The sequence below is a fragment of the Cupressus sempervirens genome, chromosome 3, assembly GCF_028749045.1.
Source record: "Cupressus sempervirens isolate cs-2001-9-10 chromosome 3, ASM2874904v1, whole genome shotgun sequence".
Taxonomy (NCBI): Eukaryota; Viridiplantae; Streptophyta; class Pinopsida; order Cupressales; family Cupressaceae; genus Cupressus; species Cupressus sempervirens.
The window spans coordinates 448,464,668-448,753,025 of NC_143120.1; the positions used below are offsets into that span (position 1 = coordinate 448,464,668).

The window sequence follows — 288,358 nt, forward strand, 5'->3', positions numbered from 1 at the left end:
GGGGTGCACATACTCCTAGGTAGACTTATGACTTTTATTTTAATTCTTTTATTATTATTATTATTTTATTTATTATTTTATTATTATTATTATTAAATTTCTTTTATTTAATTAATAACCCATTTAATTAATTAAAATCAAAATATCAAAGTATCATAATATTATATTAATTTTTTCCAAAATAATTAAATCTTTTAATTTTAGACTTAATTAATAGAAAATTCGCCAAAGACCTCCAAAATAAAAATATGAAAACCCATCATAGAACAATCCATACAAAATCAGTCTAACGGGTCAAAATCATTAATTACGTCATCTGACACGATCGAAAGGTAAAACATCCTAGATACTTGTCCTACCTTTCTAGGACAAATGGTTTAAGGGTTTAAGAGTTGGACTTGAGAATTTATCTCCCCTCTCTTACCATTGAGATAATGCGATAGGGTACGCTCATCCTGGCAATTCATGGAAGTCAATACCCAATACCTGCAACCTACATAAAATCCATGCATGTACATATAATATATATATGCTAAGCTAAACAGGCAATGGTAGGAAGTGGTGCATCGTGTAGATCCCAACTAGTAGGTGACTACAACTCCCTTCCTTAACCATGTCAAAAGCACCATACATAAAGAGAATAAACACGCACACCATACACATGCAGTATGGGGTAAGTATCCATAAGATAACACACACATATAATAATCCATTTAGCTAAACATCATCAAAAACTAAGAATAATGTACAATCATCATGCATACATGAAATGTAGAGTCTAAGTAATCTCATCATATATCAATTGAATCTGTAACACAATATCTGATAGTCTCAAACAATGCTACTAACCATCAACATAAAACTGGCCTAATAGAGTTCGGCAATGATAGCAACAATGTAAACTAGGGCAGGCACTACATGAGATTATAGCTATTTCACCATTAATGGTTGAGTTATTCAGTGATTTATAAACTTAGAATGTATGAGATTGCAAGTGACTCTCATTGAGTGGTTGGTTGATTCAGAGATTTGCAACCATAAAATGGCTTTTTATGGAATTGTAGCTAGTTCTCATACAATAGTTTATTACTTTGATGATCTACAACCTCAAAATGACTTTTTGTGAGATTGTACTTGATTCTCATTGAATGGTTGATCAATTCAACAATCTATAGTCTCAAAATGATTTATTATAAAATTATAATTGATTCTCATAGAATGGTTAACTAATTCAACAATCTACAGCTTCATAATAACTTGTGATTTTGCTATCAGGATTTAACTATGTGACTTTTGAGTCAAACTCATTGACCCATGTTTCATGAGTAGTGGTTCAACATGAATCCATCTCTCATGAGAATAAATGGAACACTTAACACTCATTGGATATAGGTGATGCTCACAAGGGTGAAGCACTGGGACTTCCCGGGAGGTCACCCATCCTAGTACTACTGCAGCCTGAGCGCAAATGGGGATGAAAGCTTTGGGTTTAACCATGGAGGAAACTCCATAGTTAAGCACACTTAGGCTAGAATAGTACTGGGATGGGTGACCTCCCAAGGAGTCTTGGTGCTTCACCCCTGTGAGCATCACCTAGATCCAATGAGTGCTAAGTGTTCCATTTATTCTCATGAGAGATGGATTCATGTTGAATCACTACTCATGAAACATGGGTCAATGAGTTTGACTCAAAAATCACATAGTTAAATATTGATAGCATTATCACAATTTGACTTTCTATGGAAATTATCTCCTACTTATCAATTGATGAGCTTAAGGGGCTTTCTAATGAATGGTTCATAAGGCACAATACTTGGTGAAGGTTTTACAAATGGGGTTGCAAGCTTTGGGTTTAACCATGGAGGAAACTCCTTAGTTAAGCGCACTCAGGCTGGAGTAGTATTGGGATGGGTAACCTCTTGAGAAGTCCTGGTGCTTCACCCCTGTGAGCATCACCTAGATCCAATGAGTGATAAGTGTTCCATTTATTCTCATGAAATATGGATTCATGTTGAATCACTACTCATGAAACATGGGTCAATGAGTTTGACTCAAAAATCACACAGTTAAATCCTTATAGCAATATCACAATTTGACTTGCTGTGGAAATTATCTCCTACTTATCAATTGAGAATAACTTGTTATGAGATTGGGGGCAACTTGGTAATATGCAATCTTAGAATGACTTGCTATAAATTATAGTTGATCATCATCAAATGGTTGACTAATTTGATGATATACAATCTCATGATAACTTGTTATGAGATTGTATTTGATTCTCAATGATTGACTAATTGATTTTTCAATTCACAACCTTAGAACAACTTACTATGAGATTGTAGTTGAATCATCAAATAGTTGAAAGATTTGGTAATCTACAATCATTGAATATATGTTTATGAGCTTGTAGCTAATTCTCAATGAATGGTTGACTAATTCAATGATCTACAACCTCATTATCGCTTGTTATGAGATTTTAGCCAATTCTTAGCAAACAGTGGACCGATTTGAGGATTTGCAACCTCTAAATAGCTTGTTATTAAATTGTATATATTTCTTATAAAATTGTTGACCAATTCAATGATCTCCAACCCTCAAGTGACTTATTATGGAATTATAGTTGACTCTTATTGAATGGTTGAGAAACTTAGTGACCTTCGAATGACTTTATGAGATTGTAGTTGTTTCTCATTGAACAATTGGTCAATTCAATCATGTGTAACCTTAGAATAACTTATTATGAGATTGTAGTTAATTTTCATTGAATAGTTGACTAATTTGACATTTTGCAACCTTAAAATAGTTTATTATGAGATTATAGTTGATTCTCATAAAATATTTGATAAGTTCAATGATATACAACTTCAGAACAACTTGCTATGAGATTTTCACTAATTCTCATTGAATTCTTGAGTGACTATGTAATATGCAACCTTGGGATGACCCTTAATGACATTGTAGCTAGCTCTCATTGAATGGTTGACCAATTTGGCCATCTACAAACTTAGAATAACTAATTATGAGATTGTAGTTGATTTCCATTGAACAATTTAGCAATTCAACAATCTACAATTACAAAACAACTTTTTATGAGATTGTAATTAGTTCTCATTGAATGATTAATTGATTTGGTGATCTGCTACCTTAGAATGGTTTTTATGAATTGTAGTTTATTCTCATTAAATGGTGACTGATTCTATGATCTACAATTTCAAAACAACCGTTTATGATATTATAGCTAACTCTTTATAAAATAGTTGAGCAATTCAATGATCAACAATTTCAAAATGACATTTTATGAGAATATAGCTAATTCTTGTTAGAAAACTAAGTGATTTGGCGATCTTGTAATGACGAAATGGATTTTTATGAGATTATAGCTAATTCTCATAGAAGAGTTTACCAATTTAGCTATCTATAACCATAGAAAGATTTTTTATGAGGTTTTAGTTGATTCTTATTGAATGGTTGACTAGTTAGCAATCAACAACCTTATAATGACTTGCAATGTGATTGTAGTTCATTCTTAGTGAGTGGTTGGCTAATTTGACAATTAACAACCTCAAAATGGATTTTTATGAGATTATAGTTGATTTGCACCAAATGGTTAACTAATTCAGTGATTTGCAACCTTAGAATAACTTTTTATGAGATTGTAGCTTATTCTCATCAAACAGTTGGTTGATTTAGTGATTTACATCTCATAATAGATTATTGTGATAGTGTAGATGATTCTAATTGAATAATTTGCCAATTAGATGATATACAACCTCAGAATGTCTTGTTATGAGACTATAGCTTATTCTTATCAAAAAATTGACTGATTCAATATTTTACAACTTCAAAGTGGCTTGTTATTATATTACAAAAGATTCTCATCAAACATTTGACTGATTCAATGATTTGCAACCTCAAAACAACTTGTTATGAGATTCTAGTTTATTCTTATTGAATAGTTGACCAATTCAACAATATGTAACCTCAAAATGGATTGTTACAAGATTTAGTTGATCCTTAGAAAATAATTAATCAATTTAATGATATGTAACCTCATAATATCTTGTTATGAGATTGTAGCCAATTCTTAGCAAAAGTGTGAGTGATTTGGTGATTTGTAACATCAAAAAAACTTGTTATGTGTCATTACAATATATAAAATAGATGCACAGAAGGATTTATTGAATATATAACTTATCTCCCATACATAAATACACACACATATATATCAAATTAGTAATGATTGAATATAATGTTGATCTATCATTATTTGTATTAATTAATATTAAAATAATGTTAGTCGATAATAATTAATATTAAATGATAATAATATTAATGTAGTAATAACAATTAAAATAACAAATACAATATCATTAATCGATTTATAAAGACATATATAATTGATATGAATCTTTGTTAATAATATGAATATGTCTTAGCAATATAATTCATATTTAATAAGTCTAAATAAATGTCAAAATGATGTTTTATCCATCGATGAAACTAACTTATTTTCATTCAACCATTAAGCCTATGGATTGTGACTAGTGAAAAATGAATAATATGTAAAGAGAGTTCACAATTAAAGGAGAGGGGAGTCATGGGAAAAATATACCATAGTATAAGACAAATGATGAATTTAAGACCAAGACTGTAAGGTATATGATAGAAAATGTGAAACAAAAAAGATAGGAAATACAAGAATTCTATAATGGACACCCAAGAATGCCCAAAACCTGAACCAACTACTGAAATTTTATTAATTCTAAAAATGTTGCAATCAAGTACAAAGAGATGTATTCCAAAGGCCAAACCCTAAGGGAATGACATCTAGAATGTTACAACAGAGAATGAACATCCCCTATTGCCAAAAAAGAGTGTGATTCACACATCCAAGCTATTATCAAATGCAAGTTATAATCATCCGATGCTCAGCAATGAGATTTTTAGCCCTATTTATCCTTTTCTTCATCCTCTGGAAGGAACTAAAACATTAATTAATTGCAAGAGCTAGAAGCTTCCTCCTTCCAATAATTAATGCATACCCTAGAAATTCCTCCCTGGCAATAATTAATTAAATCACGAGAGGCTTCCATCCTTCCAATAATTAATACAAACCCTAGAAGCTATTAATACAAAGTCACCTTTTAATTTTAATTGAATGACTTTAATTTTCTTATCCTCCACTTAGACTTTGGAGAACGTGAAGGCTAAAACATGGGAACATTACAAATTCATAGATCTTATATAATATAATATAGAGAGAATTATATAAGGAAAGACCAAAACAACATTCCTTGGAAAGGACACAGATTTTGCAACAGGGTGAAAGCATATGAATCATGGAGATAAGAATAAAGCAAGGGCATTTTCGAATGACTAGCAAAGTACCAAAATACTCTTTATATCCACGTGACAACAAATTAAGAGAAAGGAGAGTACTAAGACTTAATTTTATGAAAGTAGGAGGAACAAAAAATATACTAAGAAATAATCAAATCCTCTTAAGCATAAGAAAACAAATGCAAGTCAAAAGTCCATTACAAGACCAAAAATTGGAAGTACCACACACACACACACACATATTCTACCATATCCTAAATTTAACAAGGCCAAACACAACCAACAATTTTTTTTTTGAAAGGTGAACCAAAGGATAGCATGAAAGGACCTATACTATGTTATGAGATTTTATTGAACTATGGGGTGATTGAAATACAATAGTTCATGTATCCTCTAGAACATTATAAAGTTGCTCTTTCGATCATTGAGTTTGGAGATGATTAATTTTTAGTTAAGGTGGGAGAATTTGTTTTCGTTCAAAATTTTGAACTTCAAGTTTCAACAAGAGGCCAATTTGTTCCTATCATTAATTGAGAACCTTGGTTATGTCATAATATTTAAGTGATGTTATCATATTGGAATTCACACCCTATCCTTGAATTAAGGCATTACGCATGTAAATGTGAAGCACAAATTTTGCATCAATTTGTTGTAATGGTTCCATAATTGCAATTGTGCAGAGGTCTTATAATTTCCCTAAGTAAATAACTTTAACTCATTACATTTCATGTCCAAAACTATTCTAGTTATTATGATATGGTAGGACCATTTTAATGAGTTTCTTACATTTTATCCTTTATTAACCTCGATCATATTGATGCCTTACTCGTTATGTACTAGTAACTAGACTATTAAATTTATCATCAACTATGTTTTATTATTTTTATTTTCTATTATTTAGTTATATCAATTTTAATGAGTTCTTGGATGTTGTTATTACATTAAGTTCCTAACTACTTCTATACCATTAATTTGACTATTGACAAAGTATTTATATATGTATTGCTTTTTTATTATTATTTTAATTTCTTTGAGATCTTGTTATTGATTATGAAGGTCAATACATTGAGTTTATATTCTAACTAAGGATCATACCATTATTGAATAATGAGTTAAATAATTTAAGAAATATAAAGGCACTAATACTCATTACAAATATGTTTTCTAATTTACTCCCTTTGTCTTGCCTTACTACTTCTCTATGATAGAGTGATGGTTAAACAAGAATAAATAATTACCACAAAATAACATAAATCCTATATTTAATTAAATCCCTATTTACCACCTACTAACTACTCACCTCCTAACCCTTAATACATGATTAAATATCTTAATGTATTGGTCTGACCTAAAATACAACTAAAATCCCAACTTTCTAAAACACCACAAACTCCATACATTCACAATATAAATACACCCCTAACACCTCTATTTAACCCAATACATAATTATTTAGTGGGATGTCTAAAATCCTAACTATACTCACTATATTCATATTCTATTATCCCCTTTTTCCTAGCACTTTAACATATAACTACACATATCCACCACCAACCCTAACTATCATTTAGAACATTTGCATTCTCCCAAGCAAATTTTCCAAGTCAAGGTTCACATGCCCCCTTTTCCTCCCTCCAAAAGGATTAGGCATAGATTTCAATACCACCCACTAAAGCACCTAGTTGTAAGATTTAGTCAACATCATAAATTAGACATGGGCCATTTTCCCAACACCTAACTACTCCTCCCACATCCCAAGCACCTAACTCCTCCCTAGGTGTGATATGGTTGGGTGGAAGTCAAGGCTTAAATCTTTTCACCATTTTCAATTGCTAGGCACCTAGAAAAAAGGTTCTGTCATAAGTCATATCAAAGGGGTCACCATCATTGCCCTTTCACATGAGTTCAAAGTGTGACAAAGACAAGGTCGCCTAGTGGGGACCACAGCCTCCTTTACCCATGTCTGAGTATGGTAACCTTGCAACTTAAAGGTGATGCCTAGATTATATAGGATTCACTAATGTTTAAATTTGCTAATAAATATATATGTATTTTTGTTTTGGTACATGTGTTTGATTTTATATTTTCTTTTATTTCGTTCCATTTTATATATGAGAAACACTTTCACTCATGTGACTTCACTTGAAGGTGTAGTCTTAAATAGCATCTCAAGGTGAGTAGACATGGGTTAGGTACCTAGGTAGGTCCTTAGGTTAATATATTATTATCTTGTTTCCTCTTGCTCTAAAGTGGTTATTTGATTGTGTTTCTATAACAAGCTTCTAGGTGTATGCTCTTTGAATACTCTATAATTTGGGGTGAAGGAATTATTTTCTTCCCCCATACATTTTCCAGAGAGGATAATATGCACCCACAACAAGTTTCCGTTTTCCTTATGGATTTTAGCCTATATATCATGATAAGTTAATTTCTTCCATGCCTACCATGACATTTAAGGAATAGATTTGGTGACATGCTAATGTTTTCTAATCTAGGGATTTATTTATATAATCTAACATCAAATTTTTTTTAACACACTAATGTGCAAGATCAATAACAATGTGTTTCTATAGGAAATTTGGATTACACATGAAACTGCTTATTATTGAACACAAAATAAGTCATTTCATATAATCTAATTGATAAGCAAGATTTCTTATTGCTATTTGAATAGTCACATAATAGGGAATCATATAATGAAAGCATTCAAAATTGCATTAAATATTCATTACAATGTCCTCATATTGAAAGATTCCATAGGTTTTAGTTATTGATTGATCACAAAATCAAGACAAGAACAATGAGATAATTTTCATAACTTCAATATGTTTCCCCACAAAATTGGATATTCTTCTACATGAATTGGTCTTTCCCCTTCTACACAATTATGACAGTGTTACAATAAGTCTCTTGCAAAAACATCTATATGCAAAATCTCAAATTTCACTTACACAATTTACAACAATGGACAATGGGAAGTATATCTCCTTTCACATTACAACATCACAACAATGGAAGCTTAATACCATATCACATTTTGAGATGGTATGGAAGAGATTAATCTCCTCACATACACTTGATTGTTCAACATTTTCCAAGGGTGAAACTCTAAGCCTCTTCAAATGGTTCTATACTTTCAAAACCTGCAAAACAACACAAAAATTGGAACCATGGAGGCTCACCTCCCATGTTAGGCTTCTATGAAGCCACCCACCGAGCAGGGGAAACAAGATCCAAACCAGGTTTCATTTCAATCTTACAAGTGTATAAACATCACATTACAACACTTGAACAATCCAATCCCAAGGGTATTTCACAAAGGTTCGCCAATGGAACCGTGAACATAGGGTGAAGGTGTGCTCTCAAATAGGAGACTTGCCATATCATACCATATCTACTATAACAATCTTCAAGCCCTTTCGAAGCTTTCACAAATCAACAAATTTACATGTCCTTTCAGGGCTTGCACAAACCTCCTCCAAACATACTACCATCAGTTATAGCTTCCTTGAAGCCCATACTCCATAAACTTCCTTTCTACACCATCTTTCCCTTATCAACCCCAAAGCAAGATATGAATGAATATGGCATACAATGGAGCCCATACTCCAAGGTTCTCGACTATATTTCAAGCCCAACTAAGCCCTTCACCCTGGACTTCTCTTCCCTTCCCAAAGGATGAGTGAAGCCCTCACACCCATAACAAGACTCATGCACAAAAACATGTAGACTCAAAAATAAACAAGAGGATAATGAAAATTCAAACTTCATGCTCATCACCACACAACACAACACAACATGATATAAGATGAAACCGCACATTTTTCTTAAAATGCCATTCTTCATACCTACATACTCTTGAATGCAATACCAAGATTCAACTTCAAAATGGAAGAAGTTAACTACATGGTAAGGACACCAACCTTGAAATTCCTTTTCAAAATAGAAATGAAAGTTTGTTGAAGAGCTCCTTCCAAGCCCTAATAGCTCTAAACTTAGAGAGTGGGTGAACACCACACTAGTTTGTCCAAGACTCTCCAAAAAGGCCTTCCCACTAACTATTTTAGCAAAAACACCTAGCCACTTCCTCTTACAAACTTGTCTCCCTCTAAGTTTGCTATTTTTAACTTAGTGGGAACATGGAAAAGAGCTCATGTGACAACTCCATTATCGAATTGATGGAAGAAGGCATTGGTAAAGGGGTTCCCTAGGCTATCTAGGCTCTATCATAGTCAAACTTAGGCCCTTAACATGTTATACTATCAAATGGGTAGCTTATTTTCACACAAAAGACAATTTGGGACCACCTAATGACCCTTCAAAACTCTAGTCAAGTCCAAATTCGAATTTCCTTTTGATAATGACCCATCCTAACCCTTGTCAAGTGGGTTTACTTAATCATTAACAAGGTAATTAGATTTAGGGTAAAATGCCACCATGACCAAAACCCTAAATGGCATGTCCCTAATGCATCTTTAAGATTAAAAATTTCACACACAAGCAAGCTCACATTTACAAAATATAATACATCACAATGAGGCTTTTGAATCTTCCAAAGATTCACCTTCGTTAAACCGTGTTCACATAGGTTTGGACCTTGTTTCCCTCAAAAATTTCCATGGTTCCATTTCCTGTACACTATACTTGAGTATCAGTAGTCCAAGGAGGTCATATAAAATACATATCATAAATGCATATAAATTCAAATGTTACGTAATCCATATTAACATAATTTAATTAAATTTCTTCTTCTAATCATTTCCAATAAATCATTCAAAATGTTAGAATATCAAAATCTGCATATCATATTAAATCATCATCATAATCAAATTAACCTTTCACAACACATCATAATCTAATTTATATCCTGTCATGTGTAAAGTTGCATTCATATTTGTTCAATCATCCCATTCACAATATTAGGTTCCTAGTGCATATCATAAATGCAAAACACTACTGTAAATGTCAAAATCAATAGATAAAATAAGTCATTGTCCTTCTAAGTCTTGAATAATGTCAATATATCCAAATCCCAAATATCAAAATGCAAGTAACATACCCCCATTTAAACATTACAATTTCACATTACAAGCATTTATCCAATTTAGCTTCTATCAAAGCAATTGAAAAAGGTTGGAACATGAACAAAATCATTAATTATATCATTTAGGTCTTAATATGTAGACATAATTGTGGATCATCAAAATGTAGATATTAAAATAACATAACCCTATAGTCTCGAAAGTATATCAAAACATCAAATTAGAAGTATCATAATGCAAATATGTCATCTATACTATGACGGATCAGGTGAGGCCTCACAATTCCTTGGTATATGTGGTACTTTTGATTATCAGTCCCACAAGTATGCATGTAAAGGTGGTTTTTTAAATGGATAATACACATACTCAATTGTTATGATTAATGGTTTAAGATTGAGAGAGTCCCTTTGAAGAGAGTAATCTTAATATGAGATCACATCCCTAATGTTGTTGTGCAAGATTAATCTCCATCCAATTGCAATGAGTGAGGATGATACTATCTAAATGGTTGGAAAATTCCATTGATGCCAACATATGCATATGTAATAAAGGCCCTAGAAAAAGGGTTATCTATTGTAAGGAATAAACTTAAAGAGAGCACTCTAGAGAAGATGAAGAAGTAACCAAGGATGGTATTCGAATTGATATTATATTGTTCATGACCTAGAGATCCTCAAGAGGGTTAGTAATCATTAACTGGAAATGTCCTTAAGGTTAGGATTAGGATAGAGGGTAGAATAGTATAGTTAGACTTATTTTTGTTGAATTCTAACATTTATTTTGGAAGCATTACTTGTCCTAAGCTAACCCATATAGCAAGGACATTACTGTGGTATCAGAGTGTTGATCCTGCCATCCTATATGGTAAATAATAAACACAAAGTAAATGTAAGTAAATATAAATATATACTCGAGATAATATATATTATATTATGAATAGACTATAAATAAAGGGTTGTGCTTGCATTGTTTATAATGTATGCCTTATCAATAATTAGATGGAATGGAGGAAGCAAGTTTGGGAATAATCATTTATAGGTTCCCCTAAGCTAAGTAGGTAACCCCAAGGGATGTATTGTTAGAATAGGACATCCTTTCTTTTTGGGGGCCAAGAGATGAGTTGTCATAGTGGGATATTGTACGCTCTTGGTTGGGTTAAGTAGTTTATGGGCTCCTTCAATGCTTTCCTACCAAGCTAAATCATGATTAATTATAAAATATGCATTTAACATTCTTTATATTCTAATTAGCAAGAATGAATCTAACAACATGTGTTATGTGTATACTATATCTTCATGAATCAATGTGTATACTTTGTGTCTTCATGCATGCTTTATCTCTTCATACATGTATCTCATATTTTAGGATGAGCGGCCTTAATTTTAATATAGCATAATTTAGAGCGATAATTTTTTTGTTATCATACAAATGATGACTTTAGATAATATCATTATAATAATTGCTTAAGGGAAATAAATTTTGGGAGGGACGGTCTGTCATGATCCATGATTAATATTTAAAATTGATGCACATATGAATTGCTTGAATATATAATTCATCTCCTATATATATGATTAAATATAATATCAATCTATAACTATTAAGTATTAATTAATATTTATTAATGTTAATCAATAAAAATCAATATTAAATGATGATAATATTAATGTAGTATTAACAATTGAAATAATAAATACAATATCATTAATCGATTTATAAACCCATATATAATTGATATGAATCTTTGTTAATAATATGAATATGTCTTAACAATATAATCCATATTTAATAAACCCAAATTAAGGTCAAAATGATTTTTTACCCACCAATAAAACTAAGTGATTTTAATTCAACCATCGAGCCCTTGGGGTTGTGACCATTGAGCAATAAACCATACATAAAGAGAGTATTAATACTACATTAATAATATTAATGTAGTATTAACAATTGAAATAATAAATACAATATCATTAATCGATTTATAAACCCATATATAATTGATATGAATCTTTGTTAATAATATGAATATGTCTTAACAATATAATCCATATTTAATAAACCTAAATAAAGGTCAAAATGATGTTTTACCCACTGATGAAACTAAGTGATTTTAATTCAACCATCGAGCCCCTAGGGTTGCAACCATTGAGAAATAAACCATATACCTTATGGTCTTGATCTTAGTTCACCATGTTTCATGGGGAAAATATACTATAGTATATGACACATGGTGAATTTAAGACCAAGACCATAAGGTATATGATAGAAAAGATGAGATAATACAAGAATACATAGATCTTGTATAATATAAGATAGAGAAAATCGTATAAAGGAAGATCAAAGCAACATTCCTTGAAAAGGACAGATTTGGTAAGAGGAAGAAGACATATGAATCATGGAGAAAAGAATAAAACAAGGGCATTTTCTAATGACTAGAAAAGTAAGTACCAAAATACACTTTATATCTATGTGACAAAAAATTAAGAGAACGAGGAGTATTAAGGGAAAAAAATAGGCAAGCCTTATCCCTATTTCAATCTCCCTTACGTATGTCCAAAGTAGAGAGTATGATAAAGTAAGGAAATAAGTATAATAAAGACAAGGTAACTCATAAAAGGTAGAAAGTAGGAAGAAAAAACAAATAGTATGAAGCAATCAAATCCTCTTAAGAAAAAGCAATAAAATGCAAGTCAAAAGTCTATTGTTGGGCCAACAATCAGAAGTATCATGTGTTCCAAGAAAGAATAAAGGTACCAAAGGTATATATGTATATACATATACATATACATATATATATATATATATATATATACAGACACACATATACATATATATACATATATCTATATACATACACACACACATATGTGTGTGTATGTATGTGTGTATATACATATATGTATATATATAATTTTTATGTGGTTATTTATGTTATAGATAATTTATTTATATGCATATATTCATATGTATGTGTGTGTGTGTGTGTGTGTGTGAACTTTTAAATGGATTGTGCACATGCTTAATAGTTATGATTAATGGTTTAAAATCAAGAGTCTCTTTTGATGGAAGAGAGTGATCTTACTATGACATCACCTTCTTAATGTCGACATGTGAGGTTAGTCTCAATCTGATCGACATTAGTGAAGATGATACAATCTTAATAGTCAAAATATTTGTTGATGACAACAAATACATATGCAATAGGGGCCTTGTACAAAGGTTATCACTTCCTAGAAGAACCTTTGAAGGAGAACTACATACAAGACAAAGAAGTAACTGAGGATAATACTAGGATCAATATTACATTATTTAGGGCCCAAAGATCCTTAGGAGGGTTAATAATCCTGATCTAGGGACATTTTTAAGGTTGGGGTTAGGATAGAGGGTAGAAGAGTATAGTTAGACTTATTATTGTTCAATTTTGACATTTATTTTGTAGGTATTACATGTCCCAAGCTAACCCTAAAAAGTAGAGACATTATATGATGAGATTGTAGTTAATTCTCCTCAAAGAGTTAACAACTGACGATCCATATGCTCAGAATGACTTGTTATGAGATTGTAGTTGATTCTCATCAAATAGTTGGTTGATTCAATGATTTTCAACCTTAGAATGTTTTGTTATAATGAGGTTGTAGTTAATTCTCAATAAGTAGTTGACCAATTCAACGATCTAAAACCTTAGAATTGTTTTTATGAGAATGTAGTTGATTCTTCACAAATAGTTAAGAGTCTTAATGATTTGCAACCTCAAAACAACTTGTTATGAGACTGTAGCTGCTTTATAGGGGACAATTGAGCGATTTAATGATCTACAACCTCATAATAGTTTTTTATGAGACTATAGACGATTCACATCCAAGGGTTGAGCAATTTGGCAATCTGTAACCTAAGAACACATTGTTATAAGATAGTAACTAATTATTGTTGAACAATTAACTCATTTCACAATTTGTTACCTTAGACCTTTTATGTTGTTGTAGTTGATTCTCATCGAACGATTAAGCAACTCATTGATCTCCAACTTTAAAATGACCTTTTACAATATTATATTTTGTTCCCATCGAAAGGATGAGCTATTTGGTACTCTACAACTTGAGAACGACTTGTTATGAGATTCTAGCTGATTCACATAAAATAGTTGACTAATTTGGCAATTCTGCAACCTCAAAACAACTTGTTATGTGATTGTAGTTGATTCTTAGCGAACAATCAACTTGTTATGTGATTGTAGTTGATTCTTAGTGAACAATCAACTGATTCTCTAATAAGACCCCTCAAATGGACTTGTTATTGTATTGTAGTTGAATTTCATTGAATAGTTGATTGATTCAACAACTTGCAAAATCAAAATGACTTATTTTAAGATTGTAGTTAATTATTATCGAACCCTTAACAAATTTGGCAATGTGCAACCTCAGAATGACTTGTTATGAGATTCTAGTTGATTCTCAGCAAAAGGTTGAGTGATTTGGTGATTTGCAACATCAAAGTGACTTGTTATAAAATTGTAGTTGATTCGCATTGAACGGTTTACTAGTTTAATGATCTACAACCTCACAATGGCTTGTTATGATATTGTAGCCAATTTCAAAAGGTTGGGTGATTTATCAATCTACAACATTAGAATGACTTCTTAGGACATTATAGTTGATTCTCAATAAAATGATGAGAGATTTCATGATTTGCAACTTTAGAATCGCTTGTTATGAGATTATAGCTGGTTCTCATCAATTAGTTCATTGATTTGGCTATCTACAACCTCATAATGACTTGTTATGAGATTACAGTTGATTCTAATTGAACGACTAGCTGTTTCGAAGATCAACAATCTTAAAATGGTTTGTTATTAGATTGTAGTTTATTATTAGCAAACAATTGTCTGATTCGTCAATTTGGAACCTCAAAATCACTTGTTATAAGATTAAATTTGATTCTCAATAAATGGTTGACCGATTCAATGATTTTCTACCTTAGAATGGTTTGTTATGAGATTGTTGATGATTCTCAAGAAATGGGTGAGTAACTCGATAATTTGCAACCTCAAAAGATCTTGTTATGAGGTTGTAGTTGATTCTCATCAAACGATTGATTGATTCAAAGATTTGTAACCTCACACTAACCGTTTATTAGATTATAGTTGATTTTCATCGTATGTTTGAGCAATGCAATGATTTTCAACCTTAGGATGACCTTCATGAGATTGTAGTTGATGCTCATCAAAAGGTTGAGCAATTCAATGCTTTGCACCCTCAAAATGATTTGTTATAAGATTCTAGCTTATTCTCATCAAATGATTATTTGGTGATATGCAACCTTTGAACGACTTGTTAGAATATTGTAGCTAATTATCACCAAACAATTGATCAATATGACAATTATAACCTTAGAATGACTTTTTATGAGATTGTAGATGATTCTCATAGAATAGTTGACCAATTTAGTGATTCACAACCTCAAAAAGGTTTTGTATGAGATTGTAATTGATTATTAGAACATTGTTGAGTGATTTGATAATGTTTAACCTCATAACGACTTGTTATAAGATTGTAGTTAATTCTTAGCAAATAATTGATGTTTCAACACTTCACAACCTCATAATTAGTTGTTATGAGATTGTAGTTAGTTCTCAATGAGAACTTAACCAATTCGATGGTCTGCAACCTCAAAATGACTTCTTATGATATTGTAGTTGATTCTCATCAAAAGGTTAACTAGTTTGGTGATTAACAACCTTAGAATGGTTTATTTTTAAGAGAGTAGTTGATTTTCATTAAACTGTTGAGCAACTCGACAATTTGCAAGCTCAAAATGACTTGTTATGAAATTATAGTTGACGCCCATCAAACAACTAACCAATTTGATTATGTACGATCATGTACAACTTTGAAATGGCTTGTTATGATATTATAGTTGATTCTCATTGAATGGTGATAGATTTGTCGATTTGCAACCTTAGAACGACTCCTCCTAAGATTGTAAGTGATTCTAATTGAATGTTTGACCACTTCAACAATTTGCACACTTAGAATAGCTTGTTATAAGATTGAATGATTGCAAATCTACAATGTCAGAATGACTTGTTATGAGATTGTAGCTGGTTCTTATTGATCGGTTGATCAATTCAGTGATTTGCAACTCAAGAACATCTTGTTATGAGATTGTAGTTGATTCTTATCAAATGTTTGACCGATTTGACTATTTATAACTTCATATTGATTTGTGAGATTGTAACTGATTCTCATAAATCGGTTGATCGATTTGACAATCTACAACCTCAAAATGACTTGTTATGAGATTGTAGTTGATTATTAATGAAAAGTTGAGTGATTTGGTGATCTACAACCTCACAAAAACTAGGTATGAGATTGCTTTACAACTTTAGAATGACTTGTTACAAGATTGTACTTGTCTCATCGAACAATTTAGAGATTCGATCGCTACAATCCCTAAACAATTTTTATGAGATTATAGATTTTCATCCCACAATTTATTGATTCAACAATCTTCAACCTCATAATGACTTGTTATGAGATTGCAGCCAATCATCATTGAATGCTTGACCAATTCAATGATCTACAACCTCATAATAGCTTGTTATGATATTATAGTTGGTTCTCATCGAACAGTTGATTGATTCAGGAATTTGCACTCTCAAAATGACTTGTCATGAGATTGTAGTTGATTCTCAACAAACGGTTGAGCAATTTGGCAATATGCAAACTCAAAACATGTTATAATTAGATTGTAGGTGATTATCATTGAACAGTTGGCCGATTCAATAATCTGCAACCTAAGAACAACTTGTTAATGGATTGTTGTTGATTCTCATTGAATGATTGAGCAAGTCTTGGTGATATGCAACCTCATAACCACTTTTTAAGAGATTGTAGCTAATTCTTATCGATTAATTGAATGGTTTCATGATCTACAACCTCAAAATAGTCTTTTATGAGATTGTAGTCAATTCCCATCGAATAGTTAAGCTATTTGTCTATTTGCAAACTCACAAAAACTTATTATGAGATTGTAGTTGACTTTGGTTAAACAATTGACCAATTCGATGATTTGAAAACTCAAAATAACTTGTTATGGGATTGTAGTTCATACTCATCAAACAATTGATTGATTCGACGATTTACAACCTAAAAACATCTTGTTATGAGATTGTAGTTAATTCTCATCAAACATAAAATCGATTTGGCAATTTGCAACCTCAACGCATGTTATGAGATTATAGCTAATTCTTATCAAATAGTTAACCGTTTTGATGATATATAACCTCAAATTGTCTTGTTATGAGATTATAGTTGATTCTCATCGAACAGTTGACTAATTCAAAATGGCTTGTCATGAGATTATAGTCGATTCTCATTGAATGATTGATCGATTTAGAAATCTACAACCTCAAAACAACTTGTTATGAGATTGCAATAGATTCTCATTGAATGCTTGACTGATTTGATGACCTAAAATCTTAAAATAGATTGTTACGTGATTGCAACTAATTTTCATCGAGTTGTAGACCAATTTAACGATCTAAAACCTCAAAATGACTAGTTATAAGATTATACTTGATTCTCATCAAACGGTTGACCAACTCAGCAATCTACAACCTCAAAATGACTTGTTATGATTTTTTAGCTAATCCTCATTGAATGATTGATTGATTTGACGATTTGCAACCTTAGAACAACTATTATGATATTGACGTTGATTCTCAATGAACGTATGACTAATTGAGTAACTTGGCAACCTAAAAATGACTTGTGAGATTACAGCTAATTCTCATTGAATAATTGACTAATTCAATGATCTATAATCTCAAAACGGCTTGTTATGAGATCATCGTTGATTGTTATTGAACAACTGACCAATTCGATAATGAGCAACCTAAAAAATTCTGAGATTGTTTGTTATTCTTTTCAAACGATTTACCTATTCAACAATCAGCAACCTCATAAGAGCTTGTTATGAGATTGTCACTAATTCTCATCAAACTTTTGACCAATTTAGCAATATGCGACCTGAGAGCGACTTGTTACAAGATTGTAGTTCATTCTTAGTGAATAGTTGACCAATTCGATAATTTACTTCAAAAACACTTGTGATGAGATTAGAGTTGATTCTTAGTAAATGATTGAGTGATTTGTAACCTCAAAACAACTTCTCATGCAATTATAGTTGCTTCTCATTGGACGATCTGCATCCTTAGAACAACTTGTCATGAGATCGTAATTGACTCTCAATGAACAAATGAGTAATTCAGCGATCTACAACCTCAAAATGGCTTGTTATGACACTGTAGTTGATTCTCATCAAATAGTTGATCAATTTGACGATTTATAACCTCAAAATGTCTTGTTACGAGGTTGTACTTGATTCTCATTGAATAGTAGACGAATTCAACAATCTGTAAACTTATGAATTGTTATGAAATTGTAGTTGATTTTTAGCAAAGGGTTGAGCGATTCAATAATATTTTAGTTGATTATCATCAAAATGTTGAGTGATTCAACAATTTGCAACCTTAGAACAACCTTTTTAAAAATTGTAGCTAATTTTCATCAAACTATTGACCAATTCGACAATCTACAACCTCGGAACAACTTATTATGAAATTGGCTTTGTTATTGTGTGTTATGATCATTGTTTCATATGAGCTCATAAAAGCCATGTGTGGGATAAATTGAGAAAGATAATGGATTGTCTCAATCATGATTATAAGATTTTATGAAGCAATTTCCAAGCTAGTCTCCAATGGTTCATTACTCTTGAGAATCATTGTAAGGTTCCTTTCAACACCCCACCCTTCCCTCTACAAAGAACCATCAAATCCTAAGATCTTTCAGGGTATCCCCTTTAAGGTTACCCATTTCTATGAACCTTGGGAGAGACTTTATCCCTTCCCAAGTCTTTAGAAATGTATGATCTCTGTAGTTTTATACAAAGAAGATTCGAGTATAAATAAAATTGAAGAGTTGTATTAATATAATAATTATAGATTCTCATAATTAATTACTAGGTATAGCTACTATTGAAGTTGGATAATCTCTTGTCCCACTTTATCTTCCATTCTTCTCTATTATTAATTACTAATTCCCTTTTCAAATTCATGCATCAAGTGGAATCTCTTCAAAAGACCATCAATTCTCTCCTTCATTTTGAGCTTGGATATTGTTCAGACCTCCTTGATCATGTCTTGCTTTTTTATGCAAATCTTCTATTTCTCTCTCGAATGTTGCTTCTATTCTATTAATTTGATTCCTTTTTTTACACATGACTGGATGCCCATGGTTCTCTACACCCATAAGCCTTTCTTCATTATGTCCTCTTTTTGCTTGAGAGCATCCTTCCCTTGGCATTGGTGCCCAATAGTCCACAATCCTTTGCAAAAATAACATTCTTTTTCTTTATGATCGCTTCTTGAGTTATTGTCTCTATGTTCCGTCTTTGCTGAAGAATTCTTAGATCTTTCCTTTAAAGGATTTGATTCTACCATTTTTGTTTTTCTAATGGCTTCTTCCAAGTTTTGTGGTTCATGTGATTTAACAAAGTGCTTGGTGGAGTCTTTCAATCCTTCTATAAATATATGAGTGAGTCTCTTTTGGGAAAGGTCTGGAACCATAACTGATAATTCTTGGAATTTGCGAGCATAGTCTTCCACTGCCACTTTGTCTAAGTTGAGTTAGTTCTTGAAAGTACCATTCAATGTCCTTATCATCAAATCTGCTCATGAGCTTTTGGGAGAATTCTTCATAGAATTTTATATCTTTATGTCCTAATGAGATACGTCCATGGGTCCACCAATCATGCGTTGCTCCTTCTAGATGTACTATAGCAAATTGCAAGGCATCTTCTTCTGTCATGGGATTTAGAATGAAAAATGTGTTTAGTTTCTCCAACCACTGGCGCAGTGCAATCTTTCCTGAACCATCAAAATACGGAAGCTTTATTTTATTAATTTTATGTTTGAGTTCTTCATTTACTGTTCTTCTAGATGTCTCCCTTCATTTATCTTCACAAAATTCTCTGAAAGATATCACTTCTCTAATGTTAGGCTCTAGAGAAGCATAGGCCCTTGCAATATCTTCCATACTAGTCAAGGGTTGCTCGACCCCTTCCTCCTCTCTTAGATTTGCTCTTCTAGGTAGGAATGTAGGTTGAGGCAGGCTGGAATTTGAAATTACATTGTTATTTTCAAAATGGACTGAATTAGTTTCTCTTCCTATGTTAGGTTAACTTCTCAAATTATTGATCGAATTTCTCATGTTTTGTAATGCTTTTAGAAGCGCTTGATTTGACTTCTCCATTTGATTCCATATAGTTTGGTTGGTCTGGTAGGTTTGCTCCATATATGTTCTTACTTCATTAGCCAAGTCATTCATTGTAGTTTTATTGGTCCTTCTCTCGTAAGTCTCCATAACCGTTCACTCATAGGATGGCAGGATCATGCTTTGATACCACTATAATGACCCTTTGTCTAACTCTCGCTGGATTTGTGACTTATTCAGAAATATCATAATTGGTTATAATTTATTGGGATTGATATAAATATAAAAAGATGTACCTCTAATATGTATCAATACTTGAAATCCAATAAGATATCCCTATAGGAGTATATATTGTTATATTACACCCATAAACTGTGATTCCATAACCTTTACAACTTATAACTTGTGATCACATTATTTTGTATAACTACAATGTCTTTAGAAGTTACTATCTCCACGATGAGATTGATATTTTCCTCTATATGAGTGTGAACTATTTTTAATAATGCTTGTAGTCTTTGCCCATGGCTCAGCCTTTTATCCAGTATATGCTTGATATGTGCAGTTATAACCCCTGATGATCTCTTTGCCTCATCAATATTACTGATCAGTGTAGTGTCATTTAACAGATGCTTTTATAATGAATTATTAAATCAGATGATAATCCTTTGTTCTCTGCTCTCAGACGTTTATGTCTGAGATGTCCGTATATGATTAGAATGTTTGTAGGTAATGGATCGTTATCTTCTTCCTTAGTAGTTTAAAGATTATTGCTGATGAATGGATAAAGGCAGCCCACGAAATCTATGACTGTCTACTTATCTATTGCTGCATGAATCTTTTTCTTATTTGTGTTCTCCAGGCGTCCACCTGAAATAAGGGGTAAATTTATCGATGCCTTATTGCTCCAAGACGTTCTCTATCTGCTGGAAGTTCTTCAATAAGTTCGCTGAAGTATATTTAAGCGTCTTTGTCTTATTCGATGGTGTTCGCTGAGTGTCCCGTGATTCTGCCCTCCCTCTTGTATTAAAATAATGTTCTCCTTTTATATTACCATGACATGGAGAGACACGTGTATATTTTCCAAGCGTTGCGTCTCCTGTATTTTACCTATTTTGGTTCGATGACTAATGATATCCTTAGTCTTTCTAACACGTTGGATTTTGCTGTGCCTATTATCTCCTGCGGTCACCTTGTATTTCCACGCTCGTTGCTAGTATAAATACCTCCATGGATTATTCCTTTAGCTGACGTGGATTGCAAGGTTATCAATAATTGTAAGTTTCTCTTTGTCGCATGGGTTGCTGTTGTCAATCATCTTAGTGCCCCCACTTCCATACTCAACCTTATCATCGCGGATTCCACCATCCGTCATGGCTAATCCAATCTGGTGTTTATATTTCACCATAGGTTGGCAATGATACCCGCTTAGTAATATATCGATTATAATGTGTCATTTGTCTTTCTATGCTATTATTTTATTTATTTCATTGTGACAACATAATGATCTAATAGTAGGTTTTAAAAATATATATATTATGAATTAATATTTGTAATATTATGTTTCATTTAGTAGTATTATGAATATACTTATATTACATTATAGTTTATTATTATTTTATAGATTATATATCATTTTTTTTATTGTAATATTATTAACAAAATATATTATAATTTATGATTAATATTTCAATTAATAATTTATTATTTACTAACAAATTCTTTTGGGAGGGGACATGACAGCATGTCATTTGGATTTTGTAATTTAATATTACCACCATGTCTAGGAATAGCTTACGTGTGATTTTCCCTTGAATCCACACAAAATAATCTAATTTAGTGTTAGATTGGCAATTACATGACCAAGCTTGCATTCATTATCCCAACACCATTAAAGAAGCAAATGATCTCTCCTGCATTCAAGATTCATTGCCCCAACTATAATCTCACAAGCATTTGCTACAAACTTGAAAACAGAGGAGATCAATGTTCTTAATCTCATCCTTCAACATATTCTTCACTCCAAAGAACTCAAACCAACCGACTTTGCCACCATGAAAAGTTATCAACTAGTGGAGCACCTTCACATCCAAGTTGTCATAACAAAAAAGGATTGAAGCTATTGTGAAAATTAATAGTGGATAAGTGCCACAATTGTAAGCTTTTACTTTGAAGGTGCATGAGGGATATATTTGCTAGCTATAAAATAGTTCTAAACAACGTTATGAATGAACTATTTCACCACCTATATTTTGAGGTTATCAAAGAAAAATAACTCTTATGATTATGATTAGGGTTGTTTTGCTAGTTATTAAATAGTTCTAAATAAAGTTTTGAATGAGCTATTTCACCACCTATATTTTGAGGTTATCAAAGAAAAATAACTTCTAATTTGTAAGACTATTTTTGGACAACTAATACGAGCTAAGATTAAGTTTCAATCTTGTGAAGAAGGAACATTTGGAAATAAATAAGAGCACCTTAGGGTTTCATGCCAATAAGAAAATGTTTTTCTTCATAATGGTCTTTCATATTTCTACATCATTTCCTTTTAAGATTGATTTCATCAATAGTGGTTGGTTTAAGGTCACATTCATCCATAGATTTATATACTTTTCTAGGTGAAATGTTCAAATTCAAACATGATAACTTAAGGGAGCTTTTGTCATTATTATTGTGAAAGTGTTTTTTATTCTTTTGGTCATGCATTGATTCGGCATATAATTTGAAAAGTAGATATGCATAAATTCCATAAGATTGTGAGAAATTGTACATTTCTTACATATTGGTCAAGGGAACCTCCTTTTCAAATAGAGGACTTTTAAGTCCTACATACTAACTCTAACCAATTTGCCTTATTGTCTCAAGGACGGGATAGTAGTTGAGATATGTATCAACTTAAAAAATGAGAACTCCACCTCTTCCCCGTCATTTTCATTAAAAAATATATCTCAACAAATAATCATCAAAATCTTTTACAATTCATACATCAAATGTAATATGAGTTCTATCACGGATGTTCTACCATTGTGTTCACAAATGTTCAGATCTTCATTATTGCCAAAGAGATTAGTAGTTGCATCCAACCTTTTCCAAAAGTAACAGTTCCCCATGGTTCTCAACAAAACAAACTTTAAGGAAATGAACAGTATCATCTCTAAGCTAAATATTCCAGCAACATCAAATGTATTAGCTGCTCAAATTACCTAGCTTCGATCTCTTAGTCAAATATTCTGAAAATATCAAACGTTGTTTTCCGGTTGCCCAGCTTTAGACCATAAGCAACAGATTGACAACCTACTTTTAAAATCATTTATGGTTCTACATATTTATCTATACTGGGTCAAGAGCATTAGGGTTTTCTGGGATATTGAATGCACAAAGCTAAATATTCCAGCAACATCAAATGTATTAGCTGCTCAAATTACCTAGCTTCGATCTCTTAGTCAAAATATTCTGAAAATATCAAACGTTGTTCTCCGGGTGCCCAGCTTTAGACTATAAGCAACAGATTGACAACCTACTTTAAGATCATTTATGGTTCTACATATTTATCTATACTGGGTCAGGAGCATTAGGGTTTTCTGGGATATTGAATGCACAATTTCGTCTTCTCCAATTCTTTTCCACTCGAGTGTGAACGGTTACAAGACACATCAAAGCTTCCTAAAGAACAAAAAAGTAAAATGCTATTATACACAATGTAAACTAACGGTTTGCATATTACATAAATTTAATCATATGGAAAATATTTATTTCTAATTTCCAGAAAATGCTCATTGGTAGTTTGTATCTTCTTGTTATAAGAATGGTTGAAACGGTAAAAATGCTCCTAATGAATCAATCGCTGTGAAAACTATAGAAGCAACAAATGTCTCCGTAATCTTAAAAGCCAAAACACTGCTATCATGAATTTAGAAATAAAGAACGATGGAAACTAGATAGAGTAAGAGAGGCCTCATTTGAGTTGCCAAACAATGATTGTGTGACCCTCTTATTAGAAGAAAAACAAAACCACTAGGTAATTATCGTTTAGCAATTAAAAATAATCAATAACTCTCTAGGTGTGTCGAGATCTCAAGGAATACCTTGGACTTTATTTTACTACCATACCACATTTAACATTACATTGTGCACTATCATGTTTTTTACAAAGAATAGAGAGCTCGAGAGCATGAAAAAAAATTAGAGAAAAACTTGACAGCCCGTTTTCTTTGGTGTAAAGAGCTTGATGGGCATGACCGTAAGAATAAAATTGATCAGCTCAGAAAGCAATCACTCTGTATAATTTACCAAACGCAACTCTTTGCTTCAAAATTGAATTTCTTGATGGAAGCTTTTAAAATAAAATCCATTGTCAATACTGAATCTTTACATCCTTAATTTCTTGTCTCAGTAACCGCCAGGGTCCATTTCTATCCATCAACCTGAGAAAGCCCACAATATCCCTTTACTTGTATCCATAACTAGTAAATAGTAGCATATTGCTAAGCTATGCATATCAAGGACATAATGGAAACAATAAATTTGAAGAGACTGAGAGAAGTCTGAGTAAATTAAATTCACAAAATCTCATATAATGCTCAGCAAAGAAATGAAATTATTTTCTAGGGTAGCCAACGAAGTGTGTAATTTTTCTTTCTAGGAAAATTTTACTTATAATAAAATCAACTAGTACAAAACCAAAGAAGACTATTTTCTGTTTAAGAAAAACAAAAAAGAACATTAAAAAATAGTTGTATGGTAACACTAATTACTGTAGAGATTAATACCTCCAAATTCCAGCAGCCATACGCAAAGCCATGAAAAGAGCCAACCCAGACCAAACGCCCACTATACCCAAATAAGATGGTGCAAACACTAGAAAAGCGGATGATATAGTTCCAGCAATCATCTGTAAAACCATTCATGCTTCAAGAAGTCAACTACTGCAGATTAAATTCTGAAGAGTAAAGCTCAATAATTAAAAATCTAAAACAACAGAAGGGCAATGTCTAAGTCGCTCAAGCAAGATTTAGCTTGTCCTTTAAATTTAAAAACTTGAGCATTCCACAGGATACATGTGCCACTCACCATTGAGTAGGCTGCATATGCAAAATCGGACACACCATAGTGGAGGCCATCAAATATAAATGCAAGTGCATTGATTGGTTGCGATCCAGCAGCAAACTGGAGAAGAAATTTATATTTTCAGTTTGGGATACAAAAACACCTGAACACAACAGATATTCATGTCCAAGAAAAAATATCAAATGCTCATTTTAACTACAGCATACCAGAGTCCCATATTTTACGACATCCAAGACAGCTGCATCTTTTGTGAATAATTTAGCAAAGGATCCAAAGCCTGCAAATAGGATCACAGCTAAGACAATGCCAGATGCTAGTCCTTTCTGCATATAACCACAATCCAAAACGGCTGTTAAATTCAAGTAACAACCAAATAGATGTTAAATTATTAGTGTAATAATAACACTGTACCAAATTGTCTCAACTGTTGTAAATTACTCCATTAATTTAATCCAGGAAATCCATTTCATGGGATCTAATAAATTAATTGATTTACCTGTAAAACACTAAAAGCAATTTTTTTGACACGGTCGTTATCCCCTTCTGTAAATGCCCCAGCAATAAGTGCCTACACATCACCCGGAACAAAAACTTGTCAAAAAAAGATGATATATGCAGAGAAAATCCTATTGACATGAGGGGAAGTTCAGATAATATTTGTAACGAACTTGGAGACAGCTGCAACTGAGAATATTATTTCCTTAAATATTGGTAATATTAGCAAAAATAAGCTATAAGAACTAAAACATACATCATGACAAATCTTCACTAATATTTTTGAGGTTGGTGCTTGACAAGAAATTTTGTTGAATGAACATTTGTGAGACCTATATGCCCATCCTAATCATTCACCAGAACACACTCCCACAGCTGAAACAAAACCCAACTCAAACATACTAAAAACAACCAGAATGTATCTAGACATCAAAACCCCAACAAGCTGATTATTATGGGTATTCAAAGATGGATACTGCTGAGTTATCAGACTGAATAATCATCAAAAGACACCAATATACTTTCCTAAAATTAGAAACAAACTCTGGAAACTACCAATCGACTCTTGGTGATATTTGAACCAAAATGATAACACAAACACAATGAGAAAATAGCTTATTTTATTGATGTTCTTATCCACTGTTTTATATTTAATTTCATGGGGAAATTTTTTCATAATCTCCCTAAGAAAACACATAAAAGTCCACAAATCCTACAACACATCCAACACTGAAAACAGAAATAGTTGTTACATGATGATGATGGAAAAACAAGCCAACTAGCTACAACTAGCAATCCCAAGATACATGATCTCAGCCCTTGAGCTCCCAACTTACAAAACAGAGTCTTTCATATCTTTTCCAACCTCCAACTTTTAACAAACATTATAAAAGAGGGGTTCCTAGCTTCATTTGCTATCTAGCATTCGCTTTGACTTTTCATTCATTTTATAGATTTAGCATTTCATTCATTCTCATCCAAGGACAAAAAAACCCTTAGTTGATTATAAAGATCTTTGGAAATGAAAACCTTGACTCAGTAGCATTAGCTTATTCACACAGAAGTTGCATGGTGTGCTGATTGGGAGATTTGATGCATATTTTCAAGGTTGGTCAATTATATTTGCAAGCAAATCGGGTGACTAGCATTTGGGAACTTCCATTATTGGATTTTCAAAATTTATTGCTGATGTTCATCGCCATAGTGGGCTAGATCTGGAGTACCCTAGTGCAAAGCAGATGATCAGATTACTCACAATTCATGCCCCCTGATGTATCAGTCATTTCTGCACATTAATTACTAATATTGACACCATAACTTGAAGTGCCTGCCCTAGGACAGATCTATAACTAGTTTGGAGGGTTTGGAGATGCCATAGTACCTCATTCATCATCCCTGTTTGAGAATGACCTCCAGTCTATGAGCCACTCTCAATACAAGATGATTCAGGTTTTTATGAACCTGTAGAGGTTGCCATGACACTTGCTAAGGAGGGCAAATAGAAAATTTGGAATCTTTAGGATAAGCAAACAATAGATTTGGCATTTTGGGGTAAGCAAATAGCATTTGACACATTCTAATGACTTGGTTGGGTCCTGAAAAATGGATACAACACGAGGAAAACGGTTTAAGTTTCATGTGGAAATGGAGGGAGAAGAATTTGGAGCATCCAGATGTAAGAACATCCACCAGCATGATGAATTCTTGCAAACTGCTTTTTGGGAAAATGAAGGATGTGATGCAGGGAAATGGGAGGCAACCGGATGTACAAATATCCAATAGGAAGAAGGAATCCCAGAAAAGAAGAAATAGATATTCAAGAAAGGAAAGGATAACAAAATATGCATAATATCTGGTTACGAAGGTGAGTTCCACATCCAAAACAGGGGGAAAACCCAAACTCAAAAACACCTAGGAAATTGAATAAGAGAATCCAAATTGAATGAGCAGTTTCAAGTTTTCAACAGAAAAGCCATTGAATATCTCCGAAATCTAGCACAATTGATGTGCAAAATAAGGCAATTACAAAATGGGGAAGGACATAAATGGACTTCATATTTTTTCAGATTGGATTCAAACAAATTGTGATCAGCTTTTGGCATTGTTATATGACATTTGTTTGAGGCTAAATCATATAAGATGAGTGATCATCCTAAGACCTTCATAGACATTCCCTAGAGTGTTGCAACCAGCAGAATATGTCATTTTCCAGCTCCATTTTTATCTCAATTCGTTGTTCCTAGCTTGAAAAACTTCAAGAGAATTAGAAAATATCAAGCATTACAAAAAGGACATTGTTGTGGCGTCAGAGCTAATACTTTGTCACCTGTACAGTCAAATCAAGTGAACAAGGGGGACACCTCATCCCTGAAAACCACATGTTTCAGGGACAAGGACATCCTTGAGACTTAGGGACACAAGAGAGACATCCCCATTCACCACCATCAAGACAGACAAAACACTGCCAAGACCTAGGGATGCCTAGGCATCTCCCAAGGCAGACAATTAGAAAAAGCGCGAAAAAATACTTCTCTCAATAACAGAGCCCAAGGCTGAACTCTGAAGCGAATGGGCACCATGAATGCCTCACAAACTCTATTTGTATTTAACACTCCAAATTCTTCATTCTTCATAGGTGATGGAAGTAGTGAGAGGACCATCATATGTGCCACTAGGGGACCAAGGGAAACAAATTGAAAACTATAATGTTGTCATGTCCCCAATTTCTGCCCTTCCTTAGTGACAACATTTCTAGCAGGGTTGGTCTATTATCTGGTTCCCATAGGCCAGCAGAGCGTAGAGGGAACTAACCCAAGGGCTTTGAGAGTCATGCATGAGCTTCGCAAGTAGTTTGGAGTAGTAGACAATAGTTTCCTACAATTTAGGAGGGATTCCTAATTTGTAGGGATTGACTAGGAGTGGTCTAGGAGGCATTTGGAGACCTCAACAAACGTTTTGGAAACTTCGAGTGCATCTCCTATTTTTTAGGAGGCATTCCTATTTTTTAGGAGGAACTACCAGTTCAGTGACAGTTCTCTCAGAGGTGCACACAGCAGAGGAGTCATTGGGACTCAATTTTGGTTGATTGGGGCTATCTCCTACTTTTTAGGAGCATCCCTAGATTTTAGAGATGGACTACCAGTTGACACATCTTGTCCGGCATCAGTCACAGACAGGTGACAAGGTCAGATTCATGTTTGATTGGTCATTTTGGGCCTTTTGGGACCATTTGGGAAATATTTTAATATATTTAAATATTTCCTAAGTTGGTGATTAAATAAATTAAATAAGGTTAAGTTTTAGCCATTTTGGAGTAATAAGGGGTTTTTTGGTCTCATCTGGATGCGCATCCTATGGTGTGATAGCTCGTTGGAAAGGTCTCAAAATTCTCTAAATCTTTCTCTTTGGTCTCAGGGCATTTCAGTGAATGGAATTCTATCTATGAGGAAAAAGGTCATTTTCTAGTAACATGACCACTTTAAAATAAGAAATTATAACATTTTCACTACACAATGCCACTTGAAGACACTTAGGGTTCAATTTGCAATTGAGAGGGGGTTAGAAGGAGATGGAAGCTTCATTCTAAGATCATCTTTTGCATATTGAAAAACTTGTTTTTGTGAGTTGGCTCTGAGACAGAAATTCTTCATCTGGGACGCAAACCCCAAGTTTTGGATTGGCTAGGACGTAGCCCTCAGCAGTTATTGGCATTGGATTCTTCAGACAGTGTGCGTTGCTATCAGGGATAGAGTACACCATTCTTTATTGTGGATTCGGGTTGCAGATTTATGGTTTCAGCGTTACAGATTGATTCTTTCAGCTGGGACGTGATTCCTTGCAGTCTTACGGCTGCCATTTGCAGCAGTTTGGCATCATTGTTGGATGTAAGCTCCTTGGAACTGCATTGGATTTATTATTTGGCTTTATAAATCAGAAATCTACTTGGTACGATTTATAGTAATTCTGATTTGGCTCTATGTTCTTATTTATTTTCAGTCTCCTCTCATGTTTACTGTTCATTATTCATTACTATGGTGAAAACTATCAAAAAACACAAAACAAAAACAAAACCTTCTGCAACTTCTGTCTATTCTCAAAGACCATCAAAGAAATCACAGGAAAATATAGTTTATTAATTTAAAAACTATAGCAGATCAGCAAGGGCATCTATTAGGGATCTTTCAGTGGTATCAGAGCCTACATCCTACCAGCCTGTAGGGTTTGTGAGAAATTGTCACAACAGATTTTGGCATCTGGGTATTGGATAAAAAGTTTTGATAATTCATTTCAGCATCTGGGTACTGGCTAAAAAGTTTTGATAATTCATTTTGGCATCTGGGTATTCGATAAAAGGTTTTGATAATCCATTTCAGCATCTGGGTACTGGCTAAAAAATTTTGATAATTCATTTTGGCATCTGGGTACTGGATCAAAAGTTTTGATAATTCATATTAACAGTACAGGGTCGATTTTTGCTCTAGCATGTTAGTTTCAGTTGGTCAACGTGGTAGTTCATTATGGCAAAATTGTTAAGAGATATAACCCTGTGGAAACAATGGGAACAGTCACAACAAAAATTCAAGCTTCAATTGCAGCAGTTCAATGATTCTATGTCAAGGAAATTTGGACATGCTAGTGGATCATCATCTTCTTCTAAAAAGGATCCATTGCCACTAGACAGGAAAACGGAAGTAATTAGCATAATTGAGGAGTATAATACTCTTCCTCAATATGTTAGGGAGAACTTTCATTTCAAAGATTACATTGACATGCATCCAAAAATTTGTCATAAGGTTAAGCTTGCAAAAAAGGAATACCATGCCATAGTTGATGATATGTTTTCATGTGAGAAAGAAGATTTGTGTCAACCTATCCATGTTCATGATAAAAACTCCATAATGGATCAGTCACTTGCAGGGTATGTAGAAGAAAGGCATGAAGATGTGTTATCTTATGAGTTGCAGCCTATGAAAAATAAAAATCAGTCATCATGTGGGATTCCTAAAGAAGAAATAACTCTAGATCAGGAGGAGACACATAGCACACCATTGATTCATCAAGTTGATCACAAAATGGAAGAGATTACAATCATGGATCAGTCCATTAGGGATGCTGAAAGTATGTCTCCAAGGTCTGATCCCTATTCTAATTTTTGCAATAGTAGCTTTAGTCATGTGGTATCATCCATTTCACATGAAGGTAATGAGGTTGTTGAGTTTTCCTATGATGGTACTCAGGTTAAGTGTGTTGCACATGAGATTTATATTGTGGATTCAAACCACAGGTTTTGATTGTGTTTACCCCACCTTGGAAGATGTGAAAAAGGCTCAAGAGACATGCAATGGATGGTCACATAGAGCTAAGAAGGCCAAGATGCTTGCTGCCCAAGCAAGACAACACTTACAAGAGGTCAAGGAAAGATGCAATCAGATTGATAATGCAAGAAGACAAAGAGAGTCATACATTAGATCCTTATTTCTTCCAAGGGAAGAAAGTGAGGATGTTGAGCATACAAGGGAAGAGCTTCTTGAGGTAAGTCCACAAGAAGAGCATGTTGAGATGTCTGAAGAGGAAAAGAGTTATGATTTAGAAAACTCAGTTTGGTCTAGTTTGCATCATGAAGTTTATGACGTTCCTCTTTTAAAAAGCCCCTTAAAGGCTCCAAACAATGATGATATTAGTTTCACACTTGATGGACCAGCCACAAGTGTTATTTTCATTTGTGTGGAATGGAACATTATTGATTCTGATTTGGTTAGTCATGCATCATCTACAATGGAAGGACAATTGTTAAGATCATATGAAGCATCTTGTCTTAAAGAGATGATTAAGGAGACTAAGAGGCTACTTACTAAGAAGATATTGCATTTTGATAATGTTTGGTTTGTTTGGCATACTACACCTTGGAGTTTGTTAGTAATGGAAAACATATCAGTTATGGAGATAGAGGTATGGATCAGATTTTGGGCAGCTAAGGCAGTTAATGGGACATGTTATATTCGTTTGAACACACCCCATGGACCAGCACCTTTAGAGGAGTCACCTACCTTGGAAGGAGAGGCAAGAGAAGACTGCAAAAACATTGTGGAAAGGTATGAACATACTTCTGATTTTTTGACTTTGAACAGCAATTCTCTTTCATCTCATGAGTCAAACTTTGAACCTTGGGTTGGTTACATTCAAGTTCGGGTGTTCAAGTGTGAAGTTGATCCTTCTCTACCAAGAGTTGATGATATATTAAATTGCATACCTAGTGGACCAGCCACAAAGAGCCTGTCTTTGTTGAGAATTAGAAACATCTCTCATTTATCAATGGGTTTATCACCTCTTCCATATGATATGGCAGCGATGTACCTTTTGATTGAAGATTCAGACTTTTTAAATATTACATTGGGCTTTCAAGATCAGAATATAAGGGACTTCGTTGGTTACATGGTTAAACAAAACATTTACTTAACAACCTTTAATGAAGGCACACTAATTGGTGGAAATATAGGTAAAGTTGTAGTAGCTGTTTGGAGGACTTGGAAAAGTATTCAACAAACTTTCTTTGCCGATGATTGGCAAATTTGTGAATTCCTAACAGCATTGGTTGTTGGTAGTAATTGTGGCTTCATTTGGAGTGAAGTTCTTAGTTGGTTAGATGAGGTACAGTTTCACAACAGCAACATAATGAGTATCAACATGCCGGAGGGATATGTCAGTGCAAAGATTTGGGATCTTGGCATCAACATGTGTTGGGCATTTCTTCAGTGGATTCATGTTGAGTTGCTTCACTTTTGGTATACAGATGTTTACATTAGAGTAGCGCAGTGGTTGGGTGGAGCAACATTTCTCAGATCGATATGGGATTTAGGAATTGATAATCCTACAATGTTGGGTACAAATGACACATGCTTTGGTTTTTCTCATGATGGCATACATACTTCATCTTCGAGTTTGTCATCTACATCCATTGATATGGCAGTGGTATCCTTGTTGATTGGTGATTCCATAGTCTTCGATTCCTTATGGACTAGTGGCTGTCCAAGCTGGAATCATTTACTACTTGACTTGGCATTGACTACATCCATGATTCAGTATGAGGGCATTAAGGAGTGTTTCTTTGGGACATTTGTTGTTTGGCGTTGGTATGATGACGTCTATGATATCATTCGAGTTGTTGGTCAGAATTATAGCAGCATTGTTAGGTGGTCATGTGGGTTGGAATACTGGTTTATGGGAGTTCACTTTCACACCTTGCTAGTCTGCTTCATTGTATGTATGTTTCATGGAGTGCGGTTGAGATACTTCTTCATCTCATTCAGTACATTTGGTATTTTGGTTTGGGATCCGGGCCCTGGTCTCATTGATACATTGGTGCTTCAGGGTCTTAATGAATTGCTTCACAACTTGTGGTTCACTAATATTTATATCAGAGTGACGAAGCGTCAGCATGGTGGTTCCCTTTTGAGGCAGATTTGGAATCCTGGAATCACTTGGACTTGCAGTTCAATAGTTGAGGATGTGGAAGCCAATGTAGGCTTACTAAAGTTTCCGCCTTTAGTGTTCCAGTTTGGTTCTTTCGGAGATCAGTTCATTGAGGAGTTGACAGAGTCGGTACAGTATTTGATTGCTCTTCCTTCAGGGGGTTTTCAGGAGGTTAATTGTTTGGGTGCAGTGCAGGACAATGTTTCTAGAAGATGGAACTACAAACCTTCCAGGATGGCTTGGAACCCTAGGATCATTCTTGGTTATGGTATGGACTTGCCTGATGTTTGTGGAGTTGGATTGACATTGCTTGAGGACAAGCAATCTTTGGGAAGGGAGGACTGTCATGTCCCCAATTTCTGCCCTTCCTTAGTGACAACATTTCTAGCAGGGTTGGTCTATTATCTGGTTCCCATAGGCCAGCAGAGCGTAGAGGGAACTAACCCAGGGGCTTTGAGAGTCATGCATGAGCTTCCCAAGTAGTTTGGAGCAATAGACAACAGTTTCCTACAATTTAGGAGGGATTCCTAATTTGTAGGGATTGACTAGGAGTGGTCTAGGAGGCATTTGGAGACCTCAACAAACGTTTTGGAGACTTCGAGTGCATCTCCTATTTTTTAGGAGGCATTCCTATTTTTTAGGAGGAACTACCAGTTCAGTGACAGTTCTCTCAGAGGTGCACACAGCAGGGGAGTCATTGGGACTCAATTTTGGTTGATTGGGGTTGTCTCCTACTTTTTAGGAGCATCCCTAGATTTTAGAGATGGACTACCAGTTGACACATCTTGTCCGGCATCATTTACAGACAGGTGACAAGGTCAGATTCATGTTTGATTGGTCATTTTGGGCCTTTTGGGACCATTTGGGAAATATTTTAATATATTTAAATATTTCCTAAGTTGGTGATTAAATAAATTAAATAAGGTTAAGTTTTAGCCATTTTGGAGTAATAAGGGGTTTTTTGGCCTCATCTGGATGCGCATCCTATGGTGTGATAGCTCGTTGGAAAGGTCTCAAAATTCTCTAAATCTTTCTCTTTGGTCTCAGGGCATTTCAGTGAATGGAATTCTATCTATGAGGAAAAAGGTCATTTTCTAGTAACATGACCACTTTAAAATAAGAAATTATAACATTTTCACTACACAATGCCACTTGGAGACACTTAGGGTTCAATTTGCAATTGAGAGGGGGTTAGAAGGAGATGGAAGCTTCATTCTAAGATCATCTTTTGCATATTGAAAAACTTGTTTTTGTGAGTTGGCTCTGAGAGAGAAATTCTTCATCTGGGACGCAAACCCCAAGTTTTGGATTGGCTAGGACGTAGCCCTCAGCAGTTATTGGCATTGGATTCTTCAGACAGTGTGCGTTGCTATCAGGGATAGAGTACACCATTCTTTATTGTGGATTCGGGTTGCAGATTTATGGTTTCAGCGTTACAGATTGATTCTTTCAGCTGGGACGTGATTCCTTGCAGTCTTACGGCTGCCATTTGCAGCAGTTTGGCATCATTGTTGGATGTAAGCTCCTTGGAACTGCATTGGATTTATTATTTGGCTTTATAAATCAGAAATCTACTTGGTACGATTTATAGCAATTTTGATTTGGCTCTATGTTCTTATTTATTTTCAGTCTCCTCTCATGTTTATTGTTCATTATTCATTACTATGGTGAAAACTATCAAAAAACACAAAACAAAAACAAAACCTTCTGCAACTTCTGTCTAATCTCAAAGACCATCAAAGAAATCACAGGAAAATATAGTTTATTAATTTAAAAACTATAGCAGATCAGCAAGGGCATCTATTAGGGATCTTTCAAATGTTGGATAAGAAATATTCTAGCATAAATGTGTTAATGGAGAAAATGAAGAAATGTTGGGTTGCAAGTGGATGTAGTATAGTCATGGGTGGGTGTACAAAAATTAGCCAATGTCCACTCATCAATATCATGGTTACATGCATAAGTTGCAGATTCAAACTTAGAGAGTACTTGACAAGCCCAAATTTTCAACTTAGGAAAACCTCGATGAAAACTCCGCAAAAACTCGACAACTTAGAACAAACTAAAAGCTAAAACCTCTTGAAGCATATTCTTTTTCATAAAATTTAACTACAAAATATATTAAATTAAAAATTGATAGCTAGAAAGAGCAAATGCATGGTTTTATAGCAAAAACAGCATGTGAAAAAGACATTTTACTTGTATTGACAATTTTACCCATGTTATTTGTGCCTATAAAAAAGAAAGGGTTAAACTTGCGAGTACTCACCCAATAAAAAAATAGAGTGCTCAGCAACTCAGGGAATACTTAGAGAGTTTGCAAATGGTGGTTACATGTACAAGGACCTATATTTTCTTAAGGAAGTTGATTGTTCTAGGCATCACAAATCGAATTTCAGTTTCAGATCCCCAAGGATACTATTGAGGAGGTTGGGCAACAAAATGTTGTGCTAGTGTTGATGGATGCAGCCCATGTGTGCAAATCAAAGTTACGAGAATCGGAATTGTATCGGAATCGGCATGGCCGAATCGAATCGTGAATCGGCGATCAATCGCCTATGAATCGGAAAATTTGAAAAAACCCTTTAAATGTAGAGATTTTAACAATTTAAGACTTATTTCATGCACCCTTTATTGAATATAATTTAAACACACTATAGCATCATCAAATAGAAGTTAAAACTTAACATACATAAACATGAAAGTTTGTGTTTACCGCATGGGGTAAAGAGTTTTTATAAGACAGCTGCCTTAGTTATTATAAGACAACTTCACATCCAAAACCTACTCCAAGTGCTTCAAAGTGTATCACCCCTCTCGAAAGGCTTGCTCTGTTGTTCTCTCCACCACAGACACTCCATGCCTATAGCAGCTTCAGGTCTCATCAACTGGTCAGACTTCCCATGACTGATAACTGCAGCGACTAGGGGTCTAAGGGGCAACGCCCCCAACAGGGTCAATGCGCTCCCTGTCGCAATATTGGGCGGGGTCGAGAGGCAACGCCCCCGCCGCCAAGACCAAATTAGCACTCTGAAACCCACACAAAACTGCATGGAACACAATACTTTTGTGATTTTCTTCTGATCCCACACTCTTTCTAGGAACCGCTGATGTTTTACTACCTGATTATGTCTTTCCCTTCCCTTGGACATCGTCCGTTATGCATCCTAAACATTTTTTATTTGTCGTCGTTTTTTTTTAAACCTATGGTTCTTCTTTTCTCTTCTTCTCTCTCACTTTTCCTCTCTTCTACTCATGCTTAACAATTAGAAGGCTCTTTAGGGTTATAACAAAGAGGAAAGGTAAAAAAGAGCATAAAAAATAAGTGATTTTTATTATTTCCAACTAAACATGCTTGTTGCCGCCAGCCGATTCACGTGGCCAATTTTGGCGATTTTTGGAGTGAATTCTTGATACTGGCAATTCAGTCGATGAAATCGCCAATCACGATTTTCGACACCAAAAAAATTGGGGTGCATGAATCTGATCGCCGAATCGGGGATTCACGCGATTTCAACACGATTCTCAGAACTATGGTGCAAAGCTGCAAGGAAATTGACTAAGGCAGCTTACAGACATACCCTTTGTTGTGTGCATGACATGAATACTGCACTTATTGGCATCGAAAATATTGGTCAGATCAAAGCAGTGGTTAATGATGCTAGGGATGTGCACATTTTTATTTGCAACCACCACATTTCACATGCACTCTTTTGAAGTTTGTCTAAGGAGTTCTTTCTTTATGCATATTAGATATAGAACAAAACAGAGATACATTATGAGGAGTTATACTCAAAGTAACTAGAATCGGAATCTGATCGAAACTAGCAAGGCCAAATCGAATCGTGAATTGGCCATTAATTGGAATCGAATCGGAAAATTTTGAAAACCCTTAAAATTTAGAGATTTTAACAATTTAAAACTTATTTCATGCACCCTTTATTGAAAATAAATTAAACACACTGTACCATTATCAAATAGAAGCTAACATACATAAACATGGAACATAAATGATAAATCCATCACATACGTAACTACATTACATGTAAAATGTAAATTGTAGCTAAAGTAAATAGATATCGTAGGATCAAAATGAGTCGAATCATAGAATGTATGTAAGATAAAGATCTAAAAGACATCAAATCATAAATGTATGTAAGATGAAGATCCATGAAACGTATGTCTATCATTATCTATAAAGAAAATGAGAAAACAAGGCTCTAGCTCAAGCCTCATCATTATCCTCAAGCTCAGTTGCAGCCTCAACCTCTGAGTATCCCATCTAACTTTCCACTTTGTTTTAACCCTCAGCCTTTTGGGTTAAAACAAAGAGGAAAGGCAAAAAAATATTTTAAAAAGATGTGTTTTTATTAAAATTTGACTTGACTTTTGGCCTACCCGCATGACCGATTTTTCGTGATTCGCAAAGATGATTTTAGCGATTTTTTGCATGAATCACATGAATCATTCATGTGATGAAATCGATGATTTGGTTCACCAATTAAAAAAAAAAATTGAGAACCATGAATCGAATCGCCAATCTGATGATTCAAGCGATTTCATGGCGATTCTCATTACTATGGTTATACTCCATCAATCCAAAATATAAACCGCCTTACTGAATCAACAAATTGCTAGAACTACTAGCCATAGTACTGGACACCATAAAAATAAATCATCAATAGCCATGATATTGGAAATAAAACATATTTTAGTACATTTAGCTGAAATTCGTATATCCTACAAATTAAATCCCCCAAGATTTGCCTCTTTTGGTTTAGACAACCAAACATCGTTTGTAACCAAAACTTTCTAGGGCTCATCCCCATCACAGGCTTTACCAATCCATTTAACTGCCAATGCATCCCTTGAGCCCAAGACTGCCCCTGTATTTGGAGTCTAGACAAGCAACACCGTGTCCAATTAACAACCTATCTCTTTCCTTTACCCAAGCCCTCAGAGCAAAGGAAGTATCTAAGAATCTTTTGTAGTTTATTAAAGCGATAGTTGGCAAACAGCTAGATGGTAGAGAAGAAAAAAGCATGGGAGACCAAAACTTTCTACCAAATTCGAATCCTACCAAACAAGGAGAAAAGATGAGTCTTCCCTTTGTAGTGTTGCTTTTCTCTTTTTATGAACAACCATTCCCACATATCCTTCAAATTTGGGGATATTAAATGACTTTAAGCTATCAAAAGTGGATATTTTATATGCAATTACATGTAAAATCCATCAAAAGTGGACATTTTCAATGTCACTGCATATAAAGTTCAAGTTGGTAGACTTTTTTCATCTCATTACATCAAAAGGTTATCAAAAGTGGACCTTTTTGATGTCATTGCATCAAAAGGAAAGTTTCTATGTCTTTGCACCCAAAATGTGGGATGTTACTTAAAAAGTGCATTCCCTTTTGTTGTCTTACATTTTCTCATCACAAAATGTAGGATATGAAACTTTTTCAAACTAGTTTCGCATTTCTCTAAACTTATTTCATTATTTAACTGGTTTGTATTAATCAATCAAACAACACAAATTGATATAATGAATCATTTTATTGAAGCCTTTCATCAAGTCTTTTTCATTTTGCTTTCTATCGAACCTTTACTTTATTTTTGAGGCCTTCATCATTCTTTATTTGCTTTTGATTTTGTGTTTGTTAGTTTTCAGTTTTTTGGTTTTATTCATGTCATGCCTTTCATTTTTCCCTTCAATTTAGTCTAACCTAGAGTGTAATCGGAGTTGTCAGTCAAAAGATATGGTCATTTTAGTGCCCAAAAAGTAGACCTTTTTAATGCAACAACATGAATTAAAAAGATCATGTTATATTTCTAATTTGACATTCACTTTTTGAAAAATATAACTTAAATTCACTTTATGTTATGTTTTTAACTTACTTTATCTTTTAATTTTCCACTTAAAGTAACTATAGTGCACTTTATGTTACATTTTTAAGTTGAGTTACTATTTGATTTTTCACTTAAGTGACTATATTAACTATATAGTTCAATTTAATTTTTAGCATTTAAATCAAATACTCTAGTAAATATTACTTTTTAAATGATGTTTACATGCTATATTGTTAATATGATATGTAAATATAATTTATGTCCCACTTATGTAATATTTTCATGAATTTAAATTGACATGTGCTTATTAAATCACTTAAAGTCATCAAAAGTGGACCTTTTACATGTTTTTACATATAGAGTTCAACTTGGAAACATAAATACATCAAAAGTGGATCTTTTCCATGTCTTTGCATATTTAAGTTATCAAAAGTGGACCTTTTATATGCAATTACATGTAAAATCCATCAAAAGTGGACATTTTACATGTCACTACATATAAAGTTCAAAAGGTTATCAAAAGTGGATCTTTTTGATGTCACTGCATCAAAAGTTAAGTTTTTATGTCTTTGCATCCAAAATGTGAGATTTAACTTAAAATGTGTAATTGCATCTAAAAGGTTCGATTTTAATTCCTTGCACATTTTAAAATATGCTATTGACCCAAAAAGGTCTGCTTTGCCTTGTTTGCACATTTTAAAACATGTTATTATATCTAAAAGGTCTGATTTTAAACAAAAGCATGTTTTAATATGTGTATTGGCCTCCAAAAAGTCTGATTTTGAAGAAATACATGTCTTTGCCCTCCAAGAACCCGATTTTGATCATAAATGGAGATTTTCTTGATGGATTTGCATGAAATTTTCTCCAATAGGGTTGTTTTTGTTGGGCAATGGATTTTCTAACATCAAAAATGGATTTATTTTGCTAAAAAATGTTTTTTCAAAATCCTTCTAAGGGCACGTTTTTGGGAAAAATCTTCAAATAAATCCAATTAGAGAGATTTAAATCATGTTTTTGCAAGGAATTGAGGCATTTTGGCATCTTCAATCATTTGCAATACATCTTGGCTCACATTTTTGCACTTGGAAGCCAAAAACAAATTCATTTCATGTCTTTTATGAATCACGTTTTGGCCTAAAAATGCCTGATTAATTGGGGTTTTAATCCAGTTTTATGCATTTTGAAGCCACTTTTTTGCATTTGGATCCATGTATATCCATTTGGGAAAGTCATTTTTGCATTCACAAGTCGAAAATGACTCAAAAATATGCATTTTTTGGCCACGTTTTTGCAAAAACGGCCCAGATTTTTGCATTAAAAAGTAATATTTTTGTTCAAAAAAATGCATTTTCAGCCCATACCTTTGATGAAGAGGGATTGTTTTTGAGTTTTAAATGCATGATATTGTCTTTGGAGACCATGTATTTGGCACTTTCATGTTAAATTCGACCCTTCATTGCTCATTAATTTTTGTTAAATGCAAGTGCACAAAAAGTCAAAAAGTTGTTTGAAAATCCGGATTTGAGGAAGAATTGATCTTCAAGTTTATAAAACTTGCTATTTTGGCTCTTTAACCTCCAAGCAAGCGGACATTTTCAAACTTGCTCATCAATTCATGCTTATCTTGCTATTTCCATGCATATTTTAGCTTGAAATTGCACATTTGTCCATGTATATGCCATAAAAAGTGCATTTTTCCTTTAAAAATGATGAGTACTCTCATTTCACACTTTTGGAATTTCCCCAAATTCCAAATTCGAATTTGCATGTTGAAGTAGCTTGCTTGTTGACATGTTTGAGTCTTTTGCCAAAGGCATGTGTTTGTTTTGTGTTTTGTTTGTTTGCATTTCGGTTTTTTCTCCATTTTGGAAGAAATTGCAACTTCTTTCCCAAGAACTTGAGCACGTTTCACTTTACTTGACATCCCATTTCCATCTTTCCATGTCACAGCACTTCGCATCTCATTCAACAAATGCGATTACATGTTTTCCATCTCATTCACCATCCGCACATACATGTAATCCCATTTTCCACTTCCATGTTCATTCATCTCATTTTTTGCATCCATTCATACGACACGATTACATGAAATGCCTTATGTGTAATTGCATCCAAAAGGTCCGATATTGATTAAAAGTCACTTTCTAAAAAGTCAAAAAGATATCATTTTCATTTTCCATGTACTTTGACTTCATCTTTTCACCTAAGACAACTATAAAGTTCATTATTCCTCTTCCATTTTCCATTTCCATCTCTCCATATGTGTTCACACCTTCATGAGCAAATGAGTGTTTCTGCATCTTTACATGCTTTCCATCTCGTCCTTCATCCCTTGTTACATGTTGCATTTAAATGTAATCTATTTCCATGCAATGACATCTTGAAAGCCCAAGACACTTTTTAAAAATCAGCAATCTCCATTTGCATGCATTCCCATGCGCTAAGCATAACTTCAAAAAAAAAAAAAGAGTTAAAGGTGTTGATGGAAAGTTATTCTTAGTTAATATCTAGACATCATCAAGAAGGTTTCCAAAGTGTTAGAGTATCCAAAATGTGTCAGTCTACAAAGGAGAATTTACAACAACTTGAGCAAGAAAAGCTTGATCACATCAAGTTTTCAAATGACAACGGACAATTTATCAAAGTCAGAGTTTATCAAAAGACGTGACACCATGGTTATCAAAGTGAATGCAGCAGTACAAAGTACAAGAACTTCTGATCCTGTGTTCATCTGGGATTGCATCGTCAAGTACAAGGCCTTTCAGGACAATTCCTATGAATGTTTCAATTCTCTTTTGTCTTTCTTCTTCTTCTTCTTTCATGTTTGTAGTTGAAAAAGATGTATTACATGAAGATGTGTAATTACATGTAATGAGAGTTGCATGTGCATGTAAAGATATATTGCGAGTTGCATGTGTTGTTGCATGTAACCCTATATTTTCTCTTTTAGTTAGACTAGGTCAAAGTTGGTTGAGTTGCTCCCACTTTTTCCTCCACCTTTTGCTCAACTCCTGTGCCTATATAAAGGAGGGCCCCCTCATTGTAAAAATCATCTTTTGTTGTATGCAAGAAAGCTCTGCCACATTTGTGCAAGCATAATTTTGATCATGTGGTGCAAATTTGGGAGAAAAGTGAATAAAAGAAGCAACAGAATTCAAAGTTTTAACTAGAAGCAATTGTGATAGAGCAAATTAGAAGCTTGGACTGTAATTTGTGCCTGTTGTCTTGATTCATGTTATTATTGTGTTCAGTAAAAGAGCATAGTGATTTAAGAAGCAATCGAAGCCGAAGCTTTGACTAGGAGCGGTTGTGGAAATATATAGCTAGAAACTGTGTCTGTAGATTATACTTTTTTCTTAATTCGTAAAATAATTAAGTTATTCTTATTTTTAGGAGTCTTTGTGCCCTAATTATAAATCTTTTCCATATAGAAGTATGACCGGACTTAGAGCCAAACCGGTACATTTTTAGCTAGCCTTTGAGTTAGTAAAGGTTTATCGGTATCATTGCTTCCAGCTCTTGATAGAAGTGTAGTTAGAGATTCACCCTGCCCATTACTCGCTCCACGAGTAAGTGAATTCTTTCTTGAAAGATAAGAAGAAAGGATATTGGTAACACCCATTTTATAAAATCTCTCGACTTCTTGCTTACCTTGAGTTGATCCAAGGAACGATGAGAAGGGGGAGCCTTCCCTTTAAGGTAGGAGAGACTCTGTCTCACACGCTGTGGTTGGTCATCCTATTTTGTGCCTAGATTTTTACCCAAAACTGTCAGTTGCAAAACATCCACCCAACACTTTCCAAAAGGTCCGATTTTGATTGCTTGCACATTTTAAAACATGCCATTAACCCAAAAAAGTTTGATTTTCCTTGTTTGCACATTTTTAAATATGCTATTGACTCTAAAAGGTCCGATTTTAACTAAAAACATGTTTTAAAATGTGTATTGCCCTACAAAAAGTCCAATTTTGAAGAAATGCATGCATTTGCCTTCCAAGAACCCAATTTTGCTCATTGTGAGAGATTTTCTTGATGGTTTTGCATGAGATCTTTCCCAATAGGGTCATTTTCGCTTGGCAATGGATTTTCTAACATAAAAAATGGATTTATCTTGCTTAAAAACATTTTTTCAAACTCCTTCCAAGGTGATTTTTTGGAAAAATCTTCAAATAAATCCATTTAGAGTGTTTTAAATCACGTTTTTGCGAGGAAAAGAGGCATTTTGGCATCTTCAATCATTTGCAATACATCTCGGCTCACGTTTTTGCACTTGGAAGCCAAAAATGAATTCATTTCATGCCCTTTATGAATCACCTTTTTGCTAAAAACACCTAGAAAATTGGGGTTTTTATCCACTTTTTTGCATTTTGGAGTCACGTTTTTCCATTTTGATCCATGTATATGAATTTAGAGAAGTTGGTTTTGCATTCACAAATAAAAAATGACTCAAAAACATGCATTTTTTGGTCACGTTTTTGCAAAAACGGCCTAGATTTTTGCATTAAAAAGTCATGTTTTTGTTTAAAAAACTCAAAAAAATGCATTTCCAACCCATACCTTTGATCAAGAGGGATTATTTTTAAGTTTTAAATGCATGATATTGTCTTTGGAGACCATGTATTTGGCACTTTCATGTCAAATTCGACCCTTCATTGCTCGTTAATTTTTGTTAAATGCAAGTACGGAAAAAATCAAAAAGTTGTTTGAAAATCTAGATTTGAGGAAGAATTGGTCTTCAAGTCTATAAAACTTGCTATTTTGGTTCTTTAACCTCCAAGTGGACTCTTTCTTTCTTGCTTTTTAATTTGTGTGTATCTTGCTGATTTTATGCACATAATTGCTTGATAATTGCCACTTGTTGAAATCTATACCATGGAAAGTGCATTTTTCCTTTAAAAATGAAGAATTTGTTCATTTTCATGTTTTTGGTTCTTTCCCAAGGTACAATTTCGAATTTGAGTGTTGAAGTGTTTTGCATCTTGGCATGTTTGAGCCACTTTTCAAAGGTACGTTTCTCTTTGTGTTTTTGTGTTTTGTGTTTGCTTGCCAATTTTCTCCACTTTGGAGAAATCACAAGTTCTTTCCCAAGCACTTGTTGCTTCACTTCATACAAAAACATCATCATGTTCCATATTTCATTTCCATATCACTACACCTCACCTCTCACTCAACGAATGCGATTACATGTTTTCCATCTCATTCACCATCTGCACATGCATGTAATCCCATTTTTCATTTCCATTTCACTCATCTCACTTTTCGCATCCATTCGCATGACACGATTACACGAAATGCCATACGTGTAATTATATTCAAAAGGTTTGAATTTGACTAAAAGTCACTTTTTGAAAAGTCAAAAAGATGTCATTTTCATCGTTAATGTGCTTTGACTTCACCTTTTCACCAAAGATGACTATAAAGCTCATCATCCCTCTTCCATTTTCCATTTCCATCTTTCCATATGCACTTACACCTCCATAAGCAATTACACATTTCCGCATATTTCCATGTTTTCCACCTCATCTTCCATTCACACTTACATGTAAAATCTCGTCCACCATCCGCCTTCATTCCTTGTTCATTCCTTGTTACATGTTGCACTTATATGTAATTATTTTTCATGTAATAACATCTTGAAAATCCTAAGTCGCATTTTGGAAATCAGCAATCTCCATTTCCACACATTCTCATACGCCAAGCACTTTGAAAAAAAAGAGAGTTAAAGGTGCTAATGGAAAGTTATTCCGAGTTTACATCCGGACATCGTCAAGAAGGTTTTCAAAGTGTCAGAGAATCTAGACTGTGCCAATCTAAAAAGAAGAATTCACAACAACTTGGGCAAGAAAAGTTTGATCACATTAAGTTTTCAAATGACAACGGACAATGAAGCAAAGAGAGTCAAACTATCAAAAGACATAAAACATCGTGATTATCAAGGTGAATGCAGTGGCACAAAATTCTAGAACTCCCAATCCTGTTATCATCTGGGATAGCATCGCCAAGTACAAGGCCCTTCAAAACTATCCTTAGGATTGTTTCCTTCGTTTCCGTCTTTTTCTTCTTCTTCTTTCATGTTTGTAATTGAAGAGGATGTATTACATGAAAATGTGAGTTACATGTGTATGTAAAAGATGTAATGCGAGTTGCATGTGCAATTGCATGTAACCCTATATTTTATCTTTTAGTTAGACTAGGTCAAACTTGGTTGAGTTGCTCCAACTTTTTCCTCCATCTTTTTTTCAACTTCTGTGCTTATATAAAGGATTGCCCCCTCATTGTAAAAATCATCTTTTGTTGTATGCAAAAAAGCTCTGCCACATTTGTACAAGCATAACTTTGATTGTATAGTATGAATTTGGGAGAAATGCTAATAAAAGAAGCAATTGGATTCGAAGCTTTGACTGGAAGCAATTGTGATAGAGCAAATTAGAAGCTTTGACTGTAATTTGTACCTATTTTCTTGATTCATGTTATTATTGTGTGTTCAATAGAACAGCATAGTTATTTAAGAAACAATCGGAACCGAAGCATTGACTAGGAGTAGTTGTGGAAATATATAGCTAGAAGCTTTGTCTGTAGCTTATACTTCTTTCTTAATTCGCAAAATAGTTTAGTTATTCTTACTTTTAGGAGTCTTTGTGCCCTAATTGTAAAGCTTTTCCATATAGAAGTACGACCGAACTTAGAGCCAAACTGGTAAAATTTCAGCTAGCTTTTGAGTTAGTAAAGGTTTATCAGTATCATTGTTTCCAGCTCTTAATAGCAGTGTAGTTAGAGATTCACCCTGCCCATTACCCACTCCATGAGTAAGTGAATTATTTCTTGAAAGATAAGAAGAAAGGATAATAGTAACACCCATTTTACAAAATCTCTCACCTTCTTGCTTACCTTGAGTTGATCCAAGGAACAATGAGAAGGGGGAGCCTTCCCTTTAAGGTAGGATAGACTCTGTTTCACATGTTGTGGCTAGTCATCCTATTTTGCGATTGGATTTTTACCCAAAACTTTCGGTTGCAAAATATCCACCCAGCAAGTCTCATTAGCACATTGCTAAAATAATTCTAACGTATGTGAGTGGTACACACAATTTTGGCATTCATTACTTCCACTGAAAAGTTTGAGCTAATTAGTTACACTGATTTTGATTGGGCTGGTTCAATGAATGATACAAAATCTACCTTTGATTATGTTTTTCATTTGGTTTTGGAGTTATCTCTTGGAATGGTAAGAGATAGGCAATAGTGGCTCTTTCTTCAGCAGAAGTAGAATACATGGTCGTTGTGTTAGCAAGTTCTCAAAGCAGTATAGTTTAGACAAATATTGGTAGATATTCATTTTGTTTAGGAATACCCAAACCATCTATTATGATGACAACTGCACTATTGTCATAACAAAGAATCCAATGTTTCATGCCGAAACAAAACACATAGAAGTTAGGCATCATTATATTCGTGATTTAGTTCAAGATGGGAAAGTGGACTTACAATTTTGTCCTTGTCCTTCATTTGAACAAGTTGCAAATATCATTACAAAAGCTCTACCAACTACAAGTTTCACTGCTTTCAGAAATCAGTTGAGAGATTTACGATAGGAATAATGAGTTCGAATAAATCTTAGATTTTTTTGTTTTTTATTTAAATAAATAGCTGTTTGCATACTGCTGAGATGAGCTATGTTTTTTTAGTTTTATCTTTATTTAGGAAATTAGTTCTAAATGAGCAATTTTAAATTGCTAGATAATCTAGCTTTGTTTTAAGTTTTATGTTTTTAATTTTATAATTATTTATTTCAATAATTCAATTTATTTCAAGTTATTCAAGTTTCTCATATGATCTCTCTCAGCTGTGTAATCTTTTATCTATGTGTTGTGATTTTTTCAATTGTAATCTTTTAGGGTTGGTCTATTAACCAATTTCCCATAGGTCAGCAATATGGATAGGGACACATCAAGAGGTTTGTGGAGCTATGCAAGGGCTTTATGAGCTTCTTTGAGTAGATTGAGATAGTCTCCTAAATTTTAGGAGGGATTCCTACATTTTAGGCTTTGACTAGAAGTTGCTTGAAAACTTCTGGCACACAACCCTCACTTGAGAACTTGAGTTGAAATAGGGAGATCCATGAAGCTGGACAAAGAGCAATTTGCAAGTTTTGGTTTTTCTGCAACATTTCATTTATTGCAGCCAAGTAGTACATTTATAATTGATTGTTTTACTTTTAATTTTTTTAAATATAATTTTAACTTGATGTTGAAATATGTTAATTTAAATATTTTTATAGTCGTGACAGAACTCCTTATTGGCAGGGCATGATTAATGCAGTTTCCATTTGTGGTGTGGGGTTTAAAGCCCCCATTGAAGATGAGTTGAGTGGCCCCCTCTTACTAGAAATGGTTGAGGAAATCAAACTTGAGTTGGAGAACCGTAGAATGATTTGGAGCCAAAAAGGGTTGCACCATTATGACAGATGGATGAATTGATAAGAGGAATAGGACTCTCGTAAATTTTTTTGGATAACTAAAAATTAAATTGATTATTGAATAACTAAATTTTTTTTTTTTATTCATTGGTCAATGATCATTATTTTGTTTTATTTTCACTTTCAGAAAACACCATATTTTTGAAGTCTATAGATGCTTCATTACATGTCAAAAATGTGACATACTTATGTGAGGCTATTGAGGAGGTCATAAGGGAGGTGGGGAAAGAAAATGTTGTCAAGTTGGTTACTGATAATGCAACTATTTTCATTGCAGCAGGTAAAATTTTAACTTTTAAGTTTCTAAATTTTTTATTTTAGTTTTAAAAAATTAAAAGTTTCTTAACACATCTAAATTTTTACTAATTAATTTAAGATTGTTACAGGAAAACTTTTGATGAAGAGGCACCCAACCATCTTTTGGACTCTATGTGCGGCCCATTGCCTCGACCTCATGTTAGAGGATATTGGCAAGATGGGTGAAATCATATGTTGATAAGGCCAAAAATCTTTGCAAGCTCACCTATAATCATGCCTTGGGAAAGGGTTGGCTCATCCTAGTATAACAAGATTGGCCTCCAATTTTATCACACTAAATCCTTGTTGAGTTCAAGGTTACCTTTGAGGTGCATGTTTGTTGGTCCATAATGGACTTCCTCGTCCTATGCTACCACCCCTACAGGGATAGATGCAACAAATTGCATTAATGATAAAAGTGGTTTTTGGACCCCTTGTAAGGAGATTGTGGAGGTAAATTAAAAACTTAAAATATATAAATTGAATTATCGCATGCATGCTTTTGTTTTATTTTCATTGTGCAACTTTGCAAAGCTTCATATTTGAATGATCGTATCATCACTCACTCAATTGCTTTTTGTTTAAATGTTTTGTAGACATTGAGCCCCTCATAGCCCTCCTACAAGTTGTTGACGGGGAGAAGCCTGCTATGAGTAGTGCCTAGCCTTAGTTTTCTTTTATGTTATATTCTCAGATTATTTTAGGTCAGCTTTCATGATTATGTGATTTGATTTAGTGGTCCTTGGTTACCTGATTTGGTTGATACTATTTACATGTTTGGATTACATATTTGATGAGCTACTTAATACTAGGATATTTTATGTGTTCATGGTTATTCATTTGATAATGATGCTTTGTATACTTCATATAATGATTTCAGTTGTTTCCATGATGACAATTATATGAAAGATTTATATGTGGTTTTATAGTTACTTACCCCATACTTGCATGTGTATGGTGTAAATGTATGTTTGGCGTATCTAGTGTTGTTGAGGGAGGGACTCGTAGTCACCTGCTAGTCGAAATCTACAAGATGTACCACTCCCCATCATTGCATATTTAGCTTAGATATATATGCATATGTACATGTTTGGTTTTTATGCAAATTGTAGGTACCGGGCATCAACTTCCCTGAATTGCCAAGATGAGTGTGCCCTATTGCAGTATCTCAACGGTGAAAGAGGGGAAATAAATCTCAATTCCAAACCTGAACTCAATTGTCCTAAGATTTATTTACCTTTCTGAATTCGTCAAAGTGACATGAATTCGAGATTTTAGCCTTTGAGTTTGATTTGTACTTTGTCTTTTAGACGAGTTTTCTTATTGAGTTTGTGGGTCTACTGTGATTTCCGAATATAATTAATTCAGCCAAAGAGATTATTAAAAGATTGAATTGTTTACCATACAAGGAAAACGGTTTATTAATGTATTCAGACAATAGACAAGAACATGTAACACAAAAGTATTCATTTTATTATTCACATGTATACAGAAGATACTACAATATTTGATATGATTATTTACAATGATGCTTACAATTCTCATTCCGGATGGTGTACATATACCTTTCCGAAGGGGTGACTCAACCATCACGCATCTATTCGGATACTATTCTACCGTCGACTACAATATAGAAGTTACTAACAACATCATCCCCCCCAAAAAGAAAAGTCGTCTCCAGACGACAATTACAAAATATCCAAGACAAATTAACAAAATAGAATATACTAACTATGACTAACTATAACAAGATAGATCTTTTTCTATCCCATCACATTCACATTTCTCTCATGCCTACACCAAACTGGTCTCCAAAACACGTTGCATCTATAGCCTCTGCTAACACAATACTATCTCCCTAGCCAATCTGACCTTGATAGCAACCTCTTCCGCCTTCTCTACTTCCACTTCTGGGTACACTGAGCCAAGTGTCGCTCTACTACCTCCAACTAGAGGGTCAGCTCCTCCCAAGCTCCCTATGCATCCACCAAGACAGCCTCACATCAAACAACTACTCCGAGTGCCTCAAAGCATAGCATCCTTCTCAAAAGGCTTGCTCCAATGCTCTCTCCACCTCTGACACGCAAACACTTCATGCCTGCAACAACTCCAAGTCATATCAACTGGTCACATTTCCCACGACTGATAACTGAACTGACTGGGGATCTAGGGGGCATTGCCCTTAGCGAGGTCGAGGCGTCGAGGGGCAGCACCCTTGTGGAGTCCTAGGGCACTCTCAAACTCACACAAAAGTCCATAGAACACAACCATTTTTGTGATTTTCTTCCAATCCCACACTCTGTTTGCCATCCACTTATGTTTTCTTCATTACCTGTTTGTGTCTGTCCCTCAGGTACCATATGTTTTCCATTGTCAACTATTTTGATCTGTCGTCATTTTTTTTTTTTAGAACCTCCTATCACCCTTCTTCTGTGTTTTATAGCTGACTATGCCTATGTCGTACGGTTCTTCTTCTTTCTCTAGTTCCTATCATACAGAATGGCTCTAAGTTGTTTTGTAATTTGCCAATGTATATATCTCCTTGCTGTCATATGGCCCTCTTGATACCGTACGGGCTTCCTACCCTAGTTACTGATTCCGTACAGACCATACAACTTAGTTCTCCGACACCAATGTCGTATAAGTTTGACGTACGGTCTCTTCTTCAATCTAGTCGTACAGTCGTATGATACACCTCCAATTCCTATGACTCCCCAACCGTACGGTGCACCTCCAAGTCTCTTTTGTACAGGCCGTACACTGTACGGTGTTTCATCTTCCTTCTTTGGTACGATCGTACAGCCTAGTTTGCTTCCTGCTTCTTGCTTGACCATACCATACGATGTCGCTGTCAGATTTGTGCCTTCCTCAAGGTCGTATGACACACTTTATTGCTTCTTCACGTCCATATGTTCATACGGTGACTTCAATCCTTCAGTTAATGGCCGTACCTTTTCCTCTGTTGGTCGTACGACTTACCTGCTTCTCTTCTTACCCTGCTTTTATGTCGTACGATGTTTATCTCCTATGTATGATGCCTCCTTTCTGTCAGTACGAGTTCCTTTATGGCCATATGGTCAAGGTTTTCCAAAAGTTCGTATGGGTTCTGCTATGTGACCATACGGTGCTTTCCTCTTCGCAACTGAACATAATCAAAGCTCCTTTCTAATGCTTCCTTACGAGCTGTACTTATCAATCTTATTTCCTATTTGGTGATTTTTATGAAGACCATACAGTATGGTTGTTGTTACAAGGTTCTCCTTCTGTCTGTACGGTCGTACAATCCCCACTTTACTCTTCATGGTACGTATAATGGTTTCTCTTTTAACATTTCATTCCCCTAAAGGCCGTACATCTTTTGACTATTGTTTTCCTATTTATATCTTATTACGTATATCACCTTTAAAATAAAAAGATTTTATTTTACACCTAATTTGCATATATACATTAATATTCATTATTTATTCTCAGTTGTTTGTCCATGGAGGTGCGTTCTTTCTTTTATGATAGACTTTCAGCATCGACCCACTCACTGCATTGGCTACTTCCTTCCCATCGAGCGTCCACAATTTTATTGCTCTATTATTGCCCACTTTATTTTAAATTTGCCTAATCTGATCTTGTTGTGCCCATTATACTTCAACACTAGCTGTTCCGATTGAAATCTGTTCAACTTCAAGTGCTTGTCCTGTCATGCCTTATGCCTGTTTTGTGTAATCTTCGTGGCCTGTTGTGCCTGCAATCGTCACTCATCAAGTTTATTTAAATTATACAATCTCTCCCTCAGACTATCCATATCACCCATTTTGTTCTCAAAACTCAATACCATGAATTTCATCGGCTGCCACTCCTTACCATTAATAATTGTATTCTTGATTCTAGAACCTTCACTCCATGCGGCTGAAGTTTTTATTAAGTTCTTCTTTGTTTCTTGTGCGGACCGTATGATGTGTTTTCCTTCCCGTCAGTACCTTTCCACTAAATTTGTGGTGCGGCATAACATTTTCTTTCCGCATGGTTCGTTTACCGTGTACCGTACAGTGGAATCTTTCATTTTTCTGGGTTCGTACAGTATGTTCTTCCCTTCAACTTCCGCCCTAAATGCCTTTCTTTCTTTTGCTTCTCTGTATTCCTTCGGACATTCATTTTCCTCTTCTTTCTCACCTTCGTCAACCCTTAACATATTACAGCTCGGAAAGAGCTCATAATCCTCCATCTACCAATGGAATAGGTTGTTCATCGAATCCAGATTGTTGTCCTTCAGTCCACCTTCCAACCATAGGACTCCTTTCTCATCCGATTCCATTTGCTTCTTACCTCTGTCCTCTCCTTCTGAATCAAATGATCTGGCTTCTTCTCCCACCATTTGTGTGTGTAAATCAATAATAAATCTTCGTTCTCTGCTCTCCATTGATAGTGTATTCTTCTTCGAGTCATGTTTAACCTTTTCTTGTACAAGCCACCCTCGTCCAAGGATGGCATCATATCGCCTTCTTTTTAGCAGGATGACTACAAAGCCAAGCAAGAACGACTGTGTTCCAATAGTTACTGGTTGTGCCATGAGGATCCCTAGAGGCTTAATGCCATGTTGGTCTGTAGTTAGCAATTGAAACGTGGGTGGCCACAATGTCGGCTGTCCCAACTTCTTCTAGGTATCTTCTAGTAGGACATTTACCCCTGAACCTCCATCCACAATTGTGTCTGAGAGGATCGTTCCCAATAAACCCATTTCTACGACTGTCGGATACCTTTCTGATGTGAGAGCTAGCAGCATTGGGTCTGCTGCACTTGTTCCACTTTCCTTCTCCTTCCTAGGTTCTTCTACTAGTTTAGCAACCAGAGCCATGTTTGTGAGTGTTGTTCGTAGCTGGGGCATTGTGAGGATCAACTCATTTAATTTTACTGGTACTTCAATTTGTAATATCCGCCTTATGATGTTTTGTTTTGCACAGTTCCTCATTGAGGTACCCGCAGTATCCCCTTCTCTGTTTATGATTTCTCTATTTGCATCCCTTCCTCAATTTCTGCCCGTGCTTCTTCCAGTCTCTTCTTTTCTTTCGTTGCGTCTGGGTATAGCTTTACCTGTTTACATGTAATTGCCAGGACTTCCTCTTCGTCCGTTCCCAATTCAATGCTGATCAAATTCACTCCTGATTTCGATTTCGGGCACTTGGCATCTTCATGGTCTCCAGGACCACACCATCTACATAACAACTATGGTGTGTTTGTCATCGTACAGTTTCGTGCAAAGTGGCCCCACAAGTTGCATGCCCGACATTGAATCATCAGTCGGCCGTTCGCATCATACTGAATTCGTCTGGGGCCCCCATTATTATTGTTATTGTTGTTGTTTTTGGTGTTGTTGTTTGATCCCCTTCGGTTGTTTCTATACCCACCCGAGGTGGCACCGTCATTGTTTGTGTTTCCGTTCCCTCCTGACATGGATACTTCCTATGTCAGGAGCATTTGTTGATGCCCTCTTGTTTTCATATTGAATGGGCATTCCTTTGTAGAATGTCCCACAATTTGGTAGCTATCACAGAATTGATTCTTCGGACAGGATCCCTTAGTGTGACCTTTTGTCTTGCATTCTATGCACCATAGCTCGTTTTCTTTGGTCTGGCTACTCCCTTTCTTCATATTCTTAAACTCTTTCATCATCCTGATCATATCGTTTTGGAGAGCTCGGACCTTCTTACTACCCTTTTCATCACCACTACTATCTTCAGAAGAGGATTCATCTGAGTCGGATGATCTTCTTTTCTTCTTCTTTTTTATTTTTTGTTCACTCTCTAAGTCCATCGCTCAATTGTATGCTTCGGTGTATGATGATGGCGGTACAATTTTCATTTTCCTTTTTAACTCCTCAAAGTGTAGTCCTTTTATGAACCATCTCTTTTTCAGCCCGTCTGTTGGCTTACTTTCCATTTTATTTACTAATTCTTTTAGCTTTCTAGCATATACACAAACCGTTTCATTTTTTTCTTGTTTTGTGGTGTAGATTTCTGCTACTATCTCATTGTCATCTTGTAGCAGTTGAAACTCTGTAATAAATTCCTTCTTTCTGTTTTCCCATGTCGTTAGCTTTGTCAGATCAATGTCAGAAAACTAATCGATTGCTACACCTCGTAAGGTGGCAAGAAATAGCCTTGCTCATTCGTCATGGTCGTTTTCTCCATTCGCTGTCCAAATTGTTTTGCAAGTTTTGTTGTGTCTGATCAAGTCAGTCGTGCCATCCCCGTCGAACTTTGGTAACTTTCCCTTTGGACTGGCCATTGTTACCCTCTCTTTCTTTTGTTGTGCATTACTGTCGGTACCCGTGTTGTTTTGTACTTTTGTACCGCTCTGAACACCTATGTTATGGACACCTACGTTCTCGAGTGGCGTGCAGCCTTCCTCAAGGACTTGGTTGTTTCAACCAAACTGTATTTGCTCATCAGGTGTATCAAAGACGAGGAGTTCACCCCACACTCGTGTTCCTTCGACACTCTGAGTCGCGCTGATCCTTTCCCTTCCGTCCGGATTCCCCCTTGGCGTATACCAGTTTGCCAATTCTTCCTTTGTTCCTTCGATCACCCTTCGCCTTTCTCGAGCTTCTTCTATCAACCTTTCCCTTGATCAACTTGGCGACTACACTCCGTTCGTTAGTGCTCTCGTGGTACTGTGGTCACCTCCTGTGCCACCACTGTCGTACCCTTCGGCGAGTTGTTGGAGTTTGTGCCTCTAGTCGCTTTGCTATGTGCGGTTTAATACTTCCCGTGCCACTCTTATGTCATCATCTTCTGAATTCTTATTTCTATCTTTATTCAATGTGTTTGGTATTCATAGCACCTAGTCCTTATAGGGAATGGCGCCAAATGTTTACCATATAGGGAAAATGGTTTATTAATGCATTCAGACAATAGACAAGAACATGTAACACATAAGTATTCCTTTTATTATTCGCATGTATACAGAAGATATTACAATATTCGATATGATTACTTACAATGATGCTTACAATTCTCATTCCGGATGGTGTACATATACCTTTCCAAAGCGGTGACTCAACCGTCACGCGCCCGTTCGGATACTATTCTACCGTCGGCTACAATATAGAATTTACCAACAACATTAATTAAACAAAAAAATTATAAAAGAAAAATCAATTTTACTATACTTAAATAATTGATAAATGAATTAAATAAAAGAGTTAACATTAAAAATTTAATTTATAATACTAAATTTGGCATAATTATTTTTATTTAATTTAACAATAATAAATTTAGAAGTTGCATTTAAATAATGGACTTTAAATTTTTTTATTAGTTAAATTAATAAATATGTTTTCTAAAAATGTCTTATTAAAAAAGAATGTGTTAAAAATACAGCTTAGTCAAATTGAAGTAGATTGTAAATCAATGGTACATACTTTAATATATGTATATTTATTTTGTGATTATATATGTACATATGTGTATGTGTGTATATATATACATACATATTTTGACTTGATAAATAAAAAATAATTATACTTTCAGTCTTCTATATGTCTACCCAATAAAATTCATATAATGATCGGGCACCTATTAAAGAGACTTAGAAGTCTTAATGGGAGATTTAGATAATATAGGATCGTGTCCACGTAAGGACATGACCCTATGTGGCTATAGCCAAGTAGAGTCATGTCTCTATGTGAGCATGACCTTTGACACTTTCATTTATACCCATACCGCTGCCGAAGAAAAAACAATCAATTCATGACATTTTAAATTATCATACCTGCAGTCTTCATTTTGTATTGTTATTCTGCTCTGTGATTATATCAGGGATATTATTTAATATCAGTTTTAATCCATGTTATATCATAGTAACATCAAAGTATTTCTAAATACAATTATCCCTGTTTGCAGCTATCGATCAACAATAAAGCATTATATTCATATTATAAGCAAATGTTTTATGTCAGTTTTGATTATTTAAATTATTCAAAATTGTCACAATCAATATTCATTTCAAACATAATGTTATGCACATCAGACCTCCTGTCAAATATTATTAGATTCGTGTTTTGTTACTCTATCAGAGATCCTATTCACATTTACATGGTATCAGAGCCTAACTGATAGAGCAAAACACTAAGCTTTATTTAGATATCAGATCCATTGAATCATCTCAAATCTGCAACTATGGTGAACCATGTAACATTAGAAGATAGAATTGAAGGTGCCTCCAACTTTGCATCTTGGAAAACACAAATAATGATTATCCTTCGAGAGATGGAATTAGAAGGATACGTAGAAGAAAAGAAGTCTATACTTGAATGTGATCCTGACAAAACAATCTAGAGAGGACATAATAATAAAGCTATGAAGATCATTATAGATTATGTCAAAGATCATATACTCCCATCAATATCAAGAATCAAAACAACATATGAGATGTTCACCACTATTAAGAATACATGCGAAATTAATAATACCAGCAGACTGCTAACTTTAAAGCAACATCTACTATACATCAAAATGAACAATGGAGAATCTACTACATCATAATTTTTTAAGAATTGCAGAATTGAAAGATTGACTTGCTATCATCGGAAATCAAGTAGATAATATAGAGCTATGTCTAATTGCTCTAAAAGGTTTACCTTTATCTTGGGAAACTTTTATCCGTGGATTAAGATCTCAAAATGAACTACCAAATTTTGAGCAACTCAAAAATGAATGCACTTAAGAGGAGTCAGGACTAATCTCAAGAGGAATCAGCCCACATCAAGAGGGGGAAATTCAAGCTCTGCAAACTAATGCAAACAATAAGGGAAAGAAGGGTCAATTCAAATGGAAAAAAAGAAAAGGAAACCAATTGTACAAAAAAAGTGATTGGTCTAAAGTACAATGTTACAAATGTAACAAATTTGGTCACACTCACAAAGTCTGCCCGGTAAGGCAAAAAATTCAAGCTACTATAGTAGAAGTAAAGGATGAAAATTTAGCATTCTATTTAGCTCTATCAAGTGAATTAAACACCAACAAAAATACATGGATAATTGACAGTGGAGCATCCTCTCATATAATGGGATTAAAAGACAAATTCAAAACAATTGAAGGTTACTCATCTGAAGAAGTAACTATTGGGGATAATTCTACTTATCCAATTGGATCTTGCTCAATAGAACTAAAAACTTGAATCACTATTCAGCTAAAGAATGTATTACTTGTACCTAGCATAAACAGAAACTTAGTTTCAACATTTGGCCTTGCAGATCAAGGGTATCGCATTGCATTTCAAGAAGATAAGTTCTATCCTGGCCCAAGAACTCCAATATCAAGAATACTATAACCATTGGTCTCAAGATGGAAGCCTGTATAAACTTTGTGACCATCAAAATCTAGTCTTAAATCATGAAATTTCAAAATCTAATGAAATCTGGCATAGAAGATTGAGCCACCTTCATTTTTGTGCCTTACCATCTATAGAAAAGATTGTAATAGGCTTACCTAGCCTTAAAGCTGATCATACTGGAACATGTAAAGGATGTGCCTTAGGAAAAAATACCAAAGGATCTTTTCCCAAAAGTTAACACAAATCTAAAACCAATACTTGAACTTATTCATACTGACATGTGTGGTCCTATGTCAGTCCCTTCCCAAAATGGGTGTCTTTACTATGTAATTTTTTTAGATGATTTCTCTAGGAAAACTTGGATTTAGTTCTTAATACTTAAAGAATCAAGTGAAGTATTATCCAAATTCAAACAATTCAAGGCTCTAGTTAAAAACGAAACTAGGAAGAAAATCAAAATTCTAAGGTCTGACAACAGGGGTGAATACGTTTCTAAAAACTTCAAAGAAATCTACACCTTTGTTGGGATTAAGAGGAAGTTTTTTGTGCCATATAATCCTCAACAAAATGGAGTTACAGAAAGGAAAAACAGATCTATTATAGAATCCGCCAAAGCCATGATGCATGACCAAAATATCCATATATCATTCTGGGCTGAAGCATCCAACACCACAATTTACATTCAAAAAAGATGTCCCAACTCAATCTTAAAGAACATAACTCTAGAAGAAGTATTTATAGGAACTAAACCAGACTTAAGTCATCTAAGAATTTTTGGATGTCCTGTATATATTCACATTCCCAAAGAAAGGAGAACTAAACTTGAACCATCCGGAAAGAAAGGTATATTTATAGGATACAGTGAACCATCCAAATGTTAGAGGGTATATATTCCTAGACAAAGAACCATTGAAATTAGTAGAGGTGTAAAATTTAAAGACCTTGTTTTTAACCTCTCTAAGCACATTGATGAATCAAACATAGAATCAACAAGTGAATTAGATGAGTATCCCATAACTAAGAATCAGAGGGAGAATATTTCTGAAGGAAATGAACCACCTTGTCCTATTACAGGAAATACTTAAAACCCTAACAATAAAAAGACGCCACTTTGAGCAATAATTAGAGGGGAGCTATTGAAAGGTGAAGATCTTATCAATAGTTGGACCTGTTACCATCACAAACTACATTAAGTTGTTGTCCCCGAATGTCAGAAGTCATGGTAACAAATGTATCATGAGTAGACTACTCTTTTTTGTCCTGGAGTGTCGGATATCATGATGCTTGTCATGATAGAGTTAATGACATTCTAACTATTTGTTATCTGATCGACTTAGATGTCCCAAAGTGCCAAAAATTAGATAACTTATTCTCTTGATAAACATTGCTTGATGTCAGTGCACATATCAAATGAATAATTTTACGTGATTCAATTCTCCCTCACTAAGAAGAAGATTTAAAGATACAACTTCAGTCGAATTGAAGCAGATTGTAACTCAATGGTATATAATTTAATATATGTATATTTACTTTGTGATTATATATATACATATATAAAAATATATATATACCTATACATATTGTGACTTGAAAATAAAAAATAATTATACTTTTGGTCTTCTCTATGTCTACCTGATAATTCATATAATGATCGAGCACCATTTAAAGAGACTTAGAAGTCTTAGTTAATAGGATACTTAGATAATAAAGGATCATGTTGACGTAGGGACATGACCCTACGTAGCTATAGCCACGTAGAGTCGTGTCTCTACATGAGCATGACCTTTGACACTTTCATTTATACCCATACTATTGTCGAAGGCAAAACAATCAATTGTCGGCATTGTTAGTACCTATAGAAAGCGGTTCATTAAATTATCACACTCACAATCTTCATTTTGTATTGTTATTTTGCTCTATAATATATTAGGGATATTATTTAATATCACAGTAACATCAAAGTACTTCTAAATACGATCACCCCTGTTTGCAACTATCGATCAACAATAAGGCAGAAGTTCTATATGTCAGTTTTGATTATTTAAATTATTCAAAATTGTCACAATCAATATTTGTTTCAAACATACTGTTATGCACATCAAACCTCCTATCAACTATCATTAGATTTGTGTTTTGTTACTCTATCAAAGATCCTATTCACATTTACATAGTATTAGAACCCAACTGATAGAGCAAAACCTTCAGCTTAAAAACTTAAAAAAGATTCGATTGGTTGAAACTTGAAAGTAATTTTCCTTTATTTAATAGGAAATTATTAAAAAAATATATGAAATATTTATGGTGGGAGGGGGCCACCAACCCCCCATCCCACATTTCTTTCCCCTATCGAGGACCTTTATGGGTTGTGCACAACAAGCATTCTATCGTAGAAGCAAGTACTGCTGATGCAATATCGTGCTACTACGACAACAAAGATGCTGCAGAAGCACCAAACCCAAAGGGAGTTTTTAATATAAAGTTTTTTTTTTAAGTTTTTTTTATTAACTTTTTTTAATAATTTCTTTTTAATTTTAAAAAACAAAATATTAAAAGTGTTTAAAATATATGTTATTTTTAATTAGTTTTAATCAAAGTAACGAGAATCGCGCTGAAATCGCGTGAATCGCCGATTCAGCGATCAGATTCATGCACCCCGATTTTTTTGGAGTTGGAAATCGTGATCAGCGATTTCATCGGATGAATCGCCTGAATCGCATGTATCGGCGATTCACTCAAAAAATCGCCTGAATCGCCATTAGAAATCGCCAAAAATCGGCTGGCAACAGCATGCATGTTTAGTTGGAAATAATAAAAAAATCACTTATGTTTTTTGCTTTCTTTTTTACCTTTCCTCTTTGTTATAACCCTAAAGGGCCTTCTAATTGTTAAGCATGACTAGAAGAGAGGAGAAGAGAACAGAAGAACCATAGGTTATAAAAAAAAAAAACGACGACAAATAAAAAATGTTTAGAATGCATAACGGATGATGCCCAAGGGAAGGGAAAGACATAATCAAGTAGTAAAACATCAGCGGTTCCCAGAAAGAGTGTGGGATCAGAAGAAAATCACAAAAACACTGTGCTCCATATAGTTTTGTGTGGGTTTCAGAGTGCAAATTTGGTTTTGGCGACGGAGGCGCTGCCCCTCGACCCCGCCCTGTATCGCGACAGGGAGCGCGCCCGGGGCGCTGCCCCTCAAACCCGCTGGGGGCGCTGCCCCCTAGACCCCCAATCGCTGCGGTTATCAGTCGTGGGAAGTCTCACCAGTTGATGAGACCTAAAGCTGTTGCAGGCATGGAGTGTCTGTGGTGGAGAGAACAATAGAGCAAGCCTTTCGAGAGGGGTGACATGCTTTCAAGCACTTGGAGTAGGTGTTGGATGTGAAGCTGTCTTATAAAAACTCTTTACCCCATGTGGTAAACACAAACTTCCATGTTTATATATGTTAAGTTTCAACTTCTATTTGATGATGTTATAGTGTGTTTAAGTTATATTCAATAAAGGGTGCATGAAATAAGTCTTAAATTGTTAAAATCTCTACATTTAAAGGGTTTTTCCAAATTTGCCGATTCATCGCCGATTCACCGGCGATTCACCCCCGATTCACGATTCGATTCGGCCGTGCCGATTCCGATACGATTCCGATTCTCGTTACTTTGGTTTTAATAATATTTAATTTAGTTTGATATTAAATTAATTTTTGATTCGTTAAAACAAGTTCAATTTTGTAATAATTTTTTTTTTTTTTTTAAATCTATAAGTTTATTGAATATTATTTTGAAAAATGGGATTTCGCTTTAACATTGAATTTCAATATCATCATTATTTTTAATTTTTTGTAAATAGTAATGACTATTATCATGATTAAATAAAAACGTAGGTTTACTAGAGATGGTTTCTTTTAAACTTCGAAAAATAGGAAAATTATATCATGGTGATCTAAATTTGGAAGATGCATTTACTGGGATGACTTTTACAAATGAAACTTGAACTTTTACTCAAATCAGGTTTAATGAAATTTATATCAAAACTAAAATGGCTAATTAACTACACTTGTTTTAAATGTCTGTTAAGATTTTGTGTTCTATCTTGTGATGGGTTTTGGAGAAACCTAGTAATATGACCAAATAGGCATGTTTACCAGAGGCTTGGGAAGTGGTTGTTTTATGATGTTGTTATGTGTGTTAAGTTTGCAGTTACAGTCAGATTGGTATAATCATGAGTTTCATTATTGATGATAACATAAATATTCATTTATATATATATATATATATATGGTTAGTTATGTTATTTTATACTAACTAATGATGTTTAAATGTTGGAGACATGTCTCTTCAAAAGACATGTCTCCTTCTCTCATACTTATATAAGATCCAAATCTGCATTTGAAACATATCTATAACAATGGCAATATTATTACATTTGCAGAAAAGATCCATGTTACTTAACATGGTATCAGAGCGAAAGTTGCAGATGTAAGGAAGTGTGAGAGGGTGCAGCAGATAAGAATGTGAAAGGAAGTGTGTGAAGAATACAATCAGACTAATATCTGATTTATATATATATATATAAGTATACATCAAGAGCATGGTGTGCAAGCAAAATAAATAAATATAAAAGAGAAGTATGTAAGCAGAGATAAAAGAATATACATATGTATTTTATATATATTAAATGGAAAGAATGAGATAGGATGATAAGATGTACAGATTTGAAGAAGAAAGTATAGCGGATTGAAGAAGTATGGACAATAGAATTGTGGAAGAATTGTGTGTGAAGGGTAACCATCAAATTGGAGCAAGTATCTAAATGGAATAAATCAGTTGCAAGCAAGTACAAATCAGAGATGGTGCGTGCCAATGATTGGAGCATAATTCAGAAACAACAAACTCCAATCATCAGTCTAAGAAAATTTAGTCAGCGAGAGCATTTCATGCTCAGCAAATACTCGGCATCCTATGTCATTCAAGTGTGAATGAGACAAACATCTGAGCAAATTTGATACACTATTAGATCTACAGGTCTGTTATTCTCTGAGTTAAGCAATTTACATATTCTCTGTGATACAATCACAGTCCTGCAATCAATCTACACTAAATGACACCACGGACTGGTTCCTAGATCTATAACATACATTCAGTGATCCACATAAGGGCAGACCTTCCACTGAAGTTAGTGTCATCAAAACATCAGCAAATCTTGATCAGTACTTGAACTACTCCTTGATCTGATTACCACCTTCTTTGTTTCAAATGCAATCTGGCCTGTGATCTACTTCTTATACAATTTTTTTCATCTGAGATATTATTTGAGTGCTGGAAGTCAGATTCGATTTGCTTCGTGGATTGGTGATCCTCAACAAATCATAATCTTCGAGTCAAAGAGCAAACCAAATGTGCCATTGTGATGCAAACCATGTGTCATATTGAGATACACAATGGAGATATTAATGAGTTGCATTAAAATGGGTTGTATGCAATATGCATCTAGTGACGAAAGTGATGAATCAAAATGGAGTGTGGTCAGGTGGCTGAATATATACATACCAAAAGACAATGGGACATATCACATAGCATGACTGTCCTATCAAAGCTCGTGTTTCAGTCAAACGTTTAATACCAGGCCCTTATTGGTGCTGATATATCTTACAAGGACAAAGTAAATATTAAAGTTATTGAGTATAGGAACTCGTCTATATCTTAGACCATTCTTATTTACACTAAGTGGAAAGGGTCATCAAAATGATAGAACTATTCCACTTTAATCCATTTGCATAGACCGGTCAACAAGCTTGACCGTATAGTTATATGGCAGCCATGTGGATGGTGGACCCACCAAAAGTATTCGTTAGAGCACACCCATATATATATCGACTATCATATTATGAAGCATTTGAAGTTTAGATTGTATATCCCCTTAGGGTGCTCAAGGACATCGTCATTGCAACCTTGTGATTGCATTGGGTTTGAATATTATTCTCAACCTTAGTTAAATATGTGCCTCAACAATGACTACAAGGAAAGAAATAGCATTGAAAATGACAAGGATCCTTTCATATAAGGTAAGTATATATATTATATTATTATTATGAAATATTAATACTAATATGCTTATCTCTTAATATTATCTTATTAACATATATTGTTATTATGAATGGTGAACATTCAAACACATATGACCCATGATTATTTGGGAAGTTATGTAGAAAATTAATTAATTATCATAACGGAATTAATTAATATATATAATTATTTTTTATTACAATATTAATGTCTAATGGAATAATGATAATAAAAAGGATATTGATGGTTAGATGAGTATTTATCATCCATGAGTATTAATGTAGTCTCTCTCTTTTATCTTTATTCTTCAATAAGAGCTATGTGCCTTGATCTTTTTTCTTTGAGAATGTTATTCTAGGAAGAAAAAGATTGAAATTCAGAGGAAGACTGACAATTGAGGCAACCTTGAAAGAGAGGGAGCAGATAGAGGATATGGTTTCGTCAATCTTCAATGATCTCGATCATATTGATTTAGAGGGAGTAAACCATGTTGTGATGGAATCTTTAGTGATCGATAAATTGTAACAGTCAAGAGGAATGAAATTTATGCAACTATGTGATTTTAATGGGCCTACCTCTTGTGCACATCATAAGAAAGTGGTGACTTTAATTGAACCATCTACTATAAATGAAAAATGAAACTTGACGTATGAGTTCTAGAGTCATTCAAGTGGCACAATCATACTCAATCAAGATATTAACGTATTGTGAACGAGTTTGTGTCTACTTATATTATTAAGCTAAAATGGACAAGAAGAGCAAGTTGAAACATAGAAAGGAGTTGTCATATTTGTTACAAAATTGTTCAACAATATAAGAAATGAGTGGAAATTTTACATGGTGAGGGGAATAATAGTCAATTTTCCATTCATACTTGAACCTTATTTAGTGGTGAGATATTCCATTCTCAAACAATCCAAAAAGACAAGTTTAGAATCTTCATGTGCAGATAAGTATTCTTATTTTTGACATTTATCTCTCTTATTTGTAATTTCTATACATACTATAAAGGTTATTTGCTTTTGATCTTTTCCTTTATGGTTGAGGATGTTCTTACAGGAAAAGAAAGTTGGTACTCTAAACATGCTACCAGATATTGTGTAGGTTGAACCTAATGATAGTAGCTCCAAAGACCCTGATGATCAAGATGGATAAAATGAGGCTCTCATCTTTGATGATTAAGATAATGAGTCTTCTACATTAAGAGTGAGTATGACACTTCTTTGAAGGCAACACAGGAGCTTAGAAGATTGATACTTAGGAGTCTACAAATACATGTGGGTGGCTACATGTTGATGGGCCTACTCCTATGTATATTATGAGGAAGTATTGTCTTATCACTAGCAAATCTAAAGATTGATATCAGATTCAGAGTGAGTTCAATAGGAATCCTTGGGTGACGAGAGTTTTTAAGGAAGTAACTAGAGGACCTGATTTCCAGGATCGATGTTCAGAGGAAGAAATTTTGAGATGCAATCCTTCATAGATGATATTTTTTCTATGAGGTGAAGTTCTAAGAGAAATTCTTTGTAATGCGCTCTTCTCTATGAGAGAGAAGTATGAGGTGAAAACCCTTTGTTCCACCCTCTAGTAGCAGTTATGGTGGGTCCACCCTCTGACTTAGTTCATGGTGGATATCATGTGAGTTACTACATGATGTAGTTGTAATTATGTCATGAAAGATGGCGATCTTTCATTGATATAAATATTTAGAGGGGAGTTATTGAATGGTGACGATCTTATCAATAATTGGACCTGTTATCATAACAGACTACATTAAGTTGTTGTCTCAATGTGTTGGAAGTTATGATAATGAACAAAAGGTAAATATTGTAAGGTAACGATCTTATCAATAGATGACCAACCTTCTAACACCAAAAGTGTTGAAGGTTATTGGTGTCATTGTTATTAGGCTGGATTTTGCCGGACACATTGATATTCATCATGGTTATTAGGTCGGATCTTGCCGAACACCATGAAAATTATTGGTGACATTGTTATTAGACCGGATTTTGCCAGACACATTCATATCCATCATGGTTATTAGGTTGGATCTTGCTGGACACCATGAAAATTATTGGTGTCATTGTTATTAAGCCAAATTTTGCCGGACACATTGATATCCATCATGGTTATTAGGCCAGATCTTGTCGGACACCATAAAAATTATTGGTGTCATTGTTATTAGGCCGAATTTTGCCAGACACATTGATATCCATCATGGTTATTAGGCCGGATTTTGCTGGACACCATGAATGTTGTTATGGTTCTTCAGGTCGGATATTGTCAGACACCATAACTTTAATCTATTATAGACCACACTTGAGGTGGTATTCAATCTTATATTAAAGTTATAGTGATTGCTTAATTTCCCTCCTTGCCAAAAGGAAAAGTGTTGAGAAATTTAGTCTCATTATGAACTGTAGCAAACTCCATATATAATATATGTGTGTGTTGATGGATTTATGTTGATATCCTTAAATATGCCATTCTAGGAATATCATACTGAGATGATATCTCTTCGTATACTCAAGAACATAATATGTTTTGTACCAATCCTTCCTAACTAAGAGGAAGTGTGAAGTTTGTAGTTACAGTCAGATTGGTATGATCATGAATTTCATTATTGATAATAATATAAATATTCCTTTATATATATATGGTTAGCTATGTTATTTTATACTAACTAATGATGTTTAAACGTTAGAGACATGTCTCCTTCTCTCATACTTATATGAGATTCAAATCTGCATTTGAAACACATATATAACAATGACAATATTATTACATTTGCAGAAAAGATTCATGTTACTTAACAATGTGATGTTGTTTTGTCACAATTATTTCGTTCCATACCAATGTGATATATTCACGTGTTTTTGTGATGAGATCGAGTTATTTTTTGTAAGCTCGTGTATTGTGATTTTTTTGGTGTAACCTATGAGTTTTCGAACAATTATCTATTGGTGCTTTCTAGTTGCTTGTATAGAATTGAGGTGAATATTGTGATTTTATGAGATATACTTTTATGAGCTTAGGTTAGGCTATCTATGTGTATGTTGGGAAGTGGCTAGCAATGGAGGTCGAAGCCCTAAAGAGGTTGCCTGCGTAATCCATTGTAAGTTGTATTAATAAGTAATAATATTTCATTAATGGGGTTAAAATAAATTAATAAAGGTCAGCGTGATACCTCAGCCATGCCTCGAGTGCTAGTACAGGCTAGGATGGGAGTAGAGAGGATGCTTGGTTGTGACCTTACCTTGTTAATATCCTTTGTCTATAAGAAAGGATGTTGATGCCGCACAGAGTCACTAAGGGGCCGGAGACTAGAGAGACTACCAAGATAACCTTAGAGTTGACTCATGTGATGACACCTGCCCACATGCATATAAGGTTTCCTATGTGTCTTTGTTGCCTTTGGGATTAGATGCTACTTGTGTCCATGGTACCTTTGAGATAGATTGCTATCAGGATTCCTTGACCTAGAATCTTGTTATGACTTTTGGATTGTTATCTATTTGGGACTTGAGATTATCTCCTCAACACGGTGGGAGTGGGTTATTTAGGTTCCACGAGGTCAAGTGGTAGTGTTTCTTATACCATTGAGATCCGACAGCTAGATGCCGATGTTGGATGTACCTTGTGTAGTTGTTCTATTCTTCTTACCTTGTGATTATGTTCTATGGTCTATTCTAGTATTTTGTACTTTGGCTATTTGAGATCCTACAAGATGTATCTTATCATGATGTATATTCTTTTAGCATTTCATACATTGTGACTTGTGTAGAGGATGAGTATGCATTTTGGTTATGCCATGTGGCATTTTATGTACGTGTATATTCTTTCATGTGTTTTCGTACATGTGGTTAATCGTTATTCTATGACATGGACTTTGTTTACTTCAGATTTAATCTTATTAAAAGTTAAGTGTGTGATTCAATGTTATGGAACCCTTGAGAGATGTAACTGATATTGAATTGCTTATGTATGTATATGAGTTATTGCTTCCACTATGTTCTCTTGATTGTTTTAATCTTTCAAAAAAAGTGTTTAGCAAACTTAGTGACATTATAGGTTGATTTCTCTTGGGTTCCCTGGCCGGGCGTTACATCTGGTATCAGAGCTTGAGTTTCTATATTGGAATGCCACTAGATGAAATATTCAACTTAAAACGAAACTTAAACAACTATACTTATCTACTACAACTTGAACAACTTGAACTTCATACACAAATACTTAAACATAAAAAAGGCAAACTTGAATAACTCTTGGTTTTCGTTTTCGAAACATGTTTTCTTAGAATTAAGTTTTAAAATATCATGCCTTTGTTGACTTTATTGGCATTCCATTGTTCTTGCTTAGATGTTATAGGAGGATGGTGTCTCGGACTAGATCAACTGTTAGGGGCCGTACTGCAAGCCGAGGTAGAGGTTGTGGGAGAGGCGGACATGATAGCCCTTCTCTGACTCATCGAGAGAGCCCTATTCAAGAAGAGAATAGAGGGGGTAATAGTAAAGAGCAGCATGCGAACTCCAAAGAACCTAGTACTAGGCAGCTACTGAAGATTATTCTAGAGCGCCTACCTAACCAAGAGAGAGCTGAGCGAGGGGAGTCACATCAGTCCAAGAATGATGAGAGATAGAGATCCAAGAGTACCAAGAGAGGTCATACAGGGAACAGGTTAGGGGTTATCAAAGCCAATCAAATGAAGGACCTCTTACGAGTCAAGCTTAAGACTTTTTCAAGAGTTGGTACTGGGTACGATGCAGAGAATTGGTTGATCGCACTGGATAGATGTTTTGCAATGCAAGACTTTGACACAAATGTCAAAGCAAGGTATGTCATTACCCACCTGGAGCAGCAACTTGGTGGAAGATTGAGGATAAGTTGGGTCTAGATATGAAGAACGTCACATGGGAGTTATTTTTGGAGAACTTTCGTGAGTGTTTCTTACCTAAGGAGTGGAGTCAGCAAAGAGCGGATGAGTTTCATAATCTGAGACAATTTACCCTTTCCATGGTAGAGTATGAGCCAAAGTTCTTTGATATCATGCCCTATGCGGGGATCAATGACCGTTCACCATTAGTAGTGCAACATTTTACACAAACTGAACAACCGTTTCATTGGGGGTGTGAGGTATTCCAACCTAAGACCCTTAAGGAAGCAATTTGTCAAACCATACTTGTTGAGTAGAATGTCACCTCAGGACATGGTGTTTTTGTTGGTGAGCCCACAAGTGGACAAGCACCATCAGCGTCTAGGAGCACACAAAACTAGGGAGCGAGCGGTAATAGGAAGCCTGCTTCATCTGGAGGCAATCAACAACAGCAATAGGGAGGATCTTATCCTCCAGCACGGAGTGGTGGCAATGGTTCAAACTCTAGGGATTCTCATTACTCTCAGCGCAATAGGCGGAATCAATAAAGCCAACATAGAGTACTCATGTTTTTGCTAGTGGGGGTAGCTACTAGCAGTCCAACACACCTAGAGTGTAGGGAAGTTTTGTTGGAGATTTTTTTTTATGCAGACAACACAGGGATAAATCATCCCATTGTCCCCAACAAGAAACACAGCTCTCAGATATGATATCCCCAATCTCAGAGGTCAAATTAATTAAATGACATAATATAATATTTAAATAATAAAAATAATATCTAGATGATTAAGAAATAGTAATAATATATTATTAGTGTAACAATAACATCTGTATCTTAATAACTAAATAACAAATAAAATATTTTTTTTTGTGACCAACTATTAATAATATTTTGCTAAGACAAAATTAGCATATAACAATGATAATGTCTAACATTAATTCATTATATACATTATAAACAAATACTTATACTAAAATCATTAATAATAAAAATTAATTTAACAAAACAAAACCCAAGATTATCTTATGGCATACAATTGGTGTGCAACGAAAAAGTAATTGATCGAAGGTTCTATTAAAGGCGTTGTTCTAAGGTATTGAAACTTAGTCTATAACCAGTAACTTGTATTCTGCAACAGACAAGGAAGCTTTGATCTTATTTGGCGGGTTCATACTTGGAAGAATACCTCTATCGGTTCAACAAATGAAGATGAAATAAATATTGGAGGCCTAACGTAGCCAAGAAAGAATTAAGTTGTTATGTTCAATGATACAGATCACAAAAGGTGTCATTATCTCATACGGGGCTATCATGCCAATATTTGTCGACTCTATCCAGTCTAGAAATTAATGACTTGGCCCTGTGAGAAATCAGAGACATGTCTCAATTGCATAGTGAAAGAGAATCATACACAAGATTGTATTTATAGAGTGAAGTTTTCATGTACAACTAGTCTTGCCACGCACAGTTAGTCTTCAGAGAACATCAACATTTGGGCCAACGTTAATGCTGTAACCAATCACTCAGCATTATCAATAGAACTATAAGCAGATATCGATATACAAATAGAATTCTAGAGTCAATATTATCTGCACTAATCTGCACTGAAATTCATTGACAATCAGTATCAAACCAATAACTAAGTGACACGATAGTATCTTAAAGTTGGCTAAGACATCATTAAGGATAAATAAGGCTAATTGAGTAAGAGCATGAATCAAGAGATGGGTTGAGGGGAAGTGACATAATTATATTTATTTAATTTAATGATAATAAATTTTGAAGTTGCATTTAAATACTGGTAGGAGCCCCTCATTGGATTCCATCTCCTTCATTCACTCCCTCGGTAGTCCTTCAAGTTGCCTCCCACCGGTAATGAACTCCCATGAAAGCATGCTCACCCCCGGATGGATGGAACTCCTTTCCTGTCTCCTTGCCTCTCACGGTTGGATTGTTCGGATCCTTGCCTCTCACCTTCTTGTTTGGCCAGCCAACAGACTAGAGGGCTCTCTTCGACGAACTTCCGGTAAGGTTAGGCCCACGGGAGGGAGATTCATTGGGATCGGTTAGGGGCCCCAGGATGGGAGGGTAGGGACTTTAAATATTGTTATTAGTTAAATTAATAAATATGTTTTCTAAAAATGTCTTACTTATTAAAAATAAAATGAAGTGGGAATAATTTAAATAAAGGTTTATTCTAATTAAAGCCAAAACGCGTGCGCAAGGGAATTAAATAAATTAAAATAATAAAAGTTTCTTTTAAGGAGAGGTCTTTACATATTTGTAAACCTGAAACCCTAGGTAGGGTTAGGCTCTTTATTAAGAGATTTGAACTCATTTCTATACATAGGTTTTAGAAGAGCAATTTCTAAGATTGAAAGACAAGAAATTTAAGGATCTGGGAGACATGAATTTTTGCAATCGTTGGGCTATTGTCAGATTGTAGCATTAGATTGACGTTGGAATCTCGTAGAATTCAATATAGGAAATCTCTTGAAAACTCTTTGTCTTCTTTGTGCCTATTATATGGATTTTGTTTATGAAAAATGTTTTCTTGAATTGAAACCGTTGTTTGAAAATTGATTGTTCTTCAATGATGAAACATCTGTGAAAACAAAATTGAAAACCCTTAACCAAAAGTTTGATTTTAGAAATCGGATTCATGGGTAGGGTTTTGAATCAAGAAAGGATTATGGTTTTTAAAAAAAAAAAATCGATTGGTTGAACATAATTTTCCTATCAGTTTTACATTTGTAAAGTTTTAAAAAATATACATATACAAATCACCACACTAATAAAAATTACTGTGGTGACTTTATATTCAATATTGCATTTGATAAGTTTTTACTTAATAGGAAATTATAATAAATATTTAATGGTGGGCGGAAGCTTCCACACCCCACCCCACCACCCCCCTTGCCCCACTCCCACCCCCCATTTCTTTCCCCTGTCAACGACCTTTATAGCCTGCACACGGCAAGCTTGTTGTCATAGCAGCAGGTATTGCTGACGCAGTACCATGCTGCTACGTCAACAAGGTTGCCACGGCAGAACCAAACCTCAAGGCGGTTTTAAATATAAAGAGGTATGTTATTTTTTTAAGTTTTTTTATTAATTAATTTTATTTTTATTAATTGTATTTAAAAAGAAAAATTGAATGCTATTTAAAATATATGTTATTTTGAACTAGTTTTAATAATATTTAATTTAATTTAGTATTAAATAAATTTTTGATTGTTAAAAGAAGTTTAGTTAAATTTTATAATAGTTTTTTTTAAATCTATATGTTTATTAAATATTACTTTGAATATTGGGATTTCGCTTTAACATTGAATTTCAGTATCATTATTATTTTTTTTTTAATATAGTAATGACTATTATCGTGATTAAATAAAAACGAAGTTTTACAAGAGATGGGTTCTTTTAAGCTACGAAAATAGGGAATTATATTATGGTGATCTAAATTTGAAAGATGCAAATACTCGGAAGACTTTTACAAATGAAACTTGAACTTTTACTCAAATCAGGTTTTATCAAATTTATATTGAAACTAAAATGGCTGATTAACTACACTTCTTTTAAATGCTTGTTAAGATTTTTTGTTCTATCCTGTGATGGGTTTTGGGGAAACCTAGTAGTTTGACCAGATAGGCATGTTTACCTATAATGTCCCCAGTTGGCCAATTCAGTAAATAAGGAACATTAATATTATTCCGACATTCTACTTCCTCAAATGGTTGATTGATAAAACCAGATACGATTATTTCATCAAATATCCAATGCTATTTTCGACAAGAACTTATATAGTTTTTGATGATTCACTTCATACTCTACAAGTCTAAATATTGTATGCAGTTGATAATTGTTGTTTCAAACACCTTGCAAAGTTCGGACCTTCTAGATTGGGCCTTCATCTTCTTAGTATGACTTACCAACTAAAGGATGTTTGATTAATGTGGAATATATGAATGCTCTCCATAATTATTGATTCATATGTGGAAACATCTCCTCTTTACAAGATAACTATCTACTTATTTATCCCGAATCATTCCTCTTAGTGTTTGTTGTTGGGTTGTGTGAAAGATGTTTCCTAGTGGATGCATGTATGGTAACTACTGGGTCTCAAAAGTAACTTCCTCCAGTTGGAAAGCGATAAGTTCAAGCTTAGTATGCATTGTCTGAATTCTCTCAGTACTGACAAGTCATGATGGCTTATGTCTATGTTCTACCCATGACGTGCGCTGCTCTTGCCAGCATGCAATTCCATTATTATCTGAAACTGTAAGTGATTTTTTTATATGAATTGTTGAACATCTCATTATGTGCATAATTCTGTAATCTGCCAATTATGTTTTTTATAACTCGTACTTCTCTGTGTGTTGTCTAATGTTCCTTATCACTGAATATTCTCTGCCATCTTCATCACAACCGGCTGCATGTGTATGAGTTTCGAATGTTGATTGATCCCTTATGGAGATAATGTTTTGCTTCTTATTTGTATTCTACTGTAATACTTCTCCAATCTATGTATCCTACGATCACATACTTATACAATATAAAATGCAGTCTTTACAATAAACGATGACCTCTTTTATATTAATTGTGATCTTTCTATATTGACTACGATCCCTTTAAATGAATGTACTATCCCTTCTATATGGACTGCAGACAGTTTTTGGCTTCAATATTCTTTTTATTCCCTTGCAGTAATTGCTTGTATTATCTGTTGATTATTCAGGGACATTAGTGTTGAGTATCTATCTTTTTTCCATTGTAATCTTTGATCACCCCTTACATGGCTCATGCTAATCGCAATTTCATTTCATAATGTTGTAATCACCAAAGTCAATTCTTAACCGTGATGGGAATCTAAACTGTTGCCTTCGTCCTTAAATTGTCCTTAATCTATAAGGTGATTTTTTATCCTCATATATCTTTGTAATGGTGTGTAATATCCCCTTACTATTTTCCCGAATCTCCCCTGGGCAATAAATGCCAATCCTCATTTGTGTTCGATGATTTCCATCCATGCTTGCTCTGTTATATATATAATTTCTCTCTGTCTCTATACAATATATTCATTTTTTTCTCTCTCTACAATACACTATTCGCTGCATATAATAGAAATGGAAATTTCCTTCACTAGCTGAATGATCTGTATGAAATGTTGAATGTCCTTCCTTGTTATCCCCCTTACTATTAGTCCTTCCTATATATATTCTATTTGATGTGAGGTTGTGACCATCCCGATTAGGTTGCAACTTTTCATTCTTTAAAAATAATATATTTATTATAATTGTTTGGTTTATATTTATAATATAAATAATCTATATATTTCTAGAATTATATTAATTGCATTATATTCATGTGACATATATTATATGTTATCAATCCTTTATGATGTTTAAAATATATAATAATAAATTATAATATAATTTATTATTATATATCCTATTATTAAATTATTCATTATAAGATCTTATAAATGTAGGGACATGACGCTACTAGAGGCTTGCGAAGTGGTTGTTTTTATGATGCTATTATGTGATGCTGTTTTGTCACGATTACTTCATTTCCTACCAATGTGCTATATTCACGTGTTTTTGTGATGAGGTCAAGTTCTTTTTTGTAAGCTCATGTATTGTGATTTTCTTGGTGTAACCAATGAGTTTTCGAGCAGTTATCTATTGGTGTTTTCCACTTGCTTGTATAGGACTGAGGTTAATATTGTGATTTTGTGCGATATACTTTAATGAGCTTAGGGTAGGCTATCTATATGTATGTTGGGAAGTGGCTTACAATGGAGGCCGGAGCCCTAAAGAGGTTTCCTAGGTAACCCATTGTAAGTTGTATTAATAAGTGATAAAATTTCATTAATGGGGTTAAAATGAATTAATAAGAGTCAGTGTGATACCTCGCCCATGCCTCAAGTGCTATTACAAGCTAGGATGGGAGTAGAGAGGATGCTTGGTTGCAACCTTACCTTGTCAGTATGCCTTTTCTGTAAGAAAGGATGTTGATGCCCCATAGATCACTAGGGGCTCGGAGTCCAGAGAGACTGCCAAGGTAACCTTAGAGTTGACTCATGTGATGACACTTGCCCACATGCATATCATGTTTCCCATGTGTCTTTGTTGCCTCTAGGATTAGATGTTAGTTGTGTACATGGTACCTTTGAGATAGATTGCTATCAGGATTCCTTGACCTAAATTCTTGTTATGACTTTTGGACTATTATCCATTTGTGACTTGAGATTATCTCCTCAGCACAGTGGGAGTGGACTATTTTGGTTCTAGGAGGTCAATTGGTAGTGTTTCTTATACCATTGAGATCCGACAGTTGGATGCCGATGCTAGATGTACCTTGTGCAGTTGTTCTATTCTTCTTACCTTGTGATTATGTTCTATGATCATATTCTGGTATTTTGTACTTTGGTTATTTGAGATCCTACGAGATCTTGTATCTTGTCATGATGTATATTCTAGCATTTCATACCTTGCAACTTGTGCGGAGGATAAGTATGCATTTAGGTTATGCCATGTAGCATCTTATGTTCTTGTATAATCTTTCATGTGTTTTTATACATGTGGTTATTCTATGACATGGACTTTGTTTACTTCGGATTTAATCTTATTAAAACTTATGTGTGTGATTCAATGTTATGGAACCCTTGAGAAATCTAACTATTATTGAATTGCTTATGTATGTATATGAGTTATTGCTTCCGATATGTTATCTCTTGATTGTTTTAATCTTTCAAAAACAAATGTTTAGCAAACTTAGTGATATTATAGGTTAATTTTGTGTTGGATTCCCTGGCAGGGTGTTACACTATAGGCTACATATATGAGGGCATGGATAGGGCCAATGGGCCTTTAGAGCCAAATATGTAGGAGTTGAGGACAAGTGTGGCCCCATTTGGGACAAAATTTATAGGAGATGGCAAAATCAGCTTCATAGACCCATCCATGCAACAACCTGTCACCTCAATCTAGCATTCCGTTTTTTGCAATGATTTCAAGGCAGATGAGGAGGTTATAAGTGGCCTATATACTGTGATATCAAAGATGGCCACTAATCCCACAGATATATGCTTAAGATGGATACCTATAATAATGCAGCAAGGCCCATTTGTTCAAGCCAAATCTACAAAGGTCATACAAAATTGTAGCCAAGTAAAAATTGCACCTTATGCACATTGCATATTAATTTTATTATCTAGTTTCTAACTTTCTATCTTTAAAGGTGGAAATGAGATTAATCTTTTTTTTCTTTTCCTTTTTTCAAATAGATGGTAGAAAATGTTTGGGCCTTCAACCAAAAACCTTAAACAAATTGTCATCCGCATATTGAGCCAACCATGTAGTGCTTCTAAATGTTAGCACAATTGGAGCATGTTCAAAAACATCCACTCAAAGAGGCATAACAGGTTGGCTGTGGAGAAGATGAATAATCTAGTCTTTGTGCATTACAATTTGAGCCTTAGGACCAAGGAGATTTTGGATAGTGACACCTCTCTGATTACTCTAGAGGAAATCAATCAAGAGTTTAAGTGGAATACTGAGGCTACTGATCCTATCTTCGATGATGAGGACCTGGAGTGGGTTAGTGAGGTAGAGAAAAAGGCTGAGGCCGTGGCTATGGCAGCAAAGGAGCAAGAGCTATAGTTTATCTTAGTGGCACCTCACAGGCACTGGCAAAGACTACAGTTCATCCTAGAGGCACCTCACAGGCAGAGGCTATGGCTAATCAATCATCTAGGACCTACCTTAGACGCCTTAATATGAGGCATATTATAGATTATTCTAAGGCTGAGGATGAGGACTAGGAGCCATTGCTATAGACTCGTTTTAATTTTTTGTTCAACATATGTTTGGAACATTTGATGATGACTATTGATGTGATGGATTTCATGGATTTGATATACATTTTGATAGATTTTATATATCTATGTTTGCTTTCCTTCAGTTACAATTTACCTATGCAATTATGTAATTGATGTAAGTTTATTTATGTGATCAAATTACCTTCTATTTCATGATGTTATTGTGTCTTTAAGCTTTACTCAATAATGGGTGCATGGAATGTTCTTTAAATCTTAAAAAAATCTCTAAGTTTCAAGGGTTTTGTCACTTTGCCAAGTCATTGTCGAGTCACAAGCGAGTCCAAGCTAGGTCACGAGTCAAGTTACACTCGTCGAGTCAAGGTCGGGTCTGAGTCTCAACTCTTTGGGTGATGTACATGAGAGTAGTAGGAGACCCCACCAGAGGGGAAGACAGAATCAGCAGCAGGACCCTAATCGAGAGTTATTTAGAACTCTTGTAAATACACAGCCACAGGTTGCACAAGCTTTGGACAAATTTCAGGATACCCTTGCTAAAGTAATGGTAGATTCATTGTCAATTTCATTCTGAATACCTAAATTATTTTGGAGCGTTACATAGTTTCCTAATTCTCATTTAGAATATGATTTGTTTATGTTGAAAAGAAAAAGTTGTTTAAATAGGATCAGTGAAAGATGTTATTGCCGAATCGTGGTGAAACTTGAAATTCATACCTATTGATACTTGTTGATTGCAAGTAATAGAACAAGGTTAGTCTAAACTCATTGCAAGCACTTGATTCAATTTGGATTGCACTAGAATTGGGTATTTGAGTGAATGTTCGCAATTTGAAAATCATCCACAGACCCTTAAAAGATTGCAACTTCTCTTGTGTAGTTGTTGAAGTTGGCAAAGCAAGGGTTGGTCTAGTTTCACCTCATCATCAATAGTCTCTGGCATTGGTATAGTTAGAGGAAGAAGTAGCTTAGATTCTTAAACCTATAATCCTTTTTGCACTTTGTTTTGTTAGAATTAGTTGAAGAGCTCAAATTGCCAAATGGTTCACATTTTATGAAGTTGATATTCCATTGAATGAATAGCAATGACCCTGTGTGGTTATCAACAAATCACACAATATTTACTGAGTTATATCCAACACAAAATCACTAGTTTGCAGTGTAAACCTAGTGGGTTGCCTTATTTGATCACACAATCACCATATTGTTTAGAATATGAGGTTCCTTTATTCAAGGGGGGATAGAATACTTTGCATTTTATTCTGCAAGTTGAAGTGGTCACAAAACTCACATCAACAATTTTCTCTCCACTCATGTGATCTGACTGTTAAACTCTTTCTACTAAATGTTGACATAAAACCATAATGGATTAAGTAACATGCTGCTGTATTTAATTTTTAAAATAATATTAGTGAAAAGTTTGCTTGTTATCACATCTAGGAAATGACTGTTGAATAATAATAAAACATATAAGAGATTTAGATTGTTGATTTAATATAGTAAGTCTTGAATAGAGAGACTGTGATGAAAACCCCAAAGGTCATAGCTACTGGTTAGACCTGTTTACTCCAATTGACCTCAATTATCGCAAAAGATGTTGAAATCCACGCCCATCATTTACAATGGCAAGTTGAGCTCTTCCATGGAAACAATGAAAACATAAATGTTTTTCCCATTGAGTTGAACAAAACAAAATTAAAAGATGTACTTGTATTTCTTCAAATAATAATAATTCATGATAAACCGTTTAGAATAGATAGCTCACTTGGATACGTGTTCCAATGTTGATTTAATATAGTAAGTCTTCAATAGAGAGACCATGATGAAAACCCCAAAGATCATCACTACTGGTTAGACCTGTTTACTCCAATTAACCTCAATTGTCGCAAAAGATGTTGAAATTTGCTGCCATCATTTACATTGGCAGGTTGAGCTCTTCAATGGGAACGATGAAAACATAAATGTTTTTCGCATTGAGTTGAACAAAATAAAATTATAAAATATGTACTTGCATTTCTTCAAATAATAATAATTCATGATGAACCGTTTAGAATAGATATCTCACTTGGATACATGTTCCAATGTACCAGGAAAGCCATTCAGGCATCACTGAAAATTGTATACAATAAATACAGATTATGCAATTATAAAAGTTAAAGCATATGCACTGCCAAAGATTGTTCAAGAAGTCTCATTTGCTTACGATTAGCATGATACAAAAAAAAACCTGCTTACCTGCCCAGCAAGTGCCAGTGCATCTGTAAGAAGAGATACTGCCAGCCAAATTTGCAAGCAAATCTGATGGCCAGCCATGAAAATAGGGCCCAGTCGAGCAGCCATCGATGTGCCCAAGGTCATGGTCACGAGTATAGATACTGTCCTTCCTAACAAAAGGCCCCCTATCAAAAACCATACACATAAACAGTCATGTTGTTGCCACTGAAATGCTCATCCATCAAAATTCAAAAGATGAATCACTTAGTGCCAGAATTTGCAATGACTCAATACCCTAAGATTATTTAAAGTTTAGGTCCAACCATGCCTTCCTTAATACACTCAAGTTCTACGCCAAGCAAGAATTTCACCCCTAACTTATGCCTATTTATAACATTCTTCTACCTCCTACACTTGTTCTTTTCGGAAGTTTCAAAATTGGCAAAAGTCATTTATATTGAACATAAGTTAACCCGACATAATGAAAGACCACAAACAGCTAGTTTGTTGTACATTTCACTTTAGTCCAAACAATTTATACCAATGCATCTGAATATGTCAATAAGGCATTTTCTTTGGAAGTGAAGGCAATAGTTCAAAGAATCAAAACACAGAACTAATTTTGTACTTTGGACACCACAAAGAGCTCGTTGTTAACATGGGGCCCAACAGAAGTCTGCATAAATATTATCTTGGTATTGTCTTTGTTCATTAAGGCTTGGAAAGCAATAACAACATCCAAAAAAAACAGTTCACTGAAATATCTATCAAGACACCAATTTTATAGCTCAATTTAGAAATATTCAATTCTACTTTGTAAACTAGCAATTATGGATGCGATAATTGTTAAAGTTTGGTAGTTGCAGGAGATATTTGTGTGCCTGTGACTGCATCAGCATTATATTTGATATAATTGTTGCTGCATTATCTAATCCTTCAATATGATGGGTTGGCTGTAATGTCCCCTTTTCCAGGACATTAGAAAATTAATAGGCCAACCCATACTTATATTACTATTAACCTATGGAGGACTTAGTGAAGAATTATTAAAACGAATTTAATATTATAAAAGGGGTAAAGAAGAGATGAATTGGCAAAAGGCCAAAGACAAGAATAGGGAAGCTGAAGAATCACAGGTTGGGTGCTTAAAAGAGGGAGGAGTTCACTTTGTAGAGGCTTTGATTTTGGAATTGATTTCAGATTTCTCTTTGAGAAAGAAGAAGCTTTGGCTTCAGTTTCCTGAACCTGATTCTTGCTAGATCGCACACCAACCCAGTTCAGCATTAGTGGTGAATTCACATGAGAGTGTACATTGGAGTTACAGGTTATTTTCTATGTGTTTCCAATATGAGAATAATACTGTTTTTAAGATTGGATATTTAGTGTTTATTATTTTATTGCTTTTGTATGATGCAATAACGCATTCTGAAGAATTTATGTAGGCTTTTGCTGGTCATGTAATTGTGTTGCTGGTAATTCTAATACAATAGCAAATCTGAAGTTATTTTAAACTGCATATTTTAATGAGCATATACTGGTTAATGTGTTGGTTTATATTGCTGGTTGTATTTGCATGAGCTATCTGTTGTGTTTTGAAACTTGTTTTTGAGATAAATTTGGGAGAATATTCATTCAGGATACTACAGCTGCGAAGAGTCTTTATTTATGAACGATCTTTCATATGAAGAGCCACATATTTTGAAAATCATGAAGAGAATTCAGTGTTGGCTAATGAAGAGACCATGCGTAGATATTGAACAGTCAAGACAATGGAAGGTCAAGACAACAAAGGGGTCTTGAATTTGTAACGGCAAGATAATGTCGGGTCAAAGTAATTTAATATATTCTTCAGGAGGAATTCATATGAAAATATATTGACATCTTGTGCTTCTAAATATTACTGCAGTTTGAGCCTTATGTTTAGGCATATTCTATTTCAAACTTCGGATTATTCAACCAAAAGTGATTTTAATGTGGCTAGTTTTTTCCCCTCAAATTGGAGGGTTTTCCCAGGATAAATTGTTGTTTTATTGTCCATTATAGCTTCTATTCTGATGTTTTTTGCTTATTTTCATTCCTGGTCTAAAACATTAACATCCTATCAGAGCAGGTTTAAGCAACATCATTTTTATTGTTCATTATAGCTTCTATTCTGATGTTTTTTGCTTATTTTCATTCCTGGTCCAAAACATTAACATCCTATCAGAGCAGGTTTAAGCAACATCAGGATCAGAGTGACAGTAGTAATTATTAATCAAGAGAGTGATTCTTGTTTTCGCTGTTTTGTTCGAGATGCATCTATTGGTGCGTGGATACTTGTGTATATCCTTGTATAGGATCTTTCTTTCTGCATACTTGCAATGGTTTCACTAGCATACATACTATGATCTTTCCAATGTGCTTGTTATAGCATTTGGTTTCCTGTCATATGTATTGATTGACCATTTTTTGTAAAACAATACATTTCTATTGTAATCACTACACCTTATGTTCTCAAATTCTATTAGCAGAGTATACTGGGGATCATAGTTGTTGTAGTTTGTTGTGATCATTCTGCAGTATAATCATTCTTTTCTTGATGATAACCTTTTTCTAAGTTTCAAGGGTAATGCTAGAGAGTAAAACGATTATGTTTGATACATGTGATCAATCATTGAGTAACATCATTGTTGTGTGTGTTGGTCAAGGATCATGATGACATGCTATTTTTCAGTTACAAGCATATGTGCTTGTATAACTTGTCAGATGTTCATGATTATGTGATTATCTAAGACATCTTTGGATTAGATATGGACACCTATTGTTCTAGCAGTCAGGTCTGCTGGACTGTCAGGGATATGACAATCAAAATTTAAAAGGGCTTTGCTAAATTGATCAACAATAAAGAGATACATATTTTTGTATTATATCTTTGAATATTGATTATGAGTTTTATGTAGTTAATTCATGCAATAACATAGGAAAGTATGCATCATCTATGCTTCTAGCATTAATCTGTATATTTCTCTTCAGGAAGTAGGTATTACTAATCTCTCTAAAATGCTCCCAACTGTTGTTTCTCTAGAATCATTTCTGCAAATGTAGTAACATTGCCAATATGATTGATGATTTTCAAATGCATGTCTCTTCAAGAGACATGTTCCTATAGTTAATCATCTTCAGTTAACTATATGTATAACTCACCTTTAAGCATATATGTAATATTATTATATAGTGTATAATATATATAATTAAGCCGAGAGGCTTTCTTCAATGGAAGCAATCTTCAATGTAAACTTTTTCCACTTTAAAAAAAATTTGACAGTCATTTCCCCGTCACAACTTCAATGTGTTTCTTCGAAACCCTCTTCAGTGAGGCAGACGAATCGCCCAAAAAAAGAATGAATTTATGTTGCTCTCCAATCCTAACGCAATCCAGCCAAGCTAAACAAGTTGATGTCCTAACTTTGGATCAAAAAATTTGGGGTAACAAAGAGCTGATCTCGTCGCATGTTTCAATGGTCATTGCAATGCAATCTTCATAGCATTTGAGGTCGCGCTCCAAAAAGCTTATTTCCCCTAGATTTTGTGGTTTATAGCAGGCGATTATAGACTCTGCTTCGAACAGCTTCCATGAGATCACAGAGGATTTTGTCAGATCATGAGCAGTGATTTCTTCGCCATGGCTGTGCCAGATGGAATGGATGGAGTAGCTGGAAAAGTCTGCGCCACAAGTCTGGAAAAATATATTGCCACTAGGTTTATTAATTTGGTTTTGAGTGCACTTTCTCTTATTCTTGAGATGTCGAGACCAGTTGAGATTAGTTGTACTTTGAGACCACCATGAACAAGCCTGTTTGAGAGCTCCAAATAAGCAGAGATATGACAATTTGTGCTCATTCTATTCTGCGAGTGCTCTGCAAGGGATTGATGATGGATATCAAACTGTAAGTTGATTTCTAATATTTTGTTACATTTGAATTTTTTTTTAAATTACAATTTTACTCATTGTTTTTTGCAAGTTCAAGGGATCATATTATTATTTTATTTGGATGTTGTTAATTCGACTTATCCATCCAAATTTTTCTATTCATCAATTTGGATATCTTAATTATAAATTTTATATTTCTTGAAATCTGATATCTCTCGGCTTATTTTATAATAGGCAATGTTTCATTCCCACTCTTATATCATTGAACACTTTTACATCGCATCAAATTTGACAACTTCTTTCTATGTTCCAAATTGCTCTTTTCATCCATTGAAGTTCCAAACATTCATTAAGCTTAATAGTAGAAGCTAACACAAACTCGTCCACAATACACCAATATCTTGATTTAGTATGATTGTGCCACTTGAATTCAACTCTACAACTCATACGTCAAGTTTCATTTATCAAAGAGAGACTCATATATAGTGTAATTAAAGTCACAACTTTCTTATGATGTACACAAGGGGTAGGCCCATTCACATAGTTGTATGATTTAGAGTCCTCTTGACTGTTACAATTTATCGATCACTGAAGATTCCATCACAAGATTGGTTTAATCCCTCTGAATCAATATGATCGATATCACTAACGGTTGACGAAACCACAAACTCCATCTGCTCCCTCTCTTTCAAGGTTGCCTCTAATGAAATGTCAAGCTCCCTCTTCCTGCAATAACATTCTTAGAGGAAAAGATCAAGGCACATATGTAATATCCCTTATCCGATCCTCGGATAGTTAGCAATGGATTCTTTAGACTCAAATGTCTCTCTCTATGAACCAAAACATTTATATGATATTACACATTCCCCTCTTAATAAATAATAATCTTACTGATTTTGTAATGTTTGTAGTGTCCCCACTTTGTGAATTTGATCATGAGCTTATAACCTCTGAGTTATCTCTTATTAGTTTTGCATTAACAGTCCCTTGAATGAGATCTAGTATTGTTTGCTGTAGATATAATGATTGCAACCTCTATTATTTTTGTGAGTTCTCAGTCTTTTATACTGGTGGAATGTATTTTCATTACTGTATAACTTTATTATTGTCCTCTTTAAACTAGCTATTTAACATCTGCATATTATCTATCCCTTATATGTTATAGATCACTGTTATCTTCTTACAATCCATGTTGTTTCTTTCTTTCTTTATGTAGGCTACCTTCCTTGTCTGCTCTCAATTGGCAATCATTGCTGGCACTGTAGTATCTTAGTGTTACTGTTGCGTAGCTTAAAATAATACTTCGGCCTTTGTTATCCTTGACTTGGTGTATTCTGAAATGCTTTATAGAAGTGTTACTGTTGTGTAGCTTAAAACAATACTTCAGCCTTTGTTATCCTTGACTTGGTGTATTCTGAATTGCTTTATAGATGATCGAATTGGATGTAGTATCTGATATGTGAATGTAAAAATAATACTTTTCAGTTCGAGCTGCTCTTCCCAGATTTATTCTTCTGATCACCTATCATTGCTTCCATACTCCCTACAATGGACATTCTTTCTTTCCTTTCATCTGTAGATGTCTTTCTTAGTGGTTCCAGATGTGTCTTTCACATTTAACTATATTCACTTTTGACTCCACTATAGTGATTGATGACACTGAGTGTGATAACAAACGTTGAAGGTGATATGTCATATCCAAGTTAAATTATCATTTGCTGGTTGGACTGTTGTGTGTATCCTAATCTTTGCTACGGATGATATAGGCAGTGTCCCTTCTTCTTGTTTGATGATTCTTCCCGAGTGTCCTCCGTGCATCTCCTATTACTATTGTCTTCCTGAATCTCATTACCAGCTATAGCGATTGGGCCAAAAACAATTGTATATAGCGTATTCCATCCTCTGTTCTCTGGTGGTCTTACTACATTGTTCGATGATCCAAATATAAGGTGTCTTTGGCTTTTTCACCTCCTCCTTGATCTTTTGCGTATGAACGTGAATGTCTTCCCCCCATCTTCAATCTCTTATTAATGATGATCATTTCCCATTTGTTGTTGCTTGTCTCAACTGTATGTGATCATAGTATGATTTTACATATAACTGAAATCAATGCCTTACTTCTCCCTTTCTGTATTTGACATGGCTAGCTGATTTGGTATCACCCCTGAAATGTCTGCTCTTCCTCATGCTTGGAATGTCTCAAATATGATGTGGCTTTTCTATCTAAATACTACTTCTCTCCATACTATCTGATTGATCAATGTCTACTTTTCTCTTCCCTTTTATTCATCAGCTCCTCCTCTCATATTAATGCACCTTCTTTTTGCAGATGTTTCTTTGTACAGGAAGTAAATATGCAGTGAATAAGTTTATCTGATGTAGCATAATTTTCTTAATTCCTCTTCGTAATTATCTTGTTAGACAATATAATTTCTGCCACCCAATGTCCACATGGTTGCCACTGTTGTTGATATAACTTGTCTTCTGATTGGAAAGTTCGATGATAATAATTTCTGTTGTCTCTTTTCTTTGATGGTCTATTCGTGGCAGAATTTCTTGTGAGATTCTTATTTTCCTAACGTTTCCTCATCTGACATTTCCCTTTCACATCTATCTGTTCTATGGTTTTTCTGTGTTCGATCTACTCCTCCCCCCCGTGTCTTCTCTTCATCTTCTTGTCTGTGGGTTATACGCATTGTGAGCCTCCCATGAAGGGTCGTGCCTTGGTCGCTGCATTTGGTTTATGGATAGCCTTATATGTTCTTCAATGGTCTGAATATTTAACTATCCTCATATTAAAATATATTTTATATACATTCCTAAGTTTATCTTAAGAATATGATATTATAATAACATAATATTATTACTGTTAATATCATATGTTTATGTATTAACTATTTATTTAAATACTTATTCTATAACATATTTTATCAATGATTATATGATATCATTTAATTCATTTAAATTTTACTAATGAATTATATTAATCAAATTCTATGAAATAATATATAATAATATATCATATTATAATTTCTTTATAAACAATATTTGTTCTATTGTTAATTTGTTTATTATAAAATCTAATAAATATGGGGACATGACAACATAGCTCTTATAACATATTAATAATAATTAGGAAGTTAGTAATTTAACTCATGCCCATTACTAACAACAACATAAATGATTATAATATGTCTCTTTTATTTCAGTAATAGAATTAAGATAACACAATACATTACTTCTATATATATGACTTTCCCTTAAATGACATATTCTCCTAAAAATTAAATAAAATATCACATAAAATAATGTGTAAGAAGGACCTCAAATAATATACCTCTTATACTTACTTTAATATGATCGGATCCTCCAACCTTACTCTCTCCTCCCTCAATTAAGTGCAACAAACCCTTAAGGAGATCTGGAGAGTAAATTTGTGTAGCAATAATAATCCATGTCATGCATATCAGATGGGATATATTTCAACCATTTGTGTTTCTTCACAACTTTCCAATGAAGTTCTAGAATCACCAAGAGTTGCAACCTTAGCGTAACACTCTATTCTCCATTTCAATAAAGTTATTATTGTTTGTTTCAAAAAGATTCGACATTGAGTGAATTAAGAGCCTTTATATTTAAGGTCATTATGTTCATATTATTCAAAATAAAGATTCTATATTCAGATCGATACTATTTAATGGATCTCATATCCATGATAAATATTATATAAGGCTATAACATTTACCTTTAAATGATATTAAACAATATACCATAACTTTGAATAATATACACATATTCCATATTCTAATTATTATTTCCATATCCCTAAAATATCTTATTTAACATATTCATAGAGTAATAATACTTACCTCTACCTTTCATCCACATGAATAACTTTCAATACATGGTTCTCGAATAGGTACTATACAAACCATATCATTCTCCTTTGTTATACCCTATGTAATGCTAATATGGGTGCCGACGTCTGTTGTCTTGTGGCAGTGCTTACTGTTCTAGAGTCCTATGAAATCGTATAAATCTGTTGCTCTACACTAAGAATGTGAAGAACGTGTGTTTGCCCTTCACATAACTTCTTTATTCATTTCATTGAATATATGTATAATCAATTTATTACCAATCATACTTTTAAGTCAATTAACACTTCAGATTTAATAAAATATCAAATCTCATTCTTGAATTAATTTAAATTTCCAACTAAATATCATTCTTTATAAACTTAATATAACCATTATATTAAATAATATATTACATATTAAAAAAAAAAACTTATAAAATATACTTACTTTTACATATACTTTGTCAGGTTGGTAACCAGTGTTTTATCTTCCTATGTTAATCTCATTCACAATATAAAAATAAACACTTAATACTTACATTCGGTGGCTGAAAACGTACAGTAAGTGGAGCACACACTTTTATGGGTCCTTGGTTTTGCTCAACCGGTGGTCACAGAATATTGTTTTGTTTCTTATCGCTACGGGTGTTGCCTCCTTTGACCAATGCACACGAGTTGATATTGTTATTTTGCAAGATTGTGTAATATACCTCCATTCCTTGCTTACTGTCTATATGACTTGACTCCAATTTTCTGCTAGTATTGTTCCTTTCTCAAATAGATGGTTATTTTGCATTGAATGTGCGGTTATTTGTTCTGAATACATAGTTGTGACTCCTTCACCTTTTCATTGAATGATCCTCATTGGCGGTTACATGTCTGTTTCCCTGTGTCTAGAGTCGATATGGAAGCATTCAATTATGAGCAGAGTTAAATTGCTTCACACAATCGATGGCCATTGCCTTCTGTTGGGTTGAACCTGTGCATTCACCCTCTACTGGTTTAGTATTCATTGCTAATAATTTGCCTCCCTTGTCTAGTTGAAGTGATGTGTTGGTTGCCTCTTTAAAGCACCCTTGATCTACTCAGGAAATGTCTTTCCCACAATGGGAATATTGCCTTTTAATCCTCCATTTGTTTCTGAGCAATTTCTACCTCCGTTTGTCCTCTCCAATCACCCGTGGGTTTGACTGTACCCATCACCTTGGATATTCATCTCCTCATTTCCTGCGATGGTAATGTTCCTTTTTTTTTTAATGTGTATACACATATCTCTGTTGAAAGCTCACTCGCAGAACTAGTTTATGCATCCTCGGTGTATTATTATTAATTTAGATTAATGTTTTTATTATTATTCTTATCTACGAATAACGTGCACCCGTGACTAGTTCAACCATTGGCAGATGACTACGTTCAATAGCCATTCTCTTCCCTTCAATGTTTAATCTTGGTATGCTCACGAGGATATTTCCTTCCTCTTTCTCCTCCATCCATAGCCTCCTTGTCAATGTTGAGTCCATTCCACATTATTAGGTGCCATGATTGTAAAACGTTAACTGTTTGGCCCCTATCCAAATGTGCTCAATGATCGCTGAGTCGGAACCGTAACTTTGATATTTTGGTCGTTGAACAAGAATCAATTATCTATCTCCTAAACAAACATGATAATTTATCTATTGGCTTAGTCCTTGTATGGTGCATTTGTTGACTTCACCATTTCTATTCTTATCAATATCAGTATATAATCTTCCCATGCTCCCTTTTATCTCTCTAGCCTGGGATTGAAGTTATTGTCTAAATTAGTGTCGCCATTTTGATCTTTAAACTATCTATAGTTCGCTATCCATGCCTTAGTCTCTAGCCGCTAAGAATTCTTTGTTCTCATGATTGTCGTCCTTTCTTCAATTTTCCTAGTTACATTTTCAGTTGGCTCTGATACCATGTTGTTTGTCTAGAATCATTTCTGCAAATGATGATTTTCAAATGAAGATTTGAATCTCATATAAATATGAGAAAAGAAGACATGTCTCTTCAAGAGACATGTTCCTATAGTTAATCATCTTTAGTTAACTATATGTAAAACTCACCTTTAAGCATATATGTAATATTATTATATATTGTATAATATATATAATATATATTATATATTTAATATATATCATATATATATTATTCTTATGAATAATATAAGATATAAAACAATGTTCATATAAATCATGAATACAAATACTCAATGTAATGAGTATATCACTTCGACTGATGCTATACTTCAACACCAAGAAGGGTCGTGAAGCAACAAGATGATGAAAGATTACAGAAGGAATTCAAGGGAAAGCTTGATGAATTGAAGAGGGAAGACTTAGTTTACGACTCAATAAGATTCAGAGGGAGCTTATGTGGCAAAGGGAGAGTGCCAAGTCCTTTGCAGAGGACCAACAAGCTCGTGCAGTAGTGAGACTGCAAAAGCTCCTTGTTTGGTCAAACATTAGAGTCAATTAATTTATTGTGAAAATTAAAGCTATGAGTATGTTGTCCCTGTTGAGAGGGAGTCTCAGCATTCAGCTGATCTTTCACGTTCTTTAAATGAGTTCTTCTCTATGAGGGAGAAGTTCGAGGTACAATCCCTTCTTAATTAGTTCTTCTCTGTGAGGGAGAAATTTGAGGTGCAATCCCTTGTTAATGAGTTCTCTGTGAGGGAGAAGTTCAAATTGCAATCCCTTCTTAATGAGCTTTTCTCCGTGAGGGAGAAGTTTGAGGTACAATCCCTTGTTAATGAGTTCTTTTCTATGAGGGAGAAACTCAAGGTGTAATCCCTTGCCAAATATATTTGAGACTATGCACTTATATTTTGTAAGTCACTGAACTACAAGTTACAAAAGTATTGTTGTCCTGTATTTTGTCACTACAAAATGTCGGTAACAGTAAGAAGCTTCTGCAATAGAGTTTTGCGTTATTCTAAGATAATTCATTTAATTGGCCAAGATTGATGGAACAATCGTTCCCAATTCATATAATGAATCTTTTTACTCAAGGCTATCATCAAGTCTTTTTTGTTTTTTTGTTTGTTAGTCTATACTTGATTTTTGAAGCCTTCAAAGTCCCCTTTGCGTTTTTTAGTGTTTGTTTAGATTGTTTGTCTTTTTGTTTCCTTCAATCTCTTGCTTTCAGTTTTCCCCTCGATTCGATATCTCTTGGAGCACCGGAGTCATCCATCAAAAGGTATCGAGATTTAAGTGCCTAAAAATTGGGTTCCCCAAGTCCAATTGCATATTCTAAATATTGGTCGTATATTCTAATGTTCAATTGCACTTTTGAAAAATATAACTTAAAATGACTTTATGTTATGTATTTAAGTTACTTTATCACTTAAGTGATTTAAGTGACTATAGTGCACTTATGCACTTTATAGTCTAATTTCATGTTGAGATTTACTTTAATGTTTTATTAAAATTTAGTTTGGGATTTCAATAAGATTTTTTATGCTTTCATTAGCTTTGCGATTCCTAGAGAATTAAATGATAGGGCTGATTCACTTGCTATTTTAGCTACTTTGCTCATTCCTTACAAGGCTTTTGAAGAAGGCATATCTGAGATGTAGTTGGCTTACAGACCAAGTGTCCCTCATAATAGCAAACATTGCAAGTGTTCAATGGCAATACCTAGATCATAAAATTCCTTGAATCCAAGGAAGGTTTTGATGATATATACTTTAAAGAAGGCGAAAATTTACCAAATGGGGTTATTTATGATGAAGATCCTGACACTAGTCAACAAGTTATTCAATTGAAAGGAAATAAGATCTCCAGTGGTCTTACTTCTTTAGTAAAGCTATTTGACAAGCATGACATATATGTCAAAGAGAAGCAGAAGACGAGGACTAGTCTCTCAAGACAATATGAAAAATAAAACATTGGGGCTGAATAGGATCTTAAGTTGGTTAACATTGGTAACTGGTACACTGATGAAGAGAATGAGAAATTCATAATATTGCTTCATGAATACAAGAATGTTTTGGCTTACTCCTATGAAGATTTGAAGTCTTTCTATCCCAAGGAATTCCAGCATGACATTCCTCTGCAGCTTGGCGCGATTCCTTTTTGCCAAAAGCAGAGGCAATCCGAAGATTTCAAGAACCATTCTTTCCGAAATTAAAAAGATGTTGGAGGCAGGGTATATTTTTCCTATCTATCATTCATCATGGGTAGCTAATATAGTTCCTATAAGAAAGAAATATGGAGAAAACATATGTGCAGATTTGCACAACTTGAATCAGTTATCCCTCAAGGATAACTATCCGTTACCAGTTATGGATCAAGTTCTACAAAGTATCACTGATTCAGAGTCAATATCTATGTTGGATGGTTTTTCGGGCAACTATCAAATCGAGGTCCGGGTAGATGATCAGTATAAGACTGCATTTACAACCCATGGGGGACCTTTGCATACCGTGAGATGTAATTTCGTCTTATCAATGTCGGACCGACATTTCAGTGAGCAATGGATCTTGCTTTCAAAGGTCTCATCAATGAAAGCATCGTTGTGTATCTAGATGTCTTGGTTTTTTTCTCCAAAACACGTCAAGAACATTTCTATCATCTCCAACAAGTCTTCGAGCGATGTAGACAACATGGCGTATCACTAAATACCAAGAAATCAGATTTTGGTATGCTGGAAGGCAAGCTACTGGGACACATTGTGTCTAAAGAGGGTACTAAAATTGACCAAGATAAAGTGTAGGCAATTCAAAGCTTATCTTTCCCATGAACAAGACAACAATTCACTCTTTCTTCGTAAAGGTGAATTTCCTAAGAAGATGTGTATCTGATTTTGCTGAAAAGACTCGTCACATCATCGATATAATGAAAGGAAAAGATGTCGTTCATTGGAGCCATGAAGGGTGTAATGTTTCCGATGACACACCTGAGAGTAAGTACCTAATGGAAACCACCCGAGGAAAAGTGCCTGAGGGAAACCACTTGAGATGGAAACCACTCGAGGGACAAGTGCCCAAGGGAAACCACTAGAGGGAAACCACCCAAGGGACAAGTGCCTGAGGGAAACCACCAAAGGGAAGAGGCCGCGTCGGAACCTAATGTCACGTCGAAGGGAACCTAAGGCCGTCCGAGACCAATCTAAAGGCGACAGAAAGGGGGGCAAAGGCTAGAGGGAAGGTAGATACTCAATGCCAAATATTCACTAGATACCAAAAGTAAGCCACATACAAAGATGTAATTAATTGTGGACAACTCTCAATATTATATTGTAGACAAAAATAGCACTTGGACTTGCTAGATCCAAACAAGTAGTATAGAGGACAGAATAGGGTGGGGTTGAATACCACCGAAATAGTAAAAGCAAAATAGGGAAGATCTCTCACTCCCGAAATGGCAAATAACACAGAACTCCAACAGGAATTCGCATACAATAGAATGGAAATCACATCCTAAAACAACCTACAAGATGACCTTATAAAGGGCTTCAGGGAAGCTTCCCAAAGGATTACAAAAATGCTGACATGCTGACAAGTTACGAAAAAAGAAAATAAAGAGTAGGCCCCTTTGTTAATTAAATCAATTAATTAAATAAGTCCTTGTGATATTATTTGATTTTTAGGACCATTTAATTAATTAACCTAATTCAATAATTTATTAAAATTGGGGACATTACAAATCCTTGCCGTCCAAAGGTTGCTTGTCCTCAAGCAATTCACTATCCAATCCACACCATCGATTCTTGGATTCCAAATCAAACGTACAAGTAGAGCATGTGAGTTGACATCAACCCTCTGTTGCAACACACTCTCATCCAACTTCCATTGCACCACTCTGATTTAAACTTTGTCATACTCTTCACTATGATGCCAATGATGCCAGTCAATGAAATCCTTTAAGTTGTCATGTTCAAAGATCTCTTTGGGTATGGTCATAGGCACAAATGTTGATGTTGACACAAACTTATTCACTGACACCATCAAAGTGACCCCTATTATATTCCTGACTAACAAATGACCTTTGGATAAACCTTGTAGAATATTGCCAACAGAAAAAGCCTCAGCAAAGAGAACCTCGGCGAAGGGAGCCTTGGTCATGAGTAGCTCATAGAAGGGAGTCACAATCGTGAGTACCTCATTAAAGGGAGCCTCAATGGAGAGAGACTTGATGACGATATGTAGACAGTACAACACGCAAGTCGCACAATCAATTAGCCAATGTGGCTCGACAAAGGGAGCCTCGGTGGAGAGTATGTCAGTGAAGGGGTCCTCGATCGTAAGTACCTCGGCAACAAGAGTGGAGAAGGGTGCCTCGACGAAGGGAGCCTCAACGAAGAGTATCTCAGTGAAGGGAACCTCAATGGAGAGTAACTCGACAAAGAGAACCCCAACCATGAGTACCTCAATAGAGAGAGCCTCAATGGAGAGTACCTCACCAGTAGATGGAACCTCGACGACAGACACAATTTTCAGCTACAAATAGAGCTTTAGGGCAAACAGAACTTTGACAATGAACAAAGCCTTAACAACGAACATCTTCTTAGTAATGTACATGACGACAAAAGTAGCCATGCGATGGACGTAGCCACAATGATAGACACACAATGGTGACAAAGACAACCACGATGACAAGCACAACTACAACTACGATAACGATGACAGACATAGCCATGGCAATGAAAATGGACACAACAACGGTGATGGACACAAACTCAACAGTGACAGACACAAACTCGACGACGACGACAGACACAAATTCGATGACAATGATGGACATGACAATAGTGGACACAAACTCAGTAAGGGACATAGTGATGACAACATACACAATGACAATTATGGACACAAACTCGCAATGGACATGCTAACAAACATAACTACACCGATGGACTTAACAACGAACACAGACTCGATGACGGTGATTGACATGGTGATGGTAATGGACACAATGATAATGATGGCGACAAACACAATGACGGTAATGTACACAACGATGATGACAAACATAGACTTGGTGATAGACATGTCAACAAAAATAACTACAACGACGGACACAAAGTCGATGACAGACATGTCAACAGACATAACAATGGCGATAAACATAGACTTTACAGCAGATACAGACTCGACGATGGTAACGGATACAATAATAGTGATGGACACAGACTCAATGACAGATAGGGTAATGATGGTGACAGATATGACTACAGTGATGGACAACATGGACATGGCGATAGTGGCGATTATAGAAATAACTATGGTGATGGACACAACTAAAGTGATGGATATGGCCTCGGCAAGGGACACTACCATGATGACATAGACAACCACGACGATGTACATGATAGACACTGCCACAGCGGCAAACACTAGCGATGACCACAATGACTACCATAGCCATGACGCTTGAAGATGGACACAACCATGGCGGATAAAAACAAAATGACAAACTCGCAGTCTCGGGATCAAGTATCTCCATGGTGAAGGCCCTAGCCACAACAGACACAACTTCAGTGATAGACATTATCTCGCCAATGATCACAAAATTGGGGGCGAACATAGCCTTTACAACGGCGATGTATAGAGCCTCACTGATTGACACAACCTTGGTGACAAATTGATCCTCAACAATGGGAACAATCGCGATGACAACCTCATTGATCAAGACAGCCTTGGGCAATACTTCAATGATGGACACAACTGGATCCTTCCATGTTGTCTTTGCAAGATCCATGAAAGAAACCTTTTCATGTTTCAAGTGGTTTGCCCATGTAGGTGTAAAAATCATCACCATAATCATACCAATTGGCACTGCCATAATGTCCACACTAGTCAATATTTCCATCTTGTCAATCAACACTTCCATCATTCTTGTACTAGTCAACACCATGCCAGTCAAGAGAAAGTGCTCGTAATGACGAGGATCCCAAAGAACCCAATCTTAAACTACATTGATGTCAAGATCCACAACCTTCATGTTATCATCAATCTCCTAGGAAACCTCACAGCTCATGTAAATCCCATTGTTTTATGAGAAAGTTCTTGAGTTGGAAAATTTGCAATCATGCACGACTTAGGCACAACTGAAGGATAAAATCCATAATCAATCAAAGGTAGTAATTTTTCCTATACACAAGTGTTGGTAACATCTTCACGTTTAGGTTCGCGATTCCCTTGATGGAACCCCAGATTATTATTCATGCTCTACTGAAGATATTTAGTTTTTCTCTCATTCCCTACACTGACAATATTGTGAGGGTTTACTTCAGTTTGGCTTGGTTGTCATCCTGTTTTAGATCTTTTATTTTGTCTTGTTCATTGACCTCTTTCTTTTCCTTTGAATAGTCAACGATTTCTCCATCATAAATCTTTCTTGAATCACTAGCAATATCTCCATCTTCAATCTTCTGATTATTTCGAGACCTTTGTTGTTCTACATCTAAAAGGGGAAATTAGAGTCTTTTGCTTGTCCATATCCTCTGATGTATGTATGACTTCATCCTTTAGCCATATATCAATTGCTCACTTCAGACCATTGTTGAAGAGTTTACTATGCTAAGATGAAGAATACTTCATTTGTAATTCTATATAATCCTTGAGAGATATGTCCTTCTCCCATTCACCCATCACCCAATCTTGCTTGATTTGTTTCAGCCTCTATCATGTCCCCTCTCTAGTCTAACTAGTAGAGTCATGAGAGTTGGCCTATTATTGGAGTCTCATAGGCTAGCAGTGGTGGATAGAGACTCATTCTAACTACTAAGTGACCAGAGTTGTTCTACAATCAGTTTGAGAGCCAATCGGGGCAGTTCCTTAATTTTAGGGATTTGAGGTTTCTCGAGACCAGTATACAGTTTCAGTTTTAAGGTGATAGGGTATGTTCCCTAGTTTCTAGGGGAATCCCTAGTTTTTAGGGATGGGACTACCGGTTGGCCCACATTGCTTGACATTAGTCACAGGCAAGTGACAGAACCCGATCACTGATTATTTGGTTGGTTTGGCTTTCAAGTTGAATAAAAGGAAATATCTTTTAATATATCCTAAGTTTGCATATAAACAAATTAAAATAAAGCTATTTATTTAGCTAATTGGAGTAAAAAGGGGATTTTGGCTTCATCCGGTTAGCCAGGCCTATGTGTTATAGCTCGTTGGAAAGGTCTTGAATTATTATAACTTATTTTTATCATCCGGAGAGCTTCAAGCACCTAGAGTTATGTTATTTGAGGAAAGGGGTGCTTGTGCGTTGCACATTGAGGGTCTTGTTTGGCATGTTGGGATCTTCTTGTTGCCTTGGCAGAAGCCATACGGCTGTCTTTCAGCTGGCACGTGATTTGTTGGTTGGCTTACATCAGCCATCTCTACCCTTTTGGTGTGTGGCTAGTCCATTCTTGCAGCTGTCGTCTTCATTCCTTGTTTGTAAAAACCTTTGTTGACATACTGATTACATATCTTGCCTGGTACGATTTGTAGCTATTTTGGTTGACTGAATATTATATTATTTGTTGTTGTTGTTAATTATTGTTTTACTTATATTTGAAAAATACAAAAAAGAAGAAACGATCTTTCTGCAACTTCTGTCTAATTCTCTAAGGCCACAAGGAAGGCGCATGAAAATCTATTATTTAATTAAAATTTACAGAAGTTCAATGAAAGAATCCTTTTGGGATCTTTTAGTGTCTTAATAAAATTGGATGTTTTCAATTCTTTATGCTCTGTTTTAGGCCTTGTTCCTGCCAAGAGGTTGAGTGTTCCCTTCGTGCATTCGTAGAGCCTTTGTTGACTTCTTATCTCTCTTAGTGCATCAACCAAACCATCACTTGATGCCATGATTCGAATTCAATACCCAATAGGCTGGCAAGATCACCAACTCTGATACCACTGTAATGTTTTCGATGACACACTTGAGAGTGAGTACCTGATGGGAACCACCCGAGGAAAAGTGCCCGGGGGAAAAGGTTGTGTCGGAGGGAGTCAAGGTTGCATCGGGGGGAGCCGAGGCCGCGCCGGAGGGGGCCGAGGCTGCATCGTGATGGAGCACTATTTTGTGGCAAAAATAGGGCGTCCATATATGATGTTGAAGACTTTGGGAAGTTATTGATGCCAACGATTGATAGAAATTCTAATAAGAATGTGGACCAAGCAATAATGTGCAGCATACATGTAGATAGTGACTTGGCTGATTCAGATTCAGTTGGACAGTAAGCCATTTATAGACTTGTGACACAAGTCATGAAGATACTTACTTTTGATTGGCACACACTTGGAGCAACAGAGTAATACATTGTTTCTTATATTTGCAGTCATGGGGGAATTGTTCCTATGTCAGATTGATGAAAAACAGAGAACAGTGAGTCCAATACAGAAACACTGTAACACTGTATAGGGGCAGTTCATTGTTACAATCTTCACCATATCCATGAAATCTGGAGATGATATCAGAAGCCTAAATAGCTCAGAACTGTACAGGTGTGTATTGAAGTTGGGAACTCTTTAATGGTTTGAGCCTTAAGTCAGATAATTCGTGCAACGAAGACAACTTAGAGACAATACAAAGGTCTCTGCCACAGACAATGTATATAGTTGTGTAATAAAATTTGATAGTTCATTGAGCAAGAGTTTTGGAGTTAAGATTTGATGTAATCCTTGGCTTCAAATTTTGAACCTATACCAGATTTCAGTTACAATATCAGTGACAATCTGAATAAGTTTGGAAAGCTTATAGTTCACATACAGGATTCGAGCTTACCATTTAGATGAACAGCAGAGTCAAACAATATATAATTATTATCAGGATATCACCGGAATTCCCCAAATATTGAACTCGATACCTGAACAAAAATGTTTGCACAGCCTAGAATTAACATATTCATCATGTTTCATGACATGTCATATCAAACTGTGACTGACGTCAATCTCTAAATTCTTGGAGAATTATTTGAGTCTGAAGATAATATATTATTATCAGGTTTCGAACATCAAAGTGAGGATTGTAGAGGAACAAACCATATTTACAAGGAACTGTGGTATCAATTCCAAAATAAGATGTGTTAACTACACACGAAATTACCATAGGGAGGCACTTTCGACAGTGATGAGCATTGTTTTGTTGAATTGCAGATATTTTTTTGTGTTTGCGGTAAAGCAATTCCAAGAGAGGGAAAAATTTATGGGGAGTACAAACAGTGCTCATTTTTCTCCAAATCTCCATCACCGTGCGTAGCAATATGCTGCAATAGTATGCTAAGACAATATGACACGCCACTATATCATGATATATCATAGCTAATGGAATTTGAGCATTTTCTTCACCTACAGCATAAAGCCTATGTCCGCCTGCACATACTGGCTCGATAAATAAAACAAATTTTGGATACCACCCAAAGTTTGCTTTATCCAAAAAGAGCCACAACCCATATTCATAATTTTTAAGTGGATGTTTTTTTAAATGATTTTAATCTAACGGTATTTTGTGTTTGATGCAGGTCCGTGGTACGTTGGAAAAGGATAGCCTGTGTACAGACAAATACACCCTTGGCTCTCAAACAGAAGAAGGCTCGAGGAGAAGGAAAGACGAACATAAAATTGGAGCAGAGGATTATAGTTCATGCCAAAGTTACGAAACTTCCTATTATATTAAATCAAAATATTACATTATGAAGTTATATGTTCAGTTACTAGTTACAAAAAGGTGCGGTGCTTGGAAAAGCAACCGACGCCTTTTGGCTTCTTATAAATATATGATAGGAAAAAAAAAAATTTGATAGACATATACAATTCCAAAAAATTTACGGTATACTTGATATATTATTTTCTCATTGGTGGAGAAATGACTTTTTGAACTAAGCTAGTGGATTTGAATTATTGAGTAAAATTTTATCCAGTCCAAATAAATTTGCAATAGATGGATCATCTAATAAGGAGTGTCTCTATGCAATTTTTATTTTCGGCACAATATGTAAGCGTATCTATTTTACTTATTTGTATTGAAATTTTAAATTATTATTAAGTTGTGTCCTTTATAAACATTTTTATTTATTTTCTATAAAAATTTTAATATTCGGATAAGTAGACCGGGTCATTATTACATTTTAAATTTGAAAAACATAAATATTGTAAAATATTTAATTATTTCTATATTTATGTCTAGTTAGTTTCCATATCACAGGAGGTAAAGCGCATTCTAGACTAGTTTAAAATTGTGTTTGTATAATTGATTTGTCATGTCTGAATTGTTAATCTGTTTATAGTTTAAATATAATGAACTTTATAAAGTTGTACATCTCAACTTATAATATTGACTCTGATTACCCATTTAATTAAGCGCTGGTCTCTTACTCTTGATTCATAATCCATATGTTGGCAACTATTTCATTTCTTTCCATTGAAGAATTAATATATTCATTTGTTGCATTTATTCTTTATTTAAAACATTATCACATTTATACAATCATTTACCTTTGTTCTCATTTCATAAATCGCAAGTTTAAAGTTTTCGATAATTCTTGCCATTTTGAAAGCTTTCATTACAATTGCATTCTAATCAATCTACTATAAGAGTCTTGGATCTAAGTGTTTTGTCCAGGATTAAGTACACCCGCCTTGGTTTTGCAAAGCCAGAAGTGCAGGGAACTCGGACCGCACTGTTTAGTTCCGTCAAGTTGGCCTTAACCGGTTGGATATCCCAGCATCGAGCAGGCAAGGCTCGTAGGATTCCAATTTGCAATTTTCGACGCTGGAGGGGGCCAGGGCCGCAACAAAACTCAAAACCACACCGGAGGGAACCTAAGGCCATGCAAGAGGTTTCTAAAAGCGGCAGAAAGGGAGGCAAAGGCCACAGGGAAGGTAGATACTCAATGCCAAATATTCACCAGATACCAAAAGTAAGCCACATACAAAGATGTAATAAATTGTAGACAACTCTTACTATTATATTGCAGACAAAGATGGCACTCAAACTTGCCAAATCTAAACAAGTAGTATAGAGGACAGAATACGGTGGGGTTGAATACCACCAAAATTGTAAAAGCCAAATACGGAAGATCTCTCACTTCCGAAATGGCAAATAACTCAAAACTCCAACAAGAATTTGCATACAATAAAATAATCCAAATTGCATCATAAAAGAACCTACAAGATGGCCTTATAAAGGGCTTCAACGAAGCTTCCCGAAGGATTACAAAAATGTCAACAAACCGACAAATTACAACAAAAGAAAATAAAAAGTGGGCCCCTTTATTAATTAAATAAGTCCTTGTGATATTATTTGATTTTTAGAACCATTTAATTAATTAATCTAATTAAATATTTTATTAAAAAACATTTGGACTTATTGCATATTTAAAACATGTAAAGGCTCCTCAAGGCCCCGATTTATATTGAGGCCATACATTTTCATCAAAAACGTCACATGTAATGCCCCTTGGAGAGTGCAATTTAGGTTGAATACATGTCATGCATTTGGCTTCAATTTTCTCTTCATATGTTTGGCCTCCAAGACCTCGATTTCCTTTATGCAAAGAGGCATTTCAAGACCGTGTTTTGCTCGAAAGAGTGCATCAACATAAAAAACGTGACATGTTTTACCCTTGAATGAGCCCAACTTGGACTTTGGAAAGAAGTATATGCATTTTCCTTACATATTAAATACATCTATTTCACCCTCAAGACCCAATTTGCTGCTTCAAAGCCAAGAACGCTGATGCATTAGGGCCTTCTATACCTGATTTCTTTTGAGACATTTACCCAAATGCATGAACATGCATTTGCATCTTGCAACCACGATTTGAAGCTAAACTTCGAATTTTTCAAAGATATTTGGTTACCATATTCAAATACACTTGAAGAACCTGATTTTGGAGAAGACAAGGTCATCCCAACTTCTCTTTTCTCCAAATTTTACTCATTGATCTCCAACTAAGTGTGAGCAATCAATTTTGCTTTCATTTCTTGCTTGTTTTGCTAATTTGTTGCATTCTTTGGCTCTTTGTTATTCATTTGTTCAAAAGAAGCCCAAGTTTTTTGCATTAAGTTATGAAATAAGCTTGAATTCTTTGTCTTTGTTGCAAAAGCAAAGCTCTTCCATCTCAAAAACGAAATTGCATGCAAAGAGAAGTTTTGGAGTTTGTCAAAGTTTGAGTCAAAGCAAAAGGTATGTCTTTCTTTTTGTTTTTGCCCTTTTTGGTTTTTTTTTGGAGAAAAGTTGAAGATTTTCCCCCTACAATGCAAGTGCATATCCATGCTTTCATCTTCATGCTCAATCCATTTACATTCCAATTCCATCTTTCTACATATGCAAGTGCATTTTCCAAACCCAATTACATATTTACATCAATTAAAAATGTTGATTTTTTACCATATGTAATTACCTCTTGTGAACCCAATTTTGTTAGTAAATCATACTTTTAAATACCAAAGATTCTCATTTTGCACACATCCGGTCATTCAGTACAAAAGCCCTACTTTACCTCCATGTAATCCATCATTCTAAACCTCACTTTGGCTCTTTTTGTCTAGAATACATCATGTCTCGTTCATTTCCAGCCATCAAATGTGTTCAATAAATATCTAATCCATACTTTGAACACCTATCCTACATAGATCCTCCATTACAACTCAAAATGCAAAGCCTTTATGGATCCAATCCCGTTAGACAATGTACTCACCCTTGGAATTTCCATGTTGCAACACGAGATATGTCCACACCTCCAATGGCCAAAGGAAAAATGAAGTATCAATATGATAAGGAGCTAGCCCATGCAACTTCATCACACATTTTATCTACCCTTGATCAAATCTCGGACACAGAGATTGGTTATGTAGGCACGGCCAATTTCTTGTAGAGGATTGACACATCTTCTAATCATCACATGCAACGTAACAGGAGTCATATCCATCTAGTATCCACCTTTCCTATGGTAGCCCCGAGCCGAATTCATCTAGGAATGTGCAAATCATTCTAGCATCAAGTCAAAGATAGTTAAGGATGCAGATGGTAAGGTAATTTTAAGCCTGGATCTGGATGTGATTGAACAAACCTTCAAGGTTCTTACAAGTCCAGAAAGTGTAAATCTATCCAAGAAAATATCCCTATAGCTATGGAATCAAAACAAGACAGATTATCAAAGGCATGCAAATAACAAATGGCTAGTCAATAAAAGACCAAACTTCTCTAGATGGCCAAGGACAATACACAGATCTAACTTCTCTAAAGAAGTTAATGATTTGATAACTCTTCTAAGCAGAATACGTTGTCTTAAAGAATCCAATCACTCTGACATTTGGATGTATAAGTTCATCTATCAGATTCTTAAACACAGAGAACTCATCTATTGGGGAGAAATCATAAGCACACCATTGTGTGAGCAGTTGATTCATGTAGGGCATCATCCTCATTTCACATGAATTCATACTTGGTCTATATTGTTGCAGCTATGGTGACGTTCTCAAGACTCTTGAGGCAGGGGAGAGAATAAATCAATATGGGTGCATTTTCTTGCAATTTTCATCTTTCACTTACCTAAGAGTTGGTTATTTTGAAGCAAAACCATACACTTTGCCGAGATATCCTACTGATAGGATAATTCTCGTGGAAATGGTCAAACAGCTTATGGAAGTGCAAACATATCAAACCAGCTAGCACAGGCCGGAATTCGGCATCACCACTGCCAAATCTCTCTAGACTGGGCATTAATATGCACTTACCTCAGTGTACAAGGTGAAAGCCATTGAATCCAAACTTTAATTCATCACCCTGAAGAAGTTGAAGGCCAGATCCGACTTTGACTACAGAAGTATGCATTTAAAGATAAAAAGAGCATTCGCCCATGTTCATCGCATAAAGCATGTGTTGATTGACCTACAAAGCGAGGTAGCTATCATCAAGATGAAATACTATAGGCTTACTTTACAGCGAATTGTTGACCTCAACATGATTCATATTCCAAAAGGGGTTGAGATTGAGGATGATGATATGATCTTGGATCCAAAGTATCACAATAGCTAACTGGAAAAGCTTTTTCCCATTCTCGTTCAATGCAAACAGAAAGAGGGAACTTCTATCTTTGATAGATTCCAGTCTATTTTGTTGAATACTAACAAATGGCTGAAAAGAAAAGGTCTCAAGAGAGTTCATCTGAAGGTTGGAGTAGATTGCAGTAATTTCGGACCTATTGGAAGGAAGTCTCAAGTGGAGATCAAAAGGAAAGATGGCTTATCCTCCTCAGGGCTAGCTAAAACATTGAAATTGAAACTCAAAGGTGGAAAATTTGTTATTCCATCCTCAAATTCTTTTCAAACACCCCTACAAGAATCAAACGAGGAGGAAAAGGGAGAGATAATGATCATATCTCCTCCACACTCGCCTAGCAATCAAGAATCGTCTGCCCAAGGGGAACCATTATTGGCTTCCATAGACAATGATGTGGACTCATTCTCCACTATATTCACGCCTACAATTCCCATTTCAGAGGTGACTATGTCAGCACTGCCTATCACTTTTGTGACTCCTCCAATCCTTACAACAGAACAAGATGAGAACCTGCAAAAATATGTATGATGATTTTCCAACGCTCACAAAGGGATAAATTTCCCAACTTGATACCTCAATTGTAGGGTTTGAGATGTTCCTAACAGAGTCATCCCAAAAACACCCATGGCTCTAGCTGTAAAAATTGAGGCATGCACTATGACAACGAAATTACTATCAAGATCAATGTCTGTCATAGCCACTAATCTAGTCTTAGCAAATGAAGGTTTTAGCCAGCCTGCATGGTTAGAAAACATTACCATGAAAAGGAGAAAGATCGAGCTACATCTAGAAGATCTCCCTACAAAATAAAATAACTCTAAGCTTCCAAAGGCAAAGGTTGTATCGAGAATGCTTGTTGATTTTGAGGAAACCAAATATGTTGAGATTGCAAAGCCTCTCGTAGATAAACCAACCGAAGAGCTTAATTGCTCTAATTACAAGTTCACCAAAAGTGAACTTGGGAAACAATCACGGTTGGGGCGTCAATAGAATGCTCAGGATGCGGATTCTACTTTGTCGAAGAGGGATAACGAGCTCTACGAGAAGAAACCTCAGTTCAAGTTGGAAAGCGATTGTCTTCACGAGATCATTAGCCAACAATCCTCGTAGACCTTGGTTATCACATCACAAACAACTCAGGTGAATCAAAGGGCTAAGGAAGCCAAGGTTTGCTTCGAAGAGATTATCACAAGAGTCCAGTCAATTAAAGATGCGCTCAAAATCATTGAACGTATCAGAGGTGTCAAAGAAAGGCTTCAGGATATGATTGCCTCTTTCAATCAAGAGACCAATGCACTGAAGGAATATTTGGGCACATGGGATCAAAGGACTAAGGGTGATTTGGATGTCTTGATTACATACGACATCAGTCCATCCCTAGATATGTTCTATGAACATCAAGGATTGATAGGTCACAAGGCGTCGCTGATGGAAAAGCTTTTGACAAAGACAAAAGAAGCCCTAGAAAGATGCCAAGTCCTGGAAATAAAGATGATGGATGATCTAAAACAAATGGGATGCAAGGTCTTCACAAAGGATGACAACTTGTTCACCGAAGAAATGACTTCAAAGTTCACAGACAAAGTCAATGCTGAATTTGATTCAGAGGATTTTGAAGCGCATACAATGAACAAGTTTGCAACAAAGCACTTGTGGGATTCCATTGCAGAAAACTACCAAGTTGTAAAAACAATACATGCCAATGCAGTCAAGATTGACCGCATTTAACAAAAGATAAAGATTCCAGATCTTCCCATACTTCATGATTGTATTCCCAAGTGCAAGGCTTTTGTTAACAATCTTTAGGATTGATTCAACTTTTCCCATCTTTTTCTTTTAGTTTTTAGCATTTTCAGTTTTGAAACGCAAAAGATAGATTACATGTATTCCAATTGCATGTAATTCAATTACATGAACCTTCAGCATATGCAATCCAATAAATCTTCTTTCCTACTTTTACCAGGTCAAGGTGGTTGAGTTGCTCCCAACTTTTCTCCTTTTTCTCACTTCTTTTCTTATATAAGGAGTGCCCCCCATTGTAAAAATCATCTTTTATTTTAGCATGAGAGCTCTGCCAAACTTGTGCAAGAATAACTTTGATTGTGTGGTACAAATTTGGAAGAAAAGTGAATACAAAGAAGCAATTTGATTTGAAATTTTGACTGGAAGCAATTGAGATTGGACATATTAGAACCTTTGATTGTGATTTGCATCTATTTTCTTTAATTCATGTTACAATTGCATGTTTATTAGAGCGAGTAAAGAAACAATTAGACTCGGAGCTTTGACTAGGAGCAATTGTAATAATGTAAGACTAGAATCTTTGACTGTAGGTTGTATTACTATCTGATATTCATGCACTTTGTTAAGTTTAAGTTACTTTCATGTCTTTGAACTGAATTAACTTATAGGATTATAACTTAGAAATCATCTACTTCTGAAAGTGTTTGTGCCCCAATAGTAGTGAATTACTTTTATAGTGTAAAACAACTAGAGGTAGATCCAAGCCGGTATGCTTTAATTCAACCTTCGAGTTAATGTCGGTTTATCAGTATCACTGTTTCCAATTTCTAGATAGAAGTGTAGTTTAGAGGTTCTTCTTGCCCATTACCCGCTCTACGAGTAAGTTGATTCTTTCCTCAAACAAAAGGAAATAATATTACTAACACCCTTCAAATAACCCCTAACTTCTTGCTTACCTTGAGTTGATTCAAGGAACAATGAAAAGAGGGAGCCTTCCCTTGAAGGTAGGAGAGACTTTGTCTCACATATTATGGCTGGTCATCCTATTTTGAGACTAAATTTGCACAAACTGTCCATTGCAAATTATCCACCCAACAAGCATGACTTTAGGCAATGGTGTAGTGAGATAAATCTCTCCTCTAAGCAATAGAAACTTAACTAGAACTTACAAAAAGCGTGGTGTAATGTCCCTACTAGTTTGACTTATAGAAGTTATTTCCAACATAAACTATTAAATTCAATTCTAATGATTAATATCTAGGAATGCAATTATTCCTATACATCCTTAAGGATTCCTTCAATCAGACTTCCTAACCCTCTAGGAGGATCCTCTATGTTCCGAAGGAACGACCCTCGATTATTCGGCCTTCCTTCTTGAAACTACCTTCTAAGTTGGGTCTCATAATCCTCTATGAAGACCCCCTATGTTCCTCAAAACGATCCTCAATTAGTTAGCCATCATACTTGAAAATTATTCCTAAAAAGTTTACAAGACTTTCTTAACAAATCCGCTACATTTCTTTTAAAAAGATTCATGCTATATTAAATGATGACATTACCCACATTTTGGAATGCTTTACATCTTTAGTACTATATCTACTCAACTTTATCTTTTGCCCTATTATAAATCCTAATTATGGCCATTCAAAAAATATTACATATTTACATTATGAATCATGCAAACTAAATACTATTATATTTATTTCTTACAAATTAAATATAAGAAATGATGATATAATAAATAAAAGTTTTCTGCTTCTAATTTTAATTTCCTTATAAATTAAATGACGACTTTATATATATTTACATAATAATGGAAAGTAAAACTTTAATCACATAAGTTATACCTTATAAATAAAGCTTTTAATCATTTATTTACTATTATATTTATATTCACTATCTATTAACACTAAAATATTTCACAAATCATATATATATATATATTTCTTACTAAAGTCTAAAATAAACGTAACTTTAAGGAAGCAAATTCCTTTTTGTAAGAAAGAATATTCCTAATTTTATTCATACATCGACTTTTAAGATTGCTTCCATTTATATTCCTTGATTTTTATGATCAGTCCAAAAATTTCTTCCCTCAACAATTTGCCTATATTGCAAAGTTCTATATTATTATTATCTTATATCATGATTTTTTTTGGATGCCTCTTTGGTATTTGGTATTTGGTATTGGTTTATTTAAATGCCAAGTCCTCAAGAGGTGCGACTATTTGGTGGGCCCAATCAAATGTCCCTTTATTCCATCTTTTAATGGGATGTAAATAAATCGATGTGTTATGTACTAATATTGAAATTGAATGTTGATTTATTTAGTTGGGTTTTTTTTTTTAATTTGATAAATAATTATTAGTTTAGTTTAATGTTCAATTTATTTATTTATCTACTCGTTGATATTTAGTTATAATAAGAATAGAGTATTTATGAACAGATAAATTTTTTTATTAAATAATTACAGAAATAATAATTATACAATTTTATTATTAGATTTCATTATTGGAGGGATATTACAGTCCTACCTTCTCGAAATTACTTGTCCTGAAGCAATTACTATTTTCATTTGATTGACAAGGTCACAATTAATCCATAACCCTTATTTGAGTCGTGCATTTGAAGTAAAATAATCAATAGTTTGTAGATAAATTTAGTGCACTTATATTGAGTGCTATGAGTGATTCCCTTTGATTTTTTGTATGTTAATTAGAATGATGAAAGTAATATTGATGATTGCTTTATCAATCTATTGTGTTTGATGATTAGACAATCATAATGATGATTTGTAGCTTGATTGAAAAGAACTCATGATGTATGATTCATCTTTAGAGCTTCCAATATATTTGTGTTGTAGTTGATTCATTTAATGGTGACTTTTCGGAACATTAGTATGTATCAAAATTAGTAGTTACAAGATTGCTCTTAGTCATTTTTTCTTCTTACATGACCTCTTTTGAGTGTGGAAAATTTCATTGTCAAAAGGCGATAGATACTCTCTACGAGTAGGCTCCCTAAAGGTATTGGGATTGCATGTCCATACCCATCTAGGACTCTTTCCTCAAGGGTTTTGGAATCATATTCTTACCCATCTTGGACTCTTTCCTCAAGGCATTCAAAACCATGTCCTCACCCATCTTGGAATCTTTCCTCAAGGCATTGGAACCCATATCCTCACCCATCTTGGAATCTACCTATCTCAAGTAGACTTACTTTGCCTCTCCCATCTTAACAATTAATCACTTGTATAAAATAACTCGATCTTTTCATTGATTGAAATGTTTATAATTTTATTCTCCCTACAGGATGGCAAGATCATGCTCTGATACCATTGTAATATCCCTACTAGTTTGACTTATAAAAGTTATTTCCAACATAAACTATTAAATTCAATTCTAATGATTAATATCTAGGAATGCAATTATTCCTATACATCCTTAAGGATTCCTTCAATCAGACTTCCAAACCCTCTACGAGGATCCTCTATGTTCCTAAGGAACGACCCTCGATTATTTGGCCTTCCTTCTTGAAACTACCTTCTAAGTTGGGCTTCATAATTCTTTGTGAAGACCCCCTATGTTCCTCAAAACGATCCTCGATTAGTTAGCCATCATCCTTGAAGGTTATTGCTAAAAAGTCTACAAGACTTTCTTAACAAATCCACTACATTTCTTTTAAATAGATTCATGCTATATTAAATGATGACATTGCCTACATTTTGGAATGCTTTACATCTTTATTACTATATCTACTCAACTTTATCTTTTGCCCTACTATAAATCCTAATTATAGCCCTTTAAAAAACATTACATATTTACATTATGAATCATGCAAACTAAATACTATTACAATTATTTCTTTCAAATTAAATATAAGAAATGATGATATAATAAATAAAAAATTTATGTTTATAATTTTAATTTCCTTATAAATTAAATGACGACTTTATATATATTTACATAATAATGGAAACTAAATCTTTAATCACATAAGTTATACCTTATAAATATAGCTTTTAATCATTTATTTACTATTATATTTCATGGTTACCTAGAGATCTATCTCCTCCCTAAAAGACACGTCTCAGAGACGTTTCGGCTTTTCGCGTCTCCGAACACCTCAAAAAGGTTGCAAACTTCATGGCAAAGTCTCTTAATGTCTCCCAGTCTCCTAATCCAAAAAGTGAAGTCTCCCTAAAGTCTCCTAATAATAAATAAATTTAAAATATATTATTAAATTATTTTATGTATTTTAGCTCTCATTTTAATGTTTTTTAATGCAAAAATTAAAACCAATGACAATTTAAATGATTTTGAGAGCATGATAGCTGAAGACCTTGAGATGGATGATCACAACCTTGTGGAGTAGATGATAGTACCATCAACATACTAGTACTAGATAGATTTCTGGTTTGTTTACTGTACTAAGATTGTTCATTTGTCTTTGCATATTGGCAATTTAGCATCAAACTATACTTTTTTTTTAATTTAGAATATGAATATGTAATGATAATCTCAGCGATTATCAATCCGATATGATGATAATCATATGCAATATTTGGGAAACAAGTATCACTATGAGATACGATAATGTGATTTTGTGAGTTTTGAAATATTTGACTCTATATTAATGTGACATTACTATTATTATTTACTTTAGTCTTTTGGTTTTACAGTATTACTATTTTGTATTTTGTATTAGACTATTTAAACTATTAAAAAAAGAAATTTGTCTCCAAGCACCCCCCTTTCCCCCCTCGCCTCCTATTTTTCAAAAAATGTCATATTGGTACTAGTACCAATACCGGAGACCTCCAAGTCTCCCCGTCTCCCGGTGACCTTGTTATATTTATATTCATTATTTATTAACACTAAAATATTTCACAAATCATATATATATCATATTAAAGTCTAAAATATACATACCTTTAAGGAAGAATACTCCTTATCTTTATTTGTACATGGACTTTTAAGATTACTTCCATTTCTATTCCTTGATTTTTATAAACGGTCCAAATGTTTTCTTCCCTCAACATTTTGCCTATTTTGCAAAGTTCTATATCATTATTATCTTATATCGTGATTTTTTTGGATGCCTCTTTGGTATTTGGCTTTTGGTATTGGTTTATTTAAATGCCAAAGTCCTCAAGATGTGTGACTATTTGGTGGGCCCAATCAGATGTCCCTTTATTCCATCTTTTAAAGGGATATAAATAAATCAATGTTGATTTATTTAGTTGGATTATTTTTTAATTAAATTGATAAATGATTATTAGTTATCATTAAATGTTTTATTTATTTATTTATCTACTAGTTGATATTTAGTTATAATAAGAATAGTGTATTTATCAACAGATAATTTTTTTTATTAAATAATTATAGAAATAATAATTATACAATTTTATTATTAGATTTCATTATTAGAGGGATATTACAAGTGGTTCTTATGATCAATTCCTCTTTTTCAGGAATGATGTGCAAACAACTACACTTCTAAAATTGAGCAAAAAGGTCCCTACCGCTACAATATTACTAATGACTTGGTGATTGACATAAGATCAACTCCTGGTGCAGGAGAGCATAGGGTTTCGACACATATACCCTCCAATTTTGGCTTGCAGGACCTTGAAAGAATCCTTGAATGTAATAAGGGTAGTTGATAACCCAGTAGGTTGTTGGTGTCAAGTTCAAAGTAATTTTAACCTTAGTTTGATCAATTTGATCCCAAATGTTGTCAAATTGCTTATATTGTCAATGTTGCAATTTAAGCATCAATTATGCAAATTGGTGTACCAAAGGGTATGGAGTCAAAATTTGGGTTTCGATGAGTCTAAGGAGGCATAATACTCAATTATGCGTCAAAAGGTGATAAATATTGGTAGTTTATCTAAGAGATGCACACAATGTTCAAAAGTCACATTGGCACTTTGCAACAATGAAAATGTTGTCCATGCAACATTTTCACAATTTTTGACATTTCGAGCAAAATTGATTATGGACACCTAGAATCAATTGGAAAATGACTAGGAGGTCTATAAATGGCTCCTAGATCGATTGAAAACAGGTTGGAATACTTTTTGTACATTTTGGCAATACAAGTGATAGTTTTCTACAAATTCTTGCTCAATTACCTTGCAACTCGTGCAACTCTTGCATAATGGATTATTCTGAAGTTCTTTTTGGTGCATTTAGTTAGATTTGAAGTAGTTCTTCCTGTCTATACAATTGTATATTGCTTGTGAGATGTTATGGAGTGCTAGATTAAATTTAGTTGGAAGGTGCTCAGTCACTAGTTGATTGAGGGTTTGTTAGTTAAATAAGCCCCTAATTCAAGTTTCGACCATGGAAAATTAATGGCCATTGAAGGAATGGAAGTAGGGGCATTGTTCCTTCTTTTCAAATTGGTAGATTGCAAAAAAATCATAATGGTGAATTTTGCCATCAGCCCTAGGTGAGCAGATAGTATGCTTGGCTAGGTTCTTGGAATAATAGGCAAGACAAATTGCAGGAGTGGATAAGATGTGAACAAGGAAAAGCTTGGAGGATGTTGGTTAGGGTATAGACAATTTGTGTGTTGGGTTGAAACCCTTTCTTGAATCCATTTTACCAGTTTGAAGCAAGGGATTGTTGTTCTGACCTTGTACAAAGGAATGAGACCTATAATTGATCTACGGCATTACAAGGAGGTTGGGACCTTAAGACCTAGAAAATCATTTAGGGCATCCAAAAGGGTATTCAAAATGATGATTGATTTGGAAGGTCTTTTGGCAAGTTTGTGACAGAAGCTCCAAAAACTAAAAACAGAGGCCTAATTGGGGCTCTATCCTAGTAGGTTTGTATTGCTTATCTTTGGTATTAGAGAGTTTTGGGTTCAAGAACCTATCAATTTGAGTTGAAACAAGTGTGATAAGACATGTTTGGAGTCAATCCACTCCTAGTTGGCTCATGATGTCCTTTGAGCAAGTTTTTAGGGATGTGTGGAATGAATGGCTTGGAGAGCAAGGTAATCTTACCTAAATTGATTGTGAATTTCCAGGATTGAGTCTAAACAAATATATTACCATCCTGAATCTTGGAGATGCATAACCATAGTCCAAGTACAAGGGAGAAGAAATTGAAGGTCTAGTCAAGAAAGGCAAAGGCACATTGAATCCTAGATCCTCACTATCAAAGTAGTATCAAAGCCTAAAGATTTGGGCAAGGGTGAAGTTTCATGTCAGTTGCAAAGTCAATTGGTGAGACCGGTATGGTGATCAATGCAAAGCTGGCCAAGGTGCAAATGAAAGAAGAAGAGAACAAGCTTCTTAAAGAAAAGTTAGGTTTGCTTGAAAGCGAAATTGGTGAAGTAGAGACAAAGACTGAAGAGGTGAGTGTGAAGGTTACTAAGGAGAAAAAGGGAAAGGAAGTTGCAGAGGAGGATGAGGTCCCTGAACCTTATCCTATTTTGCCTAAATAGTCATTCCTTAAAGCTCTTAAAGCTATGGGTGGAAAAGCCTTGGAAGGGATGTCACTCTTTAGTGGGACGATAGAACCGGACTTGGTGATAGAATGGATCGAAGGACTTGAGAATCACTTTAAACGTGGCAGTATTAGTGAAGCTCAAAAGGTGAAGGTAGCGAAATCCAGGTTAAGGGGAGCTCCCCTAACTTCGTGGAAGTTTGTTCAAGCATAAAGACGGAAAGAAGGAAAGAAACCAATAGCCACATGAAAGGGTATGGTTGCCAAGATTAGCGAAACCTATATGCCAAAGGATTATGAAATTCAGTTGCACAAGAAAAGGCAAAACTTGAGGGAAAAGACCTTGATGTTAGTACCTATACAGAAGAGTTTCAAAATCTATGTTCTAGGTCAAGTGTGGCAGAAGATGAACGCATTAAGCTGGCTAGATATTTTAATAGAGTAAGATGGAACATTCAAGGAGAGATTATATTGCTAATTCCTACCATAGTTCAAAGGTGCTATCAATCAGCACTTAAGGTGGATAAGAAAATTAAGAAAAGGCAAGAGCAAAGCCATAAAGTCAGAGGTAGAGATAGCAAAGGTCACAGAGGTGGCTATGGAGGGAGAAATGCAAGTCAAAGGGCCCCAGAAGAGTCAAAGCCACCAAAGAAGAGTGGGGAAGACAAAGCTACAAAGGTAGGAAATCTTATAACAATAGAGGAACGCCTGGAGGATCAAGGAGTGGATCCTACTTTTCAACTATGAAATGTTACAACTACAACCAAAGTGGACACCGTGCCTTTAGGTGCCCTGAGAAGGCTTCTTCATCCCAAGGAGGAGATAGGAGAGTGATTTATGTACAAGAGGATGTTGCTAGTGTAAAGTCACTTGAACTACAATTAGACTCAAAGGTTGGAGAGAACCTCATGGTGACAAGGATATTGCTCAAGGAACCAATCAAAGATGAGACTAACCAAAGAAGATCCTTTTTTAGGATCAACTGCGAAATAGCTGGCAAGGTATGTAAAGTAGTTATAGACTCTAGTTCTATGAACAATATTGTATATGAGGAAGCAGTTAAAAAGCTGAAATTAAGTAAAATTCCACATGGTAACCCATATAAAGTGACTTGGTTGAATAAAGGCATATATGTATTGGTAAATAAACAAACTTGGGTAAAGTTTACCATAGGTGGTACAAGGACAAGATGCTTTGTGATGTGTTGCCCATGAATGCTTGCCACCTACTGTTATGTAGGTCATGGCAATATGAATGAAAGGAAACACGAAGGAAATAGAGATTCCTGCAGAGGTAAGAACCATGTTGGACAAGTTTAATGGTATAGTCAATGATGAGACACCTACCACAAGGAGCTATTAGTCATCAGATTGACTTCATACCAGGGGCTTCCTAGCCAAATAAAGAAGCTTATAAAATGACACCTCAACAAAATGCAGAAGTGGCTAGACAAGTGCAAGAATTATTAGACAACAACCTAATTACGAAAAGCATAAATCCTTGTGCGGTACCCACAGGTTTGGCACCCAAGAAGGGGGGAACTTGGAGATTGTGTATTGATCAAGACCAATAATTAGGATCACTATCATATACAAGTTCCCAATACCTAGGATTGAAGACCTTATGGACTATTTAGCAGGTGCACAATATTTCACAGAAATTGATCTTAAAAGTCACTACCACCAAATTAGGATCAAGGAGGGAGATGAGTTGAAGACAACATTCAAGACCACAAGGGACTCTATGAGTGGCTTGTTATGTCATTTGGTTTGACAAATGGCCCTAGCACAATATGAGGCTTGAATGAAGTCTTAAAGGACTATATTGGTAAATTTGTGGTAGTCAATTTAGATGATATATTGATTTTTGGCAAAACTGAGTAAGATCATCTTAGGCACCTAGAAATTGTACTAAGGAACTTGCATGATGAAGAACTAACCATAAATTTGAACAAATGTGAGTTTATGAAGCATGAACTAGTATACCATGATTTTTGTAGTCTCCAAAGGCAACTTGAAGATGGATCCCTTTACGGTGTAGGCAATCCTGAACTGGTCCCCTTCCAAGTCTACGAGTGATGTAAGGAGCTTCCGTAGATGGGCTCAATTCTATACGAAATTTATAAGAAACTTCAGTGAAATCTGCTCACCCAACTCGGACATAATTAAAGCTGGAGTGAAGACTAAGTTCCAGTGGACAGAGACAGCTAATAAGGGCTTTCAAACCTTGAAGCCCAAGGTAGCTACTCAACCGGTCCAAGTGTTGCCAAGTTTTGATAAGTTGTTCACTATTGAATGTGATGCAAACAATGTTGCAGTAGAAGTAGTCCTAAGCCAGGAAGGCAGGCTAGTGACCTTTTTTAGTGAAAAACTCAATGATGCAAAGAGAAGATACTTGTATATGATTTAGAGTTGTATGCTCTTGTTCAAGCATTAAGGAAATGGAGGTACTATCTATTGCCAAAAGTGTTGTGGTCTATACCAATAACCAAGCCCTTAGTGTCTCGAATTCACAAGATAAGCTTAACCACGGGCATATGATGTGGGTGGAGTATTTGCAAGCCTATACCTTAACCATTAAGCATAAAAAGGGCCAAACCAATAAGGTTGTTGACGCTTTAAGCAGAAGAGTGTTGATTGTCCAAAAAATCGAGTTGCAGAGCATTAGAATTGACAACTTCAAGGATTTGTACAAGAAAGATGAAGCCTTCTCTGAAGCACACAAGGTGTATGAAGCCATTCAAAATCATTTCCACAATGAGTTTTCTAATTACACATTGCAAAATGATTTGTTGTTTAGAGGAGGACAATTATGTGTACCAAAAGGGTTAATGAGAGAGAATGTGAATCAAGCCAAACACAATTGTAGTTTAGGGGGACATTTTGATCTCAATAGAACTTTGGAGTTGATGCAAAGGTACTATTATTGGCCTAGGATGCAAAGGGACATAAGAAAGTATGTTAAAAGTTACACTATTTGCCAAAAACCAAAATGGACATCTACAAATGTAGGGCTTTATCAAACCTTACCCATTCCTAATAGGCCATGGGAATGCGTCAATATGGATTTTGTAATTGGCTTTCCTAAAAAAAGAGTGGGTATGACAATGACTGTGTTGTTGTGGACAGATTTACTAAGATGGTCCATTCCGTCCCATGCAAGTTAACTAATGATGCATCCCAAAATGCTAACCTGTTCTTTAAAGAGATCATCATAATTCATGGCTTACCACTTAGCATAGTGTTAGACAAAGACTCAAAAATTGTTGGACATTTTTGGAAAACATTATGGAAGAGATTGGCGACCAACTTATCCTTTGGGTTTGCTTACCATCCTCAAACTAATGGTCAGACTAAGGTGGTCAACAAGACACTTGGAAACCTTTTAAGATGATTGACCAAGCCACATTGACAGTCATGCAATCAAGTTATTCATCAAGTAGAGTTTGCCTACAATAACACAGTGAATAGGAGCACAAGGAGAAGTCCTTTGGGATAATATATGGAATACATCTTAGGGGAGTGATGGACTTAAGAGACCTTATAGGTATAGAGAAGAAAAGTGGATATGTTGAGGACTTTGCACAATCAATACAAGAAGTCCCTGAACAAGTAAAGCAATCGTTGATAGACAACACCCAAAAGATTAAGGATAGGGTTGACTTAGAGAAAAGAGATATCCAATATCAAGTGGGTGATCTAGCGATGATACATTTGAATAAGGCAAGACTACCTAAACGAAATTCTAGAAAGTTACAAATGAGGAAGATTGGACCATGCAAAATACTAGAGAAGTATTGAGCCAACCATACAAGATTGATCTACAAGAAGGCATAACATTGTCTCCCATCTTCAATGTAACACTTAATCCCCAATAAGGGACCTATTTCAATGGAGAGCTCAGTGATCCCTACAATAGAAGGCATTCTTCTTGAACTCCAACAATTGCCTAGTCAGATTCGTCCAAGGGCTAAAAAGATCTTAGGTTCAAGAGTTGCTAAAAAGAATAGACATCAAATCTATATGGAATATTTGATTATGTAGAAGGATCTACAAAATGCAGAAGCTCATGGGTCCAAGAGTCCAATTTCAAGAAGCTTGCATCGACAAAACACTCTTGTCACCTTCTATAACTTGAGCTTGTCATAACCCTATAATGACATATAACTAATGTATATATAAACATTAGTAAACCATTGTGTCCCATTAATTATTATAATGTTGACCATTTACATTAACATGATATAAGATATTATTAGTAAAATATAAAATACGAAAAATATTTATAAATGGCCATATTTGATAAATGATTATAATGATCATATTTAATACATCTAAATGATAAATGGAATAATATAATAATAAATGATTACATTGATAATCATATTTAATACATAGTATTCTTATTTAAAAATGATAACCTTCTTATATAAATAATAATATAGTCGTAAGTCGAAGGGTCACGACCCTCCACCATAAAAGGGGCATATAAATCATAGAGAGATATGCAAACCAAAGAATATATTGAAAAGGAATTAGAAAACAATCGAAAGAATATCTCCAATGAAACACGACAATATAAGGGAACCAATGGATATTGAAGCAAACAAACCAAATATGTACATTAGGCTTTTTACAAAAGAAAACTAACAAACTAAATTGCCAATCATGTGGATTGCACATACACTCAACGTACCTTTGCACAGTTCAAGCGAATGAGCGTAGACTTGAGTAAGATATAACCCTGTGCACATGTGTCCACAAAATACGAAAATAGGATAGTACCAATAGGAGCAAGTCATCGTTTTTGGAAGAGGAAACACGACAAGCACAAACAACACAGATTGTTGACAGTTCCTTGATTGCTAACGTGGCCCACACCAATAAAATATTATTGGACTCTCATAAAAGTAATATGGTGTAAGTGGCTACAATTGGAAAATCATTGGGCCCAATAATAACCACTAAGGTATTGTCATTAAATTAATGAATCTTCTTTTGTATTGTGATATATATATAGGATCAATGATTAATTAAGAATATTAATTATTTTTCTTATAAATTGTATAATAAAATAAAGACATGATGATCCAAGCATATCTTGGTGGAGGACATTCATTATGAATGTCAAAATACGATCCAAAAATGGTATGGTGGAGCACATTCATTATGAATGTCAAGCAACTTTCGTTATGAATGTCATATGATCCAAGTGCACTTGGTGGGAATGATCCAAGTGCACTTGGTGGGAATGATTCAAGTATAACTTGTTGGAGGGCATTCATTGTGAATGTTGTGAAATGATCAAGGTATAACTTGGTGGAGGGCATTCTTTATGGATGTCATAATATGATCCAAGTACAGTTGGTGGAGAACATTCGAATGTTAATTATTTCAATTCAGATATCTTATTAAAGATATGAAATGTTTAGTTAGAATTGTTGTGATCTTATCAATCTTCTACAAATATTATGTGTACCAAACTAACCCTAATAGTGGGAACATTGCATAGCTCTATTCACCTTGGGAGACAAGTGTACGAACACCTAGGGTTTGGACACTTAAACCCTCCAATTTAGGCTTGCAGGACCTTGAAAGGGTCCTTGAATGTAATAAGGGTCGTTGAAAGCTCATTAGGTTGTCGGTGTCAAGCTGAAAGTCATTTGAACCTTAGTTTGATCAATTTGATCCCAAATGTTGTCAAATTGCTTATATTGTCAAAGTTGCAATTAGGTGTCAATTATGCAAATTGGTGTTCCAAGGGATGTGGAATCAAAGTTTGAGTCAAATTGGCATTTTACACTGCTGCTACATATTCTATTATGCAGGGCTCTATGTCGTATTATTCAATCATATTACAAAGAAGCATATATTTTCCATGGCATCTAATCACCAACAACCCAGTGGAACAATTGAGAAAACAAGTCTCAGAAATATTCTTAACAGTATTACAACAGTATTTGACCACATTTATTAAAATATTCCAAATGTGAATACTTCAATAGTAGAATATTGTCTGAACTAAATGGTTAATATATGTGGTGGTATATTTTGCTAAATTGCTTTAATATTAGCATAAAGCATATTTTTATTTTTTATTTTTTTTAAATAAAAATCTTTGTACAAACGAACCCAACCCAGCCCGAAAAAAATTGAGCGAATTTCGAACCTGAATCTCAAACTTACATCCATATTAGAAACCGAACCGACAACTTAGATGAAATCCCAACACCTGGTCTACGCAAGGATGATTGGTATGACTACATTTCCATCAATTGCCTTGCTAACTCCGTGAGGATGATATTGTTGGTGGGATACCTTGAAGAGTGCATGGCTCATCTCTAAAATAACCAACTCTCATATATGTGAACTTGGGACATTGGAGGAAAAAACAGCCATACTCATCCACCTTAGTCCAAGCCTCATCGGATGCATGTTTGTTTGGAAATTCCTTGTTGGAGAGGCACATGTAATGCCCATAGAAAGCATCTTGCACCCTCCTATAGTGCATTCAACTGGACTTCAAAGTCAGCTATTCATAATACTACCAACTGAAACTGTTATGCGATCAACCTTTCGTGGATAGATCCGAGACCTAACCTAGGGCAGCAACAATGTGCACCAAGCATGAGTTCATGTAGAAGGCCCCAGTTGAAATGAATTGGGACAACTGCTCTGATAACATATCATTGATCATCTCTCCCCAAAAGATCTTTCTTCTGAAGCAAACCATGAGAGAGATTTACATCCATGGCTCAAAGGTGTTGGATTCTTTGAGTCCAGCAATGCGACTAAGTAGTGTGATGAGATCATTGATCCCTTCCTTGAAATCAAAACAGTGCACTCCTTTTGGCCATCTATAAAGATTAGGCCTCTTCTTGACTAACCTGTTAACATTCACATACCTGCTGCATTATTCCATCTCTCCAAGGCGATTTGTTTTGTGATATTACTTACTATTGGAGCAGGTGGAACTCAGAAGAGTTTGTCAAGGCTCTCTAGATCTAGGATGATAATGGTCTTTCCATCTTGGTCTTTGATAGACCTTGATGGGAAATCAAAAATTTTGGTGTAGGCACATACGAACTCAGGTTCATGGGCAGCCAAAGGGAAACTAGAAACAAGATGAATGTCGCTCTATTTTATGTGTGACATATCACTTGTAGCAGCATGTTTACTCTCTTCAAAATGTCCTCGATATCCAAGTGCGAGATATTGGTATCCCTGATATTTTCACAATATAAAGTTAATTGTGGAGGTATGGAATTGTTTAAATTGATCATATTGATATTTCATTTTTTGTTTTTCCTTGCCTTTACCTTTTCCTTTGTCCTAGCAACTTTGTGTGCGCAAGTAACTATGACATGAAAATTACACAGCATAAGTACATCTTTAAGAGGAGGATCCATTTCATGTTTTGAGCGTTCAAGCATGAAGGATGGAACTTTTTGCATGAAAGTTGTTGCTGGAAATTGTTGGGAAAGCGAGTGGATGCAAAGGTTTGAGCTAAAAAACATGTGTTTTATGTGAAAAACCCAAAAACAGGTTTTTGGAGTGCAATAGCATGTGCAGACAGCAATTACATTATGTGGAAAATGTGATGACATTCACTTATATTCAGCTATTGTGTTTTCATTATAACTAAATATCCAAGCATATGCAAACGACCATCATGAACTTTTTAGTCATGTAGCAGCAGTATGTAAAGTATGAATGGAGTCAATGCAAGCATGGAAATGGGGTTTTTGGATGTCAAAGCACATTATAAATGAGCTCATTTTCTTTGGTGGTGAACGGGATTTATAATCTCGACTGCATATAGAAGTAAGATGAAGTACTTGCACATGCAACTTGGAGAAGTAACACAGAAGATAGAAGGAATGCAATATATACATCATAGTTTAAAATAATTGCGAAATCTAGCAAAAATCGCAATATATCGCAAGCTAACCTTGGAAACGAAATAAAGGCACCATATATCGGTGTCGGTAAATGCAAATAACTCACCATGATTTATGAGGTTAAACTGTGCTAAAATCAAAATACCAGCAAAACATTTTGTTGACTGCGTCATCAACATGGAAATGCCTTAGATTCAAGTTTTAGGTATTTTAATATAATCTTTTCATTTCAACTTTTTAACTTCGTTCCAACTGTGACAGCTATGTTTTGTTTTGCCTTCATTTTTGGACAGCGACGACTGCATTCTGCAACTTTGCTTTGCATTCTAACGACAATGACAACCCTGCTTCTACATCCTGCAATGCCGAGTCTTTGCGTCTACAGTCTACGTTTGGATTTTGATTCGAACAGTCAGCTTTCTGTGAGCGACAACTTCCAGTTTTGGTAAGTTTATTTTATTTTATAAAAGTTCGCAAATTTCAATATGATTCAATTTAATTAATACATTTTTACATTTGTTCAAATTTATTTTTTTTTTTTGGGAAAAATTAACATTTAAATTTTAAAATACTATAATACAGTGTAGTAATACTTTAAAAAATTAAATTTAAATTTAAAATATTTAAATTATATTAAATGTAAAGTTGCTTAAGACTTTAAGTTTTAAAATTTAAACATAATAAATATAAAGTATTTAATGTAAATTTGAAATATAGTAAATTTAAAGTAATTTAAATTTAAATTTACTGTATTTTAAATACACAATAATACTGTTTTATTTTCATTTTTTGAGACTGTTAGCTTATAATAACAATATTTTTTATAGATTTATAATTAATAATTATTAATTAACATATTTTAATAGATTTATAATATATATTAGTAGATTTATTATATGAAATAGATTTTAATAGATTAATAATAGCATTTCAACAAATCTAAAAAATATTAGATTGTTACTCATTAGACGCTTTCTGATATATAAATCATTTTTTTGTTAGGTATTAAAAGTCTACCTATTTCTTCACAAGATGGTTGGTGGCAGAGATAAGGATCCTTTATGGAAACATGGGATCCCAAGGGTAATTAATGGACTCGTCGAATGTATCCATTGCCATAAGCATATGACTTCAAGCATAAGCCGATTGAAATACCATCTTGCGAAGATTCCATGCAATGATATTACATCATGTGAAGTATGTTCGGAAGAGATTACAAGAGAGGCTTTCACAAGCCTACACAAATATGCACAAAGTAAGGCGGGAAAAAGAGAATATTTGAGGCCATGGCAACCCAAATGGGGACTCCTAGTTATACAAGATCAAGAACAGGTGGAGAGGGTTCTTCTATTGGGCATCAAATACGAGGATCGAGAAGTACAAATGGGTCTATAATAGACTTTTGGGTTCCATGTAACACTCTTGGTGCTCAACCCGGCTTGTTAGGCACTACATGGAACAAAGAGATGCATGAGAAGACAAAGGTGGCAATTACAAGATTTTGGATCCGCAATGATATTCCCTTCAATGCTTTATGTAGTCTGTATTGGGATCAAGTGGTAATTCAATTTATTTGTCTAGTAAGGGGTTCAAGCCCCTAACTCCCTATGACGTGAGTGGGCTGTTGCTAAATGACGAGGTAAGAAATATTCATCAACTAGTGGAAGAGTAAAGAAAAGTTCAGGAATAGAAAAGTTGCACTATTATATCTTATGGGTGCATAGATGTTAGGAACAGGACGCTCATCAACTTTATAGTTGCTTCAGGGGGGCAGTTGGTATTTCTAAAATCAGTTGATGCTCTGATCAAGTAAAAAATGCAGAAAATTTGCGTAACTTGTTGGCTGAGGTGGTAATAGAAGTGGGAGTGGCTAAAGTCATCCAGATTGTGACTAATAATGCAGTTGTGTTTGTGGCAGCCGGTAGACTTCTGATGGAGAGATATCCCACATTGTTTTGGAGCCCTTGTGTTGCCCATTGTCTTGACTTGCCTCTTGAGGATCTAGGGAAACTGAGCTGGGTGGAGAAGGTGGTTGAAGATGGAAGGAATACTGCGAAGTACATCTACAATCATACATGGGCTTTGAGTCTTATGAGAGAGCACACTAGTGGTAAGGATCTTGACGAGTCTTATGAGAGAGCACACTAGTGGTAAGGATCTTGACGAGTCTTATGAGAGAGCACACTAGTGGTAAGAATCTTGTACAAGCAAGGGTTACACGCTTTGCTACTAATTTTCTAAACTTGCAAAGCATATCTGAGACATTGCTAGACCTCAAGTGCATGTTTCTTGATAAGAAATGGCTGAGTTCTTATGCCAAGAAACTTGAAGCAGAGAAGATTGTGAGGATTGTGTTTGATGCTAGCTTTGAAAAGCTAATGGAGGAGACCCTCAAAGTAAGTTTTCATGTCTTCATTGATGATTTAGTATTTAATTTTGAAATATTTTCATTGGCTAATTTTTGTATGTTTTATTATGTCCAGGTGTCAAAACCGTTAGTGAAGGTTCCACAAATTGTGGATGGGGATAAAACCCCATGGGGTTTTTATATGAGGCCATGAATAGGGCAAAAGAGGTCATTTTGCACTTGTATAGGTCAAATAAGACCAAATATAGACCCATATGGAACATCATTCATCGTAGGTGGAACCGGCAACTCCACCAACACCTTCATGCAGCTACCTACTTCTTGAACCCCAACAATTTTAAAGCAGATGCAGAGGTTCAAATTGGCTTGGACACATGTATTGGAAGATTGGTTGCTGATACGGTCCTTCGAGACCTCGTACTTGATGAGTTGCAGAGCTACAAGAGGGAAGAGGGACCATTGTTTTCTTCTCCTGATTGCAAATGTAAGAGATACACCTTGCAACCTGGTAAAAAAGAACATGTCTTTAGTTTTATCAGACCATTTATTTTGCTCATGAAGTTTATTGGAAGTTTATCCACATCATAAATGGTTTTTTCAATACTTGTTAATGTGTGGGGGGAAGATTATGGTGCCACAATGCCTAATCTTCAATAGCATGCCATCCGAATTTTATCGCAGCCTTGTAGTGCTTCTAGTTGCGAGAGAAATTGGAGAACTTTTCAAAACATACACACAAAGAAACGTAATAGGTTGACTCAAAAGTGCCTAAATGACTTGGTTTATATGAAGTACAACCTTCTCTTGCACGAGAAGAAGGTGAAAGGGCAGGCTTCATATCAAGCACTAGACTTGGATGAAATTGATCCATATTCAGCCAATTGGATGTGGCAGCATGTCAAGAGGAACATAAGCTTGGTCATCCATCAGAGGCTTTTGTTGAGCAAAAGGCACCTATTAGGGCACCTGTTGAGGATCTTGCCATAGCAACTACGTCAACACCACCCACTCAGCAGTAATGATCTCTTTTGAGTTTTACTCTTAGACATAATTTATGATTTCTACTTTTAGTTTTCATTGATACTGAAACTTGAACTTAATGTGTATTCAGGAGCAGTAGTTTCATGGAGTTTGACTTCTATGTATTGAACTTATTTATATTCAGATGCTGTACTTGTTTTTCGGTACGATGATTCTAGCACTATGTTAATCTACTAAGTTATACTTGCTATGAATTATTGTTTAACTAAAAACTTTGGTTGATATATGGTGGATATCTCAAATTATTATATATTCTACAAATTTGGTGTGTATCTATGCATTTCTAAGAATATTTTGAGAAATTGTATATTTTAAAATGTTTGATAAAACTGCCGATTTATTGCCAAATTTTTTGTCAAGATTTTGCTGATTCCATGTTTTTCAAAAAATTTGGGTCGGTCGATATATTACTGATATCGAAATTTTTAACTATGATATACATTATGCAAAATCTGAAAACTGAAATGAACGATTTTCATAGACAAAAGAATAAACATATACACAATATACCCCTATAAATTTGACCAAAAATCATACCTTTTTCCCTTAAAAAGTCTCTTTAGTTTCTTATGCAAAATCTGATAATGAGTCCAATCAGATGTTTGGATTTAGAAAGACTGTATGAATGAGACTTAAATAGATTTCGAATCTTGACTCAATCCTTGCAAAATGAATGCATTATTGAGTCTAAGTCCATTGCATACCAAGTGTGTGGAGATTAAAAATGCACAATAATAGCAACCATTTTCAGCAAATCATATACAAAATGCAATGCATATCAAAAATGGTACCCGACGCATCAAATTCAACTTCAAAAGAGAAGTAAACAAGATGGAAATGAAATCCAATGCCTTAGAACTTACCTCGAGGCAACAACTTGAAGATTTGGTCGGAAAAAAAAAACCAAATAAGAGGCATTTTTTGAGAAAAAAAAGTGCCCTAAATGGGCTGTATTGAGAATAAAACAACTCCAAATCTGGAAGTTTGATGATCTAAGATTGATCTTTGATGGATCTGAGACAAAAGCGTCCCTATTGCAAACACAAATCTGAAGTTTTTGGTGATGAATATCATGTGTTTCTCGTCCACAAACCTGTCCAGCCAAAAACCCCCAAGAACGGCTGATTTTGGCAACTCAAAAGCATGTGTTTTTCGATGCCAAATCACGGCCCATGGGGATTTAGGCAAAAACGCACATAATGAGTAATGACAGGTTTCTTTAACACAAAAGCATGCGCATTGTCTTCAAGATCGCCACCATAGAGCCAAATGGCTATCAACTCATTAAAGACATGCTTTTTATCTGCAAAACACATGCTTTAGCATCCAAAATCTTCCATATGCTTTTAGGTTAAGAACACCTTCATAATGAGTAAAGATGTAATTTTTTATATACAAAAGCATATGCTTTTGCCCTCCAAATTGCCACTTTTAGTGTTTTGCTTGCAACTGAAAGTAAAGACAGGCTTTTAGAGCGGAAAAGCATGTTCTTTTCGCTTCAAAAATGCCAATATGTGCTTTCACAAGTCCAAACACCTTAATAGGAGAACTATAGATGTGTTTTGAAATGCAAAAACACATGCAAGTTAAAATGCATAAGCTTTTCGGTTCAAATTCACCACTATTATGCATTTAAGTTATAATTCAAGTCAAAAGAAATGTTAATGGACTTTTGAAATGCAATAACATGTATTATTGGGTTCAAATTTCCCACTTAGAAGCCTTTAAATTATTAAAGGTCTATAATAATAAGATTTAAATATGCAAAAGCACATTAAAAACCCCACCTACACATGTTAAATGATATAAAATGTGTTTATGCTTATAAAAAGCTCACCTATATGTATTTAGGTCTTATATTTTATTGGCAGTGGGTTTTATAAGGTGATTTGCATGTGTATGATATGCAATAAACGATAAAAACCTCACCTTTACAATTTGAAAGTGTCTCGTGTAATCAAATTTAATAAAAAGCTCTTGTTTTCAATCAAGTAACATAAAAACAAACTAGAAATGGCCAATTCGATTAAAAAATTAAAAACTATGCCAAATCAACTCAAAATGAGCTGAAATTTTCAAATGGATGTCAACATCCACTTCAGATATCAAAAATAATTTTACCCCATCTTTTCCTTTATAACTTGAGCTAGACAACTCCATTGGAGCCATAAGTTAGCTTGAAACGAATGCACAAATAAAGTCGCATAAAGCGCAATTCAGGTATGACAAATTGCCTTCATGATGCTTTACTATACGTTTCTCTACCATCGTGGGGTAAAAGGAACTTATTGCATACACACAAAACAGCAAGGTATTTGATATAGAATATAGACAAAAATCAACAGCATTTCATTTATTCATTGATCACCATATACAATAGTATCTCCACATATCCATATCCATTCTATGAAAATAGTTCATACATATAATGTCCGAGGGGATGCGAGGCGAATTTTCGCACCCGTGTAACTCGCTCGATTATACCAACTATTTAAGTACCCAAGTTTTCGGACAACATTACCCCCCAAAAAAGAGTCATCTCTAGATGGCAACATCCAAAATGTTTGGGACAACAACCAAAAATGGAAATAATGACAACTACAAAATGTATAACTAAGAAGAATAAGGGGGCATAGGCAGTGTCCCTAAAGAGGATGTTGGGTGATCCACAATAGAAGAGGCGGGTTGGAAGGTCCCAATTGAGGATGTAGCTCATAAACCTATGTAGCCTCGCCTCCAACTTGTGCTCAGCAATCGTTTAAAGTTCCAAGATAGACTTCACCATCACCACAATCTCCCGAAGCTCCTTTTCCTTCTCACCGACCTCCTCCCTAACTCAGACCTAGCTGGTCTCTAAAGTTTGCCTCTCAGTACCATTCGCTGCCAACTGTTACTCAAACAAAGTTGCCTCTCTAGCTAGTCTACCCTCTATAGCCATGTGTGTTGCCTTCTTGGCCTCCATCTCCTGGGTACATTGAGATAGTCTTGCTTCACTGCCCCAAGCCTAGTGGTTAGCTCCTCGCCAAAGCAACCTCATGTCCAATAAAGACATACACTGAGTGCCTCAAAGTGTAGTACCCCTCACAAAACCTTGTTGTATCTGGTAGATAGGAGCTTGTACCTCGCTCCCTACTGTTGGTGTGAGGACAACCCATGTCTGCAACATCTTTTAGGTCTCCTCGACAAACCTCAAGACCTACTCAAAACATTCCGCAAAAGTTGGGAAGAAATTCTCTCCTACAAAGGTAAGGCGACATAAGTCCGCAGTCACACCCCTCAAGGCCCAAGCCTCTGCAACAGCTACCGTCCAACGTCTTTTGGTAACCAAGTCTATCAAAGATGCCTCTACCTCATCTTCCTCCAACTACATCCCTACCTCGGCTAAAAGCACAACCTTAGCCACCACCGGGGCTCATATGCCTCATGAACTACTAGATCGGTGACCAACTCTTTTGTCCTGTCCTACTCCATAGGCAAGTGCTAAATGTGCTTCCCACCTAGTGGGTTTATGACCTCTACGTCCACAATCTTCAGAGGTTCCTCCATTGTGGAGAGAGAATTGTTGTGTCAACTAGTTCCAAAAGTGACATCTTGAATTGTTGCTTAAGCCAAGAGCTTGTGGTCACCTTTGAGGAACCTACTCGAGTTGGTAGATCATCTAAAAGCTCAGTATCAACAGTGGCTACGGCATCAAACCCTACTATCTCCAAATGAACTTGGCCCTCTAGGATATCCTGGCTGCCTTGCTGCTCTCCACCCATCACATTTCACTTCTCCAATCCTGCAACCCTAGAGTCCATTACCACCTCTGCCATAGGCACCTCACAAGGCCCCACAACCACTTCCTATGTAGGTAGGGCCTTGCCCTCAGTGAACTCAGGTACTCCAAAGGTGTTACGGACTGCTCAAAATGCCTAAACGAATGGGGAGAACCCTGTACTCATTATCCTCGAGGGAGTCAAGTGTGTTGAGGACGATAGAAGAGGCAACACAAACTGAACTAATGGGGTAGCTTTTGCCCAAGTGGAATCCATCACGGACTCATCCTTTGATGTATCGCTATCATCTACATCAAGTCACTACCAAAAGTCTTCGTGGTGGCTTCCTTGCTACTATCAATGTCTTTGGGATCAGATTCTTCCACTACTTGTTTACGCTTCTTTTGACCCGTCACGATCCCTCCACTATCCAAATACTACCAATAGAAGACTGGAGGTTCTCCGACTACCAATTTTCCCTAGGGCACTACTTCCAACTTATCCACAAGAATCTCCCACAGGGTAACCTCCAAAAATAGACCAATGGTGTCATGGGGCATGTAAAATGTGCAGTGTTACAAAGACATAAATTCATACATCCTATTTGCTACCACAGACGCCTAATTGTATACAACTCCATTCATGAAGTCATTCATATGAACTATCTACAGTAAAGCAATATCTGAGGCTCAACTTGCTCCAGTGAGTCTACTTTTTATTACATCAAGTATGCATCGCCACAAGCCCTCTGCAAAAAATTCCTTTATGATGCCTCTACCCTTGGTTGGCTTCACTGTGGACTCTCCACTGGGATGAGGAAATGAGAAATACATTTGAACTAAAACTCTTTTCGTTCCTATGCCATTTTTTTTTTTACTGTCGACAACCACGAATGAAACAATTACCACATGCTTCTGATACTCGAACGTACTCTTCCAAGTACATTGTCAAATGCATTAATCATTACCCACAAACTAGCCTCAAATTTGGGATAGGAAATAGAAGCATCTGAATCACCCAAAGAACTCCAATATTGCGTAAGAATTTTTTCACATCATCATTCTCTAGGGTTTCTTGCCACCACTTCTGGCATTCTAGTCCATTAAATCCTTCAAATGTGACGGTCTAATATGTAACCCGTTCTTTTTGGGCAGCCTTCTAAACCTTAGGTTATATCTTCTTTTTGCTACTCATGGTTGTCTCCATCTATCATGTACTTTCAGCTCCTGGAGGTAAAACTTTTGCCCTCTTTTCCATGCCCGAACTCCGTACCTGTAGTTGAGCTTTCCAATTTCTTTTACCTATTGAATGCTTTTTGGTTTCCCTCTTGCAAATTGAAAAACTGTTAAGAAATTGTTTGTTGATCCCCTTTCTTCCTATGGAACCTTCTCCCTCATCCGTACCAAAAAGAATGAGCAAACAATTACGGAGGGAGGTCCTTATATTTTGCCTTTTGCGGCCCACTTGGTTTCTACCCAACGGTGGTTCTAGTGTCAGTGGTTCTCTCATTAAACATTTTTAATTTTTTTTCTTTTTTACTTTTATTTTTTTAATTACTTTCTATGTGCTACAAAGGGCCTATCGACATTAATTTGGCCTGCTCGTCGTTCGTGGTATATTTTTAACTTCAACCTGTTCACTGCGTTGAGAATTTCTCTGTCATCAAGTGTCCATAATTTCAAAGCTCCAGTGGCTCCAACCTCCCAAACTTTATAGGGACCTAGCCACTTCACTCTGAATTTACCAGGCTTGATTTCATTCCTTCCATCAAATTTCAACACTAACTAGCCAAGTGTAATCTTCATCCGACAAACGTGTTTGTAGTGCAAAAGTTTCCTCGTTTGTTGTGCCACCTCAATTGCCCATTCAGTCATCGCCATTTTCTCATCCAATTTGTTTAAGGTATAGAGCCTCTCCCTCAGGCCCTCCATATCACCCAACTTGTTTGTACATCAATAGGTACTCCCACTTCTTGTTCGTACATCAATTGAAAGGGTGTGTGCCCTGTGGTCACCTTGTAGAAGGTGCGGCAAGCCCACAACACCAAGGGTAATTTTTCCTCCCAAGCTTCACCCTCAACTCCACACGACTTTCAGATGGTCCCTACAAAAATTTACTAGTTGCTTTCGCCTAGTTGTTTGCCCGAGGATAGTATGGACTTGGTAATGTGTGAAAGATTTTTAAGTCCTTGGTGAGCAGTTTGATAAAGTGCTTAACAAAATGACCACCTTTGCCATTAGTTAGCTTAATCGAAATGCCATACCTTGTTCCTCATAAATGAACTTTGCAGTGCTCAATGATGAGTTGTCAGGCAAAGCATATGCTTCTATTTATTTGGTTAAGTATTCAATGGCTACTATGCAATATCGACACCTTTGGGCACAATTAAACCTTAGGTTTCTGACGAAGTCCAACCCCCATCTTTCAAACAGCACCTAGGCATGTGAAGGATTGAGTGGCATGAAGTCTCATTTGAGAGGTTTCCCTACATGTTGGCAAGTATTGTATCCCACAACCCACTCTCTTGCATCATTATGCAATGTTGGCCACCACAAACCTACCAAGAGCAGCTTCCTCGCTATCATATTAGGACCCATGTGTCCTCCCATTGGTCCTTAGTAGGCTTCCTTGAGCACTCCTGGAACTTCTTCCATCACAAGTCGTCTCAGCACCTAGTCTGGTCCCATGCTGTATAGCAATCCGTTGATCAATTGAAAAGTCCTACTTCTCAGGACCAACTTTCTCCACTCTCCTAGAGGCATGTTCCATGGAAACTGGGATGTGCACAAATACTCCCCTATACTTTTATACCACAAAGGAAGTGTGGCAATCTGGAACAAATGTGTGTCCAGAAAGTAATTGTTTACTCTAACAGGTGGCTTGCCAGACTTAACGCGTGTCAGTTGATCGACAATTACATGGCTATGTCCTAGCCACACAATGATTTTGAATGTGGACTCTTGGAGTAAAAGAAGTAATCAACTGACCCTCCCCTAAATAATAGGCTTATTACAGGAGGGCTTGGTGGTCCACATAGAAAGTGAATGATGTGGCCAGTAGGTAGTGTCGTGATTTCTAAACAGAGCAAACCATTTCGAGGGATTCCCTTTTTGTGGTGTTGTAATCATAGTAACACAGTGACACCCTTTTTGCCCCACATCTCGGAGACGGGGACGCACCAAGGACTTGGGGACTCCATTCCCACATCCCCAACGACGCCACCAAATCTTGTCACCTCTACGAAGGATGGGAGAATGTCTGGTGTTGACTATTTTCTAATTTAACTATTTATGTTCAATGTTTGATGTTCCAATTCATAGCAATGTTCAAGTATTTACTCTTTTACATTTGTCTATCTTATATTGGATTATATCTTTTCATGACTAGCATTTTAAGTACCATATGTATAGTATATACAGCCCCCTAGTCCCCCAACATTGTCCCCAAATTAAGGCCCCTTTGTTCCCCCTGTCTTGGAAACTTGTCCCCCCGTTCCGTCATGCCCCTGTCCCCCAGGGCGATGTAACTATGGCTATAATTTTTCTCCGCATTGGACAGCAGCCTACTTGCAAAATATATCAGGTGGTCTAGTCCATGCGTCCCAACTTGAGCCAAGGTAGCCCCAATGGCATAATTTGATGCATCCATGTGTATGTGGAATTGCTTGTCCCAATTAGGGAATATGAGAATGGGAGCACCCAACAACCTTGATTTTAATTCCTCGAAGGCTTCCCCTTGTACCTTCTCCTAGACGTACAGCTCCCCCTTCCTTGTGAGCCTATCCAACAAGTATAAGATCTGTCCAAAGTTTTTGATGAATTAGCAGTGATATCCATTGTGGCCAAGGAAGGATTTGACTCCGGTCACATCTGTAGGTGCCTCCATTTCCACTATAGCATATACTTTGTCTAGGTTCGTTTTTTGTCCTTCCTTAAAGGCTATGTGCCCGAGCAACTTCTCATGTAGCACCATAAATCAACACTTCTTCAGGTTAAGTATCAAGCGAGCTCATTGACACCGTTCCATGCACTCCCCTAAAGTCACAACATGTTTGTCTTGCTCGCTAAATATAAACCAGTTGTCCAAAAATACTTTAAAGTTTCCTAGGGACGTCTTGTCAAAGATGTGTAGGATGATCCGCTAAAAGGTCATTGGCACATTGCAAAAGCCGAAGGGCATCCGATTGCCTATGTATACACCGTCCTCCATTACGAAGGTTGTTTTAAATTTATCTTCCTCTGCAATGGATATGTGGTTGTACCCAGAAAACACATCCATGAATGAATAAGTCTCATGGCCCGCTACTTCCTCCAAAATGCTATCAATGAATGGAATGGGGAACAGGTCCTTGATAGTGACTACATTGAAGCATCAAAAATCCACACAAATGTGGATCTGATTTGCTTCCTTCTTCAAGGAGATGACAATGGGGAAAACCCATCTTACTCGTTTGAACTCGAAAGATGATACATGCATTCAACATTTGTTCAACCTCGGCATTCACCCTTGCAGCATAATTCTTATTCATCCTATACAACCACTTCTGCACAAGTTGGGCTCCAAGAACCAAAGGAATTTAGTGTACGCATAGCTCTAGTAGTACACCCTTCAAATCCTTGTATGTCCAAGCGAACACATCCTTCTACACCATGAAGATTTTGAAAGCAACTGTCTTTAGCACCAGATTTTAGTCATCCCCCATCAGGATGTATTTTGGGTTTTGTTCATCTCCTAGGTTTATCTCCTTCAATTTGGCTTCTTTGTATCTAATAGGCTCATCCTTGGAGAATTGGTGAGCAGGACTTTCCTTAACTCAACCTTCTCCTTTCCTATATTCTTTATATTCAGGAGGGAACCCATTTGGCTCTTACTCGATCTCCAGCACATTAAAAGATGGAGTGAGTAGTTCACAATTGCTCCTCTGCCAATGAAATAGGTCATCCATGGAGTTTGCCTCGTTCCCCAAGCACTCCCCCAAATCCAATATCCCTTCGTCACTGGGTTTCATACCCCTTTTCCCTTCATCTACTCCATCATCGGATTTCGTGTCTGAGAAGGATGCGATTTCTTCGCTAACCATCTGAGTGAGGTCGACCACGAACTTTCTCCCACCCCTCCCTTGCTTCTCCAATGATAAATTATTCTTTTTCCAATTATGATTAGCTTTGGGAGTCAACAGCCACCCTCTCCCTAGCATCACATTACAACCCTTCCACTGAAGAGGGATTACTACAAAGTCCAAGGTAAACGGTTGTGTGCTAATAGTCACTTATTGTGCCATTAAGGTTCTGAGGGGCTTGATGCCATGTTGGTTAGCCCCCAAGAGGTTGAAGGTTGGGGGCTACAACGTTGGCTTTCCGAGGCTCTTCCAAGTGTCTTTGGACAAAACATTCACCCCTGACCCACCGTCGACAATGGTGCACAAAATGCCCATCTCAATACGGCAGGGTTTTACCCGCTATTTGTTGTAAGTTGCATTGGATTTGCTGCAGTGAAATCACAAAAAACTCGGATTGTTCTAGTGTACTTGTTGGAGCGATTGAGGTGCTTAGCAGGGTTGTTATTAGATGGGGAATTGTCTCAAGTAGGTACCTGACCTTTACAGGTTTTTCTCATTGCATCATCTGCCTTAGAATATTTTATTCTACCATTGCTTAAGCAGAGGTGTCAACCATATACCTTGGCTCCCTTTGGGCCTGTAATTCTTTCTCAATCTCAATCTTCGCTTTCAGTGCCCTTTTTTTTTCGTACATGTCAAGATATGTGGTCTTCTTGGCTTGTACTCATGTGATTGCCAGGATTTCTTCCCCCATGCTTCTCCCTTCAACTTTGAGCAAGTTGATGCTTGGCTTCAGCCATTTGGTGCCCTTGTGGTCTATCGGCCCACACCATCTACACAGCTTCTGTAGGGTCTCCTCCTGGTAATCCTAAGCAAAGTGTCCCCACTAATTGCAAGTTCTACATTGTATCATTACTCTTCCTTTCGCATCATATTGAATCCAGGTGCAGGTGTTGTTATTGTTATTCCCTCGGCCTCCATATCGATTATTTGTATAGTCGTCAGATGACGCAATATTGGTTTTTTTTTGGCGCCAGTTCTAGATATGGAGAGTTGTTCCTGTGTAAACAACACTTGCTGGTTCCTGGGCCTCATGTTGTAGGGACATTCTTTAGTGGAATGTCCCATGATCTGGCAGATATAGCAAAAGGATTTCTTTGGACAAGAACCTTTCATGTGTCCAGCTTCTTTTCAGTAGGCACACCCAATTTGCCCTCCTCAATTTTGTTGGATCCTCCTTTCGTTGCCTTGAGCTCTTTCAACATCCTCTGAAGGTCTTTCTGTAAGGCACGTACTTTTTTACTTGATTCATCTCCACTACTTTCCTCAAAGGAATCATCATCAGATGACTTGTTTTTCTTGGAGGTCTTATTTTCACTCTCCAAATCCATTTCAAACTTGTATTTATTTTTGTACGATGTAGGACGTAGGATCTTCATTTTCTTTCGGAGGGGATTTTTCATTCCCTCGACAAACCATCGCTACTTCAGTTAGCCAGCTGATGCACATTCCATCTTTTCGACTAATTCCTTTAGCCATCACCTATAAGCTCTCATTCTCTCCTTGTTTTGTATCATAGATTTCGGCAAGGATTTCATTGTCGTCTTGCAACAACCTGAATTATGTCTGGAATTCCTTCTTCAGCTTTGCCCATGTCGTCAATTTGGCTCTATTCACACCGAAGTACCAGCCAATGGCTCCCTCCCTTAGTGTAGTGGGAAATTGGCTGACCCACTAATAGTGATCAGTAACTCCATTAGCCGTCCAGATAGCCTCGCAAGTTCAGCAATGGTGGAAAGGATTCTCCTAAACCTAGCCCATGAACTTGAGCAATTTCTGCTTGTTTGAGGCCTTAACTACAAGATGTGTTTCCTATTGTTGGTTGTGCCCCCTATGGTGGTTGAAAGGTCGGTATCTAGGAACAGAGTGTCTTGGCTACCTCGTGCTCATGTTGCTTAGGCACCTCCAATCGCACTAGTTCCCTCTTCATTTCTGCTTTGGGTCTCCTCCGCCTGTGGTGTGCGAGATAGGTTTATAAACTACTCTTGTGTTTCCCCAATCAAATTTAGCCCTTGTCGTGTATCCTCAAGTAATTCTTCTCTACTTCTTACCTATTAGTGTTCTAGCAAACAATAGCGTTCCCCTCCAATTGTTGCACCTCTAGTAACACCCCCATTGTCACCTTCCATGACACCTTCATGGTCCCCTTCGGGGAACCCTTTGGTTGGTTGTCCCTCGGCACATTGTCTTAACCTCTGTCGGCATTCTACTTCTTGTGCAAGGATTAGAGATTCATAAGTGACTTCTAAAGCATCTGTTTGTTCCTTCTTATTCCTATCTTTATTCAATAAATTGAGGATCAATTCTCTAACAGAATATCATGTTTATACATAACACGTTTTATTATTAACATTTTTGTACAACATGTGTCAACTATGACCTTGTCATTACAACTTTACAGTGTCCTTGTTATTCTCCCTTCTTAAAGGTTTAAAGTTCATGGATTGGTCCTTCGTCAAGTTCCATCACTTTCTTCCTTCCAGCGGTTATTTTTGGCAAAATTTCGCAAGATCTATTGTCATCATTGTTCTCACTCAATTTCCTCCCTTCGATTCCTCTAAGTGAGGGATGCATGTGCTAACAAATAGGGTAGGTAGTGCAACAGCCTATTTGCAACGGGGCTACATTCAACGTGTCCCATAGAGTATCCCCAACAACTTCTTCTCGTACAACCTCCCTTTGTAAAAACATCTCAATGGCCACCCGAAATAGAATGCAGAAGTTTGTGGTCAGGGTATGTTCTCCTTCGAAAAGCTCTGTAACTCAATCTTCGTTGATTATGATATTCTCGTTAAAAGATAGTCGCATTTACCCATTATATTCCATTACCTTCATCACTTCCCAAATCTGTTTGGCCACGACACCAAATGTTTAACCATGTGGGATAACTGGAACTTATTGCATATGGACAGAAAAGCAAGTTATTCAATACGAAATATAGAGAGAACTCAACAACATTTCATTTATTCATTGCTAACCATATACAATAGTATCTCCACATATGCATATCCATTCTATGAAGAGTGTTCTTGCAATTAATACCTGAGGGGACGCGAGGCGAACAGTCACACCGTGTAACTCCCTCGGTTATACCAACTAATTAACTACCTAGGTTTCCCAACAATGATGTTGAAACAAAGAGGATGCACCTACGAATTCATGAAAAAATCACATAGGGTTGTCTTAACTTTTTGATGTCAAAACTAAGGACAACATAGTGTACAAAAAACAATGTTGAGTGGAAATTTTGTTCAATTGTGAGGCTATTATTCTCTCCCCATCAATTCTCAACTACAACCTTGAGACTTGGTACAATCTATTGGTAACTTGGTACCACTTCTTCCTCATCATACATCATCTGGAAAGGTATATGCCCTGATGTTCCTTTGTAGGCTGTTCGATATGCCCAAAGTATCGCTAATGACCTTTCCTCCAAATCGCTTTCTTCTAGCCCACATATTTTATATAGGATTGATACGAGCATTTTATTTGTGGCTTCAACTTGTCCATTAGTGCATGGGTAGTACAGACTTGATAGATTGTGAAATATGCAAAATTCAGTGGTCATCTCCCATACTACTTGGTTCACAAAATGTACGCCCCTATCACTAGTAATTGAGATTGGAATCCCAACCATGGTAATAATTTGTTCATACAAAAATAGGGTAGTACTTATTGATGTACTATTTGCAAGTGCCCTGGTCTCTACCTAGTTGGTTAGGTACTATGTGGCCACTACAATGTGCCTACGTCTCGTCATACTTGTTCTAAGGGGACCCACAAAATATGTCCCTCATTTTTCAAACAATTCTTGGGAATCCGAAGGGAGCAAAGGCATAAAGTCTCTTGTGAGAGGTTTTCCTATTCTTTGGCATGTGTCACAACGCAACACCTACTCTTCACATCTATATGCAGTGTTGGCCAACATAATCCATCTAGTAGCACCTTCTGAGCTATAGCACTAGGATCCATGTGTCCTCCTGCAAAGACTTCATGTGACTCCAGTAGTACGTTGGGAATCTCCTCCTCCATGATGCACCTATGAAGTACATGTTTTGGTCCCATTTTGTAGACCAATCCTTGGATGAGTTGAAACATCTTCCTTTTTAAGGCCAACTTCCTTTTATTGGGTTGCATTCCAGAGGAAATGATGCTATGGAAAGCTATCTCCCCATGTGCTCATACGATGAGTGTAGGATGGCAATCTGGAAGAAGTGGTTATCTAGGAAGTCCTTGTTCACGCCTCCCATTGGCTCGTCAGATTTTATCCTTGGTAGATGATGTGGCATAACATGACTCCTACTAGGTTGTACAATTACATTAAATGTGAATTCTTGAAGTACGAGGAGCCATCTCCTAACCCTTCCCTGTATTATTGGCTTGTTAACAAGGTACAACAATGCTTGGTGGTCTACATAAAAGCTAAGAGGTTTGACTAGGAGGTAGTATCAAAACTTTTCTACTACATAAACATGCCTAGTAATTCCCTTTCAGTTGTGCTATAATTCCTCTCTTCTTTTGACGATAGCAGTAGCAAACTCATTAAGCATACTAGCTGATCTAATCCTCCTACACCTACCTAAGCTAAGGTGGCCCCAATAGCGTAGTTAGATGCATTTGCATTTACAAGAAATTCCTTGGTCTAACTTGGGTAAACAACGATTAGTACCCCTACCAACCTTGACTTTAATTCCTTAAATGCAATGGCTTGCTAAAGCCCCTATATAAAAGGATCCCCCTTCCTGGTGAGTTTCTCTGTGGATAAGGATAATTCTGTGAAAGCCTTCATAAAATGTCAATAGTACCTTGCGTGGCACAAAAAAGAGTTGACCCATGTTACTTCTTTTGGGTCGTCCATTTCTATAATTACCTTGATTTTATCGGTATCGATTTTCAATCCCTCCTTGCAGACACTATGGCCAAGTAACTTACCCTAAAACGCCATGAACCAACCTTTCTTCGGGTTTAGTGCAAGGCGTGCCCTCCAACACCCCTCCATGAATTCCCATAGAGCTGCGAGGTTTGTTTCCTTCTTGCTAATTACCGACCAATCATCCAAAAATGCCTTAAAATTTCCTGTCGCCAATTGTGAAGTGTAATTATTTGGAAGGTGGTAGAAGCATTGCATAGGCCAAGTGGCATTCGGTTGTATGCATACACTTTGCCTTCTACTACAAAGGTTGCTTTTAATTTATCCTCATTGACAATATAGATATGGTTATAGCCAGAAAATTCATGCATGAATGAGTATATTTCATGTTGTAGGACCTCCTATAATATGTTATCGATAAAGGGAATTGGGAATAGGTCTTTGATTGTTACTGTATTTAGACATCGAAAATCTAAGAAAATTCTGATCTAATTTGCTTCCTTCTTTAATGAGATGAAAATTGATGACACCATCTCACTTGTCTATACTTTGAAAATAATTTTGGCCTTCAGCATCTTCGTAATTCGGCCTTATACCTTTGTCATGTAGTTTTTGTTCATATGGTATGTCTTTTCCGTACTGGCCTTGAACCTAGTACTAGGGGTATTTTGTGTGCACAAAACTCCATCGGCACTTCTTTAAAATCTTTATACGTCAAGGCAAATACATCCTTATATTCTAGGAAGATTTTAAATTTTGTTGATTTCGGTACGCAATCCCAGTCATCTCCCATCAGTATCATTTCCAGGTCCTTTGCTTCTCCCAAGTTTATCTGTGCTATATTTGGTTCTTTGTATTTTATCTCTTCATCTCTCTCGAATCGATAGGTAGGAATGTCATCCACTCCTGTCATCCCTTCTTTATATTCCTTATACTCGGTGGGACATGTGTCTTCATTCTCCTCCATCTTTGCTACTTCCAACATGTGGCAACTAGGCTGGAATCTCACAATCCTCTATATGCCTGTGGACTAATCAATTGAGGGATCTCATTTCATCTTCCAAGCAACTACCAAGCTTCAGTACATCTTCCTCGCTTGGTTCCATCTTACTTCTTCACCGTACTCTCCTTCAGATTCTGAGTCTGATGTCATATCCTGGCTCACTATTTGGCTTCGTAAATCAATTATATATCTTTTCCCTTTCCTTTCAATGGATAAAGTGTTCTTTTTCCAATTATAGTTGGTCATTGCTGCAATCAACCATTCTCTTCCAAGTAGAGCATCATACACCTTCTCGAGGGTGGTGACCACAGCATCTAGAAAGAATTGTTGTGTTCTCACCATCAATTTCTGTGCCATGAGCATGCCAAGTGGTTTTATGCTGTGTTGGTCTGCTTCCATAAGATGGAAGGTAGGCCGCCACAACATTGGTTTGCCCAGAGCTTTCCATGTCTCTTCAAGAAGTACATTCACTCCTGAACCTCCGTCCACAATATTATTAGCAAGTTTATGGCCCATGATCTCCATTTCCACTATGGAAGGGATCCTTCCTATTCCAACCGTGAACAACATTGGATCTAGAGTTGGCAGTTCTTGTCATGGAGCATTTCTTCTTCTCACCTCTTCTTCCATGCCCCTGTCTTTCCCTGTGCTAGTGTTGTTTTCTTCCACGCCAGAAATTGCTACCCTTAGATGGGGTAATGTTTCTAGCAGGTTTGCCACCCTTATAGGTATAGTGGCCTACAAAATCTATTTTGTGTTGGCCTTTGATATTAACCGTACAGGGGTGTTTGTTGCCTCCTGGTTTTATCTTTGTTCCTACTCCATTGCCCTTTGTGCCTAGTTCAATATTTCTTTTTCGGTCCAAAGGTCAGGTACAAGGCCTTCTTTGCTTGCAGTCTAGTAATCACCATTATTTCTTGTTTTGCTTCCAATAAGTTTATTGCTTTCCCTTTTGGGCAGTACGCAACTTCGTGGTTCCTTGACCCACACCACTAACATGACATGATTTGCCACTTTGTTGGTTTTGGCATTCTTGGGATAAGTGTCCCTATTCACTACATCTCCTGCAGTATATCATTGGGCAGCCCTTCGCATCATATAGGATACGACTCCGTGGTGTATTACTATTGTTGCTTCCACGTCTATTATTCTGATAACCTCCTAGGCAGGCATTGGAAGTAGTAATTCTTAGGGGGAAAGTGGGTGCGGTGGCCTGTTTTGTGATTAGAAAGACTTGCGTACTCTACACCTTTAAGTTGTACGGGCATTCTCTCACAAAGTGTCCCATGACTTGACAAATGTCACATGACTTTTTTGGACAATTGGCTCTTGTGTGCCTTTCATTCCTGCATTTGGGGCACCACAGTTCTTTGTTTTCCTTGCCTTCTTTTCCCCCTTCATCTCCTTCATATTCTACACGATATCCTTGCAAAGTGCTTGAATTGTCCGGACTCACCCTCATTGTCCTCGCTGCTATTGTCATCAATCATTCTCTTTTTGTCCCTTGACGTTTCATTTTCACTTTCAATGTCCATTGCTCGATCACATGCCTCCTTATATGTAGAGGGTGGCACTACCTTCATTTATTTTCTAATGGCGGGGATCAAACCCTCTATGAACCACCTCTTTTTCAATTTATTTTCTGGTTCATTTTTATACTTACGTATTAGCTCCTTCAACCTCCAATGATAAACCCAAACATTCTCATTTTTGCCTTAAGCCTTAACATGTGTTATATATCTTCACCACTACTTCATCACCATCCCACAGCAGTCTGAATTCCACCTCAAAGGCTTTCTTCAGATTGTTCCACATTGCCTTTTGGGTGGCTGGGAGGTCGGAATACCAATCAATGGATATGCCTCGTAGAGTGGCCAAAAAAGCCTTTACCCATTAATCCCCATCTTCTTGTCTAGTCGCCTCCCAAATCGTCACACGAGTCTTACATTGTCATGTTGGGTCCTCCAACCCTTCGCCAATAAATTTGGGAAGTTTTTGTCTGTCTAGAGTGTTCGGCATTTTTCTTCCCTAGCCTCCTGTGTTTTGGAAATTTGCTCCTTGGTGTCCTTGTGGTACATCTCTTGTGTCATCAAGCTGTGAGGCCTCTTTTCTTCCACTCTTTGGTTACACCTTGGTGTTACAGTTACTCCAACCTTCTTGGGGTCTCTAATTTTGTTTTCCCTATTGTTACTTCATTGAATATGGCCAACCCGTTTATGTGATGTACTGCACTTTCAAATAAGTTGGCTACTTCTCCTTCCAAACTTCTTCCTTCACAGTTGGTTTCAAAATGCACAACATCCTTCGTTTCCCCCGACTCACTTCCCCAATTGTCTATTTCCTCATTCCACCTTGTAACAATTATTGATTTCGATTCAGTGGTCCTCCCAAGCATTGGCTCTTCCTTTGCGTACACACGAGATTTGTGACGAATGTGAACTCCTTGAGCAAGGTCTTGTAACATTTGTTGTCTTTCTATCTGTTGTTGTACCCATAAGGATTGTCTTACTTCAATCTCACTTTCCTCTATGTGTGTCTCCTACTAATGTCTCCAATCCTTGTTCAGTGGAAGGGGCATTAATTTTTGGGGTTATTGGGTGTGCGGCGTTGTTTGTGTCCTAGGTCCTCCTCTCCTAGGTTCCTTTCGTAAAATCATTGCATTATTTGTTGCCTTTGTTGTTCCCTTTGGATAACCTCTCTTTCTTCTTCTATCATTCTGCATGTCGGTAACCTTGGAAGGCTCCCTAGGAGATAGTACACTACTTCGTTCACAGTGAGTTCAGCCCATACTGTATAGTTGGGAGAGCCCTTTGCTCTGCCTCCTATCCTACGTATTGGTCTACCACCACATCCTACACTTGAACAAAGTCTTGTGTCAATTGATCCTCTCGGGTAACTTCCTCCTCGATGACACTATCTGTTATCACTACTTGCTGGTCAAAAGTCCAACCCATTATACTTCCATCGTTCCACTTGTCCACTTTAGGCCTTCAAGTTCGTACAAGGCAACAATACCAGAAATGTTATATGCCAAATGTGGAGGTGTTTATACGCCAGATATCGAAGTAGTTTTATGCCAAATATGTAAGTGTTTATGTGCCAACTATGGAGGTGTCATGTGCCAAGTAAGGAAGTCATATACGACTACATATTAATGCAGCCAAAGTACCAAATCAATAGCATACACAACAATACATAAGAATCACACCACATTGGAAAAATATCACTTAATTGATTGTATCAAGGGATTACCATGATTATAACCTCTATGATCTTGATTTGATGTATGATGATCTTTCATAGTATATTATGTTTTTACCTTTTTAACTAATATACATGTATAATATACATGTGGTATTGATTTATATGGTAATGGAGTATCAAGACATACTAAGCTCTTTTATATTGTTTTAGAGAGGAAATATATTTCCATAGTGGAATGATTATTCTAATGAAATGTTATTGTGGTAAGATGGGCATGAAGGCCCAGATTGCATAAATGGAAACTTGGATCCACTAACCATTTCAATTTGTAGGCTGTTATGCTGCTGAAAGTTCTATAAAAATTTCCATTTTCAGATTTATTAATAATTTGTGAAGTTGTGAAGCTTTTAGCACTATTTTCAGCATACCCGATTTGGGGTTTCTTGAGAAATTTGGTGGATCTTTGTGATATCAGTTGTTTGATTTTAAAAATCTGATTAGAGGTGTGAAATACCATATCAAATCAGAAAAGAGGACATTTCATTGTTATAGTAAGTATATCATCAAACATTTTGAGTGCATTTAATTTCAGAATCTATCATCAGACTTTGGCTGCTATTTTGACGAGCACTTGGCTTGCAATATTTCATCAGAATAACAATGCAGTGTTGTATTTTGACTTCATTATAATCTACGAAACCAATTACAAAAATGAAAAAAGCCACCTAATTCTGGTTGCCTTTGAGGATGCCACTTCCTTGAACAATCTGCACCAAGTTTGTAAGAGGCACCAACAGAAGATATAGAGATGACACTCACTCAACTTCAGAATTTCTCTTCCCAATACTCGATGAAATAAGTAAATCATGTCTGTGGGCTCGTGGAGGTTTGATAAAACTCGATTAAGAGTACACACAATTAACAATTTGCAATCCTTATTGATGTCTAATGTTGCCATAGATTAGCCTTGAATTGCTGTCTTTCACACAACTTCTATCATGGAATGAATGAATGAATGATTTTTAATGACATCCACAAGGCCATAAGCCTTACGGACCCACATATAACTCCTAGTCAGTCTGATGTGATTTCCCCAGCCTGTCTCTTTTCTTGTGAATCTGCATAAGTAAAATGGCCCCTTGAGGAGTCTTGGTCCTTCGAAAAGGTCTTTTATGCTATTCACTTTTAACGTTTTTTTGTGTTGGCTGCTAATGTCTTCATATATTATACAATCCTTCAAATAGTGCCACTCTGTTTCCACCACACCCTCGTTGCAAAATCTACAAATTTTGTCCTCCCACTCTTCCTTAGGGACCTTCCATCTACCAATTTCACATCTCAAATGGTGGGAAGCAGATCTCAATTAAGCGATTAGGATTTTTGCCTTTCCTTTGATCTTGGCTCCTAAATATTCTTTGTCATCATGTTCGCATGTAGGATTAAATTCTTTCACATAATAGGCTTTTTTTCCATCTAACTGGTTTGCCCACATGACAGATCTGAGTTTTCCTGCCACCCATTTTTTATTTCAGAATTGTTTTCTAGGCATTCTTGGTAGTCAATATTCCATTTATTGAACCATTTTATCATTTTGTTTCTTCCATGTCTTCTTCCGACAAGCCAGTTCTCCGTCAACCACCCTATTAGGTCAGCAATGTGCATCCATTTTACTCACCTTTTTTAGATAGCTCAGCAATCTAACAATTGCCGAGGCCTCCACCGGGAACATGCCTGCCTCTGGTAAAATAATCTTGTATGGGACTATGGATTTGATTTTGAAATTAGTTGTGATGAAGTGTTTCTGAATTCTTTCAATTTGTCTCCATTTATGGTTTGATAAATTGCTCCCCCATACCTTGTTGCCATATAAAATAACTGGTATCACCAGCAACCCAAAGAGGGTTTTCTTAGTCTTCCAATCCCATAACTCTGTTGTCTTGCACCTGTTTTGAAGAAGATAAGATGCCTTCCATCCCCCCGTATCCTTTTTGATCTACATGTTTCCCAACTGAGCCAGTAATGGAAATCTATCCCTAAATACTTGTATTCTCCTACAACTTCTAGCGCTTTGTCATTAAATATGAAAGTGCATTGTTGTTTTCTCTTCCTCAAGGAAGAGACCATGATCTTGGTCTTAGAAGTGTTGACCTCCATCCCTACTTCCGTGCAAAAGGTTTCTAAGTTCTTCAAATGTTCCCTTAGCCCCTGTGTTGTTTTAGCCATGAGAATGAGGTAATCGGCATACAAAAACCAATCTGATCACATATTTAGCCAGTTGAATTCCCTCTCCATTAGCTTTGTTTAACCATTCCTCTAACTTGTCAATATAGAGGCCAAACAAGGTAGGCGACAACAGGCATCCCTATTTGACCCCTATGTCACTACCAAAGCATTCTGACATGCCCACTTTGGTTCTGATTTTCCCTTTAGCTTGTTCGTAAAGTTTATAAACAGCAGCTCTATACTCCGTTGGGACCTCTAATTCTTCCATCCTATACCATAACTTATCCCTAAGGACGGTGTTGAAAACTTTTTTAAAGTCAACAAAGCAGCATAAAGCCTCTTCCCCTTGTTTATCCCACACTTTTTCGATGAGGAACCTTAGGGTAATGTAGTGATCAGTGGTGGAATGTTTTGATCTGTAACCCGTCTATCCCATAGCTATTTTTCATTCTTTTTTTGCCCATCCACTGATTCTCCACTCTACCATACTCCCGTAGAGTTTACTTAATACGGGGTTCACCATGATGGTGCGGTAGTTGGAAGGGTTCTTGACATCCCCGCTCTTATGAAGAGGAATAACTACACTGGTGGTCCACTCTGGGGCAAAGTAGCCTTGCGTGACCATATTAAAAATGTTCCTGACGTGTGGAGTCAACAAATTTGTCCCCCACTTTAGAAATTCAACCTATAGCCCATCAATATCTTGAGCTTTTGCACTCGCTAATCTCCTTATCCCTAGAATAATGCCTTCATCAAAAAATAGTTCATCCGAATTGTTGGTTGTGAGGAGTGAAACTTCGTCCTCCAGTCTCTCATAAAAAGCCTCTGCATACTCTAACCATTGAGAATCCGTAATTTTATTTTCAACTTGTTTCCTAGCTTGTTGTAACTTCCTCCAAAAATCTTTAGGATTGTGCTTTCCTAACATGATTAGTTCCTTCCTCCGATTAATCACATATTCTTCTTTTTTGGATTTGATAAGTTGTTTGTATTCTCTTATGATTGTTTTGTTTTCCTTTCTCCCTTTATTTTTCCTTTTTGCGGCCTTGCATTCTTTGTCATACCATGGGTTAGCTAGAAAGGTGTTTGAGATGCTCTTCTTTACCCTTATTCTCTTGCAACCCTTTAGTGCTTCCTGAATTAGTGGGATTAGAAAACTGTTGTTGATGTGACTTTTCTTATCACTGTTTTCCTTGATATTTGTGATGTCATGATGCATTTAGATCTGCTGTTCAAGAGCGGTGCAAAATATCTTTTTATTTTCGTTGTTTATAAGAATCTTGCCCTCTTTGTGTCCTTTTGTGCTTTCATCTAGGACCTGATCACTTTTCAGTCTTTTGACCTTCATATTGTATTTAATACAGAGAGGCATATGGTTTGAATTTAGCGCTATGGAACATTGTTTAATTCTGAAATCAACTACTTTGGTGATGATTGATTGAGAACATATTATATAGTCTACCACACTTTGTCCGTTATACATTTTACAAGTGAATTTGGTTGATTTAGGCCACATCTTCATACCATTACACACAACTAACCCGTCGAGGCTGCATAGCCCTAAGAGTTCAGCCCCAAAGTGAGACACACCACCTTTTTCATCTTGAGAAGTTTGTTTGTTGATATCGTCATCATCTTTTTTTAGCCACAAGGGATTATTGTCCTTTGTTAGATCGTTGCCCAGCTAAATAGCCTAGTTACTCGCTATCCTAGCATTAAAGTCTCCTAGAAGATTGTGTTACCAGTTCCATTAAAGGAAAGCACGTCTTTCTTTAAAGTTGCAAATGGATCTTCGTTGTCTAGATGTCTCTTTTTGTAGAATTTAGAGCTTTTTGGTGCGAAATAGCATGCTGCTAGCTATGTGATCTCCTCATCATCCTCAATCTTCAGCCAAATAAATTGTTTATCTAGGTCCTCTTTCTCCAATTTTATGGTTGTGTTCCACGTATCTTGTATCAAGATAGTAACCCCTCTATGACCTTTACCTGTCTTTGTTTCTTCATTCCAAACGAAGACTTTATTGTACCCTTCGAAATCTAGAATCCTACATCCCTCATGTTCATGTGTTTCTATGAAACAAATAATGTCTTGTCCCTCGGCTATGGGCCCCAACCCCAGTCCTCTTCTCCATGGATATCCTCTACAATTCCAACTCACCATGCTTAGATACTCTCGTGGGGCCCTAAGTTTCGATTTTCGATTCATTGATTTGTTGGCAATCTATGCTTTACCATTTTTCATCCAAGCCCATTTGCCAGCAGCCCTTGCTGATTTTACTTTCTCCCACTCCTTTCTCCTTTCCTCTTACTGGTTAATAGTTAAATCCCCATCTAAGAATATTTGGGAATCTTTGAGTAGCCCCCTGTTCTTCAAGATTGCACTCTTATCTTCTATGTTGCTGAAAGTAACTCTCACATGTCTATTTTTCCCCATTCCCATACTTTTCCCAATTCTATTTCCTTGTTAGATTTTACCCGTCCATTTTAGTTTGTCCCTAAGGAAGTCATGTGTCAAAATCTTTGTTTTCTCACATTCCCCATAGTCTTTTAAGCCTTTGATAATGATGTTTACAGCCTTATCTTGTATTTCCTTCTCCTCTCTGATTTGTCACCTGACTTGTTTTTTAATGACTCCCTTCCTGTTCTTGGATGGTTCACTGACTACTTGTGCCCATGAGTTGGCTTCTTTTATTCACTCTTTTAGTTCATTTTCTCTTAGCACCATGCCTGCTAATGTTGCTTAACCTTCCTCCATTTTTGTTGTGGTATCTGATTTAGTTATTTTTTCCAAGTTATTTTCTATTGTCACTTTCCCTTCATTCAAAGCCTGTTTGATAATGATTATTTCTTGCTATCCTCTCTCGATGTCAACATGAAGATTTAAGACCTGCTTTTTCAACCATTTATTTTCTCTTTCAAGTTCCCAATTGGTTATTGTGACCTCCTACAACCTTTCTCTATCTTGCTGTCCTTTCTCCTCCAAGTCCTCTACCCTTCTTTTCATGTCCATAAGGTCATTCACATACGTTTCCGAAGACCAAAGCAAAGGAGAGGAGGGGCTGTAAGGTTCTTGTAGAAAGCCCCCCTCGCAAATTCCTTTGTCTACCCCATCTTTTATTGTAGGAATCCCTGTCACAATTTCTCAAGCTTCCTCTTGTATTGTGGAACATCTTTTGCTTGTTCCTTTGTGTCGATTACTATGAGGTCTTTAGCTGTCCTTTGTAAAATCATGATAAGTTTCCTCTTCTGCAATTGTCTTTTCTTCTTTCGGATTTGTCTCCGCTTAAGTATCTCTAGGTATTGCTTTTCATTGAAGAAAATGAATCTGGTGTTTACATTGTGATGCTCTTCCTGTTGCATTTCTAGTGAGACGTATTGACGATCTACAATAGCCCTTGGTTGTGATTGCATTTGAGGACTACAGAGCGACCACCGTGCCATCCTGAGAGTGTTCAAACACTGGTATAGGTTCCCATACCGTTACCTATCTTGATTCTGAATTTTCGGTGTAGGGCCTCCTATTCTTAGCCTCACAATATTTTGCATTGTTAACCCGGATGTAGAATCTCTCTGTGTTTGTGTTCGCTATGTGTTTAGGTGTGGTTCTTGTTTTGTTGTGAGAGAAAAGGTGAATGCAGTTTTCCGGTTCCAAACCGTTCATAAACAAACACAATAGGGAAAAAAGAGAACAAAGGAGAGTTTGCAGAATCCAACCTATAGTCTCGATGTTTGATAAAGTAATAATAATAGGGTTTTGTCTCTCCTGCTTTGTCATCTACTGCTCCCTATGGACCCAACCTGTCTCCTTTCCTGCGCTCTGTCTCTATGTGGTCCCGGCCTATTGTCTTCTCTGCCCTGTTTGTTGTTGCAAATGCCATCGCTGCCCTTGTCCTGTAGCAAATCCCATGCTGGATGATCAAGCAAATCCCTTGTCCTGCAAATCCCGTCGCATTCATGATTCATATACGATATTCTTCTTCACATTCCATGGGTTCTACATAGGAGTCATATGTGAATCAAATGAGAATAGTGAGCATCACTTCTTCCGCCATGACTTTGATGGATGTATTGACATCATAAACTGTCCAAGTATATCTTTGGATATTAGCTTGTCACCAAAGAGTTGACACTTTAACTCTTTTGCCAAAAACTATTTCATTCACATTCAATCTTCATATACAAGTAAACCATCCACTATGATTTATGATTGATTTCCAATATAGTAGATATATTGAACAAAAATATTAAAATCAACCCAATAACATTAGTCTGATTTTGGTTAGAGATATTGTCGCATGTTTTCCTTTTCTAGTGTTTGTCATTTTCCTTGTAACTTTTGTAGTTGATATAAGCCTGGACTCTTTCATATTAAAGTGTAGTACCACTACAATGACTCCTCGCTAGAAACTCAGGACAAAAACTATGAACAATTATCTAATTAAAGCCACTTCTGAGATAATGATTGTTATATAGTTGTTTCAATACACGTTGACTTGCTTATTCTTAAAAATCAGTATCTCAACCAATATATGTGATGTTTAGCACTAATCTATTGTAATGAATGTGATTGATATTTAATACTAAAGTACATGGGCTCTTAGTGATGAATTTTGAGATTTATGCTCTAATTATCTCCACAATGTAAACTATACTCAAGTTTGTTGTGTAAGGCTTAATGCATATATTGCTACAAAATTTCCCTGCTGCCCCAAATCTGGTAATGGATCAGTATCGATGTTATTATTTCAACTTGTCTTTTCAATTGCTCAACTCTTGTGTAATATCCCCTATTGGATCCAATCATATTACAACCGGATCTAATCCATTTCAATAATTCTATTATAATGAACCCCATTCTGCCCTATGGTGATTTGGGACTAATAGCGCTTTGCAAAGGCTTCTCGGCATTTCAGGTTTTACTTCAACACAAAAATCTTTATAAATGGATCTCACTCAAATGTCACTTATACAAACAAAAGTTCTCTCTCATCTGAAAATATGTTCAATATCTACATGCAATCATATATGTATGTCGTCTCTAATTAGTTCTTATAATGTGGCATTAGGTATGCCATAAAAGCATATTACTCTCTAGAGAGCCAATCTCGAAATATAGACTAGATGTAGTTTGTCTTTAATGGCCACAGACTTAACAAGGATCGTCGAATCTCAAAACTATTTTAATACATCCCTTAACTGCTACCATGAATAGTTATTAGACTATTGTCTGTTGATACTAGAGGTTGCTATTATATTATCATCACCATTTCCATGTTTGTCTCAATAACCACTATCCTTATATTTTTATCTTGATCAAAAATTGCAATACCGATCTTTGTTATGGAATTCAATCCTAATGATATTTGATAGTGGATTATTTATTTTTTTCATTCCTTTCCTTTTTTATTTCTAACTAGTACAAATAGATCAATACTTATACAATCATTGGTATTAACTATGAAGTTCAAAATGTTGATTCCTCGATAGGTGTTGTTCGACAGATATGTTTGGTCTTTACAAAATGATCACATTGCTCTCGTTGATGGTGATGCCCACTTTGTTGTTGTTGATTCCTTTGATGCCTGACATCCCTCAAAGTCTTGATACCAGACCTCGGCAATGCGATAAACCCTGAATTTCATTGCAGTCGACCATTAGAAGTCCATGCTTTTCTACTAACAAAGATCATCTAGTTTATTACAGTCTACACCCATGGCCTTCTCTTTTATTTATACTCCTTTGCCTTAGTGATATTATCTGCTTCACTTGTATGCTCTCCCTCAGTCTACATCACAATCTGTAAGGGTTAACAAAAACAATATGATCTCCTGTGGGACTGTTATTGCTAAATCTCTAATATGTCGATCTTATGTAAAAGATATCTATTCGACCCTTTTGATTTTTATTTGATCATTGCGTTTGATGTACCTTCTCTGAACTATATTTTCCTCCATTTCCTTTATTATGAGGGATTGTGTATCACATTGATTTATCTTAATTCTTTGTAATGTTCTCGTCATAAAATAAATATTTAATCAAACCTTTGTTGATGGGCTGATTGATTTAGTATATTTCGAACCCATTTTGGTTTAATTGTTTCCATAGGTAGGTGTGGTCATCGATTATCTTTGTAAACCCTCAGAAAGTTTCTCCGACGGGTATTTAAGCACGGCATGTAGATAGTAGTTGGTATGTGATTTAGATTATTTCTTTGTACTGCGAATTCATGTTGGAGTTCAATATTGTTTGCCATTTCGGAAGTGAAAGATCTTCCCTACTTGGCTTCTCAAGTTTCAATGGGATTCAACCTTCACCTTATTCTGTCGGTGTATTAATTTGCTTCGGATCTAGCAAATCCAGAACACCATTTTAATCTAGAATATATATATATATATATATATCTGTGTTTATCTCAAATATACTCTAGTGTCTCTTTGTACAATTTCCTTGAGCTGTCAATTCATTCGGAGAACTTAGAGTTAGTAAATCTAAAGATCAACTCTATACTGCATCACCCTCTTCATTGCATGGCTTTGTTACCCTCACCACACACTTCATCTCCATCACTATACGATATCTCCCTCCCCACTGTACGGCCTCCTAAGAACAACCGTCCAACCACCCAATAACCACCGTACGGCCATCCCATCACAACCACACGACCTCTCCACAAACTACCATACGACCCTCCTCCTTTACCTTGCATACCATATAGCTTCCCTTTCACTTCCACCGTACGAACACCATCACCCGTACACACAACATCATACACAAGGACACCAACACACCGTACGGCCTCTACCAAGACACTATGTACGGGAAAGCATCTTCATATGGCCATTCATCCTTTCACCACCGTACGGCTTTCGTACGGACCCCTAGCAACCATTTCCACATGACTAAGTACCATTCCAAATCCCTCCGTACTTTGGAAACATTACAGTGGTATCAGAGCCAGTGATTCTACCAACCTATGGAAGTGAAAGCAACTTTATATCCAAAGAAGAAGGCGAAATAACCTTGTTGGTAGGATGGCAAATTCTCAGGATCCTATGACAGAACTCATGAATCTTTTAAGAGCTGAGCAAAAAAAAAATACAAATCAACGAAACCCAAAGGCTTATGCAAGAAATGCTACAAAAATTGGCCAAGGGAAAGACAACAGGAGAACAAAATGGGCATAGCGAGGACTCTGTTTTGGGAAGGACAAACTCTCAACCCTCTCACTCTCAACCCTCGATACACATCTTCCTTCCAAGAACAGAAGCACCGTGCAAAGAAAGAGAGCCCACTTTTCAAGAAATACAAGAAAAACTTTGGAAAGATTGGAGGAACGTGAATATGGAAGGTGATATATCTTATAGAGACTATGTTGATGTAAGAATGAGATATTCAAGTGGAGGATATCGTGGTTATTTTAATGATGATCTCAGCAGAAAGATCGGAAAAGTAAACTTATCACCATTTGATGGATCTAGACCCATCACTGCATAGGGATGGGTTCTGAAGGCAGACACCTATTTCCAACTCAACCTAATGTCCAAAGAGAAAGCAATCAAGTTCGCAACACTCCATCTGGAAGGAGTGGCACAAGAATGGTGGCACCATGGATTAGTTACTCTTAGTCACGACCAAATAACCTCTTATGTCAAGTTCACTGAGAGACTCATTGACCGTTTCGATGGGAAGGACCCTGAACTAAACTTCAAAGATCTAGCTCAGCTAAAGCAAACAAGTACAATAGACAATTACATCACTAAGTTCCAAAGGTTGTCAGTATTAGTCACAAACATCTCTGAAAGACGTCAAGTCGTGTTATTCATGGATGGGCTGAAAGAGCCTTTGAGAAGCTGGATCAAAGGGTTCAACTTGTGCACACTCAACGAGGCTATTAAGAAGGTGTGTGACATGGCCGCATCTTCCTCCAAAATTCACGTAGCTACGCTAGCACCATCCCTACAAGAAGACAAAGACAAGGAGCCAATTCAGAAAGAACCTCCGTTGGATGAAGACTCTTGGTAAGAGCTTCGGAGGAAAAGCTCTGTTTCACGTGCAAAGAACCATGGAGACCAAATCATTGCTGCCTCGGAAAGGGAAAGATTCATTACATTGAGGTGTTCCTTGATGACGACAAAGGACAAGTACCTATAGTGACTCGTGAAGAAAGTAACTGGCAGGACAAAATAAATGCCCTGATACAAAAAGGAGGTTCCATTGCTATCCTCACTACAATGGCTAGAAGTAGTATCTTTAGAGTTCGTGGCACACTTCACAGGAAACAAGTCATAGTCATGATTGATAATGGCAACACACTCAATTTCATCAATTCATCTTTAGTCACTAGTAAGGGCTTGCATGCAGTAGAGCGTGGAGGATTTGAGTTTAAGGTTGCTGGAGGAACCTTGTTACCTTGCACTCGTGATCCCACAGTTAAAGATTTCCATGTGAAGCTATACCTTGACAAATGATTTTTTTGTCATAGATTTGGTTGATATAGATATCATATCGGGCATCCAATAGATGGAGACCCTTTACTAGTACACCCATAGTTTCAAGAGGATGGACTTTTCATTCGAGACGGATGACAAGAAGGTACTGCTAAGAGGAATGTCAAATAAAGGATCGAGGGAACTAACAATCAAGAAGATGGAGGCCATTTTTAAACATGACATGATCCCATACACTGCAAGTAAAAACATAGTAGTCAACACTTTACCCCATTCCTTGGATAACTGGCGGGCCCATCTATTGGTCGATTACTCCAAGAACACTTTTGCATGTCAGTTGATGGATGGCTATATAAATGTTAAAGATACCAAATTATTGATGATATCATTTACTACAGCGATAAGATCTACTTGGTACCTAACTCGAAACTGAAGAAGCTGATTAAAGAAGGTTTAATTTTGGGACAAAGGGACTGTAATGTTCCCGTCATAAAATAAATATTTAATCAAACCTTTGTTAAAGCGCCAATTGATTTAGTATATCTCGGACCCATTTTTATTTAACTGTTTCCGCAGGTAGGTGTGGCCGTCAGCTATCTTTGTAAACCCTCAAAAAGTTTCTCTGACAAGTATTTAAGTACGGCATGTAGGTAATAGTTGGTATGTGATTTGGATTATTTCTTTGTACTGTGAATTACTATTGGAGTTCAATATTGTTTGCCATTTCAGAAGTGAAAGATCTTCCCTACTTGGCTTCTCTAGTTTCGGTGGGATTCAACCCTCACCCTATTTTGTCAACGCATTACTTTGCTTCAGATCTGGCAAATCCAGAACACCATTTTAGTCTGGAATATATATCTATTTGTGTTTATCTCAAATATACTCTGGTGTCTCTATGTACAATTTCATTGAGTTGTCAATTCATTCGGAGGACTTAGCATTAGTAAATTTGAAGATCGGCTCTGTACTGCATCACCCTCATCACTACACAACTTTGTTACCCTCACCGCATGCTTCATCTCCACCACTATACAGTATATCCCTCCCCACCGTATGGCCTCCTAAGAACAATCTTACAACCACCATACAACCATCCCATCACAACCGCATGGCTTCTCCAGTGATTATTGTACGGCTCCCCTCCTTTACCTTACATACTGTATGGCCTCCCTTTCACTTCCACCATACAGTAGCCATCACCCGTATGCACACCATCATACGCAAGGACACCAACACACCATATAGCCTCTACCAAGACACTCTGTATGGCCAAGCATCTTCCTACGGCCATTCATCCTTTCACCATTGTACGGCTTTCGTACAGACCTCAAGCGACCATCACCACGTGACTAAGTATCGTTCTAGGTCCCTCTATATTTTGGGAATATTACATTCTTGACTGCCTTACCAAAATTATCCTTTGTTGTTTTGTGATGTCTAATTGAATGCTGACTAGACTAAGATTATTTTGCTCCATATTATTTTCCCTATCCACAATGCCTTATAGGATTTTTTGAACGATTATCTAGGTGCTTGTAACTTTATCACAATCATCTAATATGTCATGATGTGTATTCCATCCTATTCTTTTGACCCAATGCTAAGTCAATTGAACTATATACTAATGTTGTTGTTTTCTCCAAATACAATTTCCACATTGTCCATTGTTCTGTGACTAGCTTCCCCGTGATTGGCAGCATATGTTGAATTCTTATAATCTCTGTGATAATATCCTCTAATTATAGTAATTGTTTTGTATCCCTTTCATAGGACGGTTTTTCTATTTTCTACATTTACAGCCTGGTGCTCTGATACCATGTTAAGTTTATAGGATCGTTTTTCGCAAATGTAATAACACTCCTGATTATTTTTGTGTTCCAAGTGTAGATCCAAATGCATATATAGGAGTACAAGAGAAATGTCTCTATGCTAATCAAATTTGGTTTTTGTTGTAGTTTCACAATGCACACCCCATTTCTTAGGAGAAATGGGGACCCCCTAGTTTGTTTTTGCTTTCCCAGACCCCTAGTCCGGGGTCCAAGTCTTTTTAGGGTTCTATCTAGAGTCTAGGTCTTGCTTGGTCCTCTGCCTAAAGAACCCATTTGCGAAAAACTGAGAATTTTAGAAGGAAATGTCATTTTGCAAGGCAAAAGGGGCGCACTAGCGCACCCCACAAGGTGCGTTAGTGTGCTAACTGTGCTAGTGAAGGAGCACTTCCCTTTGGAAGTGTGCAGGTGCACACCCCCAAAGGGTGCGCTTCATCCCAGGCCTATAAAAGACCAGGACCCCTCCCTCTTCCTTACTCATTTATCTCCTCCGGCTTTTGGTGAGTGCACTTCCACACCCATAGAGGTGCGCCATCTTCGAGACTCATGCACCTCCAAATACCAGACTTGAGTCAGAAGGTGCACACCTGTCCCAGGTACACAAGTGCGCACCTTTTGTAATAACAGAACTTAAACAAAACTAAAAAATAAAACCCTTAGCCAACATCACAACAATGGTGCGCAATTGCGCACCTTCCTAAGGTACACAACTATGAACCATTTAGTTTTAAAAAGCTAAGTATGGTAAGATGCGCACATGCGCACCCCGCAAGATGCGCACATGTGCACCCCACAAGGTGCGCATGTGTGCACCCTAGTTTTTATATACTTAGAGCGCCTTTGCACAAGAAAAGGGTGCACAAGGTGTGCGGGTGCACACCCTTTAGTTTTAAGCTTGCTTTGTGTAAGAGCGCACTTAGCGCACCCTCATGGTGCACAAGGTGAGCTAAAATACTGCATTTTAGAGGCTAAACTAGGGTTTTTTGGTGTTTTTGCCGGGTTTTGCGTTCTGGATTACTTTTTTGGTGTTTTTACTGGGTTTTGCATTTCTGGGTTAGTTTTTTTTAGTAATTAGGGTTTGTTTATGGTTTAAATTTCCACCTTTCAAACTAATGTGTTTCTATTTTGAGCAAATAAAATGGCTTCCTCCTCGTCCTCCCTTGCAGCAAAGATTGCTCCAAAACTTGGTGTCTTTAAGTTTCAAGGTGTACAAATGAAATCACGCTTCCAGGATGTGCATTCAGAGATTCAAGACATTGAATTAGGTCATACTGATTGGAATGCATTCATGGTACTCTGCAATAAGTAGAATGAGAGATCCCCAATGATCTCTGCACTTATTAGATCCGAGTTAGTTAATGCGGCCTCACATTCTACTTCAGTGCAGTCTTCACAGCTTGTTATGGCCTTGGGAGAAAATTATGTGTTGGAAGAAAGAGTGGTGAAGAGCATAACAATGGAGATCGTCCTAGATCTGAGGCCAAAGAATATCGAGAAAGCTTTCCATCTCCTAAGGGCAAATCAATACATTGGGTTGACTTATCATCAAGCAGAAAGGTGGTATAGGGACAATGAGCAGAAGGCTACTAAAATCATTCAATCTTCATATCTAATTGATAGAACATATGTGAGGCAAAGAGCGGGAAAAGTTGACATGACATGAGGTTATATGAAGGTTGATATCGGATACTCCGTAGTGCTCCTATGCAAGCTCATGGGATTACCAGCAGCAGGGCACTCGAACATCTGGATGGTATATTTCATCGAGACCATCAGAATGGCTAAAACGTCAATTGATTGGGCCACAATTCTCAATGAGAATTTAGATGAACAGCTAGTAGCGGTCAAAACCGATCTAAGGTTTTATATGACATCTTATTTTGTGTATCTATTAGCAACGAGAACCACAGATTATTTAGGATTGTTTAAAAGGGAAAGCATGCAAGAGGTTGCACGGCCTTATGCGGTATACCCTCAATTAGTAAAGAAGAAGCTCTCGGATCACAACAAAGAATATAGAATAGTAAATGATGCTTTCATTTTTGCAATCATCCTGTTCATTGAGGGAGGTTATGCAAAAAAAAATGTCAGAAGAGGTAGCAGCAAGAATTGCAAAAATAGGCGCCTACAACATCCAGTTTAAGACATTCACCTACTTAAGGGTAGCAGGCACAACTGTGAATCCAAAGAAATTCCCGAGATATCCATCGGATAGGCTCATTTTACTGGAGATTGCGAGACAACTCTCATCTGCATATGATAGGGTAAGGAAACAGTATAAGAAGACCTGAGTATGGCCCATCACCATAGGTCTGTTTGGAGTCAAGTAGAAGCAGGATATCATGACTTTTGATTCAGAATGGGATCAATATCCTTTGGAGGACTATAACTCCCATCGTCCATGTTTTGACAATATTGGCAAAGTTCAATATTTGGCAGGAAAACAATTTGAACATGAAGATGCCATAGAGGATCATTGGATCAATGCAGTAGATGACTACGACATCCAGATAAGTGATTATTGTAGGATGACTCTTTATTTGGCAGGTAGTGCCTCGAAAATAAAGGTACCATTGAAGGTTTTTCAACAAGACACTTCAAATGTTTTGGATCCCCTATATAATTGAGATAAGATATGCAATCAGCCAATCATGAATGCAGAAATTGATAGAGAAGAAAAAGCAGATATCAATTATAGGGTGAGGCATATCAGCCATTCAAGTTGGACCCGATTTCTCAAACAGTAGTCTTCCAGGCCACAGCCCACCCAGCAAATGGAAGAGGGGTGAAAGTTGCAATACTAACATTCCCTGCTCAATCTCCAATTAGGCCAGAAACAGTGTATCAGCATGATAGGGAAGTTGGATACTTTAAAGCAAAAAAGGGCAAGAAGAAAAGAAAAAGAAATTCTCCTTAGCAAGCTGAGCCCGAATTTGAAGGGACTCAAGCCCAAGAAGCAACTCAAGCACCTAAGACACAAGAGCCCAAAAATGTAGAAGCCGCTCAAACTCAGGATAATCCGCAAGTGCCACTACTAGAACAGGGACAAGGACCTGAAGAAGCACAAGAGGTGTCCCCACATGTTCAAGAGGGAGAAGCCTCTCCATCAGCTCCTAAGAGAGCTAAGCCTAAAACTCCAATCAAAAGGACTAGAAGACAGAAAGTGCAAAGAAAGGTTATTCCTAATCCTTTAGTCCCGGAAACCATTCTTGAAGAGGATGAAGAAGATGAAGAGGATAACCTTCCCTTGAGTCAAAGGACTCGTTTGGCTAGGGCTACTGAGGCAAAACGAAGATGAAGTTCCACTATAACGCTGCCATCTATTCCCACACAGCATATTCTAGTTACAACTTCAGAGGATGAGCAGCAACAATGGATTGATAAACAAGAGGGTCAAGGCAACGATGTCTTTAAAATTTCAAATTTTGATTTCATTTAGGTGGGTACTAAACTCGTAGGTGACAAGATAAGGCATACACCAACGAATCAGCCTTTACAAGAAGATTGGAATCAATTGCCACCTTCTCAACAAGGACCTCTAGGTGCCCAGCCATCACCAAGTCAAGATTTGTCTTTCTTGGATAAAGGTTCAGCCACTCCTCTCCCTCCTGTTAATGAAGAGCAAGTACAAGCTAGGTAGGGAGAAGAGCCACAACAAAGACTCGCCGATAAAGTATTAGAAGAGGGGGAAATATATGAAGAACCTCAGCAAACTTCTCAAGATACAAAAGTGAGGAGTTTGGACTCAGCAGACATAGGGATGCCTAATGTAGATCTCTCACAGAAAGAGAAGACTCCAGAGAGGAGCATTAAGGGAAAGGGTTTGGTGGTACAAACCCCCTCTTCAACTAAGAATATGTCTCCAATGGGAACTACTCCAAGTGGGTTGAAGAAAGAGGTGATGGTTATGCATAAAAGGCAATTGTATTATAGTGTGGATGAGGGAACGAAAGAATTAGTTGAAGCCCTCAAGAAACCTGAGCTACCTACGGGTGATGCACGAACATTGTCCTTTATTATGAAGAATCGAAATCAAGACTTGTTTGCTCAGATTGCCATCCCTCCTCTACATGCAAATATTGAAGATCTAACCCCGAAAGATTATCAGATTAAAGAGGTCTTGCTGGGAAAGCCCACAGTGGACACTGCTAAATTGATGGTCACTACAAGAATTAAAGAAGTATTTGACCACCTGGAACAAGATGAGTCTGAATTGTTGAGGCTCCGGAAACAGAATGAGCTTCTAAGAGGCTATTGCATGAAGTGGTTGGTCCTTTGGACCCTAAGAATCCTGAGGCGACTCTAGGTGCGGCACTTGATAGGAAGGCAGGTATACAATTGGATCCATTTTTGAATGTGTGTCAACAATGGTGGGAAAGTTTTGAGGAAAAAGGTGTGTAGATAATACAGGGAAACTTTAAACTATTGTACCATATCCAAGTTAATGCAGATAGGTTGGCTGCTATATTGAACCAGGATTTTGGATTGATGGACGAGGTACATACCTAGGATAAAGACCTTCAAGCATTATAGTCAATAAAGGGCTAGAGGTATCGTATACTCATGGATGTATATTCGGGGGATGAATTGGATAAGATAGATGATTGGATCGAGAAGATTGTTGTTGGTAATAAAGTAATGGAGACATTACATGCGGATATTCATAAGCTCAAGGATCAAACCCAAGAGCAGATTGTGGTAGCTGAGAAGTATTACAGCGATGCTTGCCTTGACATTTTTGAAGATGAATCAAGGGATAAACTCTTGTCTGTGTAAACAGCTGTCGAACAGTTTCAGAAGACCTTTGAAGAAGCTTCGACTGATGAAGGCATTAGACAAGCATTTAAGATAGAGGAGTCATTCTAGAATTGGATGTAAAGCTAGAAGACTTTACGAAGACTCGCACAGAAATGGGCAACTATCGGCAAATAGTAAAGGATAAGTATGATGCTTTGGATTTTTCGGATGCAACCCAAGTGATGGAGATCATAGAGAAATTCAAGAGCAAACATCCAGACATAGGTCTGGTATAAAGGGGAAGAAAACCCAAAAGCTAGAATTTCAATGTTGACACTTGAGAAAATTTGCATTTTTTGAATTTGCCACTAAGGTACACTTCTCCAAAGGTGTGCCGGAAGGTTTTGAAGAAGTCAAAGGTGTGTCGACAGTTAACTGCCAATTTCAAATTTAGAGCTTTTAATGCATCGAAAACACATTTTGATGGCAATTTAACTCCTAGGAATGCCTAAAGAAGGTTGAGCTTCTATTTTTGGCATCTCCAGAGACTCTCAGATCCTCTTATAGTTTCCTTCTTCTTACCTAATACTTTATTTCTTTTTTAGTCATGTAAAGGCTCATGCACACATTAATTGATATAAACTAGGGTGGAGTCCTACTTAGCACCATTTAAAGAGTCAGTTTGTATATAATTAGATTCGTTTTATTAGTTTTAAGCACATATTTGCATAGAGGAATCTCTCACTCTCAACACAAATTAAGGAGACGATTGCCTATAAATTGAGGAATTAAATATGTATTCCAGGCCGTTATTTTGATGCAATAATATATGCTATTGGTGCTCTCATTTTGAGTGTAGTTATTCTTGCCGGAGTGTAATATTTTGTGGATGTATGTTCATGGAGTGTAGTGGAGCCAATGGTTTTGTTGCGTTATTTTGATTGAGCAATATTTTAATTCTGGTGTTTGTCGTATGTTTACAAATCTCGCTGACATACTTAGTTGGAGAAGAGATCACCTACTGTTCATACGTAGCTTTTTTGTCTCACATGAGCACACTTTCTGTGACCTTGCGATCTAATGAGAAGTGAAACATCTTACGGTTACTAAATTTCCATTGACGATTGCATCAGTGGAATTGCGGAAGCGCTGCTCCTATTTTCATTGGTTACCTACCAATATTTTCAACGGCTTAACTCACAGACGTGTTGTTTCCGTGGCTTATGTCCGTTAGGGATTTACTTTTCAAGTCATTTGATTAAACTTCTTGTTACCTTATCTTTGTTATTTGCTTTTACAAACACTTGGTTAATTTAGGAATTCATATAGTTGCATAGTAAAAACTGCATTCATTATAAACAGAAAAATACAAAAATATATTTCTTTTTGTGTGGATACTTTTTTTGAGATAGCAAGTAGATTCAACATCTTATCCGAAATTGGTTGAACCAGCAAAGGCCTCCTCGTGAAAACTCACATTTATATTCTACTGAGTGGATTCCAATAGGTCACAAGATCACCGGGAACCTTGGAGTTGATCCTAAATCAGCTTTTCAAGAGAGGAGTTCAAAAGGATTCCTGTCATTAAGCACCGTGTAAAATGACAGCTCAACAATTATGGTAAGTTAATTTCCATTAGACATTATTAACAACAATATATATATATATGTCTAATTGATGATTAATCAAATGCAATAATGTTTAACCAATTACCATTGGGGATTAACTCTAGATCAATTCAACCCGACTAAAGCTACAACACTTATCCCTACATATAGCACTCGATTTAGTTAAGGAAACCAACCATCGTGACTCTTCAGTACAACCTATCTCATAACAAGTCTATTTTACTCGCTAATTACTTTATTACTAGCCTACAGCCTACAGCCCCACAACTACCAATATTTTGTAACTTTTTTTCAGAAAAAAAGGATGCTTTTTAGATAGGCAAACACCCATGAATATATCTGATAACTTGGTTCTCCCATATGCCTACACATTGGAGACCATTTTGATATTCACCTAATGAAGCACTATGCACCCTTGGTCTGTCTGGCCATTCTTTTCATTTTCAAGATTTTCAAAATGTAGTTTTCCCTTGGGGATGCATTTCCAGGGGTCTAAGTGACCATTATATTTTTTTAAACTTTTGGCATTGCTTCATGTTGACATACACTCGAGGCTTAAGTAGCTGCTTTGACATTCTTTTAAACATTATGAGCACCCCTTGTAGAAATATATCTACGATCGAGTGATCATTTTTATGTTTTTGAAAACTTTCATCAGTCTATATGTAGGTGCAAACCAATGGTCTAGGGATCATTTCTGAACAGATTTTGAACTTTTGACATGTCTTGTTGCTGAATAAGAAACATCATGTTTTAGTCTAGAACACTTTTTGTACTTTTCACTTATTTTGATCCCATCTTTTAACAAGAATGCCCCAAGAATTTAAGAAGCCGATTACAACTTGAACACTTTTGGTAGGTTTATGTTTTAGCACAATCCAATCTAAAGGGGTGTCAACTTTTCATGGCTTGGACCATTTTTGCATTTTATATCACATCCAAACTCCGATTTCCATCTTGTCAAATGTGTTGGAGAATATCTTCTATTTGCTATGTAAGAATAAATATTAGAGCTTAGAAACACAAGATTCGTGAAAATGGGAGGCAAGGATTTGGCAGTGAATCACTCCACAAGAAAAGGCTTACGTTTGACTTGAGAATGACAATAGAAAAATTTCCATATTGGTAGTTAAATCTAAACAGCTCGCAACCAAGGCACTGCATCAATTTTTCTTTGGTGGATTGTTTAAGTCAGAAATTGTAAGTGTCACTAGCATGTTCTTTTTTAACATAAAATCTATTCAAGTAACAAATTAAACTAAGGTGGATATAATCTGATTTGTTACAGTTCTCAGAATTCTTATTTAATCACATCACTTGTTATCATCAACATCATCCTGTGGAATTAGTTTGCATTTGGCTTTTTGATATCCATATGATGATTAGTACACAAATTAAGCAGGCATATCCCTGTACAGTATTAACTTGCACAATACATCTCATGTTTACATTTTCCAACACCCAACTAGCGAGGGATTTTGGCATGCCATATGTTTTGGAATAAAATCAGGAAGATGGTTCTTCTAAACATTAGTAGGGCACTAATAATTAAGTATCAAAGATAACTTTACCCAATCTAATGTCTAAACTAATGAATCCAGTTCTCTATGAAGCCCCACAAAATCAAAAGAATACTTACCAGATTTCAAGTATCGATCAAAACGAAGCTCGTCCAGCTTGAGAGGTAGAAGTATAACTTGCTTATTCAAGTTCCATAAAAGCACAAATGCAATAAAATACCTGAAATATTATTCACATAAAAGTTCATAAAATTGTATACCTAAAATATACACTAAATTTCATAAAATTGTATACCTAAAATATACACTAAATTTCATAAAATCGTTAGATATTATGTTTACAATGCAAGCAAAGGCTTGATGAATGGAAAATTGATACCTTCATGGAAATCCAAACACTACTTGGTAGTTAACTAATGTAGGAACAAGAACTACTAATGGCAATAGATTTATATTACAAGACTGCCAATAAGATACTTTCATAACTTTAATATCAATCTGATCCATTAAATATGACATTCTCAAAACTTTCTCTCCAAGGACAACTCACATGCTGGAGGAAAGAACTATAACAAAATAAATACAGATCGTCACATTTGATGACCATAAATGTTCACTTACTGAGAGATAACAGTGGCAAGAGCAGCTCCAGTAACACCTAACCTAAGAATGAGAATAAAAAGAGGAAACAGCAGGGCATTCAATATGTTGCTGGCCCCTGCAAAAATTTTAAAAACCACACCTCAGGAACAAGCTTATGTGCATGCACAATTCATTAATTTCAAAATTTGTAATATGTGGACATTATAACAAAGTTAAAACAGTAGTCTGATGAAAGCCAAAGTGAATTAAAAATCAATGAGTGAGTTTGAAAGTGTAGGGAAATCAAGATACCATTTTGATTTATATTAGGATACAAGAATAAAATACAATTTTAAATTTTAATGCAATTGCAAGAGGTACTGACAAGACCATTATACAGGGAAAAGATATAAATATAGATTAGATGGCGTAAATACATAACAGCAGTAAAAGGAATGAATGGACTTGCCAAATCATCATCTCGTCTCTATAACCCACGCAAAATGTCAGATATAAGTACCTCACTCTCAATGGTATCGAATTGTTTTCCTATGTTACAGATGCCAGGCATATAACTGTGGAGGAAGCAAGAAATTGTATAATCCAAACTGAGCATGCATTCACAAGAGCGGGAGTGGGGTTAAATAAAATGTATGAAGAAATGAGGAATAACCTGACAAGAGATCTCAATAGAAAACTATGAAAGGAGAATGTGGAGTCTAAATTGATGGTGCTGCCAGAGAAAAATAGAAATCTGTTGCATGAGATCAGTATCCTAAACAAGCCTCATAAAATGCTTCCTTGTTCTCTCAGGACTCTGATGCTGGGTACCCCGTCTGACCTATTACAAAAAGCCAATTAAAAGTTAAAGAATTCTCATAACACCGTGCATTCTTTTTAGTCGTTGTGCTAATGAAGTGAATATAATTCTCATATCACTAGTGACTTAACGTCAAGAATGGATGCTGTGAAAGTCTTGACTCCTTGGCTTTGGAAGGAATTGAAGAACAATGGTCTGACAAGGATTAGAGAATTCCATCACTCTGCAGATATCTAAGAACACACTGCAGATTGAAAAGCTCATGGTACAGCTAGGGAAATTCATGTATATTCTTATCTAGTAAAGGCTTCCAAAGATAAAATTAATGAAAAAGAGGGTTCTGGAAAAGAGGCTCTATCACAAATCCCAAAAATGAGGATAGAGTATACGTCCAATCAAAGGCATATCTGAAGAGAAATTCTGATACAGGTAGGCTAGATAAAAGAACTTGATAAAATGTGACATAAATTCCCAAAAACAGCAAAATTGAGATCAATCCTCATGCCTCATTGGTTAAAGAAAATCTGATTGGAATTATTGGAGTAAGGATCAATGTGTAAAGGATAAATGTAAATATTGTCAAGTGCCTTTTTAGACTTTTTTGGCAATTATATAAAAAAAAATGTTATGGTTAAAACTTAAGATAAAACTGAAATAAATGCTAAAATAACTGAAAGTTAACTAAACCCTCAGCTAATCAAATATCTGCTTCGGAACCCTTAATATTTTTTTTGCAATTTCTGTTTACGGAAATTACCAAAGAACAGACTAAAAGAAAATACAGAAAAATATCTGATGAAACAGAATTAAAATCAGAGGTTGAGAATGGGGAATTTGTAAACAATTTCACTGATTCAGTTTAAGACCTAACCAACAATTTTCCACAGCTGAAGTGTACCATTTTACATACTTTTGGCAATTAACTAATTTTCTTTTATTTTTATTTTATGCTTAAAAGAAAACTGAAATATATGCTGAAAGACAATAAAATCCTAGTCTACACTGTTATCTGATTTTTGGAGTTTAGAATAATATGTGATTGTTTTGTGTGTTTTATTTATGGCAATTACTAAAGAATGGACTGGACATAAGTACCAAAAAATATCTGTGAAAAATGAAAATAATGAAAGTTTGAGAATGGAGAATTTGTAAACTATTTCAGCAATTGAGTTTAGATTTAACCAGCAAATTTCCAAAATATGCATCTACAAAATATAGCAGTAATCAGCATATCCTATAATCAATATTCACATCAGTTTACAACAAAAATTTGGATCTATATGATCACTCCAACTGCAGTAACTAAAAGTTTACTAACTATGTAAAGTGTTAACAATGAACATGCATAGAATATACTACCTACGTGGCAATTATTTCAGACTCAACCTCCCCTTAAATGGACAGCAGTGTGTATGTAAAGGATGACAGAAAAATATGCAGGAAGACAGTGCATACAATGATAGTTTAAATCATATATCACTAACACCAGACAACTATAACTTGCAACCAGAATTAGAGCAAAAGAAATTGCTTAACAGATAATAATGTAATACCTCCCAAAGAATATTTGTTCCAAATTTAACAAATGTCACACAGTGATTTAAGTGAACAATATTCATGCAACTGATTTCTTTTTATCCACTAGATTATATCGAAAACCATATAATATCAGACTGAAATAGAGGCCTGGAATTAAATATGAACATAGTAACACGGGGACGCGTCCCCCACCTTTTTGCCCCATGTCCTAGAGGTGGGGACGCATTGGGGACTTGGGGACTTGGAGACTCCGTTCCTTCATCCCCAATGGCGCCACTAAATTCTGCCACCTCTGCCAAGGATGGGGGGATGTCCCGATGTTGACTATTCACTGATTAAACTAATTATGTTCAATGTTCGATGTTCCAATTCAATGCAATGTTCAAATATTTACTCTTTTACATCTTTATATCTTATATTGCAATATATCTTTTCATAATTAGTATTTTAAGTGCCAGATGCATGGTATATACAAACCCCCATCCCCCGCCATCATCCCCCCGCTATCCCCAAATCAAGCCCCTCTTTTCCCCCGCCCCATCAACTCGTCCCCACGCACTGTTGTCCCCCCTTCCCCCAGGGCGATGTAACTATGAATATGAATATTGCCTTTAGATAGATAAATCATTACAATCTCATTCACCAAACAGATATGAAATCTCTCTACTGCTGCAATTTGTCTTCAGATAAAATCTTCACAAATTTTCCCAGTTGTGAACTCTGTTACGAGTCCACCTCCAAAAATGAATTGGGTTTCCGTCCTCAGGCTTTCAAACTAAAAGTCAAAGCTTCCCACAATTCTCCAAGAGAAAGCAATAGTCAAGCATAAACCAAGCATGTCTCTTTATTATTCCCCTCTTTAAATTAAAATGAATTTATTAATTTTCACTATGCTCCATTAAAGTCATTTTAATACATTATTAAATTCAGTTGTCATTAAATTTAATCTAAGTTGGCAACTTAAAACAGAATTATTTAATTGACTTTTAAGTAATGTCCCCTTTCTAATGTTCAAAACACAATGTTGTCATTAGCCTATTTCCCCATGGTCCCTTAGGTTAACCAGGGCATAAAAGGGCCATTTGGCCTAGGCAGTTTTGTTGGAGCTCATTCTGAGGTGATCTAATGCAATTTCATGCCTACTTACTACTTATAGTAAGTCATAATGGACATATGGGACTTCCATTTGAAGCGGCATGTTGATGGTAAATTGGAAATATGGACAAGATCATTTATATATTGTTGAAATAACTTATAATGCATTAATAAAGTTATTTTTATAAACTTACATTTAACTATTTGTGTTTATCAATACATGGGAAGCACAAATAAAAGTTTTTGGAGACTTAAATGAAGGAAAATCATGTTACATGGCGTGAAAATATCAGAGAAAAAGAAATTATGATAAATGGGGGCCAAAAAAGCAACTGTGAGAAAATAAGGTTGAATAAGCCAAAAAAAACTGAAATTATAGGAAAGAGCAAAAAAGTGATTTTGTTTATCCCACATTACCAAGGTAAGTGGTTGAACTATTAGAAAGTGTTATTAAAGATATTAAAGAGCTCTCTTTCAACATGCTTGGTTTATGCTTGGTTAAAAGATGAAATTGGTGAGCTTTTCGAGTTTTTTTTATCAAGGGCTTTGAGGACGAAACCTTTCTTTTCTTACAATCTTGACAATGTTGTGAGATACAGTCTTAGGATTTGAGTTGAGCTTCAAGGTAATATCATTTGGTTAATGTTAACTGCTTCTATTCAAAGTGATACTCATCTGCCTAGGATTGGATTTGAAGGATTAGAAGCTAGAGAAAGAATGTTATGTTTATTTGCACATGAATATATGCTGGTCGATTTCATGGAAATCTGTAAATGCATTTGCTGAATATATATTACTGCCACAAGGGCCATACAAGTTTGGAACAGACAAATGCAAGTGCTGATTAAGTCGTAGCAATTAGATATTCACCTACAGCAGACTGTTTGGTACTGAAAGCACCTGGTAATGCTGTTTTATTGTGTTATGGCTGCAATCTTAGCATTGTTCTTGTGTTGTTAGCTTCTGCAAGTGCTGAACACACTTACCTATCACTATTAAAGTGTTCTACCAGTACTAGGGATCCATTCAAGTTTAGAAAACTTCATACAGATGCTGCAGCTGGGTGTAGGAGGCTTATTGACTGCGTATGTATGTGATCTAGAGACTTAACTGTGACTGTAACAGCACATTCTGATAGGAGACATCAATGACATTGTTGGCATACTAATACTGTGACATTGTTCTTGCTGAAATTAATATACTGCTGAAATATTCGAGTGATATGATATTTGAATCAACATTACATTGGTTCTAAACTTCCATATTACTATTGTTAACTAGTCTAGTTGAAAATTGGTGTATGGTGTTGTATTTCATTTTCATTGCCTTCTTCATTTTCAAACAATCGCAAACCTAACAAACCAATGAGAACTTCAGTATTCTGAATTCAATCAAACTGTTTGATATGATTCTTGTGAGTTGAAGAGGTCAACTTTATCCGAACAAAGGGTATCTTGACATTTTAATGCCCAAAAAGGGGATATTATAGTCATCCCTTCTTGGAGATTGCTTGCCCTCAAGCAATCTACACCTGCATGCTGAAACCAAATGCCTGGATCCATATCAACCTCAAGGATGTTGCTTTGCTAGTCTGTTGTGCTACACTAATGTAAGAATTACTGTTATCTCCAAAATTTGCACCCTAATGCCAACGTCCTGAAAATTTAGCAATTTTGGAGCAACATGGGATCAATATTTCCCTTAACAGTGAACACCCATTGAACCAATGATGCTACTTCTGGTATTAAAGTTCAACACACCAATATTTCAAAGGAAGATTTAAAATCTGAAAGAAATTAGAAAGAACTCAATCACAGCTAATACTTCAGAAAATTAATACAACCTTTGACCTGTAGAAAGCAATATTAATCATGAAAGATGCTAAAAACGAGACAAACTTGAAGGGTTTCAAACATAAAACACAGAAAAGACATCAATCACCAATCTGCATACAATCATGATATCAGAAATAGATCCAGAATGTATAAAACCTCTTAAAGGCTCTGGATATATCGAACCCCAAATCGGATACAATAATGCAACAACCAATGGCACAATGATCTTGTTAGGATTTAACAATGGACAGAAATAACAAATTAAATGCAAATATAAACAATATCAGAAAAAATAGATCACACAAAAAAGAACACAAGGCACCAAGATTTAATGTGGTTCACCCAATCCCTGGGCTACGTCCACCAAACAACAAGTCCAATATTATTATGATCCAGTTATTAGAACCTGATTACAATCCGTAATCCCTTACAGCTCAATACCGCTGCAAGAACCAATTGTTGTCGGTAAAATGTATAATGTAGCCAATGGGTAGAGTAGTATCCGAACAGGTGCGTGACGCTTGAGTCACCCCTTCGGAAAGGTATATGTACACGTCCGAGATGGACTTTGGAATCATCATAGATCATTGTAATAATTGTAATCGGATTGTAATCTGCAAGTGCATACATGAATAAAGTACCTGTTCTGAATCAAATCGTGTTATACATGTGTTGAACTTCTTACCCTATGCGGTAAACATTTGGTGCCGTTGCTAGACGTACCTGGAACAAACGAATGATATGAAGATTAATGTCGAATTTGCCAAACAAAGATCGAAATAAGGTGAAAGATAAAAATGAACTAAGTACAGCAAAAGAAATTTTAATTTTAACATAGCAAGCAGAACGCAGACAGAGACTTCAGCAAATTACCGAGGGGCACCGAAGGGGTGAAGAGGCACAGACGGAGGGAGTGCACTCACCTAGTAGGCTGAGGAGTGCCGAGGAATTGCTGGAAGAAACTCGACAACGCTTGAATTTGGTGGAGGAAACAAGGGAAGAATTCCTTAACCTGTATACGCCAAGGGGAGAGTGTCCAAATGGAAGGGAAGCAACTCGCACGGCTCAGAGTGCCGAGGGAGCACGAGCGTGGAGGGATCTCTTCATTCCCGATACATCGGACGAACGAATACAAGCAGAGAATAGAACGTCACTTGAAGACTTTTCACTAGACAACGCAGTTGTTGGAAACAAGACTGTTGTCCAAAACAGCGCGGAAGTCCAAAACAGCGCGGGAACACAGAATAGTGCGGGAGTCCAGAACAGCTCAAGAACACAGAACAGCGCAGGAGTTCAGAACAGCGCGAGAACACAGAACAGCACGGGAGTTTAGAACAGCACGGGAACACAGAACAACGCGGGAGTCCAGAACAGCGCGATAGCACAGAACAGCGCGGGAGCTCAAAACAGCGTGGGTACACAAGCACCTCAGAATCAAAGACAAGTAACGATGGCTGGCCCTAAAGAAAAGTTACCCAAGTTTCACGGTGATGGTTTAGCAGACCCTATCAGACATTGTAAAACGTGTGAAACCATATGGATGGCAAATGGTGTGACAGATGAGGATGATTGGGTAAGACAATTTCCAGCGACCCTACGGGGTGTGGCGAAAGACTGCTTTTCTGACACTAGTCCTCAGAAACTTAATACATGGGAGAATGTAAAAAAAGAATTTATAACAGAATTCAGATTACTCCGAGATGATAATGAAATAGTGGCAGAAATCTACAGCACCAAACAAGGAAAGAATGAGACAGTCTGAACCTATGCCAGGCGACTAAAAGAATTGATCGGAAAGATGGAGAGTCAACCAACGGATGGGTTGAAAAAATGGTGGTTCGTAGAGGGGCTACGGCCGGCTCTTAAAAAGAAAATGAAGATTGTACCACCATCATCGTACACCGATGCATATACTCGTGCCATGGATTTAGAAAGCGAACAGAAGACGAGTAAGAAGAAGAAACATAAGTCCTCTGATTCAGATGATTCATCCTCGGAGAGTAGTAGTAGTGATGAGGAATTGAACAAGAAGGTGAAAGCGCTACAGAAAGACATGCTGCGGATGATGAAAGAATTCAAAAATTTGAAAAAGAATCCAAATACAGTAAAAGGAGAACTGTGGTGTACAGATTGCAAGGAGGACAGCCATACGAAGGGTTCATGCCCGAAGAAGCAATTTTGTGACATCTGCCAAGTGGCAGGGCATTCCCTGAAAGAGTGCCCGTTTAACTTGAAAACAAAAGGACACCAGCAGGTGTTACTAACACAGGAAGCGTCGAACAATAGCAACAACGCGGGCAATGATGCAACTTCAGGTGGATATCGAAACAATAATAGACGCGGAAGGGGTGGAAACAATAACAATAACAATGGAGGCCGGAGTAGAATACAATATGATGCGAGTGGACGACCGATGATACAGTGTCGGGCATGTAATCTTTGGGGTCACTTCGCGAGGGACTGTACTACAAAGGAGATGCCACAGCTACTGTGCAGATGGTGTGGTCCAGGGGACCATGAAGATTCAAAATGTCCAAAGCAAAGCGTAAATTTATTAAGTATTGAAACAAGTAATGAGAACGTGTTGGCAATCACGCCGAAGCAGGCGAGGAAGGCAAAATATCCGAATGCGAAAGAAGAGGAGAGGTTACAAAAAGCCCGAACAGAGATAGAGAAGCAGATGAGAGCGGAGAAGTCACAAGTAAAAGACACTACTGAAACTTCGAAAAGAAACTTGGCAGAACAAGACATGGTGAAACAGATAATGCAAACGGAAGTACCAATTAAATTAAATGATCTTCTTCTCACCATGCCACAGTTGCATACGGCTATCATAAATATGACACCGTCCCCAAAAGTGACAAAGGAAGCAAAGGATAGTAAGGAAACAGCCACGACAGCAGCAACAGATCCAATGTTACTAGCACTTACGACAGGTAGACATCTAGCAGTGGTGGAGATGGGCATTCTGGGTACGGTGCTAACAGCTACAATAGTAGATGGAGGATCGGGAGTGAATGTGATGTCGGAAGATATCTAAAAAAACTTGGACAACCAACACTATGGCCACCCACCTTTCAATTACTTACAGCAGATCAACATGGGATAAAACCTTTGGGCACTCTAATGGCGCAGCCGGTAACAATTGGGACACAACCATTTTTACTGGATTTTGTAGTTATTCCATTAAAGAGAAGAGGGTACGACGCCATCCTAGGACAGGGCTAGCTGGTGCAAGCTAAGGTAAAGCATGATTGGAAAAGGAACACCCTGTCAATGGAGAAGGGAGGTAGGAGGAAAGGGAACACCCTGTCAATGGAGAAGGGAGGTAGGAGATTTATAATCGATTTGCATACACAGATGGTAGGAGAAGAAGCCGCGTCGTTGGACTCAGAAGGCGGTGGCGAGAGTGATGACGAAGGGAAAAAGAGGATGGAACCAGATGATGAAGGGGTGCTGAGAATAGGAGGGTCAACTGATGATGACCTAGATTCAGTAAACGGATTGCTACATTGGCAAATGGAAGATTATGAGGTTTTTTCGAGCTGCAATATTTTGAGTATCGAGGAAGGAAAAGAAAGCCATGAGTTTCCAAAGGAGTACAGTGAACTGAAAGAGGGAGAAGCGCAGGTGGATGAAACACCTGCCCATACGTTCAGTAAAGATGAACCAATAAAGTATGAAGAGCTGACAGTGAAAACAATGAACTTGGGTGATGAGGTAAATCCGAAGAACATTCTTGTAGGAGATGATTGGAACCCAGTATTGAAGGCGGCAGCATTCAAAATATTCATGGAGTATAAGGATGTTTTTGCTTGGACGTATAAGGACTTGAAAGGAGTACCACCAAAACTATGTGTCCATCGGATACCACTAATCGAAGGCGCAGTACCAGTACGGAAGAGACCGTACCGAATGAACAAAAACTATGCAGCACGGGTCACGGAAGAGATTGATAGGATGCTGGATGCCGGTATCATCTTTAAAGTGCAGACAAGTGAGTGGGTATCACCGATTGTGATATCCTTGAAAAAGGATACGACACAGATAACAATATGCGTGAATTTTTGATGTCTAAATGCCCTAACAATTAAAGACCCGTTTTCGATACCGTTTACAGATAGCATTCTAGAGGAAATGGCAGGGCATGAAATTTACTCATTCATGGACAGATTCTCAGGGTATAATCAAATATCCATCGCTGAGGAGGATAAACTAAAATAGACATTCATTGTCGAGGATGGAGTATATGCATATAACAGGATGCCGTTCGGATTATGTAATACTCCAGTGACTTTCCAAAGGATTATTCTACATATATTTGATAAAATGTCTATTGGAAATTTTAAGGCATTTTTAGATGATTGGTCAATTTTTAGCACAGAAGACAAACATATAACAGCGTTAGGAGAATGTATGGAGAGGTGTAGGAGAGCAAGATTAGCATTGAACCCGAAGAAGTGCAGGTTCATGGTGCCGCATGGGAAGCTACTTGGGCATATAGTTTGTAAAGAAGGACTGAAGATGGATCCAGACAAGGTCCACATGATCTTAGAGATGCCACCCTCGACGGATGTGTCGGAAGTGAAGTCGTTTCTGGGGCACATCGGTTATTATCAAAGATTTATTAAAAACTATGCAAAATTTTCTTATCCATTGAACAAACTCACTTGCAAGGGTGAACCTTACAGATGGGAGGCTGAGCAGAACGAAGTCTTTGACGGATTGAAGACAAGGTTGGCTACAGCTCCGATTTTGGCCTATCCGAATTGGGATAAAGAATTTCATGTCCATGTAGATGCCTCAAATTATGCCATCAGAGCACCACTAGCGCAGACTGGCGACCACGGGTTGGACCATCCAGTGTACTTTGCAAGCAGATTGTTATCGAAAGAGGAGAGAAATTACAGTACCACGGAGCGAGAAGCGTTGGGGATGGTATGTGCAGTACAGAAGTTTAGACGCTACTTGTTGGCTACTCCATTTGTGTTCTATGTAGATCATCAGGCGTTACTCTACTTGGTCAATAAGCCGATTATTCAAGGAAGAATAAGCCGATGGTTGTTATTATTACAGGAATTCACATTTAAGATCGTGGTACGGCCAGGGAAGAGTCATGTGAGTGCAGATCACCTATCAAGAATAAAATCGGGGGAGCCACTAGAAGGAGTTAATGATGATTTTCCAAATGCGCAACTTTTTCATGTTACAGTACTACTAGCCTGGTACACACGCATTGGAGAATATCTATCGACGAGGCAATCTCCAAGCGACATGTCACCAAACGAAAGACGAAAATTGGTGCTGAGAAGTCAGACATTTCAGTTAATTAATGGCCTACTGTATAAAATGGGACCAGATCAGATTCTAAGACGGTGTGTCCTCAAGGAGGAAATTCTGAAAGTACTGACGGAAGCACACGAAGGCCCAGCGAGAGGACACATGGGGCCGGATACTACTGCGCAGAAGATATTGTTGGCAGGGCTATGGTGGCCAACTGTATACAACAACGCCAGGGAGTGGGTTGTTGCGTGTGATACATGCCAACGGGCCGGAAAACCGTTGAAGAGAGATTTTATGCCTTTGAATCCCTCGCACGCACAGGAGCTTTTTGAGAGATGGGGACTCGATTTTATTGGACCATTGAAGGTGAGTAAAACAAGGTGCCGATACATCATGGTAGCTACGGAGTACTTAACTAAATGGGTGGAAGCAAGCACGTTACCAAACAATTCTACAGTCAGCACGGCAAAATTTTTATATGAACAAATTATTACAAGATACGGCATCCCACTCCAGTTGACAAGTGATCGTGGAGGGCATTTTGTGAACCACGTTATCAGAGTGCTCACTATTGACTTCAAAATTTACCATTCATTGTCGAGCACGTACTACCCAAGGGCTAACGGACAGGCAGAAGCAACGAACAAGATTCTGGTAGGAGTGATTTATAAATCCTGTGTAGTTGAGGGAGAAGACTGGCAAGAGAAGTTACCATCTTCTTTATGGGCGTACTACACTTCGTATAAGGTAACTACAGGACATACCCCGTTTCAGCTAGTGTACGAACAAGAGGCAGTGGTGCCGATAGAATTCATGATACCAAGTTTAAGGATAGCGATCGAGAATAAACTAGGCGACATGGAGAGCTTACGGGAGAGACTGTACAATTTGAACAAACTCGATGAGCGGCAGTTGCAGGCGCAGTGGGCCATCGAAGTTACACAAACAAGGAGGAAGGCGTGGCATGACAAGCACCTAAAATTGAACAACTTTTAACCCGGTCAGTTAGTATTGAAGTATAATGGACGAAAAGAAATAAGGCCTGGAAAATTCAAAGTTAAATGGGTTGGACCGTATAAGATACGGGAAGTTGGATATAACGGAGCAATTAAATTGTGGACACTAGACGGAAAAGAAATACCAAATGTCGTAAATGGATCAAAGTTGAAAATATATAGGGAAAGGAAGGATCCTCCGTGCGCAAGGAAGTGAACGAAGAAAAGATGTCTATAAATAATGTACATATGTATAATATTAAAGCCGAATATAGTTAAAATATCAAGTGATAAACTGTAAAAGTATGAAGTGATAAAATGAAACATGAAGCATAAAACGTATTGGAATTCTGGAGGAACAAAAGCCTGTAGTACGACTATAGAAAACATCATCAGATGATAAGTATGCAAAAAATGGAGCAAAATAACAAAATAATAATAAAGGGAGAAAAGTTTAATAAAGTGAGTTCAGAAAGAATTGAAAAGGAGTCCTTAATGACCGTATGGCCTTCCTTTATGACCGTATGGACTCGAGCTTTGTAATGCAAAGTTAAAAATATATATATACTACTATACTACCTTAAAGTAATAAAGTTGTAAATTATGAAAAGAAAGGACCGTACGGCTGTTAGTGTCTGAAGAAGACTAAGAAAAGACCGTACGGCCCCTGGGAGACTATATAAGAAGATCGTACGGTCAAACCCAACATAGAAGAGTGAAATGAAAGATCGTACAGCCCTTGGAGACTATTAATAGACCCAACACAGGAGAGCTAAATGGAAGACCGTACGGCTTGAGAAGAGACACAAGGAAGCTAAATGGAAGACCGTACGGCCTGAGAGAGACACAGGAAAGCTAAATGGAAGACCGTACGGCCTGAGAGGAGACTCCGTACGGACTCGAATAAGGAAGGTAATTGAAAGGATTTCTTGGACCATTGTACGGTAGAATCAAGCCGTACGGCCTGCTACGTACAGCCTGCTATGCATGGAAAAGACCGTACGGTGAAATTTTTTTAAAAAAGAGAGACCGTACGGTCCCAAAGCAAAAGGAAAACAAACAGTACAGCGTCATTATTTGAAGGGAGATCAAGTGATAATTGCGACCTGCCGGCAGAGAGCTTGATAATCAATCAGGGCACTTTCTGAGATTAGTTTTTATCAATTTTTCTGTTCAGAAGTGGATGTGAACAATGGATACAGACCGATGGCATCATTCATGAAGCTAGCATTGAAATTTTTGAAGCACAGATTTCTAAGGAGATGAAAGCTTAAGACTTGGAGAAGGATTGAGTTCATACTAAAGGAATGATTTAATGGCGACTGAAATAGTTTAGAGTTAATAGCAAGGACAAAAGACCGTATGGTCTGGGCAGCACAAGAAGATGTTCGTACGGGGTATGTGAGATATAGTTGAAGCCGTTTGGGAATACAATCTCAAGCAAATTGGAACAGGATAAGCCGCAAATTTGTAACAGCCGTACCATTTAAAGGAGTAAGCTATCTTTTTCCAAGAGGCCGTACTTTTCTAAGACAAGGTACCCATACTCAAGAAGCCGTGCCACCACCTGGAGGCTGAATCCAGTCAAGCGGTATTGTTCAAAAGATTTGTAGAAGCCGTACAGTACGGAAGCCGGCAAAAATTGTGGAAAGTAACTACCATAACAGTGTGACATTTATTCACAAACGAAAAAAAGTAACAGTATGGAGTCAGCTGGAAAGAGGGCTTGGAAGAGAAAACTGGATGAAGACATGAACAAGAACGCGAAGACACTACCGTCGGGAATTCGCCTAGCAGGAGGGATGTTTACGGGAACCACTAGTGTAGGCGCAAGTAAGAAGAAAGCAAAGCAAACCAAGCAGCAGGGAGAATTTCCTACAATACAAAGTATCACATTCGAAGGGTTAAATGGTGCAAAGTGCCGGAAATGGTGGCAGGAGACTCCGGACAACCACCAGGTGAAGGCTAGTATCCGGAAAGCACAGGTGGAATGGGTAGTGCAAATGCCAGTATTTTGCATCAGAGACTACAAGGGGTTTTTGCGCATTATGATTGAAACTTATGACAGGTTCTCCAAAAGCAGTACATTTGAATATCTTGGTTGCAAGTTAACGGTATCATTTAGACCGGCGGATTTTACACGTGTATTTGGCATACCTGGTCATGCTTAGGGTGGGAGAAAAATAGAAAGCAAGCCGAAAAAGTTAAGCGAAAGTTGATACAGCTTGTGTGCGAAGACCTGTCGCAGGTAGAACAGGAGGCTCTTTCAAACACGTCCAAAGGCAGAGGACTAAAGAAATCTAATATCCAGGAGGGGCATTGGCGTTGTTTGATGGACATAGTCAAAAGTTGTCTCATAGGCTCAAGCCGTGCTTCAGATATCTCGTTTCCCCACATAGCTATGATGAACAGAATCTTACATGGCAGAGTGTATGATTGGGCAGCACTATTGGCCGAGCGGATGTCAGAGTTTATGACATTGCAGCACAAAATGTTCTATATGCCACATTATGCTATTGGTCTGTTTTTGGATGTGACGACGCGGATGATCCCGAATGATGCACTGGAGCCAAAACCTGGACCACTCGCACCTGGCGAACCACCTATAATGCAGTGGAAGCACTTGGATACTCTCAGCACCAAAACAGTAGGGCAGAAGCAACCAAGGCCGGATGGTGGCGACACAAATAGTGGCCGAGAGGAGACATCTTCAGAGGAGAACGGGTCTGAGGGGGAAGAGGAAGATGACGAAGAGGTAGGAGTAATCACAGCTACGCCCTTGAGATTTCCACGACCTGTGCTTTCGACTACAACACACTTGGTTCCAGTGGGTATACACGGTATCCCAGGGTTTGGACAGATCAAACAGCCGATAGTGATGACACCAGTCTCAGTTACGACGCAGCCCACCGTAGAGACACGAGCTATAGCAGAGTCACATCCAGCACCGACGAAGACAGTAGCTCCGGAGGCACTGATGGAGCCGGCTCGTGAGACTCTACTAGATATAGGAGAGATTTTGGGACCGAATATGGAGATGGAGATAGACACGGAGACAGGGGTGTTGGAGGTACCCGCAGGCGAGGAGTTGAGGGCACTAGGTGTCCGACTGGAGGTAGTAGAATCTGATGCGGTGGTCGCAATAGACACGGCACTGATGACATCACCTGAGCAGGACAGCAAGAGAGAGGATAGAACCCAGAGGGTGAGTGCTTTTCTAAGTACAAAGTTCCACCGAACTCCGGCACCTCGAGTGACATACTTGCCGACACCCACGCCGGAAGCAGTGTCAGAGGAGTTCGCGCAGACACGGAGTGAAGGAGTGCCGCATAGTGTTGTTGAGCATATGGCGGATGCAGTGGAGAAGGCTATGGGTATACAGCAGGAACACTCACTAGCGCAGGAGACAGTGTTGGCGGAGGCAATTTTTCTTGATGATGTCACAGCTCTAGCATCTCGAGCTTGCGAGGTTCTAGCTTCAGCAAAGACGCAGACATTGGAGTCAGTAGGGAAGGAGCTGGAGAGAGTCATATCCTTCATATGGACGGGATGTCCAGCTGCCTTTACGATTTGTTTTGAGGAGAGGGGATGGCCCGATGTGGAGACCACAGAGATGCGACAGGATTGGTCCATGACGAGGGAACCTGAGAGGGAGGGCCGAATATAGGTACTGATTCAGGAGATCGTGAGGTTCCACCTGGAGATATATTACACCCTTCGGAGGAGTCAGGTAGACCAGCTAGCAGCTAAGGGAGCTCGGGAGGAGTCAGCTGCCAGGTTTGCTTCGGAGAGGGCAGCCTGGGAGTCGGAGCGGGCAGCCTGGCAATCCGAAAGGACAGCCCTGTTAGCAGCAAAAGAACAGTTAGCAGCAGCAAATGAACAATTGAGGACAGAAAAAGAGAAGATGGCAGCAGAGAAGGAGAAGGAATTGGGAGAGGTCGGAGAGATGATGTAGTCAGCCCTAGAGCTCCAGTTGGAAGCAGAAGCAGAGCTAAAGATTAGGAAAGAACAGGTCTACAAGTTAAGGGCAGAGGTGAACGAGTTGCAGACGCAGGCGGCCACTACGCCAGGGATGCATCCCTCTGTCTAGTACTTATGCATTGATGTACTTCGTTAGAAATTTTGTTAATGAATTTTGTTGTATTGTCGTCCGGAGACGACCTTTCTTTTTGGGGGGATGATGTTGTCGGTAAAATGTATAATATAGCCGACGGGTAGAGTAGTATCCGAACGAGCGCGTGACGCTTGAGTCACTCCTTTGGAAAGGTATATGTACACGTCCAAGATGGACTTTGGAATCATCATAGATCATTGTAGTCATTGTAATCGAATTGTAATCTGCAAGTGCATACATGAATAAAGTACCTGTTCTAAATCAAATCGTGTTATACATGTGTTGAACTTCTTACCCTATGTGGTAAACACCAATTTTCACATCACCCACAATAAAACAATCCCTAACTCTAAGCCCTTTTATACAAGTATTTTACTGCTTTAGGGTTGTAATTAATAATTACACGTCAGCCCAAAATCCCGATAAAATAGGACCGAGGAATTATGGAGTATGTACAGCCACCACAATCTAGCAATCTCCCACTTGAGGACTGATCAGGCTCCACACATAACAACAGATCTCCCAAAAAATACAAAGGCTCTTGTCCCCCAAAAACTGAACCCTTTCTCTCAATGAAAGAGAAGTATATATCCAAACTCAACCACTTTTCCCACAAAATAGGAAGTATGGGTTGGATATCTGAGAAATTTGCATAAAAAAGGAGTCCCTAATCCAAAAAATGATGCCAACTGTCCTTCAAACTGTGCCTCAACTATATGTCTATGATGACCACTCAATAATAACTCAAAAATCTCCAAGAATGGCTCAACAGTCATTAGTCAGAACTCTTGGTCCAAAAATAGTCACCAAGACACTTGGCAAAGCTAACATGCCAATACTAACAAGTTACAAGTTCAAATTGGACTTTAGTCCTCGAATTTAGGCATTAAGAAAGTTACTTACCCATGAAACTCCTTGTCAACCAAAATGACTCATCAACACCTATCAAATACAACTCCTCTTAACTATTTTGTTGCACTTTTAATTTATCATTAAATAATTAATTTATAGATTATCAATTACTTAATAATAATTGCACTCATAAATTACAACAAAATGTTTATAACAAATGTTTATAATAATAATAAGTTAATATAATATCATGCCAAACTTAAAAAGAAACTATGTTACATTTTACTATATTAATTTATCATTACATAATATCCCCTTGATCTAGAATACAAAGGGCAGACCTGAAAACTTTATGAAACCCAGCACAATGTGTAGAAGGCAAAAAGGGTAAAATTTAACACATTATTTCATTTGAACTTGTCGATGTTTGAAACAAGGATAAGGATGAGGGTTTAAAAAAAACCCTAGCGGCATAGTATGAGGAAGTTTGCCACACTCTCTCTGAAGTTACTTGTTCTTGCCATGCCGCCACAGTCTAGAGTTATTCTGATGCCGAGGTTTCTGGATGCTTGCTTATGCTTGCTTGGAGTGGAGATCTAGAAATCTATGGCATCTTTTATTTGCATTTTTATATTGTCATGACTGGGCCTTTATGGTTGAAGTTTGGGGTGCAGCCTGGAGTTGTCTCTTGGTGTTTGAGATGCATCATTACTTCCTAACGGTTGGCATGGAGATCTACATACTTGTCAGAAGAAGTTTTTAGTGTCGTTTCCACGGGTTTTCACTGCAAGCTGTAAGTTGATTTCTTGGCTTTGAAAACTTGGAGACTTTCTTCTATCGTGTTTGGAGTTGTTCTGACCTCGTCTTCTTCTTTTTGTTGTATTTGATGGCTATTTTGCATGCCATTCTACTCCATTATCATGTCGTGACTGGGTCTTTGCTTTCTACTTAAGCAAATCTTAGCTTTTCTTGCTTGTCGTGACTGGGGTTTGTTTCGTCATTTTTAAGCTTTTTCGATGTCTCAATATGGTTTAGATGTGGCCATTTCTTCTACGAGAGTATGATGGTAATGTGGTTCTCCATTTTGAGGCTCCCATGTTTGATTTTTGGCTCTCTCCCACACCATTTGGCTCCTTCAGCTATGACTGATGGCTCTTTATTTCTCTCAAGAATCATATTTCTCTATTGTTTTTTACTAGAAACGTGCTTTTCTAGGCTTTTCTGTTATGTTGGAGACTTGCTCTTGTAACATGTAGCTTTTACATCCATTGGTACTCCCTAATCAGCACCTATTGTTGCAGATCTTCATTGTTACTTGGTAGATGTAAATCTCTGTTTCTTGATGATAGCTACCAAAGTCCTTTTGTTCACTCATTTTAAATGCTATAACTGGATACCTTTGATGATTGGTCTCTAATTTGAATTGAACATATGCTATTTGAGAAGTTTCCAACGTTGTATTTATTTGGTTCGAGGCAACAAAGGGGTGGAAGAATGCAACACAACTAGTCATTACAAGCAATGATTGGTGCCCTATGACCCTCTACTCTTTTCTCTTCTTTTATGTAATGCATTTTTGCAGAGCAGGAGCATGTATCAGTAGTGGTAGGGGCTACTCTCACGGTCAATTGTGTAAGAGGTTTTACTTTCAACAATTTTCATTCATTTCAAATTTGTAAATATCAGTTGTATAATACAAAGGACATTTATGCTATTCTTTTGATTTTCAAAGTGAAATATGATTTTGTAGTTTGATGTTGAGCTGAAAGTAATAAATATGTACCTTATTTTCACTTGTACAATATTTAGAACTGAATTTTAACATGAGTGAAAAATCAGCAACCTTTGTTGATTGTCTACCTACTAGACATTTGACGAGTTGCCTTTAACATCCATTGGGCATCAGAGTTTGAAACTTATGCATTCATATGACCTAGACCTGACCTAACACGACTTCTAAAGTTGTTGGTTAGGTTTGGGTATGCATATGAATGAGCCTAATGAGACCTAAAATGCTTGTTGGATTAATTAACATGCATGACCAGACTTAAGTAACAACTTTAGGAGTTGAAACTTTTTCACAGTTGTGTGTATTAGACAAGTATGTATGCATGTGTTTGTTGGGTAAATGCATGTGATTGGTAGACTCATCTATATACATATGCATGGGATAACAGCAAGTTTTTAGATATGGACCTTTTGAAACATGACTCTATTTGCACATTCCAATCATATGTGTAGGCATGCAAGTGCTAAGCACATGCATTTATGCAACAAACACATTTATATGCACATGAATGATGTTGGTAACTATGAAAATGAGACTTGACTTGACCTGAACCAACAACTTAAAACCATAGTTACAGGACTCTGACTCTGACTCGAAAAGTCAAAATTTGACTCGGACTCGGACTTGGCAAGGACTTGAAGAATAAAAAAACCCATGAAATTCAAAGATTTTTTCATGCATCATTTAGTCAATTAACATCAAATACACAATAATTGAGATAAATAGAAGCCCTTAACACTCATACACAATTTTGCATAGATCACATAAGTATAATTATGAATTTCTTAACGAAAAAAACTGAGTAACATAATATAAAGTTAAACATAGTTTCACTGTCAAATGTCTACAATATGTGAAATCCATAGAATCAAAAGTTGAAAACATATATCAAAATATCAGCTAGAGTGTATAAGACTAAGGTTCATAGTAGCCTACGCCCTCCTACGAATACACCTAAGATAAGTCATGGAAGACTCAAATATTTAGAAATTTCTTTGTTACAGCTTATGTGCACATTGTAGACAACAACAGGGCTCTCAAGTATGTCTATCAATTTTCTTGGTGAAACACAACCTTTAACAGTAAAAGTCTTTTAATAAAAATTATAGTTGGCTTACAAATTTTTGCCAAGAAAATGATCAAGGACATAGCCAGCAACACATATACACGTAAGTCTGAAAGTTTATAACTTTATGTACAACACTAGAGAGTTCTAACATTCATGAACACATAAGTCTTAAAAAAAAAAAAACTCAAATACATCGTTATATAATTCTAATACAAATATATGTAAATCTGAAAATATCTGTACAACATTACTGAACTCTACAATGCTAAAAGCGACTTCTTCATAATGAAACCTAGATAGTAACCAATATTGGCAATGAGCCTTCAATTTGGGTAACTATCCTTCATTTTGAGATGCAGGGCTATTCAACTGTGTAATTTGCTATAACCTTGTTAACAATATTTGAAGATTTAAACATTAGATTTCCTATAATATTCAAGATTTTCGAACATATATTTGAAGATTTAAGATTTAAGATTCAATCCCTAATAAATTCCTGACGTACCACAACATCATTTTCAGAATTAAGATACACTAAAATTAACAAAAAAAAAACACCTTCCAGAAATCTCTCTTTAAAAAAAAAAATTTAATTTTTTTTAAAAAATTGGGAGTCCTAGGCTCGGCAGTCAGTGAGTCCACATGGACTCTGCCAGGACTCGGTCGAGTCCGATTCCAGAGGCCATTTGCCTTGGAAATGCCGCCTCTGTCTCGGACTTGCAGTGTCCCAGAACACTGCTTAAAACAACTAGACCTAAGGAAAACAGGAAACTACACTGGAAAGAAAACTAACAAACACGTGCCTGGACTGCACTTAGGGAAAACCTAAACTAATATGCAGATGCATTTATTGAAAGCATGAAACCTAAACCTAGAAAACGAATAAAAATGATAGATCATACCTCAAAGCAAGCCTTGAGGTGTATCCCATCGATAGGGATTGGTAGAACATCTCTTTCAAGAGTTGTGAGTTGAAATGCATTGTGTTCCTTGCATTCAACTATTTGAAAAGGGCCTACCTAGAAATGGTCAAACCTAGCATGTTGCCTTGGTCTCGTCTTAAGAACATCCCATTTCAGTACCAAATCTCCTTTTTTGAAATGACAATCAACGGTTTTGTCAAAAGTTCTCTTGGTAAGAAGCTATTGATACTCCATTTATTGCAATGTTGTACTTCTTTCTTCATCTAATTCCAGCAACTTAGCATATCGTAATTTGAGGGGATCATCCTCCTCTAGCATCATCAATTGATCAGCTAGTTCCAATGATGGGAACTTTGTAGAAATAGGCAATCTAGCTGGTTTACCATATACAAGAACATAAGGAGAATTTCCAAGAATCCTTTTTTGAGTAATTTTATCCAGCCAAAGGGCCGATTTCAATTTTGAATGTGAATCACGCTTATTCTCCTCCAAAGTTTTTTTGATTATCCTCGACATATTCTGTTTGTACTTTCTGCTAAACCATTACCCTGAAGGTAATAATTTAAGGATGTATTAAGATATATGTCATTTCTTACAGCCCATTCAATAACCTTAGCTCCTACAAATGCTAAAGCATTATCAAATATGATTGATTCAGGTATACCAAACCTGGTAATCAAATCATCATAAAAGTTTAGTACAGCTTATTCATTGGCCTCTTTAAGCGCCACTACTTCAGTTCAGCGTGTGAAATAATCTGTTGTTGTTAGAATCCATTTGTGACCTACACTATAACTTGCGTTAATGAGGTCCACAAAATCAATTCCCCATTTCATAAATGTCTGGTCAACCAAAATTGGTTGCAAAGGTAAGGCTGCCAGCCTTTCCATGCCACCAAATAAAGCACAATTCTAACATTTTCTTGCCCAAGAATGGGCATCTTTAAACAAATCAGGCCAATAGAAGCCTACTCTTTAAGATTTTGTAAGCTGTGGACTTTGGGGAAAAATCACCTCCTTGATCATGAAATTGCTTTAAGAGCTTGTTGGTCTGATCAGCAGGAACACGTCGTAACAACATACCACTATGGTCTTTTCTGAACAAAATGTCATCAATCAAAATATAAGGAAAGGATTGAAGTCTGAAACACCTGTGTTTAGCTCTGTCCAACCTTGAAGGGCACTCTCCAGTTTGCAAATAATGAATCATTTCACTCAACCAGCCTGCTGGTTGATCATTTCCAGCTTCAAAATTATCAACCAGCATCATATTTTGATTGTCCTTTACTTCTTTAATGGTGTCATCAGCCCTCTGTTCACATAAACCCTTACATCTAACAAGTTTAGTCATGTGAATGTCAACGTCATACTCCATGACGCAAGTGATCCAACCTGCTCGTTTTTCATTCAAATCACTACTTAACAAGAACTCTTTCACACTTGGATGTGCAACCACGAAATAAATCTGTGTTAGAAACTAGATGCTTAAACTTTTTTAGACCTTTTATAACAGCAAGAACATGCTTTTCTACAAAGCTGTACCTTTGTTCGTATTCTTGCAAGCCTTTGCTGAAAAATGCAACAAATTGCTCAAATCATTCTGTACTTTGCTGCACCAGCATTGCAGAGATAGTATCAAATCCACCATAAGCGTAAAGGGTAAAATCTTTAGAAAAATATGGATTAACCAAAGCAAGAGCAGCTGATTAGGCTTCCTTAATGGCTTCAAAACTGTGCTTCCCCAATATCTGTCAGAACTATAGTGAAGGTAAGAGATCATCATCATTGGCTGATTTGGAGACTCGCATGCTTTCTTCTGATAGTGCATTAGTGCTTCCAACTATCACATTTGCATTTAATCCACTATTGTCATCAAGGAAACCAATAGTTTCAAAGGTTCCATTATATTGATTTAAATTTGTACCCAAAGCTGATGTTCTGTATAATCTCCCATGAACAATCTCATAAGCATTAATCGTATGCATGTCCAAGAACTTTCTGAAAGGCACATTTTAAAATTCGTCTTTAATTAAAAAGTCCTTTTTGCTCCAAAAGACCTTGTTTATAAAATAACAATAATATTTGATAGACAAGGTCCCATTATTCTGCATCCATGATTTAAAACTTTTCATTCCCTTGCTGACAAGCTATTATACCAAGGTGCCCATTAAATTATTTTACAAAAATAAGCAACCGTAGTAAAATGATTAAATGGAAGCCAACAATACATCCAATTTACAAAAACTGTCAAAAGCATCAGAATTAAAAAATGATTGCACTAGAATGATACGGATGATGAATAATATATATCAGGCCGAAATGGGTGACTTACTAAAATAGATGAAATCTCCAAGAATTGTGTAGAAAGTTGGAAATCACTTCAAAAAGTGGCATAGTAGTCCTCTAGAACAATTAAGTGCACTGCCAACATCAAACGTTCTCTCTAACAAGGCTGACAGTCACTGAAAAAATCAATGCCAACTACACTACTGAAGGGACTGGAAATGCGGACATTATAGTGTTGGATGCATAAATAGCATCAATTTCACTAGAAACACCCAACTCTAGTGAAACACACAGCTCTTTTAGTATAAATAAAGCAAGCAATTGCTTTCAGTTTCATCCCTTCAATATTTCAATTCCTCCATTTCCATTGTCATTGCTTCCATTCATTTATTTCCTCTTACTATTATTTAATTATCTAATGTGCCATTTAAAATCTGTAAGCATAGTGTAGGACCTAAGTAGCCAACACTACTTTTCAAAAATAAAAAGCTTTCATCTTATGATTTTAATAATACATAGACCTACCACCAAAATTGGATGATTTCAACATTACAACAGAATGAAGTTTCTATTTTTCCCTTACCACAAATAGTTTTTATAGCTTATAGTCTTCATTTATCTTTGATCACTTGTTGTATCATATCCGCAATTCTGTAATTATTATTAAATTTTGTGCTTTTGTCTAAATTATAGTATATACCCCCCAGAAATCCAAATTTTGAAAAATTCTGCCATCCCCAAAACCTGTTCCAGCATCCCCACATCTCCCTATCACAAAAAACTTAAACTATGGGTACATCATATTACTATGTCAATCTTAACAAGAAATCAGAGGTTGCAACTTAAGCAGGATTTAATGTAGTAATAGCTGGACAAATATGTCAGTAGAAGTAAAATCAGCAGACTCCATATTGCCTATGTCCCTTTACTGCATTATAGAACTCTTTTTGTTTTCCAAACTCTTAAACTAAAAATGGTAAGTCAGAAAAAAGTTCCTTCTCCTTGAAGGAACTGTACATGTCCGGCATAAGATGGTATCAAAAACATTAATGAAAACTGAAAAACAAGCCTTTGAATTTAATGTGCATGATCCAGAGCATGATATAAATAGTATTCCACTCTTCTTGGAATAACCTAAAAACCCACAATTATTTGAGATGAAGAAAATCCCATCCACTTGCCTGATGCATATAAAGGAGTCTTTGTGTCCTTGAAACCACGGAATACACCTTGTACTGCAAGTGAAACTACTAAAGCTGGTGCCCCAAGGGCTCTCAAAGCAAGATATTGCCGTGATGGAAGGTGCATTGGTGAATCCTATACACAAAATGTAATAGCAATATCATCAAAGGGAAGAACAGATGTCCAGCATCCAGCCAAAAAGATTTAAGTTTTCTTTAATTTTAAAATCATCATGAAAAAGGCAGATTTCAACAACATTTAAGTATCATAGCTGCATACATTTCATGAACTGGTATCACAAACAAAGAGAAACATAACCGTAATTAAGATCAGATCATAATAAGCATGATTCAAAAGTCTGAAATGCTCAAAAAAGGGAAAAAATCAAATAATGCACATGGAAAAGGAACTTAACAGCAAAAATGTTCACTGTCCATCCATAAACTAGATGGCCTTCATACAATATAACTTTGGCAGGCATCACAAAACAATAACTGCTATACATCAATTGTTTATTTAGAAAAGAATGGCAAATCCAAGCCAACATTGAAACTTACAGCAGGTATACCCATGGCATTCAAAAAGCACCCTGCTCCGAAAGCTAAGGCAGCAGCTTCAACGATACCAAGAGAAGCTGCTAGAACCAAAGCAGTTGAAACTGCAGGTAACTGCTTCTTATCTACTCTTTCACCAACAAGCCTTTGGAGGTCACCATTTTCTTCATGACTACTATCTCCTGTAAAATTTATCAAGCTGCATATTAAGATGACAATCAATTAAATGCAGTCACTATTCAGTAACGTTTTATTACAAAAGAGTATAGAACTCTTAAACTTGCATATTGCTGTTCAAGATAAACCTTTTCATCAACATGAGACTTACTTTGGATGCTTCTTGAAGCATCTTCAGCTACAAAGGATGTTGTGACATTCACAAGTGGAACATTAAATAATTTTGAGATGAGATTGAAGATTGAAATTGAAACTCCAATAGCAGCTAGCTCCACTGGACCTGCACAATAGAAGTTTAGAATTCATGAAATAAGATGCATTTGCAGTGGATTTACTAACTCACAACAAACATTAGCACATAGTAAATTACGGAGTAGTCCAAATTTTAATATCATAATCATTCAGTTTAAGTTGGTTAAGTGGATCAGCCATCATGTGAGTGAATTTCAGGATCGATCCAGATTATAACAGAAAAAGAGTTGGTCTGAGTCGCCCCAATTGAAAAGACATGTCTTTTTGTGACTTGTCTAGCCAGAACTGCTGACAAAATCATAGCTAATAGGACCAGGCCAGACAATCTGATTCAGCTGCTGGAAAAATGATATCATGTACAATAATATAGCAAAGCCAAGCTGAATTGATTTTCCTTTCATCTCTTTGTATGGAAGACTTTTCAATTGCCCTAGTCACCTCTTGCACTCATCCCTTAAGCATAAATTCACCGTTTGGGGTAAGTGCTAGTTCATGAATGTAAAAAGATAAAGAGATACAAGTCCATTCAAGAAACATATCCTAGATGTTTGGCAATTAAAGGTTTCAGTCAGTTGCCATGATTATAAAGTGGATTTGTGCTACATCCCTTCCTTAAAACTTTCATCTAACTATAAGAACTATTTCATGGGAAGTATGAAGTTAGTTAATTTTGAGGATTGTTGATTAATGAAATTATACTATTTAATTCTTAGAATTATTCATTTATGAAGTTATTTTGCTTAACTGCAAGAATTATCGACGATATGATGTTTTGTAGAAATTGGTATTCAGGGATGTATAATGTCATATACAAACAGCTTGATGATAAGTTAGATGATTTTATTTTCTTAAAAATGTTATAATTAAGAAATAAATGTGTGCATGGTCAATTCCTTGTTTTTCAGCAGATGCAGGAGAAGATCACCCTTGTGAAGGGAGGAAGAGTATCATCGAAGAGAGAAAAGGTGCAAATGCATGGTGAAGGGTTAGAATTTCCATCTGAGTGGCAACCCATAGCTAAGTATCTTGGTCATCAGGTCACTGGTTAGGGTTAGCCCTAGTCTCCTTTGGCCGTGATGGGTTGGTTTCCGTTTCATTATTCTTGTTCTAATTAAAGAATCAATGCTTCTTGTTTAAACTTTAAAGAATGCTCTTTGTGATCTCACTCACTCGATCTAATAGAACAACCTTAATATAGATGTATATAGTTACTACTATAGATATCTTAAATAAATCTATCTAAAGAAATGCCAAGAAATATCAATTATAAAATACTTTAAATTTAATTTACTGCACGCAAAAAATTTATATTTGTTTTTTTGGTATTGACTTAAGTTTTTTATTTTAGTTTTAGAAAAATTGATTGTTTATATCTCCAAAACTTATAATTTTAGCAAATATTAAATTATTTTAAAAGTATATTATGCTATAGATAGATAAGATAAGATGATTGTCTAATTTAAGCTAAAAATATAATTGTTAACATTAACACACACATGCCATCGCACTTCACCATTTTTGCCATTGTAGAATGCCTCTCAGCATTAATGAATATGCAAATATTATATATAGAAGCATATACAAATACATGTATATACTATGAGTGTGTAATGTGTGCATTGTATGCCTAACATCATATGTGCATATAGACAAATGATACGAACTGTTGAAGTTCTGGTAGCAGCAAGATAAATTATTCATACCTATGTTGGTCTTTTCAGCCTTATCAGTATATGTTAGGTATAATGGATTGTGATCCTCACTTCTTGGTTCAGTCTCTTGTATGGATGTCTTTCTATATTATTGGTTCTCCGTCATGAACTTTTGGGATCTGCTTAACATCTCTTCAGAGACTTCGTTGTGTGAATGTTTAGGTCTGCTGTTCTCTACTCCAGATGCTTTGTATTATTCTGAAAAGTGAATCAACGTCTTTCTGTGTTTGGCATCACTCAGCTAAGAGTCTTTATGAGCCTTCTTTCATGTTTGAGCATTGGGTTCAAGCATTTTGTTATTGTTTCATTTCGTGATCGTGCTGCACCTTCATTGTGACCCAGCTGTCCCATATCATGTTTCAGCTATGCCTCTTCTCTCTGTGCAGTGGACCATGGATTCGAAGTGGGGTTTTGGGTCAACCATCTTTGCATTGATGATGACGGTTAGAAGTGTAATGACAGATGTCTGGCCTTCCATGGTGGAAACTCTTCACTTACCAGAAGCTTTCACATCATTCACTGATGGCAAGAAAAATGTCTTCAGTAAATGGCATTCTCTATTCTCAGAGACATGTGAGAATTGTACTCTTGGTAATACTGTTGTGTGTGTGTGAGAAAGACACAGAAAGTTGAATTGAAGTTAAATTTTTAATATTGTCTATTCAATCTGTGAAAGATTGTAATATAAATTCTGTATGACTCTCATCTGACAGTCAAACATCGAGACATATATCTGAAATTCTTTCATCTGTGAGATGTATCTATGATTAATTTGAGAGCAAGTTGAATTAAGCTTATTGATTGACTTGTTGAGATCTCCAATCATAAGAAAAAGCTTGCAGTTTTGTTTTGAGAACTCAATAAAGGGTCATTTTTATGGGCTGGGTTTTCCACCCTCAAGTGGAGGGTTTTCCCAGAATAAGATTTTGTGCTTCTGTTGATTTTGTGGTTTTTTGAAGTCCAGGTCATTGTTTTATTTTATATATTCTGGTTCAGTATTTTACAAGGGACTACATTTGTATAAACATACTTATAGTAGTAAAAGAGTAAACAGATATAGGTATTTGTCTACCATGAATTTAGACATCTGAATAAATGGACATATATGTTGACACTAAGTTACATGAGCACACACAAATTAGACCCATGCATATATGCATAAGTATATACAAATAAATATATAATACTTGGAGAGAAATATTTATCATTTGTATTATTATTCACTAATAATTGTTGGCAAGTCTTTATTCCCTCCTTTGGTGGCGAAGGTAGCTCCTTGTCATCACTCTTGCTAGCGGAGGAAGCTTTCAAAGAATCAAATACCATTCGACCCTAATGCTGGTTGATTCCTTCTACTTGAAAAATTTTTGAATTCAAGAACAGAGAGATATTTCTATCATCAAAATGTGAAAACCATCAATCATTGATTGCTTCTCACAAAACTGTTACTAAGTTGAAGCAGAATAAACAAAGAAATATCCTAAAGCTGAAGGTAATCAGGGGAATTGAGTGTTCCCCAATCACACACGAACAGCATGTATGTCTTCATTGTATTTATTTCCATGATGAAATATCAATATCATATATGCTGTGAATTGATTCCATAGCATTCAATTCATCGTAGGATCATATGGATTCATCTATGCAGTGCATCCAATTTTTTCTGATCATTTATTGTAAGAAATATATTTCTGTGCATTCGAGCCCAGTATTATTGCTCATATAAAATGAATCAATGAACCATATTCTCATCAATATGGATTTGTGAGATGATCATAAAGCCATGCATTTGAACTATCATTATTATTGTGAAAAGGGTATAATCTCAGCATGATGAATCAACATTTCTGTTCATACATTGGGTTAAAACTTAAATTGTATGTTCATATACCAGTACAGTTGAATTATATATTTTGATCCTCTGAATTGATGCCTCTGTATGCAATAGCGATGAAATGACTTATGAAATGTGTCTCAAAGAAATAACCATGGGGGTAAACCATTAAATGGTACTTTTGCCATTGCACTTGTAGAAAATATATAACATTCAGAATGGTGAATGTTGTCTGGGATGGATAGCCATTACAGAGATGCATATTAAGTCATTAAGATCTGTTTTAAACGAACCCTGAATGGAATATAAACCAGAGGGTAAACTTATTTACTGATTTATAAAGGGAGCAAAAAAAAGAGCATAATCTCAACATAATGAATCAACGTTTCAGTTCATACATTTGGTTAAATCGTATGTTCATATACCAGTACAGTTGAATTACTCATTTTGATCCTCTGAACGGAAGCCTCTATATGCAATAGCAATGAAATGACTTATGAAGTTGTGTCTCAAAGAAACAACCACGAGGGTAAACCGCTAAGCGGTATTTTTACCATTGCACTCATTGAAAATCTGTAACATTCAGAGGGTGTTGTATGGCATCAATAGCCATTACTGATATGCATATTAATTCATTAAGATTCTGTTTTAATCGAACCTTGAATGGAATATAAACCAGAGGGTAAACATATTTACTGATTTATAAAGGGGGCAAAACCATACTGAGAGGAATGATTCCTGTGGAACTGATTATTATTTATTAAATTAAAAAGCAATTATGAACCAACACTCTCCATGAACCTACAATTTAAGGGTAGATCTGAAATACTAAGATCAATAAATCTGGAAATAAGAACCTGATCAATACAGAAAGGTCTGATTTGTCCAAGCTTAATATTATTTTGCAAACCTTGGTGCAACCTCATAGGAACTGAAGTCGTGAAACCTTGGGAAGGGTGAACAGCCTAATTGATAACATGTGATAAGTTTGTTGTCAAAGGAATGCTAGCCCTTTAGCAAGGTCTATGAATTATTACTGAACCCTATCCTTAACCAAAGTATTGGGAATGAGCTGAGTAGGGGCATCCTAGTGGATTAGGAATAAAAACATTTATCCTTGGTCTATGAGACAATGTATTTGCCATCATGGACAGCGAGTTCTTTCAAGGTCAAGAAAGACCTTGGGAGTTGTAGGACTCTCTAAGAGTTTGGTGGTGATATTGGCAGTGCGAAGTACAATGCTTGGGAAATGGTAACCTTGGCCAAGATGGTACTATGCAATGTAGTAAGCATCAGTCCTTGAACCAGCAGGGCGCATGTGGTCAGGAAGGTCATTCTCGTAAGAAGTCTATACAATGCGATGAGCTAGACATTTGTCAATTCTAAACACCTAGTCTCGGATGGAAAGAAAGATTGGATCTCATTTTCGCACCTCCCATGTAGGTTCGGGCCACATTTGAAAGGAGGTTGTGTGGGAGACAGTAAGGTGGAGACTTAAAGGTCAATGGTTGGGAAGTAAACCTCTGATGATGTTCTCCCTCGCCTAGATATTTATCAAGAGCATTTGTACAAAGAGAAAACAAGAGCAAATACTTATATCAAGTTCTACGATTCATGTTTTGTTGGTTCGTTTAGTTATTGAATTCTTTCTTTCAATTAAACAGTAAATGAATTGTTGGTTAATTCATTTTCCTGTGAAGGAAGGTAGATGAATATATATTGTGATATCTTTTACTTCAGCTAGTTAAACAAACTTTATAGTTCTCATGTTCATGTGAAAAGGAAAGTAGTTTCTCTCTGTTGGTATGAGTTAAAAGTAAAATTTAATTTCCTAAGATTTGTAACTTGTTCATTAATTGTTATTATTATCTGGTAGTGAGGTTTATCTTGTTACAGTTTAACTATTCTTAATCATTAGAGTTCCCTATGTTCCTTGTTGCAATTGAGAGGATGCGTTGCACTAGAGTTGATGTCCTTAGAAGCCCTCATGAAGGAAGCAAGCTTGCTAAATTGATTGCTTGTGGATTCTTGCTGGCACTTTTTCCCTCATTGGTTAATTCATTTTCCTATGAAGGAAGGTAGATGAATATATATTGTGATATCTTTTACTTCAGCTAGTTAAACAAACTTTATAGTTCTCATGTTCATGTGAAAAGGAAAGTAGTTTCTCTCTGTTGGTATGAGTTAAGAGTAAAATTTAATTTCCTAAGATTTGTAACTTGTTCATTAATTGTTATTATTATCTGGTAGTGAGGTTTATCTTGTTACAGTTTAACTATTCTTAATCATTAGAGTTCCCTATGTTTCTTGTTGCAATTAAGAGGATGCGTTGCACTAGAGTTGATGTCCTTAGAAGCCCTCATGAAGGAAGCAAGCTTGCTAAATTGGTTGCTTGTGGATTCTTGCTGGCACTTTTTCCCTCATTGGTTAATTCATTTTCCTATGAAGGAAGGTAGATGAATATATATTGTGATATCTTTTACTTCAGCTAGTTAAACAAACTTTATAGTTCTCATGTTCATGTGAAAAGGAAAGTAGTTTCTCTCTGTTGGTATGAGTTAAAAGTAAAATTTAATTTCCTAAGATTTGTAACTTGTTCATTAATTGTTATTATTATCTGGTAGTGAGGTTTATCATGTTACAGTTTAACTATTCTTAATCATTAGAGTTCACTATGTTTCTTGTTGCAATTGAGAGGATGCGTTGCACTAGAGTTGATGTCCTTAGAAGCCCTCATGAAGGAAGCAAGCTTGCTAAATTGATTGCTTGTGGATTCTTGCTGGCACTTTTTCCCTCATTGGTTAATTCATTTTCCTGTGAAGGAAGGTAGATGAATATATATTGTGATATCTTTTACTTCAGCTAGTTAAACAAACTTTATAGTTCTCATGTTCATGTGAAAAGGAAAGTAGTTTCTCTCTGTTGGTATGAGTTAAAAGTAAAATTTAATTTCCTAAGATTTGTAACTTGTTCATTAATTGTTATTATAATCTGGTAGTGAGGTTTATCTTGTTACAGTTTAACTATTCTTAATCATTAGAGTTCCCTTTGTTTCTTGTTGCAATTGAGAGGATGCGTTGCACTAGAGTTGATGTCCTTAGAAGCCCTCATGAAGGAAGCAAGCTTGCTAAATTGCTTGCTTGTGGATGCTTGCTTGTGGATTCTTGCTGGCACTTTTTCCCTCATTGGGTTCTCCAAGGTAAAACAGACATTATATTTTTCATGTAACACTGCTTTCATTTGCTTTCTTATGTTTGACTGTTGCAAGTTGCTTAACACAAGTAGATAATGGATAATTTAAGCCTGTTCAAAAATCCAAAATTCAATATATGGTGTTAGAAACCAGCCATAGCACCATTGGAACTGTAAAGTTTCTGCAAATTCTGTACTAAATTATTCAGACTTGTATAATATCCTTGGATGCTGAAAATGAACTTCTTAATAATCTGAAGTATAGAGGAGTTGTCAACTTTTATTCTGAACTGAATGTTATTTATATCTGCAATAAATTCAAATGGGTATTATTGCTTGAGGGAGCATACTTGTTATTATTGTGTGTCCTCAAACTACAATAACACCCTCCTTTAATATCATGACCAAAGGGCATGTCCCTCAAAGGGACATTACTCTCCCTAAGTCGGCTCAAACCCTCCCAGAAATCGGCGACTAGCAAAGATGTTTAACAATAAACAATAACTAACATAATGTGTTAAGTTAATATTAATATTATTCTATCTCAGAAATCGCCGCCCATCACAAGAGGTGTAAGTTATATATTTAATGCCTTCAAATGGTATTATAGAGAAGGGAGACTAGGTGTGGTCTACACCCTCAAACCAGTAGATTATCACTGTTATAAACTTAACCCTCCCTCTTAACTTGATAATCATACTGAGAGATAACATATCTGGCATCATCAATTACGATGAATAAGCATAAATTGATACTCTATATCTGTTTGAATCTTCTTGAGAAAAGAGCATCACAAGAGACTGAGTCATATAACCATCTTGTGATATGACTCATCACTTATATTAGTGATGTCAATATTGCATATAATGCAATACATAGGGGATAAAATCCGAAGAATGATTAAATTCTTCATTTATCCAGGTTGTGACTCATAGTAACTGGGTAATCCTATATCACAACTTGATCTTAAGTTAAGATCTACCAGAAAACAGGATAAAGACTAAAGAATAAATTCTTTCTTTATCCAAGTTGTGATAAATAGGCATAGAAATGCTTATTTCACAAATGATCTTGAACTCGCCTAGATCTAACAGTAGTTATCTATTGTTCAATACATTATCTGAGAGATCGTCATCTCTCATAATGTCTTTCATACAAGTATTCATTATCTTAGAAATCGTCACCTCTTAAATAATGAATACAGATGGTGGAGCCCATAACAATCAATACCCTGACAAATAAAATTGCTTTATTAATAATTAAAGAATACAAATGGATTACAATTCAACCATACCAAGTCTTCTCCTAAAGTGTTCTATCTTCAGTCTAGTTAGAAGTTTGGTGAGTATGTCTGTTGTCTGATCTGCAGTGCAAATGTATTCTAATTTTACAGTATTCCTGTCTACCATATCTCTTACATAATGGTAAGGAATTCCAATATGCTTGGACCTGTCATGAAAAATTGGATTCACCGAAAGCTTGATGGAACTCTGATTATCACAATGAATAATCGTAGGATTCATAGCTTGCCCAAATAATCCCCACAAGTAACTTCCTTAGCTAAACTGCTTCTCAAGAGGCCATCGCTGCTGCAATGTATTTGGCTTCTGCGGAGCTTTGAGCTATTGAAGATTGTTTTCTACATATCCAAGATATCATTGCTAATCCTAAACTGAAACAGCATCCTGAAGTACTTTTTTTGTCTTTAACAGTTCCACCCCAATCTGAGTCGATGAATCCATAAAAATCTAAATCAACTTTCTCATATTTGAGCCCAAGATTAAGAGTGCCTTGTAAGTATCTCATAATGTGTTTGACTGCAACTAGGTGAATCTCCAGGCTCACATATAAAACTAACTTAAGGCATTAACAGCATAGCAAATATGAGGTCTTGTATTTACCAAGTACATAAGAGACCCAATCATCTGTCTGTAAAGAGTAGAATCTATGAAAGGTGATTCTGTTGCTACTTTTTTAAGTTTATGTAGATTAGTCTCCATTGGAGAAGACGTAGACTTACAATTCCACATTACAAATCTCTTCAAAATATCTAATGTGTACTTCCCTTGATTAAGTATAATGATGTTTGAATTCTGTCATACTTCCAGTCCTAGGAAGTAATGAAGGAGTCCTAAGTCTTTCATCTCAAATTCTCTAATTAGATCTTTCTTACATTGATCTATGAGATGATCATCACCTGTTATTATTAAATCATCAACATACAGTATCAGAATTACCATATCATCTTTATCCTTTTTATAATATAAATTTGGATCGGCTTCATTTTTGGAGAATCCTAAACCGGTGAGATACTTATCAATTCTTTAATACCAAGCCCTTGGAGCTTGCTTAAGCCCATAGAGAGCTTTCTTGAGCCTGCAAACAAAAACGTTAGGATCATGAGTTTCAAATCCTTCAAGCTGCTCCGAATATACTTCTTCGGTGATCTTTCCATTTAGGAATGTTGTTTTTACATCCATCTGATGTACTTTCCATCCCTTCGATGCTGCAATTTCTAGAACTGCTCTTATAGAGGTATATCTGGCAACAGGAGCAAAAGTTTCTTCATAATCAATACCTTTCTTCTAAGAGAATCCTCTACTTACAAATCTAGCTTTATACTTCTCAATGCTACAGTCAGCAGCAAGCTTTATTTTAAATATCCACTTGGAAGAAACAACAAATTTTCCTTTAGGTCTTGGAACAATTTTTCAAACATCATTCTTCATAATAGATTGTTATTCTTTTGTCATAGCTTCTTTCCGAGTTGTATGTTTAATAGCATCTGAAGGATTGGTTGGTTCAGTTTTGGACAGATCATTCATGTTTATTGTATAACTAGAAAATCTTTTGGGTCTTTTGCTTTCTCTTACTATTCCAAAAGGTGCAACAAAGTCTTGAGCTTCCTCGACTGTTTTAATGGCCCAAAGTGGTCCTTTCTTAGAATTTTGAGTTTCTCCAAGATTTATATTTTGAATTTCATCTTCAATTTCTTTTATGTTCTCCCTCTGAGACTCAAACTCAGTATTTCTTTCAAAACTAGGTAAAGGAGAAGGTTCTTCAGAACTTAGGGCTCTACTGAATGCTAGATCTTCTTCAAAAATTGCATCCTTACTAAGTTCGATGCTTTTTAGTCCAGGTATGAAAATCCTATATGCTTTAGATGTTTCACTATACCCTACAAAAATACCTTTCCTCCCGGAGGGTTCTAACTTGGTTCTCTTTTCTTTTGGAACATGGATATATACAGGGCACCCAAAAAATCCTAAGATGACTTATATTGAGTTTAACCTTAGTAAAAACTTCTCCAGAAGTTTTATCTCTAAGGTAGGAGTGAGGCTTTTGTTTTGAATATAGACAGCAGTACAAGAAGCTTCTACCCAAAGATAATATTCTAGATTTTGATCAAATATCATAGCTCTAGCAGCTTCTATAATTGTTCTATTCTTTCTTTCTGCTACCCCATTTTGTCCTAGATTATAAGGAACAATGTACTCCCTCTTAATTCATGTTTCTTTACAAAACTTTTGAAACAAATCTGAGGTATATTCCCCTCCATTATCAGTTCTAAGAGTTTTAATTTTATGTCCTGATAAGTTTTCAATTAATGTTTTGAATTCTTTAAATCTTTTTAGGATTTCTTCTAATTCTTTACATTTTAAGAAGTAAATCCATGTTTTCCTAGAGAAGTCACCTATGAACAAAATATAGTACCAGAATCCTCCAAGAGAAGGAACAGACATAGGTCCACATAAATCTTAATGAATTAATTCCAAAACATTATTTGTTTTTCTAGTGCTATCATGAAATGGACTTTTGGTGTTCTTACCCAGAGCACACCCTTTGCATATGTTTGAGTGGTCTTTATTTAGTTTAGGTAAACCAACAACCATCTTCTCCATAGTTGATAAGGTTTTGAAATTTAGATGTCCTAATCTTCTGTGCCATCTGCAACTTCATGAATTAAGGCTTGAATAGGTCAACTAGATTCTGAATTTAATTCATACAAATATCCTTTTCTCTGACCAATCAACTTCGCTTTCTTGATTGAGGAGTTCTTTGCCCAAGTTATTACTTTACCGTCCATGAATATAACATTATGCCCATCATCTTCAAGTGTTGTAACCGAGATTAGATTTCTTTTTATTCCTAGTACGTAGAGTACTCCTTTGAGGAGAATAGAATTTCTTGATTTTAGTTTCAAGGTGCAATTTCCAATTCCTTCGACGGAATGTGCTGAATTATCACCAATGATGACTTCAACATTAACATTTTCTAATATAGAGTCTAGTGCTTCTTTGTATCCTGTTATATGTCTAGAAGATCCACTATCAATTACCCATGCTTTACTTGATATTTCATTTGATAGTGATGAATACAGTACACGATTCTCTGGGTCATAGTTATCTTCTTCCCTTGTAACATTTGTACAGTTCACCTATTGCTTAGAATTTTTAGGACAATTAGATCTGTAGTGTCCAAACTTTTCACATCTGAAACACTTTATTTTGGATAGATCTTTCTCGGGTTTCTCATTCTTTTGATTTCCCTTTTTCTTCTTGAAATGCTTTTTCTTGCCCTTATAGTTGTTTGTATTAAGAACATGAAGTTTTTCATCTTCTGTTTTTTGTTTCCCTTCTTTCTTTAATTTTCTAGATTCTTCTTGAAAACAATCTCCTTTAAGTCTATTGAAGTCAAGAAGTTTATATCTGGCACTTATTCCTTGTGCAAAAGTTTCCCATGAATCTGGTAATCCATCTATAGCCATCAGTGTTAGTTCTATGTCACTAATGATGGTTCCTATACTTGAAGGTTCATCTCTTATGCTGGCAACCCTTAGGAAGTAAGAATTCACTCTCCTTTATTTGTATGTGATTTAGTTGCCTTTTCAGTGCGAGAACTCTAGTTGCATTGTTGACCTCATAAACATTTCGTAATGCATTCATCATCTCAAATGTTATATGATGTTTTGTTAGCATAGGTACAATATCATTCTTTACTCCATCTATTATGATCTGAATGGCTTTTCTATTTCCTTTACTCTAGATATATTTATGAGGTTCAATTGGACGTTGTTTGGATGTTGAATCAACAAATTGTTTTACATCATTTTCTTCAAGAATCATCATGATTCTGAATTTCCAAGCATCAAAGTGTTCTTTCCCATCAAACCTGTCCTCAGGTCTGATTGTGTATGCCATTGAAGATAGGAGATAGATGCTAGATATTTATAAGGTCTGATTACTTAAGTTTGCAAAGCCAAGGTTCGACTACCAGAGCTCTGATACCATGTAAAGTTTCTGCAAATTCTATACTAAATTATTCGGACTTGTATGATATCCTTGGATGCTGAAAATGAACTTCTTAATAATCTGAAGTATGGAGGAGTTGTCAACTTTTATTCTGAACTGAATGTTATTTATATCTGCAATTAATTCAAATGGGTATTATTGCTTGAGGGAGCAGACTTGTTATTATTGTATGTCCTCAAACTACAATAACACCCTCCTTTAATATCATGACCAAAGTAACAAGAATCGAAATCGGATCGAAATCGGCAAGGCCGAATCAAATCGTGAATCGGCCATGAATCGGAATCGAATCAGCCATGAATCGGAAAATTTTAAAAACCCTTGAAATTTAGTGAGTAACTTATTTCATAAACCCTTTATCGCTGATTCGATTCACCGATTCACAAAAAATCGTTTGGCTTGAATCGAATCGCCGAATCGCGTGAATCGCATGAATCGCCGTGATTCTTGGAACTATGATCATGACCAAAGGGCATGTCCCTCAAAGGGACATGGCCCTCCCTAAGTCGGCTCAAACCCCTCTCCTAGAAATCGGCAACTAGCAAAGATGTTTAACAATAAACAATAACTAACACAATGTGTTAATATTAATATTAATCTATCTCAGAGATCGCCGCCCATCACAAGAGTTGTAAGTTATATATTTAATTCCTTCAAATGATATTAGAGAGGAGGAAGACTAGGTGCAATCTGCACTCTCAGACCAGTAGATTATCACTGTTATAAACTTAACAGGAACATTGTAAGTTTCAGCCTTAAATGTTGTTCAAACAAGCAAAGAGCTTGTAAGCAACAAAGTGTTGAATATGAGATTTGTGTTGTTAATTGTACAATACAATATTCACATCAATTATGGATGATCAACAGATAGGAAAAAAAGGTAACAGGAATTCAACTGGCTACTGCCTCAAAATGATATAAAAATCAACTTTGATATAGCGTCTAAAGGCAACCAAAGAGAAGCAAGGGCAGCTTTTATTTTCTATAACGGAGATAGCTTATAAACATGGAAAGCTCTAAGCATTTGGGGAAAAAAACCAATATAAACTGTCTTAGCAGATTTAGAAGTGGCATATGAACAAGAAGTCAGAATAATTGAGATGTTGGAGACTCAAAAATGCTGGTCCAAGCAGTACAAAATGAATATTACCATAACTGGCAACTACGAGGGATACTAGAAGAGATGTTGAGGCATATAGAAAAACTGACCAGATATCAATTAGATGTTGCCATAGTTCGTTGACTAACTACTGATCAAGGAATGCTTCAAAATGATTATATATCCATAGAAATCAATAATGTAAATGATTCTGAGAATTTACAACATATGTTGAATCTCAATAAGCCCATGAAGGGCTATGAAGACTAAAGATCAGCATGTTTTGTTTTAATTAAAAGGAGGCTAGGAAATATAATGGCATAGAGTTTGCAAAATTCCCTAAACATGTTATTGTTGAAGATTGTAACTGTGATAGAGATCTTTATCTCTGATTTTGCTGTATGTTGAAAATGAGATAATACCTACATATTTAAGATATATATTTGAGATAATATTATATGAAGAGACGTGTTATGTGTCATGCAAAGAGGCATGTGTTTGAAAATATGAAAAGGCTTGTTTTTAGAAATTGAAGAGCCCTCCAATTATGAGATGAAGAGTCTCTTGATTCTTATATACATTGTATTCAGTGGAAAGCATTGTATTTGAACATTTTCATTATTAATAAAAGCAATCTTTTTGTGGTGTGGTTGGGTTTTGTAAGGAAACTCAGGTGCGGAAATAGCTTCCTACACTAATCTCTTAAGAGAAATATGGTGCAAATCCTATTAAAATCTTTTACACTTACAGATTTAATATCATGTAAACAACAATATTTCAGCCAAGCAAGCATAAAGAAAATAGACAAAGAAAGAAACACATAACACAAAAATTTGCCGGTGGGGAAAAACCTTTCGGTAAAACAACCCCACCCCTCCAGAACCTGCACAATGTATTATCTTCAACACAAGGTTACAATACAGTTGCAATGCAAGTTCAATAGTGACAACAGAAGACTCCAGTAGCAACTCACAATACCAACAATACACTTTTTCGCATCCACCTCTTCGCAACCCTAAAAATGCTTATAGCATGCGCTTCACTTTTAGGGCTACTCCCAAAGGTAACCGTATTAGAGTTTTACCATTCTCCGAGAAAATAGGAACCCCAAAAAAAATTTCGCCCCACTATTGGGGTAGAGTGTACAGTACTCAAATTTATCAGTTGCCACATGTCTTCACCTATCATTGAATCTTCCTAACATAGCTCTTACATGTCATAGGAATCCGTCATAACCGTTTTAGCAATGATCTCCTTATACACAATTCAAGATGCCGACACATCAACATTATTTGCAAGAAATACATTTTACAAAACAAATAATAAGAATAGAAATTATCCAAGGTTGAGACACCTTATTCCTAACAGGTTTTTCCATTCAAGTGGAAGGGTTTTCCCAAGATAATCTCTTGTGTCATTTGTACCTATCTTGTTATCGTTTTTATTGTTGTTTATCATTTATTTCTGGGCAAAACATTAACATGGTATCAAAGCCAAGTTGGATATCAACAATAAAAGAGTCTATATACCTAGTTCAGATTGGTTCGAGTATTTTGATTACAATTGGTATGGGATCTTCTGTATTTTTTTATGTTGTTATTATTGAAAGGCTTGACAGATGAGTTTTTGGCTCCCTAAGGAACTTTTGTCCAGAAGGACAAAGCATATTTCATACCCCAAGTCACGGGTTGAAATTGATCACCCTCCAAGCTCTTGTTTTTTAATTGTGCAAAACTTCAAACATTTTACAATTGAGCATGTTCTTCCAAATATTCACGAGCAGCCATGCAAACGCCTCTGAGACCTAACTCATTCGAACAGATTGAAATTCCTCTGCTCTCTCAGAAAAAACTCCACCTAGGTCAGGAAGAACTGGAAACTGAAAGAATGGTTTGATTCAAGAGTCATGTGTTGATTGATCACATGGTTTTAACTTTTGAAATGCTTCTCTTTTTCCTGATGATGACAAATATCTGAAGTTTGTGGAGCACAGGCATATGCAAGAACATGAGCACGAGACCAAGCAGGAACATGAAGAAGTTGCATGGATAGAGATTTCAAGCTTCAGTTCACGGCTCTCTTTATTCTAGCCAGGCTAATGTTTTCATCTGTTCTTTGCAACTGACGACAATTGGATTCTTATATGTGTTTTTGATTGACAGATGAAAGTGATATATTCTTTTCGAAAAGAAAATAGTCCTTCACCATATAGATGCCAGCTTGTTTTTCTGTAGATGTATTTTTTCTTTACTCATCAGGTCTATTCAGAGAATTCAAGTTTTTCAATACTGGACATGTTATTGGAAGGAACATCTACAGCATAGCTATGGTTAACATAGGTTTTTCTTCATGCATATACATTTTCACATTCATGGGAAGCGCATATATTTTCAAGAGTGTGTATATTATACTACGCATGCATTATCGAGAATTGTTTCTTGTTTCTTGGCAGAAGCATACATATCATCATCGATTGTTAAAAGCAAAGGATTTTCTTTTCTTTCTGATGAAAACAAACTATTATCGTGAGTGTGTATGAGAGAGATATCTGTGAAAAATGAAGAAAACTATCAGATTGGGGCCACAATCTTTACCACATTAGCTGGAACAGTATCAGATTGGATTGGACAATGGACCTTGTTGATCGTATCATTTGTGTTGTACAGTGCAAGTGCACTAGCGATGTATTCGTCTCCAAATGTATATGTATTACTTTTGCCCTGGCTCTTGGATGGCTTTGGAATTGGATTGGCCCTTAGCCTTGTGCCCACTTATATATCGAAGATTGTGCCTTCAAATACACGTGGAAAGCTGAATACTCTTCCGCAAATGTCTAGTTCCAGGGGAATGTTCTTGTCATATTATATAGTTTTTGGAACGTCGTTAATGGAGAGCCCAAATTGGAGATTAATGTTAGCTGTCTTATTCATTCCATCCATAGCATATGTGGTTTTAACCATTTTTAACCTGCCTGAGTCTCTAAGATGACTTGTTAGCAAAGAGAAAATGTGAGAGGCAAAGCAAGTGTTACAGGAACGAGAGGAATTTTAGAGCAGATCCTAAATAATAAAGTAATAAAACTAAGAATTGTTGTCGCAAAGCAAAATGGAGTTGAGATGGATTGAGGTGACTGTGTTAGTGTCACATGTTTGCGTAGCGGAATCTCTTAATGGACTCTCATCCAATTTGCTTTAATTATCTGCCTCCAATTTTAAGTCCAAGGTATTGAGTTCAAAAAAAATTGTGTTGCTAGAGTTTTATGCTCCGGGATGCGGGCACTACAATGTACTGGCTCTCATCTGAGAAAAGACAACCAGTGTTTGGAAGGGATTTGTTTCAGTTGTTGCTCTTGGTGTCAATTCCCATCAGTTTCTTGAGCAGGTTGGCGATCAGATTGGAGTTATATCTCTGCAATATATGCAATCCGATCGCGTCAACACACCACTAGGGCAACCAGTCTATTTTGCTCACAATAGGGGCATTTGGTATCTCTTGCAACAATCATAGGGGCTTTGGTTGCACCCATGTGATCTCTAGGACAAATTAATTGGAAGATAATGGAGGCTTGCTCTCAGCTTCACGAATTGAAAGCCTCAATCAGACTGATAAATGCAGATCTGTTGGGCAGATCCAAGAATTAAATTGGAGTCATAGAGATTTGCTTTCTCTCCATCAGAAAATGAAGCTTATTTCATATGTTAATCGAGCACTGTCTACGTGAAAGAGATAAGTATTTTATGACCATATAACTAGAAATATTGTTTACATTTTGTTGTTCCCAAAAACACAGATTGGAAATCCAAGAGCTTTGTCAGTTCTCCAATAGGATTATCAAATCAGTTTTGGCCAAAGAACGGGAATAATCTCAATTCTTCTGCACTTTAAGCTTCGCTAGACCTAGGAGGGTAAACCTTCACTCCAAACCTGATCACCTAGTTCAAAGCTTTTCTATAGCGAATTTAGACTTTGTGATTCAGTTGGCAAAATCCTCAAACTTGATCAAATAACGTATTATGAGTGTTTGAAATGATTGAATGTTTAGTCTAATGTTTATCAATAATTAATTTGGTGCTTGCAAGAAGGAAATATATAGATCACAGACTTCAATTATAAACTTAATAGTTGTACTTCAATGATTTCAAAAGACCAATGCCTTTTCTTATCCAGGCAACAAAGTCAACCATAATGAAGACTATTACATACAACTTTATGAGACTATTTGTTTAAAATATCATCAATTACTCCTGAGCTCTGCAACAGACAAATCTTATTTGCAATTCAATGTTACTCCAAAAGGATCTTATCTTCTTCTACGGAAGTCCAATTAGACAGAGACAAGGAAACACCTATATGTGGAAAAGTCCAATTCAAAAAACCTTGTCAAAATAATCCAATAATCTTCTTGCTGATCATAAAGGACGAGTCTTAATCATAATTTTAATCTCTCTGCCTTTAATAAACAAAAATAAAGATCTTTCATTTATCATTAAAATAATATAATGAATTCATAATAGAGATTATTCTTCATAATTCATATTCCTCCCTGCAAGTCTACATCTCTCTTCTAATATTTCTCCATGGGTCTTCTCATTATTGCAAATAAATGATTCACATTTATATCCTTCTTTTAACGTGGAGAGACACATCTTTTGTCAAATGACACATTCTTTCCTTCTGAAGAAATAATTGTACCTTTTGATTATAAATACTTAACAAACAAAGTCTTATATTAGCATAAAACAACATCCAAGGGAATAATCACATACTCCCAGTCAAACATAATTTGGATCTTTGAATGACGTGGCAATTTTTCTGTAGACTTGTCTTCAAACTTGTGTCTGCAGGTTTGAAATTCAACGCCATCAAATTTGTCCTACACGGCATGTTTTTATGCTATTTGTCTTTTATCGGGCCTGGTCTTACATTCTGTTCTCAGCATACTCTTTGCCGCTGCCTGGGTCCACCGTCAATGCCTTGTATTTGTTGTTAGTAATTTGGTTTCTGAATAATTGATAAATTCCACCGGGATTTATCATCGCTGCATAGTATTCACTACCCAAATTCCTGTCATCATATTATTATCGGCACTTGAAAACTATTATCGCTGGAGAACTCCATCATTTCCTGATTATGTAAATCTCCATTCTTTGATGAATAATCTCACATCTGACCCTGGGAAATTGCCTTGGATACTTTGTTTCCACCATCGGTATGATTCATGTTGTGATGGTTATATGCCTCTCAATACACACACCTTTCAGCTTTACTGCATACATAATCTTTGACTTCTTTGTTCTTTTATAGTTCCTAACCTTTAGATGATGCATTAGTTCTTGGTAAAATTGCTGCTACTGATTTCTTGGTAATAAGTGATCAGCATTGGAACATTTTCATTCCTCAACTGTGCTTGCTTTGTATAGTATCACGTGTAGTAGTTCACACATATGTATTTGTAGCTTTGTTTGTCTTCACTAAACAGTTAATAATATCTCTGTTCATATCGTCATAGGTTTTATAGTCCATAACACATACTATTACTTCTGTTGATACAGAAAACATGAAAGCAATGTTGTGCGCAGTCTTCTGCAAACTCTCATACTATTACAATTCTTGTCTGGAGTAGGTTGGTTGATATCTGCTCAACCTTATTACAAGAACTTCATGATGATGCCAACCGTATATGTAATATCACTCAATATCTGGTCTTCTTTTCTCTTCATTGGTTGTCTTTTCTTCCCTGTTTGGAAACAAACATTGCTATGTTAAATAAATCTCTGCTTTTAAAGGTAACCATTGCCTTGGATAGTTTTCCTTGAATTGGTTTGCTTTTCCATGTATAATACTGATATAAAAAGGCTCAGATTTTGTGACAATTGTTTCATAGTGGTTTATAATCTTTCTTCACATAGACGATATCACAGGATATGACAATTGATCAACGTAATGTTAAACTTATTTTCATCTCTGATATGACATTATTTATACTGATAACAATTAAATGAAACATTCTTGATCATATAAATTTTCCAACCATTTCCGGAATGCCTTTAACATTAATGATAATATTTCACCAGGTTTCCAACATTATTTCTCAAATGGAGGCCCTAATTTGCAAAACTAGGCAAATTAGGGCTCCATCACATTTTAGCACTGATCTCTATATATCTTCTTATCAAAAGTTGATTTTATTAATCTCACTTGGTTGCAGGATGCAACAGGAAGCAATGAGATGAGGTGAGATTATGAACATGAGGACTTGCAGCAATGTGACTGAGTTGATTGAATGAATTTTCAGTGTCAGAGGGATGTTACATGACAAAGGGAGATGTTTTCAGCTTCAGAGGGAGTTTGCATCATCTATCCTAATGTGATGATCAAAATTGTCCCTGTTGAGAGGGAGTCCTTAAGGAATCTCAGCCATTCTTATACATGTTGTTAATGCATTCTTCTCTGGGAAATATCTGAGGTAAAAGTCCTCATTGCACCCTCTGTGAGTAGGCATGATGGAAATGCATTGTTCTTTAGGAGAACTTTGAGGTGAGAGCCCTCATTCCACCCTTTGTGAGTAGGCATGGTGGACATGCATTCTTCTCTGAGAGAAGTCTGAGGTGAAAGCCTTTGTTCCACCCTTTGCGAGTAGGTATGGTGGACCACCCTCTGCGAGTAGGCACTGTGGAAGTCATGTGTGTGGTTAGATGACTTTAATTTTATGTGCTTATGAAATAACTATGGTGAATTATGTTATGTTGAGATAACATGTTCTATGTGATGTGAATTTATCATTGACATCTTTGGTTGCAACTAATTGTGCCTGCTAGACTAAAGATCTTTCTCTTGCTAAGAGAGAGTGTTGAAGAATGTAGCTGCGATAGAGATCTTTATCTCTGAGTTTGCTATATGTTGAAAATGAGATAATACCTATATATTGTGTTTACATCTGGAGAAGATATTTAAGATATTTATTTGAGATAATATTATATGAAGAGACATGTGTCATGCGTTATTATGATAATAGACAACTTCTATTATTAGTTAATGGTTATCTATTTGTAATCTATTGTAAATATTAGAAAGTTTCTAATATTTAGCGAGGCAGTAGATAATTGTTTGTTTTCTATCAGCTTGAATAAAAAGTTTCTATTCTTTATGATCGTTTCCTAGGGAAACATTGTTTCATTCTTTTGTATATATTGACCTCCTGGTCTTTGTTAATAACAAGCAAGCGTTTTACCAATTACTTTGTAATATGGTATCAAAGCCAATAATTCAAATTTTTTTGAAAATTTTATATTTTCTTTCAAAGTTATTGGTTATAATTTTTCGAAATTATTTTTAAGATTTTCTAGACAGTCTGTCTAGGGTTTTCGTTTTTGAGAAATTCGTCTGTACGAACCTGCTTCCTTATACCTAGTTTTAGTTAGGGTTTTTGATGCTATCTCTACAAAATTAGAAATTTTTTTCTGGCTCGCGACTGGAAAATCTTCTACACCTCAAAATTTCTTTGTAACTGGAAAATCGCGACTTCATGGTCTACGAATTCGCATTTCTCTAATCACTTTCTCTACAAATCATGGGAATCCATTAAAAACTTGCTAGAGGGGCTTTGTTTGACTAGAAATCGTGGCATCCTTCTCCCACGCATTCAGAGAAGCGCCTTTTTTTTACTGAGTTCTAGTTATTCGCAACGGGTGTATAGTGTGGTTTTTGGAGCTGAAAAAAACATCTAGACAACACCAATATTTTCATCCAACTCTTGCTACGACCTTAGATCTTTGCAAACCGCTGTTTTTTGGTCCAACTCTGCAATTTTTTTGCCTAAATTTGCCATTGTTGGTCGGCTAGGGTTTTTTTTTCAAATACCCAAATTTTTGGGCTTGAAATTTTTTCTGATTACAAATTGTTGATGGATTTTTTGAGAGCTCAACTAGGTTTCATCAGATTTTTCTGGGTGCCTCAATTTTTGAGCCAACAAATCCAAAAATCAACAACATACTCTTTCTAGGTATTTCAAGCTCTCTTCTGGGTACCCCTTCAATTTTTTTGGGTCTTATATTTTTTTGCCTCAAAGTACGTGCCTTCACAGATGTTCACGCTTTTACATTGAAAAACGTGCTATGGCATCTCTGACTAATATTTTGCTCAGAAGCAATTCAAAATTCACTGGTCAAAATATGGCACTTGGAAGGCAGCAAATAATTGCAATTCTTGAATATGGGAATATTGATAAGATTGTTTTGGGTGTTAGACAACGTCCGATTGCCCCTGGACTGAATAATCAAGAGGCGGTGAAGCTTCTCAAATTATCCATAGCTAATGATCAACTCTCTCAAAGTCCATCCGGCAAGACAGCTGTTGAGATATAGGCACGTCTCAAAAATCTTCTTGAGACATCTGACAAAAGCAGAGCCTTCTTTCTCAAGAACACTATATTTTCTATTATCATGGATGAGTGAACATCACTCCAAGCTCACCTGAATAGGATTCAAGAAATCCGTGATCAATTGCTTGCCATTGGTTGCAAGATGGAGGAAGAGGACATTGTGGTCATAACTCTCAGGAGTTTACCCAAGTTTGGCATCTTTGATTTAGGGAATCAAACAGAGTTTATGCAAGTCTTTTGATATGACTAACAACCTTGGGCTCAAGCATTATTGCCTAAGTGTTGAGATTTGGCAATAGTCTTCTGGTATATTCATCCCTCAATCCAAAAATGTCAAGGCTCTGTTAGACAAATTTTGTATGTAGGATTGCAGGCCTGCATCTATAGCCATGGAGAAAGGTCTCAAGTTATTAGCCAAGTCTGATTCTCCTCCTGTTGATGATACCATAGTGAGAAAACTCGAATTCGGCAACAACTCACTATGCCCCCAAAAGTTTATTCGGGAAAAAATCGGCCAATTTTTTTTTAAAACTCGGGAACCTAAAAAGCTGCTAAAATTTAATTTAAAATACATTTTTGTTCACAAAATTCAATGAGAAGATGCATGTAATGAGTTAATTAAAGAGAACACAAAAAAATAAGCAGATTTTATATATATATATATATATATATATATATATATATATATATATATATATATATATATATATATATATATATAAATGCATAGTGGGTACAAAATCTCATTCTCATGCAGAATGTTGATGGTGGGAAGCAAAATAGTAAATAGTTTCTGTCAAAGTTTCAAACTAGAAGTAAATACATCAATACAGTCACATCTTCCTAAACACACAAGTGAAAACTGGTGTTGCAAAAATCAATTTAATTTTTGCCTATATCGCTGTTGGAAATGCACGGATGAGTTTTAATTAGAAAATCGCAAGTTTTACCTGCAAGTTTTTGGGTGCAGCCAAGCTTTTAAATTGGCGATTAGTTTTGCCAAAAACTCGTCGAGCTATAAAACTCGGCAATTTTTTGCTAATCGCAGATTAATCTACAAGTGTGCCAACTACAGATGATACTAAATATAGGCAACTAGTAGGCAGCCTCATCTACCTCTCTGCTACTAGCTCTGATATCAACTTCGCAGTCAGCTACATCTCACACTTTATGACAACTCCCAAGGCTAATCATGGATGGCAGCAAAGCGTTGTGCTTTGTTGTGAAGGGCACTACAAATTATGGACTTCTTTACTCTCGGAATTCTAATCCTAGACTCAGTGGGTTTACAGATTCAAATTGGGCAGGCTCTGTTGACGATAAAAAGTCAACTTCTGGATATGTGTTCAATTTGGGATCCAGTGCCGTCACATGGACCAATAAGAAACAACAGGAATTTTTTCGCTCCTCCATAGAGGCTGAACACAAAGGGACTATTATGGCAAGATGTGAAGTCTCGGATGCTTGGGGATATGCAAATGTCACCAACAGGACCGACCACTTTGTTTGTTGATAACGAAGGCATTATCAAATTAGCACAAAATCCAGTCTTCTATGAATGAACCAAGCACGTGATATTCACCGTCACTACATACAACAGCTTGTTGAAGATAGGACAATAGACTTGTAGTATGTTCCTACCACGGATTAGACTGCAGACGTTCTCACCAAGCCTCTTGGTCCTGATAAGTTTGTCTAATTCAGAGGATAGCTTGGTGTTGTGGATAGATTAACCATTAACGGAGGGTATTAGGATAATAAATAGCTTCTATTATTAGTTAAATGGGTATCTATTTGTAATCTATTGTAAATATTAGAATGTTTATAATATTTAGTTAGGTTGTAGATAATTGTTTGTTTTCTATCAGCCAGAATAGAAAGTTTCTATTCTTTACGATCATTTCCTAAGGAAACATCATTTCATTCTTTTGTATATATTGAACTCTCAGTCTCTGTTAATGACAAGCAAGTATTTTACCAATTACTTTGTAATATGTGTCACGCGAAGAGACGTGCGTTTGGAAATAAAAAAAGACTTGTTTTTAGAAATTGAAGAGACCTCTGGGTGTGAGATGAAGAGCCTCCTAATTCTTTATATATATATATATTGTATTAAGTGGAAAGCATTGTACTTGGACATTTTCATTATCACTTTCACTTGAACATTTTCATTATTAATAGAAGCAATATTTTTGTGGTGTGGTTGGGTTTTTCCCTTCAAGTGGAAGGGTTTTCCTAGGATAATCTCTTGCATCGTTTGTACCTATCTTTTATCGGTTTTATTGGTGTTTATCATTTATTTTTGGGCAAAATGTTAACAGTTATGGCAATTATTTAATGTATTTTCATATCCATTTTAACAGTCACTACTTGTCGACAACAAGATGCGCATTAAATGGATGGTGGTGCTATATACTTTGATTGGCATATGGTGGATCTATAGCTTGCCTATAGCTATAGTAGTGCGTTTGAGGATAGGCATTTTAGTCATCCATGATGTGGTGGTTGGGCAAGGTATTACTAGAGATTCGCTCAGGTATGGACATGTTACAAATTATAGGCTTAATATAGTTAGTAGTTGCTCCACTGCTACGATTGCTTAAGGTCATGAAGGTTGTTCTCAATCCATATGTAACTAATTAAAATGGTATTGTAAGGTCTGGGGGTTCCATAACAGCAAACTTTCAAACAAAGTTGAAAGAGGCTGTGGAAAACCATGTTATTAGGGCTTGTTTGGAGGAATTCTTTATAAATGCAAAACAAGATGATGAGGAGATAATGCTATCTCATTATAGGTGTGTGTAACAAGTGTTCAAGCATGAGGAGGCATGAGGTGGTCGATACACAACTTCTACGGTAAGTTGTTACTTAGAAAGTTAATTACTATGGATACGTGTTGCTGGATATATCCTAGTTGATGAATCTCTAGTATGCAATGCCTTGTTTTCATAGTTTGTAACTTCTTATACGAAGGAAGACAAACCCATAGAGCCCTCAAATTCTATCTTAGAAAATTATGTATCATGAACAATCATCTTCAACGATGAAGGTGACAAATAGGATAACTAATTGTGAAAAGGTAAAATACTAGGAATGTAGACAAAAATGAGGATGAAGACAACGATGAAGATATTGAAGCAGTTTTGATGGTGAGTTTGAAAACGAGTGGAATCTAACATTTGATGAAGTGGAGGAAGAAAAATTGGTCGTCATTTGGCTAGAGGCCATGCAGCGCTCTATCCTTGTGGCCCAATAAGGTTGTGTCTACTAGTGTTTCGATTCAAGGGAAGAGGAAGGGATCTAATTTCTCACCAGCTGGGAAGTATCTTGCCGCACTTGGCTCCTATAGTTCACAAGAGGGTTTGCATCAAGGATTTTTCCCTACATTTGAAGTTATTATAACAATTGAGGATCTTGTGCCAGATTTGGTAGCGAAGGCCTTTCCTACTCCACTAGAGAACGCCATTCCTATTATTCCCTCACGTTTGTGTGGTTCTAAGCTTAAAATGACTGTTGTTCATGGTTTCAATGCCCCTAGTGGTCAAAGGGTTGCAGTGTCAAGTACTGAAGCTTCTCAGCACTTGGTTTCTACAAAGGAGGGTTATGACAAATCTAAGGCACTGCCTAAGGAGGATGTTTTTAGTTCTTATGTTGGGAAACCTCAATAAGTCTTGGGTTGAAGCCATTGTTGGAAACCAGTTTTCTTCTTTGCCATTGTCCCCAATGCTGATTGGGGGGGCACTGGACTTTACTTGTAAGATCTAGAACTCAGTCATCTATATGGCTGCCTGTACGCTTGACATCTCTCTCATGGGGAAGTTTTATGAGCTAAGACCAAGCGTCAATGCTTTTAGGAAATGAGCCAAAAGAAAGTGGACGCAGCATGGCCTTTTTGAGATTGTGGCTATGGCGAAGGGCTTCATTTTTACCTCTTTCACTACCATGGAGACTACGTTGGAACTCTATTTTAGCAGCCCATGGTTTATGGAAAAGTTTGGACATTTTCTCAAGCCTGAGAAGGAAAGAATCAACAATATTACTATTTGGGTGAAGCGTTTGAGCTTGCCACTTGAATACTAGGAGGGTGAGGTCTTGAAAGGACACATGAGCATACAAATGCAAGCTCGTTAATACAGAGGAAGTAGTAAACATAGAGGTTGGAAATACATGCATAACTCCTGCTTTCACCGACATTAAATAAAGATTTTACTCCTCTTACTTGAATATTCGTACTAAATAATATTGCTATTTGGATACGCTCGTATTTATGTGAGTAGAGAAACTGTAGCCATCGTAAGATTTTACATTGTCGTCTTCATTTCATTAACTTCATATCGTCTTTCATTTTTATTTCTTTTTTCGTGTTGGTTATCGTTCAAAGTTTAATTGATGATTTTTGGCATAATTTTTTTTATGAAAATTTACAACAAAGCATCCGAAATTTTGAGAACCAAACATATGGAGCCTAGAAATAGGTTCCGTACCTATCCTGCCAATGTACGCTGTCTCCATCAACTGTGCCATTGGTTCTAGTGCCTGTGTCAAGATTGCTGGCACAGCAAGAAAAATCAACTCTCTTCCAAAATCATTTTCCTGCACTTGGCTGCTGGAGGAGTCGCTGATAAGGGGGAAATATATGAGCTTATTGCGGAATAAAACCTACAAAATGACATGGAAAGAAACTACTTTTTCCCGGCAAGAATTATGCTTTACCCTGCTGAACACATAGCTATAAACATCAAAACATCTGAGTACCTAAAAGCGTTGACAGGGGTATATAGAGGGTTGTCCGTTTGCTTGGTATATCGCTTGCTAGAAAATGTTGATGGGTTTAAGTCAGGCTCTGGAAATGAATATCTCGTGGCGTTACATATCAAAGCTGAGTTTCTTTTCCTCTGTACTTTCAAGGTATCGCAGCAGTTAACATAATCTCTCTTACTCGTGTACAAACTAGTGCTCTGATGTAATTTTGAATAGGGGACAGGAACAAGAGCTTTGAGCTTCAACATCTTTTGGCGTGGCTGATGAATTGACCGCAAGGTTAAACATTCGCGCGATGTTGCACGCGTGCAGATAAAATTATGGCTCATTTTCCTTCACCCTCTATGCTTTTGTACAGATCAAAGACAAAAAGTTCATCTCATGGCGGAGACGAAGGTTAACCTTCGCAGTCTCCACAGAAACCTAAAAAACTACACCCAGACAAAATCAATCAAACGTTGATACCGAGAATGTCCAAAGGGTTTTTGTTCTGGAAATCCGACAGTCCGCTTCCCTTAGGATAAAAATATTTAAATAAGAGTTCAAACATCTAGGAAATAGATTTGTAAACGGACTCTTTATGTTGACTAAATTCCAAAAAACTCAAAAACATAAATAGATTTTCATAAATTGTTCATATTTGTCAGCGGGAGGAATTTGATGGTCATATTGGCCTTTTTTCCACTTTGAGTCGTGGATGACGGCATGAAAATTTGTTGGAGTGACTGATAGTAAATTTTTATAAATTTTTATAAAACCTCAATATGATATTTAATTTTATTAATAAACTGCAAAATATAAGCTTAGAAATTTTCTACAGTTAAATATATTGTTAATGTATAATTATTTTGTAGAAACTTATATTATTTTATAAAATATATAATTTGAAAATTTGTAGATATGAGATTTTTGTAAATATTACTAATTTATACATATATATTCATTAAATATTAAAATGTACAAAAATTATTAAATTATTAAACATAAACCAATATTTATTATAAAACGTAAAATGAAAGGTATTATCATCAACAAACTGTTGTATAAAAGGTATTATCATCACCAAACCGTCGTATGAAAGGTATTATCACTAGCTATATATACCTCTATATATATTACGCCGAGAGTAATCGTTCTCGAGGCACCTATTTTTATTTAATCCCAAAGTTATTTTAATCGAAGTTGGGATTAATGAAAAAAAAATAGGCGCCTCGAGAACGATTACTCTCGGCGTAATATATATAGAGGTATATATAGCTAGTGGCAGTCGCAGTGCAACCAAAAAAGTAATTTTAAATTTTTCTATTTTTAAATATTTACTTTTTATTTTTTATTTTGATAAGATTACTATAAAATTGTTAATTAATTTTTAATTAGAGTTGTATGAAGTTAGTATAAAATTATGCTTCAAAATATTTTTAAAAATTTAATATAAGGAGTTTAATATAGATTAAAAATATATTTTTTATTTTTGGGATATTGTAATGTAAAATGTTATAGTCATACATAGATATATGGTTAGGGACAAAGTTACCATTATAGTTAATGTTAACCTTAGGGATAGAATTAGGGTTAAGGTTAGCATTAGAGTTAGGGTTGGAGTTAGGGTTAGGGTTTGAGCTATGGTTAAGGTTAGGGATAGAGTTATGATTATGGTTATTGTTAGAGTTATGGTTATGGTTTAGATTAGAGTTATGTTTATGGTTAAGGTTAGGGTTAATGTTATGGTCATGGTTAAGGTTAGGGTTAGAGTTATGGTTATGGTTATGATTAGGGTTAGTGTTAGGGTTATAGTAAGGCTAACGTTAAAGTTATGCTCATGGTTAAGGCTAGGGTTAGAGTTATGCTTATAGTTAGGGTTAGGGATAGGATTAGAGTCCAATTATGGTAGAGTTAGAATTAGGGTTAGAGTTAGGTGTAGAGTTATGTTTATGGTTAAGGTTAGGGTTAGAGTAATGCTCATGGTTAAGGTTAGGGTTACGGTTAAGGTTTGAGTCAAATATTATTTTAAATTTAATATAAGGAGTTTAATTTAGATAAAAATATATATTTTATTTTTGGGATATTGTAATGTAAAATGTTATAGTCATACGTAGATATATGGTTAGGGACAAAGTTAGGGTAAGGGTTTGAGCTAGGGTTAAGGTTAGGGTTAGGGTTAGATTCTAATTATGGTAGAGTTAGATTTATGGTTAGAGTTAGGGGTAGGGTTAAGGTTAGTGTTAGGATTAGAATTAGGGTTAAGATTAGGATTAGAGTTAGGGTTAGGATTAAGGTTATAGATAGGGTTAGGGTTAGGGTTAGGGTAAGGTTCTAGGTTAGGGTTAGGGCTAGGGTCAGGTTTAGGGTTAGAGTATGAGTTAGGGTTAGAGTTTGAGTTAGGGTTAGGGTTATAGTTTGAGTTAGGGGTAGACAGAGCATTATAATTTGGGTTAGGATTAGGGTTAGGTTTAGGGTTTGACTTTGAGTTATGGTTAGAGTTAGGGTTAGAGCTAGAGCTAGAGTTAGAGTTAGGGTTAGAATTAGGGTTAGTTTTAGGGTTTGAGTTACCAATAGAGTTAATTTTACAGTTGGGTTAATGTTAGAGTTAGGGTTAGGGTTAGAGTTTTGAGTCAAGGTTAGGGTTAGAGTTAGGGTTAGGGTTAAAATTAAAATCCAATTATGGTAGAGTTAGATTTACAGTTAGAGTTATGGGTAGGGGTAGGGTTACGCTTACAGTTAGGGTTAGAGTTAGATTTAGGGTTAGGGTTAGGGTTAGGGTTAGGTTTATATTTAGAGTTAGGGTTATATATAGAGAGAGTTATATCAATGTTAAGGTTAGGGTAAGGGGATTGAGTCAGGGTTAAGGTTAGAGTTAGGGTTAGGGTTAGGGTTTCAGTCAGGATTAAAGTTAGGGTTAGGGTTAGAGTCTAATTATGGTAGAGTTAGATTTACAGAAAGAGTTAGATTTAGGGTTAGAGTTAGGGGTAGGGTTAGGGTTAGGGTTAGGGTTAGAGATAGGGGTAGACAAAGGGTTAGGCTTAGGCTTAGGGTTAGGGTTAGGGTCAAGGTTAGGGTTAGGTTTAGGGTTAGAATATGAGTTACGATTAGAGTTTGAGGTATAGTTAGGGCTATAGTTTGAGTTAGGGGTAGACAGAGTATTAGAATCCTAGCTACGATTAGGGTTAGGTTTTGCGTTACGGTTATGGTTACGGTTAAGGTTAGAGTTAGGTTTAGGGTTATAGTTATAGTTAGGGTTAAAGTCCAATTATGGTAGAGTTAGATTCAGGGTTACAGTTAGTGGTAGGGATAGGGTTACAGTTATAGTTAGGGTTAGGGTTAGGGTTAGAGTTAGAGGAAGGGTTATATTTAGAAGTTTTCTTATGGTTACAGTTATAGTTAGGAGGGGAGTAAGGGTTGGGATTTTAGATTATATTTATTATTATATAAGGTGCCCTATATAATAATATGTATATTCCCACGCTCATGGATAAGGTTAGGGAAAGAAGTAGGACTGTGGTTATTAGTGTTACATTTAGAATTTCATTTAGGAGGGCATTGTGTGCTATTTTTTCCCCCTATTCAACCCATCATTGATGTCTGATCTGAGAGACCTTAAATGGGATAGGTTCTTTGCAGAGGGTTAACATCGCTAAAGTTGGCAACTAACATTTTGTGTTGGCTCGATTTCTTCATTGACCAATCTGGATCATTTTTTCTTGGTCGGGTTGATTCATGCTGCGAGATTCGATAACTCTTATTTCTTCGCGAGCTATCTTCCCATCTTCCCAAAAGTGCAAGATGTTGCCATGCATTCCCATTCTAACGTTTCTTTATATGCTAGTGTCTTCGAAACACTCTAAAGCCTAGAATTGCACAAGATGCTGCCATGCATCTCCATTCTGATGCATTGTCATGCTACATTGTTTCTTCAATTCTCTGAAGCCCAAAATTGCATCATGCTACCACGCATTGCCTTTCCAACATTTCCTCAGTCCACAATGCTTTCATGAGTCTTTAAGACCCAAAATTGTGCCACATGGAGGGGGTTCACACCTTTTGTGCTATCTGCTTCGTTTGTTGGGAGGAATCTCTTCACTACATCTTAGTCATCCATTGGAAATAAAGCCAATCTTGATCGACGAATGTGACTTAATCCTTCATTGGGAGGAGTTTCCTCGTTGCATCTCAGTCATCCTTTTTGAGGGGAGAATCTACATCGACGGTTGCGACTTAATCCTTCATTGGTGAGGATTCACGATGCATCTATGCCGTCTATTTCGAGAGGAAGACCTTCATCGATGACCATCATTCATTTTTGGGGAAACCAAATTCCCCCTTGGGATCAACCTTGAATTTTTTGTGGGAGGTTAAGACATCATGTTATCTCTTTTCATAGTTTTTTGCCAGCGACATGAATGTCTTTCCTCTTCTTTCCATGAGTCTCCATTCTAGCGCCTCCTTAAGCTGCATTGTTTCTGCAATGCTCTAAAGCCCAAAATTGCATCATGCTACTACATGTCACCTTTATGACATTTCCTCACTCTGTAGTGCTTTCGCAAGGCTCCAAGACCCAGAATTGTGCCATGTAGCGGGGGTCCCCACCTTTCGTGCTATGGTTACAATTTAGATTTTAGGGTTATGATTAGAATCAAGGTCAATTCTAGAGTTTATAGAATATTTAGAGTTAAGATTAGGGATTAAATATACATGAGGGTTAGCATTGGGTTGTATGATAATTACAGTTAGGATTATAGTTAGATATATCATTTAGATTAGGTTTTAGTCAGGGTTTAATTAGACTTAAGGTTAGGGTGAGGATCAAGGTGAAGTCTATATTAGGGTTCATATCATGGTAGGATTGAAACTAATGTTAGGGTTAACATTGAAATTATGATTAGGGGTAAGGTGAAGATTTATATTTGGTCATGATTGTGGTTTGTGCTAGGATTAGGGTCTAAGCTATGATTAATTTTATGATTGTACCTTTAGGGTTAGGGTTTTGTTTAAGTTTATGATTATGGTTACAACTATGGTTTATGGTTCAAGTTTAAAGTTGGGAATGTGATTAGGATTAGGGATTAGTAAATTTTTTAAGAGTTCGGTTATTTTACACCATGGTTAGGACCTTGGGACTGGATTTAGAGTTTAATATCATGGTTATCCATATAGGTAGGTTTAGGATTTTGATCAATATTTTGGAGTTTTTTTTTTTACATTATGGTTAAGGGTTAGATTTTAGGGTTAGGACTATAACCAATATTAGTGTGTAGGTTTTTGGTTTAGATTATGGTTTGGACTGAGATTTTCGTTATATCAATAGGGATATGTTTTAGTGCTATAATTATAGTTTTATGTTGGATTATAGTTATATTGTACATCATTGTTGGGGCTAGGGCTAAGGTAGGGGTTGTTGTTAGGGTTAACTAAGGATGAAAATTAGGATGGTTTATCTTTTCAAGTAGAAAAAAAAACTCATATTGATTCAAAAACAAAGAAATTATACTTCGAAAATATTTTTCTATGTCATAATAGATTCATTTATTTTAATTATTGTATTAGTTAATTAGTTGTTTGATGTTTCAAAGTAAACATGGCTTATTTTATTTAAATTTAAATAATATTATTGTTTTGAATTGAATTTAGCTTAATTGTTAATGATCATATTTATATTTCTAATATTAACTCCAATTTGATCAAAGACCAAATATATTTTTGGTATTTTTGTAAACGAACTTGCTTAACACTTCCCTATTTCAAAGTTAATAAAATATCATTTCTATTGTCTTAGATTTGAGAGTAAGTATATTAAATAAGTAATAATAAATGAACATTATGATTAATATATTTCTAAAATAAAAATATATTACTTAAAAACTTGTTTACTTTAAATGAATAAAGTACTCATTTACTTGTAAATTTTAAAAATAGAAATTAATCTACATATATATAAAATATTTATTCTTTTTCCTATTTGCATACAAATTAACTAAAATCTAAACTTTAAACTACGTAAATATTTTTAAAATATATATCCATCAATAAATAGTTTAGAATAAAGTAAAATCTAAAAATTAGACACATATAGAATCTTTTAAATTTCTATATACATGTTTTTCTAATTTATTTCTACAAACATGCAACTGATATTTCTATTATCCATTTTTTTCCATTCTAAAAAAATCTAGATGTAAATAGAATTTTTTTAGATGCATGCAATCTTTCTAATTTTTTCTACATACATATATTAACATTTCTATTTTATATTTTGTTTTTACATTATGGTTGTTTCAATCAAAATATGTAGATGTAAATAGAATTCTTTTCAAAAAAATTTATTTAAATTTAAATAATATTATTGTTTTGAACTGAATTTAGCTTAATTGTTAATGATCATATTTATATTTCTAATATTAACTCCAATTTGATCAAAGACCAAATATATTTTTGGTATTTTTGTAAACGAACTTGCTTAACACTTCCCTATTTCAAAGTTAATAAAATATCATTTCTATTGTCTTAGATTTGAGAGTAAGTATATTAAATAAGTAATAATAAATGAACATTATGATTAATATATTTCTAAAATAAAAATATATTACTTAAAAACTTGTTTACTTTAAATGAATAAAGTACTCATTTACTTGTAAATTTTAAAAATAGAAATTAATCTACATATATATAAAATATTTATTCTTTTTCCTATTTGCATACAAATTAATTAAAATCTAAACTTTAAACTACATAAATATTTTTAAAATACATATCCATCAATAATTAGTTTAGAATAAAGTAAAATCTAAAAATTAGACACACATAGAATCTTTTTAATTTCTAGATACATGTTTTTCTAATTTATTTCTACAAACATGCAACTGATATTTCTATTATCCATTTTTTTCCATTCTAAAAAAATCTAGATGTAAATAGAATTTTTTTAGATGCATGCAATCTTTCTAATTTTTTCTACATACATATATTAACATTTCTATTTTATATTTTGTTTTTACATTATGGTTATTTCAATCAAAATATCTAGATGTAAATAGAATTCTTTTCAATAAATCTAGATGTATATAGAATTCTTTTAATTTTTTACATACATAAAATCTTTCTAATTTTTTTCTACATACATAAAAGAATAATTTCTATTTTCTATTTTTTTTTTTAAAAGCTATCATAAAGATTGATAAAAAAATTGATTGCATATGCATTCTTTAGTTTGTGCACTAAATGCACAAAATAAATTGTATAGATTAAAACTTCCCGTGCTGAGCACGGGAATATACAATAGAAATATCAGTTACCAAGAATAGTCGGCCATAAGCAATCAAATCTTAAACTCTGCAAAATTTCTTGCAAGCAATCTTTGTTCTGTCTTCGGCTGAAAAGGAAAAAAAGAATTTCAGATCTGAGATTGTTTAGATTGCCCTATTCGATTCAAAAAACCATGGAAGTCACCGCAATTACATCTCCAAGAGGCCTAATGTGCCTTGATTCAGTACCCACATGCTTATCTCCACGAAAAACTCTGCACAGGTCCTCCAGTGGCCTCAATTTCGGTCATATGAACAAAATTCTAAATCTAAATGAAATTAATTAAAATTGAAATATAAATCAAAGTAGAATATTATAACTAATTTTGAATTTCAATTTACTTCTACATCTAAATCTAAATGAAAATGTAAATAAAAAATAGAAATCTCACCTGCAAAAATGTTACTCCAAAACTTCAATTTACTCCTATTCAAAAACTCCAATCTAATCCTCCAATAACCTCCACCTCTTCCTTCCTGCAAAAACATAAAATGAAAATGAAATGAGGAGCCTTGGTTTTATAACTTCTGAGAGGCTCCTCATATCCCCCAACAGACGTCTCTTCACATTCCACGAATTTGTTTCAAATTCCCCCACTCCCTGCAAAAAAAGAGCATGAATGTGCATGCAAAATTATATTTAACAAAAAAAAAAATCATATTGAAATTATTTCGCCCCTATTTTTTCGGGCCCTATTTTTTCGGGTCCTACTTTTTCGGGCCCTACTTTTTCAAGCCTATTATTTCGGCCTCCATTTGGCTTCCTATTATTTCGGCCAGCTATTATTTCGGGAATTCTTTTTTAATATTTAATTTGGAAGTTTGTAACTGCTCCCAATTCTTTTTTATTGACAAGGAATCTTGGCATATTCCCGTGCTGGGCATTTGTGTTGCCATTGTATAGAACGCCTCTCGACGTAATCACCAAACCGTCATAAAAAATACTCATGACAGGTAGGGGTGTCAAATTCGCGTAGACTTATGTTTTCACTTCAAATTCTTATTATTATTTGTTTTGTTGCATGCCACGATATTAAACAAAAATTGTAATGTTTGATTCCATTTTTATTTTAATATTAATTTTTCATTAAATATTTCTCTTTTTAGTACTTATTGTAGGCATGGTACTATACTATTGTAATCACTTTCCTACAACTAGTGATTAAAAATTATGATTTCCACCAATCAAAATTAAGTATTTTTAAATATTAGTTTATTATTAATAGTTTTTATAGCTAAGATGCACATTTCTTACATTTATAAATTAAGAAAACTAATTTTGAGCTATCTTATTTGGTTAAACAATTGGGGTCTTCTACACAGATTTTCTTCAACCACCATTTCTTAGCCAACTTTTAGGGACACATTGTCCGATATTTATGCAAAGTAAGACATGATAATGAAATTATAGAATTTATTTGTTTTCATTTCCTAGATTAATTGCACAAGTTTCTTTTCATACCTAAATTCTTAAATGTGAGAACACTGAGATAAGGCCCTCTACTCTATACAAGTATAAATTTGTCTTTTCATTATTAATAAAATTGTTATATAATCAAGCATGAACATATTTTTTCTAGTGAAAAAAATATGAGAATTGTATAAATTTGTTCTAAGAATTATTTGTTTTTTTTTTTTCTTCAAAGTTTCTATTAAATATTTATTTTAATATCATTCAAAAATTTATAAAAGTGTAATTACATTTGCGAATTAATATAAGTATTTTGAAATCACTTTAATATTCTATGTGATCTTAGATCTAATTCTTAATATTAAGCTAAAATTTATATTAGTAATAAAAATTATGTTCCTTTACATCTTGTTGTATCTTTTTATTGGCTTTCATAGAGGCTTTTGTAATTATAGATTAAAATGACGTTCTTAAAATTTAATTCTACCATTTCTTTTTCATCACTTCTACAACAATTTCTTTTTCATCACTTCTACACTAATAAAATAAATTATTAAAAATTATTACTATATCTATTATAACAAGGCAAGTACTAGCCAACGTGGCGCTTGTTTCATTGATTATTCATATTTTTGTCAGTGTTTTTTTATTTTCCATTCAAAAATTTGTAAAATGTATTATATAGTCACTAGCAAAAATTTTAAAACTTTGTAGATTTCTAACGTTTTTTTTAATCTTTTTAGAAGTCAAGATTTCAAAATGTCCTATTTGAAAATAATAATAATAATAAGCAAATATGTAAATAATAAATAATTGATTAAATATTATATTTATATATTTTTAATATTTATAAATACATTATTAAATATTTTATAAACTTTTATAGTAATTATTTTTTATAATTTCAACAATAGCTTAACCTTGTCCTTTTCACATTAGGCAGGACTCCAGCTCACTTTTTGAGTTCTCCAACTTACTTAGTAATTAAAACTCTTTACTTCCACCAATGGAAATCAATTATTTTAAGTTTTCTTATAAAATATATATATTGTATAGTGTAGATGCAATTTTTTTATGTTTAGAAATGAACGAAACTAATTTTTACTCATTCATGAGCTCTCTTATATAGATTCTTTATGGAAGCACTATAAAAATACAAATTTTGAGGCATTTCTATAGATTTATGAAGTTGTTGTAATAATTTGACAAATACTATTCATGATGCATATTAATAATACTAGGGTACAACATTAAAAAATATAATATTATAATCTACTTTTTATTTAAATAACCATTATATAAAATATGATACTATAATATGATATAATATAATACTATATCATATATATAATGTATTAATGATGATATATAATTTGTCAAATAATATTCATGATGCATATTAATAATGATACGATATAACATTAACAATTATAATATAATTCAATTTTAATCTATTTTTTATTTAAAGAATATTGCTATATATAAAATATGATACTATAATATGGTATAATATAATACTATATCATATAATGTATTAATGATTATATATAATTAATAAAAAAATACAACACTAAGATTATTAAATAATTTTCAATTAAATTTTTTTTATTAAAATTAGAAATATAGTTTAGAGGATCAATAAATACTTATTAGAATTATTATTAGATTTTTGTACTTAAAATTTCAACTATTTACTATAATTTTTTTTAATATCATAATAATTAATCAATTAATATATTTAAGTCTTACCACCAAATATATATATATATATATATATATATATATATATATATATATATATATATATATATATATATATATATATATATATATATATATATATATATATATATACAAGAAAAGGCTAGTACTTAGCTACTTTTTTTAATATCTCAATATCTTTTTTTAAGAAAACAATTTTAAAAATTAAAAGAATTAAAAATTAAAAAAAAACAATTTTAATTATTAAGTTAATTTGATTTGATCATTGAGTTATTTTTATTTCTTTTTTAAGATTTATCTTATGGATTGATGACATTTAATAATTATATTGATTATCAAAAAAATAATCTTTTAGAATTCCTTATTTTAAATTTTTTGTATCTTATATAAAGATTGATCATTGTATATCTTATTACTTTGGTTAATCTTATAATAGAATCTTTCATATTTTCAAAGTCTAAATTTTTGCTTTATTATTTCATCCTATCAAATGAGAGGTTATCTTTGCATGCAAATGACCTTGGCTTCATGAAGTTGAATTGACAACTTTGGCATGATATGAGAGTGTTAACCTGTTGCGACCAATTTTTTGAAGATTTTAAGTAACAAGATTTGGACAAATCACGGTCTCTTTTTTAAATGAAATAGAGGGTCACCTATTTTGTAGTGCTCTTTATGCCCAAATGGACCTCATTGTTGGGTTCGTAGCGCCCAAAACCTCTATTTTCATATCAAGTTCATGAAGTTTGGACAATTGATTGGTGAGGCAAAAAATAATTGCCTCCAGACCCTATGACCAAGGCACGCAAATTGAGACTAATTTATTTTTTATTAAAATTAAATAAAAATAAAAAATTGTAAAGCATTTTTTAAAGTGTTGTTTCTTTGTTTTGTTTATTTATCAATAAAATTTTTTTAAAAAAAGTGTTTTTCTTTTTTACTAGTAATAGGTCTTTTTATATATTAATTGGAAACATAAGTACATTACATTACATCATCAAAATGGATAAGTCCATATATCATCTACCTATGTTACTCTTTAGCCTTACATTCCTTCCCTCCCCTTTTACTTATTTTCATCTATAAGCTATTCCTCTATTCTGGACATTACTATTTAAAGTTTTACAATCTTCAAAATAACCTAGAAATACATATTTAAAAAATAAACTACGAGCTCCTGTGTAATATCAAAATTCAAGCTCTATCATCTCCTATGTAGCATTATTGTTTGTTGGCAATTCTATCTTAGCAAAATTTAAACCTAATTTCTATTCACACTTGCTTGGCTAACTGGATTTATCTTTGTCATTTCTTCTCTATCCTTCTCGTCAGCTCCAAGCAACAAAATGTTATGCCTGTTTCTCACCACCACTTGGTTGTCATCCATAAAAATGTGTTTTTAGCTGCCCCAATGCCTCCTCTTTTAGTCTCCACCCAATCTCAATCGGAAGCCACCACTGCTTCTTCTATGTCAAGGGACATTTCTCCAAGGCCCGACGCCTGCAGCTTGCTCTTACCATTCCACATGCCCCACTTCCCTCACCACTCTCTATCAGGATTCCTTAGCTTTCCTATACATCAAGGGTTTGTCAACCCATGCCTTCTAGCGCAAAAAGGGGACATATCTAAAGCCTCGAGTGTCATCCTCATAAGCAAAACACTCACTTAAATCTTGCCCAATTCTTAGGATCGATCAGTCCATAATTTATCCCAGTCCATCAAGCATGTCTTCTACAAATAGAGCTTGCGCTATAGATTCCACTTCATATGTGCTCTTGTTCAACTCCAAACCCCACACAATGAAGACTGAAATCACATCCACGTTTGTGTAATTTTTTAGTGCTCGTTCTTGAAACTGGTCTCCAATCACCCCCATCATTGTCGAGATCATCTCCTCTATTTTGATTTTAAGTAATCCATTCACTCGTTCCCATCATGTAGGTCCTTTAAAAGCCTTCATCTATCTATCTGAATCAACTAAGAATGTGGCCTCCATCTTCGTTCTATTCTTCTTGCTTCATAAAAAACCTTACTTTCTTACCCACTCTATCTTTGTGGATGGTAAATATACATCATCAAAATGAATAAGTCCATCTATCATCTACATATGCTACTCTTCAGCTTTAAATTCCTTCCCTCCCTTTTTAGCTTATTTTCATCTGTAAGTTATTCATATATTCTGGACATTACCATTTAAAGTTTTACAATCTTCAAAATAACCCAGAAATACATATTTAAAAAATAAACTACAAGCTCCTATGTAATATAAAAAATTTGAGCTTTGTTGCCTCCTATACAGCATTATCGTATGTCTGCAGTTCTATCTTAGTAAAATTCAAATCTGGTTTCTATTTGCATTTTCTTAGCTGACTAGATTTTTCTTTACCTTTTCTTCTCTATCCTTCTCATCAACTCAAAGAAACAAAATATTCTGCCCATTTCTTGCCACTGCTTGGTCGTTGTCCACAAAACTATGTTTTCATCTATCCTAGTGCCTTTGCTCTCAATCTCCACCCGATCCCAACCAAGAGCCACCGCTGCTTCTTCTATGCTGAGGAACATTTCTCCAAGGCTTGATGCTTGTAGCTTGTTCTTACTGTTCCACACACCCCAATTCCCTCACCACTCTTTGTCAAGCTTCCTTAACTTCCCTATACATCAAGATTTGTCAACCCATGCCTTCTAGTGCAAAAAAAAAGGACATTGTTAGATTAATAAAGTGTTCTCTTATTAATTAAATCGTATTGATTTAATTATTAAGTCACTTATTATCTCTAATTTACTTAAGCTAAACTTTGGGCATATAATGATTAATTCTTTTATTAATTATTATCATGCAACCTTGGTTAGCTACCTATTAGGGTTTTGATCTCCTTTTATAAGGATTGATCTCTTTGTAATTTAATTAATTCACTTTTAATAATAGCAATTTCTCTTTTTGCTCATCAAGAATGTCTCATCTATGGATCTGGCAATTCCAGGCTCCATAGCCTTTTGCTTCTCTCTTTAGCGATAGGTATTTGCATGTAGGTGATTCTTGGGAGATGTGGAATTGATCTTTATCAACTTCAACATGGTATCAGAGCTCCAGATCTTCATGCCCCTATTTTGTTTATGAGAAGTTTGGCTTGACTTTCAGATCTACGTTTTTCTTTTAGAGGATTTCATTTTTCAGAGTTTTTTTATATTCAATCTAGGGGGTCACCATTTTTTGGTGCACTTTGAGCCCAAATGGACCTCACCATTGAGCTTAGAGCGCCCAAAAACCCCTATTTTTATATAAAACTTGTTTGATTTCGACGCAATTAATATTTGAGGCAAAACATTTATTGCTCCCAAATTGGGCACATTTCTCAAGGTGGTGATTTGGTATTTTGCATTGAAATCAATATTTTTCATGAAAATTGAGATTTTTGGGTATGCAAATCAAGATTTTGTTACGTAAATCAAGATTTTTTGGGCACGCAAATCGAGATTTTTGTCGTGCATCCTAATATTTTTATGCTAAAATTGATATTTTTGTACGCAAATCAAGGCAATTTGGTATGTTAATAAATTGCTTTAGCATGAATCCTGAGGTAATTTCTAGTACTGGTGGGTACAATTCCCATTGCATTCTAGCATGGATCCTGAGGCAATGATTTTTTTGCTTTTCTAGTGCTTTTTTGACCTACCTATGGTTTTTTTGTTGTATCTTGCTCATCCATACTCTGTTTTTTGCAAACGAAATATTGTTGGATAGCTGGTTTTAATTTTGTCGTGATGGTGCAATTTGTTTCGACCTTTCATTCTATTTGGTTGTTAGTTTATGCAATTAAAGTAAGTGGCTCTATTTTGCACTATGGGTGACATACCTTGAGGCATTCTATTTTCCAGATTCTGCTCCATGCATATCTCAATCATTTTTTTGTTTTTTTCATTATGGTGGATATCTTGGTTGTTTTAGGTCCGGGGATTGATTTTATTGCTTCTAATGATTTGTCATGGGTTGTACTATCTCTTGTATCAGCCTTACATTTCTTTTGATCTTTGTTGACATCTTTTTGTAGTATTTTTGCAAACGCACTAAGATAAAGTGCCACTCTATTGCATTTTGGGATCTTACATATCTTTGTGTTTTGTTGTGCTCACACTAAATTATAAAGTGCCTTGTTGGCCATATTCACCATCTTCCTTTGTCAAGTGAGTGTTCCTTCCACAACAATACCCTCATGATGTGTCGATGACACATGTCATTATAGGTATTTTTACTTCTTTGGCACTCTTGATATTCCTGATTCTTCTTTTTGCAGGAGATATTGCATTCAGTTTCAGTGTTCATGTCTTACCTCTCATCATTATAGGGGGGTTATGTTGGATCTATTGCTTTCTTGGTTTGATGGAGTGAGCTATGTATTTAGTATTTGATCCTATGTACTAGGTGATTGCAATGGTTGGATACCTATGCATTTCAGTGAGATGGATCATTTACCATATAGACGTTCTTATTGGAAGCATGAATATTGATGATATTCTTATGGTGGAGTATTGTAGAAACATGATTAGATCATTATCATAATGATATGTTACATTCATGACTGTGTTTTTCATTGATGTCAACAAAGCAGTTTTCTATGGTATCTGACAAAAGACCAATGGAAAGATCAAGTTGGTATGGATAGATCATTGAGTATTTTCAGTAGCGAGGTTAAAGGGAGATACGTTTAAGTGTCTAGTAAAAGTGGCTAACCTTGGAAGCATAAGATATTAAGTGTGGAAGAAGTTATGCAAGTTTTGGTAAAGATTATTCTGAGATAGAGTCTATAGAGGCATGTTCTAGTAAACTTGTTATATCTCTTATCAGATTTGTTATTTTGAGAAGTTGAAGTTAAAGATGTGGAGAAGACATATTAGTGATGGCATGGCTAAGCTCACTCATTATAATGATACATGTACAGATAGATATTCAAGTTGTAAGGTGAAAGATTAATGTTATTGCTAAGTGTAATGTGTTCTTAATGTGGTCCTATAATAATTAATTGAGTTGTTACAACTAACTTAGGGAATTATTTTATGGATTTGGTATAAAGGAAGGAAATTTTCCTTTATCATGTATGAACGAATGCAAATGATTGTAAGCAATAAAAAGAGGGAAATGCGAAGATAAGCAGAGCAAAGAAAAAGTGAAGGAAACTTCATTGCTGAGGTTTTATTGTGTGATCTGAAGTTTGATACTTGGATCCAAGGTTCGTGACTTGGTCTACAAGGTCTGACAGTGATCGGTTCGATTGATAGGATCGAGGAAAGAAGTTAAAGTACAATACATACAATAATTCTACAAGGAATAGTTGAGAGATCAGTTGGACAGTTAGTTTAGTGGTCTTGCCCTAGAAACTATTTGGATAGTGGGTCCTTATGTCTTCTACAACTTTTAACAGGGTTGGAATCTTCTAACAAGGATTCAAAGTCTCCTAATAGGGACTCATATGTACTAAATATTGTAATAGACTCCTAACAGGGTCCATCCTCTAACAAGGAATATTTATATTAGTACATCATCTTATGGGCATCATTCCCACCCCGATTTTCCCTTTGATCAAGGGTTTCCTTAGTTAACATATCTGGTGTGATCGTCTATGTGCATCGTGTTGTGGTTGTTGTTTACTTTGGTTGAATGGTTAAGATTGTTTAATGTTTTAATTAGATAACTAATTCACCCTCCTCCCTCTTAGTTATCTTGGTGGACTATTGTTTCTAACAATTGGTATCAGAGAATTAGGTCCTTGAAGATAAATTTAACAACTTTGGGAGATCCATGGAAAACATGTTCAAGAAAGATAGTCTAAAGTTCGATGCAACAAATTATGATAGCTGGAAAGAAAAGATGAAGACACATCTATTGTGTATGGGTCTAGGTTATTGGATCTTAACAAAGTCATCAAAGACAATCATTGCTAAAAAAGATTTGGAAACTTGTACCAAAGAAGAAAGAGATCTTTTCATGTGCGACATGAGAGCTAGACAAGCATTGTTGTCTGCACTGCCTAAAATTGAATACAACCAAGTAAAGTCATTTGTTACTTCTCATTTGATTTTGAAAGCTTTGGAAAATAGTTTTGAAGGTGATGATAATCTAGGAAATTGAGACTACAAAGTTGGATTTGTGCATTTCAAGTTGCTAAAATGATGGAAGATAAATCTATAAGAACATATGTAGGTAGAATATTAGAAATTATTGCAGGTATCGAATCTCAAGAAGGAACCAAAGAGGATGATGAGGTTATATGGAAGATATTGAAGAGCTTAACACTACCATTTAAGCTAGCAGTTCAAATGATCCAGTTGTTGATATCTTATACCAAAGATTTCACAAAGGAGACATTGCTTGGAAGACTTGAAGTAGTTGAAAATGAGCTTAGACAGTTTGGAGAATTGACTAGAATAGAAACAGCTTTCAATGCCTTGACTATTCAACCTAGTTTATCAAGGAGCACAAGTGCTAGAGGAGACTTTTCTGGTAGTAGTAGATCTGATGAGGACATAAAGATTGAAGAAGGAGTAGCCCTTTCGATGAGAAGAGAAAAGGATGGTAAGAAAATATTTAAATGTTGGACTTGTAATGAATTTGGTCATTATGCATCTAAGTGTCCTAAAAGAGAGAAAAAGTATAGAGGTAATTTCAAACCTAGAAAAGATAGAGAATGTTTGTATGCAAATGAAGAAAATGATTTTGATGAACAAGCAGTAAGCGCTAGTGATGATGAATTGGATTTGTAGCTATTAAAGAAGAAAGTCCAGAGAAAATGGCTTTGGTATCACAGGTTGAAAAGAAATTTGATTGGATAATTTACAGTAGTTGTTCACATCATATGATTGGTGATATAAATAATTTTGTTAACTTCAAAAGTCATGATGGAGGCATTGTCAGAGTTGGAAACAATGCAACATACCAAGTTAAAGGTATTCGATCTATAACTCTTGATGGTAAAACTAACACTGAGGATGTATATTTTTTTGATGGTTTGAAGCAAAATATTCTAAGTGTTGGACAACTAGTGGATAAAGGGTATCAATTGTAGTTTATAGAGAAGACATGCATGATCAAAGACAAAGATGGAAAGGTAATTGGAATAGGAACCAAATCTAGAAGTAATGTATTTTAGTTGAATCCTACTGAAATGACATGTTTGGTTGCAAAGGTAGATGATAGTTGGTTATGGCATAAGAGATTTTGTCATATAAAATTTGACATCATTGTGAAGACTAGTAGTATGCTTGTAATTAGAGATTTGCCTAAGATTATAAAGCCTACTAACACAATTTGCAATTAGTGTGCTTTGGCAAAGCATAACATAACTTCTTTTCCCAGTAAGAAGTTTACTACTACAACAAAATTGGAGATTGTACATACAGATCTCAGCAGTCCTACGAAGACTAAAGGATTCTATGGTGAAAGGTATTTCATGATTTTAGTTATCTTTTCTAGAATGATGTATGTTGCATTTCTCAAAGAAAAATCTAAGGTGTTTGATAAGTTCAAGATATTCAAGAATAGAGTTGAGAATGAATCAGGTATGAAGATTAAATGTTTAAGATCAAATAGAGGAGGAGAATTTACTTCAAATGAGTTTTACATATTTTGTGAAGCTAATGGAATCAAAAGAAAGTTATTAGCTCTGAGAACCCCTGAACATAATGGTATAGAAAAGAGAAAAAATAGGTCAGTAACAGAAGAAACAAGAGCTATGTTAGCTAAAAATCATGTATCCAAGATGTTTTTGAGAGAAGTTGTGAATACAACAATCTACACTTTGAACAGAGTGCAAGTCAGGAAAGACACAAACAAGACCTCTTATGAATTGTGATCTGGTCACTCACCTATAGTTAAGTATTTTAGAATATTTGGTAGTAAGTGTTATTTAAAAAGAGATGATGATATTGGTAAGTTTGATGTTAGAAGTGATGAAATGTTTCTTGGTTATTCATTTAAAAGTAAGGCTTTTAGATGTTATAATCTGATAATTAAGACTATTATGGAAAGTGCAAATGTAAGAGTTGATGAAAAATTTAGCATACAAGAATGAGTAGTTGATTAAAATTTAGATGATGGTGTTGTTACTAAATTAAGGAATGATAAAGTATTCCTTGAGACTAACAATGATTTGTAGAATGAACGAGAGAAAAGGCAAGAACAAAGCTCAGAACCTTCAATAGAGCCAATAGTTGAGATAACAACTCCAACTTCAGTTAAGAATATGACAAAGAATCATCCACCTAAGCAGATCATCGGAAGCAGAATCAATGAAGAACTATGTTTGATATCTCAAGTTGAACCAAAGAATGTAGATGAAGCATGTAAAGATGAAAATTACAAACAAGCTATGAAAGAGGAATTGGATTATATAATAAAGAATGAGACATGGGAATTGGTCCCTAGGCCAGCAGATAAGAAAATGATAGGAACTAAATGGGTATTCAGGAACAAGATGAATGAACAAGGCAAAGCTGTAAGAAAAAAGGAAAGATCGTATGTAAAGGTTACTCATAGCAAGAAGGAATAGACTATGATGAAACCTATGCTCTTGTAGCAAGAATGGAAGCAATAAGGTTATTCTTAGCCTATGCAGCAAATAAGAAATTCAAAGTATATCAGATGGATGTCAAGTCAACATTTTTGAATGGAGAACTTGAAGAAGAGGTATACATAGAATAGCCTGAAGGTTATCCTTTGATAGATGATAGGGACATAGTATGCAGATTGAAGACAGCATTGTATGGCTTGAAGCAAGCACCCAGAACCTGGTATGCAAGGTTGGACAAGCATTTGACAAAACTTAGATATAGCAAAGGTATGGCAGGTAATAATCTCTATTGGAAAGAAATTGATGATGGATTAATGATCTTGGTAATATTTGTTGATGATATCATATTTGGAGGAAATGATGCTGAAAGTGACAAGTTTGCAAAAGAAATGAAGAAGGAATTTGAAATGAGCATGATAGGAGAAATGAAATATTTTTTAGGATTACAAATTGTGTAGGACAAAGAAGGAATCTTTTTTTTCAAACTAAGTATTTGAAAGATTTACTGAAAAGGTTTGGTTTGGAAACATGTAAACCCATTGGAACACTTATCGTAAATGGACACAAGTTATCTACAAAGGATGAGACATCTACTATTGAGCACAAGAAGTACAGATCTATGATCAGAAGATTGCAATATCTGACTCACACAAGGCCAGATATAGCAAATGTAGTTGGAATTGTTGCAAGATTTCAAGCTCTGAGAGAAGCACATTATGTAGTAATCAAAAGGATATTTAGATACCTAAAAGGAACACTAGAGTTCAGATTGTGGTATGATAAATCTAATGATTTCACTCTATATGCTTATACTGATGTTGATTGGGTAGGTAGTATGGATGACAAAAAGAGTACTAGTGGTGGAGCCTTCTTTCTTGGAGGTAGATTGGTTTCTTGGCTAAGTAAGAAGTAGGATTGTAACTCACAAAGTACAATAGAAGCAAAATATGTTGCATCAACAAATGATTGTAATCAAGTTATTTGGATGAAGCAAATGCTAAAGGATATAAGGATAGAATTTAGTGAACCTGTTGTCATACATTATGACAACACAAGCATAGTGAATATTTCTAAGAATATAGTGTTGCATTCTAAGACCAAGCACATTTCTATCAAGTATCACATGTTGAGAGAGAAAGTTGCAGAAAAGGAAATTAGATTGGAGTATGTGAGAACTAAATAGCAGATTGCAAATATTTTCACTAAGCCTCTTCCCAAAGAAACTTTTGATTATTTGCAAGGTATGTTAGGGGCTATGTCCCTTCCTACATCAGAATAGATGATGCAAGAGTGCATCAGTCTAGTGTAATAGAGCACTATTGTTTGTCTGAACTGAATGTTGATGCTTCATGTATGGGGGAGTATCTATGATGAACAGAGTCACCTAGAACTCTTGTTCAATGTTGTTTTTGAACAGTGTCTTTGGACACTTGAGCTAGTCAGAAACAGTTGTTGCAGAGATTGTTGTTTGTTGAAACCTTTGACATTGATGTCAAGGAGGGAGAAGTACAACACGAAAAAATAATTACATGGAATAATAGTTTAAAATGCATGGAAAACAAGTACAACATATTCAAAAAATTAGTTAGAAAGAAGTACACTAGGAAAAGTATAGCATGGGAGAATGATTGATGAAGAGGATTTGAAAAGAAAGATTAACAATCTTTTGTAGTTGGTATTATTGGAACTAGATGTTTTTCATCTATGTTGCCATCAATGCCAAAGGTGGAGATTGTTGGAAGCATGAATGTTGATGATATACATATGGGGGAGTATTGTAGAAACATGATTAGATCATTATCATGATGATGTGTTACATTCATGACTGTGTTTGTCATTGATGTCAACATAGCAATTTTTTGTGGTATCTAACAGAAAAACAATGGAAAGATCAAGTTGGTACGGATAGATCGTTGAGTACTTATAGTAGCGATGTTAAAGGGAGATACTACTAAGTGTCTAGTATATGTAGCTAACCTCAGAAGCATAAGATATTAAGTCTAGAAGAAGTTATGCAAGTTTTGGTGAAGACTGTTTTGAGATAGAGTTTACAGAGGCATGTTTTGGTAAACTTGTTATATCTCTTATCAGATTTGTTATTCTGAGAAGCCAAAGTTAAATATGTGAAGAAGACATGTTGGCGATGATGTGGCTAAACTTTCTTATAATAATGATACGTGTAGAGAAATATATTCAAGTTGCAAGGAAGAAGATTAATGTTATCGCTAAGTGTAACATGTTCTTAATGTGGACCTATAATAGTTAATTGAGAAGGTGTAACAAATGACTCAAGGAATTGTTTTATGGATTTGGTATAAAGGAAGGAAATTTTCCTTTGTCATGTATGGATGAATGAAAATGATTTTAAGTAGTAAAAAGAGTAGAATTTGAAGATAAGCAGAGCAAAGCGGAAGTGAAGGAAACTTCATTGCCAAGGTTTTATTGTGTGATTCAAATTTTGATACCTATATCTGAGGTTTGTGACCTAGTCTACAAGGTCAGGTAGTGATTAGCCCAGCTTACAAGACAAAGGAGAGATGTTAAAATATAGTGCATATAATTATTCTGCAAGGAATAGTTGAAAGACTAGTTGGACAGTGAGTTTAGTGGTCTTGCCCTAGAAGCTGTTTGAATAGTGGGTCCTTTTGTCTTCTACAACTCCTAAGAGGGTTGGCACAACTCCTAATAGGGTTGAAATCTTCTAATAAGGATTCAAAGTCTCCTAAAAGGGACTCATATCTACTAAATGTTGTAATAAAATCCTAATAGGGTCCATCCTCTAACAAGGAATATTTATATTAGTACATCATCTTGTGGGCATCATTTCCACCGAGGTTTTCCCTCTGATAAAGGGTTTCCCTAGTTAACATATTTGGTGTAATTGTTTATGCATATCTTGTTGCGGTTGTTGTTTACTTTCGTTGAATGGTTAAGATCGTTTAATATTTTAATTATTGGATAATTGATTCACCCCCCTCCTCTCAGTTATCTTGGTGGACTATTGTTTCTAATAGTTCTTTCATTCCTATTTTTGGAGGCCATGAAGATACCTTTCATCTTTGATTGATCAGCTCTTTAGACTTAGTCTTCTCTACCTGGTCATGTTCTATACAGTGGAGGTTCTTCAGATCAATAGTTTGGTAGTGTTTTTAGCTTTATGCTATAGTGGTGTTCTTCATGATTGTCTTTTGTTCCTATCTTTTGGGGCATTCCCTAGCTTGGAGACTTCTTCAGTCCTTCACTAGTTTTTTTCAACATTATTTCCATCTCTCTTGGAGTAGGGTTTTTCCCATGTGGTTTTCATAATTTCTCCTCTTTTCAGAGATTTAGTTATGCTTGGGTACCTCATCAAGCCTTATTGTTGGGACCCAAATTTACATTTTTAGTACCAATTCCTAGGTTTTTAGCTACTCCCTAAGTTTATCTTAAGGGGGGGTGTTAGAGTAATAAAGTTTTCTCTTATTAATTAAATCATATTGATTTAATTATTAAGTCACTTATTATCTCTAATTTACTTAAGAAAAAATTTGGGCATATAATCATTAATTCTTTTATTGATTGTTATCATGCAAATTTGGTTAGTTTCTTATTAGGGTTTTGATCTCCTTTTATAAGGATCGATCTCTTTGTAATTTAATTAATTCACTTTTGATAATAGCAATTTCTCTTTTTGCTCATTAAGAATGTCTCGTCTATGGATCTCGTAATTCCATCCTCCATAGCTTTTTGCTTATCTCTTTTGTGACAGGTGTTTGCATGCAGGTGATTCTTGGGAGCTATGGCATTGATCTTTCATCGACTTCAAGAGACATATCTAAAGCATAGAGCATCATCCTCATCAATAAAACACTCACTTAAATCATGCCTAATTCCTGGGATTGACCACTCCATAATTGATCCCATCCCATCAAGCATATCTTCTACAAACAGAGCTTGTGCTACAGATTCCACTTCATATGTGCTCTTATTCAACTCCAAACACCATGCAATGGAGACTGAAATCACATCCAGGTTTGTGCACCTTTTTAATGCTTGTTCTTGAAACTGGCCTCCAATCACCCCCATCACTGCTTTGATCATCTCCTATGTTTTGATTTTTAGTAATCCTTCCACTTGTTCCCATCCTACAGGTCCTTTAAAAGCTTTCATCTATCTATTTGAGTCAATTGAGAATGTGGCCTCCATCTTTGTTATATTCTTCTTGCTTCAAAAAAAATCCTTACTTTCTTATCCACTATATCTTTGTGGATGGTAAATTTACTCTTTTTAACTTGCTCTACACTCTCCCCTTCACATGCTTCATCTATCACCTCACCTTTAATTCTATTTCTGGGTGTAGCAATGTCATTGAAAACCTCATTGTGTCCTTCTAGTCATCATCATTAAATGTGTCTTATAATTAAATGTTGTCAGCACATCTCCCACCATCTTTAAAAGGATGTCATTATTACTGTCACAACTCATGTCTAGGACAATCATTGAAGTTTTCCATCATCATTTCTCTAATGTTTAATAAAGATGTTGCAAATTTTACTAATTTATCAGCTTCCAGATTCACCTCTCTAAAAGTATGGCTAATTTTAAAGTTTGTAAACTTATCCAAATAAGTAGTAATTTATTCTATTTGGATCTGTAAATACCAGGTATGTGATTTTCTTTTTTTCAGCATAATAACAATGATCTCTAAGTCTCCCTCCAAATGGAAATTATTTGCCCTCAACTTGGCCCCTAATTGAACATCTAGGAGAGTTGCATTTGCTTTTGTAATGCCCCACTAGGGAACTCGAAAGAGATTGACCTAAAGTTTCACTAAGTTTGCCAAACATTTTTTTTTAAAGATTATAACAACAAGAGATAATATAGTGGAAGCAATAACTCACATACATACAAATAATCCATAAACAGATTACATCTCTTAAGGATTCTATGATGTTGAAGCACATTTATAAGTTATATTAATACTAAATCTAATACATAATAAATCCATATCATAAAATAACCATAGTACAGATCCAATTAAATAGTATACAATTACATAAGATGCCACATGGCATAACTAGAATGCATAATCATCCATTGTACAAGTCACAGGGTATGAAAAGCTCAAAGAATATACATCATGAATAAATATATCATCTCAAAAGATCTTCAAATAATCAAGTATAGTACAATAGAATTATAACCATGCAACAAAAACATAAGATCATAATGAAAGGAACAACTACACAAGTACATCTAGTTGTCAAATCTCAATGGTATAAGAAACACTACCATCCAACCTCGTGGAACCTAAATGACCCACTCCCACCATGTTGAGGAGATAATCTCAAGTCCCATATGCATATCAATTTCAAAAGTCATAATCAACATCTATGTCAAGGAAAACCTGATAGAAATCTATCTCAAAGGTAACAAGACACAAACAACATCTAAACCTAGAGGCAACAAAGACATGCAGGAAATCTACTATGTAAGTGGGCAAGTGTCATCACATGAGTCAACTCTAAGGTTACCCTAGCAGCCCCTTTGGACTATGGCCCCCTAGTGACTCTATGTGGCATCAATATCCTTTCATATAGACAAGGCATACTAACGAGGCAAGGTCGCAACCAAGCACCCTCTCTACTCCCATCCTAGCCTATACTAGCACTCAAGGCACGGGCGAGGAAAAAACACTAACTCTTTTTAATTCATTTTAAACCCATTCAATAAAATGTTATCACTTATTAAAAAAACCTACAATGGGTTACCCAGGCAACCTATTTAGGGCTCTGGCCTCTATTGCAAGCCATTTCCCAACATACATAAAGACAACCTACCCTAAGCTCAAAATAGCAAAAAGTATCATAAGGTCACAATGACCACATCAGTTCTATAAAAGCAACTAGAAATCACAATATAACCATTGATTTGTAACTCAAAGATCAATTCAAAAAACCATGACATCACATATTACATTATAAAACAATAACTCCCAGACCTCTAGTAAACATCCAAAATTGGTCAACATACTAAGTCAAATCCAAACCCAACACAAAGGAAACCATACATCACATCAAGCATTAAACAAGTGTAGTTTCATAGTCCATTTGGTTTGAAATCGTAAAAGTTTGATTTATAATAAGGGTTCCAGTACTCATTTTCAAAGTGTCACATTTCATATAGTTTTTGGGTTCACAAGTATTCCAAAATTTCTTAAGTAGAAGAAAAAAATCATTTCCTTCCTAAGAACTAAACCATTTAATCAAAGTCCCAATCTCATTAAAATTCTCGTAAAAAAAAGAAATTATAAAATTATTATATTAATATATGTATATTTAAACATTATTAAAATCTAATAATAATTATTAGCTTACTAATGCATAACCATGTTATATATTCATATAAAAGATAGAGTACTAAATCAAACTCAAGGGTCAAAACCTCAAATTCTCATCACTTGACTAATTTAGAAGGGTAAATAACTTAGATACTTATCCTACTTTCTAAGAAAATTGGCTTAGGGTTAGGATTTGGACTTAAGAACTATCTCCCCTCTTTACCATTGAGATACTATGATAGGGCACGCTCATCCTGGCAATTCAGGGAAGTCAATGCTCGGTACCTATAATCTACATAAAAATTGAGCATGTACATATACATATAAATCTATACTAAATAGACAATGGCGGGGAGTGGTGCATCATGTAGATCCCAACTAGTAGGTGACTACGACTCCCTCCCTCAATCACGTTAGAAATGTCAAACATAAAGTAAAACATACATGTACACCATGCACATGCAAGTATGGGGTAAGTATCCATAGAAATTGCATATAAATTATCCATCTAGCTATCATCATGAAATAACTGAAATCACTATAAGCATCCTCATCAAAAGAATGATCATGAATACATGAAATAACCAAGTATCAAGTAGCTCATCACATATATCAACTGAGTATGAAATAAGTCACTCTCATTTAGTCAGGCCCATAGTGATTCCAGTTTGCTTTATCACTAATGTAATGGATGATGTGTGATGGATGCCAGTCTGATCCATCTGGGTCCCCCTATACAAACTCACTCTATATGGGGCAGTTCTCATAGGGGGTGTTCTACTTTTAGATGTAGAGAGCTAGGCGGGCACTACTGATCCTATTCCCAGGGTTGTGGGTGGGCGCTATTCTGGATAGGGGGTGGGGTTTACTACAAGCAATTATATTAGAGATGGGTGGGGGCATCCTCTATCATCCAATCAAATCGAGTAACCAAGTACCACTAATCATAAAACATAACCATAAAATTGACCTAAAAGAATTCAATAATCTAACATGAAAAGTAAACTAGGGGTAGGCACTACAACTTCTACTACATTGTTAGCTCCATCCGGTAGTCTTATTGCCACTATGAATAAGATCTCCCTATTAGCATTTCTTGCAATTTCCCTTGCTCTTGAAACTTTTGGGTTCCCTTTGGAGGATCCATCAAAATTATTTTTTATCCAACCTTCATCCGACGGTTTCCAAATCACATTCTCCCTTCTCTTTATTTTATCCACTTTCATATATCCATCATTATACCGATTAATTCTAACCTCTATCCAATTTATTTGAATCAAGCATTTTGCATGAAGAAAAAATCCTTTTTAAAGCAGCCAAACCCATAAGTTCCATGCTACAGAGTTTGCTTTCCCTTGTATTCATCATTGACATTTTTTGAGACTCGTGCCACAACCCAAGGCACCAACAACCCTCTCAAGCCCCATGTTCCCCAAATATAATTTTTTTTAGCCTCCACGGGCTTTTCCCAATCATGCAACTCTTCTTATGTTAGCTCATGTCATCATATATTTTTTTAGAGGTTTATTTAGTCTTTTAGGCAGTTCCCCTTTTTCCTAGGTGGTTTCCTGATACAATTGGTGATTACCTATTTTTCTAGTGCTTTCTAGGAATGTGTCTTGTTTCTAACAACCAAATTGTTTTCTCAGCAACTGGAGTGTTTTTTTGGCCCACATTCTAGCAATATATGTTTAATGGTGATCAAAAACAATTTTCTGATAACCTATTCAATTTTTTGACCACCGAAGGCTTTTCCCAGCATTGGCCAAAATTTGTCGTGTTTTTTTCCTGGTAGGATTTTTCTTGTCATAACAACATCATCAATTTTCAAAACCCTTCTAGCTCTTAATGATTACCTTGTGATTTTTCCATTCGTATCTTGCTCACATGACTCCATTTTTTGCAAACAATATATCATTGAAAAGCTGATTCTAAACCTGTCATAGTAATGTAGGTATTTTTGCCTCTTCTTCTTTTTTTGTCTATTTATATAGTCAAACCTAAAGGTTAGCATCCAAGCCAAGTACTACTAAGAGATACTAACTCTAATCAAGACTTGATGGTAAGTGTATACACCACTAAGAGGTGGTAACCCTAACCAAGACTTGATTGGTAAGTGTATTTATTTTTTCATAAAAAAATAATACTTTGCATTAAAAGAGGTGCAATATTTATGCCCGTAGTAAAATTTATTAGATGTGACTATCCTCCTCGTAGAATGCATATTCATATACTAAAACTAGCATAACACATACACAGAACTACATTGCATTCATTCAACCATAACAAATGAATAAATGGAAACTCTCAAAAGTAATGATTGCTAATTTTTTTAGTTTATTTTTAAAAGTTAAGCCCTATATTTTTATTCAAATTTTCTAAAAAATAAATTAAAATTTAAAATTAAAATAAAAATTATTATTGTGAATTGGTGAATATTGGTGGTATGAAATCTTCCAGTTTGAACTTGATGGACATTCAGAATGATGGGGAGCCTCCTTACCCCTGTTTAATGTTAGTAGGGAAACATAGGTGTATTGCGGTTGTATTTTAATGTAACTAAGTTAGAAAACACCCTTTGATGTAACAAACTGGTAATCACTTTGCTTAGGATATGTCTTCCTAGATGAGGAATGACTACTTCGCTCTATTGGATGTATTTTCTGATGATTTAGATGTATATTTTATTTTTGTTTAAGAAAAATCTTTTATCTCTTTACATTTTATTTCTAGCCCTTTCTGTATTCATGGTTTCATGACTTTTAAGAACTTTATCCTCAACATAAGTGCAAGATGTGATGCTTAGATTATATACAAATTGTTATTAGAGGTAGAAGAAGGGAAGGATAAGGAACAACATAGAGAATGTGGAAAATGTAACTTGGAACTAAAAGATGATTATTCAAATGTATTTGTGTACTTTATGAGGTATCAAGGCTTAGGTCATTTATCTATCAAAAAATTAATAATGTGAATAATAAAAAAATTAAATTAAATATAGACTATAAATATGAACATGTGTCAAAATAATATTGTTGTTACATTGTTCAAATTTTCATTTTAATTTATAAGCCAAAAATATGATTGTTCAAATTAGTGAATTGTTAATATATTAATAAGGTTGTACGAAAGCCTCATTGTGAAATATGATAATTGTCTATAATTAATATGACAATTAAATGCTCTTCTCTTAAAATGAAAATAATAAAATACTCAAGTACTTAAAATCTAATTGTCATTCCTAGAGACCAGGATGAAGATTGGAACTTAGTCATGAACAAACATAGATGGTGGAAACATGTTAAGGAATCTTCTCAACATTCTCTAGCCTAGATTCTCCTCCCAACACATGGTTTCTTGCCTATCTCATCCTCTTGCATATCTAAGAATCATAGGGGAATGTGGGTTATTCCACTTACTTTCTCCATTGTAACATTTTCATTAGGGGAAAATCATTGAAAATTGGGATTAAGGGTGGATCCAACAAAACTTGACCAATGGAATTCTCCTCCCTTTAGCGGTTAGAAAGATTTAGTCCAAAAGGGGAAGTGAAATTTAGTACCCAAATCTCTTATGATAGTAGGACATCTACGAAATAATATATTGGTGACTCATCAATTAGGATGCCTTAGGCTTTGACCATTGCAAAAACTTTCTCTATTCCTTACAATCTAACCTTAAGGAAAGAAGGATTGATCGCTACATGGAACGATTCAATATTATGTATGAAAGGTATGGAAAAAAAGTGGGAGGATGCTTTCTATGACTAGGTAAGTATTACTCACACATTAAGGGAATTTATTTTAATTGAATGTAAGATAGATCATCTTAAGGAAAATATGTTATCTAAGGTCATGCTACACTTTAATGGTTATCCATTTCTTTTCTTTGATATGTCCCAAAACCTGATGTGCAAAATTTTTCCATTAAATCTTTCCCTTCATGGTTTAACTTGTGTCATCTCCTTATAAAGATTATTAAAAGGGGCACATTAGAACAAATTAGGAATAGCCTAGGGGAGATTAAAATCTTAGTTAATGTCAACCATCTTTACAAAAACAAATGTCTCACTTTTTCCACTAGTTTTGTAGATTATAAAATTCACCCAAAAGATCATATACGAGACCCATTGAGAATGATAGATTTCCTTAGTCTGAGGCTTTTGTTAATCCAACCTAAGTTCTCAAAGTGTCAAGATTTTATATCCCCTCCCTCCTGGCAACCAATGGATAGTTTAGAAGTTGTGATCAAATTTATAGATCAGTGAGGTGGTTTTGAGGTTGTGGCCCCTCAATCCTCTCAAGATCACCAAGTGAAAAATTTCAAGGAATTTTAACAAAGTATTGGGCGTTATATTCAAATGGAAGAAAAAGAGATCCCCCTCTCAGTAGAGCAAATGTTTTTGCATCAAAAAATCAAGAAGAGATTATCTCCAAACTAGAAGCTAACCTCAAAATTTTGTCTAATTTTGTAGAAAAAGTAATTGAAGTATAAGATGACGTGGGTGAAGATATTAGAAAATGACATGAATTGAGGGAGAAATAGAAACTTAAATCAATAAAATCCCATATGGATACTATGATATAAATTAATAATAATCTTGTTAGAAATAAGGAGAAAATCATCAATGAATCAAAGAACTTGGAAGTTGTCCAAACACATTTTAATTAGAATAAAGCACTAGTGTAATTGGAAGCTATTTATAACATAATGAATATCAACCAAACCATTAATGGAGATCTAATCATTGAACAATAAATTAGGGAGCATGACCAAAACAAAATACTTTCAGATTGTAGAGAATATAATAACAAGGGAACGACATGAATTTGATATCGAGGAAATGACAATAATAAAGAAGTGCATCTTACAAGAAAGGAAAATCTACTTGGATTAGATAAAAAATATGAAGGCATGGATAATCCAAAACTTGGTAAAGTCAACAAGAAAAGAGGTAGGAAATCCTTGAGCTAATTAAGAGTACAAGCATGTTTAGAAGTGAATGGGGTAAAGCATATATCAATTTTTAAAAATGAGAAGGGGAAGTGCCTTCCCATAGAGTCGTGAAGTTAACATCTTGGAATGTTAGGGACTTGAATTCCCCTAGAAAATAAAATTTACTTATATGATCCCTATAAACCACATACTCATAAATTGTTCTAATTCAGGAGATAAAGCTATCACCAAGTTTATTTGACAAATTCAAAAATAGATTAGGACTATGGAAAAGAGAGGCCACTCAAGCTTGAGGTGCATTAGGAGGTCCATTAATCCTATGGGATCCCAATGAAGTATCATTTGAGATACATACTAAAAGTAATTATTAGATGGGGGTGGATAAGCAGTATCAACAGTAACATCAAACTATTTCTTATAAACTTATACAGTTTGATAACCACAATAAGTAAAAATGAATTATGGAATGAAGTAAGTCTCCTTCTTTATCAAATAAATAATTAGAATTTTATTATTGGATGGGACTTTAATGTGATTCCACATAAGGATGAAAAATAGAGGAATTTCTTATAAGCCACAATCTGTGAAGGCTTTTAAAATCTAGGTTAATAGTAATAATATATAAGACATTCAAATGCATAATCGATGCAACACTTGGAATAATAAAAGAAAACCTACACAAATTTCATAGAAAACATATTAGACAAATTTATGTACAAAGGAGATCTATCTACTTTCAACCATAATCTCCCAACAACCATCCTAAATATAAGTTGATTAGACCATCTCCCTATGAAACTAGAAATAACAAAGGAAAGAAGACTAATAAACTACCCCTTTTAATTTGAAAATATGTGGTTTCAAGATGAAAAATTCATGAAATTGTTAGAATAATGGTGGAATGAGAGTATCTTTAAAGGATCAAAACTCTTATGTTTCATTTCAATTTTGAAATACATTGGGGCAAAAAGTATTAGAATGGAATGTAATATTTTCCAAAAATATTTTTGAAGAAAAAATGAAAGTAGAAAGTGAGATTGATGAGCTAGAAGAAGAAAAAAATGAGAGAAGAAATGAATGATGATTCTTATTTTAGGGAGAAGTCTCAACCAAACAAACATGATGATATACTATCACAAGAAGTATTTTAGAGTCAGAAATATAGAGAGAATTGGCTAGCAGAAGGAGACCACAACTCCAAAAAAATTAGAACAACACAAAATTCTAACAAAAATAAAAATTATTAATGTTCTCACCATTGAAAATCAGATGGACATTAGAAAAGAATTTGTAAGTTACTTTTGAAACTCTTAATTTAATGTAGATTGGTTTGATTTGATAGCCCAGGAAAAAAATTAGTTACATCCCCAAGGTCATTATAGAGGTTGATAATAGTTTTCTAAATAAGAACTTAACATTAGAAGTAAAGAAGGCTCTCTTTGATTCAAACCCAAACAAAGCCTCATGGCCTAATGGTTATCAAGCTATGTTTTATCATAAATGTTGGCAATTTTTATGAGAGGAACTATGGGAGGCAATTGAGAAATCAAGGATGACATGTCATTGTTTTAGAGGAATTAATAAAACTTTTATAACACTAATCCCAAAAAAAAAGGTTGTAGAAACTAGAGATTTGAGACCAATTTTCTTTTGTAGTATGATATAAAAAGTTATTTCTAAAGTACTAGCCAATAGGTTAGAAACACATTTGGGCAAGGTTATTCTAGAGAAACAAAGTGGGTTTGTTCTAAGTAGATCGATTTTTTATGGAATAATTATTATGCAAGAGTTAATCCACACAACTCAGGAAAGGAAATAGCCCTACATGCAAATTAATTTGGACATTGAGAAATCATATGATAGGTTAGATTAAAGATTTCTTTATAAATGTTTAGAAGCCTTTGGTTTCTCTAAATGGTGGATAAACCTTATTTTTAATTATATTTCTACTAGCAAGGTTTCAATCCTTGTTAATGGAACCACATAGGGTTTCTTTGGTATTTCAAGAAGGTTAAGGCAAGGAGATCCCCTCACTCCATTCCTCTTTGCGATAATGGAAAATCTGTTCAAAGAGGGATCAATAGAGAATATTTAGAAGGTAAAATATTAGGTGTTGAAATTACGAAAGGGGTAGAAAATAGTACTCATTGTCAATTTGCAAATGATACAATTCTCCCAAGCAAGAGTAGCCTTGAAGAAGAAAAATGTTAGAAAGAATTATTACATTGGTATCAAAAAGAATCATGACAAGTCAAAGATTTTTTTCCTTGGTATCCAAAATAGGGAAGAAACAAAAATTAGCCAAATGTTAGGGTTAAAAATACGAGTATTCCCTTGTAAATATCTAGGGATGACAATTGAAAAAGGTACTAAGGAAACCAAAACATGAGACCCCATTTTAAGTAAGATAGAGAAAATAATGAAAATTTGGAAGGGAAATGACTCAATAATTTAGGTAGAGCAACCATGATGACTAAATCTCTTGGGTTCGTATTTCCCAGGGGGAAAAACACAAACTAGATTGGAAACTCAAAGATTTATTTTGGTAGGACACATCAGATAAAAGAAAAATAACTCTTATAAATTGGGGAAGATATATCAACCTTTAAATCTAGGAGGGGTGGACATTAAAGACATAATAAGCAAAATTGAGCCCTAGGGGTAAAATTGGTTTGGAGAGCTTATAAGGAATCAAGTAGAGAATGGAATAGAATCTTCTTCAATAACTACTTAAAGGAAGAAGATCCTACAAGTCTATTTAAAACTAAGAACCTTCAAAATGCTCAAGAGTGTGGAACTTTATCCTACAATCCAATGCAGGGATATCATCATAAACTATCTAAGATGGGATATAGGTCTTGAAGAGTCAATTATCCTTTGGGAAAACTCACAGGGAGGCTTCCCAAGTATAGAAACAAACCTAACTCATAAAAGAATCTTAAACATTCTGAAAAATCTATAGGGGTAAGATTAGAGATCATATTGAACTCCCATTAGGGAATCCTAGCTTAGTTGGAATTGGTGAAGGCTTGAAAATTCCCCCTCTTTAATTTGGAAAATAAAAATCAACTAACATTCTATTAGCCAAAGATATATGTTTTAAAGATAAACTAGATAGACTGATTTGGGGGGATTCAATTTTGGGGAATATACAGTTAAGGCAGGATATGTTTTGATTATCAATTTTAGAGTTGTACCAAATCAAAATTACCTCTACACTTATGTTGGGATAAAAATTTCCTAAGGAAGGTATGTTTCTATGAGTAGCTTTGCAAGAAAGGATAGTTACAACTAGCTACTTTAGGAAAGTAGGGTTTGAAGGGCCTTCTAGATGCTCATTATGTGAACTAAATGAGGAAATAGTTAATCACCTTTTACGAGACCTCCTTTTAACAAAAGAATGTTGGAAATGGATAGAAAATAAGCTAGGATGGGTGTCAACCCATGCTCAAGACCTTCAAAAGTATCTTATATCATGGCCTATAAGCCATTATTAGAGTACATATGAGATATTATGAAAGTTGTCTCCTTTCATATTAGTCTGGGAAATTTGGAAGTAAAGACACAAAAGTCTTTCAAGGGAGAAAAAGGGATACATGGAATCTTCTATACAAAATAGAAAGTAGTATTGTAGAAGTCACACATAATAGAATCTATAACAAAAATAATTATGAGGGATCCTTTAGTCAATTTGATGTCAAATTAAGGAGAAATATTCCAAGTTTAATCATTCCAACTTATATAGGGAAGGGAGGGTAGTCCAACAAGGAAGCATGAGAAAATTGCAAAATGTCTCCCCCACATGTAGGGTGGTGCAAGGTTAAATTTGATGGAGCATAAAGAGGAAATCTAGGAATAGCAGGTATTGGTGGTTTAGTCAATGATCATAATGGTAGAATAATTTTAAAATACACTAAACCACTATGAAACACTAAGTAAATAATATAGAATAAATAGAAGCATTATGGGAAGGATTAAGAATGTGTGCAAGCAATGTCATTCAAAACTTAGAAATAGAAGGAGATTCACAAATCATAGTAAATAGAATTGAAAGAGGCCAAAGCTCAAATTGGAAAATCAACTCGAGATTAGGACTTGTATTGGATTTTTTTCCTATAATTATAAAGTGCTTCATACATGTAGGGAAGCTTATTTGTCATTGGACTCTTTAACTAATAAAGGGGTGGACATAGCAATTATTAAGTAAGTACTTTCTCATTAGCTATATGAATGAAACATGTTTATATTTCAATATTATAAATATAATGACAATATCAAAATAAAATATTTTATTCTCTACCATCCCATTAATTCTATTATATACTCTATCACTCACTTTACTATTTAGGATTCTCAAATACTAGTAATTGTGTTCTTGTGAGGTTTCTCAGCTGTATGGATCATTATTGAATTCTTGTAATGATTTTTCATGCTTTATCCTTTATTGTCTTTTTTCTTATTTAAGGGAGTTTTTGAGAGACTTTAGAGGCCACTTAGGATTTGGCATTTCATTTCCAAGTTTCATCTTCATCTACATTTAGTAACAAAGAAAAATGTTCATATCTTTCACGTGTCTCAAGCAAGAAAAATGGGTTTCAATGGTAAAATCTATCAAGCGAGGTGGAATAGTATGCTTAATCCTTTATATGCTTTAGCTAGGAGGGTTGTATAAATGATTATAGATAAACCCTACTAGATTAGGGACATTGTGGGTTCCTGCATAGCTTGTATGATAGGAGAATGTGATTAACTTGTGTATGAAGGTATTTATTGATAAAACTCTATGGGTTTTAGAGAACACAATTTATCATATCAATAGAAAAAGGAAAATCACCAATCCAAAAAATTTCATAATAGTAGATGTGGGAATGTTGGAGGAACTAGAGGACATTACCAGGAATCCCATTATTACTTTCAAAGATGAGATAGTCTTTGACATTCACTAGGGAGAAACAAAGAGGAATATCCAATTCACGCTAAGATGGTTGAAGGTTATTCCTTTCTCTAATACAATGTGTCTCTACCACTATCACAAAACAGAAGGCTATTTGATTCCAGACGAAGTTAAAAATTTGGATCTGGATCATTAGAAAGTGATTCTCCCATTAGTGCTAAAAAGGAAAGGTAAAGTTTAAAAAAACCCATAATGGTTGATGATATTGCAAAGGAGGAGGAATCAAATAATTAATACATCCTCATCCATCATAGGGGATAAAATAGTTTTATTTTTTATTTTTTATTTTAGAATCTTTTCCAAAATCTACCAAAGATTATATGGTAAGATTCTTGCTTAACTTGTACTTTTTTGAGTTCAAAATCCTTCAATTTTTTTTAAATCTACCTATTTCAGACATAGCTTAGTATTAATAGTTTTATATACCTACAGTTTATCTCTTATTTATTTTTATATTAGTATCTTATTTAAACTTTTACTATTTATTTTTTCTATTTAATCTCTTATGAGTTTATATGTATGTGTGTGTGGAGAGAGAGAGAGAGAGAGAGAGAGAGAGAGAGAGAGAGAGAGAGATTCATATACATATATCTTTATTTGGATATATTCATAGAATAATAGAGAAAATATGTATATGTATCTATGTTGGATACATGTATAGGAATTATATTGGATATATATTTATACTATGTTCTTTGTTGTTCTATGATTCCTTTATTTATTTTGGGTGTTTTTATTTAGGTATGTGATCCATGGTTTGTTGGAAGCCTATAGATGGGCATCCAGATGAAAGTTACCTCATTATTTTTCTTTGAGATTAATAATGGGTTTCTTGTTAATTTATGGTATCACCGTTTATACAGTTTATCTTTGATCATCTTTTTTGGCTTGTTTTTGCATCTTGTTTTGGGTTGTACGGCTTATAGAGGATACCAAAATTTGGTTTGCATGGAGATGTTTTTGTTAGAAATAATAATACTAGGGGGGGTGGGGGTCAATCAATATTCTACAAACTTTTACCCACAAATGGATATTATTTATTACTTTACAACATACATATGTAAGCAAACCAATAATGTTGAACAATAAATAAAACCATACACATAGAGAACTCATAACACCATTATTTGTTAACTAGGGAAACCTTGGCCAAGGGAAAACCCTGGTGGGGATGATACCCACAAGATGATCCACTAAACAAAAGAATCATGTTAAGGATATTGACCATCTCCCGAGTCTATCAAATACAAAGGGGGGTTAATCAATATTCTACAAACTTTTACCCACAAATGGATATTATTTTGTTACTTTAAAACATACATATGTAAGAAAACCAATAATGTTGAACAATAAATAAAACCATACACATAGAGAACTCATAACACCATTATTTGTTAACTAGGGAAACCTTGGCCAAGGGAAAACCCTGGTGGGGATGATACCCACAAGATGATCCACTAAACAAAAGAATCATGTTAAGGATATTGACCAAGTTAGGAGTCTATCAAATACATTAAGTGTCTCGAGTCCTTGTTAGAGGACTATGCCCTGAACCCTATTAGGAGTTGCTTCAACCCTGTTAAGAGTTGATAGAACAATTATAATTATATGCAAGAAGAGCTCACTATTCTAACATGCAATTTCATATGTATGCAAGAAGAACCCACTGCCCTCATGTGCAATATACGAATGATTTCTTCACAAGAATAGATATACATATAATATTGTCTTATTGCTATAATTCAAACTTCCTTTGATTATACACCCAATTTTTCATTACACAAGGCTCACATGTCACATATACTTCCTTCAGAATAATTTGAATCACTTCAAATTTCACACTTAGCTTTGCAAGATATGATCTTTACTTATACCTTGCAAATTATAAAAACTTTGTTTAGTCAACCTCGATGCTTCCAAACATTTGACTAATTATAAAAATAACTTAGGGCTAACATCTAGGATGTTGGGGTCCTATCATAGTTAAGTAAATATTTTATTACCAAAATAATTCCTTAAGCCATACAATTCATTTTATTGTCATGCTATGTTCTGCTTAGTTAATTACCTATAGTGGAATTCCCCTGTAACTATTACCGTATTGTTTGTAAAGATGTGCGTATTGACATACATCATCATGACATTGTCAACTATTCATCCTCAACTATGCATGAGCTAACTCAGACTCTATTATCTGTATATAACAAATCTATCGTTGTATTGCTGCAAACTGTCCAATACTTAGATAGTTTTTGTCACTTTATTTCATAATGAAATACCAAAATGTATGTTTCCATAAATGAGAACACTATATCATCTTGCCTAGTCATATTTCCAACAATCTCCCCCTTTGGCATTTATGGCAACATTTGAGAAAATTGGCTAAGTCCCAAAATGATGTCATACAAAACAACAATGAATACAAAAATAAATTACTCAGAAACTGGCCTTCAAAACTTGAAAATTTTATTCATGTCTTGATGGATCATTACATTCCTTATCTCTCCTTTTACAATGATTTCCTATATACATAGCTAAGCTCCCCCTTACATATATGTACACTATTATACAATTTTTTTTTACATTCATCTCCCCCTTTGACATCAATGAAAAAGGTGTCAAAATATGTACAAAATAAAATTGGGTTACCTTTCTCTGTTGAACTTGAAATTCTTGATAAAAAAATGCAAAACCAAGTCTTAGTTTTTCATGCTCCCTCTTCCAATTGTATTTTACTATATCAAATATACTAATAAGTGCGCAAATTTCATATGATGCTACTTCTACTGTGCTCAACTCTTTATAGGCGAATTTGTCATACGATGCCTTTGTTGCAAGAAACTCCTCCAATTGCCTTTGCAAAATGCTAACTTTAGGGGATAAATATTCTCTAAGGATAGATAATATCTTTATTACCTTCTCCTTTTCAAATTCAATGCCTCTTATAGCATTGTAAATTTTCTCCATTTCTACTTCAATGTCCTCCATGCTCGCATCTGGTTGCTATAATTTGATAGTGAATTTTTAAAGCTCACTCATTCTACCTTTGATTAGGTTATCAAATTATGATAAATATTTGTATGACATTGCACATTGACCATAAAATTTATTTCCTTCATCTATTCACTTCCTTGACATCTTTTTGAACACATTTAAAGTCTGCAAGTCATTTCTGACATTTGTGCATACTATGTCAAAAAGTGATGCATCATGCTTAGTCTGAGATTTCACTGAAGCAATGTCAGACAAAGTCATGAACTCTACATCAAATGATCTTATCATTTCCTTTGCCTTCTTCTAAATTTTTGGCTCTACAACAATAGTCTTCACCTAAAACTTCTACTAAGGTTTTCTCTAAAGTCTTCATAGATTTGTTCTTCTCTAATATTTTTCTCAAAGAAGTCATTAGACCCTTTTGATCATCATCCTCATCAAATACTATAGGCAATGTATGAACTATTGGGATAGCTATTGCAATAGGTGTAACTACTTGTAGTCTAGTGACCTTTCTCTTTCTTTCTTTCTCTCCTCTTCCTTTCTTTCTTCTTCCTCTTTTCTCTTCTCATCTTCAATCCTTATCATCTCTTTTTCTTTTTCTTTCCTTATCTTTTCCTCTTCTTCAATCTTCTTCTTTTCAACATTTATCTTCTCCTCTTCTTCGTCATCCTCTTCATCAAAGCTAGAATAGGTAGTAATATTTCCAACAATGTTACTCCCATATTATGCAAAGGGATTTTCCTTATCATCTATTGTTATGTGAGTACTATCCACTTGCATGGACTCAATCCCAATAAATATGTATGAAGGTGAGTCAATTTTCTGAGTTTCCTCAACCTCTTCTTCATCAACATTAGGTGAGCTTTCTTCAACATACACGAGGCTTGCTTCCTTTGACTGTGCACTCTCCTTAGTGGCTTTAGGCATAGAAATCATATAGCTAAATATGGCTTCTTCATTTTTGTTCTTTAACTCATCGTAATTTCCTCCCATAAGAAGAATTTCTCTCCTCTTATTTCTCAACAAAGGCTCAATACCTTTCAAAATACTTTCTACATCATCATCAATTCTTACTTCACATAATTTATTAATCATACTTGTTCTTAATTTCATATCCTCCTCTACAACTCTTCTCTTCCTATTAATTAGCCTAACATACAAATCTTTAGGGATCTTATTCTGAATACTATCAAATCTCTTATTCCTTATAATCATATTCCTCACTATAGCATTCTCTAATTGTCTTCTATCCATGTTACTATACAAACTATAATATTTATTTAGTTGAATAAAACTGTCATTCTCTATGATCTACATATTCAGATTTTCAGTCTTAGATTTCCAAGATTTCATACTAGATGATTGTTGGCCTTCACCAACTACATGCTCAACTACCCTTTCCTCGGTCTCTTCCTTAGACTCATCAGATTCACTAATTTGCAATTGTTTTCTTCTCTTTTCCAGACTACTGGTGGCCTTCTTGTTCTAGGGGATGGTGTAGGTTCTTGCTTTACCTTCACTAATCTTTCTAATTTCCTCTATGTAGATGCTATTACTACCACATCTTCGTCAAGTTTCCTCTTCACTCCAAATTACTCTTTGACTAGTTGCACTTGTGCAATTGTAGCGTAGGGTGTAGTAGGTATCTGTGAAGTAGATCCTACCAGTGTCACTCCCTCTGAAGGTGTTGCAATGGCAATAAGAGTAGCTTCCAATACCTTAGTTTTTCCACTAGCCTTAATTTCCAAGGCTATACCCTTGATCTCATTGAATTCTTGTCTTCTCATACCTGATTCCTTGAGAGTAGATTCGATCCTCTTCTCAACATTCTTCTTTATTTTCTTACTATGAAGTTCAAAATAAACATCTGTCATTTTTTCTTCATATTACCCCCATTTAGGACATTCAAAATTTCTTTCTAATTGACGTATAATCTTTTCATAACCCTTAATGAGTTCTTCACTCATTTCATAACCCATAGGTTCTATGAATTTAACTCTTGGTTCCACTACCTCCATACAAGTTGTGTCAGTTTCTACCATAAAAGACATTTTATCCTTGTACTTTTCTACCATAGAAGGAGGGATTTTGTAATCTCCATTTCATTTCCAATTGAAAGTTCTTCATCATTCTATCAATGTCAATATCCCTAACATCTTCATGTTTGGTCCTATAACATTGAGTGATCAACTTCATGGTGCACTCATTACTATTCCAACTTGTCATACCCAAAAATTTCTTGGTTGCATGGAAAAACAAGTATGTTAATAAAGATTCAAATCAAAAAGCTACATTCTTAGATTTCTTTAGCTTTGCAATGTCATCCAACAATTGCACTCTAACCATCTCACACATTTTCACCATTTTCTTTTCAACAACCATCACATATGGTGTATCTAGAAATCTTGTTGGCACTGAATTCACTCTAGAGCTGTGATTGAGCTTGTACCCAATAATATTTTTCAAAAGTCTTACTCTAGCATCCTCAATTAGGTCAACCCTCATATTTTTTCCATCAAATGTGGTCTTTAGATTTGTTTCAACAATCTTCCTGACATTTCTGTCATTTACTAGGTTACAGCCTTCGTTGCTTAGTCCTGTGACCTTATGAATTAGGTCATTATCAATTACAACAGGTATATCTCCTACCCAAAACATTTATTCATGTAATTTTCTCAAGATAATCATACTTCATTCATGATTATCGAATTTCGTATAAAACATAAACTTGATCACATTCAACTAATTCAAGTACGTGAACTCGAGTTTCACTGTTAGCTTTTTATTACACATTATACCTAAATCCTAATGAATGTCTTCATCTCCAACACTCTCAAATTTATAGTGAATCTAGCTTCTAACATCTTCTATGTGAAGTACATTAGGTGAAATTTGTGAGAATGCTCCCAAAGGATCATCAATTAGGAAAACGAATGGGTGTTTCTTGAATTTATACCTTAATCTTTGACTAACATCACATATAGACTGGCTTGCCATTATGCTAACTGATTATTCTATGAATTTTAATTGAAATATTCATAAAATACCTTTGTTATCACGTATTAGGGCTTCTTCGACTTCGTACTTATAGATGCTTCAATACTCTCTTAATTCATTGTTAAGATGCTCACAAATGGTCCAAACTCTTTACACAAACAAATGGTACTCAAAATATTGTTCGCAATCCTTAAATCATTTCAAATTTAACTTTGCATTAATTGCATATCTACTTCATCTGCAAAAGTTGTTCCTAGTCACTCGTAAGACTTCTTTCTTTCGTACAACTTTTTGTATCATAAAAATGCATGCGTACTTAACCATAGCTTCCTTATTGTGTCTTTTACCTTCTACTAACTGCACAACTTGTAACTCACCCCCTGACTTTACTTATGATTAACTGATGCTCTGTCACTACTAGAAATTCTTAATTCAAATATGATGAGTCACAAATAATTGTTGACTTCAATTTTCCATTAGGTATATCAAATAACTATTCTTCTAATACTGTAAGTGAACTTGATGGTTCCTTTGCTTTGAAAAATACTTCCTTGAACTTGTATGGATGCTCTTTCAGTGTTTCCTTCTTACTATCATTGCTGCCATTATCATTCCTTCTGTAACTAGGATTCCTATTTATATTCCTTCTATTGATTCTGCAAAATCTTGTTGTGTGTCCAAAGCTATTGCATAACTATCATACAAATGCATTTCTTCTTTGATTAGTTCCATTCTAACTATCACGTGCTCTGCAATTTCTTGTAGTGTGTCCAACATTGTTACATTTTTAACATACAATCTCTTTCCTTAATCCATTAGGTCTTTCTCCATAATTTGATCTACTTCTTTCTTTACCTGCAGGGTTAGTATTCCTAAATATTCGACTATTTTCGTTACTACTATCAAACTTAGGTTTCTTACAATCTACTACTTTATGTCTAAAATCATGACAATTATAACAATAGGAATTAATAATAGGTCTAAAAGACTTACCTGTGCAATCTCTCTTCATGTGACCAACTTCATTGCATATAAAACATCTACCTCTGAATTCATGTCTAACTTCCTTAGGCGATTTCTCTATTTTCATTGGTTCATCATGTTTCTCAAATAGATCAACTTTCTTTGTTTTCTTAGGTTCATTGCCAACTTGCTCAATTAGTTTAGATACTTTTGTAGATATTCTTTATTTAATCCTACTCTGATCAGTTTCTCTAGGTTTAGGGGTTTCAACAACTAGATCTAGATCTTTCCTAACTTTAGTTTTCTTGGCTAATTTTTTTCCAATAAGATATCCAAGACCTGTCTTATCATAAGAGGATCTCTGAAAGAATAGTTGTTTGTCAATTTTCTCACTACTAGATTAAAGCTTCTCTAATTGTTGTTTAACTTGTGTCAATTCTCCTTTCACAATAGTATTATACATTTCTAAATATGCATGTTCTATTTTAATAGAATCTAATTCAGATGTTACTTGAGTCAATTGGGATCTTAAGTCTACATTCTAGCTTGCTATTATGCTAATTGATTATTCTAAGGATTTCATCTAAAAGCTTCATAAAATACCTTAGTTATCGTGTATTAGGGCTTCTTTGACTTTGCACTTATAAATGCTTCATGTCTCTCTTAATTCCTTGTCAAGATGCTAAAAAATGCTCAATAATATTTACACAAACAAATGGTACACAAAATATCATTCGCAATCCTTAAATCATTTCAAATTTAACTTCACATTAATTATGTATGTAATTCATCTCCAAGAGTTGTTCCTGGTTATCAGTAAGACTTATTTCTTTTGTACAACTTACTGTGATCATAAAAATGCATGTGCACTTAACCATGGCTTCCTTATTGTGTCTTTTACCTTCTGCTAATTGCACAACTTCTAACTCAACCTTTAACTTCAGTTCTAATTAACTGATGCTTTACCACTAGTGGAAATGCATAATTCAAATATGATGAGTCACAAACTATTGTTGACTTCAATTTTCAATCAGGTACATCAAAGAAATCTTCTTCTAATATTGTAAGTGAACTTGATGGTTCCTTTTCTTTGACAAATACTTCCTTGAACTCTTTTGCATTCTCTTTCAATGTTTCCTTATGACTGTCATTGTTGTCATTATCATTTCTTCTATCATTTCTATTATTCTTCCTTCTTAAGACTCAACTTAAGTTCGACAATGTTCAACGCATATTTCAAGATTTCATTTTGTTTCTTAAGAGTTCCTACTTCATCATTGTCACTAACCCACTCTTTTGATCCCTTCCTAGATTTTAGATGATCAATCTTATCTTTTAGTTTACCAATGTAATCTTTTGCATCTTCATACCTATCTTTCGGGTTGTCTCTTTCTTTTGTAAGAAGATCTTTTTGTTGATGATCTTCATCAAGATTTGTCTTTAACTATTCCCTATCCATAGGGATCTTACTCAAGTTGTTAAGCCTCTCTTGAGTAACTATTCTCTTATACAAATTATTAAAAATAGATAATACTGGGGGGGGGGGGGGGGGGTGGGGGTTGTGAATCAGTATTCTACAAATTTTTTCCCATAACTAGATATTATTAATTACTTTACAACATGCATATGTAAGTAAACCAATAATACTATATAGTAAATAAAACCATACACATAGAGAACTCATAACACCATTATTTATTATCTAGGGAAACCCTAGCCAAGGGAAAACCCTAGTGAGGATGATACCTACAAGATGATCCACTAAACAAAAGAATTTTATTAAGCATCGGGCCCTATTAGAAGTCGATCAAATACATATAGTGTTTCGAGTCCTTGTTAGAGGACTAGGCCTTGTTAATAGCCCCAACCTTGTTAGGAGTTGATAGAATAATTACAACTATATGCAAGAAGAGCTCACTGCCCTAAGATGCAATTTTATATGTATGCAAGAAGAGCCCACTGCCCTCATGTGCAATATACAAATAAGTTTCTTCACAAGAAGAAATATACATACAATATTGTCTTACTGCTGTAATTCACACTTCCTCTAGTCATACATCAAATTGTGTATTACACAAGGCTCACATATGACATATACTTCCTTCACAATAATTCACACCATTTCACATTTCACACGTAGCTGCACAAGATATGTTCTTTACTTATACCTTGCAAATAAAAAAAAGTTTGTCTACTCGACCTTGATGCTTCCACACATTTGGCTAATTATAAAAATAACTCGCGGTTAACATCTAGGATGTCGGTCCATCATAGTTAAGTAATTATTTTATTACCAAAATAATTCCTTAACCCATACAATTCATTTGTACTATCATGCTCTTTGTTCTACTTAGTTAATTTACTAGTACTGTAGTGCTATGTTCTGCTTAGTTAATTACCTATAGTGTAATTCCTCTGTAACTATTACCAATTGTCTATAAAGATATGTGCATTGACATACATCATAATGACATTGTCAACTATCCGTCCTCAACTGCACATGAGCTAACTCAGACTCTATTATACGTACATAATTAATCTATCTTTGTGCTACTGTAAATTGTCCATTACTTAGACAAATTTATTTCTACTAATTTCACAATGAAATAGGAAAATCTATATTTCCATAAATGACAACACTATATCATCTTACCTGGCCATGTTGCCAATAGTTTTCTTCTTCAATCCATGCTTCTTTCATTCATTCATTTGTGACTTCCTCCCTTTTATTTTTCCTTTTCCCTTAATATTTACAGGTTTGTCAGTGCTCAAATTTAAGGATGTTTCTAGTATCACTAATTATATGTCACATATTGGGTTTTTCACTACTATAATGATGTATCTTGGTCACAAGGTGATCTAGAAGAAATATTTCTATGTAATAGAGTGTTTAGATCATTCGTAATTTTCTTAAATAGATTTAGAGATGTTTGGTTTGATATTTATTTTTGATATTTATTTTGATGAATTTGTAACAAAGTAATCCATTCTAATGTTTGGAAAGAAAGCAAGATTTATTAGGTATTCTCATAAGTTCAAAGCCATGGTGGTTTCTCTTAGGCTTTTTGGAAGTCATGATGTTTTCTAGTAAACCCCTTTTTATAGTCTTTGAGGTTTAGCTTATAAATGGGTGAATATGTATGTTTCTTTTATCCTTAGAATAATACTCTACATCATGAGTAACAATTAATTAATTTTTGGACAAGCATAATATGTTGTGGATGGACTTTAACTCTCAAATAAGAAAGTTAGGTTTTTTAATGCTAATAGTTACCCTTAGTAGAAATGCATAAGTCTACTATTGTAGTTGGATATAAAGAATGAGATCTCACATGAAGGAAATAATATTTGTATGATATCCAACTGCAATTGTAATTATATCATCATTTTGATATAGCCCTCCTATGAATTGCAATAGAGGCTTGATTTTTAGTTTTTTATTTAATCATATTATAAGGGAGGGTATGCCCTCTCAAATTCCCCATATATTGGGTAGACATATGTATTTTTTCTTTGAAATGGAAGAATACGCCTTTCTAAAGATCCTTGAAGTAAAGAGTGTTATAAGCTGAATTGAGAGCATGACAATATTTTCCTAGACAACACCAAGGGTTTTCTTCCATGATCATTTACCCCTAGTGCCAGCACTTTGAATGGGGAAAATGTAAATAAATTTGATTTAAAATAATAATAAAAGGCTCTACCATTTATTGATAAAAAAAGATTGTATGAAATCCAAATTGTAGGTTAGAATTTACAAATAGAAATAGTCAACCTAATTTGAATTACTATTGCAACTTGAATTATATGGTAGATTAAAATTATATGTATTGCGATTGTTTTGAATATTCAAACTAATGAAATTTTATTAAAATAATAACATATATTGCAATATTATCTATTGTTATTCCAATTACAAGAATGGGGTGTTAAATTACATGAACGTAATCTTAAAGTAATTAAAATAGTTACTCACATTAGTTATAATTTATTTATTTTTCCTTTGTAATAAGTTTAAAATTTTATTAAATGTCATAAAAGTAAAGTAAATTAAGCTACCTAAAAAAATTCATAGAGAATCAACTTTTTGGAAACATTATAAAGCTTTCTAGATCATAACATATCATCCAAAGGAATATCTATTCCTACAATATTTTCTTTCTTTCATGAATGAGACAATATCATTAGTTCAATACCAAATTCCCATAGCAACATTCCATGTTAAAAAAATAGAGTTTCTTCACAGATGCTCAACCCATCAAACTTTTTATAATACAGGCACCCTTTCCATCCTCTTTACCTAGTTTCTAGCTTTCTCGTCTCGGACAACTAGTTGTAACCAAAATTTTGGCATTATTCCTGCATCTAGATCTTCATATTTGGTTTACCAAACCAAAATGCCATCAACCTGATCCACACCTCAAAAACAAGGGTTTTAGACCTCTAATATGCCTATTGACATTATTTTTTTAACAAACCCCTGCCCCCACCAAAACACCAGAACACCAAAATTCCTCCCCTCAAGAGGACAAAATTAGATAGAAATCATGCTCTCCAATCCAAAAATTGCCCCAAATGTCTTTTTTGTTTTGATTTTCCCACATCAAAAACAGAAAAGAGAACTAAACGTTATAGAGCCCATGGAAAAACCAACATGTTGACAACTCTCTCATTACACATCACCTTTAGGAATCAAGGCACAAAACCAAAAATTCTCTCATCTATGGGAGCATCCACCTTCCATTATGACCATGATTCATCCTCCATTTACATTTGTGGATCTTGTGCCCACTTTTTTAAACTACACACCGATGCAACTTCATCTTCTAGTCACCAACACACCCTTAATTTCATCACTTTGGCATCTTCACCTAAAATGTGTTCCATAACCAATAGTTTTAGGAGGTACCAACCCACTTGAGCTTTCTTGAATCTCGCATGCTTTTGTCCCTCACTACTGACAAACAAAGGATCAAGTTGTGTCTCTTTAATTTTATGAATCCCTAAATCTTGACCTCCTAACCACATACTCAACTTTGGGATGGAGAAATGTAGGATTTATTTCATGCTAAGTTTAGCATTAGGTGCTATATATTTCTCCATTATGTACTTAATCATTTTTTTCTGATCACCCAATTGAAGGGCCCATGCTATTATCATTAAGAGATGACAATGTTTGTGCAGTTTTTATTATTCAACTTGAAGAACATTTCCCCCAGGAACAACTCCACCACCTCTATGATAAAATTATGACTAAATTAAAATATACCATCCACGCACTGTTTCTTCACCTTCTAATGAAAAGGGTTTTGATGGTTCACACAAGTAAATGTGAAAGAAAACTCCATTTTCCACTGCAACACCAAACCCACCACTTAGGAGACCTTCCTAAAGGGTTTCAACTATTCTTAAAAAAGAGATTGTACTTATTGGTGGAATGATGTCCATTCCACACCTCATTAAATGTGATACATAACATAATAAGTACAATTTACCCCCATTAAAAAATGTCTTTGCACTCATTTAAAATGCATGAATTTGTTTTTACAAGTTCATGTAGGTTTAGGACTTAAGAATTTCAACATTGGTTTCCAAACAACTGCATAATTACTCTTGGGATATGGTACACTTTTTAGTTAGTTTCAAGGGGTTATTTACCCATCTACATGTAGGACTAAATCTTTGAATTTCTTCATCACCACTTTGTTTAAATTTAGTGTCAGGGCCCAATTGGACATTCAATCAACTTCCTTGTATCCCATCCTTTTGACATGTGAAACTTTGAAGTCCTCTAAAGTTATAAATTCCTGTATAATGTTTGAGATGTAATTTTTAAGGTAAGTTTCCAATGATCACATTATTACTGTAGTTATGATTATGAAGGAATCCCTTCCATGTAGAGTTTGCTCACACCTAGCTTCTTCGATGCTCTGATAGCTAGTAAGGAAACTTCTACCTTGACAACATTATTAGCTCCATCTTGTAATCTCTTACCTCCTAAAGTAATGAGGTCACCATTAGTATCTCTTATAATAAATCCTATGCCCGATGAACTTGGATTACCTTTCAAGGTACCATCAAAGTTGCATTTCCACAATCTATGAAGTGGTTTTTCCTAGACCATAGGCTCCCTATGAGAAGAAGTAAGATCAACCTCATCATGCCCATTTACATGCAATTATAATTCATACTTTTATGATTATTTAAAAAAGTTAAAATTAAATTAAAATACTTATCGTTAGAAATACATTTATATGTGCAAATAATTTTTTTAATATATTTACATATACAATTAAAATGTAAACTAATTAAGACCAGTTTGGTGCCCTAAAAAATGATACATAGTTGTATAGAAACTACTTTTGTTGTTCTATTATACCAAATAAATTTAACAAATCACTTTTTTGATAATTAATTTGTTCAATATATTAACTTAATAAATAAATATGTTTAGATAAATTCAAATTATCAAAAAATACTTAGTTTTCATTATTATTAATAGTATTAGTATTATTTAATGTTTCCTATTGTCAAATACTTAGAGTTAGGGTTAGATTTAATTCTTTTTATACTATGATATCTATAATAATCTATATGTATTCATTTATTTTTATTAATAATCAACCAAGAACAAGGTTGTTAACCCTTACACAAGCCATAATTATAAGGTTCTTGAGAAAAAATAACACAATATTATGTGTAAAATTATAGTAGAAAGCCATTAGTGGTGTTCAACAAGTAGAGAAACCTTACAAAAAGATTATTTGGTAAGCACAATGTCTTTAAAAGCTTATAACATCGGTCAAAAGTGTCCCCCAACAAAATTCAACCAACAAACCATTGGTAAAAACATTCTTAATCTCCTTATAAATATCAAGTATCAAAAGTATTCAAGTGATTCACATTAGCCTCCTGGCTATAGATATGGCCTTTTGCTCCAAAATCCATTTCTACCTCAATAGTCAAGGAGCCCATGTCAATAAGAACAACAAAGAGAAAGACTAGAAAACTAAGGGAAATACCATAACATGACCAAACATTAATGCATTTATTGAAGGGAAACTCCATACTCACATATAAAGTCTTCACGTCTATAGAAGATTGCTCCACCTCCATAGGAGTCATTAAAAAAGAAGTAGATCACAAACACCAAGTCCACCTCTACATTAGAAACATACCACCCCAGCCATAGGGTTGAGATTAATCTTTGATCCAACTGCAAAACTTAACCAAAAATAAGGGTCGAAAGTGTGCCCTTGAAAATTATCAATAGCCATCTGATCACAAAAAGAAAAGAAACCATTTTCCTACCTATAAAAGAGAGAAAATTCAACACAAAGTAAAATTAAACTAATATTGAAGACCACTTTCATTAAAAAAGGAACCAAGGATCAAACTCTACCTTTAAGCATCTTGTCATCCAATGAAGCTCTCCAAGATGAAGAATTGTCTCCTTCTTAGTAAAGTTTCATTCTTAGTTTAAAATATGGTGGGTACTAGTATGGTACCATAAATCCAACAAAATAAACTCAAGTTGCAAGTATCTTGTCCATCTACCTAACTTACCAATAGCACAAACCTTCCAATTAAGTTAATTTTCTATAATCACATACACCAAAATTTCCATGACCATGGGTGGCACTAAACCACAAGATGTTGTGATGGTAGCCTCAAAATCATCAACAAAGTGTAGAAAACTCCCAATTACTAATAGAACCCCCACTTCCTTTACATATGAGAACTTAGATAGGGATTTTTTATTTAACCATAACTTTATTCATAATAGGAAATGCATACACAATGATAGGGACCCTAGAAGAAGATGAAGAAGAAATTTAAGAGAGCTAGTCCCCTCTCCCAGAAAGTTGGACTCCTCCCTAATCCACAAAAATAACACTTATACCACTGACAAGCCAAAAGAAAAAGACCAAAACAATTCCTTTTAGGAGTGTCAATATACAATTGACCATCATTGCTAATATCCCTACAAAAAGGAGTAGATAGTCCCAAATAAAAAGTCACTGCCTCTAAAGGAATCCACTAAAAAAGAGAAGTAAAATAGCCACACCAAGCCCCCCTATTAGCATGTTAGGGACTCCTCATTATAATCAAACTAATGTCAGATCCCTCAAAACCTATGTTGACAGCCTCCATAGGTGAAACAATCCATCATACAAGAAATTAGAAGCCAACATCATTCTCATTATCAACATCCAAAAAAAATTGAACCAAGCCAAATTCCAATCTTTGCTCATGACCCTAAGCTTGTTGATAGTCCTTGTCCAATACATTCCCTTACCATAATTAGAAAACCTTTTATTGTTCTAGTTTAGGGCCCTCCCATGATAGGCACACAACTGGGGAGGAAGCACCTCAATACGACCCATAATAAAGAGCACATAACCAAGGAAACAATCAAACTGAGAGAGAGAGAGAGAGAGAGAGAGAGAGAGAGAGAGAGAGAGAGAGAGAGAGAGAGAGAGAGAGAGAGAGAGAGAGAGAGAGTAAAACTTGGCAATAACTACCGCAAAAAATCCTCTCTAAGACTAATACAAGGTCTTAGAACCCATATCCAACCACTTTCAATGTAGGAAGAGTAATCTAAGTATCCCTAGAGAGAGAGAGAGAGTCCAACATTTGGTAATAACTACCTCAAAACTCTTCTCTAAGACCAATGTAGTGTCTTAGAACCCATATCTAGCCACTTTCAATATAGCAAGAGTAGTCTAAGTATCCCTAGTAGCATGAAATAATCATCAATAATATTGACTAAACAACAATAGTAGAGGCATGGTGTAAGCCACAAAAGGGCACAACACAATTTTTGTAATCATTACCATCACTAAAAATCATGAGAGGACCTTATTCCATTACCAAAAATTAAGAATCATGATGGACTAAAGAATGTGACTGCCAAAGCACATTCACCAATTCTAGTACTAACACTATCCAACCAATGTCTGAAAAGAGAACCCTCTAATAGAGAATAGAGAAAGCCACAAGTAGTGAAAAAATACACCAACACAGCCCTCAAAATCGTCCATATTTATGTAAAATATAGCACCAAGAGTAGGAATCAACACAAACACAAAGGAACTATTGTAAATAGGGAAGATTGTGGGGGGGGGGGGGGTGTTAGGATAAACCACGGACAGAAATAAAAACTACATGCAAATATAACCAATAACAGAAAATAATAGAACACACAGAAATGAACACAAGGCACCAAGATTTAACGTGGTTCACCCAATCCCTGGGCTACATCCACCAAACAGCAAGTCCGATCTTATTACAATCCAGTGATTACAACCTGATTACAATCTGTAATCCCTTACAGCTCAATACTGCCGCAAGAACCAATTTCGTATCACCACCTATCAAAAAATACCCAACCCTAAGCCCTTTTTATACAAGTATTAAACCGTTTTAGGGTTATAACATGTCGGCCATATGTCGGCCATAATATGTTGGCTACCATGTCGGCTACTTCCAAAAAAAAAAATTTCGGGGCGATGCACCAAACCCCACTATTTATGAAGTATGTACAGTACTTTCCTGATCAGTCACCACAATCTAACAATCTCCCACTTGGGGACTGATCAGGCTCCACACTAAACAACAATCTCCCACTTGGAGACTGATCCTGTAGCAATACAACTACCGCATGGGGCTCCCACTGGATCAAACCACCCTGGACTCTGTTGTTCTTTTATTCACATTTAGTCTAAAAGACCAACTCAAGCTGAAGAGGAGTTCAGCTTCTCCCTTGTGACAACCTTTGTCAACATATCTGCTGGATTTTCATTGGTATGTATCTTCTCCAGCTTTAACTGTCCATCCTCCAAAACTGACCGAATGAAATGGTACCGCAACTGTATGTGTTTGGTCTTAGAATGCAGAGCTGAATTCTTAGCAAGATGAATGACACTCTAACTATCTGTGAACAAATAATTATCCTTTTGAGGATGTCCCAATTCTTCCAAGAAGAACTGAAGCCATATCATCTCTTTGGCTGCCTCTGTAGCAGCAACATACTCTGCCTCTGTAGTGGAGAGAGCATTAATCTTCTGTAGCCTAGAAACCCAGCTCACGGCTGCCCCACCAACAGTAAAGACATAACCTGTAGTACTCCGCCTGGTATCAATATCCCCAGCAAAATCTAAGTCAACATAGCCCTGTAAATCAGTAGTAGAGCCCCCAAAGTGTAAACACTTATTGGATGTTCCTCTCAAATATCTGAGAATCCACTTGACAGCATTCCAATGCTCAAAACCTGGATGACTCATATACCTGCTAACGACTCCCACTGCATGTGCAATATCTAGCCTAGTGCATACCATAGCATACATCAAACTTCCTACAGCTGAAGCATAGGGTACCTTGGACATCTTATCCTCCTCTTCCTGTGTCTTGGGACACATCTCCTTAGTCAATTTCAAATGACCAGGTAAAGGTGTGCTGACAGCTTTAGCATTCTCCATAGAGAAACGTTGCAACACCTTCTCAACATAATCAGCTTGAGATAGCGTCAATGTTCTGTTCTTCCTATCTCTGCAAATCTTCATACCAAGGATTTGTTTTTCTGCCACCAAATCCTTCATAGCAAATGCATGTGCTAACTGGCATTTTAGCCCCTTAATATGATGCATGTTAGACCCAGCTATAAGCATATCATCAACATATAGACATAAAATAATGTAGCTATCATCATCCAACCTCTTAAAATAAACACAGTAATCTGAATGACACCTGTTATATCCATGCTCATGCATAAAACTGTCAAATTTCAGATACCATTGCCGAGGTGCTTGCTTAAGGCCATATAAACTTTTCTTCAATTTGCACACTAAGTTCTCCTTACCTTTGACCTCAAAATCCTATGGCTGAGCCATATATATTTCTTCATCCAAATCACCATGAAGAAAGGTTGTTTTAACATCCATCTGCTCTAAATGCAAATCTTCAGTAGCCACAAGACTTAAAACAGTACGAATAGAAGTCATTTTAACAACAGGAGAAAATATCTCATCAAAATCAATTCCCTTTTTCTGTGCAAATCCTTTTACAACTAACCTGGCCTTAAATCTTTTCTTACCTCCTTCCTCTTCTTTCAACCTGTAAACCCACTTATTCTGTAAAGCCTTTTTACCTGCAGGCAACTTGCACAAATCCCATGTCTTATTTTTCAGCAAAGAGTCCATTTCATCTTTCATTGCAGACTCCCACTGAATCTTAGTATCCACCTGCACAGCTTCATCATAACTTTCAGGTTCACCAGCATCAGTAAGTAAAATAGAATACAAAGAGGGAGAAAACCTTTGTGGAGGTCTAATTGGCCTTGTTGACCGTCTAACATTCACTGGTGTGTGTGGTATTTGTTGTTGCAGTTGTTGCACATCATGAGGAATGGCTGGAACATAAGCTTTTGGAGTATCATCCAACACTACATAATCATCTTCTTTCTTCTCATGTTGCTGCAACAGATCTTTGTACAACACTTTCTCATTGAATATGACATCCCGGCTTCTAATAATTTTAAGATTTTCAAAATCCCAAAGCCTATAACCAAATTCATTAATGCCATATCCAACAAAGACACATTTCTTTGATTTAGCTTCTAGCTTGGTTCTATTTTCAGAGTCTATATGAGCAAAAGCTTCACAACCGAAGGTCTTGAGAAAAGAATAACTCACCTTCTTACCAGTCCATGCTTCCTCTAGAATACCACAGCCCAAAGGAGTAGAGGGACCTCTATTAATCAAATATACTACAGTATTGACAGCCTCCGCCCACATGTGTAAGGGCAACCCAGCATGCAACCTCATGCTCCTTGCGCGCTCCATTATAGTCCTGTTCATGCGTTCAGCCACTCCATTTTCCTGTGGAGTCCTTGGAACAGTTTTTTGTCTACGAATACCATTAGTGGAGCAATAATCTTCAAATTCATGACTGCAATACTCACCACCATTATCAGATCTGAGACATTTTAATTTCTTACCAGTCTCATTTTCAACCAAGCATTTCCATTTCTTAAAAGTTTGAAATACATCAGATTTCTGTCTAAGGAAATAAACCCATACTTTTCTAGTTGCATCATCAATAAATGTAACATAATAATGAGAGCCACCAAGGGAAGATACCTGAGCCGGTCCCCATACATCTGTATGCACAAGCTCTAATTTCTCCTTTTTGTTTTCCTTCCCTGTCTTTACAAAACTCACTCTCTTTTGTTTTCCATACACACAACTTTCATAGAAATCCATATTCACACATTTTAGACCTGGTAAAACTTTCCTTGAATGAAGTACTTTCATACCTTTCTCACTCATGTGCCCAAGTCTATTGTGCCACAGCGCTGTATCAGAATCGACAGCAGCTATTTGTTCTCCCTGCTCAACTGCAGTAATTGTTCCTGAATATTCATTTTTCTCTGAAACAATCAAAGTAGAAGGAACAATATGACCTGTACAAAGATATAAGGTGCCTACTTTCACACCTTTTGCTACTACAAGGGAACCTTTTGAAACCTTCCAATTTTTATCATTAAAAGTAACTACACAACCCTCATCACCGAGTTGCCCTGCTGAAATTAAATTCCTACTCAGCTTTGGAACATGTCTTACCTCATGTAGTAGCCAATGATTCCCATTCTGCAACTTAATCTTAATTTTTCCCTTTCCAACAATCTGACAGGGTTCATTATCCCCCAAATAAACAAGCCCAAAATCCCCTTGGACATAATCAATGAAATAACCTCTATGAGGTGTAGCATGAAAAGAAGCACCAGAATCTAAAACCCATGAATCATCAACACTCTCTAAAGACAGAAGCAAAGCATCCTCTTTGGATTTTTTACTTACCACATTTGCCTCTTTGTCTCCATCTGATTTATCTCCTTCATTTTTCTTTCGAGTCCAGCAATCTTTCTTTTTGTGCCCTGGTTTCCCACAGTACCAGCAATCATTTGGTCCTCTCGATTGAGACCTCCTCCCCTTTGACTTTCCTCTTGATTTCCCACAATTTCTAGAGTTACTTCCTCTTTCAGTCGTTTTGCCCCTGCTTTGTGCATTTAAAGCACTTCCTGATGTAGATCCACCTGAGGATTTTCTACGAGTTTCCTCACTTAAAATAACACCGATCACATCATCATATTTTAGGGTACTAGATCCAGGAACATAATTACTCACCACCATTACCAAGCCATTCCAGCTTTCAGGCAAAGAACACAAAATCAAGAGAGCCCTAATTTCTTCATCAAAATTGATACCCACAGAAGATAATTGACTAGTAATAGTATTAAACTCATTTAAATGATCTGCAACAGATCCACCTTCTGCCATTTTCATATTAAATAAACGCTTCATGAGAAATACCTTATTTGAAGCGGAGGGCTTTTCATACAGTGTTGCTAGGGTTTTCATCAAATCTTCTATCGTCTTTGCTTTTGTAATATTAAATGCCACCGATGGTGCCAAGCATAACCGAATGCTTCCGAGTGTCTTTTTGTCCAAAAGATCCCATTCAGCCTCTAACATAGTTCCCTGATTCTTGGCTTTTCCTTCCAACGGCTTCCATAAATCCTTCTGATATAAATAGTCTTCCATTTGCATCTTCCATAACTGGAAGTTCTGCCCATTAAACCTATCAACCCTCAGCTTACCCTCATCTGCCATTGCTCCCACTCAACCGTGAGACTCCCACTTAACCGTGAGACTTTCCTGTAGAGGATAACTGAAAAACAACTAGGCTCTGATACCACTTGTTAGGATAAACCACGGACAGAAATAAAAACTACATGCAAATATAACCAATAACAGAAAATAATAGAACACACAGAAATGAACACAAGGCACCAAGATTTAACGTGGTTCACCCAATCCCTGGGCTACGTCCACCAAACAGCAAGTCCGATCTTATTACAATCTAGTGATTACAACCTGATTACAATCCGTAATCCCTTACAGCTCAATACTGCCGCAAGAACCAATTTCGTATCACCACCTATCAAAAAATACCCAACCCTAAGCCCTTTTTATACAAGTATTAAACCGTTTTAGGGTTATAACATTTCGGCCATATGTCGGCCATAATATGTCGGCTACCATGTCGGCTACTTCCAAAAAACAAAATTTTCGGGGCGATGCACCAAACCCCACTATTTATGAAGTATGTACAGTACTTTCCTGATCAGTCACCACAATCTAACAGGGGGGAGGGTTAATTAGTATTCCACAATTTTTTTCCCAACTATAGATATTGATTATCAACCTTAAACTTACATTAATGAGTAAGATGAAAAGTAATAATAAACATACCATAAAGAAACTCATGACACTGAAAACCTTGGCCAAAGGAAAACCCCAGTGGGGATGGTACCCGCAAAATGATCTACTAATAAAAAATACCTTGTAAATGGTTTTGACCTTGTTAGGAGTCTATTATATGTATATAGTGTATATGTCCTTGTTAGAGTACTTCTCCATGTTAGAGGACTAGGCCTTGTTAGAAGCCTCAACCACATTAGGAGTTGTAATTACAAAATTAGGTGAGCTCACTACTCTTACAATCATGTACAAGTTTACAAGAAGTTTAGAGAAATACCAAAACCTTGATTGTGCTGATATCTTCAATATCTGATTAGTCCTTTTTAGTTCCTTACATCCAATCATACATATAACCTTCTACTATACTTTGAATATCAAATTGGAATCCAACCAACATCAATAAAGTGTGCATATCTCAATCATATCATTACATTACAATTCCCTCCCTTAATACTATTTTCTTTGATCTGTCAACCTTGTACTTAACCACACATTATAAAACTCATAATATTATATTCTACTCACTAAGGATTAACATCTATGATGTCGTACCTACCTTGTCAAGTTCTTGATTTGACAAGTCAAATTTATTCCTTGACCAATTCACTAATACTTTGCCTTGCTTTGTCTTCGTGATATCCAAACTATCATTATAAAATTGATCCATAATATAGTATTAAGTTAAGTGGCCTTAACCATAACATCTTCACTATCAATACCATCTTCCCTCAAATTTATAGACTTGTATCTTCTCCTTGTGAAGCTTATTGAATCAAATTGTTTGTTTGTTCACTATAATCCTACTTTGTACTTAGACAATTTTATTCAACATTAAGAATAAAACATAACTTTTTCTTTTAATGGAATTACCTTGACATAATATTTTAATTAATGAAAACACCTATCAAGTTACCTCAGCTAAATTGCCGATAATATCTCCCTTTGGCATTGATAGTAACATTGTGAAAAGTTGGCTAAGAGATATCTTCAAAATCTAAAAACTTCAAAATGTCAAAATAGCAAAATTGGCCAATATAGAATTGTGGATCATCATACCATATATACATGTTGATACTGTACTCACCCTTTGACTTTACATTATGTATATAAGTTCTCCCCTTAGTATATAATTGATGTTCTACATACACACCTTGTAGTATATTGTTCTTCACTTTAAAATATTATTTTTCATAGACTCCTCTCTCCCTTTGACATCAATGACAAAGTTGAGGCAAAATTAAAATGTATAAGTAAAAAATTGCTTCTCAAGTTGTGCTTCTAGTTAAAAGTTTCATATAGTCTGCAAAGTTTTTCTTGAGAGTATAAAACTCCCCATCCCATGTTTTCTTCACTAATTCTCCAACATGAATAATTGGACAAATTCTATATGTAGTTGATTCTACTCAATTAAGGTCCATAGGTGTGAAGATTTCATATAATTTTTTTTGCATCCGATAGTGTACTCAACTATTTATAAAGTAAGTCTATCTTGCGAGTTAAGTTATTCCTAAATAGATTGAATCTTTCCACTATTCTTTTTCTATCCCTTTTTAGCATATCCATAGTGTCAAATATGTTGGCCACTCTCTTATCTACTTCAATAACACTTTAATTCATATTGTGCCCTTGCACATGATGTATAGAATTTTTTTTGCATTCAATTATGCATTTCTTGATGTCCTTAATAGATTTATCAATAAGTTGAACATCATTTCTAATATTATGGCATATCTCATGAAATAACCAGTAGTACAAAAATAGCAATATGTGACTAAAATAACTACTAAAAAATTATATATAGGTGATTAAACTTAGTCATGTGACTAATTGTAGTTAATATCCATTCATTTATAGTGCCACTAAATTTACTACTAAACGATTTTAATCGCTTACTTGGTCAATAAATTTGATCATTAATTTAGTCACATATTTAGTGGTATATTTAATTACATATTTAGTCATATATTTGATAGTTGATTTAATCACATATTTAGTGGTATACTTAGTAGCATACTTACTCATATACTTGGTGACATATTTAACATATTTAGTCACATATTTAGCAGAATATTTAGTAACATATGTAGTAGTATATTTAATCACACATTTAGTAGTATATTTAGTGGCATATTTAAAAGCATGTTTGGTCATATTAGGGCATGATGGAATCAAGCCACCACCCTCCAACTTATAAAGCAGGTGCTCCTCCATTGAGCTAGCACCCTTTAAAGAATAATCATACATTGTGTAATTTTCTACATTTTATACAAGAATGATATAAACAAGTATACCAAGATTTTTTTTAAATGACATGAAAGCTTATAGGATTATATTATCCAACACATTTTCAATATTATAAGTAAAAATAAAAGTAATGATTCAAAAATTTGATAATTCAAGTATTAAATAAAAAGCATGAAAAATATCAATGGATTCAGTATATGATCAGTTGTCACCAAGAAGAAAACCCACCACCAACTTTGCTAAATTTTGATTTGGCAATGAGAAGATTTGGTTAAGGCGTGAACATAGAAATCAAATACAATGTTCATAAGCACATAAAATAGGAAGCATGATTCATTTAAACTATCATAGATCAATTGACCTAATTAAGGATGATGCTCTAAAAACACATGGATGGGACTAGAGGAAAAAAGGAGAACAAAAAAAAAGTTCTAGAACATAGTCAACTAGCTGGCTTGCCTCCACTTTGTTGATTTTTTCATTCCACCATATCCTCTCATGTTTCATAAAGTAAATTTTTTTTTTTATCTATTGGTAAATATGAATATATTTTTATTTTAATTGGGAAAACTAGAATTAAGAACTAAGGACTATCATTTAATAGGACTTTGATGCAAAGAACAAGACAAATATGGGTAATATTATTTATAAGCAATCTTATCAATTGGTTTGGTGAAAGATAATTGAATAAGATCCAATTCCAAATTTAGAATAAATATTGAAATGATATATATATATATATATATATATATATATATATATATATATATATATATATATATATATATATATATATATATATATATATATATATGTATATGTATGTATGTATGTATGTATGAATGTATGTATGTATGTATGTATGTATGTATGTATATATATATGTATGTATGTATGTATGTATATATGTATGTATGTATGTATGTATGTATATATATATGTATGTATGTATGTATGTATATATATATATGTTGATTTATGGAGGTGTAAACTAGATACTGTAAGGGGGGGGGAGGGGGTGAATCAAAAGGTATAACAATTTATACCTTTTCTCAGATTCATCCACATCTATCAATAACTTGTGCATGTACAACTATAAATGTAAACTTGTTGTAACATGTAAATCAGTTCAATTACATGCATGAAAGTAAAACACATAACACAATATTTGTACCTAGAAACCCTCCAAGGTGAAGGTAAAACTAGGGTGGGGATGATACCCACAAATCTTCACTAGTGTAGTAATAAAGTTAACCAATTAAGGTTACAATGTTTGACCATAACATATGATCTACCCTGTGAGGAGTTTATCCTGTTAAAGACTTAAGAAATAGTTAGGTTTTACCTTGTTAAAGGATTTTACACTTACAACTAAGGACTTCATTAGGATATTTACAAAGATCTATTAAGACTACTCTGTTAAGATAATTACCTTGATTGAAGTCTATTAAAATTGACTCAGTAATTGACTCTTAGTTTTCTCTGCAAGCTAATTTTGAGTCTCCTCCTTACTAATTGATCCTCTCCTCTGATTTGATAACACTCATCTTTCCCTTTCACATTCACTACTTATGAATAGGTCACTTTCTCTATTATATGATAATAGAACCCTTGAATAACTTCTAATCTTCTCAATCTTTCATTTTATAATGCTCCATGTTCGCACATATACTCTTCTCTTCTTTGACCTTCTTCAATTCCATAGACCCCCATATGATCTAGATTAAGATTATCACTATTTAAAGATTTCCATAAAGAGTTTTCTAGATGGTTCCATGTTTTGCCTCTTCATTTTGATCATTGAACATACACATAGGGATATGTGATCCACGACATATAAATTTTCTGTAACAATCTCTTCAAGTATTAAATGTTCTATAATAACCTCTTCAAAACTTAAATAATCCTTCCAAGTCAGCCTAATAATCATTTTTCCTTAAACTCTATTCCATTCCTGACTTTTTATGTAGACTCTACATTTCTCGATCTTCACTATTTCTAATGCTTGGCATTGTTATTGCTTGTCTTTTGTTAATTTTCTAATGCTTGACATATATTTTGCTCAACACATACTATATCACTCGGTACTTGATACTTTAAAATTTACTTGGTCTCTAATAACTTGCTCAGTTGCTGATGAGCTTGGTACATATAGAAAATTACTTTGTGACTATACATTTACTCAACTTCTATAGAAATTTCTTAGTACATACTATCTTATGTACATGACTTGACCTATGTAGAGTAGCTCAGTCACAGTGATGATCGTCTGACTCTACCTTGTAAATCACTAAGTGATTGATACTAAAAGATAACAATGGTTAGAGATACTAACAATCTCCTACTTTGACATTAGTTGAAAAAATACTTAGTCATATTTACATCACTTTGTCATATCAATACAATCTAATAAAATGAGTTTTCCCCCTAGGTCTTATGACTTATGAATAATGAATAATGAATTCATTACAAAATTTATACTATACCTGTATACATTTCTTCTTTTCTTCAATACACTCCCTCTTCCATATACATTTCTTCCTTGTATACATTTCCCTCTTGTTTTTGAACACTTTATGTCATTGTTTCTGGGGTTGAAAGAGTTGAAGTAATCCATATGTTTCAATGAATTCCTTGTGAGCTCTGGTAATCATGGACAATGCATGATTCCATGTGGTTCTTGTTGTCTCCAACATTTGATTTTGTAGTTGTAGTCTTGTAGCTAACTCAATTGAACTCTCAACTACTGATAAGTCATGATCTTCTATGATAAGATCATGTGTTGTCTTTAGTCTCTCTACATGAGCTCCAAATGAGGTATCGTAATTGCCTGAATTGAGATCAATTTGGATATCATGGTGCTATCTGCTTCCTGAAGCACATCCATTTTGCCTTGAGAATTTAGTAGAAAATTGTAGTTATCAATGTTAGATCTTGTTGAATCTAAAATAATACTACTGGATGCCTTCATCTCAGCTTGAGTCTAATCTATGTTTACCTAAATATTATTTGTAAACCTTGGCACATCTAAAAAAATTGTGTAGAATTGTTGTACTCTTCATATAAGATCAATCATACTCTACGCTCTCTCTTGCAATAGCACTTTCTGCTTAGAAATTGTTATGGAAACTTTTTCCACAACCTTGGTTTCAATTCTTCTTGCTGACCAATCCACAAGTTTCATTCGATTCAAAATTTTCAGCACTTAATTGATCAATTATATTTACAAGTTGATCAATGATTGGTGTCTCTTCATCTAAATTGTGTATCTCAAAAGCAACAACAAAAATATGATTTACATCATGTGATGTTTGTTGCTTCTTTTCCTATTTTCTTAGCTCTTCTTGTCTCTTCTTTTCCTCAAAATTTCATGTAGCAAAATTTTTGCTACAAGAAAATATTTTCTAGATCAAATTGTGGCATCTCAATAATTTCATCCACACTAACCTCAATATTTGGTGATACATCTTTTATTTATTTTCTCTTCGTATTCAAAAAAGGGGTGCTACTACTTAGCACTGCCTTAGGAGTAAGTGAGGAGGTGTCACCACTTGGTCTAGCTTGTGCATCTACGTTTGAGATAGAAATAGTCATACTTTTTTTATCCTTATTTAATTCTTTGGTTTCCTCACAATGAGGTATTAGAGCAATTTTATCATTTTCATTACTTTCCCCATCTTCACCATCTTCTTCTTCATTTGTAAGTGATGACTTCTCAACTTTTGGAGTGTCAGGGGTGTCGACATGTATAGGAGACATGTTGCCTTGTAGACTCTACACACCTGAGCTTTCTCCACTACTATATTCATCATCAATGTTCATAGTCTCTACCTTCTTTTTAGTTAACCCAAAAATACTCTTCCACATCAATTCAATTTTTTGTCATACAACTTCCTCTTTATTTATCAATATAAAAAATGTTCTAAATTCTTGGACAAATCTGTTCCTGTACTACTCTAAAAATGTGTCCTTCTAGTCTTGTGATATATTAAGCATAACTCTGACTAATGTGTGAATTCTTATATGATTTTCTACTTCCTTTCTCTACTGCCATCTTCTCTTTAATCTTTCAAAGAGATCTTGAGGTATCTTTTTCTCCATTTCATTTGGAGGTATCTAAAAATTTGACATCATTTATATCATAGCTTCTTTAATTATATTCTTATCATCGTTATCTAGTGTGTCATATTTCACAAATTTAAAACTAGATAATCCTGGAGAACTCTTTATATCTGAACATACCTCATCAATAGACTTTTGTTTCCTTTGAGGTGGTCCTCTGACCAATCTCCTTTTAGTTTGAGATTCACTTGACTCAGTAGTCTCTATTACTTTCTACTTTGTAGACTACTCAACAATAGCAATTGCCTTGGTCATTGGCTTATTTGGTGGTGGAGGTATCAATACCTTCTTCTTCTCTATTTTTTTAGTCTTCTTTCTTAGTGGCATGAAAAAAACTAGGGCTTTACCCTTATCAGCTTCTTCTACTTCATCTTCGTCATTACCACTATCTTGTTCTTTGTCTTCACCAAGACCTTGTGTTATTAGCAATGGTTCTTTTCCCTTGCCTAGGGTGCCTATTTTAGCTTCTAAGGCTTCAATCATCTTCTTTCTTTTCCTCTCCTTGGAAGCTATCTTGATGTTCATTGTTATCCTTTCTTTGGATTCTTCATATCTTCCAAAAGGTTCTACCTCAACATCTATTTCTTCCTTTAATAGTGCATCAAAGTTTTCACTTACATCATCACTATCTATCTCATATTCAAAGCTTTGTAGCCATGCCTTCCTTGGCTTAACAACTTGTGCAAATGTGTTGTCCATGTCAACAAGGAAACATATGTCACTGTAATATTTTGTGACCAATTCCTTTGGAATTATCATTCTCCTTTTCATCCTCAACTTGAATTCATCAAAATATGTATTCATTAAATTTTCAAAGTTATCTCCCAATTGAGTAATAAACTCATTAATTTTCCTTGTCACTAGTTTATCTTGCTCCCATACAACATTACCTATACTAGGAAAATACTTTTAGATATAAAATAATATATAAACAATTAGGGAATCAAACTTATACATTGAATTCTTTTCCTTTCTTATTGATGATAGATTTTATGCTAGTTGTAACATTTGTAGCTTGGCAAGATTATACACATGATCTTTCTACGCAACCTTCCATGCTTGGTCCACATCCATACACAACACACTATTCAATATGCTAGATTGATAGAATTTGTGAGCAAAGACTCTCACTAAAAATCCTATGAGTGGATAAGAAATTCTTGTGATGGATAGACCTTGTCCATTCCAGTCGACTCCTATATTCACCTCAATTTCTTCTCTGCTCGAACATTGCATGGTCTTCTTCCTATCTAGGGTTGGGTAACTTATAACCTTGTGTACCATTTTCTTCATGATCTCCGTTGGTCCATTTTCTAACCAATACTTCATATTATGAAATCTACTCAAAATAACTTTGATCTATTCCATTCTAAAATTTCTTGGAAATTCTAGGGCTTGAGTTAACGCTTTCCTCTCAACACTTTGAAACTCATCCTTCAAAGTTCCTTCATTACACAACTTCTCATAAGTTTTCATAATTTCATAATCTCCCACTTCTCCAATTTTGTACATATAACAACTTCTGACATCATGAATCATAATGACTTTAAGTGGTATCAAGGATAATGCGCCCATTGAGTCTCCTTTTACAACAATATTTGGAATAGCACAAAATGTAATTGAAGGACAGATGTCACTCTTCACGAGTTGAACTTTACTAACCTTTTGACTAATTCCAATGGTTGATGAAGCTACCATGATTGTAACTAGGGTTTGATGCTCTTCCTTTTTTAGATACTCAACACCCGTTTATGCTCTTTACTCATTCAAACTTCTTGATCAAATCGCTCCTTGAAACCTCTATTAGTTTCTTAAGTTGCTAAAAATCACTCTGAACTCTTCAAAAATCTAGATGCAAAGTATGAAGTAATGCATTCAAAAAAAATTATATACCTCTCTTTTGATCGATTAGGTTCACCATTAATGTTGTGTACTTAATTGAGTGGAAGTCACCTAGCACAACAACATGTTCTCTTCCATAACCTTCAGTCTCTATTGGAGTGCTCAGTCTATGTTCAAATGCTCAGTTAACACAGATAGTTTTACTGATACTCAACAACCTTTCAAAAAATTTGTTCTCTTGCATCTAATATATACAGATATGAGATTTTGGCACATATTCATTTAGGAATTGATGTATGATATATCATTTTGGTATACAGTTCCATACATACCTCTTTTTCTCAATTAGAGATGACATGATCAGCTTCTCCATTGGATTGGGTGACCTTAGCTCCATTAGCTCAACTATTTTCATCTTATGTTTTTTTTTTTCATTTTTGGTTCATTTCATTCCTAACTTGCTCAATGTCTACTTTGCCTCTAGCTTTGTCCTTTGTCTAATTTTCTGAATGTACTCAAGTTCTACAATTCTTGCTTTAATGTCCAAACTTGAGACATTTGGAACATGTATTGTTAGATGCATAATTCTTCTTTTGATTTGGCCAGTGGGGTTTTTTCTTTGATTTTCATTCAAATTCTCTATGCCCATATTTTTGACAATTATAGCAATATTCATCAAATCTAGGTGTAGTTGGTGTATTCCTCACTCTTGACCTACACTCATGTATTTGATGTCCTTGTTTCTTGCAGTATAAATAGTAACCAATAAACTTAGGTTTAGGATTTTGCATACCATGTTTGCTTCGACATATATTTTCAATATGAATTTTTTTTCCATGGTGATAGCAGGTTAGTTTGTATTTTGGCTTTGCATTTCTCATTTCTCCATTCCTAGGTCATTCTCCTTTCTCAGTGCATGAATGTCCTAACCTATTAAAACAACTTTATGACTTCATAAATTCTTCAAAGTATTTTATTTCTTCCTTTGGTTTTTTGAATTTCTCCATAGACTCCTTCTCACTTTTTAGTTCATTTTTTAGTATCTCATTATGTGATTTTAGATTTGCAATTTCCATGTCCTTGTGATTTAGTTTCTAATTTGCACTCTTTAGTTCATTCATCAGATTCATTTGTGTATTTGTGAGCTTCTACACATCTGATATCCTTTCTTCAAGTCTGGTAGTCATTACCCTTTTGTCTTCTTCTGCCATAGTCCTGTCTTCTTCATCTTGCTTTCTTTGTTCAATCACTTCACAGAGTCTCACTGATTGGATTTCATGTTCTCTTTTTCAATTCCCTTATCTCTTCATTGAGGATTTTGTTCCTATCAAGTAGTTCAATAGAACCTTTGTCATTGGGATTGATTGGTTCAAATAGTCCTTCAATTTTAGCTTCTTCATAAGACTATTTGTTTATCTGGATGTCAATTTCCTTTCTCCTTCTTTGGGAATCCTTCAAATCTTTTCTTGCCTTCTCAAGTTTTTGCAGTGTGAGTTAGATGTCAATCACCTAATTTTCAATAGTCTTGTCCAATTTGAAAGCCTCCATCTTCCAAGATCTAATCTCCAAGCCTTTAAGCTTCTTTTAAAGAACCAATGCTCTGATACCAATTGTTTATTTATTGAGGTGTAAACTAGATACTGAGAGGGGGGTGGGGGGTGAATCAGAATCTATAACAATTTATACCTTTTTCTCAGATTCATCTATCAATAACTTGTGTATGTAAAACTATAAATGCAAACTTGTTGTAACATGTAAATTAGTTCAATCACATGCATGAAAGTAAAAAACATAAAATAATATTTGTTACCTAGAAACCCTCCAAGGTGAAGGTAAAATTAGGGTGGGGATGACACCCACAAATCTTTACTACTGTAGTAATAAAGTTAACCAGTTAAGGTTACAATATTTGACCATAACATATGGTCTACCCTATGAGGAGTTTGTCCTATTAAAGGCTTAAGAAATTGTTAGGTTTCACCTTGTTAAAATATTTTACACTTACAACTAAGCAAGGAATCTATTAGGACATTTACAAAGATCTATTAAGACCACTATATTAAGAGATTTACCATGATTCAAGTCTGTTAAAACTGACTCAATACTTGACCTCAATTTTCTCTGCAATTTGATTTTTAGTCTCCTCCTTACTAATTGATCCTCTCCTCTTATATGATAAGACTTATCTTTCCCTTTCACATTCACTACTTATGAATAGGTCACTTTCTCTATTAGATGATAACAGAACCCTTGAATAACTTCTGATCTTCTCAATCATTCATAGTATAATGATCCATGTTCGCACATACACTCTTCTCTTCTATGGCCTTCTTCAATTCCACACAATCCCATATGATCTAGGTTAAGATCATCACTATTTAAAGATTTCCATAAATAGTTTTCTAGATGGTTCCAAAGTTTGCCTCTTCATCCTAATTATTAAACATACACATAGGGATATATGATCCACATCATGTAAACATTCTGTAACTATCTCTTCAAGTATTAAATGTTTTGTAACAACCTCTTCAAAACTTAAATAATCCTTCCAAGTTGGCTTGATAATCATTTTTCCTAAAACTTTGTTATATTCTTGACTTTTATGTAGACTCTGCATTGCTCGGTCTTCACTATTTCTGATGCTCAACATTATTGTTACTCAGCCTTTGTTAATCTTCTGATGCTCAACATGTATTTTGCTTGACACATACTATATCACTCAGTACTTGATACTTGGAATTTTACTCAGTCGCCGATGAGCTCGATACATATAGAAAATTACTTTGTGACCATACACTTAGATTTTATAGAACTTTCTTGGTACATACTATCTTATGTACATGAATCAGCCTATGTAGAGTAGCTTGGTCACAATGATGACCATTTGGCTCTGCCTTGTAAATGACTAAGTGATTGACACTAATAGACAACAATATAGTCTTCTGAGCCATTGGTGATTCCAACAGGAATAAATTTGGGAGGTTCTAGAAAGAAGGAAAAAAATGGGAAAAAATAATGTCTAAAAAATTCAAATAGGTTAGATGGAAGTAAAGATGAAGAGAATACTTACTCCAAGACATAAAAATCCAATGACATAGTGATATAAACTCTTGTCACTCAAATTGTTTGGTGATGTTTAGATAATGCATCATACTTAATTTGTTTTTATGGATTACTTCCATTCATTTTGATCATTAATATATTTTATTTAAGTCATGACTTGGAATTATGTTAGTTTTGCAAAGGCAAAATTGGAGCAGGGAGATAATGTGTTGGTTGCATATGGGCAAATATTTCATAGTTCACTGATCTACACACTAGTTCTTCCACAACCCATGATAAGAAGCTAATAACCAACCACCTTATGGATATAGAAAAGGTAGGGAAGGATGATATTCTCACATTCATATGAAATTCCTTTACTTGTATCCCTTAAATCTAGAGCATCGACTATGAAGGTCACATATATTTAAATTTATGGGTCCTATGTCAAGAAGAGATAGGAATTGAATCTCTACTTAGAGGTTGTATTCCTCCTTTGCTTAGATTGTTGAAAAATGGGGTAGTAAAAGCATAAAAATAAGTTAGAGAAGACATATATGTTCTATCACATGGCAGTCCAACATATTATGTTGGGAGAAAGATATTTGTCACTGAGGGCGTAATGGCATGTCATTGGGGTCAACTTGGTACAAATTGTAACTAAGACAAGTTTTTTAATGGTCTTCTAACTAGGGCTTTAGAAAATTTATGTATAACACTAAAGGATGATGGAAAGTGTAGGGCCCATTTGCCGTTGCACCAAAAGCCATGACTATTAGTGAACATGGAACACCACATAATTAACCACCTGTGGGCAGGGGAGCGCGTCGCATCACCCAACAATCTCCCCCTCGACGCGCATACCAGGTGCTTACGCGTGTCGGGAAGGCACCGGGGAGATTTGAACCCATGACCAGGCCAAAATCAGGCTTTGATACCAATTGTAGGGCCCATTTGCCGTTGCACCAAAAGCCATGACTATTAGTGAACATGGAACACCACATAATTAACCACCTGTGGGCAGGGGAGCGCGTCACATCACCCAACAGAAAGTAACTATCAAGGTTGGTGGAGTGAAAGACCTCGTTAGGTTACTCATTTCTAGAAATTCAATTTCTCAAGCCAATACATCTTTACTTTGCTTCATGAACTACTTGAACTTTCAATTTCATTGATTCTTCAAGTGTGACAAAATGGTTGTCAAATTCCTCATAACCTTTTCTAAATTATCTAACACATCAATGCCTTGAATTTGAGTTAGTGTGGGTAGGGCTTTCTCCAATCTTTCTAAAGACCTTTGAAGTAACATTTTATGTTTCTCATACTTCTTCCTTGATTACTCAATTACATTTGAAAATAAAAATGCTAATAATTACATGAAACTATTTGTACCTAAGTATTCTTTCATTTTTTTGGTGATGTCTCATTAAATTCTAGGACTTGCTAATAATACTTGTAATGTAGGATTAGGTGTAGTACCAATGCCCTTTCCTTTGTCCATTAATCTTGAAGGTGTTTGCAAAATGGTTTATATTTATTTTTCTTTCCTCTATTTTGCACTAGAATTTGGCATAACTCCTTGTGTAGAGTTAGTAACTATGGGAAAGAAAGATCCTTCTTCATTTTCCATAGATAACATTGTGTCCTTATCTCTATCCTCATATCATCGAATGTCTTTCTCATGTTGCTCACCTATTCTCTAATCAACTATAGTATTTGCTTGCCTTGTATCTTCTGCCAACTATTTCTCTACTTGTACATCTATATTTTGATCTATTTACTCAACTCTATCTCTAACCCCTGACTCCATTTGTTGACCAATCATTTCCTCTTATTTATTTTCACCTTTCTTTATTTCTTGATTATTATAATTCTCATCATTGTGAATGTTCTCTATCATAACAACTACTTCTACTATAATTTTGCCAATTTATCCCAAATTTCCAACATTATTAGTATTAATTTGCATGAAGTCTTGTTGATCATCTTCACCAAGGATTGCATCTGAAGTATTTGATACTCTTACTATATATAAATATTGTTTCCTTACAATATTGAAAAATTGCTCAATTTCCTTGTCATCACTACCAAGAGCTTTAGGTTTATTTATATCGATTCCCACTGATCTCTTATTTGTTGTTAATGCACTAGGACCTTTTAAGAATTCAAGTAATGCATTTTTCAGTTTCGTCTTGAATTTTATTATAAATTCCTACCATTATCTCAAATTTTTTCATCTTTCTTCTAAAAATGGCTCCACATTTTCAAGTACATTATTCATGTGGTCATAACTTATCAAGGTGCATAGTTTACCCACTATATCCTCTCTCATATTTTTATCCTCCTCTATGACTCTCAATCTTATCTCTTCTAATTTCTCAAAAAGATGATCCGGTATACTTCCCTTTGGTTAAACTAAATTTCTCTTAAACTTCAATAAATATTTGAAAATTGTATTTTCTAACTGCCTTTATTTATTCTCAGTATATCTCCAGTAGAACTTTGTCACTTGTTCAATATTTCCATCAAACTCAATCCTTTCTGTGATCTTTCCCAAGTTAGGTTTCTACTTCCTCCTTTCTATTGCCAGGTCTAATTGTTGTTATTCAACTTGTTGTTCATCTTTTTGTTTTCTGACCTCTTCCTAATTCTCTCTTCTTCTTCTCTCTAATCCTTCTTACCTTTTATCTCTATATTCAACTTTGTCTTTTTGAAGCTTGGCCCATAAGCTTTTTCTTTCTTTCTTGTGGCCTTCTTAATTTCTCCAGCCTTTACTTCTATTATAACGAACTTCCTTGAAGATTCTTAGGTTCATCTTTCATAATAGCAGGTGAAGTCCTTATTGATCTTCTTGGTATCACTATCTATGGTATAACCTATACATTAGTTATTTGAATATCATTTTCCTCTTTCTTTTCTTTGGCTACTACTTGTGAACTTGTTCCTTTTGTAATAGGCTCGTGTGTTTGCTTGCTGCTAGAGGCTTTAAGTTTTGTCTTTGATATACTTTTACTAGCCAGCTACTTAGCTTCCTTCTACTCCTCATTTCTCATTCCCTTTTCATATTTTTCTATCTCCTCAACCATCTTAGGAACTTTTCTTTATCTTGTTCCACTGTATAGTGTTATTTTATGGTGACTACTTAGGGAAGTACTTAACATACTACATAATTCCTCAGTGGAGTTGTTAGCATTTTTGGACTGACATGTTGTAATTAATTTTAACCCTAAAGGGGAAAAAATACATGTATAAAATTGCTTAGGGTTAGGGATTTTATATGGTGTGATGTGAAAATTACTTCTTGTAGTGGTATTAAGTTGTAAGGGATTATGAATTGTAATTAGGTTGCAATCACTAGAAAATAATAATATTGGAATTATTGTTTGGTGGACATAGCCTAGGGATTGGGTGAACCACACTAAATCTTGGTGTCTTGTGTTCTCTTCTATGCGATTTTTAAAAAAAAATTATATTAGTTATATTTGGATGCAATTGTTATTTATGTCCATGGATAATCCTAACAAGTGGTATCAAAGCTAGGTTGTTTTTTCAGTTATCCTCTATAAGAAAGTCTCATGGCTGAGTGAGAGTCTCACAGTTAAGTGGGAGCAATGACAGGTGAGGGTAAGCTGAAGGTTGAGAAATTTAATGGGTAGAACTTTCAATTATGAAAAATGCAAATGGAAGACTATCTTTATCAAAAGGATTTATGGAAGCCATTGGAAAAAAAAACTAAGAAACATGGAACTATGACAAATGAGGACTAGGAGCTTTTAAATAGAAAGGCACTTGGAAGCATTTGATTATGCCTAGAACTATCAATGAAATTTAACATTACAAACAAGAAGATGACGAAAGAGTTGATGCAAACCCTAGTGAACTTGTATGGAAATCCCTCCTCTTCAAGTAAGGTATCTCTCATGCACTGTTTATTTAATATGAAGATGGTAGATGATAAATCTATTGTAGATCATTTAAATGAGTTTAATACAATTACTAGGCAGTTATCTTATGTAAATATCAATTTTGATGAAGAAATTAGGTTTTCTTTGCTTGAAAGCTGGAATGACTTGGTAATGGTTGTGAGTAATTCTATTTCTAGATCTAATACCCTAAAATTTGATGATGTGATTGGTGTTATACTAAGTGAGGAAACTCATAGGAAAACCTCAGGTGGATCTACATTAGGAAGTACTTTGAACGCACAAAGTAGAGAGAAAATGATTGAGAGAGGAAGTAATTCTAGAAATCGTGGGAAATCAAGAGGAAAATCAAAGGGGGAGAGGTCTAAATCCAAGGAACCAAGAGATTGCTAGTACTATGGGAAACCATGGCATAAGAAGAAAGATTGCTAGACTCAAAAGAATAATGAAGGAGAAAACCAAAAGAGAACAAGGAGGTAAATGTGGTAAGTAACAAATTTGAAGATGATGTTTTTCTTATTTCTCTAGAAAGTGTTGATGATTCATGGGTTTTAGATTCTAGGGCTTCATTTCATACTACACCCCATAGAGGTTATTTTATTGATTATGTCCAAGGCAATTTTGGGGTTTTTATTTAGGGGATAATGAACCTTGTCAGATTGTTGGAAAGGGTAAAGCTAAGATTAAGTTGCAGAATGGGAATCGTTGGCTACTACACGAGGTAAGATATGTTCCAAGGCTTAGTAGGAATTTAATTTTAGGAGAGCAACTTAGTGATGAGGGTTGCGTGGTTACTTTTAATGATAAAAAATGGAAGGTTTCAAAAGGTTCTCTTGTAGTAGGAAAAGGTGTGAAAGTAGGCACCTTATATCTTTGTACAGGTCATACTATTCCTTCTACTTTAATTATTTCAGAGAAAAATGAATGTCTAGGAACAATTACTATAGTTTAGTAGGGATAGAAAATAGTTGATGTAGATTCTGATATAGCGTTGTGGCACTACATACTTGGGTACATGAGTGATAAGGGTATGAAATTACTTCATTCAAAGAAAGTTCTACCAAGTCTGAAATGTGTCAATATGAATTTCTGTGAAAGTTGTGTGTATGGAAAACAAAAGAGAGTGAGTTTTGTGAAGAGTGGGAAGATTTTTTTTGTTGAGAAATTAGAGCTTGTGCATACAGATGTATGGGAACCAGCTCAGGTATCTTCCCTTGGTAGCTCTCATTATTATGTTACATTTATTGATGATGCAACTAGAAAAGTTTGGGTTTATTTCCTTAGACAAAAATCTAATGTATTTCAAACTTTTAAGAAATGGAAATGCTTGGTTGAGAATGAGACTGGTATGAGATTAAAATGTCTCAGATCTGATAATGGTGGTGAATATTACAATTATGAATTTGAATATTATTGATCCACTAATGGTATTTGCATATATAAAACCATTTCAAGGACTCCATAGGAAAATGGAGTGGCTAAACACATGAACATGACCATAATGGAGCATGCAAGGAGCATGAGGTTACATGCTAGTTTGCCCTTAAACATATGGGTAGAGGCTAGCAATACTATTGTATATTTTTTTATTAGAGGTACCTCTTCTCCTTTTGGTATTTTTATTCTAGAGGAAGCATGTACTAGTAAGAAGGTGAGTTATTATTTTCTCAAAAACTTTGATTATGAAACATTTGCACATATAGATTCTGAAAATAGAACCAAGTTGGAAGCTAAGTCAAAGAAATGTGTATTTTTTGGATATGGCATTGATGAATTCGGTTATAGGCTTTGGGATTTTGAAAATCATAAAATTGTAAGAAGCAAGAATATCATATTCAATGAGAAAGTGTTGTACAAAGATCTGTTGCAACAACATGGAAAGAAAGAAAATGATTATGTAGTGTTGAATGATACTCCAGAAGATGATGTTCCAGTAGTTCCTCATGATCTGCAACAACCACAAAAATAAATAGCACACACCCCAATGAATGTTAGGCAATCAACAAGACTAAGTAGACCTTCAGAAATATTTTCTCCCTCTTTGTCCTCTATTTTACTAATTGATGTTGGTGAACCTAAATGTTGTGATGAAGTTGTGTAGGTAGATACAAAGATTCAGTAGGAGTCTATAATGAAAGAAGAAATGGACTCTTTACTAAAAATAAGACTTCGAATTTATGTAAATTGCCTCTAGGTAAAATGACTTTATAGAATAAATGGGTTTACAGATTGAAAGAAGAGAATGGAGGAAAGAATAGATTTAAAGCTAGGATATTTGTAAAAGGATTTGCATAGAAAAAGGACATTGATTTTTATGAGATATTCTCTCCTGTTGTTAAAATGACTTCTATTCGTATTGTTTTAAGTATTGTGGCTACTTGAAGATTTTCATTTGGAGCAGCTTGATGTTAAAACAACCTTTCTTGATGGTGATTTAGATGAAGAGATATATATGTCTCAACCACATGGATTTGAGGTCAAATGTAAGAAGAACATAGTGTGCAGATTTAAGAAAAGTCTACATGGCTTGAAGCAAGCACCTTAGAAATGGTACTAAAATTTGATAGTTTTATTCATAAGCATGGATATACTAGGTATCATTTAGATCATTATGTTCATTTTAAGAGGTTTGATGATGATAGCTACATTATTTTATGTTTATAGGTTGATGATATGCTTGTAGTTGGGTCTAACATTGATCACATTAAGGGGTTAAAACAACAGTTAGCACATTTATTTTCTATTAAGGATTAGGGGGACACAAAAAATATCGTTGGCATGGAAATTTGTAGAGATAGGAAGAACATAAAATTGACATTATAGGTGTTGGAATGTTTCTCTACAAAGAATGCTAAAGTTGCAAGCACACCTTTACGTGGTCATTTGAAGTTGACTAAGGAGATGTGTCGTAAGACATAAGAAGAGGATGATAAGATGTACAAGGTACCCTATGCTTTAGCTAGAGGAAGCTTGATGTATGCTATAGTATGTACTAGGCTAGATATTGCACATGTAGTGAGAGTTTTTAGTAGGTATATGAGTCATCAAGGGCTTGAGCATTGGAATGTAGTTAGATGGATTCTTAGATATTTTAGAGGAACATCGTGTAAGTGTTTACATTTTGGGGGCTCTACTATTGATTTACAAGGACATATTGACTCAAATTTGGTAGGGTATATTGATACTAGGTGGAGTACTACATGTTATGTATTTACTGTTGGTAGGGTAGCAGTGAGTTGAGTTTCTTGATTACAGAAGGTGGATGCTTTATCCACTACAAAGGTAGAGTATGTTGCTACTATATAGGCAACCAAGGAGATGATATGGATTTAGTTCTTCATGGAAGAATTAGGATAACCATAGAGGGATAATTTTTTGTTTATAAATAGCCCAAGTGCCATTCATCTTGCGAAGAATTCTACTTTGCATTCAAAGACAAAATACATACACTTGTGATACCATTTCATCCAATTTATTTTGTTTGATGGAAAATCAAAGATGGAAAAGATATATACAAATAAAAATCCAACATATATGTTTACAAGGTAGTGACAAGGGAGAAGTTGAACTCCTCTTTAGCTTTTTTTGGTCTTCTAAACTAAATATGATAAAAGAATAGCAGAGCCTAGGGTGGTTTAATGTTCCAATAGGAGCCTCATGGAGTAGCGTCATTGATATAGGATCCATCTCCAAGTGGAATATTTTTGTTTAGTGTGGAGCTTGATTAGTGCCCATGTTGGAGATTTTTAGTTTATGATGACTGATCAAGGAAGTATTATACATACTCCATAA

At 35.2% G+C, this 288,358-nt stretch overlaps 1 protein-coding gene across 1 annotated transcript; it reads right to left on the reverse strand.

Moving 5' to 3' along the window:
* Positions 1 to 24,617: 24,617 nt before the first annotated feature.
* On the reverse strand, positions 24,618 to 213,446 carry LOC149567004 (protein DETOXIFICATION 44, chloroplastic-like). Its single transcript, XM_089820210.1, has 13 exons — positions 212,889 to 213,446; positions 212,618 to 212,751; positions 186,504 to 186,632; positions 186,179 to 186,357; positions 185,621 to 185,756; positions 161,880 to 161,976; positions 161,378 to 161,478; positions 78,649 to 78,812; positions 26,223 to 26,294; positions 25,933 to 26,049; positions 25,730 to 25,825; positions 25,429 to 25,550; positions 24,618 to 25,083 (listed from the first exon to the last, which is right to left on the reverse strand). Exons 1-13 carry the CDS (start codon positions 213,221 to 213,223, stop codon positions 25,014 to 25,016), a joined length of 1,752 nt encoding a protein of 583 aa, XP_089676336.1. The 5' UTR covers positions 213,224 to 213,446; the 3' UTR covers positions 24,618 to 25,013.
* Positions 213,447 to 288,358: the final 74,912 nt, after the last annotated feature.

Coding starts and splice junctions, on each gene's coding strand:
- LOC149567004 (XM_089820210.1), bottom strand. CDS start 213,223: ATGAGCCATAATTTTATCTGCACGCGTGCAACATCGCGCGAATGTTTA. Junction 185,757..186,178: donor ATGCCATGGGTATACCTGCT/GTAAGTTTCAAT, acceptor TTTTGTGTATAG/GATTCACCAATGCACCTTCC. Junction 25,551..25,729: donor CATATGCAGCCTACTCAATG/GTGAGTGGCACA, acceptor ATGGTTTTACAG/ATGATTGCTGGAACTATATC.